Here is a 213,592-nt window from a genome sequence, read left to right on the forward strand (position 1 = left end):
AGATTGAGTTTACCAGGTCAGTTGAAAGCTATTAAGAATTGGATTTTGGTCCTAATCATCATGGTAAGGTTTCATGGACAGCTTATAGTTTGAGCCAGTTAGTTAAAGTATTGTGTGTCCAAAACTTTTGTTGAGTGTCAAACTGGTGTTGTTGCTAATGAGCTTTTTTTCAATGATTTTGCCATAATAAGCAGATCATCCAAAATTTGGGAAGTTTTTTCAGTTGCCTACATGTTTAAGAAAATTACAACTCAAGCAAAGTTATATGAAAACTTTAAGCACCAATTGTCTAGGAAAATTGTACTCAAATCCAACCAAAAGCACTCAATAATACAGTAATATCAATACTTCCTTTGAACTCCATCCATCGCTAATCTTCCCCTAAGATGATACTTAAATTTCCCTCATATTTAACCTCACAAGCGTATGCTGTGGAACCATGAACAATTTATGCCTAGTTAGTCTTCAATTTTCAGCTCGGAATCTCGGGACTCTGCATGTACGTTCCTCTGTCAACTCCAACACATATATCGCCTTCTTCCAGATGGTTGTCCTGTGTAAATGCTCTCCAACCAGCACCTAAAATTATTGCTCGTAGTCTATCATCACTCTCTTAAGGCACTGTATTCAGCAGTCCAACTTCTGCCCATAATCTGTAGGGTCAAATTGCAGGAAGTGCCTTCCCTACTGAAATGTACAGTGGCAAAAGATGTTCTTATATCCTGCAATTGAAAAAGTAATGGTTGTTATTGACTTGAGTTCTAACATGTTCCTCCTTAAAGGACTACATTGTGCCTAGCTGTTATTCTGATCAGAAATAATGGCTTGTCAGATGTGAAACTGCTGAGTTTGGAATGTCCGGTTCCAGGGGAAACTATGTCATAAGCCCCTCTTGAATTCCCATGATTAGTTCAACAAAATGATGTCCAAGACACATATCCAAAGGAAAAATCCCATGTCTGCATCTCCGTAGGAGTTGAGGCTGAGCTCAAGGGAAATGCGAGAGCCACCGCCATAACCGCTATCTCCCTCGGAAGTAGTCTTCATGTTGCCAAAGATGTCCTCACCATGCATGGGGAATAGTGGAAGGGTTTCAATCTCCTGGTGATATTCTCCTCGTTGTTCCATGATCGATCCATCAACACCATAGCCGACACGTAACCCAAAATTTAGATCAATGGATCTGTCAGTACTAGTAGAACCAGTGGAACCAAAGTTCAGATCAATGGACCTACCATCATCAGTAGAACTAGTGGATCCAAAATTGAGATCGAGAGATCCACCAACCCGAACGTTCCGAAATTCCTTCAACTTCTGCCTCTCACGAGCCTTGAGGTTCTGGAACCAAAAGAAGACGTTCTTGTCCTCGATCTGCCCATACTGTTTCAGATGAAGGCAGATCTCTTGAATCTGCTCTGGAGTTGGGTACTTAAAACCCTTATCATAGTAAAGGCCCTTGAGGATTCTTAGTTGAGGCGGTGTGGGAGCCCACCGGTTATTAGTCCCGGCTGCTTGGTTGTTTCCTCCATCCTCGATTTGTTGCTGGGTCTGTTGCTCCATTAGTTGCAAAGTTCGTGGTTCCATGGTGTTGGGTTGAGAGGAAGTGAAAATTGAAGAACGACGTTGTTGAGTGTTTGAGGGAGATTGTTGTTAGAAGGACTGAAGAGTTGAGAGAGAAAGGCTAAAACTCAGAAGAAATTTCTTTTCCTTTGGAGTGAACAATCGTTTCCCCAGAATGCACATATTTATAGAACGAGTGAGCAGATCTCCACTGACAGGACCCGCCCCGAATTACACCCTGAAATCCGAGGTGGCCCTGTGGGGCCCACCTTAGGGATAACTCTACCAAAAATTCGGCAGAGTCACCTCTAAAATGGACTACCCAAAAACCTGTAAAACACACTAAACACTTCAAGCAAACCAACCTTATACTCCTGGAGCCACCCTGCTCCCAATTACCAACAACTCCACTTTCACAAAACACAAAACTCAAAAATACTAATCCCAAGGTTATGCAGAGCAATACTACACAGGGATATAACAGATGAGTAAAGGATCAAGTGATCCTACACTGCGGAAGTAGTGACAACTATGCCTCAAATGTCATGTACGCCCGACCTCCACAAATTCGCCTGCAAACTGGGCATTAGAAACCGAAAAGCCCAGGGGAAAGTAGACGAAAAACGTTAGCGTGAGTGGACAAAAATAAACAATTTAAAGGAAAAAGGATTTCATACTTTCCCACAAGTTTACAATATAAAGTCTCGATGCATGCAACGTTTATAAAACGTATTTCTTTATACTCAAATCTCGTGCAAACCATTTCAGCCCCGCTGGATAAAATAAATCGGAATAGCCCCGCTAGTCAAATCATAATAAAATATGGGGAAGGACGTTCACCATACGAAAGAAGGGAGCCTTATTAGCTCGGGTCGGAGTGTCCCACACTCTTGAGCATCCCATGCTCTCCTCTACTCACCTACGAACACATAGTAAGTAGGGAGGAGTAATAATAGGCTAGCCAGTAATATAATATATATAGAACGACCCTGGGTATGGTGGTTAAAAACCGATAAATTCCAGTAAATCCTTTAGACTTCCCCATGTCCCACGCTGAATAAATAAATGAGTTGTCAATGAGGCATTCCCAATGCCAAACCGAAAGTCGGTAAATAAATATGGAGACTTACTCCATCGAAATCCCATTTCAAAAAATCCTTCAAAAATCTCAAATATAAATTCGAATCCGAGCATAAATACTTTATATCCAAAACTCACAACCGTTACCAATCATAAATACTTCATGAGAAACAATATTTAAAAGTAATTCCATAAGATAATTCACAATTATCTTTATATGCTCGGTAAAAATACGTTAATAAAATAAATCAAGCTTTAATAAATAAATGCATGCATCACTTGTTTGAAAACAAAAGTCCACTCACAGTACTATTGGCAACCACGCAAACGAGTTCCTTCATCTAACCGTAGCTCGCGACATTCCCCTGTACACAATTATATTTCCGTAAACGGCAATCCGATAAAATAATTACGAACTTAAACGAAATCCGAAAATCCCTATCTCCAATACTTCTCCAATTCAACCCAAATCTCTTCCACAATTCTAATTCCTCAATTTACATATTCCATAATGAAAACGAGGGAAATCCGACGGCCGGATTTCCCATAATTCCACCACAAAACTCCAAACTTCGAAAATTCACAAACAATTCCAAACTCCTCCAAAATTCACCAAACTTCACATAAAAGCTCTATGATAAATATAGAATTTAACTAGCTAAAAATTGAAATTTATAAACTACCCTAGCCGCCGCTACCGCCGCCCACAGTGGCGGCGCCGCCGCCACCATCTCCGATGGCCACCAAAATTTGACAGTAGCACCTTCTCAACACACTGATTCAACTTCATAACTACAAAAATTCCAAATAACAACTAGAAACAGTCGAAATCAATTAATGAACAAAAAACCCAGAAATCCTCAAGAACCCTAGAATTTCAATTCGTCGATTCGGCATCTACACAATAAATCGTGATACAAGGCCATAGGGGAAATGATCAGTGATGAAAACCGAACCTTCGATGGCGAAATGGGGACCGGAGGTGGCCGGAATCGCCGGAAAACGATGACACCTCCGTTCGGCTACAGTGACCGTCCTCTTCTTCTCATTGCTGCACCTTCCACAGTTCATATTAGGCTACCAAACGAACCCAGAAATCAAGAGAATGAAGAGAGCTTTCCAACGACACCTTAAACGTCAAAATCCGTCGCCGGATGGAGGAGATATGGCCGGAAGAAGGTGAAGAGGTCGGAGAGGAAGAGAGAATCGGGGAGAGAGAAGAGAGAGCTCGGTAAGTTTCCGAAAATGGAAACTTACCACAGTAACTCGGCTATTTATAGAAACTTACTACATGAACAGTAACTTTAGTATTTCGCTTATAACTTTTGCATACGAACTCCGATTTTTACGTACCACATATGCACGCGCTCGGTTTAACGTCCTCTACAACTTCCATGAAGAACTGTTTCTCAAATTTTGATCCGAACAAAAAGTCAACTTTTAGGGCCACTAAAAGTACTAAACTGAAAGTAAAAGTGAAAGTAAATGTCGTTTACCGTCCAAATGACTAGTAAACACGTGGATTTAGGTTCGGGACGTTACAATCTCCCCTCCTTATAACAATTTCGTCCTCGAAATTTAGTCGCGAGTCGATTTCTCTCGATTAAAGTTTTCTGTAGTTCATATAGAAAAATCTTCATCTTTACTAACTGTAGTAATCTACAAAGCTACGGCTCTATGTATAAAAATACATCCCAATAGCCACTAAATCAATTCAACACTAACATAAACTCACACAACAAGAGTTCTCAAATGGAATCCTCATTCCCACTTACGTCATCAACATGACATTCATTCACTGCATCATTTCTCAAAATTACAATACAACAATTTCCTTAAGCAACCAACACTCAAATCACCACGTGGCATTGCACATATAACTGTTTTCACACAGATCGTTGTCCTGTACCGGCATATAAGCACAGCAAACACTCTCACCAAGCTTTCGCTACTCAATTGGCATCACGGTAAACCTCCATGGTAAAATTTAAGCATGCACTAATCTACACAACAATAAAGATGCATCACTTAAAGCAAATCATCTTCAAAAGCACGTCAACAAAATATGTCACCCAGTGATGATGACTTGGGCTTGCTCATTCCTTAGGTTAGGCAGTAAGGCTGGCCATTTGGACCAAAGAAACCGAACCAACCCCATTTTGAACCGGCCCAAACCAATTTGGGCCAAAAACTCGGCCCACTAACCTTCTACTCGGCTCGGCTACAGTATGAACCTACTGTAAGTATACAGTACAGACCATATACACATCCGTATATCGAGCATATACGAGATCCAAAAATATTTATAGGAGGTAAGGTTCGAACTCCAGACCTCCTACACCATGGCTTTGCTCCCAACCACTGAAGCAGGAGCTGCTCTCTATAATATATATGCTCACTTATTATATATATTATGTCAAAAACGACATAAAATAAATACAAGGGGATGCAAGGTTTCGAACCCTTAACCTGTTGTACAAAAGCTTTGCTCCCAACCACTGGAGCACAAGCTGTGCTTAATATAATGTGTACAAATTTTATACTTATTATGTCATAAACGAACATAATAAAAAATAAACGAGAGGCGAGGTTCGAACCTCAGACCTCTTGTACACAAACTCCACACTCAACCACTAGAGCACGAGCTGCTCACGTTACTATCCATACCAAACCTTTTATTTAAACCAACTGTTTCAAACTGTTTCAACAATGCGGCCCAAAACACCCCAAACTGTTGCAGAAATCCAGCCCAACATATCCAAAACTGTTTCAAAAACTCGGCTCAATGAATTTCGCCAAAAGTATTTCAGAACTCGGCCCATCGGACCTCCACCCACAGCTACAGTGAGGGCCTTGATCAGAGACAAGCCCAGGTACGGCCCACTTGCCACGGCTTATCCCTTCCGTGATTTACGGCAGTCAAAATCACTTTCGGCTAAAGCGGTCTGCCACAGCGCCTCGAGATCCATCCTGTCCCCCTACGCGCTCTACACGCGTCAACCATTTTTCCGGGTTTCAGGGCGACTTTAATCCAACGCGTAGATTTAATCTCTGAGATCGTGCATCCAACGGTGGAGATCTGCTCACCTCGTTCTATAAATAGGTGCATTCTGAGGGCGCAACTGTTCACTCCAAAGGAAAGAAAAATCTCTCCTGAGTTCCAATCCTTCTCTCTCAACTCTTCAGCTTTCCCCTTCTTTCAAAACTCAATCCTTTCTTCTTCGATTCAATCCTTCTCCTTCCAAATCTTCTCTCCCATCTAGTTGATTCAATCACTTCTTTCCTCTGAGCTTTCAAATCTCCAACACCCCATCATCAACCTCAGTCCTTCTAAGATCAATCCGCCACAAACACTCAATCACTCTGTTGATCTTCACTTTTCACTTCCTTTCAACCCAACACCATGGAACCACGAACTCTGCAACTAATGGAGCTTCAAACCCAACAACACATGGAACTACAACAACAGCAACCAACTGAGGAGGGAGGAAGCAACCAAGCAGCCGGGAGTAGTGCCAACACGCCTATCAGGCCAACTAATAACCGGTGGGCTCCCACACCAGCTCAACTGAGAATCCTCCAGGAGCTTTATTACGACAGGGCGCTTAAAAACCCAACTCCAGAGCAGATTCAAGGGATCTGTCTCCATCTGAAGCCGTATGGGCAGATCGAGAACAAAAACGTTTTCTATTGGTTCCAGAACCTCAAGGCTCGTGAGAGTCAGAAGTTAAAGGAAATCCGGAACGTACGGGTTGGTGGATCCCTCGATCTCAAATTTGGATCCACAAGTTCTACTGAAGGTGGCAGATCCATCGATCTCAACTTCGGTTCCACCGATTCCACTGGTGATGATGGATCGATCGATCTAACCCTTGGGTTACGATCATTCATGGAACGACGAGGAGGAGTTCACCAAGAGGTCGAGACTCTTCCTTTGTTCCCTGAGCACGGTGAAGACATCCTTGGTAACCCGAAGACTACATCCGAGGAAGTTAACACATTTGGTTACTATTCAGGTGGCTCAGGCGGTTACAACAGTGGTTCACCTGTTTCTCTTGAGCTCAGCCTCAATCCATTCGGAGCCGCTGACCTAGCTTAGAATAGTGCAGTCCTTTGTTTGTTTATTTTGTAATCTAACTAAATCAATAAGATTGAATGCATGTCGTACTTTCTTTAAACAACTAACAACGACACCAAGGGTCGAACCTTGGTCAATCCTTGCTCGTTCAAACCTTCGTCAACTATGCTGCACGCCTCATTCATAATAATGTATCACAAACAATATTCAATATCTATCAATCAATTAAGTCACACAAAGGTCTAGCTAGCATTATTTGAGTCAAACCAAACACAAACAATTCCGTTGCTAGAATTAGGAATTAATAAAATTAAGCGCTTCCTGAGTTAACTAGGAAAACCCACACCTTAGAGTTACACTTACAACACATATAAAATCTCCACTAATTCATCAAACAATTGTTTCAACAAAAACTTATCACTAGTTCCGTTCCTACCAACAACCCTGATTTCAAAACAATTAAAACACTCAGAGACAATCCAAAAATATTGTCTCCGACACTTACACAAAACCTCAATCTCCTCAAGGTAGCTAACACAATTCACAAGCTCTTTCCCGAACAATCCTTAATATAAGACAAAGGACACCCGTCCAACAGCTTGTGTCACATCAATCGATATCCGGATCCGAACGTGGTCCCACCACAATAATGATCCAATTTGCTCAAATAATCATCACTGAAGTACGTCACTTAAAACAGACTACAATACCTTCCACCATCCACTAATATAATATCACAACCCATTCGTCCGGCAAACTTCCACTAAGAGTCTATCACAATTCAACCTTCAAGACTCCGTGATTCAAAATTCGAATCAGATTCCGTATCACAAAGTAAGTCCGTTCGAATTTCTAAGAACACCCAACTATAACACTATCACTATTCCCCAAATTTACGTATCACCGTTTCACTCATAAATGGATAAGCAAAGGAATCCATTTGCATAATACCACATACGAAGAGTTGATTCCAACTCTCCCAATTATTTACCGACCAAAGTTGTAACTCTATTATAAAACCTTAAGCATTCTTCCAATTCTTGCACTTCAAGCACATAACTGCAAAAGCCCACTCTTGTTAATCTCCCTACTCGCTACCATACAAGACTCAGATAGACAAAACTATAAGTCATGGTATCAAAAATCAATCTCTTTTATTTCGAGCAAAACTATGCTCATACACCTTGGTTAGGTCAACGACCCAAAATGACAATTCTAAAAATCTCGTCCTACTTATATCTCTCAATTACTATCATCACTTCTCACTTGCCATCATCAGTGACCAAAGTCACTTGAAAACAAAGACTCTAGCCATAACAACCCAGAATAATTATTCAATTTTCTCTGTAAATGGTTTCCAACACTGAGGTTCCCAAAGAACCACCAAAAACTTCCAATAATATTCAAACGCTACTTAACAATCAATCACATCACAAAACATCCTTCCCGAAACTTGGTTCAAAGTCAAACCACCATCATTACCAAGTCCATTTCTACCCACAATCCTGATTCCCGAAGCAATCATATCATCTAGAGACAGCCCAAAGCTATTGTCGCTCGTCTCAGACACTCAACACAACTCGAACTCTGGTTTCCGCACCTTAATCCCTGCCCCAACGAACTTGTTGACATCAAGGAAAAGACAACCACAACATTTTCCTCGAATCACATTTCGTAGCACAATTCGAAACTGTAGAGTAGTTTTACTCTACCATCACCAGAGATAGGCGTAAGACAATTAACCAATCGAATACGCAAAGAAAGTCCTAGGAGGTCGGCGTACAAGAGGCATAGCACCAGAAGAAAACCAACTGACTTTGTACCTTACACACTTGATGAATACCACAGCACCGAAGAGCACACGATGGGGAACCGCTGCAGTCGGGCCATCACTCGAGAGGTACTGGGCAACACCGAGTATATAAGGTAACAGAATAGAAACGAGTCTACAGAACCTAACAACCTAATGCTCTGATACCAAATTGACAGGACCCGCCCCGAATTACACCCTGAAATCCGAGGTGGCCCTGTGGGGCCCACCTTAGGGATAACTCTACCAAAAATTCGGCAGAGTCACCTCTAAAATGGACTACCCAAAAACCTGTAAAACACACTAAACACTTCAAGCAAACCAACCTTATACTCCTGGAGCCACCCTGCTCCCAATTACCAACAACTCCACTTTCACAAAACACAAAACTCAAAAATACTAATCCCAAGGTTATGCAGAGCAATACTACACAGGGATATAACAGATGAGTAAAGGATCAAGTGATCCTACACTGCGGAAGTAGTGACAACTATGCCTCAAATGTCATGTACGCCCGACCTCCACAAATTCGCCTGCAAACTGGGCATTAGAAACCGAAAAGCCCAGGGGAAAGTAGACGAAAAACGTTAGCGTGAGTGGACAAAAATAAACAATTTAAAGGAAAAAGGATTTCATACTTTCCCACAAGTTTACAATATAAAGTCTCGATGCATGCAACGTTTATAAAACGTATTTCTTTATACTCAAATCTCGTGCAAACCATTTCAGCCCCGCTGGATAAAATAAATCGGAATAGCCCCGCTAGTCAAATCATAATAAAATATGGGGAAGGACGTTCACCATACGAAAGAAGGGAGCCTTATTAGCTCGGGTCGGAGTGTCCCACACTCTTGAGCATCCCATGCTCTCCTCTACTCACCTACGAACACATAGTAAGTAGGGAGGAGTAATAATAGGCTAGCCAGTAATATAATATATATAGAACGACCCTGGGTATGGTGGTTAAAAACCGATAAATTCCAGTAAATCCTTTAGACTTCCCCATGTCCCACGCTGAATAAATAAATGAGTTGTCAATGAGGCATTCCCAATGCCAAACCGAAAGTCGGTAAATAAATATGGAGACTTACTCCATCGAAATCCCATTTCAAAAAATCCTTCAAAAATCTCAAATATAAATTCGAATCCGAGCATAAATACTTTATATCCAAAACTCACAACCGTTACCAATCATAAATACTTCATGAGAAACAATATTTAAAAGTAATTCCATAAGATAATTCACAATTATCTTTATATGCTCGGTAAAAATACGTTAATAAAATAAATCAAGCTTTAATAAATAAATGCATGCATCACTTGTTTGAAAACAAAAGTCCACTCACAGTACTATTGGCAACCACGCAAACGAGTTCCTTCATCTAACCGTAGCTCGCGACATTCCCCTGTACACAATTATATTTCCGTAAACGGCAATCCGATAAAATAATTACGAACTTAAACGAAATCCGAAAATCCCTATCTCCAATACTTCTCCAATTCAACCCAAATCTCTTCCACAATTCTAATTCCTCAATTTACATATTCCATAATGAAAACGAGGGAAATCCGACGGCCGGATTTCCCATAATTCCACCACAAAACTCCAAACTTCGAAAATTCACAAACAATTCCAAACTCCTCCAAAATTCACCAAACTTCACATAAAAGCTCTATGATAAATATAGAATTTAACTAGCTAAAAATTGAAATTTATAAACTACCCTAGCCGCCGCTACCGCCGCCCACAGTGGCGGCGCCGCCGCCACCATCTCCGATGGCCACCAAAATTTGACAGTAGCACCTTCTCAACACACTGATTCAACTTCATAACTACAAAAATTCCAAATAACAACTAGAAACAGTCGAAATCAATTAATGAACAAAAAACCCAGAAATCCTCAAGAACCCTAGAATTTCAATTCGTCGATTCGGCATCTACACAATAAATCGTGATACAAGGCCATAGGGGAAATGATCAGTGATGAAAACCGAACCTTCGATGGCGAAATGGGGACCGGAGGTGGCCGGAATCGCCGGAAAACGATGACACCTCCGTTCGGCTACAGTGACCGTCCTCTTCTTCTCATTGCTGCACCTTCCACAGTTCATATTAGGCTACCAAACGAACCCAGAAATCAAGAGAATGAAGAGAGCTTTCCAACGACACCTTACACGTCAAAATCCGTCGCCGGATGGAGGAGATATGGCCGGAAGAAGGTGAAGAGGTCGGAGAGGAAGAGAGAATCGGGGAGAGAGAAGAGAGAGCTCGGTAAGTTTCCGAAAATGGAAACTTACCACAGTAACTCGGCTATTTATAGAAACTTACTACATGAACAGTAACTTTAGTATTTCGCTTATAACTTTTGCATACGAACTCCGATTTTTACGTACCACATATGCACGCGCTCGGTTTAACGTCCTCTACAACTTCCATGAAGAACTGTTTCTCAAATTTTGATCCGAACAAAAAGTCAACTTTTAGGGCCACTAAAAGTACTAAACTGAAAGTAAAAGTGAAAGTAAATGTCGTTTACCGTCCAAATGACTAGTAAACACGTGGATTTAGGTTCGGGACGTTACATCCACCGTTGGATGGACGATCTCTGAGATTAAATCTACGCGTTGGATTAAAGTGACCCGAAAACATGGAAAAGCTGTTGGCGCGTGGAGGACACGTGGGGGAACAAAACGAATCTCGAGGAGCTGTGACAGACAAGCTACAGCCGAAAGCAGGTTTAATTGCCGTGAATCAAGGAAAAGAAAGGACGCGTGGGGGAATCAAACGAATCTCGAGGATCCGTGACAGACAAGCTATAGCCGAAAGCATGCCATAAATCCAGGAAAAGAAAGGAATATTTACGCGTGGGGGAGTTTTTCATGTGCATACGTGTTTCTTGGGCCGTGAACTGTCATAACTCTTCTCCTTCTCGGAGAAGCTTTGTTAAAACCGTGTGCTTGTTGAGATTTCTACCCTATTTTGTGCTTCATATATACATCCTTTTTTGTCTCCTCCAGATTTTACTAAGGTTTGTCTAAGCGTGCAGTTTCAAATTCCTTCTCCTTCCTCATGGTTCAAACCAAGGTTACCCCTCGCAGGGGAGTCAATCAACACCGTGTTCTCTCTTTGGAAGAAGAAGGTCGTCAAGCGGCCATTAGAGCTGGGCTTACTCGTCCATGGGACCATCGTCCTATCCGTGAGCGTACCCGCAGTCCCCCTCCTCTGCCTCGTCGCTCTCCCAGACTGCATCCCGGAGAATCCTCTTCCTCACCAGCTGCTCGTGCTCCTCGACCTATGGCCACCCTGGAAAGCTTGTCGGATTCGATTGATGATTTGCGTTCCTCTCTCCGCGATGGTATTATGGTGACAGATTGGAGAGTCAATTGCATGATCGATTACATCTCTGAGATGAACTGCTCTTTGATCCGCTGTCACACTGCAATAAACAAGCTTGCTCAGGAAGTCAATAACTTGCAGAGTTATCCTCCTGGGTTTCCTCGTAAGGACGCTACTGCATCACACCATGAGGACCCTCCTCAGGAAGCTGAAACCAGCAAGAGGACAGCCACTCGCCCACATACCGCTCCTCCAAAGGAGTAAATGGAGGTACAAGTCTAGGCTGAAAGACTTTAAACATTAAGCGCTGCATGGGAGGCAACCCATTTCAACTGTAGCTGTGGAGGAGACATCAAACGCAGATTTGCTTTCTTGAACTCTTCCTTCTATTTTATTTTCTTAAATTTTAAGTTGTTTTAGGTTTCGTTGTGTTCATTTTCTCTTCTATGCTTGATTTATGCTTTGCATGATTTATATTTGTTTATACATTGAGGACAATGCATGAATTAAGTATGGGGGAAGGGTTATTGCTTTATTGTGTTTTTAGTAGTTAGTATAAAAAAAAAATGAAAAATAGTTGATGTTGGATTGTGTTTTTTGTGTTTTTAATTGATGTTGTGATACACTAAGGTATATTGGATTAAACATAGTCTTGAAAAAGGGTAGCTGTTTCAGTCCCATTGCACATCGAGACTCCCTGTTCCCGTACCTAAGTGTTGAAATTAAATTAATTTAAAAAAAAAAAAAATTTGGTTACTTTTGTTTTTGTTTTTGAGTCTTAGAATGCACTTTCAACTGTCTAGGATGATTCTATATCTCTGAAATCATGATTAAAAGAGGATCACAAAATTGAGATAATTTTTAAAATGGTATTCTTTGGTTAATTGAGATATATGAAAAATGCATGCATGTGTAGTGGATATGGATTTCGTAACCTTGGTACAGAATATGAGCATGTTAGGATGAGTTTTGATTCATAAAAGCCCATGTGAGATATTTGAGCCATGTCCCTTTTTCTTGGAGTGATAAATGAAAAACATATTCTTAATTTCTTGGCGATGTTTTGATGATCTCATTATTCTTTCATCTTGATTGATTGCTTGCCATAGATTAAGTTTAATGGACTAGAGAATGCTAGAATTCACTCTTGTGCTTGTTGAAACGTTATATCAATACATGGCCCTGATTCTGGAAAGGATAGAGGCACCCTAGGAATTACCACCATTGCCATATAAACTTGTGTCCCTATTTGTGCCCGTCATCGGACCCCCCTAGATAAGCCCCTTTGAGCCTACATTAAGCCTTTTCATTCATCACCCTTAAAACCCTTAACCATGAAACTTAGTATAGTTACAACCCTACCCTTTGTTCTAAGAACTTAGTGGAGCTATCTTTTGAGACATACTACGTGGGTTTGGTGCTAAAGATGAAAATTGAGAAGAGGTGAAAGTTCAAGTGTGGGGGTAGACTTGTCCATAAAGAAAAAAATATGTGAAAGCCGTGAAAAATGAAAAGAAAAAATTGTGTACGGCTAGAAAAGAAAAGAAAGAAAAATGTTTATGGATTTTAGTCCCCCATACTTAGTGATTTTGGAGTTTACTTTGAACTGAAGGCCCACTACAGAAAAATTTGGCCTTTGTCCATTCCACTATAGTTCTAGGGAAGTTTACAATGAAGATTTGGCCCAACATGAAGACATTAGGCCCTTTTATGTAACCTCTAGGGAAAGTGACGTTTTTGCAATGCCTTGGTGGATTTCTTGAGGTCTCTACATCTACATGTGCTCTGCTAGGTTTTTAGGACACTTTGATAAATCCTTACCTTTCAATTCTTGAAACCTTGAGCCTTATTAGCCCCACTACAACCCTTGATAAGACCTTCTTGATCCTTAAGATGGGACAGCCTTTGATTTGTGGAGATGAGTTACAAGAGTTGAACCTATGGCTTGGGTCCATCCGTGCAAGTAGTTGATATCCTTCATGAGATCTTTTCAAAAAAAAATATATTCACAAAGTGCTTTTCGTTTCTTATACATGTGAGCTATTTGATTGCCTCAAAATATTTTCTCTCACATATAATTGAGTGATTATAAGCTTTTAAGCATTGTCTTGAATTCTGAGAGAAGAAAGAGTGGATATACCTTGTGAGGATATGAATCATACTTGTTCGAAGCATGCTTAACATAAACCATCACCATTGTCACAACCAAGTCCTACTTGTGTATGTGTGGATTATATGTTTTAATTAACTCTTGAATATCTACATATTGATTCTTGGTTGAGTGCTAATCTTGATGTTGTGAAAGTAGGAGATTTCTGAGACAAAAAGTTGAAGGGCAATAGAGTCATTGTTTTTGTAGAGTCTTTAATTTTCGTTGAGTGTTAGTGTGTGTCTTAGTGTGATTTTGCTAAGGGACTAGCAAAAGCTAAGTGTGGGGGAATTTGATAGGAGCATTTTAATGCGACGTTTTACTTGCTTTTCCCTACATTTCTTGCGTTATTTCCTTATTAAAACCCTGTTTAGGAAAGTTTTCATTCTTTGATTGGGAAAGTTCCTATTTGTAGAAAGTTTCTATTTTTATAGTTTCTATTTATCATTTTTAGTAAGTTTCCATTTTTGGTAGTTTCTATTTTTCAGTTTAGGAAAGTTTCTATTTTTCTTATTAGTTTCTATTTTCAGGACCTCCGAGCTAAAATATGGAAATGAACTCATAAATGGAAAGAGGAGCTTGCGAACACCAAGGGGAGCAAAGATGAAGGTACAGTGGAGTAGAAAAATGGAAATGTACTAAAAGATCAATTTTACACATATTCCTACTCCGGCTAGGAGAAACCAAGCCAAGCAAAGAAGAAGGAGCGGCCGCCTGACCAAATGAACTTCAAATGAGCTGAAACCTTCCAGATCCATTCTAGACACCCAAAGGATCATTTCTTATGAAGAGTGCCAGAGAAAAATATGAGTGGAAGGCCTTCAAACAATCAGCCCAATTTTCTACAGAAGCAAAACCGGAAAACTGGACCTGTAAGAGGTCCAGCAGCATTTCCGGCCCAACCACATGGCAATAAATTCTGAAATTTTACCACAGTAATCTACACTCATGGTGGATAATTTCATATGAAGAAATCGGAGGCCCAATATGAAGTTTTGATGGAGAAATAATTGAAGGAATAAAGGGGCAGAAATTCACCTCCAAATCTGCTAACAACCTTTGTCAAACTTGGAGAGGAAAATCATTCCTAATTGAGAAAAAGATAAGCAAGTTGCAAGCAAGTGGAAAATCTTGAGGAGGAAAATCGAAGTTGCAAGCAAGTGGAAAATCTTGAGGAGGAAAATCTTGAGGAGGAAAATCAATTCAAGTTGAACAAGTGATAAACAAGTCAATTCAAGTTGAACAAGTGATAAACAAGTGGGAAGATATTTTTTACAAATTTGTCTAACATATCTAGCCCTTCATTTATGTTCATCTCCACCCTCCATTCATCATTTTTTGGGCTATAAATACACTTCTCCTCTCACTCTCAAAATACCAATTCCTTCATCCATTTCATCTTCTTTGTCTCACCATTTCCTCTCCATTTTCCTTAGTCACCAATTCCTTCATCCATCTCATCTTCTTTGTCTCACCATTTCCTCTCCATTTTCCTTAGTCACCAATTCCTTCATCCATTTCATCTTCTTTGTCTCACCATTTCCTCTCCATTTTCCTTAGTCACCAATTCCTTCATCCATCTCATCTTCTTTGTCTCACCATTTCCTCTCCATTTTCCTTAGTCACCAATTCCTTCATCCATTTCATCTTCTTTGTCTCTCCATTTCCTTTCCATTTTCCTTCTCCATTCTCTAGTTGCAAAGTTCTGCGTTTTCAAGCAAGGAGAGGAAGAAGAAGAAGGAGCCGTGAAGATCATATCCTCCATCATCCACCTTGAAGGCTTGCTTCCAAGATTCAAGATTCAACCATCTAGCTCTCCATCTCCATCTCCACTCACGGTGTAATTCGTTCCTTTTCCTTGTAACCTTTTTGGTTTCCTTGTTTGATTTCGTATGAACTTGTTTCTAGTTAACAATAATGTTTAGGGCAAAGTTTAAGCCCAATTTCTATGTTTAAATAAAGTTTTCGAATTCTATAATTGTGATTCTAAGTTGCTTATGTGAGTTTGTTCGATTAAATTTGCTTTACAGAAAATTTTTATATGTTTATCTTATTTGGGTCGACACTTATAGGATTTGCATGTAATTGGTGCTAGGTTTAAGAACATGAAATCGACTTTTCGTTTTGTGTAACTTGAATCAAAAGTAGTAAAGGTTCTGGACAAGAATCGAATTTAATTGAAGAGGATTGCAATTAGGTGGACTTTTCCATAACTAAGTTGTACACTTGAGTTGATAGCCTTTCTCTATGTCTAATGCGTTGAACATGTCATGATTGACTAGCTTTCTAGGGCTTGATTGCATGTTTGATAGGATTAATCTAGGTGCTTTCGCTTAGGTTAATTAGCATTGAAAAGTAAAATATGGGAAATCATTTGCTTTCGAATGTTTCACATGATCAACTCCTCTCTCATGACTTGGAAGAACAATTATAGGGTTTGAATCGAATTTGATTACATGGAATTGATTTTGATCTTTGTTCCTTGCGTTCCACCCTTGTATATATGTTTTTACGTTTTCTTTATTTTATTTATTTTAATTTTAATTTTAAGAATCCTAAACCCCCCCTTATTTTTGTTCACTTGTATATATTTATTCTTTATTTTATTTTTGTAAATAATACTTTTCTTTATTTGTGGTGTACCCTCAATCCCCGGAATAGAACGATCCCTACTTACTTTATACTACTAACGACATTTCAGGGTTAAATTGTGCGCTTGCTTTTAGTGACATCACTTTGTGAATGTCGGGGTCGGCATTGTGAAGAAGGATGTGGGTGATTTTCTGGACTAGCAGAAACGAAACGAGCTCGGATAGGAAGAGGAGATTTGAAATGTGCTGCTTTGTTGCTTTAATTTTGAGATATGAACTCATCCAGAATGGGGCAGGGTCGTTGATATGGAAATAGAAGTGGAAGAAGTAGAGGAGGGAGAGGTTGTTCGTCGTTGATGTGGATGAAGATGGCTAGCTAGTTTGATATGAACTTAGAGAGAGAGAGAGAGAGAGAGAGAGAGAGAGAGAGAGAGAGAGAGAGAGAGAGAGAGAGTAAAACTAAAAAAAGGAGAGAAACATTTAAAAAAATAGAGAAAAAATAGTAAAAAGAGGAAGTGAGGGCATAATAGTCATTTTAGGCATTTCGTGGACTTGTTGTGTGAGAATTATAGAGAATAAGGACTATCCAGTTTAATTTCAAATGCGAGGGACTAAACTGTTTTCCAGATAAAAGTTTGAGGAGTAGCAAGTATTTAGTCCATTAATATATTTATCACATACTAGGCCAGATATTGCTTATGCAGTAAGTGTGGTGAGTCAGTTTATGCATGCACCTAGTGAAGAACACAAGAATGTAGTTTATCGAATTCTAAAGTATTTAAAGGCTGCCCCAAGTAAGGGGTTGTTGTTTGCCAAGAAAGGAGAACTGACAATTGAAGGTTATACAGACGCTGATTGGGCAGGTTCAAAGGTAGATAGAAGGTCTACTTTAGGATATTTCACTTTTGTTGGAGGAAATCTTGTGACATGGCGGAGTAAGAAACAAAAGGTCGTTGCTAGGTCCAGTGCTGAGGCTGAATTTAGAGGCATGGCTCATGGTGTTTGTGAGTTGTTATGGATTAGACATCTATTAAAAGATTTGGGCTTCAAGAGTATGAGTTCAATGAGTTTGCACTGTGACAACCAAGCAGTAATTGAGATTGCACACAATCCTGTTTAACATGATCGTACAAAGCATGTAGAGGTAGATCGACATTTCATCAAAGAGAATTTGGACAGGAAAATAATTCAGTTTCCTTTCGTTCAATCAGAGGACCAGTTGGCAGATGTCCTTACCAAGGCAGTATCCGAAAAAGTATTTAACAGCTTGATGCGCTCTTGAGAAGCGCATAATTTAACCCTGAAATATCGTTAGTAGTATAAGCAAATAGGGATCGTTCTATCCGGGGATTGAGGGTACACTTGTAATTGTGAAACAAATAAAGAAAAGTATTATTTACAAAAATAAAATAAAGAATATAAATATATACAATTGTATAAACAAATAAAGAATTAAAATAATAAAGTATTATTTACAAAAATAAAATAAAGAATAGAAATATATACAAGTAGCAAAATAAAAAGGGAGGGGGTTTAAGAATTATAGAATTGAAAATTAAGATAAATAAAATAAAGAAAATGTAAAAACATATATACAAGGGTGGATCGCAAGGAACAAAGATCAAAACCACATCCATATGCAAGAAATCCAATACAATTCCTATAGTTGATTTTAAATGTCATGAGAGAGGAGTTGATCATGTGAAACATTCGAAAGCAAATGATTTCCCATATTTTACTTTTCAATGCTAATTAACCTAAGCGAAAGCACCTAGATTAATCCTATCAAACATGCAATCAAGCCCTAGAAAGCTAGTCAATCATGACATGTTCAACGCATTAGACATAGAGAAAGGCTATCAACTCAAGTGTACAACTTAGTATGAATAAGTTCACCTAATTGCAATCCTCTTCAATTGAATTCGATTTTTGTCCAAAACCTTTATTACTTTGATTCAAGTTTACACAAAACGAAAAGTCGATTTCATGTTCTTAAACCTAGCACCAATTACATGCAAATCCTATAAGTGTCGACCCAAATAAGATAAACATATAAAAGTTTTCTATCAAGCAAATTCAATCGAACAAACTCACATAAGTAACTTAGAATCACAATTATGGAATTCGAAAACTTTATTTAAACATAGAAGTTGGGTTTAAACTTTACCCTAAACATTATTGTTAACTAGAAACAAGGAAAACAAAAGATCATTACAAGGAAAAAGAATGAATTACACCGTGAGGGGAGATGGAGATGGAGAGCTTGAACGTTGGAATCTTGAATCTTGGAAGCAAGTCTTCAAGGTGGACGATGGAGGCTATGTCCTCACGGCTTCTTCTTCTTCTCTTTACTTGAAAATGCAAAACTAAGAACTAGAGAATGGAAAAGGAAAATGGAAAGGAAATGGTGAGACAAAGAAGATGGAATGGATGAAGGAATGTGTGACTAAGGAAAATGGAGAGGAAATGGTGAGACAAGAAGATGAAATGGATGAAGGAATTGGTGACTAAGGAAAATGGAGAGGAAATGGTGAGACAAGGAGATGAAATGGATGAAGGAATTTGTGGGAAAATGGAAGGGAAATGGAGAGACAAAGAAGATGGAATGGATGAAGGAATGTGTGTTATGGATTCAGAAATTGGTGATTGAGAGTGAGAGGAGAAGGTGTTTAAATAGGGAGGAAAAAGAAGAGTGAAATGATGAGATGAAGAAAAATAATGAAAGTGGAGTATGAGAGTGGTTTGTAAAATATGTAAAAGATGAGGTAATGATGAAAGCAAAGCATGAAGGTGAAGAAATGTGGAAGTGATGATGATCTTTTAGAGTAGAAAAATGTATCTAAGGAAAAAGAAATGCTTTCTTCATGTGGGTGGGAAACATGAATATGTGGTGTTGAGCTGTTTTCAAGTCAGTTTCTTCCCCTTTATTCCTTCAATTATTTCTCCAACAAGACTTCATTATATGCCTTCGACTTCTTCATATGAAATTATCCACCATGAGTGTAGATTACTGTGGTAAAATTTCAGAATTTCTTGCCATGTGGTTGGGCCGGAAATGCTGCTGGACCTCTTACAGGTCCAGTTTTCCGGTTTTGCTTCTGTAGAGAATTGGGCTGATTGTTTGAAGGCCTTCCACTCATATTTTTCTCTGGCACTCTTCATAAGAAATGATCCTTTGGGTGTCTAGAGTGGATCTGGAAGGTTTCAGCTCATTTGAAGTTCATTTGGTCAGGCGGCCGCTCCTTCTTCTTTGCTTGGCTTGGTTTCTCCTAGCCGGAGTAGGAATATGTGTAAAATTGATCTTTTAGTACATTTCCATTTTTCTACTCCAATGTACCATCATCTTTGCTCCCCTTGGTGTTCGCAAGCTCCTCTTTCCATTTATGAGTTCATTTCCATATTTAGCTCGGAGGTCCTGAAAATATAAACTAATAAGAAAAATAGAAACTTTCCTAAACTGAAAAATAGAAACTACCGAAAATGGAAACTTACTAAAAATGATAAATAGAAACTATAAAAATAGAAACTTTCTACAAATAGGAACTTTCCCAATCAAAGAATGAAAACTTTCCTAAACAGGGTTTTAATAAGGAAATAACGCAAGAAATGTAGGGAAAAGCAAGTAAAACGTCGCATTAAAATGCTCCTATCAAATTCCCCCACACTTAGCTTTTGCTAGTCCCTTAGCAAAATCACACTAAGACACACACTAAGACTCAACGAAAATTAAAGACTCTACAAAAACAATGACTCTATTGCTCTTCAACTTTTTGTCTCAGAAATCTCCTACTTTCACAACATCAAGATTAGCACTCAACCAAGAATCAATATGTAGATATTCAAGAGTTAATTAAAACATATAATCCACACATACACAAGTAGGACTTGGTTGTGACAATGGTGATGGTTTCTGTTAAGCATGCTTCGAACAAGTATGATTCATATCCTCACAAGGTATATCCACTCTTTCTTCTCTCAGAATTCAAGACAATGCTTAAAAGCTTATAATCACTCAATTATATGTGAGAGAAAATATTTTGAGGCAATCAAATAGCTCACATATATAAGAAACGAAAAGCACTTTGTGAATATAATTTTTTTTTTGAAAAGATCTCATGAAGGATATCAACTACTTGCACGGATGGACCCAAGCCATAGGTTCAACTCTTGTAACTCATCTCCACAAATCAAAGGATGTCCCATCTTAAGGATCAAGAAGGTCTTATATAGGGTTGTAATGGGGCCAAGGCTCAAGGTTTTAAGAAATGAAGGGTAAGGATTTATCAAAGTGTCCTAAAAACCTACCAGAGCACATGTAGATGTAGAGACCTCAAGAAATCCACCAAGGCATTGCAAAAACGTCACTTTCCCTATAGGTAACATAAAAGGGCCTAATGTCTTCATGTTGGGCCAAATCTTCATTGTAAACTTCCCTAGAACTATTGTGGAATGGACAAAGGCCAAATTTTTCTGTAGTGGGCCTTCAGTTCAAAGTAAACTTCCAAAATCACTAAGTACGAGGGACTAAAATCCATAAACATTTTTCTTTCTTTTCTTTTCTAGCCGTACACAAATTTTTTTTTTTCTTTTCTTTTCATTTTTCACGGCTTTCACATATTTTTTTCTTTATGGACAAGTCTAGCCCCACACTTGAACTTTCACCTCTTCTCAATCTTCTTTCTCAATGCCAAATCCTCAAGTAAAGTCCCAAAATATAGCTCCGCTAAGTTTTTAGAACAAAGGGTAGGAGTGTAGCTATACTAAGGTTCAGGGTTAAGGATTTAAGGGTGATGAAAGAAAAGGCTTAATGTAAGCTCAAAGGGGTTTATCTAAGGGAGTCCCACGACGGGCACAAATAGGGACACATGCTTATTTGGCAATGGTGGTAATTCCTAGGTTGCCTCTATCCTTTCCAGAATCAGGGCCATGTATTGATATAACGTTTCAACAAGCACAAGAGTGAATTCTAGCATTCTCTAGTCCATCAAACTTAATCTATGGCAAGTAGTCAATCAAGAGGAAACAATAATGAGATCATCAAAACATCGCCAAGAAATTAAGAATATATTTTTCAATTATCACTCCAAGAAAAAGGGACATGGCTCAAATATCTCACATGAGCTTTTATAAATCAAAACTCATCCTAACATGCTCATATTCTGTACCAAGGTTACGAAATCCATATCCACTACACATGCATGCATTTTTTCATATATCTCAATTAACCAAAGAATACCATTTTAAAAATCATCTCAATTTTGTGATCCTCTTTTAATCATGATTTCAGAGATATAGAATCATCCTAGACAGTTGAAAGGGCATTCTAAGACTCAAAAACAAAAACAAAAGTAACCAAATTTTTTTTTAAAAATTTTGACATTTTTCAAATTTTTTTTTTTAAATTAATTTAATTTCAACACTTAGGTACGGGAACAGGGAGTCTCGATGTGCAATGGGACTGAAACAGCTACCCTTTTTCAAGACTATGTTTAATCCAATATACCTTAGTGTATCACAACATCAATTATAAACACAAAAAACACAATCCAACATCAACTATTTTTCATTTTTTTTTTTTATATACTAACTACTAAAAACACAATAAAGCAATAACCCTTCCCCCATACTTAATTCATGCATTGTCCTCAATGTATAAACAAATATAAATCATGCAAAGCATAAATCAAGCATAGAAGAGAAAGTTAACACAACGAAACCTAAAACAACTTAAAATTCATGAAAATAAAATAGAAGGAAGAGTTCAAGAAAGCAAATCTGCGTTTGATGGCTCCTCCACAGATACGGTTGAAATGGGTTGCCTCCCATGCAGCGCTTAATGTTTAAAGTCTTTCAGCCTAGACTTGTACCTCCATTTACTCCTTTAGAGGAGCGGTATGCGGGCGAGTGGCAGCCCTCTTGCTGGTTTCAGCCTCCTGAGGAGGGTTCTCATGTTGTGATGCAGTAGCGTCCTTGCGAGGAAACCCAGGAGGATAACTCTGCAAGTTATTGACTTCCTGAGCAAGCTTGTTTATTGCAGTGTGACAGCGGATCAAAGAGCAGTTCATCTCAGAGATGTAATCTATCATGCAATTGACTCTCCAATCTGTCACCATAATACCATCGCGGAGAGAGGAACGCAAATCATCAATCGAATCCGACAAGCTTTCCAGGGTGGCCATAGGCCGAGGAGCACGAGCAGCTGGTGAGGAAGAAGACTCTCCGGGATGCAGTCTGGGAGAGCGACGAGGCAGAGGAGGGGGACTGCGGGTACGCTCACGGATAGGACGATGGTCCCATGGACGAGTAAGCCCAGCTCTATTGGCCGCTTGACGACCTTCTTCTTCCAAAGAGAGAACACAGCGTTGATTGACGCCCCTGTGAGGGGTAACCCTGGTTCGAGCCATGAGGAAGTAGAAGGAATTTGAAACTGCACGCTTAGACAAACCTTAGTAAAATCTGGAGGAGACAAAAAAGGATGTATATGTAAAGCACAAAATAGGGTAGAAATCTCAACAGGCACACGGTTTTAACAAAGCTTCTCCGGGAAGGAGAAGAGTTATGATAGTTCACGGCCCAAGAAACTCCCCCACGTGTAAATATTCATTTCTTTTCCTGGATTTATGGCATGCTTTCGGCTATAGCTTGTCTGTCACGGATCCTCGAGATTCGTCTGATTCCCCCACGCGTCCTTTCTTTTCCTTGATTCACGGCAATTAAACCTGCTTTCGGCTGTAGCTTGTCTGTCACAGCTCCTCGAGATTCGTTTGGTTCCCCCACGTGTCCTCCACGCGCCAACAGCTTTTCCGTGTTTTCGGGTGACTTTAATCCAACGCGTAGATTTAATCTCAGAGATCGTCGATCCAACGGTGGAGATCTGCTCACTCGTTCTATAAATAGGTGCATTCTGAGCGACTGTTCACTTCAAAAGAAAATTCTTCCGAGTTCCAGCCTTTCTCTCTGAACCCTTCAGCCTTTCTTTCAAAACTCAAATCCTTTCTTCATCAACATGGAACCACGAACTCTACAACTAATGGAGTTACAAACCCAGCAACAAATGGAATTACAAGCCCAGCAACCAACCGAGGAGGGAGGAAGCATCCAAGCAGCCGGGAGTAGTAACCGGTGGGCTCCCAAACCGCCTCAACTAAGAATCCTCAAGGGCCTTTACTATGATAAGGGTTTTAAGTACCCAACTCCAGAGCAGATTCAAGAGATCTGCCTTCATCTGAAACAGTATGGGCAGATCGAGGACAAGAACGTCTTCTTTTGGTTCCAGAACCTCAAGGCTCGTGAGAGGCTGATAGGAGCATTTTAATGCGACGTTTTAACTGCATTTCCCTACATTTCTTACGTAATTTCCTTATTAAAATCCTGTTTAGGAAAGTTTCCATTCTTTGATTGGGAAAGTTCCTATTTGTAGAAAGTTTATATTTTTGTAGTTTCTATTTATCATTTTTAGTAAGTTGTCATTTTTCATTTTAGGAAAGTTTCTATTTTTCTTATTAGTTTCTATTTTTAGGACCTCCAAGCAAGTGGAAAATCTTGAGGAGGAAAATCAAAGTTGCAACCAAGTGGAAAATCTTGAGGAGGAAAATCAAAGTTGCAACTAAGTGGAAAATCTTGAGGAGGAAAATCAAAGTTGCAAGCAAGTGGAAAATCTTGAGGAGGAAAATCAAAGTTGCAACCAAGTGGAAAATCTTGAGGAGGAAAATCAATTCAAGTTGAACAAGTGATAAACAAGTGGGAAGATATTTTTTACAAATTTGTCTAACATATCTAGCCCTTCATTTATGTTCATCTCCACCCTCCATTCATCATTTTTTGGGCTATAAATACACTTCTCCTCTCACTCTCATAACACCAATTCCTTCATCCATCTCATCTTCTTTGTCTCTCCATTTCCTTTCCATTTTCCTTCTCCATTCTCTAGTTGCAAAGTTCTGCATTTTCAAGCAAGGAGAGGAAGAAGAAGAAGGAGCCGTTAAGATCATATCCTCCATCATCCACCTTGAAGGCTTGCTTCCAAGATTCAAGATCCAACCATCTAGCTCTCCATCTCCATCTCCACTCACGGTGTAATTCGTTCCTTTTCCTTGTAACCTTTTTGGTTTCCTTGTTTGATTTCGTATGAACTTGTTTCTAGTTAACAATAATGTTTAGGGCAAAGTTTAAGCCCAATTTCTATGTTTAAATAAAGTTTTCGAATTCTATAATTGTGATTCTAAGTCGCTTATGTGAGTTTGTTCGATTAAATTTGCTTTACAGAAAACTTTTATATGTTTATCTTATTTGGGTCGACACTTATAGGATTTGCATGTAATTGGTGCTAGGTTTAAGAACATGAAATCGACTTTTCGTTTTGTGTAACTTGAATCAAAAGTAGTAAAGGTTCTGGACAAGAATCGAATTTAATTGAAGAGGATTGCAATTAGGTGGACTTTTCCATAACTAAGTTGTACACTTGAGTTGATAGCCTTTCTCTATGTCTAATGCGTTGAACATGTCATGATTGACTAGCTTTCTAGGGCTTGATTGCATGTTTGATAGGATTAATCTAGGTGCTTTCGCTTAGGTTAATTAGCATTGAAAAGTAAAATATGGGAAATCATTTGCTTTCGAATGTTTCACATGATCAACTCCTCTCTCATGACTTGGAAGAACAATTATAGGGTTTGAATCGAATTTGATTACATGGAATTGATTTTGATCTTTGTTCCTTGCGTTCCACCCTTGTATATATGTTTTTACATTTTCTTTATTTTATTTATCTTAATTTTCAATTCTATAATTCTTAAACCCCCCTCCCTTTTTATTTTGTTACTTGTATATATTTCTATTCTTTATTTTATTTTTGTAAATAATACTTTATTATTTTAATTCTTTATTTGTTTATACAATTGTATATATTATATTCTTTATTTTATTTTTGTAAATAATACTTTTCTTTATTTGTTTCACAATTACAAGTGTACCCTCAATCCCCGGAATAGAACGATCCCTATTTGCTTATACTACTAACGATATTTTCAGGGTTAAATTGCGCGCTTCCCAAAAGCGACATCAGAGGCAGAAGTTGAAGGAATTTCGGAACGTTCCGGTTGGTGGATCTCTCGATCTCAATTTTGGATCCACTAGTTCTACTGATGATGGTAGATCCATTGATCTAAACTTTGGCTCACGTGTCGGCTATGGTGTTGATGGATCGATCATGGAACAACGAGGAGAATATCACCAGGAGATTGAAACCCTTCCACTATTCCCCATGCATGGTGAGGACATCTTTGGCAACATGAAGACTACTTCCGAGGGAGGTAGCGGCTATGGCGGTGACTCTCGCATTTCCCTTGAGCTCAGCCTCAACTCCTACGGAGATGCAGACATGGTTTAGTATAGAGTATTTTTATTATTATTATTATTTTTTTTTTTTAAATTTTTTTTTTTTGTAAATAGCTGAATTTAATAAGACTGAATGAATGCAATATATATATATTTTTTTTATATTTTTTTTTAATTTTGTTTTTTTATATAAAGGACTCAAAAATAAAAGACAAATATATATATAGGACTCAAAATGAAACACAAAAATATTTATAGGACTCAAAATGAAAGACAAAAATATTTATAGGACTCAAAATGAAAGACAATTATATAAATCCCTTCCCCCACACTTAAATATTGCATTATCTTCAATGTAATCAATTAAAAGCATGCAATGAAATAAGTAAGCATAGATAGAAGACATTTACGAAAACAAATCCTAAAATAAAAACTAAAGAGAAAAATTGAAAAATAAAAAGAAATAGGGAAAGAGAAAGCAAATCTGATTATAATCTGAATTGGGTTGCCTCCCAAGTAGCGCTTGTATTTTACGTCTTGCAGCCAGACGGTACCTACATTAAATAAAGTTAGTAACTATAATTAACAAAGAAATACAAAATAAAAACAAGTATAACTATTAATTACAAACTATAAGTATAATTAACAAGTATATTGTACATAAGACACAAGTTAAGTACTCAAGTGAGTATAAAACGTGAAAAATATTTTTACAAGTTTAAAGTGTGAAACAACAAAATAATTTACACGTATAGAGTATTCACAAGTATTTCTTTTATTATAAACATTATTGATATCGAATCAAATTCCAAGCGGTAAATCAAGTGAACGTGCGGCCCAAGTATAGTCGCCTAGACACAAACTCCCTTTCAAATCGTTTGGGCAACCTTACTGAAATGGCCAGGTGGGGGAGGGCGAACACGAGAGGAAAAATCCATTTTGGCATGAGCTACTCCCACATTGTGGTTTATGCCCATTTGCAAGCACTTCTGGATTCAAAAACCCGTCATGAACGTCGTCCCCTTCCTAGACACCATTCCACATAGGCTATACTTACTAAGATGAAAAAGTTCATAAGTGTGAAGACAGTTCAACAAGTGTTAATAAAGGCCGCCCTCAACCTTAAGGGACCTGAGCTAGGTACCAACAAGGGGTTTAGGCCAATATTAACAAAAGAGACTTCACCTATTCCTCTCAATTTACAACCTACAATTAAAATTCGTGTTCAATAATATAAATAACATCCTAGTTAATTTAAACTAAGTTTCAAACAATTTTTAAACAACAAATATATACAATAAATGACACAATTTAACAAGTGATTTTTCAATCCCCGGCAACGGCGCCAAAAATTGATGCGCTAAAAGCAAGCCCGCAATTTAACCCTGAAATATCGTTAGTAGTATAAGCAAATAGAGATCGTTCTATCCGGGGATTGAGGGTACACTTGTAATTGTGAAACAAATAAAGAAAAGTATTATTTACAAAAATAAAATAAAGAATATAAATATATACAATTGTATAAACAAATAAAGAATTAAAATAATAAAGTATTATTTACAAAAATAAAATAAAGAATAGAAATATATACAAGTAGCAAAATAAAAAGGGAGGGGGGTTTAAGAATTATAGAATTGAAAATTAAGATAAATAAAATAAAGAAAATGTAAAAACATATATACAAGGGTGGATCGCAAGGAACAAAGATCAAAACCACATCCATATGCAAGAAATCCAATTACAATTCCTATAGTTGATTTTAAATGTCATGAGAGAGGAGTTGATCATGTGAAACATTCGAAAGCAAATGATTTCCCATATTTTACTTTTCAATGCTAATTAACCTAAGCGAAAGCACCTAGATTAATCCTATCAAACATGCAATCAAGCCCTAGAAAGCTAGTCAATCATGACATGTTCAACGCATTAGACATAGAGAAAGGCTATCAACTCAAGTGTACAACTTAGTATGAATAAGTTCACCTAATTGCAATCCTCTTCAATTGAATTCGATTTTTGTCCAAAACCTTTACTACTTTGATTCAAGTTTACACAAAACGAAAAGTCGATTTCATGTTCTTAAACCTAGCACCAATTACATGCAAATCCTATAAGTGTCGACCCAAATAAGATAAACATATAAAAGTTTTCTATCAAGCAAATTCAATCGAACAAACTCACATAAGTAACTTAGAATCACAATTATGGAATTCGAAAACTTTATTTAAACATAGAAGTTGGGTTTAAACTTTACCCTAAACATTATTGTTAACTAGAAACAAGGAAAACAAAAGATCATTACAAGGAAAAAGAATGAATTACACCGTGAGGGGAGATGGAGATGGAGAGCTTGAACGTTGGAATCTTGAATCTTGGAAGCAAGTCTTCAAGGTGGACGATGGAGGCTATGTCCTCACGGCTTCTTCTTCTTCTCTTTACTTGAAAATGCAAAACTAAGAACTAGAGAATGGAAAAGGAAAATGGAAAGGAAATGGTGAGACAAAGAAGATGGAATGGATGAAGGAATGTGTGACTAAGGAAAATGGAGAGGAAATGGTGAGACAAGAAGATGAAATGGATGAAGGAATTGGTGACTAAGGAAAATGGAGAGGAAATGGTGAGACAAGGAGATGAAATGGATGAAGGAATTTGTGGGAAAATGGAAGGGAAATGGAGAGACAAAGAAGATGGAATGGATGAAGGAATGTGTGTTATGGATTCAGAAATTGGTGATTGAGAGTGAGAGGAGAAGGTGTTTAAATAGGGAGGAAAAAGAAGAGTGAAATGATGAGATGAAGAAAAATAATGAAAGTGGAGTATGAGAGTGGTTTGTAAAATATGTAAAAGATGAGGTAATGATGAAAGCAAAGCATGAAGGTGAAGAAATGTGGAAGTGATGATGATCTTTTAGAGTAGAAAAATGTATCCAAGGAAAAAGAAATGCTTTCTTCATGTGGGTGGGAAACATGAATATGTGGTGTTGAGCTGTTTTCAAGTCAGTTTCTTCCCCTTTATTCCTTCAATTATTTCTCCAACAAGACTTCATTATATGCCTTCGACTTCTTCATATGAAATTATCCACCATGAGTGTAGATTACTGTGGTAAAATTTCAGAATTTCTTGCCATGTGGTTGGGCCGGAAATGCTGCTGGACCTCTTACAGGTCCAGTTTTCCGGTTTTGCTTCTGTAGAGAATTGGGCTGATTGTTTGAAGGCCTTCCACTCATATTTTTCTCTGGCACTCTTCATAAGAAATGATCCTTTGGGTGTCTAGAGTGGATCTGGAAGGTTTCAGCTCATTTGAAGTTCATTTGGTCAGGCGGCCGCTCCTTCTTCTTTGCTTGGCTTGGTTTCTCCTAGCCGGAGTAGGAATATGTGTAAAATTGATCTTTTAGTACATTTCCATTTTTCTACTCCAATGTACCTTCATCTTTGCTCCCCTTGGTGTTCACAAGCTCCTCTTTCCATTTATGAGTTCATTTCCATATTTAGCTCGGAGGTCCTGAAAATAGAAACTAATAAGAAAAATAGAAACTTTCCTAAACTGAAAAATAGAAACTACCGAAAATGGAAACTTACTAAAAATGATAAATAGAAACTATAAAAATAGAAACTTTCTACAAATAGGAACTTTCCCAATCAAAGAATGAAAACTTTCCTAAACAGGGTTTTAATAAGGAAATAACGCAAGAAATGTAGGGAAAAGCAAGTAAAACGTCGCATTAAAATGCTCCTATCACAGCTCACTTGACAAGTTGGGCATGATTGACATCTATGCACCAACTTGAGGGGGAGTGTTGGAATAAGCTGTGAATATTTTATGTTTAATTAGGATCTTGTTTCCTATTGTAATCAGATATCTTATAGGAGTCTAATATCTTGTTTATTACTTACCTTAATGTATAGGGATGTATCAGTATATATTCCTCCTTATGGAGAAGAATAAGATTATCACCATATTCTAAGCCATCAGTTCTGATACCAACTTCTGTCTAGATCTGCCTTCTCTACCGAAAGGTACATGGCAAAAGATGTTCTTATATCCTACAATTGAAAAACTAATGGTTGTTATCGACTTGATTATCTAACATGTTCTTCCTTGGAGGAGTGCATTGCGCCCAACTTGTTAGTTTTTTTCGTTATACAAAGGATTGTTGAGACTTGAGAGAACTTACCAAACGATAGCTTAAGAATGAAGCTGTTATTCATAGCTACAGATTACTAACTAAAACACAATAAAAATTTCAATATATATGTACCTCCTCCACGAATAGGGTATTCGATTTCAATATCATTCCAACCCAAGATGCGTACTTGGAAATGGGAATGTTATCCTTCGTAGCTAAAGATTGCAAAGTAGCCTTGGTCTAGTCGGTAAAAGTTGGCAAACTCCTCCCATATCCCTTCTCTAACCATATTCGCTGACGACGAGATGATTGTTTCAATTGTATTTCCCAAGGCTTTCCACAATTTGGAACCTTGAGGAAGATATTGCCATTTTATCTCCCTGCTTCCCCACAACTGCATTCAGAAGTTCTTGTACATGTTTAAGTTTACTCAGATTTAGATGTGTAGGTAAATTCTAATGTTTGTATCCTAAACGAATAAACATATATATAACAACATTATGCAGCAACCAAGACCAAGGTGTAAGTACATTGGACTATCCCTATTCAACACATGATTTTCCCAGCCCAAAGCCAAAGCCTAGGAGAGTGTCTCTTCTACTTGTTCGGAGGCTTAAAGAGAATCGAAGAAATCTGCAAGATCGGATCATCAAAGAGAAAATCAAGGAGGATCACTCTCACTGATCTTGAGTATAAGTGGTATTCATTTCATATCATGATAGATGAGTTAAATTGATATGCATGTCGATTAAATTGATTTGGTATATACATTTGCATTTAAGATTTTTGACATGCATGGCTGATAAATAGAAAGTGTAGATTTCTGCTTTAACATCTTTCCATATTTATCTTATTTGCTAATTAAGAAAAGATTTGATTGAGGGGGAGTTTTCCTCCCTTATAAAAGGGTTCGAAAACTGAAATTAGTGTAGGGGTATTCATGCATAAAATTGTCCTCTCTTGAACTAATAGTTTTTTGTTGAAAACAGTTTCAAAAAACTCTCTACTTGTTTCATGTATTCTATTGCATAATCTCTCACGTTCATAATTCACTCTCAAGATCAGTGAGACGTTGAGATCGAGGAAGATTGGTTGATTGGCTCTTGTTGATAGAGTGATGATTAAGTAAAAAGTTAGATCAGTTATAAATCAAGTTAGCATTTGTTGCTAAGTGAATGTGTTTGTTATGAACAACACTGCTTGTATACTGTAAACTCATTTGATTCATATTGGATTGATTTCTCGTGTTGGCTACGTTAAAAGCCACGCAGTGAAGTTTCCTCAGTGGAGACGTTTACACTGCGTCAGCAAAAACTTGTGTCCTTTTTACTTGAGTTGTTTGATTATCAAGTCTTGTTATTTATTCAAGTCATTGAGTTATTGTTCCATCTGGTGTTTTCACAAGATCATATAAATCAATGAAGCTGAAAATAAATTAAATAACATATATCTGATCACCAATATGTTAAATAGCATTGCCAAAACAAGCCTCAAACAGATGAGAAGATGAATATACAGCTAAAAGCCAAGGCCACAGGAATATAAACCCAATAAAGGTGAAAATTTGTTATGCTGCTTCTTGCCTATGTGCTTGTATGCTAATGCCTGGATTGCAAATGTACACCTAGCTACCCCAAATTGAACTATAGTGGAAGTTAAACAATTGACATTTCCATACCAAGCCACAAACTAAGAGAATACAACAAAATAAAGTAGATCAGGTAAATCCATACTCATTTCCCTTTGCCACTCTACTAGTAAAGTTTGTCTTAGCTCAACTTCCATTGCCAAAGGACTATAACCAAAACCAAAAATTGATCATAAAATGCATGCAGTTTCTTCCATTTCTTTTATAAGAAAAATAAAAAAACCAACACAGAAAATAAACATGTACAAGTCTCAATCTTCAAGAACAAATAACATGAGAAATATTAAGTAAATGTATGTTCTTCAAAAGAAAAAGAATGTAAAGGTTTCGACTTTCAAGCTGAAGAAAGTTCAAAAATCAAGCAGATTATTTTTCTTGGCTAACAAATGAGAAACAAAATAATGTAAAGATTTCAACTCTCAAGCTAGAAAATGAAGAAAATTCATTTTTTTTCCTTTTCATTTTAAAGAATAACTGAGAAAAGAAACTGCAAACTTAACTTCTAAGCTAAAATCGTTGAAAAATTAAGCAAATGCATGCTCCTAAATTCTAAAGGTTTCAACTTTCAAAGCAAATGCATTTTTCAGCTTACAAAATATACAAGCTTTAAGAAGAGTATGAGAAAAAACAAGCAAAGATGTCAATACACAACCTTTGATATATACAACTTTCTATCGATTCCAACTTGCGGACAAATACGGTGAGATGCTAAAGAGAACATCTAGACTTCCTCCCTTTTTTGACCGAATAAATCATTTATCTTAGTTGAAATAGTCATAGATTGAGATCACATGAAGGCAAGGCTGTAGTAATTCCATGCTCTTTTCAGTACAGGGCACTCTGTTACATCAAACAATTAATACCTTTTAATAAATAAATAAATAAAATAACAAATTACATATAAGTTATTGACAAAAGATCACTTAACAAATACATCCACTAAAGATTGAATTAAATATATAAGGACTAAATCTTACAAATAATGACAATGTGTTCTCCACTTGACACATGACATGAGTTAATTTACTTTTTTACCCTTAACTATTTCTTTTGACTTCTAATCTCTTTATAAGAATTAAATCTTACAAATAAGGAAAATTTGCTCTCCACTTTCCACATGTCATGATTTAATTTACTTTTTACCCTTAACTATTGCTATTCCTTTATGTTACTTTTTTTTTCCTGAGAACAATCTGTTTTTTGTTTCTCAAGAACAATCCGTTTATGTTACTTTTTTTTTTTTGAAAATAATCCCTTTATGTTACCTTTTTTTTTTCTTGAGAATAATCCCTTTATGTTACTTCACAAAACCTCACTCTCCTACTACTTTCGCCTAATCCTGCTACTGCACTCGTGATCGCCTAATCCTGCTATTGCACTCGCAGCACTCAATACTTGTCCAGTTCTACTACTGCACTCGTCATCGCCTAATCCTGCTACTGCACTCATCCAATTTCATTTACAGTAGCAGTAGCTTCATTTATAGTGGCAGGAGCAGTAGCAGTATCAGGAGCAGTAGCAGTAACAGCAGTAGTAGCAGAAGCAGTAGCAGTATCAGGAGCAGTAGCAGTAACAGAAGTAGTAGCAGAAGCAGTAGCAGTAGCAGTAAATTAACTCATGACATGAGAAGCATCCTACTATATACAAACTTGGGACAATCGATGTGATTCCTAAATATCCAACCAACCATTTAACTCTGGAACTTTAGATGTATTTATGGAGCAGGATTGTTGAACACAATATAGCTAACGAATATCCAATCCTGCTACTGCACTCGCTGCACTCATACTCGTCCAGTTCTGCTACTGCACTCGTCATCGCCTAACCTTGCTACTGCACTCATATATGAGCTACATAATATAATAGAATGTAGTTATCATGCAAGGCACATGATATGCATAATGAGTTTGGAGCTAAACCAAAATTGGAAACTTTACTTCTTATAACAAGTTTTAAACAATAAAGTGCTCTGCCAATTCTCAAAGCTACCTTCATTTATGTATAAACAACCAAAACATAAGTTGAGTTCAATTAGACCCTTACACATACATACCTAGTGTAACTTTTAGACGTTTTAGTTACAATTCTAGCACTTGGACAACAGAAAAGAAATACCAAAAAGAAAAAACCTTACAACTCTATTGAATTACTAAGTCAAAATACCTACAACAACTAGCATAAGTCGTAAGTACCACGACATGCATTAGTCAATGTTCAAAATGTTAAGGCAAACGAAAACATTCAAATTATATAGCATCTCAAAGCAATGCACATGAACAATCCAACAAACATAACAAAAAGCACTAAATGAAGAACCTACGTTGAAGTTGAAAGTGCAGGACGTAGCTCAACTCCTTGTTCTGCATCTACGTTGAAGTTTCTTATGGATATGGAGAATCGTTCTTGTGCAAATCGATCAGGTGGTTTGTTGCCACCGCTGACTCTAAGTTCATTTAATCATCCTGATCCCAATTCGATTAAGCCAAAATTAGCATATGGGTTGTTGAAGAGAAGCATACCCATGGCATTTTCAGAAGGCGTTGGGGTGCTAACGGGGGCGGTCTCCATAGAAGAGGAGGCCTTAGAAAAGGGCTTTACGGGTACCTTAGAGGCAGCGAAGGCAGCCTCTTGGGCAGCGAGCTTTGTAGAATCGCTGTAAATCTGTATGTAATTAGGATTTTATTTAATTAGGATATCCTGTAATTATGGAAAGATTGTTTCCTATTAGAGTTAGACTACTCTTTTGTACTTGTATATATACCCTCATTGTGGGATGAATAGAATCATAAAAATTAACCCTGAATTGAAGTATTCTTTTCTACTTGGTATCAAAGCAGGTTCAATCCTTTGAACTTGCAGTGCATCCTTTGAATCCTGAATCCTGAATAACACCACAAACCGCTGCGTTCCACCACCATTGAATTCTAAACCACCATCACCCTACCTTTTTTTTCAAAAAAAAAAATTCAAATCCATCTTGAAACCCTAGAAAACCCAATCCTGCAAAAATCCCAAATTCCTCAATGGCCGGACCTGTAATTGAAGGTGAACAATCAATCCCGAGAAGGCAATGGTGCCATCCTCACAAGTCATCCATCACCACTACACCCCCAACAAGACAACTCTGCATTCCCAACAAGTGTTGTCTTGAATGAATCCAACTACACCATATGGGCTCCTCTTATGCGGATGAGCATTGGAGCACGAGGGAAGGTTGGTTATCTGACCGGAGTGAAGGCTGAACCCGCCATAAATTCTGCAGAGTATGAAGCTTGGGCCACGGACAATGAAAAGGTGAAAATTTGGCTCATTGACTCCATGGAGTCCTCTCTTATGAACCGGTATATTCGTCTCCCTACTGCAAAAGATATATGGGAAGCTGTAGAGAAAACTTTTTATGATGATTCTGATGAAACCCGGATCTTTGAATTGAACAAGAAGTGTTTTGAAGCAAAGCAAAATGGATGGCCTATTCCTACCTACTATAATGAGTTAGTAGCGATGTTCCAGGAGATTGATCAAAGGGTGGCCTCTCAGAATGATAATGTTGCAGCTGTAGTTCAAGAGACCTCAGCGATGTCCTGGATGCGTGTTCACATGTTTTTGAGTGGACTTGACCTAGAGTATGATCAGGTGCGTGGAGAAATCCTGCGCAAGGAACCTAAATTCTCTTTGGAGCAGAGCTATGCTTACATTCGCAAGGTGCAATCAGAGAAACAGGCTATGGGGCATTCGATACCTACAGAATCCTCTGTTATGGCTGTCCAACGCAAACCAGGTCCTCCTCCAGGCTTCTCACATCGTCCTTTAGGTAAACCAAATCCATATGCAAATAGAAAGTGCATTGTGTGTGGGGAACTAGGTCATAGCAAAGAGTGATGCTATGAAGTGATTGGTTACCCTGATTGGTAGGACCTCACCAAGAAACCACGAAAGAATCTGGGCAAGGCCGCCATTGCTACTACAGAGAAAGAGCGTCTAGACAATGCCTCCGCTAATGTAGCGCAATCAGGTATGAAGGGTAAGGTTACTTTGAATAATACATGGATAATTGATACAGGTGCATCTGATCATATGACCAATGACCCTAATCTTGTGAAAAACCTTAGACATTCCCCTCAGGTTGTTGTCTCTACTGCTGATGGTACTCCAACTCCGGTCATCGGAGAAGGTTCTATTGTTTTATCTGATACATTAACCCTTGAATCTGTCTTAGTTGTGCCATCACTAGTTTATAATCTCCTGTCTGTTGGTCAAATTATTTTAGCTCTTGCATGTATTGTGACCTTCTATCCGTCTTTCTGTGTGTTTCAGGACATTCAGACTCGGCGGATCCTTGGTAATGGTGTTAGAAGGGGGAAATTGTACTACCTGGATCTGACAGAGACTGGAGATAACCAGAAGCATCTTTTGGGGCAAGCTAATCAGATCACTGGGGTAGAGAATGCGAAGGAAGCTGTATGGTTATGGCATCGCCGTTTAGGTCATCTATCTTTTAGTTATCTTAAGAAGCTGCAACCTCATTTGTTTTCTGTTGTCAGTGATTTGGATTTTCATTATGACATTTGTGAACTAGCCAAGAGCCATCGTGTTTCATATTCACCAAGTCTTAATAAAAGTCCTGTTCCTTTTATGAAAATTCACTCTGATGTCTGGGGTCCTGCGAAAATTCCTTCTCTTTCTGGAGCTCAACATTATGTAACGTTTATTGATGATTGTACTCGCATGACATGGGTATCATTACTGAAGAATAAGAGTGATGTATTTGGGATGTTTACCGAATTTCACAAAATGGTGGCAACTCAGTATCAAAAATCCATTAGAGTGTTTCAGTCTGACAATGGTGGAGAGTTTGTGAATGGCCCTATGATTGAGTTTTGCCGGTCACATGGAATTCGTCATCAAACCTCTAATTCTTATACACCTCAACAGAATGGTTTAGCAGAACGGAAGAACATGCAATTGATGGAAGTTGTTCATGCTTCCTTGTTTGGCATGAATGTACTTCGGTTCTATTGGAGAGAAGCAGTAAAATCAGCAGCATATCTTATCAACCGTACTCCTTCACGGGTGATTGAGTTTCAGAATCCTCATCAGAAGCTTCATACACTTTTGACCATCCCTTCTATGCCTAATTTGGAGCCCCGGGTGTTTGGGTGCACAGCCTATGTTCATATTCCCAAGCCTCAACGCAGCAAGCTTGATCCTCGTGCCCGTAACTGTATCTTTGTTGGTTATGCTGACTTCCAGAAGGGTTATCGATGTTATGATCCTCGTACTGGCACTATACATGTCTCTCTTGATGTTGGTTTTCGTGAATCCAAGCCTTACTACTCAGGGGGAGCTTCTCAGTCTTCCCTTCAAGGGGAGTGTCACACCCCGAATTTTGAAATAAGGATTCAAATCCGGAACATGACTAATAACAATACAAATAACGTTCTGAATTTTTCTCTCAGAAACAACCACTAATTACACCTCTTTATATTACATAAACCAAATCCTCAAGCTACTTATTACAGCACACTCTCACCAAATCAAATTGTAAAACTCAATGAGTAAAATTCTCCTCACAAAACAAATGCTGTAAATCTAATACTAATTCTCTAAACTGCACGATCACTGCCCTGATTCTCCTGACCTGTGAGATTACCCGCTACACAATTTGAATAGTGTACCAGGATTGCAACAACACCAAACCCGGTAAGCTTTTTGCAAAGCTCGTGAGTAAACAAGAAAGAACTGTTGATTTATTTAATTACAATTATTATAACTCAGGTAAACAATCAACACACTCACAAGGTAACTCCAAAAATCACATAAACATAAAAGTAGGTATTTTTCGATACTCTCTTTTAAAACTCAATCAACAAATATTGCATCATTAATATGTGAACTAACATTAAAGCAATGCATGCTTGATTTTCTTTTTACCAACACCTTCACATATTCAAAATATATCATGGATAGATATTTGATCAATTTCACATAACACCTTCACATATTCAAAATATATCAATGATAGATATTTGATCAATTTCACATAACACCTTCACATATTCAAAATATATCATGGATAGATATTTGATCAATTTCAGTCTTTTTAGTGAATTTTCAGATTAACTGGTAACAAGTCACAAATCCACATGCTAGGGACCGACGTACTATTCCCATAGCATGGGACAACCAGGTTGACTGGTATCAAATCACAAATCCACGTACTAGGGACCGACGTACTATTCCCAAAGTACGGGTAAGCCGCAGCATACCAAGGACACAACCAAGGCATGTATACTCAAAGTAAGCACCCTTCCTAAGAGTATAATAGTGCACTATCTGAAGGGACTAGGGCCCACAGCTTAACAACCACGCAGCACCCCCACGAAGCATAACCACGAAGCACCACGAAGCACATTTACCAGTAATTCACTTAAGCACGGGGTTGTTGTAATCACCCGGCTTCATAATTATATTTTTCAGACATAATCAATTTCTCCACATACAATCTTTATAAGTTTTAGATTGTATAAATGTATATGTACACCCACATAAGAGACATATTATTTCAAGACAAATCTTTACTTCTTAAAATAATTTCCACATATTCACAATTGGGCATATAAAATAGCTTTCACACCTCATGATCAACATTTCATTATTCAACAATTAAATGGGAGATTAATAGCTTGAATAATATCCAATCAATTCTCAATCATTTCATCATGCCAATCACACATCAACCAAAATATATATTCCACGTAAATATATATATACGTAATCATCCGCTCAGGAATGACTACTAATACCAACTATAGTTCAAGTATAAAAACCGTGAAATTCATTTGTATAATAAAATCATTTTACTTACCTATGGACCGTAGTTGATCAAGTCCATATGATTTAAAACAAATATTTATTCCATAAATATTTTCACACAATTACCACAAAAATAGAGTAATTAAATTTATTCGGTTCGTAATATGAACCATGTGAGGTTTACTCACCTCTAATCCAGCTGCGTCTTCTAAAAAGTCGAATATATCAATATTCCGAACGCTCGTCAACTCAAACCGTCAAGTACCTGGAGCTAAGTCTGGTTCGGCCTAGATCGTCCTAGATCAAGCTTTGAAGTTTGGATTAATCTGGTGCGTCTGATCAGATCATGGGGATGATCAGGGGAAGGAGGAGATCACGAAAATGGGAAGGATCGGCCCGTGAAACGCCGGCGTCGATGTGTTCCAGCCGGGTCGGGTTTCGCACGGCTGGGGTGGCTTCAATCCGCGTCTCGGGGCAGCGGCGGGGCGAGACGACTTCACCAGGCGACAGAGCGGCTTGGTCTGAGTGCGGGGATGGCCGGGTCTGGAGCCGGAGAAGGCCGGAGGGCCGCCGTTCGGCCGGGTAGGGTCGAGCGGTTCGGCCGCGTGGGAGAGGAGAGAGAACGGAGAGTTTGGGGGACCAAAATGAAATTTTGAGAAACTTTCGTCCTTCTGAAAAAATCTGGTTTTCCACCTATTTATAGAAAAATTCCAATTTTCAAATATTCATAACTTATTCATACGAACTCCGAATATTGCGTTCCACATATACACGCGATCGTATCGACGAGCTCTACAACTTTCATGAAGGAAATTTTCTCAAATTCGGTACACATAAAAAGTCAACTTTCGCTGGCCCCTAAATAACGTTCGTTTTCGAAAATAAAATCGTTCGAACTACTTCCACAACTTCTCCAAGCTTCGTACTCGCTCCTAATACCGCAAAATCAATTATAAAAATCCACGGAATTTAATTTGGATTTTTCGGGGTATTACAGGGAGAGAGGTTGTGAAGGGAATACTCGTTCTCGTTCTGTTATTGATTTTAATGTCTTTGAAGAATTGGAAAATTTGGAGGATAAATTTGAAGGTAGAAATTCGGAAACAGAAAATGCAGTTGCCGAACAGAGCATTGTAAATTTTGAAATAGACAATGCGACTGCCGAACAGAGCATTGTAAATTCTGAAATAGACAATGCGACTGCTGAACGAAGTGTTGCGAATTCCGAAATAGAAAATGCGACTGCCGAACAGAATGCGACTGCCGAACGAAGTGTCGCGAATTTCGAAATAGAAAATGTAACTGCCGAACAGAGTGTTGTGAATTCCGAGACAGAAGAAACAACTTTTTTGGATAGTTTGAATCAAAATCAAGACATATCTGAAGCTCACACACAAGATATTTCCCCTTCTGCATCACCAACTGAAGATCTCGGTCAGAATGATCCACCTCAGGTACCCCTAAACTGTAATGAGTCTTCTGGGTTAGAAAGTGTCGAACCTAGGAAATCACAAAGGGTTACCAAGGGAATTCCTAAGAAACAATATGAACCAGATATCAAAGCCAAAGCTAAATACCCTATAGCTAATTTTATGTCTAACCATAGGATTTCTGGGTCACATGCACTTGTTGTTGAACAATTATCTACTGTATCTATTCCTAGTAACGTGCAGGATGCATTGATGGATCCAAAATGGACAAAGGCGATGAATGAAGAATTGGAAGCTCTTCAAAAGAATGCAACATGGGAGCTAGTACCTATGCCGGTTGGAAAGAAGACTGTAGGATGTCGTTGGGTATTTACTGTGAAGCTTAATGCAAATGGAACTATTAATAGATACAAGGCGAGGTTGGTTGCCAAAGGATATACACAACGCTATGGGATTGATTATGAGGAGACTTTTGCACCTGTGGCAAAGATTAATATTGTCCGGATTCTAATCTCACTTGCAGCAAACAAAGATTGGCCCTTGCACCAGTTTGATGTGAAGAATGCGTTTCTTAATGGGAATTTGGAAGAAGAAGTGTACATGGATGTGCCCCCAGGTGTTAAGAATTACCCAAGTAATGTTGGCAAGGTGTGTAAATTGAAGAAGTCTTTGTATGGCCTGAAGCAGTCTCCAAGAGCTTGGTTTGGAAGATTTTCAAAGTCCATGAAAGCCTTTGGATACAGACAGAGCAATTCTGACCATACCTTGTTCATCAAGCGCAAGAGTGGTAAGATTACAGCTCTTATCGTGTATGTTGATGACATGATTGTTACAGGGGATGATCCGAAAGAGATAAATGAATTACAAAAGTATTTGTCAAAGGAGTTTGAAATGAAGGATCTGGGACAACTGAAGTATTTTTTGGGTATTGAAGTTGTAAGGTCTAAGAAGGGGATTTCACTTTCACAGAGGAAATATGTTCTTGATTTACTTGATGAAACGGAGATGCTGGACTGCAGACCCATCGAGACACCCATTGAGATGAATCACGGACTTGCTATCTATCTTGATCAAGTTCCAACTGATAAAGGGATGTATCAACGTCTTGTAGGAAGGTTGATTTATCTTTCACCTACTAGACCTGATATTGCTTATGCTGTAAGTGTTGTTAGTCAATTTATGCATTGTCCTAGTGAAGAGCATATGGATGCAGTCTTTCGTATTTTGAAGTACTTAAAGATGGCACCAGGTAAAGGGTTATTGTTTCAGAAAAAAGATGAATTGGAAGTAATTGGGTACACAGATGCAGATTGGGCTGGTGATAAAACTGACTGACGTTCTACATTTGGGTACTTCACTTTTGTTGGAGGGAACCTTGTCACTTGGCGTAGCAAAAAGCAGAAAGTTGTTGCCAGATCAAGTACAGAAGCTGAGTTCCCAGGTATGACACACGGAGTCTGTGAAATGTTGTGGATTCGTAATGTCTTGAAAGACCTAGGATACAAGCTTAAAAAGCCTATGGATTTGCATTGTGATAATACAGCTGCCATTGAGATTGCACATAATCCAGTTCAGCATGATAGAACAAAGCATATGGAGGTTGACCGTCATTTTATTAAAGAAAATCTTGACAGAAAGGTTATTCGCTTTCCATTTGTAAACTCAGAGGAGCAATTAGCTGATGTTCTTACTAAAGGAGTGTCCAGGAAGGTATTTGACAGCTCAGTTGACAAGTTGGGCATGATAGATATCTATGCACCAACTTGAGGGGGAGTGTAGAATCGCTGTAAATCTGTATGTAATTAGGATTTTATTTAATTAGGATATCCTGTAATTATGGAAAGATTGTTTCCTATTAGAGTTAGACTACTCCTTTGTACTTGTATATATACCCTCATTGTGGGATGAATAGAATCATAAAAATTAACCCTGAATTGAAGTATTCTTTTCTACTAGCTTGGCCTCGTCTTTCTTCTCATAGTAGGGCTCTGCCTCTTATACTCTTACCAAACTCATTGTCAGCCACCATGGACACCTCTAGATTATCTTTGGCCTAGTTCCAAAAATTCACACAAATCAAAACCCAAACTTTAAACCACATTGTCAACCAAAGACACCTATTTTCTCTGCTAAATCACACGGATAAAAAAAAAACACAAAACTCGAATGAATTACCAAATTAATTAGATGATCACACTCCTCCTCAAAAAGAAAATTCTTATGAATAAAAGCCCTGCAGATCATGAAAACAATAAAGAACAAGGTCAATTGTAGACAAATAATCAAAAGCAAGATATGAAAAATGCGAAATTGAGAAAGAAAAGAAAACCTGGGATTCCATGAGAGCGGAGAGACGCGAGACAGATCTTATGTGGCAGAAGAAGGACCTTTCTTCATTCTGATGAGGTAACCCACACTGCAAAAATGCACACAATACTCCATCAGGGATTTCCAGCATGATTGGGTAAGCGGCTGGCGGGTCTAGCACCAGAGGCAGCCCGGGCGTGGCATTGGGTTTTCGTTTTGGGTTGTTGGTATTGGGTCAGTGGTATATGCGTAAATATTTCATTAAACTGAGCATTTTGGTCATTTTCTATTAAAATTGGGAGTCAGGTTTACATAATTTGGATTTTGGGTCTGGGCTCATGTCCTTATTTGTATAAATCTTTTTGAAAGTGAGTTTTCTGTGTTTACATCTTTGGTCATGTGTTACTATGTAATTTTCTATAAATAAAACTACCTTATCTCCCAGATCCAATAGACCAATACAATATAAGAGTCGTCTGACCCTACCCATTTCTCCATTATTGAAAGACTTTGGTGATGTTTCAATCAAAGTCTTCTCTTTCCGCCGTCTTCTTCTTTCTCTCCCCTCCATTATTTTGTGTGGTCGTTGGACATATGCATACAAGGGATTTACAGAGATATTTCCAATGGATTATTAGATGTACGTGACACAATTGGCTTCTCTAATGACCTTATCTCCCAAATCCAATAGACCAATACAATGTAAGAGTCGTCTGACCCTACCCATTTCTCTATTATTGAAAGACTTTGGTGATGTTTCAATCAAAGTCTTCTCTTTCCGTCGTCTTCTTCTCTCTCTCCCCTCCATTATTTTGTGTGGCCGTTGGACACATGCATACAAGGGATTTACAGAGATATTTCCAATGGATTATTAGATGTACGTGTCACTATTGGCTTCGCTAATGGTGGGAATGGACCCTAAAATCAATTGACTATGAGATGGTGGATGTGGGGGTGGTCAACAAATTGGACCCCTACAATCAAGGCAATTGAAGAGAAGTAATGGCAACAGTAAATGCAACAATTAATGTAGCTGTAAATACAACGATAAATGCGACATTCAGTATGGCAATCATAGCAGCCAATAAGTGACGGTTATTGCAGGAATGAATATGGCCTTAATGGTGGTGTGCCGCTCAAGTCACTGCGGCTTGCTGTGTAAATTTACTTGCAGCCCACGCCAAAGTACACCTATAAATACGCTGCTCGACATCAAGGTAAAGCATCGAATTCCAATTCACTCTACTCCACTACTAAGAAACGTACTGACTTAAGCATCGGAGGATTTTCTGCAGGTACCCCCCCTTCCCCTCGAGCCGACGATCAAACTCCAGGTCAACACTCGAGGGAAGCTTCTCGATTGTTCCCTGTCAGCTCCCGCTCTAGTCTGCATTCATTGGTGAGTCAAACTCCTCTACGGAATTTTTCTGCACCAACAAGTGGCGCCGTCTGTGGGAAATACTTATCCCTAAAAAGTGATGGCAGGAGCTGCCCCTGACGGGATTCCATTTCTATCACTGAGGACTGTTAGTGACGAAATTCCTCCCCACCAGCTGCCGAATGGGTCTATCCCGAGCCCCATCGGCGACCTGAACTTGCCTCCAGCTAACGAAACGCAAAGGTTGAGGCATGAATTGGAGCAATTTCGGAAGGAAAAGCGGGACAGCGAGGCTCGTCGTCGACGAAAACTTGAAAGGTTCCTACAACTTGATAGTGATTCATCAGACGACGATGCCATCGGCGATCTCCATCAAACTAACAATGTAGTAGCAAACGCAGGCGCTAGCGGTGTTGTGGGGGGAATCTCTGGTGGACCCCTCGTCGAGGGGGTGGGAGGCTCGTCCAATGGAGGGCAGAACGGCGGAGCCAGAGTAGGCCAATCCAAAAGGGCGCACAATGAATCGTGGTGCGAGAAGATGGAAAAAATGATTGATGCATGCAAGCGTGCCGGCCCTCGAGAGCTGGCTGCGGAAATCGCAAGGGACGTCGGTAAGTCTCCGTTTACCGACGACATTTTGAATGCGGCAAAACCTCGCCGGTTTATCACGCCGGTATTCCAAAAATATGACGGAACGACCGACCCGGTGGATCATATTAAGGGGTATAAACAACAGATGTCCATCGAGACTACCAATGAGAAATTAATGTGCAAGATCTTCCCTTCCAGTCTCACGGGGCTGGCGTCGACATGGTTCCGAGACCTCAAACCACATTCCATACCTGATTTCGACACATTAAGTCGCGCTTTCATTTCACAATACTTCTACAATCGCAAACAAAAGAAGGACTTGGCGACTCTGTTTAGTACTAAGCAGAAGCCAGGGGAAAAGCTAGGAAATTTTTTTGAAAGGTTTAGAGCTGAAATGAGCCAGGTTAATTGTGCTCCCCAATTCGCCGCAGTCGCGTTCCGAGAAGGATTGCTTTTGGGAACACCGTTATACGAAAGTTTGCTACGCAATCCGCCAAAGGACATGGACGACATAATTACAAGGGTTGAGGGGGGGATCAGAATTGAAAAAGCCAAAGAAGCACGCGAGGCCCGACTTACTGCCTTTGTCACCTCGAGAGAAGTTGAATGGAATAACACAAAGAATGACATTCAGAGTGATAGAGGAGGGAAACCTCAATATTATCCCCTTGAAGAATGGTTTATGATTCACCCTGTGACCATATACAAAAGACATAGTGAAGTCGTCCCCCCAACCAGAGGCTAGTGACGAGGGTGAGAGAAGTCAATATTGCCCGCTCCACGAGGCAAGGGGGCACGGCATATATAAGTGTCAGGGAGTGCGACCTGCAATCCTTACAGCAATGAAGACTAGTAAACTCCTTCAGTATAAAATGACATAAATTAAGGCAATCAAAGGGTTCATGGAAAAGTCCACGTGCCAAAATTCATCTGGAGTAATAGAGAAGGTACGATAATATGGTGACTTCGTTTTGATAAAAGATGGCACAACTCGTAAAACTCAGGTAAGAAAAATAAAAGAGTTTAAGTGATTTTTGCGCGTGTTGATATCTCATTCGAGAGACTATTGAAATTATGTATTTTGTATTTCTCGGGTGAATAATATCACTGGGGCTGGTTCCTCGAGTAGGACAGTCCTATTAATATGTATGACTGGTTCCTCGAGTAGGACAGTTGCATTCCATCTGTAGAAACTGGTTCCTCGAGTAGGGCAGTTACGTTTGATTCATAGGAGCTGGTTCCTCGAGTAGGACATTTACCTTAATGGTTCGAAATTGGTTCCTCGAGTAGGACAGTTACCTTAATGGTTCGACACTGGTTCCTCGAGTAGGACAGTTACCTTAATGCTTCCGGTAGGATGGCGTGCCACACCCTCGCTGCAGGCGGGGGTGGGATGATGAACCACACCCTCGCTATAGGTGGGGGTGGGATGGCTTGCCTCACCCTCGCCGGCGGCGGTGGTGGGATGATGGACCTGTTTGAGCCCAAAAGAATATTTTGGACTGGGTCCATAAAGGAAAATCACCATGGACCAAATTAAGCTGCCCAAACCAAAGGCCTGCCCTTCAAGACCCATGGGAAGCTCATTGGAAATTCCCACGAAGCCTTGAAGAGACCCAGTAGAGCCTACTTTTGGGAATCTGCATGGAGTGATCATTATATTCTTTTGCCCACATGGAGGTCAGAGAACATAGTACAGCTCGGCTCGAGGTAAAAATAAAGAAAGCGAGCGTGCGATAGGGTTTGTACACAGTTGCAGAAGAACAGGAATATAGCACTATGACTATATCAGTGCGCTATTAATGCAATGTGCGCGCGGGGATAGGATTAAATATATTATCCCAGCTGACCGCGTCCAATAGGCACTCAGCTTTGCCTATATTCTAGCAATATCCAAGCCAGCATATAATTATTAATTATTAGCCCACTACAGCTACCAAGACCATTAAGGGTTTTTGATTTATTTCAAGGCCAACGACTGTGGCCTGATGAATCTGCAGAGTAGCCTATACATAGAGGCGACAACGAAATTACAAAGACGGCCAATCAATCAACTAATCTCTACGATTATCAAAGCCTCCCCGGAGCAACCCAATCTCTTCCTCTTACAGGTGATCACACTCCAGTCCTAGACTCCTCGGGAGCCGACTGTAGCACCGCGACCACAACGGTTACGGAACCAGCCAAGCAAGGGTAACGCCCTCGCAAACCAGCCAAGCTAAAGTCACGCTTTAGCACGTTCTCCCTACTTTCCGGTGATATTCGCTCTGCTTGATCTACAATATTGAGTATCGATTGTGTGAACAAGAAGAAACTTCAGCAAAAGTCCTCACCACGAGGCACAAAAGACCCTGCGACGAGGTTGGTGCTCTCCTCGTCTACAATCGCTCGAAAAGAAGTCAGGTCAAGGGACACCCCCGACGACCGCACCCGAACGGTGCTGGCACGCCCCCGCAAGAAAAGAGACTGTTGACCAGCTGCAGCAAAACTGAAACTGGAGCCAAACAGGACCACACCCTCGCTACAGGTGGGGGTGGGATGGCGTGCCTCACCCTCACCACGGGCGGAGGTGGGATGATGGACCACACCCTCGCTGCAGGAGGGGGTGGGCTGGCGTGCCTCACCCCTCGCCGTGGGCGGGGGTGGGATGATGGACCACACCCTCGCTGCAGGAGAGGGTGGGATGGCGTGATGAATTTTAAATGTGCAGGATATGGTGGTTATGCAATCGGTTCTGTATGAGGAGTGGGGGCAATCCCATCCCCGGATGTTGTTAAGACGCAATGCGTGGCGGATAGACCCTCCATTACGGTTTGGTTTCAATTCATCTATTGCTTTCCAAGGCTCCATGCCTCGAATGTTGTACTTTTGTTTTGTTTTTCTTTCTGAGCGTCTGCGAACACAGACAAGAAAAATAAGGGGGCAAATAGAGGAATGGAATGCACATCCAAGCCATGGAAACGCCAGTGACGGTCATTGCGGCCGTCGTCATCATCATCTAGGTCGACATCGAGGTCAACGCCGAGGTTATTGAGAAAGACGTCATCGATGTCGAGGTCGAGGTCGGCATTGAGGTGAGGTTATTGAGAGAAACGCATACGCCGACGTCGAGGTTGACGCCAAGGGCAGATGACGAGACCCCAATGTCGAGGTCGACACTGAGGTTATTGCGAAAGACATTGCCGATGTCGAGGTTGGAGTAGAAGTCGAGGTTAGCGCCAACGTCGAGGTCGACACCAAGGTTATTGAGAAAGACATCATCGACGTCGAGGTCGACACCGAGGTTATTGAGAAAAACGTCACCAATGTCGAGGTTAGCGCTGATGTCGAGGTTGACACCGACGTGGAGGTTAGCGCCTAGGTTATTGAGAGCGACATCATCGACGTCGAGGTTGGCATCGTAGTTATTGAGAAGGACATCACCAACGTCGAGGCTGGTGCCGAGGTAATTGAGAAAAAGTCACCACCGTCGAGGTTGACACCGCAGACATTAAAGAAGATGTCATTGACGCCTATGCCGACGTCGACGTCGTGGTCATTGTGAAGGAGACGTCATGACGTCGAGGCCGACGTCACAGAATGTTAGATGACTAAGAAGGGAAAAGAGGAAGAGTTTCGCAGCAGGGTACCTCAGGCTCGGAGTCTGGTTTGAGCTACGCTGGGGACACGGCTTAGGAACGAGGTAGCTTAGCGGGTGCACCGAGCACAGGAGGGACTAGAAACTAGGCTTCAGCGCTGTGGGTGAGGCACCGGAGACACCACAAGCAGACGAGTCGGCGACGCGAAGACCCGACACTAGAATGGATGCAAGACAAAGGCATATTTGAGTCCAGATTTGGGCACTTCAGCGTCGGCATCGTCGACGAGATGAGATGCCGACTCTAAACAAGGAACGAGGATCTTCCCTTATGGGCATCTACATTTTCAACATAAGGAAGGCCTGGATGAAATTCAAAAAGGGGTGGCCAAAGAGAAATATAAAGATGTGCAGCCTATAGAGAAATTTGAGCTTTGGAAATTTTCTCTTGGGATGAATTCTCAAGGCGAAAATTTGGGGGCATTGTGGGGGTGGTCAACAAATTGGACCCTAGCTACAATCAAGGCAATTGAAGAGAAGTAATGGCTACAGTAAATGCAACAATTAATGTAGCTGTAAATACAACGATAAATTCAACATTTAGTATGACAATCATGGCAGCCAATAAGTGACGGTTATTGCAGGAATGAATATGGCCTTAATGGTGGTGTGCCGCTCAAGTCACTGCGGCTTGCTGTGCAAGTTTACTTGCAGCCCACGCCTAAGTACACCTATAAATAGGCTGCTCGACATCAAGGTAAAGCATCGAATTCCAATTCTCTCCACTCTACTACTAAGAAACGTACTGACTTAGGCATCAGAGGGTTTTTTGCAGGTACCCTCCCTTCCCCTCGAGCCGATGGTCAAACTCCAGGTCAACACTCGAGGAAAGTTTCTCGATTGTTCCCGGTCAGCTCCCGCTCCAATCCTCATTCATTGGTGAGTCAAACTCCTCTACGGAATTTTTCTACACCAACAGTGCACTTCCCTCTCTCTATTATTTCCATGACTTGAAACCCCTTTCTCTCGATGGTGTACAATTTGTTTTCCAGTGATTGTGCGTTTGGAGAAGAACTCTGATCACCACTCACACACTTTCCAATGGCGTTGAGCACCCAAGTTATAGCCTCATCGGGTTCAGCCTTCCCGTGGAAATACGACGTGTTTTTGAGCTTCCGAGGTGAAGACACACGCAAGGGCTTCACATGCTACTTATACCACGAGTTGCAGCGGCGAGGAATCAGGACTTTCAGGGACGATCCACAACTTGAAAGAGGCACAGCCATCTCTCCGGAGCTCCTCACAGCAATCGAGCAATCGTGGTTTGCGATCGTTGTTCTTTCGCCAAACTATGCTTCTTCTACATGGTGCTTGCTTGAACTGTCTAAGATTCTTGAATGCATGGAGGAGAGGGGGACAATTCTGCCAATCTTTTATGAGGTGGATCCCTCTCATGTGAGACATCAAAGGGGCAGCTTTGCTGAAGCATTTCAAGAACATCAAGAGAAGTTTGGGAAAGGTAATAATGAGGTGGAAGGGTGGAGAGATGCTTTAACCAAGGTGGCCAGTCTCGCTGGATGGACTTCAGAGAAATATAGGTAAGCTCGAATGACACATAAATAATGTACTTTAATGTTTGAATGCTCGTGAGTATTGATATTTTGAAAATATGAACTTGGATTAGTGAGTGCTTACACACACTATGCGAAATTTTGAAAACATGTGTGAAATTTTACTCTTGCTAGGAGCATTAGAATGCCACTGTTATTGCGGTTCAGTTCTATCTTACAAGAGAACTTTATATTCAACATGTTCATATATTCAGCATGGGATTTGTTATATTATTATTGTAGGTATGAAACTGAGCTTATCAGCGAGATTGTGCAAGCACTGTGGAGCAAATTGCATCCTAGTCTCTCTGTATTTGGTTCCTCAGAGAAGTTATTTGGAATGGATTCTAAGCTGGAGGAGATAGATGTTCTTTTAGATAAAGAAGCAAATGAAGTTCGCTTTATAGGGATATGGGGGATGGGTGGTATCGGTAAAACAACCCTTGCCAGACTAGTTTACCAGAAAATCTCTCATCAATTTGAAGTTTGCATCTTTCTTGATAATGTCAGAGAGGTTTCCAAAACAACCCATGGTCTAGTTGATCTACAAAAAAAAATTCTTTCCCAAATCTTTAAGGAAGAAAATGTTCAAGTATTGGATGTTTATAGTGGAATAACTATGATAAAGAGATGTGTTTGTAATAAAGCGGTTCTCCTAGTTCTTGATGATGTGGATCAATCAGAGCAACTGGAAAACTTGGTGGGAGGAAAAGACTGCTTTGGTTTGAGGAGTAGAATCATCATTACAACTAGAGATCGGCATGTACTAGTCACACATGGTGTAGATCAAAAACCATATGAGTTGAAGGGACTAAACGAAGATGAAGCTCTTCAGCTGTTTTGTTGGAAAGCCTTTAGGAACTGTAAGCCTGAAGAATATTATGCAGAACCGTGTAAGAGTTTTGTTACGTATGCAGCAGGTCTTCCGTTAGCACTTAAAATTTTGGGGTCTTTCTTGAACGGAAGAACTCCAGGTGAATGGAATTCTGCATTGGCAAAACTACAACAAACTCCCTACAGAACAGTTTTTGAAATATTGAAGATAAGTTTTGATGGACTTGATGAGACGGAGAAGAAAATTTTTCTGGACATTGCTTGTTTCCGCAGGCTGTATCGCAACGAGTTTATGATTGAACTAGTAGACAGTTCTGACCCTTGCAATTGTATTACAAGAAGTGTTCTTGCTGAGAAATCTCTCTTAACTATTTCATCAGACAACCAGGTAGATGTGCATGACTTGATACACGAAATGGGATGTGAAATTGTTCGGCAAGAGAATGAAGAGCCTGGTGGACGCAGTCGGTTGTGCCTTCGCGACGACATTTTTCATGTATTCACAAAGAATACGGTAAGATTTTGAAAAAATTAATTCACCAAATTTGGTTAGCGCTGTCATTTAATTTAATATGAAGCATACTTAATCCTGGAATGACTTCTGTTATAACTTATAACAGGGAACAGAAGCCATTGAAGGCATATTGTTACACTTGGATAAATTAGAAGAAGCAGATTGGAATCTTGAAACCTTCTCTAAAATGTGTAAATTGAAGCTGCTCTACATTCATAATTTGAGGCTTTCTGTTGGCCCAAAATTTCTTCCTAATGCCTTGAGATTTCTGAGTTGGAGTTGGTATCCTTCAAAATCTCTCCCACCATGTTTTCAACCGGATGAACTTACTGAACTCAGTTTGGTTCATAGCAATATTGATCACCTCTGGAATGGAATAAAAGTAAGTTACTGAATGTCTGCTTTTACAGAAATACAATCAAATTTTAAAGTTCATGCATGGAAGCTGATTGTTCTCATGTTTTCTACAGTACTTGGTCAATTTGAAATCCATCGATCTTAGTTACTCCATAAACTTGAGAAGGACACCAGATTTCACAGGTATTCCAAATCTTGAGAAGTTGGTTCTTGAAGGTTGTACCAATTTAGTTAAGATTCATCCATCCATTGCATTGCTGAAGAGACTCAAAATTTGGAATTTTAGAAACTGCAAAAGTATTAAGAGTCTACCAAGTGAAGTAAATATGGAGTTTCTGGAAACATTTGATGTATCTGGCTGCTCAAAACTGAAAAAGATTCCAGAATTTGAGGGGCAAACGAACAGATTATCAAACCTTTCTTTAGGTGGGACTGCTGTTGAGAAACTGCCTTCATCAATTGAGCACTTGAGTGAGAGTTTGGTGGAGCTTGATTTGAGTGGAATTGTTATAAGAGAGCAGCCATACTCCCTTTTTCTTAAGCAGAATCTCATAGTATCATCTTTTGGCTTATTTCCGAGAAAGAGTCCTCACCCTTTGATTCCTCTGTTAGCTTCCTTGAAGCATTTCTCTTGTTTGAGGACATTAAAGCTGAATGACTGTAATCTTTGTGAAGGAGAAATTCCCAATGATATTGGTTCTCTGTCCTCCTTAAGGAGGTTGGAACTCGGAGGAAACAATTTTGTTAGCCTTCCTGCAAGCATTTATTTGCTTTCTAAGCTAACAAATTTTAACGTGGACAACTGCAAAAGGCTTCAACAATTGCCAGAACTTTCGGCAAAGGACGTCTTACCTAGATCCGACAACTGTACTTACTTACAATTGTTTCCAGATCCGCCAGATTTGTGCAGAATAACAACCAATTTTTGGCTCAATTGCGTCAATTGCCTGAGTATGGTCGGTAATCAAGATGCTAGTTATTTTTTATATTCAGTGCTAAAGCGGTGGATTGAGGTACTCTCTCGTTGTGATATGATGGTTCATATGCAGGAAACCCATCGCCGCCCTTTGAAGTCTCTCGAGCTTGTAATTCCTGGAAGTGAAATTCCAGAGTGGTTCAATAATCAAAGTGTGGGAGACAGGGTAACTGAGAAGTTACCTTCGGATGAATGTAATAGCAAGTGCATTGGGTTTGCTGTGTGTGCTCTAATTGTACCTCCAGACAATCCGTCTGCCGTTCCTGAAGACCCCCATATAGATCCTGATACCTGTAGAATTTGGGGTCGTTGGAACAATTATGGTATTGGTTTACATGGTGTTGGTGTCTCTGTAAAACAATTTGTTTCAGATCACCTTTGCTTACTTGTTTTGCTAAGCCCTTTCCGGAAACCTGAGAACTGTCTGGAGGTTAATTTTGTCTTCGAAATCACTCGAGCTGTAGGATACAACGTATGCATGAAGGTGAAGAAATGTGGTGTCCGGGCACTGTACGAGCACGACACGGAAGAGCTGATCAGTAAAATGAACCAATCCAAGAGCAGCAGCATTTCTCTCTACGAGGAGGGTATGGATGAACAAGAAGGTGTCATGGTTAAGGCAAAACAAGAGGCAGCGACAAGCGGAAGTGGTGGCTCTGACGACGAATATTACTCTGCAGCAGAAGAATGAAACAATTTTAGAAGACACTGTCTTGCTCTGTCCAGTGCCTTGAAGCAAAACTGAAGGGCCAACAATACGGGAGCCTGTGAACAGTAACACCCCAAGTGATTTGACCATTTTGCCTCTTGGTCTGTTCTTTGACTGTTTTGTCCCTGGATGATTATGGGAGAGGTGATTCGGTTTTGCTGTGAGGAGGAAGAAGAGATCAAGTAATTGATTGTAGGTAAGTACTTCCAATACTCAGGTAGGCTATCTCAATTTCCTGGTAATTGATTGTTGGGTTCTTCAAAATTGAATCTTTAATTTCCCAACTGATCTATAAACATTTGATGGTTTCTGAAGTAGTTTGGTGATGGTTTTTGAAATTCAATGTTGAATTCATTGTATGGATTTAATCATGATTATATAGAATTGCATTTTCTCTCTGCTTTCTGTTTTGTCTTGAAGAGATTTATATTGTCAATTGTAAATCTAGGATGGTCTCGGTCGACTGGGTTTTCTAGATAGTTAATTTATAAGTCTGTTGTCTTTATAATTACAAAATTTGACAAATTATATAGGAAAAGGGTAGATAATTTTGGAGCTTCTGGGAATTGAAGGAGGAAGAACACAGTATTAAAACAAATTGATAGAGGTAAGAAGCTCTGTTTTTGTTTGCGTTTTACAACTGGGTAATTGGTGCATGATAGCTATCGTGTTTCTTATTCTTCTGTCTGGTTTTGTTAAAGGTTGGAGGTAGAGAGCTAGGTTGCTTCTGATCGGTGGTGTGCTTATCATTTGCCATATCCTGGATAGTGGACGAACCAATTTTAAGTGTTATCTTTATATACACGAATACACACCTATACTAACTGTTTCTCTATGTTAACTGGAACCTGCATGGCAGGGCAGTAACTGTACTCGAAAAAGATCAGTGTAGCAAATAATTTAAACAAAACCATAGCATAAACTCAAAAAAAAAATTCAGATATTTAATATCCTTTTCGCAGCATTTCTTTACAATGTTTATAGCTGTATATTTTCTATTCCGTTGTGGATTGTTTCTTTGTTCTAAGTTCACGATTGTTTTCGACTTTAAATAACATACATAGGCTTAATGGTGAATTTATGTACTGGGGATTGTTTTCTTAAATCAACATTTGTCGGTACTGTGCATTTGAGAAATTACTATGCTGAATTTAATAGGCTCTAATTTGCTGCTTTTGTCTTAGGTTGCTGATAAGCTGCTTCATCAAGCTACTAGCAATTTTCATGCAGAGCTAACGTTTATGAACTTAAGCTCCTGATCACATCAGTTTACTGTAGAAAACTACCTTCCAAAAGCCTTACTTGAAATCAAGAGCGTTGATGTGTTTTAATTATAATTGTGAGTACCCTTGCTTCTGTGTATCTCCACTCTGTGCAAACTTTAATTATTATTCAAATTGCATGAATGCAGAGTATTGCTCTTTGATGAGAAAGTCTTCATTGATTCTTAATATTGAATACATCCATCTGCCTCACATGAAGAATCTGTGGGACTATGACCTTACATTGTGTTGATATATATATAAGTGTTGAAGGAAAATCAAGTTTAGTGTGCCTTATCAAACTAGGAATAGGAATAGGAGAGAAGGTTCTAGATTTCCCAATCCTACACGGATTGGTATTCCTTGTAACATTAGATTATGCACTTTGTAATCCCTATATATAGGGCTCCTATTCTCTATAATGAAATACACTTCTCTCATCAATCTCTCTCAATACCAATATACTTAAACACGTTATCAGCACGACTCTAACCACAAAACAGAAAACCAAAACTCATTCACAAAGCAACCCCTAGCCCGAGCTAGCCGAGCCTTCGCTGCAGCCCGAGCGCCCATGTGCTTGCAACCTTGCACAGCAGCCCCTGCTGCCCCCTTCCTGCAGCCCTGCGTTCCAGCCTGCTGCCACCGAAGCATCCCTGCTGCGCAAACAAGCCAACGCACACCCACTGCATCTTTTTCCCGTTCCTGTGCACATCCGTCTTCTTGCAAGCCTCGAAACGTCTAGATCGGAAGCTCAGATCGAAAAACTTTCTTCATCAAAGTTGTTCGTCTCTGTCTCTTCCATCTAACCTCCGAATTTCAGCCTTATCGGAGTCATATTGAGATCTGTACACCAATCGAGGTACAAGCTGTTCAGAACAGAATCTGCTCCGAATTTTTACCAAGTAAGTATTCAAGAGTAAGTTTTGAAGTTCCTATAATTCAAATATTTCTTCTTTTCTCGGGGACTTGAAAACCTCCCTTCTTCTACATCCCACCTTTCTTATAACGTGGGTTCGATTCTTGAAAAGCAGAATCGTGGGGATTCACGCAATTAACGAACTAAGAGCGTTCGTAAGACTTCGGACTAAGAGCGTCCGTAAGCATCGAATTAACGAACTAAGAGAGTTCGTATGCTACGGACTAAGAGCGTTCGTGAGCATCTATTTTTGACCATACAAACATCATTGTTTCGGTCTAATCCAATTATTCTTGGAAATAGAATTCTTGGTAGCATAGCTCGGAAATCTTATTTATATTAGTTTTCGTGGAAGCATCGACTCCGAAACTAACTTGTTCTTGTTTCATCTTTCAGGATGTCAAACATGAACAAACTCGATTTTGTTCCATTGGATTATGCAGGCAAAAGGTACTTATTTTGGGTCACTGATGTCGAGACCCACCTTATTGCCCGGGATTTATTGCATACTATCCAAGAGCTTTGTCCTATAGAAACAGCTCCAGACCCTCAAACTGAGAAAGATAATTCCAAGGCACTTGCCTTCATGAAACGTCACATGGATAGTGACCTACAGTTTGAGTTCATAAATGAAGATAGCGCCATAAAGCTTTGGCATGCGCTTCGCGAACTATATGGCAATGTTCGTGACTCCATACTTCCGAATACAGAAGCAGAATGGAAAGATCTTCGCTTCTCTGAATTTGACACGGTCATGCTATTTTATTCGCTGATTTGTTACTGGAGTTTAAAGATTGCTTTGCGGAGAAGTATGAAGACATGCCCGGCCTGTCACCTGATTTGGTTTGTCATCAACTACCAACACTCCCTGACAAGAGGCCCGTGAAGCAAGAACCTTGACGAATGAATTCAGAAACCCAAGTTCTCGTCAAAGAGGAGGTCGAAAAAATGCATAAATCAGGCATTATCAGGGTCACCAAATACAATCAGTGGCTATCTAATATCATGCGCGTTCGAAAAAAGAATGGCAATATGAGGGTCTGTGTAGATTACAGAGACCTGAACCTTGCTACACCTAAAGATGTTTACCCCATGCCGGTCGCGAATATGTTAGTAGACGCCGTAGCAGGACATGAGTTGTTGTCCTTCATGGATGGCACTGCAGGATATCACCAGATTCCAGTCGCTGAAGAGGACAGGCACAAAACCGCATTCCGGTGTCCCGGGTTCGCAGGGGTTTTTGAATATGTGGTCATGCCCTTTGGACTGAAGAATGCTGGCGCGACATATCAAAGAGCCATGAACTTAATCGTCCATGATATCCTGGGGAAGATTCTAGAGGTTTACATCGATGACGTAGTTGTGAAATCACATAAAAGAGGGGACCACATCGTGGATCTCAGGAAAGTATTCGAGCGAATGCAACGACACAAGCTCAAGATGAACCCTGCTAAATGCGTGTTTGGGGTTCATGCAGGAGATTTCCTGGGATTCATTGTCCATCAGCGAGGAATTGAGGTCCTTGAAGATAAGGTGAATGTAGTCATCAACGCATCCCCCCCCCCCCCCGCGAACGAAGAAGGAATTACAGCGTCTGTTGGGTAAGATCAATTTCCTAAGACGTTTCATCTCTAACTCTGCAAGTAAAATCCAGTACTGGTTCCGCCGAGGGCCGGGTTTCCGTTGAAGTTATATATATCAGCGGCCAAAGCTTCCATTGGCAGTTTGCTCGCTCAGGACGACGAAGGGGGTATTAAGCATGCTATATTTTACCTCAGCCGGACATTGACAGATTGTGAGACAAGGTACACCCCTATGGAGAAGCTGTGTCTGACTTTGTACTTCTCAGCATGCAAGCTGCGGCACTACATGTTATCTTTTACTACCTGCATCATCGCTCAAACTGACCTGGTCAAATACATGTTGTCGCGGCCTATTTTGAGAGGCCGCATTGGCAAGTGGGTACTGGCCTTTTCAGAGTTTTCGCTACAATACGTACCTCAGAAGGCAGTAAAGGGGCAGGCCATCACGGATTTTCTGGCACATCATCCTATGTTGGAGATACCCGCGATGAAGGAGTTAGAGATAGCGTTCGCCACTACGACTCGGCCAGATTTGGCACGTATCCCAGAGTACGCAATATGGTATCAAGCGACAGTCTCCTTACAGCCCTGGGTATTATTCTTTGATGGCTCCAGAACGGAGACAATAGCAAGGGCAGGGATTGTTCTGGAAAATCCAGCGGGCGATCGTTTTTCTTATTCCTTTCAACTGGAATTTAAATGTACGAACAACCAGGTAGAGTACGAGACTCTTATTATCGGGCTTGAAGTTTTATTGGAACTAGGAGTGAGGGATGTTCAGATACGCGGCGACTGATAAGCTCATAAATGTACATGATTTTGTGTTGATTTCTTCATATTTTTTCTTAGCTAGTTTTCTATCTATTTGAGTCATTTACTTTATTTTTATGTTTTGTAGGTGTTATGGAGCAAAGTAGAAGAAAGGAAGCTAAATCAGTAAATCTGCCTGTGCAGATCAGTCAACTTTGGCATGAAACTGAGAGCAGCTCAGAACTAACTATGTAATACCCCGAAAAATCCAAATTAAATTCCGTGGATTTTTATAATTGATTTTGCGGTATTAGGAGCGAGTACGAAGCTTGGAGAAGTTGTGGAAGTAGTTCGAACGATTTTATTTTCGAAAACGAACGTTATTTAGGGGCCCGCAAAAGTTGACTTTTTATATGTACCGAATTTGGGAAAGCTTCCTTCATGAAAGTTGTAGAGCTCGTCGATACGATCGCGTACATAGGTGGAACGCAATATTCGGAGTTCGTATGAATAAGTTATGAATATTTGAAAATTGGAATTTTTCTATAAATATCAGAAAATCCGGAATTTTTCATTTAAGGACGAAACATTTTCTCTTTTGCGGAACAGTCCCCCATTCTCTCCGTTCTCTCTCTCTCGCTCGAAACCCTTCCTAGGCCCGCAGACCCGCCGACCCGACCCGGACGAAAACTCCCCTTCTGGCCTCCTCCGGCCCCGGACTCCCCTGGGATCGCCGGCCCACGACGAGCCTCCATCTGGTGTCGCCTTGCCTCGCCGCTGCCCCAAAAGCCGGATCGAAGTCACCCAGACTCCGATCGGTGACCCGGCCAGATTTCTAGTTTTCCGGCGTCCCCTCGGCCGATCCTTCCCATTTTCGTGATCTCCTCCTCCCCCTGATCATCCCCAAGTAAGTCTTTCATCACGATTTTGTGTGTAGAACGCTAGATCAAGGTTTGACTTTTTCGACGTCCCTGATTTGATCTAGGATCTGATCGTGCATCCGAGATTTAATCCAACTTCAAAGCTTGATCTAGGACGATCTAGGCCGAACCGGACTTTGCTCCAGGTATGAAAGTTGATCTCCCTTTCATTTTGAAGAAGTTTGTAGTTGACGACTTTTGCATCGGAGGTGGTTGACCGCCGCGTTGACCGCCGTGTTGACCACCCACTGACCACTGCTTGTGGCGGCGCGTTGGACCATATTTTGAGTTTATATTATCTGGACGATGATCTACGCATCCATACGAGCGTTTTGATATATTACAAGGTTATTTTAGAAAACGTTTATAAATAGTGGATTTATGTTTTAACGGTTTTACGTTTTATCTTCGGTTTACGATCTGTGAAGATCAGACCATCGGTTTTACTTCAAATTTTAATATGTTGATCGTATGATTGTCCCGGTGACTTTGTGAGGTCACGGGCGAAGATCCGACCGTTGGATCTTCGTATATTTGTGAAATAGTGATTCGGAAGGCGATTCGTGAGAATCCGACCGTCGGATTTTCATGGAATTTTGTGGAGATGTTTATAAGGACGATTCAGGAAGATCCGACCGTTGGATCTTCGTGATATTTTTGGAGGATGATCCTAAGGGCGATCCGTGAGGATCCGACCGTTGGATCGTCTTTATTTTCAGATCCGACCGTTGGATCATCTTTATTTTCGAATCTGACCGTTGGATCGTCGTTTAAGTTTATTCCGTGTTTCATTTACTAAGCAAAGACCATATTTGATTAGGTACTTGACGGTTTGAGTTGACGAGCGTTTGGAATATCGTTATAATTGACTTGTTAGAAGACGCAGCGGGATTAGAGGTGAGTAAACCTCACGTGGTTCATATTACGAACCCAATAAATTTAATTACTTTATTTTTGTCGTAATTATGTGAAAATATGTATGGAATAAATATTTGTTTTAAATCATATGGACTTGATCAACTACGGTCCATAGGTAAGTAAAATGATTTTATTATACAAATGAATTTCACGGTTTTTATACTTGAACTATAGTTGGTATTAGTGGTCATTCCTGAGCGGATGATTACGTATATATATATTTACGTGAAATATATATGTTAATTGGCGTGTGATTGGTATGATGAAATGATTGAGAATTGATTTGGTTATTATTCAAGCTATTAATCTCCCATTTAATTGTTGAATAATGAAATGTTGATCATGTGATGTGAAAGCTATTTTATATGGCCAATTATGAATATGTGGAAATTATTTTAAGAAGTAAAGATTTGCCTTGAAATAATATGTCTCTTTATATGGGTGTACATACACATTTATACACATTTATACAATCTAAAACTCATAAAGATTGTATGTGGAGAAATTGATTATGGCTGAAAAATATAATTGTGAAGCCGGGTGATTACAACAACCCCGTGCTTAAGTGAATTACTGGTAAAACTGTCTTGGTGTTATGAGGAGTTAAGCTGTGGGCCCTAGTCCCTTCAGATAGTGCACTATTATACTCTTAGGAAGGTCGCTTACTTTGAGTATACATACTTTGGAGGTGTCCTTGGTATGCTGCGGCTTACCCATGCTTTGGTATTATGGACCCTAGCATGTGGATTCCCGTGCTTTGGTATTATGGACCCTAGCACGCGGATTTATGATTTGTTACCAGTCAACCTGGTTATCCCGTGTTTTGGTATTATGGACCCTAACACGTGGATTTATGATTTGTTACCAGTTAATCCGAAAATTCACTAAAAAGAGAAATGTACTTATGTGAAATTGATAAAATATCTATCCATGATATATGTTGAGTATGTGAAGGTGTTATGTGAAATTGATCAAATATCTATCCATGATATATGTTGAGCATGTGGAGGTGTTATGTGAAATTGATCAAATATCTATCCATGATATATTTGGAATATGTGAAGGTGTTATGTTATTTTGATCAAATATCTATCCATGATATATTTTGAATATGTGAAGGTATTAGTGAAAAGAAAATCAAGCATGTGTTACTTTAATGTTATTTCACATATTAATGATGCAATATTTGTTGATTGAGTTTTAAAAGAGAGTATCGAAAAATACATACTTTTATGTTTATGAGATTTTTGGAGTTACCTTGTGAGTGTGTTGATTGTTTACTTGAGTTATAATAATTGTAATTAAATAAATCAACAGTTCTTTCTTGTTTACTCATACGGGCTGTCATGGCTTACCGAGTTTGGTGTTGTTGCATTCCCGGTACACTATTCAAATTGTGTAGCGGGTAATCTCACAGGTCAGGAGAATCAGGGCAGTGATCGTGCGGTTTAGAGTATTAGTATTGGATTTATAGCATTTGTTTTGTGAGGAGAATTATACTCTTTGAGTTTTATAATTTGATTTGGTGAGAGTGTGCTGTAATAAGTAGCTTGAGGATTTGGTTTATGTAATATCAAGAGGTGTAATTAGTGGTTGCTTCTGAGAGAAAAATTCAGAACGTATTTGTATTGTTATTAGTCATGTTCCGAATTTGAATCCTTATTTCAAAATTCGGGGTGTGACAAACTAGATGGTGAACTTTATATGCTTGGAAAGCCTTGGATGTCTAGTTTCCAGAAATTTTAACGGTTCATTCATATCATTTTTATACAAGACGTTATGGCTGATTTAGTACAGCAAGGTCGGGCAGTCCGAGAATCTGACACTTTGACAGAAATCCATGATTTGAGGCCCGAATTCCTTTTAGAAGCCCACCGACGAGTATTAACTGAATATCTTTGTTTATTAGAGATATATGACATATTTTTATGGGTGAAAATTATTAGGAATCTTAAAGGAGAAGCTACTTGATTTCTAAAAGGAAAAGAAGTGAAAATCTCCTAACCTAAGCAATAAAAGAGGGACGTGATCAGTTTGGATGTGGGGAGGGCCGCACAAGAGAAAGAAAGAACGACATCTTCTGCCATCAACTAGCCGCTATCTCTTCCTCTTCCTTTCTTCTAGTTTTTGTTTTGTTCATGACTATGTCTAGCTAAATACTTTTGTAGCTAGGGGTGATTTCAAAGCCCCAAACATGTTCAATTCATATTGATGATAATTCAGTTTTTGGTTTTCTATATTATCAATTGAGTGTTTGTTTCACCGTGTCTACAAGATGAATCTTTGCTTGTTTGTTTAGGTGCGCAGCTAAATGAATAGGTTAGGGTTCTAATGCTAGGAGTAACACTAGATTCGTATATGTCGTGTCTTGATTCCAATTGAGTAGCAAAATGTTTTCTTGAATTACATGTGACTCAAACCCTAGGTTTAGCAAGACTACCAATGTACTTGTGACCTTAGATTTATCCAAACCCTTTTCTTGCTTAATGATTTTGATATGTTAAACTTAGCGAGCTTGTGTCTAGGTTGCATAATTGGAAATAGATTAAGTGGTGAGCTTGTATTCACTTAACGAGGAACTAAGAAAGGGTAATGGGTTAATTCGAGCTTGTGAGTTAACTTCGGGTAAATTCAATTGAGAATTAAGATTCCATAACTGAGATTTGATATGATTGAGTGTGTTTGGTGGTGGAGAATGAGTCCTTAGCTTTGTTTCTATCAATAGTTTAAAGCTATAAAATCTGTTTCTGCTTTGTTATCTTACTCTGTTCAGTTTTACGTGAATTATTTAAATTATCAAATCAATTCCTATTATTCTGAAATTTTTTATATGTGTTATTCAATGTGTCTTTAGTGTCCTGTAAAATTTTCAGAAAATTCCATTGAGTCTAGGTTAGTTAATTAATTTATTTTCGTTAATTAATTCCATTGAGTCAGTAGCATAGTTTAGAGTAGTTTGTGACATTTGGTAAGCAGTTTAGGAACAATCTTCAGCGGGTAATGACCCTTGCTTGATCACTATATTACCAAAGATGATATTTGAGTGCAAGGTTTAAGTTGTGCATCTTTTAGACATATCAGCGACTCTCAGCTTGTGATAAATCAGCTTCAAGAAAAATACAGATGTGTCAGTTGGTTGCTCGTGCCATATTTGAATCGCGCCATTGAGCTTCTGGATCAATTTGATGCCACCGATTTGGAGTACATAGCTCGTGAGCTCAATTTCGTGGCCAATGAGCTCGCTCAACTGGCCACAGGCATTACATTGAAGTATGGGGTTCGCGAGCGTATTCTGAAAGTCGAGCGTCGCACTCTACCTTCATGGCTCGCACGGCCTGACCCGCCTGACGATCCAGTGGTCGCAGTGCTAGAACCTATTGATGTTGATTGGCGCATCCCGTTGATCGATTACCTCAAGCGACCAGACCCCACAGCCGACAGGAAGATTCGCTTTCTCGCCTTAAATTACTTCCTCAGGGGTGATAAGCTGCGACGACGCGGGGAAGATGGCATAGACTTCCGGTGTGTCTATGGCCACGAAGCAAAACTATTAATGAGTGAAGCGCACATAGGGATATGTGGAGCTCATCAAGCGGGACCTAAAATGTGATGGCTTATTAGGCGACATGGTTATTACTGGCCCAACATTTTAAAGGATTGCATTGCATTCGCCAAAGGCTGTGAAGACTGTCAAGCACATGGTCCAGTCCAGCATGTCCCCAACATTCCCATGCAACCTATAATTAAGCCTTGGCCTGCGCGCGGCTGGGCATTGGACCTGATTGGGATGATCCACCCCCATTCTTCTCTCCAACATAAGTTCATCATCGTGGCTACTGACTTCTTCACCAAGTGGGTCGAAGCTGAACATTTGAAGGAGGCCTCTGGCACCACCATTCGCCAGTTCATTTTTCATAACATTCTCTGCAGATTTGGGATCTCCGAGGTGCTCGTTTCAGACCGGGGGGCAGCTTTCATGGGAGGTCCCGTCGAGCAACTTGTCAATGATTTCAGCATCCAGTTCATCCACAGCACTCGGTATTATGCTCAGTCCAACGGTCAAGTGGAAGCCAGCAACAAGATTATTATTTCCCTGTTAAAGAAGATGCTGGTAGAAAACCCCCGACAGTGGCACGATACTTTGTATGAGACACTCTGGGCTTATCGTACGTCCAAGCGGAATCCCACCGCTACGACACCGTATGCACTCATGTTTGGTCATGACGCTGTTCTACCCTTGGAAATCAACATTCATTCCCTACGCCTACAAGAGCAGCATCATTTGATCGGGGAAGATTACGTTCAGGCGATGTGGCAAGAACACGAAGATTTGAGTGAGTAGTGCTTAGCGGCTTTGGACAATTTGGTGATGGAGAAACATCGTATCGCCCGCGCCTATGATAAGAGGACACGTGGTCGTAGTTACAAAGAAGGAGAGCTTGTTTGGAAAGCCGTTTTACCCCTTGGTGAGAAGTTAACCGGCCGCGGTAAGTGGACTCCGTGATAGGAGGGACCCTTTGTAGTTCACCGCATCTTGGAAAGAGGGGCCTTTCACCTCAAAGACATAGATGGTGACATCCATCGCAACCCCATCAACGGGCGTTTTTTGAAGAAGTACTATCCTAGTGTTTGGGAGTTTGAGGATCCACCTAATCAACCTTCTAACCAGACAGGAGGCAACCATAATCTTCATCGGTTAGCGTCAACTCTAAGTATTTATTCAGGCTTTTTCCTTGTGGCCTTCGACTCCTATATTTGCTTCACCGATGAACATTGAGGGGCAACTCTATATATATTCGGGCCTTAGTTGAGGCCATATGTACGTGATGGCCTATGCATGAGGCTTTATTATTGTATTCAGATTTTAAGTCTATATTCATACTTGTTTATCCTTGACAAATTGTGTTAAGAATGTACATGATGGCCTATACATGAGGCTTTATTATTCAGGACAACAATTTGTGGCAATTTTCGCAAATTTTTTTTTGCATGTTACATTGTGCCCAAAGAAACATTCATTCATAAAGTGGCTTTGCAACCAAAGGCATACAAAAACATATCGACACAGTTACACTTGCAATTATAAGGCCAAATGTGGCTTTGAAAATTGTAAGGAACACAAATTTTAAAAGTGGCTGGATCTGGTTGCGGCAAGAAGGATCTGGGCAGTACCGTTGGCACTCTTCCTCTCTTCACCCAGATCCTCCTCCGATCTGAGTCGCCGCTGCTATCGTCGGTACCAGAGGAAGAGGGAAGGGAATAATCCATCATACCCCTTCCAGGTGACTATCCTCCGGGTTGGAGATGGTATCCAGAGCAAGCGCGACTCACAACGACATCTACCTCCGGGGGAAAAACAGAAGTCTCGTAGTCGAACCCGAGAGGTAGACCGCGGAGGAAGAACAGTAGGCCTCAAAGTGGCCTTCCGCCTCTTCGCCTCCTGCTCCATGTGGACAATCGGAGGAGACGGACTCCTCAAAATCTGGTTCTGCCACGTTAGGAGCGTGGCGTGTTCTTCGGTTTAACTGAGACCGGCCAGTTCATCCGGATTCCCAGAAACCAAAGACATGCCACTGGACCTGAGATTAGGACATGAGGCCTACCCAGGTCTTGAGATTAAGCCATGAAGCCTATGAGTTTGTGGATGAGGGTGAGATCATGAGAAGAAGATTTTAGAAACTGAAGAAAGAGCAGCAAGGCTTGCGAGGTTATCTCTGGAAAAGACATGATTGCTTGGTTTCCTATTCGCCCTAAGTACAGGTATTTATAGTTCCAGTCACAGTAATCCCAAACGAGTGATGGACGGTTGAAGTACTTTCAACGCCATTAATGAGAGTATTAATGGGATTGAATGCTAGAATCTCGGAAATGAAGGAAATTGAAAACGCGTGGGAAGCAAGGCAATCTTCAAGGAGATAACCGCTCAATTTGGAATTATCTTTTCAGCAATTTCGATATCAATAAAGAGGATAAACTACAGGAATTTAAAGTCATATTTGGGCCAAACAAAGTGGGCTAAATATTAAATATTAATTATAGTATTGTTCATACAAAACAAAAAGGGCCTAACATAAGAGGCCTAAAGTTTTCGGCCCGCATGGGTCAAGCGAAGTAAATGTTCATCTAGGCGGAAGCTGGCATCGGCAGCAGCTCGCTCCGCTTGTCGGGCAGTTTCGTGAGCCTGAGTTAGGTTTTGAGACATCGCTTCAAAAGCCGCTAGGGGTTGCTCTAACAAAGGTTCCTCATGCTCAAGTCGGGCCATCACAGCAGTCAATTGGGCTTGAAGTTCCTGGATTTAGGTCCGAAGATGATTTTACGTAATCCGAAAGTCTCTAACAAGGATGGCCCTATCTCCCAAGAAGTCACGAGAAGCATCTGTCTGTTGCGCGAGGCCCCAATAGTGGGCCTGAGCTTGCCTAGCTTGCGCGGTCGCGGTCGTTCTTTCATTGATCCGCTCAGGAAGGTTTTGTCGCAGCTCATATATCTCGGTGAACTCGGCCTCAGTGATAGTTCGCTAGCGGCGAAGAACCATCAAGTATTCCTGAGCTCTGGCAGATGCGCCCGGCAGTAAGATGTTGGGGCTCAGAAGTCGTTGTAGCTCATCCCTCACTTCATCTATAACTCTGGGTGGCGCCACTTCGAGTACGAGAACAAGCCTTTCTAGTTTGGAAGGAGGCTCAGGTGGAGCAGGAGCAGCAGCAGCATGGGCCTCCTGAGGTTCTATAACAGGGGCCGCTTCCGGCTCTGGTTCAGCATTCACCCCTTCTCCCACTTCAGGAGCATGGGGACAGGCTCCTGGATCACCATGTCTTCACCGATTGGGTCGGCTGGATCAGCGACAAGTACCTCCACAGCGATAGCTGCTTCCTCAACAGGACCAGGACTCTGTGGTTAAGGAAGAATTATTAGAATGCACAGAAAATAAAATAAGGACCAAGGCATTATGCTCAGAAGAGAGTGTACCTCTGCGACCGGAGGCTCGTACAGGATTGCTATCGGTGCAGGCTCTTGAGCTGCATCATCGGGAATGGGATCAAGCGTTATTTGTGCTAAGGGTTGTACAGCGATCGGTTCCTCAAGCAATGCATCCGAAGGTGCCGACTTGCACCGGAATTGAGGCAAATTCTCATCCCTCGCGGTGCTAGCAGGAGGTGGAAGATTACCATAATCTGTGGGCGCTTGGGCCTGCGAGGCAGATGTCCCTTCACTAGCGACCGAAGAGCCTTCCCCAGCTTGTCCAGAGGACCGGCGACGAACCTGCGAGCAAAGACAGTTATAGGAATTGGACTAAAGGGTGAATAAATTCTAACGTGGGTTTCCCGTCTCTTACCAGTCGATCAACGATTGGTTCATCCTCTTCCCACGGATCAGTGCGAGGGTCCGAGCGACTGCGCTTGCAAGCCAAAGCAGCGGCAACCTGCCAGGATCAAAAGATCAGACTTAGCTCACAGAGAAAGTATAATCCTAAAAACAAGGGATTCTTACCGTTTGCAGATTATCGTCATCAGAAGAAGAATCCTCAACGTCGAGCTCCGCGATCACCGTTTTCTACTTTCCAGACTGGCCAGCGGCCGGGGAAGCACGGATTGCGCAATTGCCAGAAAGTGGCACATTTCCCTGATACAGCGAAGAGTGAGTAAAAAGAAAGAAGTGAAGGATACAGAAGATAGAACTAAGATACTTACCTCTGGAAGGGGCTCGCGGATTACGATACCAGCCTGAGCCTGGCGAGGGGCTCGCACCGATTGTGTTGCTGGAGGAGGCTGGGATCGTGTAGTATCCTCAGAGAAGCGAGCGAGCATTTCAATATCGGCAGGATAGGCTAGGGGTTTTTCAATTCTCCAAAGATGGCTGCAAAGAGTTCGTCATCCCGCTAAGTCCAGTAATTGATGGAGACCTCTCCCCACCAGTCCTTCCTCAGTCCCGTCCACGGTGTCGATAACCTGAGCCCAATCAGGAAGATCAACCAGCGTGAGCATACTTTGTGCCGACACAGGCCCGGTATGGGGCCCAAATCTACACCAAGAAGTGTTGTAGTTCCAGACGTCGTACAAAGGAAATGGCACCAATTGGACGAGGCCAAATTGGCGAGAGAAGTGGTTATGAGCGTAAAGCTCATAACTAAGTTCTTCAGCAGCAATTCTGATATCTGAGCAGGAGATTGCGCGGTGGAAAGCCAAGCGCGCGCGATCACTGTAGCGAGGAGCGCCAGGAAGGAAGCCATTTTCAAGTAAAGGTGGGAATCTTCTACCCAAGATTATATCGCAGTATGGCATCTCATCCAGAAGGTACAGATAGGTAAAACATTCGGAGTAAGGAGGGGATGAGTACCTTTCCTCGCAGCTGAACCATTGGCCCAAGAGTTGGTCGGCCAGCCGAAGCAGCGGGATATCATCGCGGCGGAAGAATGGAAAGTAGGTTTGGATCCAGAAGTCAAGGATCCAAAAGGGGCCAGACATGCTAGTCTCGAACGGGTGCATAGTGGCCTGATACAAAGTACATTAAAGGGCTCCTGGCACCGGCTGCCTGAGCCCGACATTGTGGCCGTTATAGAGGACCGTCGCCAGAAGAGTCCAAGTACCAGTGGGCTTGCAGGAGGAAGTGCAGAAGATAAATTTACAAAGCCAGTACTCCAGGAAAGCAATTCCGCCGGTCGCATTGTGCTCCCGGCTGTAATACACCAACCATCGTGGGTAGGAGCCACTGTGGGCACTGCGACCATGTTGGGCCATGGTCCAGGTGAAGTTGACAGAATCGAATTGACCATGCAAATAAGGTTCACCATCGATGGGCAAGCCGGTGATGGCAAGAATATCCAGCAGGGTAATACTCATTTGACCGAATCTAAAGTCAAAAGTGTTGGTGGAGGTATTCCAGAAACAGAGAAAGGCAGCGAGCGATGAGCGATTGCCGCCGCGTGGAAGATGGAAACATAGATCGATAGTGTGTGTGATACCTGCTGCGTTCCAGCGAGCCAGATCTCGCACCCGTGTTTCGCGATACCAAGAAAGTTCTGCTGGACTGATGGAGGACGGCCAATGCCCTATTTTGGCTCTATGGTTCTGGGCACCCCAACTATTGAAATCCCCAGGAGTCCTTCGGAGGACTGGAATGGGTCTCTGGACGGGTAGGTCATAGAGAGCGATAGCGTCGGCCGGAATAGCGTCTTGTGGCGCTGGCCCCAGTCCGGTTTGGTGGTCGGAGAATCGAAGGAGTAAGGGCCGATGGATAGAGGTGTGGAGATGAATGCGGGTGCCAATGTTGGTTCCCTAAGTATGGGCAACTTTTTCGTGCAATTCTTCCTCCTGATCGATGATTATTTTCTTCGGGGGAGCCATTTCTGGGTTTCTGCGAAGGAGATATTGGAGGAAATGGGTTTTTCTAGGTTTAAGAGACTGGAAGGGTTTCTGATGTGAAGGGTCTTATGCGGCCTTGGGTTTAAATAAGGAATTTTGTGAGGGAAACGATACGACAGAAAGGACGCGACCTTCATTAATGACATCAATTCAAGCGACCGGCGCGACGTTTTACATTTTTTGTTTTTGAAGAACATACATTTACTTAATTTCTCATGTTTCTTGATCTTTGAAAGTTGAGTCATTTACATGTTTATTTTCTCTGTTTTTATTTTAGAAAAGAAAAAGAAGAAATTACATATTTTCTAGTTCACACACCTGTGAAAGGAGTCAAGGTCGACGTCCTCAAAAGACTCTTGGTTTGGTCTTCTATTCTTTATTTGTTCGTTTAAGTGAGAAAATTCTGTTCGAAATGCATTTTATGATCAATTTTTGGTTTTAGTCATAGTCCTTTGGCAATTGAAGTGGCATTAAGAGAAACTTTACAAGTAAAGTGGCAGAGGGAAATGGGTAGGGATTTACCTGATCTGCTTTTTGTTGTATTCTCATCAGTTTGTGGCTTGGTTTGGCAATGTCAATTGTTTAACTTCACTACAGCATGTGGCTAGCTTGCATTCGAGGCATAGTGAGTTTGAGACTTGTTTTGCATAACAAGTTTTCATCTTTATTGGGTTTATATTCCCTTGGCCTTGGCTTTTAGCTGCATTTTCATCTCATCTGTTAGAGGCTTCTTTTGGCAATGATGTCTTACATGCTGGTCATTAGATAAATGTTGTTTAATTAACTTTCATCTTGATTGATTAATTTATTATATGACCTTGGTCTTGGTTGCTGCAAAATGATGTTATATATATGTTTGTTCGTCTAGGATACAAACATTACAATTAACCTACACATCTCAATATGAGTAAAGTTAAACATGTACAGGAACTAAACATAGTTTCCCCTGGAACTGGACATGAAAATGATCTTTCCAAATTCAGGAGTTTCACATCTGACAAGCCATTACTACTGATCAGAATAACAGCTTCATCCTTGAGCTATCGGTTGGTAAGCTTTCTCAACAATCCCAGTTGTCTAATGAAAAAAAAAAAACTGACAAGCTAGGCTCAATGCAGTCCTTCAAGGAGGAACATGTTAGATAATCAAGACAATAACGACCTTTACATTTTCAACTGCAGGATATAAGAACCTCTGCCTATTAATTCATATGAGGAAGATAAGCTAATTTGGACACATTCTCCTTCGGGGCAGCTAATGGCTCGTGATGCATATAGTTTCTTGCGTCACAAATTTCCTACAGTAAGTTGGGGAAAATTAATATGGTCTAAATTTATTCCTCCCCACATGTCCCTCTTGGCTTGGAAAGTTTTAAAAGGACGGGTTCTTTCAGAGGATTTTCTTCAAAGACGTGGGGTATCTCTTGCAGCAAGATGTGTTCTTTGTCATCATCACGGTGAGTCCGTTGATCATATTTTTTTGTCTTGTTCCTTCGCGACAACAATTTGGCGGCGTATGGCAGAGTTGTTTGATTTGGGTGGGCTTCATGGTTCTCTTGTGGACATATTGCATCATGGGTTGGCTGGTCGTAGTCCCCAACTACGTGAACTTTGGCTTGCATCATTTGTGGTGGTGCTATGGTGTATCTGGCACTTCAGAAACAAGGTAAAATATGATGGAATTATTGTCGGGCTACCCAAGGCATATCAATTGATTAATGGACAGATCTTAGCTTCCAGTAAGCTTGGTTCAGGTACTATGTTTAATAAGGTGCAAGAGCTAATTGTTTTGAAAATGTTTGGGGCTACATGCAGGCCACGTAGAGCTCCTTCAATCATTGAGGTTAATTGGATCCCTCCTATAATGGGTTGGGTGAAAATTAATACAGATGGCTCTTGGAGGAGTGCCTCAGGTCAGGCTGGCTATGGTGGTGTGTTTCGGGATTTCAAGGGTACATTTCTTGGTGGCTTTTGTTCTAATCTTGACATTCCAAGTTCAGTGGCAGCTGAGGTAATGGCTGTTATTAAAGCAATTGAGCTAGCTTGGATTCGAGATTGGAAACATGTGTGGTTGGAGGTTGACTCAACTCTAGTTCTTCATTTTCTTAAATCACCCAATTTGGTGCCTTGGCAAATTCGAGTGGAATGGGGTAACTGCTTACACCGCATCTCTCAAATGCAATTCCGGTGCTCTCATATATTTCGGGAAGGGAATCAAGTTGCAGATGCTCTTGCAAACTTTGGTCTCACTTCAGATACTATGGTTTGGTGGGACTCGCCCCCGGATTTTGTTGCTTCTTTTTGCAATAGAGATTTTATGGGGCTTCCTAATTTTCGCTTTCGGTAGTTTTTTGCTTGGTTGTTTGGTCAGATGTCTTTCAATTTTCTTACTGGTGGGGTTAGGTTCATGTCCCCCCCCCCCCTATCTAGTTAGTATTTCTTCTTCCTTCTTTTATTAATAAATTTGGGGGGAATTTTCCTCTCTCATTAAAAAAAAAACATCTTTTGCCAAGGTACATTTCGGTAGAGAAAGTACATCTTGCAATACACTGCCTTAAAGAGAATGTGATGATAGAGTACGAGAGCATTTACACAGGACAGCCATCTGGAAGAAGCAGATATCTGTGTTGGAGTTGATAGAGGAACGTACATGCCGAGTCCCGATATTCTGAGCTAAAAATTGGAGAATAAATAAGCATAAATTGTTCATGGTTCCACAGCATACGCTTTTGAAGTTAAATATGAGGGAAATTTAAGTAGGGTTTTTTACTTCAACAGTGTCTGAACTCTTCGAGGACTTTTGAAATGATACCTGAACTTTCAAAGTTATCAATGTGATACCTGAACTCATTTTTTCATATCAACGTCGTACCTGCGGTCGATTTCCGTCACAGAACAGTTAACTATGACCACGTGCCTAGCACGTGAGGCACTTAATGAGGTTAAAAGACTAATTTACCCTCAAAAGTATATACTTCAATAGTGTCTGAACTCTTCGAGGACTTTTGAAATGATACCTGAACTTTCAAAGTTATCAATGTGATACCTGAACTCATTTTTTTGCATCAACGTCGTACCTGCAGTCGATTTCCGTCACAGAACCGTTAACTATGACCACGTGCCCAGCACGTGAGACACAAAATAAGGGTAAAAATGACCTTTCCCACTTCCTTTAGTTCTTCACGTGTCCCGTCGTACCTTTAGTTCTTCTTCTCCATTTCTATTTCCTTTTTCATCTGCAAAATGCAATTAGATGGGTTGATGACATTTCCTAGCAAAATGCAAAACCCAAAGCAAAACTTGAATCCAATTCTCTGATGGACGGACACCGCTGGGGACTCTATCTCGTCGGAGTTCTCCAAGCACAACTTGCTCAACGGCTTTGCTTCTCTGAATTTATTGCAGGCCGGAGCGGTGTAGACAGTTTCAAGACTCTTGGCCTCCAGATTTGAGACTTGGAATTTACCTGAGATTTCGGACAAAGGGATCAGAGAGAGAGAATATGGCTGCGGCAATCCAGACCTTCTTGTGCAGCTTGCCAGAGATATGATGGAGGCGGGCCACGCCGTCGTGGCACTCAGCTTCCTCACCGCAACTAACATCACAGCATAAGTTCATGAATTTCAAAAATAGTCCGTGTCTTTGTAATTGAATCAAAATCTGCAAAAGTGAAGGAGACTGAGAGTCTCTCTCTTTCTCTCTCTCTCTCAACAACGACGAAAAGGCGAAGGATGGTGATGATGGGAGAAAACCCAAAACTGATTTTTCCGCAACTGTGTGTCTGTATATAACTATTTTTATCTGTATATGATTTATCGAACAATGGGGCAATGATCATTTCACTGATTCCAGCTTCTAATCAATTTGTCCAAAAAAGAACCGGCCTTTGGTTATTCGCGGCTGTAATATCAGTACTTAGTGGGAGCATAGGAAGAGGTACTCTGGCGAGGCAATCAGTGGCAGTCGGGGCAGGTGAGGAACAATCTGAGGGTTTTACGGCGGCGGAGGTGGATGACGGGGCTGGCGGATGGGCTGTACATAGGGCTTCAGGCGAGGACGGGGCATTGAGTGGCGAGGAGCTTGAATTTTTGCAAGGTAGCCATATGGATCTAGCTGAGTTCAATATGGTTGTAGTCAAGTAGTGCTTGGAAAGGGTTGGGCGGTTGAGAGAGAAGGTGAGATCTGATTTGCGGCCATGGCTTCCAATCGGAGGGGACAAATCAAAGGGAAGAAGACGTCGAAAAAGAAAAACAAGAAAGAAAAAAAGAAAGCAAAAAAAAAATAAAAAACAATACTTTTGAGGGTAAATTAGTCTTTTAACCTCATTAAGTGCCTCATGTGTTGGGCACGTGGTCATAGTTAACGGTTTTGTGACGGAAATCGACCGCATGTACGACGTTGATATGAAAAAATGAGTCCAGGTATCACATTGATAATTTTGAAAGTTCAGGTATCATTTCAAAGGTTCTCGAAGAGTTCAGACACTGTTGAACTAAAAAACCCCATGAAGAACTAAAGGAAGTGGGAAATGTCATTTTTACCCTTATTTTGTGCTTCACGTGCTGGGCACGTGGTCATAGTTAACGGTTCTGTGACGGAAATCGACCGCAGGTACGACGTTGATACCAAAAAATGAGTTCAGGTATCACATTGATAACTTTGAAAGTTCAGGTATCATTTCAAAAGTCCTCGAAGAGTTCAGACACTGTTGAAGTACAAAACCCATTTAAGTATCATCTTAGAGAAAGATTAGTGATGGATGGGGTTCAGAAGAAGTATTGATATTACTGTAAAACTGAGTGCTTTTAGTTGGATTTGAGTGCAATTTATTAGCAAATGTTCCTCTTGTTGTATCCAAACTATCTCGTCTACAAAAGAGAAAGACTTCATGAGATCAGTGCATCAATCTTTGAATCATTCAACTACACACACTTCCAAAACAAATTGAGTTTTGAGTGCAATCTTCATGTGTATATATTCCTCTGCCACAGGGAATTTAGCTTCATCTGTGACTATAAATTCTAAATTTCTACTCCTGTTTCAAACTATGTGAAGAAAGACATTATGAGATGGGCTTCCTTAGGCTTTGAAATATAAAATATTAATATGAGTGCATCAATCTTTGAATCATTTAAGGTCCATCATCTAACTATTTACACTTGCAGACAAGATGTAAACAAGCAAGGTTTAATCCAAGGTTTCTTGTCTTCTCTGATAAAGACTTAAAAAAGAAGTGGATCAATAGAAAAACATGTTTTTAAACGATGACTTTCATATCATGTCAATTCTTTGAACATGTAAAACCACAATGCAAATTGTGGAATTCATTTCCGCCAAGAAAATAAGCAAGTGGTGATTAAAGTTTTCATATAACTTTGGTTGAGTTGTAGTTTGCAAATTTTGGATGATCCGGTTGTTATGTCTAAATCATTGAAGTAAAGCTCATTAGTAACATCACCAGTTTGACACTAGACAGAATTTTTAGACACACAATACTTTAGCTGACTGGCTCAAACCATAAGCTGTCTATGAAACCTTACGATGCTGATTGGGTGCAAAATCCAATTCCTAATAGCTTTCAACTGACCTGCAGAACTCAATAGAACAAAATTTCATGGTCTGATATTTCGAACACACATAACAAAGCATGCCCTCGTGCTCTTGTTAATAACCATCCAGTACATCTTACTAGAGTGGAATTATGCATTATGGACAGGATAAAATGGTGTACCTATTTCTCGTTGAGTACAGCTAAAGACACTTTGTGCTTCTTTTGGAAGTGTTTTACACTGGCATAGTCCCTACTCCCTAGTCCTAGCCCTAGTCTCTGAAACAACATTACCACAAAACGAAACTTCTTGATTCAGTTTCTACAGTCATGTTATTGATCAAAATGGCAGAGCAAATGATAAAATGTGTCCTCACATAAAAGCATATGAGAAAGAGGAAGAATGTTGAGAATACCCAGTTGCTATGAGGAGTCATGATGTGAAATGGTCACATACTTTTTATAAAGAGTGAGAACTAGCTAACGCACCCGCCCGATGTTGCGGGAAAAGAGTTTTTTTTTTTTTTCCTTCTAGAACACCAAGAACAACTTGGAGAAAAGATGTTTCTATTTCTAGTCTATACTAAGGATATCTAACTTGATACAAATGCGAACCTCAATTCACATGAGTCAATTGATCAGTAAGTAGGAAGAAAATTTGAAATGTCGTCAACTGACTCAACCTACTAACTTCATTGAAACCTACTGATCCACAGAATCCACATAAGTCGGTTGATCGGCAAGTAGGAAGCCTACTAACTTGAATTGTACCGAAAGAATTCACATAAACTTCATCGAAACCTACTGACTTGAATTCTTTGTTGTATAAAGGAGGAGATTTGCTGTTGCTGATAGGCTTTCCAGTAACATCATACAGCCTTGTATCAGGTCGTATAAGTCTGAAGTTGTATACATGTAATATATATGGCAGGCTCCCTAGGAACTGGAACAATTCCTGAATCGAGCATGTACCAGGAGTAAGATAACCACCCAAATTTGTGCAATGTATCCATGAAATCAACTGCACTGACCCATTGCAAGTCCTATCACTGGGACCTGAAATTCATGTATAAATCATAAATCATGAAAAGTGAAACTTAGCATGGAACACATCAACTTCAATTCCTCTATACTTTCAATGTAAGATGGTAATTACAAAACCATAAATTAGAATTGCAGAATTGCAATTAAACCATTTATATCTAAAAGAGCTCGGAGAAGAGTTGTACTCAAAGGTATCAAATTTTAAGGTCTGTAGTTACAGGATTCGATAGTTCTATATATCATGGTATTGCAAAACATAACTTAAATCATAAGCATAATGGATTCCATAGTTCTACACACCATTATATTGCAGAAGATTGTCAATAATGGGATTGTCTGAAGGAAGTTTCTTGCACATATTTGCAGCAGTTGATATTGCCACACACTGAAACATGAAAACAGTTGATGAAGATCCCAAGCAATAAGATGACGTCCTTTCAGCTAACAAAAAAGATGGATTAAGTGGACTCCTGTGGAGAAGAAAGAAAGCGCTGGCATAAGAGCACCAGCTCATAGACAGGCAGTTGGGCGTTTCTGAGATATTTTCTTCAGAGCTAAATAGTCAAACTTGACATATACAAACCAAAAGAACCTCAATATTTAACAACACCCATCAATAACTCAATTTTCAAAGCTTAAGAACCAGCTTTTGGTTTAAGAACTATCGAACATATATTCTAGTCAGCTGTAAGAAATAGCTTCTACCATTTTGCATCCAGATCATGTGTCTTTTCCTGCCTAAATTGTATTAGATCCTTAAACAGAACAAAATATCTTTCGGCTGATATTAAGCAAAGATTGTAGAATTGCTGTGTTAAAAATATGTTCAAACACATCAAGGTTAACTAACCAGTATTCCAAAGTTTCAAATATGAAAAAAAGCTTCAATGACACACATACTGATGGAGTGTTAACAACACATAGACTGTAGACTTGCAGGAATACTACTGAATTGTAAAATAAATTCCAATGGCTTACTTGTTCCTTGCCTTCAAACCATTCCTCTTGTCAGTCCCTCTTTCATCATCAGGATGGTCACTTGAAGCCTTTGGTGACACACGCTTTGAGTTTGGCTCCGAGGCAACATTGCTTGATTTCTTATCAACCCCTCATTCCTACAGTAGTTTGAGGAAAAGGGACGAACCCAAACAATTGCAGAAGCGAGCTGAATGCATGAAAACATAAATGCCATCAACGCCATAAAAGTTAAAACCACAAACTAAACAAAAACAGTTCAAAGAGAAACAAAAGCATTTTTAAACAAAAGAAAGTGAAAAGGAAGAAGAGCATCTGAAGCCCAAGTGAAAAATAACAGATAAGCATTCAGATAGAAAAAAAGCAAAGAGAAGGAAAGTTAAACCACATTAAAAGCATTCACACAGTACTCGAATAAAATAGCAATGGCAAATTATAATAAACAAAAGGGTAAATCACCAAAAATATATCATCTTTTCGAGACAAGCTATGGTACCTACTATTATGAGAACAAAAATTTGAACAAAAATTTACAAGTATTTGAACCAAAATTACAACATTGAGAACAAAAGTTATCATATTCATTTACACTATTTACAATATTGAGAACAAAAATTACAACATTGACAACGAATTTGTTCAAAACTTGTAAAAGTGTCGTAAGAGGTGTAATTACCATTATTAGAACAAAAGATTACACAAAGTAGGACTCAAATTACAATTTTGAGAACAAAATTGTTCTCACTTTGTAAGTGTGGGTATGGGATACATACCAGCACACTAGAATTTCCCCATCTTTTCAATATTAAGTTCTAACGACATCAAACTTCAAAACTGATACGATGCATAATATGATACGCAGATGTCTACATTTTTCCATTCCTTTCTAATACAGTTATATTTTTCTTCCTTTCTCTATTGTTTCATAGCTTTCTCTATTGGTTTTGTCTTTTTGAAAAAGTAATGCCCAGCTAGTATCCCAAGTTCCCAACCACATATTGCAGTAGCAGAGTCTCAAGTCCAGCACGGATTTCCAGTCAGCAAAGGTTGATGAAAATTAATAGCATTGATTTAGTCTTTGCCTTCCTTCCAAGTATAATTTAGCCCCACTCTGGAAGAAAAGAACATAACCTGTTGTAACTTAGAAAGTAACTGCATTTAATAATCTCGCAAGTGAGTTTCGTGCAAATTAATACACCTCTTTTCTGTGTTCTCCTTCTCAACTCTCAAATAGACTACAATCAGGTGTCAATCTGATCCTCATTTGGAAAAATGTGTGAAAGTAACTAGTCACAATACAAAAGCAAATGAGGTTTTGAAAAAAACAAAGAAGCAGTTATAGTCCCACAGATTCAATTTATATATATATATATATATATATATATATATATGACTCTGACCAAATTTAACTTACATTTATATCAACAAAATGTAAGGTCATAGTCCCACAGATTCTTCATGTGAGGCAGATGGATGTATTCAATATTAATAATCAATGAAGACTTTCTTATCAAAGAGCAATACTCTGCATTCATGCAATTTGAATAATAATTAAAGTTTGCACAGATTGGAGATACACAGAAGCAAGGGTACTCACAATTATAATTAAAACACGTCGACGCTCTTGATTTCAAGTAAGGCTTTTGGAAGGTAGTTTTCTGCAGTAAACTGATGTGATCAGGAGCTTAAGTTCATAAACATTAGCTCTGCATGAAAAATTGAAAATTGCTAGTAGCTTGATGAAGCAGCTTATCAGCAACCCAAGACAAAAGCAGCAAATTAGAGCCTATTAAATTCAGCATAGTAATTTCTCAAATGCACAGTACCGACAAATGTTATTTCAGAAAACAATCCCAAGTAGATCAATTCACCATTAAGCCTATGTATGTTATTTAAAGTCGAAAACAATCGTGAACTTAGAACAAAGAAACAGTCCACAAAGGAATAGCAAATATACAGCTATAAACCTTGTAAAGGAATGCTGCGAAAAGGATATTAAATCTCTGATTTTTTTTGTGTAGGTCTGAGTTTATGCTATGGTTTTGTTTAAATTATTTGCTACACTGATCTTTTTCGAGTACAATTACTGCCCTGCCATGCAGTACCAGTTAACATAGAGAAACAGTTAGTATAGGTGTGCGTATGTGTATATAAAGAAAACACTTAAAATTGGTTCGTCCACTATCCAGGATATGGCAAATGATAAGTACACCACCGATCAGAAGCAACCTCTCTACCTCCAACCTTTAACAAAACCAGACAGAAGAATAAGAAACACGATGGCTATCATGCACCACTTACCCAGTTGTAAAACGCAAACGAAAAACCAGCTTCTTACCTCTATCAATTTGTTTTAATACTGTGTTCTTCCTCCTTCAATTCCCAGAAGCTCAGCTCCAAAATTATCTACCCTTTGTGCGCAGTTCGAGTAAACAATCGAACTATCAACCTTTTCCTAAATAGTTTGTCAAATTTTGTAATTATAAAGACCAATGTTTTCAAATGCGTCGCCGAGGCGAGCCCGGGGCGTGCTCCGGTGTGAGGCGACCGGAAAAAGCCTCGCCGGATCAAACTTAGACGTGCTGCTGGAAAAGCAGTCGCCTAGGCTACGGAGCGTCGCTTTTTGCAGATGCGGCGCCTCAGGCGGGAGCTGAAGGAAGAAGAAGACGCAGGAATATTTTTTTTTCTGTTTCTTTCCGTCAAAACGACGTCGTTTTGACATTTTTTTTGGTTTTTGCTTTTGCCCCCAATACGTTGTCGTTTGCTTGTAGGTCTCTTTAACCTCAGAAATCAAAACGCAATCGACATCTTTTAGAATGATAAGCGCCGCTGCTAAGTGTACAAGGTACCATCTCAATGCTTTTTTCTTTTTTCTTCGTTGGTTTGATTGATAAGTCTTGGCCCCATCTCAATTATTTTGTTAATGATCTTAGCATGCTTTGATCACCAGAAAGGGAACAAATGCTATGATGAATTGTTCTTTCCAAGCTTCTGCAATGATGAAAGTATAAAAGGGCTTTTCAGTTTCCACCACCAGATAAGAAAGTGGATAAAAGTATGGTTGGCTTGCGATATTAGATCAGTATCGTATTGTGTTTTTTTTTTTTCAAGTCTTGTTCAGTACTTTTTTTTTCTTTCTTTGTATGGCTGCTACACAATCAATTGCTAATGGTATTTTTGTTGCTGTTTGTGTTTGATGTGATTGGTAATTAGATTAGCCATGAGTTGGTGTTTTTTCTGTTTTTTGGTAATTAGATTAGCCACGAGTTGTTGCTGTTTGTTGCTGCACAATCAATTGCTGTTTTTTTCTTTTCTGTTTCAGGAAGTTGGTAGGAGCGTTTTGAAGAGGAAACGCCTGAATTGACGAAGTTTGCTGTTCGTGTCCTTAGCCTAACCTGTAGTGCATCAGGATGTGAGAGGAATTGGAGCACATTTGAGTCGGTAAGGTTATCAAGTGGAATTATATAATAGGTTGAATGTTTCTAATATCTAGTTTTTATTTTTATGTTGGTTTTAGATTCACACAAAAAAAAGGAATAGACTTGAACATAAGAGGCTAAATGCATTGGTTTATTTGAAGTATAACTCTTTACTAAGAGAGTGAAACATTAGAAGAAAATGAGAAAACTTGCTGCATTAATACTTAGGGATGAAGATGATGAGATAGAAGACCTTACTTTGCCTCCCTACACTGATGCAGCATTGATCAGTGATGATTGTAATGATATTAATGTGGGTGTGGATGCATATGATGACTATGATTTGGAAGAATGAAGTGCAGTTGTTATTTTTGAATTAATATAGTATGAACCTATGTATTATTGAATTTAAAGTTATGAGAGTGCTTATTTGGAATCGTATTTAAATATATTCATATTATTTATGAATGTAATGTATTATTATAATAATTACGGGAAAGGCAGTCGCCTCAACGCCTTGAGGCACTCGCCTCGTGAGGCTCTAGGTGGTCGCCTTCGCCTTCGCTTTCGCATTTGAAAACATTGATAAAGACAACAGACCTGTAAATTAGCTATCAAGAAAACCCAGTCGACCAAGACCATCCTAGATTTACAATTGACAATATAAATCTCTTCAGGACAAAACAGAAAGCAGAGAGAATGCAATTCTATATAATCATGATTAAATCCATATATGTATACACACATCAATTCAACATTGAATTTCAAAAACCATCACCAAACTACTTCAGAAACCATCAAATTTTTATAGACCAGTTGGGAAATTAAAGATTCACTTTTGAAGAACCCAACAATCAATTACCAGGATTGCCAACAATCAACTACTTGATTTCTTCTTCTTCCTCACAGCACAAGAGGATCACCTCTCTCTCTGCCAAATCATCCAGGGGCAAAACAGTCAAAGCACAGACCAAGGGGCAAAATGGTCAAATCACTTGGGGTGTTACTGTTCACCCGGCACCCGTGCTTTAGAATAGAGAACAGCATTGTTGGCCTTTCATTTTTGCTTCGAGGCACTGGACAAAGCAAGACAAGTGTCTTCTAAAATTCTTTCATTCTTCTGCAGAGTAATATTCGTCGTCAGAGACACCACTTCCGCTTGTCGCTGCCTCTTGTTTTGCCTTAACCATGGCACCTTCCTGTTCATCCATAGCCTCCTCGTAGAGAGAGATGCTGCTGCCCTTGGATTGGTTCATTTTACTGATCAGCTCTTCCGTGTCGTGCTCGTACAGTGCCCGCACCCCACATTTCTTTACCTTTATGCATGTGTTGTTTCCTACAGCTCGAGTGACTTTGAAGAAAAACTTAACCTCATTCCATGTGTAATCAGGATTCCTGAAAGGGCTTGGGAAAACAAGTAAGAAAAGGTGATCTGAAACAAATTGTTTTACAGGGAAACCATGTCCTCCCGAAGAAATACCATCACTGTTCCAACGACACCAAATTTCACAGGTATCAGGAACTAAACCGGGGTCTTCAGGAACGGCAGACGGATTGTCTTGAGGTACAAACAGAGCGCACACAGCAAACCCAATCCACTTGTTATTACATGCACCCGAAGGTAACTTCTCAGTTACCGAGTCTCCCACACTTTGATTATCGAACCACTCAGGAATTTCACTTCCAGGAATTACAAAACGGAAACGGCGAAAAGAACGAGGGGTTTCCTGCATATGAACCATCATATCACACAACCATTGTGAGAGAGAGAGAGAGAGAGAGAGAGAGAGAGAGTACCTCAAGCAACCGCTTTAGCACTGAATATAAAAAATAACTAGCATCTTGATTACCGACCGTACTCAAGCAATTGACGCAATTGAGCGAAAAATACGATAATCTGCACAAATCTGGGGGATCTGGAAGCACTTGTAAGGAAGTACAATTGTCGCTTTTCACTTGTAAGCTGCGACTTACCGGAAGGTCTGGCAATTGTTGAAGCCTTTTGCAATTCTGCACATCAATACCTTGAAGCTTAAAAAGCAAATGAATGCTTGCAGGAAGGCTGACAAAATTGTTTCCTCTGAGTTCCAACCTCTCTAAGGAGGACAGAGAACCAATATCATTGGGAATTTCTCCTTCACAGAGATTACAATCATTCAGATTTAATGTCGTCAAAGAAGAGAAATGCTTCAAGGAAGCTAACAGAGGAACCAAAGGGTGAGGACTCTTTCTTGGAAATAAGCCAAAAGATGATACTATGCGATTCTGCAGCTTAAGAAAAAAGGAGTACGGCTGCTCTCTCATAAAAATTCCTTTCAAATCAAGCTCCACCAAACTTTCACTCATCAAGTGCTCAATTGATGAAGGCAGTTTCTCAACAGCAGTCCCACCTAAACAAAGCTTTGATAACCTTTTCATTTGCCCCACAAATTCTGGAATCATTTTCAATTTTGAGCAGCCAGATACATCAAATGTTTCGAGAAACTCCATATTTACTTCACTTGGTAGACTCTTTATACTTTTGCAGTTTCTAAAATTCCAAATTTTTAGTCTCTTGAGCAATGCAATGGACGGATGAATCTTAACTAAATTGGTACAACCTTTAAGAACCAACTTCTCAAGATTTTGAATACCCGTGAAATCTGGGGTCCTTTTCAAGTTTATGGAGTAACTAAGATCGATGGATTTCAACTTGCCCAAGTACTGTACAAAACATGAAGAATGGTAGAACAATCAGCTTCCATGCATGAACTTTAAAATTTATTTACTTTTGTGCAATAGCAAATATTAAATAACTTACTTTGATTCCGTTCCAGAGGTGATCGATTTTACTATAGGCCAAACTGAGTTCAGCAAGTTCATCTGGTTGAAAACCTGGTGGGAGAGATTTTGAAGGATACCAACTCCATTTCAGAAATCTCAAGGCATTAGGAAGATATTTCGGGCCAAGAGAAAGCCTCAAATTATGAATGTAGAGAAGCTTCAGTTTACACATTTTAAAGAAGGCTTCAAAATTCCAATCTGCCTCTTCTAATTCAGCCAAGTCTAACAATATGCCTTCGATGGCTTCTGTTCCCTGTTATAACAGATAAGTCAATTCCAGGATTAAGTTAAATGACAGCGCTAACCAAGTTTGGTGATTTAATTTTTTCAAAATCTTACCGTATTCATTGTGAATACATGAAAAATGTCGTCGCGAAGACACAACCGACTGCGTCCACCAGGCTCTTCATTCTCTTGCCGAACAATTTCACATCCCATTTCGTGTATCAAGTCATGCACATCTACCTGGTTGTCTGATGAAATAGTTAAGAGAGATTTTTCAGCAAGAACACTTCTTGTAATACGATTGCAAGGGTCAGAACTGTCTACTAGTTCAATCATAAACTCGTTGCGATACAGCCTACGGAAACAAGCAATGTCCAGAAAAATTTTCTTCTCCACCTCATCAAGTCCATCAAAACTTATCTTCAATATTTCAAAAACTGTTCTGTAGGGAGTTTGTTGTAATTTTGCCAATGCAGAATTCCATTCATCTGGAGTTCTTCCGTTCAAGAAAGACCCCAAAATTTTAAGTGCTAACGGAAGACCTGCAGCATACATAACAAAACTCTTACACGGTTCTGCATAATATTCTTCAGGCTTACAGTTCCTAAAGGCTTTCCAACTAAAGAGCTGAAGAGCTTCATCTTCGTTTAGTCCCTTCAACTCATATGGTTTTTCTACACCATGTGTGACTAGTACATGCCGATCTCTAGTTGTAATGATGATTCTACTCCTCAAACCAAAGCAGTCTTTTTCTCCCACCAAGTTATCTAGTTGCTCTGATTGATCCACATCATCAAGAATTAGAAGAACCGCTTTATTGCAAACACATTTCTTTATCATAGTTATTCCACTATAAACATTCCATACTTGAACATTTTCTTCCTTCAAGATTTGGGAAAGAATTTGTTTTTGTAGATCAACTAGACCATAGGTTGTTTTGGAAGCCTCTCTGACATTAGCAAGAAAGATGCAAACTTCAAATTGATGAGAGATTTTCAGGTAAACTAGTCTGGCAAGGGTTGTTTTACCTATACCACCCATCCCCCATATCCCTATAAAGCGAACATCATTTGCTTCTTTATCTAAAAGAACATCTATCTCCTCCAGCTTAGAATCCATTCCAAATAACTTCTCTGAGGAACCAAATGCTGTGAGACTAGGATGCACTTTGCTCCACAGTTCTTGCACAATCTCTTTGATAAGCTGTGTTTCGTACCTACAACAAGAATATAACAAATCCCATGTTGAATATATGAACATGTTGAATATAAAGTTCTCCTGTAAGATAGAACTGAACCGCAATAAAGTGCATTCTATGCTCCTAGCAAGAGTAAAACTTCACACATGTTTTCGAAATTTGGCATAGTGTGTATAAGCACTCACTAATCTAAGTTCATATTTTCAAAATATCAATACTCACGAGCATTCAAACATTAAAGTGTTGTGAGTCATAGATATTTTAGAATTATTATTAGGAATAGAATTATACTAATTGTAAAGAATCAGGATTGTAATTGTGATTTGATTACTTTCCTTGAAGTCCGAAATTAGGGTTGTAAAAAGTTGTATAAATGTGCCTCTATATATTGAAAAAGTGTGCGTGAGAATTCATCCTCAAAAGCTTCTTGTTTTCTAAAGCTTCTTGTTCTCTAGAGTCTTAGTTTCAACTTGGTATTAGAGCCAAGAATCTGATCTTGGATTTTTGGTCTTGGTTTATTATTCGTTGCTTCCGCAGTGTAAGGGAGAAGATTGTTACAGTTCAAGTATCATGGGTGGGGAAGAAAGTTCCAAGCAAATTGTGACTTCTGATGTGCAGAAGGTGAAGGTATCTGTGAATCAAGAATCCTCAGGATGAGGATTTGGTGGTGCCAAGTTGAATGGCATGAATTACTGTACTTGGAGGAAATGATGACTGCTCATCTTTGCGGTCTAGACAAGATGGGATATGTGAATGGATTGATTCAGACACCGAATGAAGAAGATGTAGGATATGCAAAGTGGGAAACTCACAATGGTACTGTGATGTATGTGCTCGACAAGGCCATGACAGATGAGGTAGTACAATTAATCATTGGGTGTGAAACTGCAAGTCTGCAACAGAAATTTGGAGTGGGAAACTCACAATGGTGCTGTGATGTTTGTGCTCGACAAGGCCATGACCGATGAGGTAGTACAATTAATCATTGGGTGTGAAACTGCAGCAGAAATTTGGAGTACTGTGAAGCAATTGTATTTGAATGACTTAGATTTCGCTCAAATACATGAGCTCCATACCAAGGCATTCATGATTACTCAAGATGGGCGGCATGTGGCTGTATACTATGCTACTCAAAGGCTTATGGCTGAAAATTGATCAACAAGATGAAGAATGTTGATGACATCAAGTTACACAATGAAGAGAATGATCTAATGAGGCTGCATATCTTCCTTCATGGTCTCGACGATAAGCATGCTAGTGCAAAGGGTGAGTTGCTCAGGCATGGAACTCCACCTACTCTTGAGGATGCCTTTGCATATATGCGCAAAGATGAGAGTCAACTTGATAGTAGTACCAAAGCAATCTATTCGGAGTTATCAAGTCTCACTGTCCAAACCAAGTCTTCACAGTCAAAATATGTACCACCACCTCAACAACTTCGACCACAACCAAGTTCTCAAGGATTGGAGGAACACGACCGTATTGTACTTTCTGCAAGAATTATGGGCATTGGAGGACTAAGTGTCATCGATTGAACGGGTATCCGAATCAACAAAATACCTGGAATAAATTGGGAGCTACCCAACAGGGCCGTACCACTGCTGTAAATTTAATTTAGAACCCGGACTACCAGGTTGGGGGAAAAGGATCAAAAGTCAGGTAATGCTTCAGTCTCTTTTGTTGGAAGAGGTAAGTTTGGTAAGGCTTTATTTGTCTCTGACTTTGTTGGGGAAGATACTTGGATTATTGATTTTGGTGCATCTAATCATATGACTTAGGAAAAAACTCACAAACAGTACCTGAACTACGGGTCACTAATAACTTTCGTATCTCAATTTCAAAAAATATCATTTTGGTACCTGGACTTTTCACCCTGACCTAAGATTCATACCTGGAGTCACTAATGATGTTAGGGTCGTCATCTTTTGAAGGGTAGAATCGTCCATTCGGTGTTCATCTTCTCCAAAATTGAAAATCTCTCCTATATCTCTGCAATCTAAACTTTTTTGGCTGGTTCCAACTTTGCTCTCCATTGATAATTAACACTTTCTCCAAATCAACTGGGCTTTTGCACTCCTTCATAATATTGCATCTGGAAGAGAGTTGAAGAAAGTTAACCCACATGCATGTTATTGGGTTTATCTGATCTGGATGGGATCACAACGATATCTTCTTCTCTTTTCTCTAAACTTGCAGAGGAGATAGTGGTTGGCTTTATTTCCCTTTTGGTCGTCAAGAAGAAGAAGAAGAAGAAGAATAAGAAGCTCTTTCATTGGGGGGTCAAGGTCACACGAGAAGAAGAAAGGGTCTGTTTCTTGAATTGGGTTTGTTCGTTTCTAGGAATGATTACAACAAATTTGTCAATTTCTCAATCAATTCTGAACTGGGTCCTGTTTCTTATGTTGAATTTACTACTCAGATTTAACAATTGCTTTCTGGGTTCAGATTATACTATCATTTTGGGGTTGTGTTTGAGTTCCAATATTGATTTGGTTATTAGTTTCATGTCATGAAAGACTTTAATTTTGTGTCTTGGGACTTCAGCTCCAGAATGTTAATGATTCCTTTTTGTTTTTGTTGATCGATTTGGGCCACGTTTGGATCTTGTTCATAGAGTCTCTAGTTCGTCCTGTTTTGTGTTTCTTATTTTCTCAGTTTGGGAGTTTTATGACCTGGTCTCGTTTTTCCAATCAATCCCAAGGGAGTACTTTCTCGGCCTCCCTCGCTTCTTCTTCCTGAGACAGCAGACAATACAGCCAAGGTAATTGATGAGAAAGTAGATGGAAATGCAGTTAAGGTGATTATCAAAATGTTGTCGAAGTGGGAAGCAGCAAAGAAAAAGGGGAGAATAGCTCAATCTCTTTTAGGAAATGTTGAAGATTGTGAGCCAGTTACAATACCTCAGAATGGTAAACTTACAGATTAGGAAGCTAGAAGATATGGCTCGATGGCTGCATGGCTTCTGCACCATGTCAAAATCACATAATTCCTTAGTTTTTCTCTCTGTGATTTAATTAATTTCCGCTGTCATGTTGCTTACCTGGTTGGGTCTAAAATGCTTATCTAGTTTTTACTTCAATGATCAGTGTGTTCATTAGGTAGGATACAGTGGCTGCATCTTCAGCTTTGTAATAGAATTTGGTGGAAGATTGGTTGAAGATGCCTATAAAAGTAAAAGAGCATCTTACAAGTATTTGAAGTTTTGAACAATGAACTTTATTTTAAAAGAAAGAAAGAAAGGAAGGAAAAAAAAAAAGAACAATCAGTTTGTTGGGGTTGATGGTGGGGTTGGGCATGAGGGAGGGGTAGGAATTGATACCCATTATCATGTTGGGTTACGGTGGAGCTTCCCGTGAATCCAATCAAGGAGAGATCAAGGAGTGTAATTTTGATGCCCCGGAAATTCGTAATTATTTTCCGAGGATTTTCCGGAATTAATTTTATGATTATTGGACGATTTCGTGGCTCGTGGATGGAGCAGAAGTGTTTCGGGCGAATAATTATTCAGGAGGCGCCATTTTGGGGGGGGCGCAAGGGTTGACTTTTTATTCGTTGGGTTTCTCAGAAAACTTCCTTCACGAAAGTTGTAGAGCGCGTCGATATGAGTTCGTGGACATGTGGAACACAAAAATCGGAGTTCGTATGAGGAAGTTATGACTATTGGAAGAAGTTTCCATTTTAGTATAAATAGGGAATTTCCGAAAATATCTTCATAATTCCTCATTTCTTTTTTGGAAACTTTCTTTCTCTCTCTTCTATCTCGGCTGCACCTTCAGTATCTGAGTTTTTCGACTGACCCGACCCTGACCCAGCCGACCCGACCCGGCTTTTCCAGCGAATTGCAGCGGTCTCCGGTGACGAAACTTTTCAGATAGGATCGTCTCCTCCGTCTGGTCGTCCCTATGGTATCCTTTAGCACCGATTCTCGGTGGTGGCGGCGGTAGAAGGATGCGCAGTTGGGTGTTTACGGACCCGATCGGTTCTCTGATCTCCGACGTCGGCGGGGCTTCAAGTTGGGCTTGGGGAGCATAGAGCAGCCTCCTTGATCGATCCTTGGTGGTTGTTTGGATCGATTCACGTGAAACTTGGTTCAACTCGGATTGAACAGTAATCCACGGCTTGTGAGGTAGTTTTCGTCCCTTTATGCTTGTTTTCTGACTTCGAGCTAGTCATGAAAATTCACAAGCATGCTTAGATGAAGAAATTTGATGTTGGAAGTTTGTGAAATATTGAGTTTTGGCCTGCGGTGGTGCGCCACCACCTGTGGCGGCGTTCCGCCCACTTAAGGAACTATTTTTGGTATTATGTATGTTCTACTCGTTGATACGAGCATTTCGATATATAATATGCAAATTTTGGAGTTCGTATGGAATTGTTATGATTTTTGCAGTTTCATACCGATCGATTTATTCGATCTGTGAGGATTCTAGCGTCCGATCGACTTGTGGTTTGGTCACATCGATCGTGGAAGTGCTCTGGAGACTTAGGGAGGTCTCAGATGAGGTTTTGCCTTAATTGGCATTACTCATGGGGATTTAGTTCAAAACAAGGGTTTCGAACTTTAATCACTTTGTGATTCGTGCACTGAATCAAAACCTTATGTGTTCAGGTGCTTGTTGGACTTGTTGAACGGATTGCGGCGATTGTGCTTGTTTTGGTTCTCGTGTGAAGACGCAGCGGGATTCAAAGGTGAGTAATCTCACAAGGTTCATTAATGAACGGATTACCTTTATTGTTTGGTGAGTAAATCTCACGATATTTGTTATGAGTAGGATCAATATTTGTTATGAGCAGGATTGATATTCGTTATGAGTATGATCAATATTTGTTATGAGCGAGATTACCCTATTGTCTTGGAGTTATTAGGTTAACTACGACTATAGTTGGTGTTAGTGGTATTCATAGGTGAATGACTACGTATATATATATATATATATATATATATATATATATTTACGTGAAATATATATATGTATTGATGAATCTATGTGATGATTTCTATGTGAAGCTTGTGTATGAATATTTGTGTAATGAATCGATGACATCAGTATGATGAATCTTGTGATGATTGTCATGTAAAACTTGTGTAGAAATATCTGTGTAGCTTGTGTAGGAATATTAGTAAGATGATTGATATCTATGTGATGACTAGCCATGAATCTATGTGATGATCGTTATCTGTCTGATGACTGGTGATATGATCGCTATCTATGTGATGACTAACGATATCTGTGTGATGGTTAGTAGGATGATTGTTATCTGCGTGATGACCGGCAAAATCTATGTGATGATCAGCTGGACAATTGCTATCTATGTGATGATCAGTAGGATAATGAATATCTGCGTGATGATTGGTGAAATCTGTTCGATGATTAGTGTGATGACTGCTCGGTAATGGAGTTGAATTGTTATTAAGTTAACAAAGATCGAGAGGACTGCTGTGATGGTTGGGGCTACCTACAGACGTCAGAGTGTGGGACTTCAATGACTACTTTGACTTGAATTGCTTGACTTAATGTGACCTCCTAAACTAAATTATATGCAGGGGTTACTATGAATTGTTTTGCTTGTTTTGATATGTGATTTCCTTGTTTCTCCTTGATTGTATTGATTGTTGGTTTGATTTATATTAAGAGTCATAGTGGTGATGAATTGTACTCTGTGGTGAGGATACGAAGGTGATTCATTGTTTTTCACATTGATGTCATGTTGATGACAAAAGGCTCCTAGGGGGGAAAAATGAGTGTGATTTGGAACTCGCCTTAGTGAGTTAGAATGACGTCAAACATTGCTTGGGGAAGTCTTGTTTGACCGAAATTTGTGTAATTGGATGCTAGGATTGAGGTTCTGAACATGAGGCTTTAGTCACCAGTTGACTTACGTAAACACAATATGGAAGGATATGAAATGGATGGTATGCGAGGATAACGTACACCAAGGAAGAAGGCCCTAGTAGCTTTGATTTCGAGTTCTGAGCAGCGGTTGAATGAAGTGTGGTTATGGCATCGTCGAACGACGTTAATCATCTATGTTGATGATATGGTGATCACAGGTGATGATCGAGAGGAAATTAGGAGGTTGCAGCAGCAGTTAGCTTCGGAGTTTGAGATGAAAGACCTTGGTGACTTGAGATACTTCCTTGGGATAGAGGTAGCTAGCCAAGGGGAGTAGCAGCATCTTCTTGTGCCAAAGAAAAAATGTTCTAGACTTGCTGTCAGAAACATGCATGTTAGATTGCAGGCCAGCTGATACACCAATTGAACATAATCACCGATTAGCGGAGAACCCTAATCAAGTCCCGACTGATACGGCAAGGTATCAAAGGTTAGTTGGCAGATTAATCTATTTGGGTCATACTAGCTAGACCTGATTTAGAGTATGCAGTGAGTGTGGTGAGCTAGTTCATGCATAACCCTAGTGAAGACCATATGGATGCAGTCGTGCGAATCCTGCGACATCTAAAGAAAGCTCTTGGGAACGACCTTATGTTCTCAAAACATCACTGCCTGGAGGTGAGTGATTATACTGATGCTGATTGGGCTGGTCGTATTACTGATAAGAGATCAACCTTGGGTTACTTTACATTTGTTGGAGGGAACCTTGTCACTTGGAAGAGTAAAAAACAAAAGGTGGTGGCAAGGTTGAGTGCTGAAGCCGAGTATAGAGGTATGGCACACGGAGTATGTGAGTTGTTATGGTTACTTAATTTATTGCGTGATTTGGGGTTCAAGCCAAAAGGAGTTATGAAGTTGTTTTGTGATAACAAAGCAGCTATTGAAATTTCACATAACCCAGTGCAGTATGATCGTACGAAGCATGTGGAAGTTGACCGACACTTTATTAAGGAGAAATTGGATCGATGCAAACTTGATTGCCTTCCCATCCATACCAACTGAGGAGCAGTTAGCAGATGTTCTGACAAAGGGTGTGTCAATCAAAGTATTTCATGACTCACTTGACAAGTTGAACGTTGAGGATGTGTATGCTCTAACTTGAGGAGAAGTGTTGTGAGTCACAGATACTTTAGGATTACTATTAGGAATAGAATTATACTAATTGTATAGAATCAGGATTATAATTGTGATTTGATTACTTTCCTTGTTAAAAAGGTTGTATAAATGTGCCTCATTATATTGAAAAAGTGTGTGTGAGAATTCATCCTCAAAAGCTTCTTGTTCTCTAGAGAATCTTTGTTTCAACTTAAAGTACATAATTTATGTGTCATTCGAGCTTACCTATAACTCTCTGAAGTCCATCCAGCGAGACTGGCCACTTTGGTTAAAGCATCTCTCCACCCTTCCACCTCCTCATTATCTTCCCCAAACTTCTCTTCATATTCTTGAAACGCTTCAGCAAAGCTGCCCCTTTGATGTCTCACATGAGAGGGATCCACCTCATAAAAGATTGGCAGAATTGTCCCCCTCTCCTCCATGCATTCAAGAATCTTAGACAGTTCAAGCAAGCACCATGTGGAAGAAGCATAGTTTGGCGAAAGAACAATGATCGCAAACCTTGATTGCTCAATTGCTGTGAGGAGCTCCGGAGAGATGGCTGTGCCTCTTTCAAGCTGTGGATCGTCCCTGAAAGTCCTGATTCCTTGCCGCTCCAACTCGTGGTATAAGTAGTCTGTGAAGCCCTTGCGTGTGTCTTCACCTCGGAAGCTCAAAAACACGTCGTATTTCCACGGCAAAGCTGAACTCGATGAGGCTCTAACTTGGGTGCTCAACGCCATTGGAAAGTGAACGAGTGGTGATCAGAGTTCTTCTCCAAACGCACAATCACTGGAAAAGAAATTGTGCACAGATCGAGAGAAAGGGGTTCGAGAAATGGAAATATTTCAGTATCTATGGCCTAACTTTCTACAGGTGCAAGCTATTAATCCAGTTCATAACAGAGGGACTATGTGAACGCGTAGGGAACTTTTGCTTTTGCAACGGTGCAATGGTGCCTAATTTTCAAAAGGGAAGTGCACCATCTCAATCATTTTTCCTGAAAAAAAATGATGTAAAAAGCAAAAGCTATCAATCACTTTTCCTTAAAAAAATGTCAAAAGAGAAGTGCACTTCTCATAGTCAATTGATTCCTGGGTCCATTCCCACCATTAGCGAAGCCAATTGTGACACGAACATGCATGTAATAATCCGTTGGAAATTTCTCTGTAGATCCCTTGTATGCATATGTTCACGACCACACAAGAGAATGGGGGGGGGGAGGAGACGACGGGAAGAGAAGAATTTGGCTGAACCATCAACGAAGTCTCTCACTAATGGAGAAATGAGTGGGGTCAGACGACTCATATAGTGTATTGGATCTGGGAGACAAGGTAGTTCTATTAATTAAAAGGTAATGGTTTGATGTAGCAAGAGTCCCCTGTACTGTAAAGAGAATGAAATTACTACACCCTTGCCTACATGTAATCTCAATCTATTTCACCTGAGATAAAAGATAGTAACATGGATTTCTTCAGTTTTGTAGCTTGAAAGTTGAAATCTTGAAATGTTTTGGCCAAGAAAAAAGCATCTGATTGATTTCTGAACTTTTTGCAGCTTGAGAGCTGAAGCCTTAACATTTTTTTGTTTCTGAAGAACATACATATATTTACTTAATTTCACATGTTCCTTGATCTTGAAAGTTAAGACATTTACATGTTTATTTTCTCTGTTTTTATTTTTGAAGAGAAAAGGAAGAAATTCCTTGTTTTTTAGTTCGCGCTCTTGTGAAATGAGTCAAGGTCGACGTCCTCAAAAAACTCTTGGTTTGGCCTTCTATTCTTATTTGTTCACTGAAGTGAGAAAATTCTGCTCGAAATGCATTTTATGATCAATTTTTGGTTTTGGTTATGGTCCTTTGGCAATGGAAGATTTGAAGTTTCATTAAGACAAGCTTTCCAAGTACAGTGGCAGAGAGAAATGGGTAAGGATTTACCTGATCTGCCTTTTGTTGTATTCTCATGCATCAGTTTGTGGCTTGGTTTGGCAATGTCAATTGTTTAACTTCACTACAGTTCAGTTTGTGGCTAGCTTGCAATCCAGGTATACAGAGGCAAGAAGCTGCATTCTAATGAGTTTGAGGCTTGTTTATAATAAGTTCTCACCTTTATTGGGTTTATATTCCCTTGGCCTTGGCTTTTAGCTGCATTTTCATCTCATTTGTTTGAGGCTGCTTCTTTTGGCAATGATGTTTAACATGTTGGTCATTAGATAAATGTTGTTTAATTGACCTTCATCTTGATTGATTAATTTATTATAGGACCTTGGTCTTGGTTACTGCACAGTGATGTTATATATATGTTTGTTCGTTTAGGATACAAACTTTACAATTAATTACCTATACATCTCAATCTGAGTAAACTTAAACATGTACAGGAACTTCCCGATGCAGCTGTGGGGAAGCATGGAGATAAAATATATAGCAGAACATATCTTCCTCAGGATTCCAAATTGTGGAATGCCTTGGGAAATCCAATTGAGAAAATCAACTTATCATCAGCAAATATGGTTAGAGAAGGGATGGGTGGAGTTTGCCAAGTGCCAACTGTTACAGACTAGGCCAAGGCTGTCTCGCAATCTTTAGAGAACATTCCCATTTCCAAGTACGCATCTTTGGTTGGAATGATATTGAAATAGAATACCCTATTCGTGGAGGTATGTATATTTGTAAATTTTTATTGTGTTTTAGTTAGTTAGTTAGCCTTTAGAACTTCTATGAGATTTTTTCTTTGGAGGTGTGTCTTGGAAATGACATTAATGCTCTTGACTTTGTGTTAATTTGCGTTACAACTTTTTTCATTCGGAGATGTATGGATATCATTGTGTTGAATTATTCATGGGAATTAACAGGAGATGAAGTCAGATCCATTCTAATTTCCTCTGGATCCTCTGATGATGAACAGGAAAATGTAGCTAGAGCCATTGTGATTTCATCCAAATCCTCTGGTGATGATCATGAAAATGAAGCTAGAGCAATATAAGTAATGAGTCTTTTCATCCAGATCCTCTCAATCCAGAAAAAGAAAGACTTTGTGAGATGATCGAGCTTCCTTTTAATTGGCTTTGAAATATTGAAATCAGTGCATCTTCGTTGAATCATTTAACCAAAGACACTTTCAGACGAGAAGTAAACAAGCAAGGTTATTCATGTTTTCTTGTTTTGACAGTTTGACACTAACAAAAGTTTTGGACACACAATACTTTAGCTGACAGCTGGCTCAATCCATAAGCTGTCCATGAAACCTTACCATGATGATTAAGACCAAAATCCAATTCCTAATAGCTTTCAACTGACCTGCAAAACTCAATCGAACACACATTACAAAGCACATGCCTCGTGCTCTTGTTAATAACTATCCAGTACATGTCACTGGAGTGGAATTATGCATTATGGACAGTATAAAATGGTCTGCCTACTTCTCCTTGAGTACAGCTAAAGACCCTTTGTGCTTCTTTTGTAAGTTTTTTTCTTTTACACTGGCATAGTAGTCCCTAGTCCCCAGCTAGTCCTAGTCCTAGTCTCTAAAACAACATTACCACAAAACAGAACTCCATGATTTAGTTTTTTACAGTCAGGTTATTGATCAAGATGGCAGAGCAAAGGATAAAATGTGTCCTGACATAAAAGCAGACGAGATTGATGAGAGCGAGGGTAAATGTTGAGACTATCCAGTTGCGACTAGGAGTCATAATGTGAAATGGTCACCTACTTATTGTGATTAGTGAGAATAGCAGTGTTGGCCTTTCATTTTTGCTTCGAGGCACTGGATTGTTAAACCAAGCACAAAGCAAGATAGTGTCTTCTAAGATTCTTTCATTCTTCTGCAGGGTAATATTCATCGTCAGAGCCATCACGTACTTCCGGTTGCTGCTGCCTCTTGTGTTGCCTTAAGCCCTTAACCACGGCACCTTCTTCTTCATCCGTAGCCTAGTAAAGAGAATTGCTGCTCTTGGATTGGTTCATTTTACTGATCAGCTCGTCCGTGTCTCGCTCGTAGAGTGAACGGACCCCCACATTTCTTCACCTTTATGCATCTGTTGTTTCCTACAGCTCGAGAGGGATGTAGAACGGATCCCACATTTGTTCAGCTCTAATTTGTCGTCCGATTCTGAGGACAAACTTAACCTCATTGATTGCGTTGTCCAGACGGTAATGAGGTTTCCGGAAAGGATTGGGCAAAACAACTAACAATAGGTGATCTAAAACAATTTGTCTTACACAAAAACTAATACCTATGAAAGTATGTGTGAATGTTGATTATATATGAAAGCAAAATCAATTACTTATGCATTGTAGAAGATCTATATTGTAGATGTACCAAAGCAAGAAGCTCGACAATAAAAAATACTTGTATTCAAGCATATGGAATACTAGAATAGATGTGAAATGCTTGTCAAGCTTATTTACTTACAATCAATAGTACATGTGAGAATTCTGCCAAATTAACCATGTGCACTGTTCCATACTGTTCATAAGGAATTGAAAGGACGGTTTTGCCCTTGATTTTTTCCCACAATTTCAGTCTGCCATTCTTCTATTACCATCTGATTTGATGGTAAATGAGAGTGCCTTCTGTTTTAGAATAGAAAAGAGCGGAGCAGGCGAAGGCGATAGAAAATACTGCACTGATGGAATCGAAAGAAGAAGAGAAGAAGTTTAGTTTGGATAAATACTGGGTCGTCGTTTTTGTGGATTTTGACTTAGAGTTACGGCCATGCCGTTGATGTGTGGATAACAACCATGACTGTTTGTTTCGGTGCACAGAGAGAGAGAGAGAGACTGTGAAAGGAGAAGAGGAGTAATCGATCTGGATTTGTTTAATCAACATCAGTAAAAGTCAACTTGATAAAATCAACATCGACATGACAGTTATTCATCTTTTGTTGATATAACTGAAGTGATTTTCTTTAATTGGTTATTTGTTTTCACGTTTCCAAGTACAGTGATCGATTTCCCAGCTTTTAACGATCTGTGCAGGTGAAAGTTTTGGTTTTGTTAATCAAAGCTTATCTGATTCAATTGTTCATGTATGTATGAAATTTGGTTTTCTTTTGTGGCCTCTACTTTAGCTTTTCAATCGCTCCGACAACTAAAACTTTCTGATGCCCTCAGAGATAAATGTTGAACTGAAAACAAATAAAAGAGGTTTGGTTTTTAATCTTATTCATATTTGTTAATATTCAGTCAATTATCACAATTAATTCTTTTGATCTTCAAATGTTTATTGTAACTCTAAACACTGCTTGATTGATTTCTGAGGTTTGATGTAAAATTTGGGGTTTTGATTGATGGTTTGTAGATTGATCTCATAGAAAATCAATTTGAAAATTTGAACTGATTTCTTCAATCTGAGATAAATAACAGTAAAATTGTTGGGTGTTACTTTTGAAATGCCACTTTTTATCTGATTCTTGAGTGCAATTTCATTCATATCTACTGTGATTCTTTGCACAACTGTAATTCTTTTGCTTTGGTTCTTAACAATGTAAAGTTTCTGGGAAATTGGTTTTTTTGATACTTTTTTTTTACAGCTACCGTGTAACATATACTGATATACTGTGTGTTGATTGATTTTATGCTTTCTAACTATATGACTCCAAGTACAATATGTCATTAAAAGTCTGTTTTTGTTTCTAAAATAGATAAAATCCTATGTTGCAACCTCCACCTGAGTTTTCTGTAGTACATATTATTACCTGCCACCATGCTTTTTCAAGTACATTTGTAATTTACTGATGCCCTTCTCAAGCCTTCTATCTCTAATAGTCTCTAGCAGAAAGAACATGGCTTTATGTTCCTTTTCATTAATCTTTTTATTTAAACACAGTATCTACCTCTTGCAGAGACACGAATAAAAATTTTACTTGAAGAGGCACATGACTGGAAGCTTCCCACTCCATGCAAGCCAATACCACAGGTAACACTCATCTAGACAAAAGTTATCCTTCTCTATCAACTGTCTAGAGAAATTGCTAAACCTGCATGATAGTTAAATGTCACTTTTCATTTTTGTTTATTTTGTACTGTTATTTAATAAGCACTCCTTTCCTGATTTATAATTGTCATCAACACCAAGAAAGGGCTGAGGGTAGAAAATGTTGCAATTGAAACTCTGGAAGTCTTATTTTGCAGACTAAAACACACATTGCTAAATTGATTAGCTCCGTTTACATATGCATTACATTTCAATTCTGCAAGCAAATAAGGTTCTAAGTCGTACGATTGTGTAATCTCTCCACCGCATGCTGAACTTTCATGTGACCAGAATCGCACCATTTAAAAACTTTTCAATGATACATGTTGTGTCATGCGAATCGATTATATAAATCAAATGATCCAGGTTGTGGTTCCTGGTCTACTAAGGGATACTTGCCCCTTTAGGTCGATTCACCGTTTGACAAAAAATAACTTCATCCTTGACAACCAAGGATATGATTACAGGTTATCTATCCTTGGATGAGTATGCATCCTTCTATGATTGCCGGTCGAAAGTCGATTCATTGTCACATACTCTTAGTATATTCGAAAAGAATTCTGCCTTTATTTCTTCATTGAAGTTTATCGTCTTTACGAATTCATCTGTGTTTTCATTCGAATCGAAAGGTTTTAAGTGTTTAGAGATGGAGTACAATTTTGGGTGCAGATGAGCAGCACTGCTAACTGAACTTTGCTTGAATTTTTTTGCGGACTTCTTGATTTGTTTCTGATTTTGTTTGATGGCTTTGATTGCTCTTCTGTGGTTTTGTTGTTCGATTAATTGTGATTAGTTAAATACTTTGTGAAGAAATTTTTTATTTAGTGTTTCAAATTTGATGCAATAAATTGTCGTTGTTATTCTTTTGTTACTGATTAATTTTAACATTCTATTATTGTTTTGTTTATGCTATCTGATGACTTGATCATGCTTGGTGCTATACCTTAATCATGCTCTTGCTTTTGCAGGTAGCTGAGAGCCTGAAGCTGGTGAGAACAAAGAGAGAAAGCATTTTTCGCCTGGTAATTTTTCTGGATCTATGATGCTTTGCAATTTTGAATCTGATTAGCTGCTAAACAATTTCAATAACTTATATTTTTTTGTCTGATTCAGTTTGCCTTTCATTCTTTCTGGGTTCGAATTTAGAATCAGCAGCCATAAGTTGAATGGTTCTTGCAAATCATGTAAGTAGGTCTTCAACTTTTATTCATTAGAGTTGTGACTGTGAACTGCGTTGGAATATATCAGCAGTTCCTCTTCAGAAAACATGAAAAACTCATCTTTGACTCTCTAGCTAACTAGAGCTGAAACGTGAGGAACAGAGAAAATGAATACAAAGGAGAGAAAAGGCGAAATAGAACATTGAGGGAGGCATAGAAAAGAAACTGAGAAGAAAGAGATCATTGAAGAAATGAAGTTCAGATTGGTAGCTTAATTGAATTATTATAAATGGGAGTCAAAACTGATTTTGATCCTAAAATTTATTTGTTATTGAATCCTAGGTTTTAGCGTAGTAAGATTATAGAAACTTTTGATCAATTCTTATATATGACTTAGGTTTGTCAAGTGTAAAACAACCTGAGGTTTGACTCAAGTTGGTTTTCAACATAGAAATGGAAAAAAAGAGGAATACCTAAAGCTTTTGAGTATCACAATCTATTCATAAGTACAAAGGGAAGGAGTGGACTAAAGCATTTTTTTTTCCCTTTGGAGAAAAGGATCACAGGGGAGAGCCTGGAGTAGATGTATAATGGGTATTTTTCAGCCTTTTGCCTCCTTTCATTACATTGCCCTTTTGCTTCCTTTATGCTTAAATTACTCATCCTCTACTTTTCCTTTTCTTTTTTAGCTCAGTGCTCATTGCTCCTTCGCAACACAGAACATGGGGTTGAAGGTCAGTTACTTTTTTAATTGTTTAGTTAGCAGCAAATCTATAATTTAAAGTTGTAATTTGTTGGGAGGATGGAGTACCATAGAGCCATAGAGTGTTGAAGTTACAAAAGAACTTTAATCTCTTTTGTCATAATTATACAGCAATAGTAATCTACAGCTACCATTTTGACAGTTCTGTGAGGAAATACATTTTGATCAGGTACCATCTCTAGCTTGCAGAGAAATTGAAATGTATACAAAGCATAGAACTATCATTAGGGGACTAGATAATTTTCTTCCTACAAGTGAGAGAATGCAACGGAGATAGAGGAAGAGCAAAGCGTATGAAGTTGTCGGATACTAAGTGGGTAGATTGCCTCTACCTACATGGCAAGCTTTTGTACTGAAATCACATCTACCATTTTGTGATGACATGATGGTTTGTATATATATTGCATATAGAATGCAGCTTCTAGAACCGAGTAGACACAATGTAACTCGTTAATGAGAGAAATTAACGAGTTTGGGAACTGTGCACGCCTTCAAGGAAGAATGTGTTAGTTGGTGAAGTAATTAACTAACCATTATTTTTTTTTTGGGCCTCGGAACATTTCTATAAAGCACACACTTGTTATGACTTGGTGCTACAGAATATTCAAGGTGACAAAGTTTGGACAATTCAGTGTTGTTCATACAAAAGAAGTAACGGAAGAATACAAGCAATAATTTCAGGTGCTGGTTGGAAAGCATTTAGGCAGGACAATCATCTGGAAGAAGGTGATGTCTGTGTGCTAGAGGTGATAAAGGAACGTAAGTGCAGAGTTTCGATATTCCGAGCTAAAAAGTGAAGATAACATGAATTGTTCATAGTTCCAGAGCATACTCTTTTGAGGTTAGATGTGAGGAAAAGTTAAGTGTCATCTTAAAGAAAGATTAGTGGTAGAAGAAGCTCAGAGGAAGTATTGCTATCAATGTAAAAATGAGTGCCTTTGGTTGGATTCGAGTACTATTTTCATTGGCAGATATTCCTATGTCTCACGGGATAGTTTGCCACAGTTGCTCCTCTCTTTTATCCAAACTATGTCGAGCATTCTTCTGTGCAGTGAAAAGAAAGACTGAGATCAGTACACCAATGTTTGACATTTAACCATGTACACTTCTAAAAGAAATTTTTCATTCTTTGGGGTAAATAGACAAGTTGTCAGAAATCATTTCATCAATACAAACATCTCATTTACATATGTTGAAGAGCTTATGATGCCTAAAATCATTTGTAGAGTTATTAGGGAAAAAATTACAAACAGTACCTGAATTACGGGCCACTAATAACTTTCGTACCTCAACTTCAAAAACTATCACAATGGTACCCAGATTATCTAACACGAACTAACATTCACACATGCCGTCCACTTTGCCGTTAACGGTGTTAAATTTACAAGGGTAAATCTCACATTTCACTGTTCACCTCTCTTACCATGGTACTGTTCATTTTTAAAAAAAAATTCCTCTCCTCAGAAAAAAAAAATTAAATTTTAAAAAATGAACAGTACCATGGCAAGAGAGATGAACAGTGAAATGACAGATTTACCCTTGTAAATTTAACACCGTTAACGGCAAAGTGGACGGCATGTATGAATCTTGGGTCGGGGTGAAAAGTCCGGATACCAAAATGATAGTTTTTGAAGTTGAGGTACGAAAGTTATTAGTGGCTCATAGTTTGGGTACTGTTTATATTTTTTTCCCGAGTTATTACTTTAACACTGTCAACGTACTGACATAGTTAGAACTATGGTGCAAGGCTCAAAAAGTCGCTGCTTTAATTTGGGTGCCTATGATTGAGTGGCCGGCGAGAAAGACCTCTCTCAAGCCTTGGAACTCCGAACTCCATCCAAAATTCCAAATCAGTGTTCTAGTTTAGTGGTGTGATGAATGTAAATAATAAACTAGATGGTTCAATGACAAAAAAGAAATGTAACAAATGTATGGACTTTGGTTTTGAGTACTCTTTCTTTTTTAGACATTTTATTGTTTATATCCAACACTTTGTAAATGGTTTTTCAATTGTAAATTGGTACTTCTCATTTGGTCAACTGTACTCATAATCTGCACCATTCCTTTGATTTGAATGAACGGTGGTGATTTTGGTCAAATACAACTTTTGCGAGTCTTCAAACACTGACACAGTGACAACAACAACAATTAATAGAACCCTCAAGGGTGAACAATTCAGTTAAAAAACTCTGCATAAGTTCTTCTGCTCTTGCCAGACAAAAATGACCTTCAAAATTTGGAATTTTCAGCTTCACTTGGCTTCATGCTCAATGGCTTCTTCCCCCAACAGAGATCGAAATCCAGAGGACTCTCCATTCTTCTGCTTCAGGATTGTTGATCTTGATGATATCAAAGGCGGGAATAAGGTTGTAAACTTACACCTTTACTTATGTCTTTCTCATAATCTTCTTAAAGCTTGTGACATTATAAGCTGAAACATGCATTTGCTTCAGTTCTCATCTTCTTTCCTTAGCTTGAAAGATGAAACCTCTGAAACAAGATTACCGTAAGACAAAACTTCTTGATTCAGTTTTCTAAAGTCATGTTATTGATCAAGATGGCAGAGCAAATGGTAAAATGTGTCTCGACATAAGAGCACAAGAGAGAGGAAAAATATTGAGAATATCCAGTTGCAACTAGGAGTCAAAATGTGAAATGGTCACTTACTTCTTATGAATAGTGAGAATAGCAGATTAGCAGTGTTGGCCTTTCATTTTTTGCTTTGAGGATCTGGACAAAGCAAGACAGTGTCTTCTAAAATTCTTTCATTCTTCTGCAGAGTAATATTCGTCGTCAGAGCACCACTTCCGCTTGTTGCTGCCTAGTGTTGCCTTAACCATGGCACCTTCTTGTTCATCCACAGCCTCGTAAAGAGAAATGCTGCTGTTCTTGGATTGGTTCATTTTACTGATCAGCTGTTCCGTGAAGTGCTCGTACAGTGCCCAGACCCCACATTTCTTCACCTTTATGCATCTGTTGTTTCCTACAGCTCGAGTGATTTCGAAGGAAAACGTAACCTCATTGCACGTGTCCTCCGGACAGCACGTGTCCTCCGGACAGTTCTCAGGCATCCGGAAAGGGCTTGGCAAAACAACTAACAAAAGGTGATCTGAAACAAATTGTTTTACAGGGAAACCAACACCTACAGTGCCAGTACCATAATCGTTCCAATTACACCAAATTTGACAGGTATCAGGATCTAAATCGGGGTCTTCAGGAACGGCAGACGGATTGTCTTGAGGTACAATTAGAGCACACACAGCAAACCCAATCCACCTGCTATTATTACATGCATCCCAAGGTAACTTCTCAGTTACCGAGTCTCCCACACTTTGATTATTGAACCACTCTGGAATTTCACTTCCAGGAATTACAAAACGGAAAAACTCAAAAGAACAAGGGGGTTCCTGCACCATATGAACCATTATGAGAGAGAGAGAGAGAGAGAGAGAGAGAGAGAGAGAGAGAGAGTACCTCAACCAACCGCTTTATCACTGAATATAAAAAATAACTAGAATCTTGACAACTCAAGCAATTGCTGCAATGGAGCCAAAATTCCGATAATCTGCTCAAATTTGGTGGATCTGGAAACACTTGTAAGGAAGTACAATTGTCGGTTAACACTTCTAAGTCGTCACTTGCCGGAAGTTTAGGCAATTGTTGAAGCCTTGTGCAATTCTCCACATCAATACTTTCAAGCTTAGAAAGCAAATGAATGCTTGCAGGAAGGCTCACAAAATTGTTTCCTCTGAGTCTCAACCACTGTAAGGAGGACAGAGAACCAATGTCATTGGGAATTTCTCCTTCACAGAGATTACAGTCATTCAGATTTAATGCAGTTAAAGAAGAGAAATGCTTCAAGGAAGCTAACAGAGGAACCAAAGGGTGAGGACTCTTTCTTGGAAATAAGCCAAAAGATGATACAATGAGATTCTGCTTAAGAAAAAGGGAGTATGGCTGCTCTCTTATAACAATTCCACTCAAATCAAGCCCCACCAAACTCTCACTCAAGTGCTCAATTGATGAAGGCAGTTTCTCAACAGCAGTCCCACCTAAAAAAAGCTCTGATAATCTTTTCGTTTGCCCCACAAATTCTGGAATCATTTTCAGTTTTGAGCAGCCAGATACATCAAATGTTTCAAGAAACTCCATATTTACTTCACTTGGTAGGCTCTTAATACTTTTGCAGTTTCTAAAATTCCAAATTTTGAGTATCTTCAGCAATGCAATGGATGGATGAATCTTAACTAAATTGGTACAACCTTCAAGAACCAACTTCTCAAGATTTGGAACACCGGTGAAGTCTGGGGTCCTTCTCAAGTTTATGGAGTAACTAAGATCGATGGATTTCAACTTGCCCAAGTACTGTAGAAAACATGAAGAATGGTAGAATAATTAGCTTCCATGCATGAACTTTAAGATTTTATTGTATTTGTGCAATAGCAGATATTCAATAACTTACTTTTATTCCATTCCAGAGGTAAGTAATATTGCTATGAACCAAACTAAGTTCAGTAAGTTCATCTGGTTGAAAACCTGGTGGGAGAGATTTTGAAGGATACCAACTCCATTTCAGAATTCTCAAGGCATCAGGAAGAAATTTTGGGCCAAGAGAAAGCCTCAAATTATGAATGTAGAGCAGCTTCAGATTACACATTTTAGAGAAGGCTTCAGGATTCCAATATGCCTCTTCTAATTTATGTAAATGTAAGAATATGCCTTCAATGGCTTCTGTTCCCTAATAATTGAAAGTAACAGATATGTCAATTCCAGGATTAAGTATGTTTCATGTTAAATAAAATGGACAGTGCTATTCAAGCTTGGCAATTCAATTTGTTTAAATTCTTACCGTATTCTTTGCGAATACATGAAAAATGTCGTTGCGAAGCCACAACCGACTGCGTCCACCAGGCTCTTCATAAGACTCTTGCCGAACAATTTCACATCCCATTTCTCGTATCAAATCATGTATAATTATTTGATTGTCGAATGGTGAAATTGTTAAGAGAGATTTCTCAACAAGAACATCTATTACAATACGAGTGCAAATGTCAAAACTATATAGTAGTTCAATGATTAACTTGGCTGTACATTGCGAAGAAAAACATGCGATGTCCAGAAAAATTTTCTTCTCCATCTCATCAAGTCCATCATAACTCACTCTTAGCAAATCAAAAACTGTTTTGTCTGGAGTATTCTGTAGTTTTGCCAATGCAGAACTCCATGAATGTAGACTTCTTTTGTACAAGAAAGACCCCAAAGTTTTAAGAGCTAAGGGAAGACCTCCAACATGGTTAACGAAACAGTGAGAGAGCTTTGCATAATCTTCATCCGGCTCATATTTCCCGAAGGCTTTCAAACTAAACAGCTGAAGAGCTTCATCTTCTTCTAATCCCTTCAACTCATATGGTTTTTCTATACCATGTGTGACTAGTACATGCCGGTTTCTAGTTGTAATGATGATTCTACTCCTTAAACCAAACCAGTCTTTTTCTCCCACCAAATTTTCCAATTGCTCTGATTGATCCACATCGTCAAGAACTAGAAGAACCGCTTTATTACAAAAACATCTCTTTATCATAGTGATTCCACCATTAACATTCCATACTGGAACATTTTCTTCCTTCAAGAGTTGGGAAAGAATTTGTTTTTGTAGATAAACTAGACCATGGTCTGCGGAAGCCTTTCTGACATCATCAAGAAAGATGCAAACATCAAATTCATGAGAGATTTTCTCATAAACTAGTGTAGCAAGGGTTGTCTTACCGATACCACCCATCCCCCATATCCCTATAAAGCGAACATCATTTGCTTCTTTATCTAAAAGAACATCTATTTCCTCCAGCTTAGCATCCATTCCAACTAACTTCCCTGAGGAACCACATCCTGTGGGATTAGGATGCACTTTCTTGCACAGTGCTTGCACAATCTCTCTGATAAGCTCTGTTTCATACCTACAACAAGAATATAACAAATCCCCTGCTGAAATATGAACATATTGAATATAAAGTTCACTTGCAAGATAGAACTGAACCGCAAGAATAAAGTGGTATTCTATGCTCCTATAGAGTATTGAAACTTCACATACGTGAGTCATCCAATTAGTTCAATGTGCATGGCATAATGTGTGAAGGCACTCACTAATTTAAGCTAACATTTTTGAAGTTTCAATACTCACGAGGATTCAAACATTGAAATACGTTATCGAACGACACATTCGATCTTACCTATAATCCTTTGAAGTCCATCCAGCGAGACTGGCCACTTTGGTTAAAGCATCTCTCCACCCTTCCACCTCCTTATTACCTTCCCCAAACTTCTCTTCATGTTCTTGAAACGCTTCAGCAAAGCTGCCCCTTTGATGTCTCACATGAGAGGGATCCACCTCATAAAAGATTGGCAGAATTGTCCTCCTCTCCTCCATGCATTCAAGAATCTTAGACAGTTCAAGCAAGCACCACGTGGAGGTAGCATATTTCGGCGAAAGAACAACGATCGCAAACCTCGATTGCTCAATTGCTGTGAGGAGTTCTGGGGAGATGGCTGTGCCTCTTTCAAGTTGTGGATCGTCCCTGAAAGTCTGGATTCCTTGCCGCTGCAACTCTTTGTATAAGTAGTCTGTGAAGCCCTTACGTGTGTCTTCGCCTCGGAAGCTCAAAAACACGTCGTATTTCCACGGGAAAGCTGAACCATCGGAGGCTCTAACTTGGGTGCTCAACGCCATTGGAAAGTGGGTGATTGGTGATCAGAATTCTACTCCAAACGCATAAATGCATAATCACTAGAAAAGAAATTGTACCCGATCGAGAAAAAGGGGTTTCAAGTAATGGAAATAATGGAGAAGAGAGAGAGAGAGAAGAAGACGACGGAAAGAGAAGACTTGGCTGAAAGTGAAACATCACTAAACTTGTATTGTATTGGCTCTGGCTTCTGGGTGAGAAAGTAGTTTTATTAATTAAAAGGTTTTAGTTGTTTGATGTAACAGAGTGCCCTGTGCTGAAAAGAGCATGAAATTTTTTTTTTTTTTTTTTAAACCCCACCCCATTCCCACCCTTGATGTGGCTCGAACTCCTGACTTTTTATATATGAGACCAAAGTCTTACCATCCCACCAAACACACACACCCAAAAGAGCATGAAATTACAACACGCTTGCCTTCATGTAATCTCAATCTATTAATATTTCATCTAAGATAAAAGGTTTATTCGGTCAAAAAATGGAGGAACGTTTAAACGTTCTTTAGCATCTCACCGTATTTGTCCGCAAGTTTGAATCGGTAGAAGGAAGGTTGTATATTGTCATCTTTGCTTGTTTTTTCTCATAATCTTCTTAAAAGCTTGTATATTTCGTAAGCTGAAAAATGCATTTGCTTTGAAAGTTGAAACCTTCAGAATTTAGGAGCATGCATTTGCTTAATTTCTCAACGATTTCAGCTTAGAAGTTAAGTTTACAGTTTTTTTTGTCAATTATCCTTTAAAAAGACCCCAAAAAAAAACATGCATTTTCTTCATTTTGTGGCTTGAAAGTTGAAATCTTTAAATGATTTTGTTTCTCATTTGTTAGCCAAGAAAAATGATCTGCTTGATTTCTGAATTTTTGCAGCTTGAAAGCCAAAACCTTTACATTTTTTTTTCTGAAGAACATACATTTACTTAATATTTTTCATGCTCCTTGTTCTTGAATATTGAGACCTGTTCATGTTTTTTTTCTGTTTTTTTTAGTAAAGAAATGGAAGAAACTACATGCATTTTATGATCAATTTTCGGTTTTGGTTAAAGTCCTTTAGCAATGGAAGTTGAGCGAAGACAAACTTTACTAGTAGAGTATGGATTTACCTGATCTGCTTTATTTTGTTGTATTCTCTCAGTTTGTGGCTTGGTATGGAAATGTCAATTGTTTAGCTTCACTACAGTTCAGTTTGGGCTATCTAGGTGTACATTTGCAATCCAGGCATTAATGTACACGCACACAGGCAAGAAGCAGCTTTAATGAGTTTGAGCTCGAGGCTTGTTTCGCATAACAAGTTTTCACCTTTATTGGGTTTATATTCCCTTGGCCTTGGCTTTTAGCTGTATATTCATCTTCTCATCTGTTTGAGGCTTGTTTTGACAATGCCGTTTAACATATTGTTGGTCATTAGATAAATGTTATTTAATTTATTTTCAGCTTGATTGATTTATATGACCTTGGTCTTGGTTGCTGCATAATGGTGTTATATATATATATATATATATATATATATATATATAAGTTTATTCGTTTAGGATACAAACATAACAATTTACCTACACATCTAAATCTTAGTAAACTTAAACATGTACATGCAGGAACATCTGAATGCAGTTATGGGAAGCATGGAGATAAAATGGCAGAACTTATATTCCTCAAGGTTCCAAATTGTGGAAAGCCTTGGGAAATACAATTGAAACAATCATGTCGTCGTCAGCGAATACGGTTAGAGAAGTGATGGGAGGAGTTTGGCAACTTTTACAGACGAGACCAAGGCTACTTTGCACTCTTTAGCTACGAAGGAGAACATTCCCATTTCCAATTCAGTACGCATCTTGGGTTGGAATGATATTGAAATCTTATACCCTATTCGTGGAGGAGGTACATATATATTGAAATTTTTAGTAACTAAATAGTCATTTCCCATCTATTTTGGTAACTAAATAGTCATTACCTTTGAATTTACTTATTTTGAAACATTCCAAGCTTTTTCACACTCAGAACATGATGAAAATATAAATTTAACGATTGAAAATTTGAAGCACAATGAATTCATTTATTTTGCAATGGTGATAAAGTAAGGAAATTTTCAGATTTTTCCAACTGATATAACCCAATTAAGAACTAGATTCGAAGGTTTTTTTTTTTCCTTTTTTTGATCAACTGATATAACCTCTCAACCCTCTCAATTCTATCTTTGTCGAAAAAAACTCTCTCAATTCTATAACACAAAAAAAAAAATTGGGGAAGAATAGAAGAATAAGAAATATTTTTTATTCAACATGTTTCTTCATTTTCATTTTGACGACTTTTTCATATTTTATCATACTAATTTCTACTCTACCTTCCCAGAGTTCATTCTCCAGGGAACTCCATTTAAACCATTCCAAGGGATTCCCTTCACTCTCTTTATTTTATGATCTCATTGGAAATCATATAAAGACAACTCTTATTTAATATAGCTATTTGTGCAAGTATTTTACGATTAAGAAGCAATTGTTTCTTGTACAGATTGTGTATTAACTTACTATAACTAAAGTATACTTTCTTGTCTCGAATTACTGCATTTATACGGGTAATCCACAAACGACGAAAATCTCTCTTTTGTCTACCCCTATCCCGATGAGCCGAAACCAAAGCTCTTATTTTTTGTTGAGTAATAGTCCGAGTAAGTCTTAAAAATTGATCACAGGGAATTGTGCCTGTGTTATGTGCGTACCTTGAGAAACAAATAAAAAAGGAAACTCTCTCAACTCTCAACTCTCAACTCTTGCTCTCTGGATCTTAAAGACTAGTGAAGATTTGAACTCCCAAGCTCTCAAACTCTCAAACAGCAAATGGAAGCCCTCACCAACCTAAGCCCTAAACCGCCCAAAACGATGAGCAGCGCCGGCATCGGATCCCCCGCCACAATGTCGCCGTCGTCGAGTCCGCCTCGGCTGTGCTCCTCCAATCCCTCGCGTACCTCCCACCGCACCACCGACCTCGGGTTCCGGCTCCGACGACCGCGTCGACGAGAAGGAGATGTCCGTCGTCATCAATAGCGTGACCAAAGCCGCCAACCGCCACGACATGCTCTGCGACGACGCCGTTAGTCACCTCAATTCCTCGTCTCCAGGTTGCAGGGGTTCAAACGAAAGGTAACGAATCAGTATTCAATGAATTAGAGTGATCTGGAGTATTGAATTGTTGAAATTCGAGATAATTTTGGATATTCCTGATTGAATTGGGAAATTTTGATTGTGATTTGTGTGCTGATTAATGTAATTGCTTGGTGAAGCTGGAATAGGGGAGCAAGACTGAGAACTTACAGGCGCAGAGGTGAGTGCTCTGTTCTGTTTCTCATGAAATCTTTCCTGCATTTGAAAAGTGGGTGAGATTTCTGGTGTTAGGAGTTCAATTACGGCTTCTACTGTTCTACTGTGTATGGAACTGTTAGGACTACACTATATCAGCAGAACCTTAGATCACCACATTGAAGCTGAGATAGGGTTTATGGGAACAGTAGTGTTAGTGTGCAAACTAGCTTCACCTAATTTAAAATGAGTAGTTATTTAGTTTCTATATTAGCTTGTAAATGGAAAGCTTCATTGAGTTTAGGGTTTATGGGTTGGTTTTTAATGTTTAGAGTTGAAGATGATCATTTTAGGAAAGGCTGAAGTAAACAAGTCCTGGAAATGAGGATAATGGAAAGTTGGAAAGGTTTTTGTTTAGAAACTGGCTAATGCTTCGTTCAATGTTTCTTTATGATTGATGCTTTAGAGTTACTTACTGATTGAGATAATTTACTGGCATTGTTGAAGATAGTAGCATATTGTTTCAAAGATTGAGAGTTACAGATGAACTTGTTAACTTTTGACTGGTTGCTATTATAAATCTGTTTCTAGCCTTCTAGGTGTGTAGTTTTTTAGGCTCCTGTAAGGTAAACTTGGGTTTGAATTCATTCTGATACTAAATTGTGTAATGTAAGGCTACTAACTGCATGTCTTCTTTATGTGGGTGCAACTTTGCAATTCAGAAACAAGTGCTCTTATAAAACAACAAGTGAGCCTCGTACTCAACCTTCAGATTCCAGGCCTCTCTCTCTCGCTCTCTCTCTCTCTCTCTCTCTCAATCTCAAACACGCACATACAAAATTGTTATTATGATTCAATCATAAATCCAACCCCCTCCCCTTCCTTGATAAATGTATTGCATTGTAACAAGTGGCAGATTTTATATATCTTCTTGATAGTTCAATTTCATTTATGAGATGCTTCCTACATTTTGTTGTATTCATGTTTTGAAGCCATTTATGTGTGTGTGAAGTCCATGTTTGCGAAGATCCTAACAATATTCAGTATGTCAATGCTTTCTTTGAAAATATTGTCCTGTGCTCTCTTGGTTATAAGATTAAGGAATTATTCTTAGTTTCCCATGTATTTTACCTCCTCAGTGAATGTCCTATATTGTCCTATACTCTCGTTGATAATGTAATGAAAAATGCAGTTGCTCTTCAATTGTGTTATTTTAATATGTGCTCGTCTCTTACTCATGAAATGCGCTTTTCTATTCTAATGGCCAGAACGTTATGTTCTATAATCTTTCCCACATGGTAGGATTAGCTTAGTATTCGGGAGAATTAGAATAGTTGAATGTCAAATTCTAAGTTAAATTGGATACTATGTCTGTGCATCAAATATTAAGGATTTTGTTTCTTCTTCTTTGGTTGTCCTCATTTTATGCAATAGCTTATTTGCTTGGAACATTAACTATTACTGAATCTGAAAACTTGTCTTTTTGGTCCACCTATTGATGACCAACCATCTTAAGTTTATTACTTGCATAATTGATTCATTGATAAAAACTCTCATTCAATTGACTAGTTAAATTAGATAGGTTTTGAATAATGCACAATCATGATTACAATGAAGATCATGATTGCAAGGATTGGTGTATTGGTACTGCAATACTTTTTGAATAACATCTATGTCTATCTGCAAAGCATTTGGCATCATTTGATTACTCCATGATGACCATAATTAAACAATACTAGCTTATGTCTTTGATTGCCACTTCAGTTCTCATTTCAGCATAGCTTATGTGTCTTTGATTGCCACTTCAGTTCTCATTTCAGCATAGCTTATGACTTTGATAGCTGTGTTGAGCATAGTTTGAACAATTTTATGACAGGGTCAGTGCTTTTGAGAATGTGTTTTAGCCTTGCTCTCTCAAGAAGTTGAATTTCTAGTTGCGACTTCAATAGTTTAATTCTGATAATCTGTCAATATAGGACTACCATTTTATGCTGGACATGATGACATGACTTTGACATCTTGATTCTCTACTTGTAAATAGTTTCTACTATGCTCTGCATTTTTCTAATTTAAGCATATTGAGATATGTTACCTGGGTTCAAGCTCAAAAGATACTAGGATTAAAAAAGGGATACGAATCTCATAATCATTGATTGTTGAAAAGTGAAAACACTAATCAAGAAGTTAGGAGAATCATTGTATCAGGCTCTAATCATTGAAAAGTCAATTATTAGTATATTACTTATGATGGCTTTCACCATGCTTAATTATTTTGTTTCTGCTGGTTGATAATAGTCTGGTAATATTAGTGTGGTGATTACAGTAGAAATTGGTATTTGGGTTCAAAGCATCATGCAAGGCTTAGTTACCTTATAGGTGTCATAATATAGAATAGCAATCTGAGATTGATAGGGTTTTGGAAGAGGAGAAGCATTTAGTTTTGAGTGTTGGAAGGTTTAAGAGCTTAATACCAACATTCTTATTTTGTTATGAGAAATCATCCAAATTCTATGCACTTGCTGTTTGCTATAGTTGTCAAGTCTAGCTCAGTCTCTTTGGTTTCGCTCGCTTTTGGACATGAATGACACTCAAAATGAACTTTGATGACCTCAGTATTTTAGAGTAGGCTCTAGCAAGAATTTGTAAAAGGTCTCTGTGTGTGGAAATGCCTGACCTGATTGCTATGTCATCATCTTAGGAAACTTCTTTACTAATTTAACTTGGAAAGGCTTAACTAAAGTCTCGCACACTGCTGTTATTGAGTTTGACAGGTTAGAATGTCACTCTATAAACTTGGTTATGCCTAGTTCTGTAGTGCATATTGGATAAGATTCTTATTTGAATCAAGTTGTTACTATTATTTTGCTAAACTTGCTTGTGGTTTGACACTGTTGCATTCGACCTTACTGCATAGCTAGTTTGTTAGGTTAGGTATTGGCCACTTACTTCTGGATTACCACCGTTCATATTGTGTATGCTGTGCACTTACTATTCTCATGCTCTCTGTAAATGCAAACTTTCTGACAATGCATGGTCTTTTGATTGGTGATATCGAAGAGATCTTTTGAATTTTAATGTTTTGTTATCTAATGCTTTTTTGAGATGTAGTCTACAGCATGCTGTTGGTTCATTCTGATTCATACTCTTAATGATGGAAATGCCCCCGAGCAAACACAAGTGTGTCATTTTGCATAATGCTCCATTATATTTCTGCATGTTAGTTATATTGCTGTACTTTCTTGACTTTTTTGTAATTGTACTCTTCATTTCATCTAGTGTATGATATTGAGTGCTTTACTGATTTGCAGGTTCTCCTTGTACGACATAACTTGGACGTAGTGCATAGTGAGAAGAATATATGTTATGGTATTCTTGGTTCACTTTTGAAATTGAAGGGGAAGTCTAAAGATGGTCTCAAGTCTCGTAAAGATCTGGAAGCTATGCAGATCAGACAAGATTTACACCCCAAAGTAAGAGGAGAAAAGTTTCTGTTTTTTCTTGTAATTGGAAAAAAGATCTACTTAGCATGTTTTGTAAGGAATTATGTATCAGAACTTTAATGAAATGTACATTTTTCTTTTACATGGTTATAGCGTGTGTGCTTATATTGGCATGCGAATGTGTAAGTTATAGTGAATGTTTATAGACCCCGCACATTGGGTGCAATATATTGAAACGTTAAAACAACGTATTCAATAATATGACAGCATAATTTGTATGCTGTTGAAAACTAAAAACAACGTGCTGAGAGTGTTTTTAAAACTTACAACAAGCGCTTGAAACGTTGTTGAAGATTTATTACAGCTTGCAAAGCCCATTGTTGAGTAATTACAACAGCGTGCTTTGCCTCTTTTTGACAACGTGCAAAACACGTTGTTAAGAACTCTTACTTTTAATGACTCTGACATCTACAACATGTGCGAATGTTGTCGAAAGTGATTGACAACGTGAATTGCATGTTGTTAAACATGTTTTATCTTGTCGTGTTAAAGCTTTGAAATATTGAAATCAGTGCATCATCTTTGAATCATTTAACCAAAGACACTTCCAGACGAGAAGTAAACAAGCAAGGTTATTCATGTTTTCTTGTTTAGACAGTTTTTTAGACACACATTACTTTAGCTGACTGGCTCAATCCATAAGCTGTCCTAGCTTGAAACCTTTACCATGATGATTAAGACCAAAATCCAATTCCTAATAGCTTTCAACATCACAAAGCATGCCCTCGTGCTCTTGTTAATAACTATCCAGTAATCTCGTTTAAATATCATGTAGAGAGTGATAAAACATTTGGATGATTAGCTTAAGATGCCTAAAATCATTTGTAAAGTCATTACTTACACATTCAACATGGTTAGAACTATGGTGCAAGGCTTAAAAGGTGGCTGTTTTGGGTGTCTATGATCGAAAGGGAAAACGACCTACCGTTCCAGATGGCAGAGCAAATGATAAAATGTGTCCTGACATAAAAGCACAAGAGAGAGAGGAAAAATGTTGAGAAATATCCAGTTACAACTAGGAGTCATAATGTGAAATGGCCACTTACTTCTTATGAATGGTGAGAATAGCAGTCTTAGCCTGTCATTTTTGCTTGGAGGCACTGGATGGTTAAACCAAGCACAAAGTAAGACAATGTCTTGTAAAATTGTTTCATTCTTCTGCAGAGTAATAGTCGTCGTCAGAGCAACCACTTCTGCTTGTTGCTGCCTCTTGTGTTGCCTTGACCATAGCACCTTCTTGTTCATCCATAGCCTCGTAAAGAGAAATGCTGCTCTTGGATTGGTTCATTTTACTGATCAGCTCGTCCACGTCGTGCTGGTAAAATGCACGGGCCCCACATTTCTTTATCTGCATGCATTTTCCCACATCTTGACGGATGTTGAAGTCAAACTTAACCTCATTGCGTATGCGTTCAACCTCATCGCGTGTGTCCTCCACACGCATCCAAGGGTGCCGGAAAGGACCGGGCAAAACAACTAAGTAAAGGTGATCTGAAACAAATTGATTTCGATCGGATGCAATACCTAGGATACAAGTACCACAACGTGTCCCACGACAATCAATTCCAAAAGTATCAGGAACGGCAGACGGATTGTCTGGAAGTACAATTAGAGCACACACAGCAAACCCAATCCACTTGCTATTATATGCATCCCAAGGTACTTTCTCAGTTACCGAGTTTCCAACACTTTGATTATTGAACCACTCAGGAATTTCACTTCCAGGAATTATAAACCGGAGATCGTGAAAATAAGAGGTTCCCTGCACCATATCAACCATCATGAGAGAGAGAGAGAGAGAGAGAGAGAGAGTACCTCCAACCCCTTTAGCACTGAATATATAAAATAACTAGAATCTTGACAACTAAAGCAATTGCTGCAATCGAGCACAAAATCCCATAATCTGCATCTGCTGACATCTGATGGATCTGGAAACACTTGCAAGGAAGTACAATTTTTGGCTCTCACTTCTAATTTGTCAGTTGCCGGGAGTGCAGGAAATTGTTGAAGCCTTTTGCAGTTCTCCACATCGATAAACGTAAGCTTGGAAAGCAAATGAATGCTTGCAGGAAGGGTAACAAAATTGTTTCCTCCGAGTTCCAACCTCTCTAAGGAGGACAGAGAACCAATATCATTGGGAATTTCTCCTTCACAGAGATTACAGTCGTTCAGATTTAATTCATTCAAAGAAGAAAAATGCTTCAAGGAAGCTAACACAGGAATCAAAGGGTGAGGACTCTTTCTTGGAAATAAGCCAGAAGATGATAATACTCGCTGAAGAAAAAGAGAGTATGGCTGCTCTCTTCTAACAACTCCACTCAAATCAAGCTCCACCAAACTCTCACTCAAGTGCTCAATTGAAGGCAGTTTCTCAACAGCAGTCCCACTTAAAGAAAGCTTCGATAATCTTTTCGTTTTCTGCATAAATTTTGGAATCATTTTCAGTTTTGAGCAGCCAATTACATCAAATTCTTCAAGAAACTCCATATGCACTTCACTTGGTAGACTCTTAATACTTTTGCAGTTTCTTAAATTCCAAATTCTGAGTCTCAGGAGCAATGCAATGGATGGATGAACCTCAACTAAATTGGTACAACCTTCAAGAACCAACTTCTCAAGATTTGGAATATCTGTGAAATCTGGTGTCCTGGTCAAGTTTATGGAGTAACTAAGATTGATGGATTTCAAATTGCCCAAGCACTGTAGAAAACATGAAGAATGGTAGCACAATCAGCTTCCATGCATGAACTTTAAAATTTAACTATATTCGTGCAATAGCAGATATTCAATAACTTACTTTTTTTCCATTCCAGAGGTGATCAATATTGCTATGAACCAAACTGAGTTCAGTAAGTTCATCCGGTTGAAAACATGGTGGGAGAGATTTTGAAGGATACCAACTCCAACTCAGAAATCTCAAGGCATTAGGAAGAAATTTTGGGCCAACAGAAAGCCTCAAATTATGAATGTAGAGCAGCCTCAGTTCACACATTTTAGAAAAGGCGTCAAGATTCCAATCTGCCTCTTCTAATTCATACAAGTGTAACAATATGCCTTCAATGGCTTCTGTTCCCTGTTATAACAGATAAGTCAATTCCAGGATTAAGTATGCTTCATGTTAAATTAAATGACAGAACTAACCAAGTTTGGTGATTCAATTTTTTCAAAATCTTACCGTATTCTTTGTGAATACATGAAAAATATCATTGCGAAGACACAACCGACTGCGTCCACCAGGCTCTTCATTCTCTTGCCGAACAATTTCACATCCCATTTCTTGTATCAAGTCATGCATATATATCTGGTTGTGTGAAATAGTTAAGAGAGATCTTTCAGCAAGAACATCTATTGCAATACGTGAGGAAAACTTGGAACTGTATACTTGTTCAATCATAGACTCATTATGATACAGCCTGCGGAAACAAGCAATGTCCAGAAAAATTTTCTTCTCCATATCATCAAGTCCATCAAAACTTACTTTCAGTATTTCAAAAACTTTTGGGTTGGGAGTTTGTTTTAGTTTTTGAAATGCAGAACTCCATGACTCTAAACTTCTTTTATACAAGAAAGACCCCAAAATTTCCAGAGCTAAGGGAAGACCTCCAGCATACCTAACAAAACTCTTAGACTGTTCTGCATAATCTTCTTCAGGCTCATGTTTTCTAAAGGCTTTCCAACTAAACAGCTGAAGAGCTTCATCTTCTTCTAATCCCTTCAACTCATACGGGTTTTCTATATCATGTGTGACTACATGTCGATCTCTAGTTGTAATTATGATTCTACTCCTTAAACCAAACCAGTCTTTTTCTCCTACCAGGTTTTTCAGTTGCTCTGATTGATCCACATTGTCAAGAACTAGAAGAACCGATTTATTACAAAAATATCTCTTTATCAGTCATTCCACTATAAACATTCCATACTTGAACATTTTCTTCCTTTAAGGTTTGGGAAAGAATCTGTTTTTGTAGACAAACTAGATCATGGGGAGTGGAAACCTTTCTGACATCATCAAGAAAGATGCAAACATCAAATTGATGTGAGATTTTCTCATAAACTAGTCTGGCAAGGGTTGTCTTACCTATACCACCCATCCCCCATATCCCTATAAAGCGAACATCATTTGCTTCTTTATCTAAAAGAACCTCTATTTCATTTAGCCTAGTATCCATTCCGACTAACTTCTCTGAGGAATCAAATACAGTGAGACTAGGATGCACTTTGCTCCACAGTGCTTGCACAATCTCTCTGATAAGCTCTGTTTCATACCTACAACAAGAATATACAATTCTCATGCTGAATATATAAACATATTGAATATAAAGTTCACCTGTATGATAGAACTAAACCGCAATAATAAAGTGGGCATTCTATGCTCCGATAGAGTAAAACTTTCACAGATGTGAGCCATCCAATTAGTTCAATACTTCAATGTGCACGGAACAGTGTGTGTGTAAGCACTCACTAATCTAAGCTCATATTTGAAATTTCAATACTCACGAGCATTCAAACATTAAAGTACATTATTTATGTGTCATTCGAGCTTACCTATAATCCCTTGAAGTCCATCCAGCGAGACTGGCCACTTTGTTTAAAGCATCTCTCCACCCTTTCACCTCCTCATTACCTTCCCCAAACTCCTCTTCATGTTCTTGAAACGCTTCAGCAAAGCTGCCCCTTTGATGTCTCACATCAGAGGGATTCACCTCATAAAAGATTGGCAGAATTGTCCCCCTCTCCTCCATGCATTCAAGAATCTTAGACAGTTCAAGCAAGCACCACGTGGAAGTAGCATAGTTTGGCGAAAGAACAACGATCGTAAACCTTGATTGCTCGATTGCTGTGAGGAGCTCCGGAGAGATGGCTGTGCCTCTTTCAAGCTGTGGATCGTCCCTGAAAGTCCTGATTCCTCGCCGCTGCAATTCGTTGTATAAGTAGTCTGTGAAGCCGTTCCGTGTGTCTTCACCTCGGAAGCTCAAAAACACGTCGTATTTCCACGGGAAAGCTGAACCCGATGATGCTCTGACTTGGGTGCTCAACGCCATTGGAAAGTGAATGAGTGGTGATCAGAGTTCTTCTCCAAACGCAGAGTCACTGGAAAAGAAATTGTGCACAGATCGAGAGAAATGGAGATATTTCAGTTTCTATGGCCTCAACTTTCTACAGGTGCAAGCTATTAATCCAGTTCATAACAGAGGCACGATGTGAACGCGTAGGGAACTTTTGCTTTTGCAATGGTGCCTAATTTTCAAAAAGGAAGTGCACTGTCTCAATCAATTTTCCAGGAACATCATAAGAAAAAGCTATCATTCACTTTTCCTTAAAAAATGTGAAAAGACTAGTGCGCTATCTCATAGTCAATTGATTCCTGGGTCCATTCCCACCATTAGCAAAGCCAATTGTGACACGTACATCTAATAATCCATTGGAAATTTCTCTGTAAATCCCTTCTATACATATGTCCAACGACCACACGAAATAATGGAGGGGTGAGAGAGAAGACGACGGAAAGAGAATACTCACTGAAACATCACCAAAGTCTTTCAATAATGGAGAAATGGGTAGGGTCAGACGACTTCTATATTGTATTGGATCTGGGAGATAAGGTAGTTTTATTAGTTAAAAGGCATTGGCTTGATGTAACAGAGTACCCTGTACTGTAAAGAGCATGAAATTACTACACCCTTGCCTTCATGGCTTCATGTAATCTCAATCTATTTCAACCAAGATAAAAGACAGAGACATGAATTTCTTCAGTTTTGTAGCTTGAAAGTTGAAATCTTTAAATGTTTTGGCGTAGAAAAAAGCATCTGGTTGATTTCTGAACTTTTTGCAGCTTGAAAGCCGAAACCTTCACATTTTTTTGTTTTTGAAGAACATACATTTACTTAATTTCTCATGATCCTTGATCTTGGAAGTTGAGGCCTTTACATGTTTATTTTCTTTGTTTTTATTTTAGAAATGAAAAGGAAGAAGTTACATGTTTGTTAGTTCACGCTCTTGTGAAAAGGAGTCAAGGTCGACGTCCTCAAAAGACTCTTAATTGGTTTGGCCTCCTATTCTTTATTTGTTTCACTTCACTTAAGTGAGAAAATTCTGCTCGAAATGCATTTTATGATCAATTTTTGGTTGTCCTTCGGCAATTGAAGTTGCATTAAGACAAACTTTAAAAGTAAAGTGGCAGAGGGAAATGGGTAGGGATTTACCTGATCTGCTTTTTGTTGTATTCTCATCAGTTTGAGGCTTTGGTTTGGCAATGCCAATTGTTTAACTTCACTACACTTTGTGGCTAGCTTGCTTTCGAGGCATACATAGGTAAGAGGCTGCATTGTAATGAGTTTGAGACTTGTTTTGCATAACAAATTTTCATCTTTATTGGGTTTATATTCCCTTGGCCTTGGCTTTTAGCTGCATTTTCATCTCATCTGTTTGACGCTTCTTTTGGCAATGATGTCTAACATGTTGGTCATTAGATAAATGTCGTTTAATTAACTTTCATCTTGATTGATTAATTTATTATATGACCTTGATCTTGGTTGCTGCACAATGATGCTATATATATGTTTGTTCGTCTAGGAATCAAACATTACAATTAACATACACATCTCAATATGAGTAAAGTTAAACATGTACAGGAACTTAAACATAGTTTCCCCTGGAACTGGACATGAAAATGATCTCTCCAAACTCAGGAATTTCACTTCTGACAAGCCATTACTTCTGATCAGAATAATAGCTTCATCCTTGAGCTATCGGTTGGTAAGCTTTCTCAACAATCCCAGTTGTCTAATGGAAAAAAAAATTAAATAAAATAAAATAAAAACTGACAAGCCAGGCTCAATGCAGTCCTTCAAGGAGGAACATGTTAGATAATCAAGTCAATAACAACATCTACATTTTCAACCTCAGGATATAAGAACATCTTTTGCCACGGTACATTTCAGTAGAGAAGGCACATCTTGCAATTTGACCCTCTTCGGATTCTGGACAGAAGTTGGACTGCTTAGTCAAATAAGATAAGATTGAGAGAATAGATTTTCTGATATATTATTACACTCATTCTATGGTGTATATAAACAGACTACAATTGTACTACAACTATCGTGTACTACTGTACTACACAACCTATACAAGGTAAGTAGTTACAACAATATATTCTCTTATAGTCTATTCCTAATAGGGAACAATGACTCACACTAACACTCCCCCTGAAGTTGGCGCATATACATCAACCATGCCCAACTTGCTTAGTGAGTCATAAAATGCCTTCCTAGAAACCCCTTTGGTGAGTACATCAGCAAGTTGCTCTTCGCTTCGAACAAAAGGGAAGCTAATAATTTTGGCATCTAACTTCTCCTTTATAAAGTGACGATCAACCTCCACATGCTTAGTACGATCATGCTGTACTGGATTCTGTGATATGTCGACGGCTGCCTTGTTGTCACAATACAACTGCATGGTATTTTTGAGTTTGAAACCCAGATCACGTAACAGATTTCTCAGCCACAACAACTCACACACTCCGTGAGCCATATGACTTGATACACATTTACGCAAGCGTACGTATCGTTGTCAAGATAGGGAAATATTGAGCCCAAAGTTTATCGTACCACGGGGATTAGTGGCTAACCCACAATCCTTGGGTAGTCGGAACTAAAGTCACTAAGCAAACAAAAGAAAAAGAAAAAAAAAATTAAATAAATAAATAAAATAAAAATACTATTCTAAGGCACCAAGCCTTAGAAATGCTCGGCTTTGGTTTGCACCAAAGCCTAATCAAAACTAAGAGCCTAGTGGTGGATATGCACAAATGAGTGGAAGAGTTTAATGTTTGGGGGTTGATTTTAACTTAACAAATAATAATGAAATGTAAAGCAACAAAAAATAAAAATGAAATGTAAACAATAAAAATGAGAATGTTGGGTGTTAGGGAGATTCCTTCACCCAAATCTCATGTGTCGGAAGCTAATCTAATATAGATGCATATTTCCTATTTTGGCGGTAGTCGTATCCAAGGCGGTTCAAGGCTCAAGGACCGAAATTCCCTTTCATGGTATTCCTACTCCGGTTCAAGGGCCGTAGGGACTCACTTGGCATGAATTAGAGCCGGTTCAATGGTCACTAATTCACATCAAGAGGCGTAGAGATCGAGGAATTAGACTACTAAGCGACCCGCCCGCGCAATCACGCAACGGGTGTAAATCACCATGCTTATAACCCCTCGAATACGAAATTGAAGGTTTCTAGCTTAGGAATTAGAGGGAGTCAAGCCCCTAACTCCATCCTAGACATGCTCAAAATACACACCCTAGAGTTGACTAGACTCCTAGACATGCATTTTAACCCAACAAAAATAGATATAAGCATCCATCATATGAAAATTGCATCATTACATTAAATTAAACATCTTTTACACAAAATTTTGGGTTAGGGACACAACCCTAAAACCCAACAAGAAAATTACTCACAACCCATAATTATAGACATCAAAAATACAAAATTCAAAGAGAAAAGAAAAGAGAAGTGTAGGAGAAAACAATAATAGCCACAATTAGCTAGAAAGCCAACATGACTACTATTGAATTATAACTCCCACAATTACCCAAATCTTGAATCTTGTAGAGGTTGAGCCCTTTAATAGATCCTTGAAGCTTTGTGTGAGTAAAATCCTTGAAATCTCTAAAATAAAACTAAAGAAAAGAGGAAAAATGGAGGAAAAGGAGGAGAGAGAGAGAGAGAGAGAGAGAGAGAGAGAGAGAGAGAGCAGCCCAAAGGGGCTGCCTCTGTTTTGAGTGTGGTGCGGCAGCTGTTAAGAGATGAGAGAGCTCCCAGATTTAGGTCGTGGTATGTATATATATCTGTCGAAGAGAGAGGAGAGTATAATTATAATGGGTGGCTGCCACATAAAGAAAAGTGGATAGCTGTGCACGTGAAGGGCGCATGAGGAAGAGAAAGAAATATAATGGCTGCCACGTGTGAGCATGTAATTGGCTCAAAGCAATTAAGCAAAAATCACAATTGCTGCACAGCCTGCACGTCATGGCTAGAGATTAATTAATCAAATCATGGGCTAATTAATTAAGCTAATAATTAATTAATTAGGCCACTAATTAATCAATTAATAGTTTCTTCTCTTCATTCTTTTTCTTCCTCCTCCGGTCTTAGAGCATATCGGAAGGCATCATCTTGAAATTACTCGAATTCAGCTTCCTCACTCATGTTAACCATGGTTGACTACTATTGACTTTTCATCTCCTTGTCGAAAACTCTAATTTGTTGCAATTTTGCACCATTTTCTTCAAGAATTCTCAACTCCGCTTATTTCCTACACAATAAATAAAAATGGATTAATTACATATTAATTGACATGGGGATTTGCTTATTTATAGTGTTTTAGATATAATTACACGCATATAAATGCGTATAATCACACCCCCACACTTGAACTTTGCTTGTCCTCAAGCAAACTAAATGTAAATTAAATGCCAAAAATCTATTAACTCAAACTCAAATGCTCAAACATAAAGAAAGTGTGGTATTAGCCTTTCCAACCATAATCCTCGGAGAACTAATTATGTACATGACCATGAAGTAGATGTAAGCACAACCTAAGATTTTTGAATTTGTGAGGCAATTAACAAGCACATGTGAAAAATGCTCAAGTATATGCATGTGTCGACCATGTGTCAAATCAATCCACCACAATCAAATAGGCACATAGAAGACCCGATATAACCCACTAAACTCACATAGGTTCACTAAATATTACCGCTCAAGTGTTTAGGGGCTATATGTATTTCACTCAAAAGCAATTTCACAACACACGTTACCATATGCTTGCTCTTCGATCTCATCTCCACTAGGTAGGTCACAACATTCAAGATTAAGAGGTCTTTTATTTGGTTGTAATGGGGCTAAAGGCAAGTGGCTAATAGAAATGAAGGATAGGGAAAGACAAAGTCTATGGAAATTGGCGAAGCAACTCTCTCTTGTAGAGATCTAAGACTTTTGATTTCGAGTGCTAAGTCACTTACTCTAAACCCAATGTACAACCCACTATACTACGTACTATGTAATACTTTTTTTTTCTTTCCTACTTTTCTTTTCCTTGAACTTTCTTTCTATTTGCACAAACTTCTTTTTTTTTCTTTTTTTTTTCTACGTAATACTCTTTTTTTTTTCTTTACACAACTTTTTTTTTTTTTTGAGCACTTTCTTTTCTAAACAAATCATTCACCCCCACACTTATTCTTTTGTAACCTCACACTTTTGACTTTTCTTTTCTTTTGAAGCACTCAAACATAAAGTCATTCTCTCGAATAGCTTCACCAACTACCACGGAAGGGTATGATAAAAGTGTATAGGCTAGGTAGGAATTTGTGGTGCAAATGAACAAAAAGGCTAAATTATATAAATAGGCTCAAAGTGGCAATCTAGTGGTAAATAGTTTTGGGCACATGCTTCTTCGGCCATGGTGGTATATAGTCCTAATGCCTCCATCATTTCTATCATGTCGCAAGCTAAAAGTAGCCTCGAGAGGTCTCAAGCAAGTTCTAGATATGCAATGTCATGAAATTGTACACACATGAAAGAAAAAGTGAATGAACAATGCATACACTATGGATATTAGGCTCAAAAGCTCACAAATAAGGCATGCAAGTTAATCGAATAATCTATATGCTTCTCTAACTATGATGAACCAACCTAACCATAGGCTATGTGCACACATATAATCAAGCATAGATCACATATACACTCAATCACAAAACAAATTCAAAGTCCTACATCATGCTTAATCTATCCACAATCATAACAAGTTAAGTCCATGGCTCGTCATTGGGGTTGGAAAAGGCATTAACCACTAAAATATAATTACAAAAAGCTAATCTATTTTTTTTTTGATAGGGCGCCCGAGCCCTCACCCCCACACTTAAAACCAACATTGTCCTCAATGTTGTAAAGTGAGCTCGAAAGCTAAATCCATGTCGGATTTAGGCATGAGAGTGAAGTCCGGGCAAAAGCACAAAAATTGAGCTATGAAAATAAAAATCTAAATGCGGAGAAAAGTTACAGAAAACCCCCTTTGTCGACCCTTCATTGCTCACGACCCTTGGAGAAGACTAATATGAGACACCAACCTCAAGGCAGAAGGCCTTGACTTCCTTAACATATGCTCCAAGCTAGCTCTAGGTGCTCATGAAAGATCAACTCCATTGAAAAATATATAGTGTCCAAAGAGCAATGCATCACAAATAGGCTACCAAAGAATAAGGACAAGGTCCTTCATTAAGCACATGGCCTTGATCACCTCCAATACACCTCACAACAGCGCCATTGACTTGATACACATTTACGCAAGCGTACGTATCGTTGTCAAGATAGGGAAATATTGAGCCCAAAGTTTATCGTACCACGGGGATTAGTGGCTAACCCACAATCCTTGGGTAGTCGGAACTAAAGTCACTAAGCAAACAAAAGAAAAAGAAAAAAAAAATTAAATAAATAAATAAAATAAAAATACTATTCTAAGGCACCAAGCCTTAGAAATGCTCGGCTTTGGTTTGCACCAAAGCCTAATCAAAACTAAGAGCCTAGTGGTGGATATGCACAAATGAGTGGAAGAGTTTAATGTTTGGGGGTTGATTTTAACTTAACAAATAATAATGAAATGTAAAGCAACAAAAAATAAAAATGAAATGTAAACAATAAAAATGAGAATGTTGGGTGTTAGGGAGATTCCTTCACCCAAATCTCATGTGTCGGAAGCTAATCTAATATAGATGCATATTTCCTATTTTGGCGGTAGTCGTATCCAAGGCGGTTCAAGGCTCAAGGACCGAAATTCCCTTTCATGGTATTCCTACTCCGGTTCAAGGGCCGTAGGGACTCACTTGGCATGAATTAGAGCCGGTTCAATGGTCACTAATTCACATCAAGAGGCGTAGAGATCGAGGAATTAGACTACTAAGCGACCCGCCCGCGCAATCACGCAACGGGTGTAAATCACCATGCTTATAACCCCTCGAATACGAAATTGAAGGTTTCTAGCTTAGGAATTAGAAGGAGTCAAGCCCCTAACTCCATCCTAGACATGCTCAAAATACACACCCTAGAGTTGACTAGACTCCTAGACATGCATTTTAACCCAACAAAAATAGATATAAGCATCCATCATATGAAAATTGCATCATTACATTAAATTAAACATCTTTTACACAAAATTTTGGGTTAGGGACACAACCCTAAAACCCAACAAGAAAATTACTCACAACCCATAATTATAGACATCAAAAATACAAAATTCAAAGAGAAAAGAAAAGAGAAGTGTAGGAGAAAACAATAATAGCCACAATTAGCTAGAAAGCCAACATGACTACTATTGAATTATAACTCCCACAATTACCCAAATCTTGAATCTTGTAGAGGTTGAGCCCTTTAATAGATCCTTGAAGCTTTGTGTGAGTAAAATCCTTGAAATCTCTAAAATAAAACTAAAGAAAAGAGGAAAAATGGAGGAAAAGGAGGAGAGAGAGAGAGAGAGAGAGAGAGAGAGAGAGAGCAGCCCAAAGGGGCTGCCTCTGTTTTGAGTGTGGTGCGGCAGCTGTTAAGAGATGAGAGAGCTCCCAGATTTAGGTCGTGGTATGTATATATATCTGTCGAAGAGAGAGGAAAGTATAATTATAATGGGTGGCTGCCACATAAAGAAAAGTGGATAGCTGTGCACGTGAAGGGCGCATGAGGAAGAGAAAGAAATATAATGGCTGCCACGTGTGAGCATGTAATTGGCTCAAAGCAATTAAGCAAAAATCACAATTGCTGCACAGCCTGCACGTCATGGCTAGAGATTAATTAATCAAATCATGGGCTAATTAATTAAGCTAATAATTAATTAATTAGGCCACTAATTAATCAATTAATAGTTTCTTCTCTTCATTCTTTTTCTTCCTCCTCCGGTCTTAGAGCATATCGGAAGGCATCATCTTGAAATTACTCGAATTCAGCTTCCTCACTCATGTTAACCATGGTTGACTACTATTGACTTTTCATCTCCTTGTCGAAAACTCTAATTTGTTGCAATTTTGCACCATTTTCTTCAAGAATTCTCAACTCCGCTTATTTCCTACACAATAAATAAAAATGGATTAATTACATATTAATTGACATGGGGATTTGCTTATTTATAGTGTTTTAGATATAATTACACGCATATAAATGCGTATAATCACCATACCTCTATACTCTGCCTCAGCACTAGAACGTGCCACAACTTTCTGTTTCTTACTCTTCCATGTAACCAAATTACCTCCCACAAAAGTAAAGTAACCTGATGTTGACCTCCTGTCTGTGATATTTCCAGCCCAATCTGCATCTGTGAAGCCACAAACCTGAAGAATGTTGTTGTGTTTAGAAAACAATACTCCCCTTCCTGGAGCTGACTTCAAGTACTTCAGAATTCGCATAACAGCATCCATGTGACTCTCACTCGGATTATGCATGAACTGACTCACCACACTCACTGCATATGCAACATCTGGTCTAGTATGAGCCAAATAAATCAAGCGCCCAACTAACCTCTGATAACGAGCTCGATCAGTAGGTACCTGATCTAGATACTCAGCTAAACAATGGTTCTGCTCAATAGGAGTATCGATAGGTCTGCAATCCAACAAACCTGTCTCTATCAGCAAGTCAAGGACATACTTCCTTTGGCATAGATAGATTCCTTCTCTCCCCCTGGCTACCTCAATTCCTAAGAAGTACTTAAGTTCTCCCAAGTCCTTCATCTCAAACTCAGAGGCTAGTTGTCCCTGCAGCCTATCCATCTCAACGGTATCATTGCCAGTGATTACCATATCATCCACATAAATAATTAGAGCTGTTACCTTCCCTTGTTGATGCTTGAGGAACAAGGTATGGTCTGAATTGCTCTGTCTGTAACCAACCTTCCGCATGAACTGTGAAAATCTTCCAAACCAAGCACGAGATGACTGTTTGAGACCATACAGAGACTTTCTCAATTTGCATACAAAATCACCTGGAGAAGCAACTACATATCCAGGTGGAAGGCTCATGTACACCTCTTCGACTAACTCTCCATGAAGGAACGCATTCTTAACATCAAACTGTCGGAGTGGCCAATTTAAACTAGCAGCAAATGAGAGCAGAACTCGAATGATGTTCATCTTGGCAACAGGAGCAAATGTTTCATCGTAGTCTATTCCATACGTCTGAGTAAACCCCTTTGCTACAAGGCGTGCTTTGTACCGATTCACTAACCCATCTGCATTATGCTTCACTGTAAACACGCAACGACAACCTACAGCTTTCTTGCCTAGTGGTGGAGGCACAAGTTGCCAAGTATTGTTCTTCTGCAACGCCTCCATCTCTTCCTCCATTGCCTTCCTCCACTTTGGATCCCCCAACGCATCCTGCACTTTGTTAGGTACTGATACAGCAGATATTTAATTCACAAATGATTCATATGACTTAGACAACCTCCTAGTGGACATATAGTTGGCTACTGGATATGTTGATTTGGCAGTAAGAGTAGGTTCATATCTTTTGGCTGATTGACCTCGAGTGGTCCTATGTGGTAACACATATTGCTCAACATTAGACTCACTACTACTAGTATCAGTGGATGGACATACCTCAAATGGATGATCTTCAGTACCAGGAAGCTGTGGGTCAGGGGTAGAAGCGATGGTAGGAGGGGCAATTGTGTCTCCAACCTCATTCCGAGTGATGGGAACTGGTGCTTCTGCTGTTGGAGGAGGCGAGCTAATAGTTTCAATCGGATCCGTCAAAATACCTCCTGGCTGTGTGGCTTCTCCTTCTCCCTCTGATTCATCCCCCTCTCCATGATATAGCTCTTCAAAATATGAATTCTCTCCCTGAAAAGCTGTATCTGAAGAGGAGAAATAGCTCATGTCTTCAAAGAAAGTAACATCCATAGTGACATAATACTTTCTGGTGGGTGGATGATAGCACTTGTACCCCTTCTGATGACCTCCGTAGCCAACAAACACACACTTAAGGGCCCGGGCATCCAACTTAGACCTCTGATTTTTTGGTACATGGACAAAGGAAACACAACCAAAAACACGAGCTGGAAGATTGTGAAAGGATGGTAAGGAGACATGGGAGGCGAGAACCTCAAATGGAATTTTTCCCTGAAGGACACTGGATGGAAGACGATTGATAAGATGAGAGGAAGCATGTATAGCATCTCCCCAAAGATACTTAGGCATATGAGCACTAAAAAGAAGGGCCGAGCCATATCAAGTAAATGACGGTTTTTCCGTTCAGACACTCCATTCTGTTCTGGTGTTTGTGGACACGTGGTTTGGTGAACAATCCCATGGATTTTAAAAAACTCTTGGAACACATGATTAACATACTCCCCCCCCCCCCCATTGTCAGAACGAAGGACTTTAATGGTGCTATGATATTGTGTCTGAACAAGATTATGAAAGGTTTGAAAAGCGGGGAAGACTTCATCTTTGGTTTTAAGAAGAGCAACCCATGACAATCTTGTACAATCATCAATAAACAACACGAAATATCGCATACCCGATACAGTAGTCTCTCTAGAAGGTCCCCAAACATCAAAATGAATCAACTCAAAAGGAATAATACTTTTATTAGAAATACTAGGAGAATAAATAGCACGATGACTCTTGGCTAAAACACATGTTTCACATTGTAAAACTGACTCATCCACACCAATAAACAGAGTAGGCATGGTTTTCTTCATAAGACTAAAAGATGGATGCCCTAAACGGCGATGCCACAACCAAATCTCACTTAGCTTATCAGAAGTCGAAGTCAAAGTGGCTCGGGACTGTGCTCCTGGTTTCTCTCCTGCGTATGTCTGATCCAGATGGAACAACCTGCCCCTCAGATACCCTCGACCGACTATCTCCCTGGTGAGAAGATCCTGAAAAATCACATACATAGGGTAAAAGGTTACAGAGCATTTAGACTCAGTGTTCAATTGTGGGACAAATATCAAGTGATGAGATAAGTCAGGCACATATAACACATTATGAAGTTCTAAAGTGGGAGTAATACGCACTGACCCTGACCCTAACACAGGGAAAGCCTCACCATTGCCATTGGTTACATAGGACACTGATGGGGAAGACAATTCAGTAAAATATGATTTGTCATAAGTCATATGATCGGAGGCACCAGAATCAATAATCCATGTATCAGAACCAACAAAGTTAGAAATCTGTAAAGCCAAACCAATTTTACCTCGACCTGCTATAGAGGCTGTAGGGGTAGCTCTACCTGCTGTATGATGATCTTGGCCAGCCACTCCATAGAAATCTGGTTATTGGACCAAGTGAACTGCATCTGCTTTCCCCTTAAGGCAATAACCTTGCTTTTTAGGTTTAAGGTGTGGGTTCAACTTCCAACAAGTCTCCCGAACATGCCCAAGATTGTTGCAATAAGAGCATTGAGGACGAGGACGGTTGGAGAAGCCTTGCGGCAAACCTTGCTGATGAAGTGGGGCTGAACTCTGCTGCTGAAGGAAAGGTGCAGGTGACTTGGCCTGAATGGCTAGGCTAGATACTTCAACCTGTGCAGTTTGACACTTTCCTGCTGAGACTCATCCTTGCGGATGTATGTAAAAGCTGTGTTCAAACTAGGAGGGTCTGTCATTCTGAGCAATTCTCCCTTGGCACTGCTATGCTTCTCATCAAGCCCTTTCAAGAAGACATGAACCCTTTCTAGCTCCTTCTCCTTCTGGTACCACACAAGATCTTCCTGATTCTTGATCTTGCAAGGACGCTTCTGATCAATTTCAGCCCATACATTCTTCAGTTTGGTGAAAAACACTGACACTGGTTGCCCATTCTGTTGCATTCCTGCAGCTTTGCACATCAGTTCATGAACCTGTATAAAATCAGACTCATTTGTATAGAGATCTCCCAACGTCTTCCATATTACCTCAGCAGTTTCACATTCCTCTACCATCTGTAGCACATCATCAGTCATGGCTCTAAATAAAATAGACATTACTAACCCATCATCATCTTCCCACTTAGCATAGGCCTCTATGTCATCTTCACTAGGAACATTGATTGTTCCTGTCACATGTCCCATCTTGTGTATCCCGCGAAGATAAACGGACATAATCTTCTTCCATGTTCGGAAATTGGTACCAGTGAGTTTGGTACCACCAAAAGAACCACCTTCTGAGCTCTTAACAGAGACTTCAACTTTCTGAACCTCATTGGTCTTAGAACCCTGACCTTCACTTTGATCACCACCCATCACAACAATACAGTAGCAAAAAACACAGAGTATGCAGCGGAAAAAGAGGATATTCCAACAATTGCAGATATATATATATATATATATATATATTTTTTAACTGTTGGAATTGACCGAGTTACCGAGTTGACCGGGTCACTGAGTTGACCGGGTCACTGAGTTTCTGACCTTGAGTGGAGGGGGACGACCGAGGGAGAAGGACAACCGGACGAGGAGCGACGCCGGACTGAGTCGACTGAAGGGATTTGTGGACGTCGACTGAAGGGATTCGACGATCTGAGGTAGATGACGGCGGACGAAGATCGATCTGATTTCGGAGGCAAACGACGACGGTCTGGGACACAAGACGAGGCTGATCTGGACTGAAGGTCTGGGAGAAGAGCACCGGCGATCTGCGGACCGACCTGTGACGGATCGATCTGTCTACTGCTGAAGACGAAGTCGAGCGTGGCTGCTGAAGACGAAGTCGAGCGTGCGAACCGGTCTGTTGTTGAAGACTAAGTCGAGCGAACGAACGAGATGAGGAAGACGTCAAACGACGTCGTTTCAGGGCCTGACCAAAGAATTGGTTTTTAACCCAATTGTTTTTCCTTGGATTAAGAAAAAACTGAAAGAAAGAGACAAAGTCCTTTTCGGATCTTTGCTCTGATACCAAGTCAAATAAGATAAGATTGAGAGAATATATTTTCTGATATATTATTACACCCATTCTGTGGTGTATATAAACAGACTACAATTGTACTACAACTATCGTATACTACTGTACTACACAACCTATACAAGGTAAGTAGTTACAACAATATATTCCCTTATAGTCTATTACTAATAGGGAGCAATGACTCACACTAACATGCTTAATACACTGCCTTAAAGTGAAGGTGATGGTAGAGTAGGAGAGCATTTACACAGGATAACCATATGGAAGAAGCTGATATCTGTGTTGAAGTTGATAGAGGAACGTACATGCAGAGTCCCGATATTCTGAGCTGAAAATTGAAGACTAAATAAGCATAAATTGTTCATGGTTCCACAGCATACGCTTTTGAAGTTAAATATGAGGGAAATTTAAGTATCATCTTACAGAAAGATAGATGGATAGAGTTCAGAAGAAGTATTGCTATATATTACTGTAAAACCGAGTGCTTTTAGTTGGATTTGAGTGCAATTTTCATTAGCAAATGTTCCTCTTGTTGTATCCAAACTATCTCGTCTACAAAAGAGAAAGACGTCATGAGATCAGTGCATCAATCTTTGAATCATTCAACCATATACACTTTCAAAACAAATTGAGTTTGAGTGCAATCTTCATGTGTATATATTCCTCTGCCACAGGGAATTTAGCTTCATCTGTGAGACTGTGACTGTAAATTCTAATTTTCTACTCCTGTTTCAAACTATGTGAAGAAAGACGTAATGAGATTGGCTTCCTTAGGCTTTGAAATATAATATTAATATCAGTGCATCAATCTTTGGATCATTTAAGGTCCATCATCTAACTATTTACACTTACAGACAAGATGTAAACATGCAAGGTTTAATCCAAGGTTTCTTGTCTTCTCTGATAAAGACTTACAAAAGAAGTGGATCAATAGAAAAACATGTTTTTAAACGATGGCTTTCATATCATGTCAATTCTTTGAACATGTAAAACCACAATGCAAATTGTGGAATTCATTTCCGCCAAGAAAATAAGCAAGTGGTGATTAAAGTTTTCATATAACTTTGGTTGAGTTGTAGTTTGCTTAAACATCTTGTAGATAATTGATAAAACTTCCCAAATTTTGGATGATCCGGTTGTTATGTCTAAATCATTGAAGTAAAGCTCATTAGTAACATCACCAGTTTGACACTAGACAGAATTTTTAGACACGCAATACTTTAGCTGACTGGCTCAAACCATAAGCTGTCCATGAAACCTTACGATGCTGATTGGGTGCAAAATCCAATTCCTAATAGCTTTCAACTGACCTGCAGAACTCACTCGAACAAATTTCATGGTCTGATATTTCGAACACACATTACAAAGCATGCCCTCGTGCTCTTGTTAATAACCATCCAGTACAACTCACTAGAGTGGAATTATGCATTATGGACAGGATAAAATGGTCTACCTATTGCTCGTTGAGTACAGCTAAAGACACTTTGTGCTTCTTTTAGAAGTGTTATACACCGGCATAGTCCCTAGTCCTAGCCCTAGTCTCTGAAACAACATTACCACAAAACGAAACTTCTTGATTCAGTTTTCTAGTCATGTTATTGCTCAAGATGGCAGAGCAAATGATAAAATGTGTCCTCACATAAAAGCATATGAGAAAGAGGAAGAATGTTGAGAATATCCAGTTGCAACTAGAACTCATCATGTGAAATGCTCACTTCTTATAAATAGTGAGAACTAGCTAACCCACCCGCGCAATGCTGCTGGAAAAGAGTGTTTTTTTTTTTAATAGTATTTCATATATAGTAAACAGCAAGAACAACTCGGAAAAAAATATTTCTATTTCTAGTCTACACTAGGGATATATAACTTGATACAAATGCGAACCTCAATTCACATAAGTCAATTGATCAGTAAGTAGGAACAAAATTTGCAATGTCGTCAACTGACTTAACCTACTAACTTGAATCGTACCGGAAGAATTTACATAAACTTCATCGAAACCTACTGACTTGAATTCTTTGTTGTATAAAGGAGGAGATTTGCTGTTGCTGATAGGCTTTCCGGTAACATCATACAGCCTTGTATCAGGTCTTATAAGTCTGAAGTTGTACACATGTAATATATATGGCAGGTTCCCTAGGAACTGGAACAATTCCTGAATCGAGCATGTACCAGGAGTAAGATAACCACCCAAATTTGTGCAATGTATCCATGAAATCAACCGCACTGACCCATTGCAAGTCCTATCATTGGGACCTGAAATTCATGTATAAATCATAAATCATGAAAAGTGAAACTTAGCATGGAACCCATCAACTTCAATTCTTCTATACTTTCAATGTAAGATGGTAATTACAAAACCATGTATCTCTAATTTTCTATGCAGCATTGCAACTAAACCATTTATATCTAAAAGAGCTCGGAGAAGAGTTGTACTCAAAGGTATCAAATTTTAAGGTCTATGTAGTAACAGGATTCCATAGTTCTATATATCATGGTATCGCAGAACATAACTTAAATCATAAGCATAATGGATTCCATAGTTCTACACACCATGATATTGCAGAAGATTGTCAATAATGGGACAGCTTCCATCCCAAAGTCAGTTGTATCTGAAGGAAGTTTCTTGCACATATTTGCAACAGTTGATATTGCCACACGCTGAAACATGAAAACACTTGATGAAGATCCCAAGTGAAAAGATGACGTCCTTTCAGCTACCAAAAAAGAGCTGCAAAATAATAAGTAATAATTAGATGGATTATGTGGACTCCAGTGGAGAAGAAAGAGAGCGCCGCCATAAGAGCACCAGCTCATAGACAGGCAGTTGGGCATTTCTGAGATATATTCCTCAGAGCTAAACAGTCAAACTTGACATATACAAACCAAAAGAACCTCAATATTTAACAACACCCATCAATGAAAACCAACCCAATTTTCAAAGCTTAAGAACCAGGCTTTTGGTTTTAAGAACTATCAAACATATATTCTAGTCAGCTGTAAGAAACAGCTTCTACCATTTTGCATCCAGATCATGTGTCTTTTTCTGCCTAAATTGTATTAGATCCTCAAACGGAACAAAATATCTTTCACTGGCTGATATTAAGAAAAGATTGTAGAATTGCTGTGTTAAAAATATGTTCAAACACATCAAGGTTAACTAACCAGTATTCCAAAGTTTCAAACATGAAAAAAGCTTCAATGACACACATACTGATGGAGTGTTAACGACACAGACTGTAGACTTGCAGGAATACTACTGAATTGTAAAACAAATTACAATGGCTTACTTGTTCCTTGCCTTCACACCATTCCTCTTGTCAGTCCCTCTTTCATCATCAGGATGGTCACTTGAAGCCTTTGGTGACACACGGTTTGAGTTTGGCTCCGAGGCAACATTGCTTGATTTCTTATCAACCCCTCAATCCTACAGTAGTTTGAGGAAAAGGGACGAACCAAACAATTGGAGAAGCGAGCTGAATGCATGAAAACACAAATGCCATCAACGCCACGAAAGTTAAAACCACAAACTATACACAAACAGTTCAAAGAGAAACAAAAGCATTTTCAAACAAAAGAAAGTGAAAAGGAAGAAGAGCATCTGAAGCCCAAGTGGAAAATAACAGAAGAGCTAGCATTCAGATCAAAAAAAGCAAAGAGAAGGAAAGTTAAACCACATTAAAAGCATTCACACAGTACTCGAATAAAATAGCAATGGCAAATTATAATAAACAAAAGGGTAAATCACTGAAAATATATCATCTTTTAAATATTAAGTTCTCACGACATCAAACGTCAAAACTGATACGATGCATAATATGATACGCAGATATCTACATTTTTTTATTCCTTTCTCTATTCTTTCATAGCTTTCTCTATTGGTTTTGTCTTTTTGAAAAAGTAATGCCCAGCTAGTATCCCAAGTTCCCAACCACGTATTGCAGTAGCAAAGTCTCCAGTCCAGCACGGATTTCCAGTCAGCAAAGGTTGATGAAAAATTAATAGCTTTGCTTTAGTCTTTGCCTTCCTTTCAAGTATAATTTAGCCCCACTCTGGAAGAAAAGAACATAACCTGTTGTAACTCAGAAAGTAACTGCATTTAATAATCTCGCAAGTGAGTTTCTTAGTGCAAATTAATACACCTCTTTTCTGTGTTCTCCTTCTCAACTCTCAAATAGACTAAAATCAGGTGTCAATCTGATCCTCATTTGGAAAAATGTGTGAAAGTAACTAATCACAATACAAAAGCAAATGAGGTTTTGAAAAAAACAAAGAAGCAGTTATAGTCCCACAGATTCAATTTATATATATGACTCTGACCAAATTTAACTTACATATATATCAACACAATGTAAGGTCATAGTCCCACAGATTCTTCATGTGAGGCAGATGGATGTATTCAATATTAAGAATCAATGAAGACTTTCTTATCAAAGAGCAATCCTCAGCATTCATGCAATTTGAATAATAATTAAAGTTTGCACAGATTGGAGATACACAGAAGCAAGGGTACTCACAATTATAATTAAAACACATCGACGCTCTTGATTTCAAGTAAGGCTTTCGGAAGGTAGTTTTCTGCAGTAAACTGATGTGATCAGGAGCTTAAGTTCATAAACATTAGCTCTGCATGAAAATTGCTAGTAGCTTGATGAAGCAGCTTATCAGCAACCTAATACAAAAGCAGCGAATTAGAGCCTATTAAATTCAGCATAGTAATTTCTCAAATGCACAGTACCGACAAATGTTGATTTCAGAAAACAATCCCAAGTAGATAAATTCACCATCAAGCCTATGTATGTTATTTAAAGTTGAAAACAATCGTGAACTTAGAACAAAGAAACAGTCCACACAGGAATAGCAAATATACAACTATAAACATTGTAAAGAAATGCTGCGAAAAGAATATTAAATCTCTGATTTTTTTGTGTAGGTCTGAGTTTATGCTATGGTTTTGTTTAACTTATTTGCTACAGTGATCTTTTTCGAGTACAGTTACTGCCCTGCCATGCAGGTTCCAGTTAACATAGACAAACAGTTAGTATAGGTGCGTGTATGTGTATATAAAGAAAACGCTTAAAATTGGTTCGCCCAATATCCAGGATATGGCAAATGATAAGTACACCACCGATCAGAAGCAACCTAGCTCTCTACCTCCAACCTTTAACAAAACCAGACAGAAGAATAAGAAACACGATGGCTATCATGCACCAATTACCCAGTTGTAAAACGCAAACAAAAACACAGCTTCTTACCTCTATCAATTTGTTTTAATACTGTGTTCTTCCTCCTTCAATTCCCAGAAGCTCCAAAATTATCTACCCTTTGTGCACAGATCGAGTAAACAACCGAACTATCTACCTTTTCCTAAATAGTTTGTCAAATTTTGTAATTATGAAGACAACAGACTTGTAAATTAGCTATCTAGAAAACCCAGTCGACCAAGACCATCCTAGATTTACAAGTGACAATATAAATCTCTTCAGGACAAAACAGAAAGCAGAGAGAAAATGTAGTTCTATATAATCATGATTAAAGCCATATATGTGTATACACACATCAGTTCAACATTGAATTTCAAAAACCATCACCAAACTACTTCAGAAACCATCAAATTTTTATAGACCAGTTGGGAAATTAAAGATTCACTTTAGAAGAACCCAACAATCAATTACCAGGAAATTGAGATAGCCTACCCAACAATCAATTACCAACAATCAACTACTTGATTTCTTCTTCCACCTCACAGCAAAACCGAATCACCCGATTCACCCCTCTCTCTGCCAAATTATAATCATCCTGGGGCAAAACAGTCAAAGGGGCAAAATGGTCAAATCACTTGGGTTGTTACTGTTCTCACCTGGCTCCCATGCTTTAGAATAGAGAACAGCAGTGTTGGCCTTTCAGTTTTTGCTTCGAGGCACTGGACAAAGCAAGACAGTGTCTTCTAAAATTCTTTCAGTCTTCTTCTGCAGAGTAATAATATTCGTCGTCAGAGCACCACTTCCACTTGTTGCTGCCTCGTGTTGCCTTAACCATGGCACCTTCTTGTTCATCCACAGCCTCGTAAAGAGAAATGCTGCTGCTCTTGGATTGGTTCATTTTACTGATCAGCCCTTCCACATCGTGCTCGTACAGTGCACGGGCCCCACATTTCTTTATATGCGAGCCTGGATCGGTTCCGAAGACAAACTTAACCTCATTGCATGTGTCCTCCAGACAGTTCTCAGGTTTCCAGAAATGACTGGGCAAAACAAGTAGGACAAGGTGATCTGAAACAATTTGTTTTACAAAGAAACAAACATCTGGCAAAGCATGACCATTATTATTCCACTGACAAGAAATGCCAAGGAGTTGAGAAGCGGCAGACAGATTGTCTGGAGGTACAATTAGAGCGCACACAGCAAACCCAATCCACTTGCTATTACATGCATCCGAAGGTAACTTCTCAGTTACCAAGCCTCCCACGCTTTGATTATTGAACCACTCTGGAATTTCACTTCCAGGAATTACAAAGTCGTGATACCGAAAATAAGAAGGGGTTTCCTGCACCATACAAACCATCATGAGAGAGAGAGAGAGAGAGAGAGAGAGAGAGAGAGAGAGAGAGAGAGAGAGTACCTCAAGCAACCGCTTTAGCACTGAATATATAAAATAACTAGCATCTTGATTACCGAACATACTCAGGCAATTGACGCAATAGAGGCTGAATTGCGATAATCTGCACAAATCTGGTGGATCTGGAAACACTTGTAAGGAAGTACAATCCTCCGTTACCACCCGTAAGTAGTCAGTTGCTGGAAGTTCTGGCAATTGTTGGAGTCTTTTGCAATTCTCCACAGTAAAATAATAAAGATTAGAAAGCAAATGAATGCTTGCAGGAAGGCTAACAAAATTGTTTCCTCTGAGTTCCAACTTCTTTAAGGAGGACAGAGAACCAATATCATTGGGAATTTCTCCTTCACAGAGATTACTGTCATCCAGTTTTAATGTCGTCAAAGAAGAGAAATGCTTCAAGGAAGCTAACAGAGGAATCAAAGGGTGAGGACTCTTTCTTGGAAATAAGCCAAGAGATGATGCTATGAGATTCTGCTTAAGAAAACGGGAGTATGGCTGCTCTCTTATAACAATTCCACTCAAATCAAGCTCCACCAAACTCTCACTCAATTGCTCAATTGAAGGCAGTTTCTCAACAGCAGTCCCACCTAAACAAAGGTTTGATAATCTGTTCGTTTGCCCCGCAAATTCTGGAATCTTTTTCAGTTTTGAGCAGCCAGATACATCAAATGTTTCAAGAAACTCCATATTTACTTCACTTGGTAGACTCTTAATACTTTTGCAGTTTCTAAAATTCCAAATTTTGAGTCTCTTCAGCAATGCAATGGATGGATGAATCTTAACTAAATTGGTACAACCTTTAAGAACCAACTTCTCAAGATTTGGAATACCTGTGAAATCTGGTGTCCTTCTCAAGTTTATGGAGTAACTAAGATCGATGGATTTCAAATTGACCAAGTACTGTAGAAAACATGAGAACAATCAGCTTCCATGCATGAACTTTAAAATTTGATTGCATTTCTGTAAAAGCAGACATTCAATAACTTACTTTTATTCCATTCCAGAGGTGATCAATATTGCTATGAACCAAACTAAGTTCAGCAAGTTCATCCGGTTGAAAACACGGTGGGAGAGATTTTGAAGGATACCAACTCCAACTCAGAAATCTCAAGGAATTAGGAAGCAATCTTGGGCCAACAGAAAGCCTCAAATTATGAATGTAGAGCAGCTTCAGTTTACACATTTTAGAGAAGGCTTCAAGATTCCAATCTGCCTCTTCTAATTCATGTAAGTGTAAGAATATGCCTTCAGTAACTTCTGTTCCCTGTTATAACAGATAAGTCAATTCCAGGATTAAGATTAAATGACATCACTAACCAAGTTTGGTGATTCAATTTTTTCAAAATCTTACCGTATTCTTTGTGAATACATGAAAAATGTCGTTGCGAAGACACAACCGACTGCGTCCACCAGGCTCTTCATTCTCTTGCCGAACAATTTCACATGCCATTTCGTGTATCAAGTCATGCACATCTACCTGGTTGTCTGATGAAATAGTTAAGAGAGATTTCTCAGCAAGAACACGTCTTGTAATACGATTGCAAGGGTCAGAACTGTCTACTAGTTCAATCATAAACTCGTTGCGATACAGCCGGCGGAAACAAGCAATGTCCAGAAAAATTTTCTTCTCCATGTCATCAAGTCCATCAAAACTCATCTTCAATAGTTTAAAAACTGTTATGTCGGGAGTTTGTTGTAGTTTTGCCAATGCAGAATTCCATTCATCTAGAGTTCTTCCTTTCAAGAAAGACCCCAAAATTTTAAGAGCTAACGGAAGACCTCCAGCATACGTAACAAAACTCTTACACAGTTCTGCATAATCTTCTTCAGGTTCACATTTCCTAAAGGCTTTCCAACTAAAGAGCTGAAGTGCTTCATCTTCGTTTATTCCCTTCAATTCATATGGTTTTTCTACACCATGTGTGACTAGTACACGCCGATCTCTAGTTGTAATGATGATTCTACTCCTCAAACCAAAGCAGTCTTTTTCTCCCACCAAGTTTTCCAGTTGCTCTGATTGATCCACATCATCAAGAACTAGAAGAACCGCTTTATTACAAACACATCTCTTTATCATATTTCTTCCACTATAAACATTCCATACTTGAACATTTTCTTCCTTCAAGATTTGGGAAAGAATTTGTTTTTGCAGATCAACTAGACCATGGGTTGTTTTGGAAACCTCTCTGACATTAGCAAGAAAGATGCAAACTTCAAATTGATGAGATATTTTCTCGTAAACTAGACCGGCAAGGGTTGTTTTACCGATACCACCCATCCCCCATATCCCTATAAAGCGAACATCATTTGCTTCTTTATCTAAAAGAACATCTATCTCCTCCAGCTTAGAATCCATTCCAAATAACTTCTCTGAGGAACCAAATACAGTGAGACTAGGATGCACTTTGCTCCACAGTGCTTGCACAATCTCTCTGATAAGCTGTGTTTCGTACCTACAACAAGAATATAACAAATCCCATGCTGAATATATGAACATGTTGAATATGAAGTTCTCTTGTAAGGTAGAACTGAACCGCAATAATAAAGTGGCATTCTATGCTCCTAGCAAGAGTAAAACTTCACACATGAGTCATCCAATTAGTTCAATGTGCATGGCATAATGTGTGAAAGCACTCACTAATTTAAGCTAACATTTTTGAAGTTTCAATACTCACGAGCATTCAAACATTAAAGTACGTTATTTATGTGTCATTCGATCTTACCTATAATCCTCTGAAGTCCATCCAGCGAGACTGGCCACTTTGGTTAAAGCATCTCTCCACCCTTCCACCTCCTTATTACCTTCCCCAAACTTCTCTTCATGTTCTTGAAATGCTTCAGCAAAGCTGCCCCTTTGATGTCTCACATGAGAGGGATCCACCTCATAAAAGATTGGCAGAATTGTTCCCCTCTCCTCCATGCATTCAAGAATCTTAGACAGTTCAAGCAAGCACCATGTGGAAGAAGCATAGTTTGGCGAAAGAACAACGATCGCAAACCTCGATTGCTCAATTGCTGTAAGGAGTTCTGGAGAGATGGCTGTGCCTCTTTCAAGTTGTGGGTCGTCCCGGAAAGTCTTAATTCCTCGCCACTGTAACTTGTCGTATAAGTGGTCTGTGAAGCCCTTACGTGTGTCTTCACCTCGGAAGCTCAAAAACACGTCGTATTTCCACCGAAAAGCTGAACCCCCGGAAGCTCTAACTTGGGCGCTCAACGCCATTGGAAAGTGACTGATTGGTGATCAGAGTTCTGCTCCAAACGCACAATCACTGGAAAAGAAATGGTACGCGATCGAGAGAAAGGGGTTTCAAGTAATGGAAATAACGGAGGAGAGAGACACAGAAGGAGACGACGCAAAGAGAAGACTTAGGCTGAAACTGAAACATCACCAAACTCATATTGTATTGGCTCCGGGTGGTAAGGCAGTTTTTTTAATTAAAAGGTATCAGTTGTCTGATGTAACAGGGTGCCCTGTACCGAAAAGAACATGAAATTATTACACCCTTTGCCTTCATGTAATCTACATCGATGACTATTTCAACTAAGGCATCGTTTGTTTCGTGGATTTGAGAACTTGGGATTGGTAACCACAAAGTTTGGAAATGCTTTCCTTACATAAGAGAAAGTTGGGGGTAAACAGTAAACTCATTCCACTCAAACTTTATGGGATTGAGTTTCTCATCCAATTTCCCAGCATTAATTACAATAATTTTGGACAATAATACCCCAGCATTAATTGCTTGAGTACCATTGGTAGTGTTGAAAATTCATTCCATGTCATTTTTATTTTAAAATATAAGGCTATTATTGAAACATTGATATATTTTACTTTCCTTTCCTGCACCAACCAAACATTGGAAGGGAAATTAAATCTGGATGCTTTCCCTGCTTTACCAAACACAGGAAATGAAATCTGACAGGAACTTTAGTTTCCCTTCCCCACGGGAAAGATAAGGGAATTGATTTCCCTTCCGTGAACCAAAAGAGGCCTAAGAGAAAAGGTTTACTCGGTCATAAAAGGGGGGAAGCTAGGTTTAAACGTTCTTTAGTAGCTCACCGTATTTGTGCCCAAGTTTGAATCGGTAGAAGGTTGTATATTTGCATCTTTGCTTGTTTTTTCTCAAAATCTTCTTAAAGCTTGTATATTTTGTAAGCTGAAACACGCATTTGCTTTGAAAGTTGATACCTTTAGAATTTAGGAGCATGTATTTGCTTAATTTCTCAATGATTTTAGTTTAGAAGTTAAGTTTACAGTTTCTTTTCTCAGTTATTCTTTAAAAAAAACCCCAAAAAAAATGCATTTTCTTCATTTAATTTGCAGCTTGAAAGTAGAAATCTTTACATGATTTTGTTTCTCATTTGTTAGCCAAGAAAAATGATCTGCTTGATTTCTGAATTTTTGCAGCTTAAAAGCCAAAACCTTTACATTTTTTTTTTTGAAGAACATTCATTTGCTTAATATTTCTCATGTTCCTTGTTCTTGAAGATTGAGACCTGTACATGTTTATTTTCTGTGTTGTTTTTTTTTTTTAGTAAAGAAATGGAAGAAACTACATGTATTATATGATCAGTTTTTGGTTTTGGTTTTGGTTATGGTCCTTTGGCAATGGAAGTTGAGCTAAGACAAACTTTACTAGTAGAGTGGCAAAGGGAAATGAGTATGGATTTAGCTGATCTGCTTTATTTTGTTGTATTCTCTCAGTTTGTGGCTTGGTATGGAAATGCCAATTATTTAACGTCACTACAGTTCAGTTTGGGCTAGCTAGGTGTACATTTGCAATACAGGCATTAATGTACATGCGCACAGGCAAGAAGTAGCATTGTAATGAGTTTGAGGCTTGTTTCGCATAACAAGTTTTCACCTTTATTGGGTTTATAATCCCTTGCCCTTGGCTTTTAGCTGTATATTCATCTTCTCATCTGTTTGAGGCTTGTTTTGGCAATGCTGTTTAACATGTTGGTCATTAGATAAATGTTATTTAATTTATTTTCAGCTTGATTAATTTATATGACCTTGGTCTTGGTTGCTGCATAATGCTGTTTTATATATGTTTATTTGTTTAGGGTACAAACATTAGAATTTACCTACACATCTAAATCTGAGTAAACTAAAACATGTACAGGAACATCTGAATGCAGTTATGGGGAAGCATGGAGATAAAATGGCAGAACATATCTTCCTCAAGGTTCCAAATTGTGGAAAGCCTTGGGAAATATAATTGAAACAATCAATCTCGTCGTCAGCGAATATGGTTAGAGAAGGGATGGGAGGAGTTTGCCACCTTTTACAGACTAGATCAAGGCTATTTTGCAATCTTTAGCTACGATCGAAGGAGAACATTCCCATTTCCAAGTACGCATCTTTGTTTGGAATGATATTGAAATCAAATACCCTATTCGTGGAGGAGGAACATATATTGAAATTTTTTTTCTGTTTCAGTTAGTAATCTTTAGCTACGAATAACTGCTTCATTCTTAAGCTATCGTTTGGTAAGTTGTCTCAACAATCCCAGTTTGTATAATGAAAGAAACTAACAAGCTGGTCGCAATGCACTCCTTCAAGGAGGAACATGTTAGATAATCAAGCCGATAACAACCGTACCATTAGCTTTTCAATTGCAGGGTATAAGAACATGTTTTGCCACGGTACCTTTCTGTATAGGAGGCACATTTAGACAGAAGTTGGACTGCTGAATACACTGCCTACAGAGACGGTGATGATGGAGCACGAGCAAGAATTTCAGGTACTGGTTGGAGAGCATATACTCAGGAGTCAAGACAATCATCTGCAAGAAGGTGATATATGTGTTAGAGTTGACAGAGGAACGTACCGGCAGAGTCTCGATATTCCGAGCTGAAAATTGAAGACTAACTAAGCATAAATTGTTCATGGTTCCATATCATACGCTTTTGAAGTTAGATATGAGAAAAATTTAAGTTTCATCTTAGAGAAAGATTAGCGATAGATGGGGTTCAGAAAAGTATTGCTATTAATGTAAAACAGAGTGCTGTCAGTTGGATTTGAGTGCCATTTTATTAGCAAATGTTCCTCTTATTGCATACAAACTACATGAAGCATTCTTCTCATCCAGAAAAGAGAAAATTTTTGTGAGATCAGTACATCAATCTTTGAATCATTCAACCATATACACCTTTGAAAACAAGTTTTTCTTTCTTTTGGGTAAACAAAATTTTTTTTGAATAAGTGTTCTTCTGTACAAAGACTTGCAAACAAAAGTGGACCAATAAAAACGGTGTTGAAAACAATGTGATTCATAACATGTCGATTCTTTCAACATGTAAAACCTCCATGCAATTTATAAGAAATCATTTCCAGCCAAAAACACAGTTGGTGATGTAGAATCTTTTATTCATTTTTTTGGTTTTATAATTTGCTTGATGTCTTGTAGAACTGATAGAATTTCCCAACAAAAATCGGATGATCAGCTTATCATGCCTAAATCATTGAAGAAAGGCTCACGTAGTTGCTTTCAAAATAGTTGGGCGCACCATATACAAGGGTCAAACCGTCAAAGTCGTCAAACCCACGAGACACAAGCCCAAGTCAAATCAAACATTTAGAAAAGTCATTTCCCATCTATTTTGGTAACTAAATAGCCATTACCTTTGAATTTACATGTATTGAAACGTTGAAATTCAGGACATTCCAACTGAGATAACCCAATTAAAAACTAGATTCTACATAATAAGTAGGGAAGTCCAAAAGAACATATTACAAAATAGTGAAATATTATAGACAAAGTTTTTCGTGACGAATTTAGATAATTTTATTTCTTATCATAGTCAAAAGAGCACATACATCAATTTTTATCTTAGACCAAAGAATTATGGGCCAAGCAAACTACCAAAATTGACAAGTACCACTCATTGAAAATAATTAAACTCGTTTATTCTAAATACGAGCCTATGAATTGAATAAAAACCGAATTAATTAGCCTAACCCTTACCCAACAATTTCAATCGCTTATGGAACTCAATTGTTGTACAATCGAAAAAACTAAGAATCAAATAAATTGAATGGCTAAGGTCCATTCTATAAGCAAAAAACAAAACTAAGAAAGAACTAAATTTTTTGCTCTACCCTTGTAAGTTGTAACTAGGGCAATCCATGTAAGGTTCAGCGCTTTTTTCCTTTCTAACTCTACTCTTCTTATTAAACACGAGAATAATAATCGAATGGAATGAAAATACTATAGGACAGTGTTAAACACGAGAATGGTAATGAAAAAATTTCTCATTTATGAAGTTATTTTACAAGAGTTAATGTAATGGCAAAAGGCATTGAATAATTAAAAAGAAAAAAGAAAAAAGTTTTTTAATTTACACGATCATCCTTTCATGCCGTGATCCTTCTTTTTCCGACGAACTCCTATCCAACGGCACCACCGGCGGCTCCTCCTTTCTCCTACTACCCAATCTCAAAAGCCCATACAACTTCCTGAACTCCCTCACCGTGTGAACACTCTCCCTACAAAACACCGTCCCGGGCTCACCCGACTCGTCCACCGACCGACCCGACCCGCTACTCGTCAACGCCTGCGCCACCTTCACCGTCGTCTTGTTATCCACGTCCGTCTGCAGCGCCGATATCACCGACTTCAAGGCCCGACTCGGCGAGCTCCGATTCGATATCATGATCTCTCCGATCTCCGCCGGACTTAAACTCGCGCCGCTCTGGAAAATCTCCTCCACCTGAGGAAACAGCTTGTGTTCTTTGACCCCTAAGTACGTGTTGGCCAAGCTTTTGAAAGCCGAAAAATCACAGAGCGGGAAATGGATATGGACGTCGACCCGACCCGGCCGCATGACCAACTTGTCCACGTCTTCTTTTCCGTTCATCGTGAACACCAACACTCTCTCCTCGCCGCAGCTGGAGACGATTCCGTCCATGAAGTTCAGCAATCCCGAGAGACTCACAGCCGTTGATTTCTCCGACAAAAAACGGTCGAGATCTTCCACGACAATTAACGACTTGGGCGAGGTTTGTAAGAGGAGCATTTTCAGATCGGAATCGTCGGAGACTTTGGACATGTCGATGTCGTATACGTCGTACGACAGGAACCTGGCCATGGCGGCGATGAAGCTGGTTTTTCCGGTCCCGGAAGGACCGTAGAGTAAGAAGCTTCGTTTCCAGACACGACCGAGTCTGTGGTAGTATTGCTTGGACTTTAAGAATTGTTCTAGATCAGACCGGACCTTGTTCTTGAGCTCCATGTCCATGACGACCGTGTCCAAGGTTGCCGGGTGGGTGAAGGGGACCGATCTCCACCGTTCGTTCTCGGTGGCGAGATTCATGTACAGCTTGATGTCTTTATTCCGTTGTTCAATCTCGTCGGACACGGTCAATATGTGCTGGAAGTACTGCCGGAAAACACGTCTCTTGTCGGTTTTCTTGATTCTCAAAACGTAGGACCGGATTCCGTCGACATCGGATTTCTCGTTGGACCAGGAAACCTTGGCGCTGAGGAAGGTGTCGTGTACGGAGTGGTTGTTGTCGTGTTGGAAGAATATGTCGTTGGATTTGGAACCGGAGAAAAGGTTGGTGAAGTCGGAGTCTTCAATGTTGGGGAGGGAGTTAAGGTAGACAGAGATTTTCCTGTAGAGCTGGTTCTCTTGGAAGTTGTGGTTGAACTGGGGGACCTTGTAGAACTGGTAAACATGAAACCTGTCGATTAAGGATTGCCATGATTTCACGACCATGTGAAGTAGAGATGTTCTGGACAAGAACCTAAGAACATAGAACAGAGGTATGAGGAAGAGGAGGAAGTAGACGACACCCATGAACCGGACCATGTTTAGAGAGAGAGAGTGGGAAACTCCGAGGGGTTGGAGAATTTGGGTTGCTGAAATTTGAGGGTGAAGATTCGGAAATATTTATATGGGGTTTTGTGGACGGCTTAAGCCGGCAAAGGAAGTAGTAATGGGTCAATGAAATGGTGCACGATACAAGAAGAGAAGGAGAGGAGAAAGAAGGAAATGTAGTCTGTTTGATATGGTTTTTGGCTTTGGTTTTGGTTTGGTTTGGCTGTGAATTGATGACCGAGGACTGAGGACCCATTCGTGTTATTATTGTTTACGAGTATAGGTCATTGAATAAAGTCTAGGACTATTCACATGTGCCCAATTTTTTTCAATTTTTTTGACTACTAATTTTTGACAAACGGCGCTGGATTGCTTTGGGAGTTTATCTTACTCATTTTTTAATGCGTGATGGACTAATGGTCATTCCATAACAATCAGTTGATCACTATGTTTTGTTTGTATTGTCCTCTTTTTTGGCACAATGGTTGATAGCCCTCCCTATGGGTAGGACTTTGTTGGAGTACTCCGCAAGTTTCTTAGGTAAGGTTGAGTATTAACAAGAAACTAGAGATGCGAAAGAGAAATGGAGGATAACAAAGACGGCAATCGTTTGGATCTCCGATTTTAAAACCGTTGAAAAGAAAAATATGTTAACGGTTTTTCTTTTTATATAGATTACATTCAGTAATTGTTATTTCATGAATATATGTTTGGAGATTGCACGCGAATAGAGCTAGAACTCTCCAATAAAGATCTCAAAAATTTATAATAGGGACTGAGCCAATTAGAATCCATACCCGACCTTGCCTACCTGCACACAGAATGGTCGGAATTATTAAGTCACAGTGAAAGATGTGATTGCAGCCTTTGGTGGATAGGTAAAGTCGGAATCTGCTTGCTATAGTTTGTGACTTTTTCATGTGGAGCTCACTGACGTTGCACATACACGAAAAGGGTAAGAAGAAAAAGAAAAGAGAGAAAATGGACGAAGCTCGTCACCGATTAGTGCTTCACATTCAAACGTGTAAAGGCCTCCTACTAGTGTTTGAAAGCTGCATGCTGATTTTGAACTAGTAAAACCAGACCCTTTCAAGGCATGCTTCTTCAACACACACACACTACACTAGTCAATGGTTTTGCTCACCAAGTAAGACCTGGATAATCTTAAGACATGATATTCATGTTCAACATGCAAAATGATAGTTTATTTGTCAAGGAATAGTGGGAGTAATTAATAGTAATCGGCGAGGTTTATTCAATGATATATTTTTTTTTTAATGAAAGGGGTTTGGAACCCAGCCTAGCTTGGAGACTCAGCCCCACGCCCGGTTCCACGTATTTCATTAATAGTAGAATTTTGCATCGGAATGACATAAAACCTGAACCCCGAGCTACAGGAAAACAGTGACAATAATCCTCGTAGAGAACATCCTGAATAATAGCATAAGTCTCATCTAACATTATCAATGGCTAAAACACTACCAAGGTGTGCAAGCCATTTGCATAAGTCTCATCTAACCAAACATCATCAATGGCTAAAACACTAGCAAGGTGTGCAAGCTATCTACAACACTATTTGTTTCCCGGTATGTATGTTGAATTCTAACTGATTGAAAAGAAGAAAAGTAATCTTTACAATCATCTAAAATTCTACTCACCTCCGAAAGATTCTCCTACTCAATGATTAGTGGTGAGATAGAATAAGAGTGATTCCCTAATCAGCTGATATATGACATTCTTAGAATAAATTGTTTGTGGACAGTAACGTACTAATAACTAGTATCACAAATTTGATCGGAGTCAATAAAACAACAAATTGTCAAATTGTTGATTTGGACATCTCACTTGATTTGCTGAAATTAGGAGCCACGATATTTTACGACAAATTGGTAAACATGGCATGGCTTTGGCTGCAAAATATCATATAATTTGATGGCACCTAATACCCGAAATCCTCAGCTGTGATGTATCACTAGTCAATTTTAGTATCATTTGTTTGTACTCACTTGGCCTCATCTTTCTGAATTTTCTAGTGATTTGATTCTCTAGTGACATTTTGCCTATGCTTTCTTCTTCGGCTTCCTTAAGGAGACTACGGCTCGATATGATTTGGAGTATTGAAACTCAGGAAACCTAAGATCCTTTAGTGACTTGATTCTATAGTGGCATTTTGGCATCTGCTTTCTTCTTTAGCTTTCTTGACCAGTTTAGAGTTTAGACTGCGGCTCAATAGTGATCTGGAGTACTAAAACACTGAAAATTTGAGATCCTTCGGTGATTTGATGCTCTAATGACATTTTGGCCTACGGTCTCTTCTTCGGCTTCCTTAACAAGCCCAAGACTGCGGCTTGATAATGTTATAGATTACTGAAACTCCAAAAACCCGAAATGAGGCACATTGCAAGCGGTGTCTAATTTAACGGCTCGACTCTTGCAGTGCAAATGTGGTCCTGAATTTTAGTAAAAGCATGTGGGGACTGGGGAGGGGCTGAGCGCAAGGCTTGCGACTTTAAAAGGGTTGGTAATGATAAGCCGCGCTTTATCGCGTGGCTCTTTGACTCCCAGCAGAAAACCAAAAACCAAAACCACTACCAGCTATGTCAGAGATAGAAGATGGTCCTAATCATTTGGTAGGTAAAACCAACTTGGCTGACCATGTGAAATATACTCATTACAACCACAAGCATCACTAACAAACAATTGGCTCCAAGGTAATCACTTGATGAACATCTAGGGCCGTTTACTTATTTGGAATTGAATGGAATGGAATGTAACGGAATGATTACGGAATAAAAACATCTATGTGTCTACTAACATGTAAAGAAATCGGAATGATTCAAGGTAAAAGAATTCATGTGTTTACTAACACATGAATGAATAGGAATTGGTGTAGGTCCCACCTATTTATCAGAAATCGATTCCTGAATACTCAGGAATTCGATTACGAAGAAGGGAGATGGGTTTAGAAATCATTCATCCGGAATCAATACCGATTCTTTTCTTCTCTCATTCCACTTGTCTCCGATTCATGATTATTTTCCATTCCAAGTAAGTAAACATGCCACTAACTTATAATTGATTACACTACAATTAGGCAGACATAAAATTTGGCTATCAACATCATCAACAAAATGATAGTAGAAACCAGTTGGTAAATAGAAGTAAGGGTCTACTATCTAGTAAGAATAAAGAGACAGACATTTGATGAAATGATTACCACTATAAATAACGTTACAAGACGTCTGTAATAGCAAATGGTTAATTTCCAAACATCTAACTTTAAACAATACAAAAGAGTCATTGTATGATGTTGCTTTTCGCTTGCTAAATCAAAATCTGATCTTAGGCATTCAAGAATATGGAACCCCGTGAGCACTTAGAAGATTTATACAAAACCTAATAGAGGATTGAAGAGGTTACTGTTGCCACAGTCTGACAATGTTGAATGGAACATGTCGGCCGTAGGGGACTTGTGGCTTGAGGTGAGGAGCCAGGACTTTATGGGTCCTGGGGATCGGATTGAATATTCAATATTTGGGAAACCACAAGCTTAGAGAGCTCATTAATTGCAGCTTGAACTGGAATCTCACCGGACTCCCTGTTCCTTGAAAACCCTGGTGATGATGATGGTGAGTTCAATCCCGTATAATAGTCATTTGCAGCAACCTTTGTATGCCTGGAAGTTGCAAGAACATTCTCCAAGTCCTTCTGTGTTAATGGCCTTGGTGCCTGGAAAAAGAAACATAGACCAATACTTTTCAGTAATATTCAAAATAATCAAACCCTGCAGGCCTATTTTATAATCCTACAATTCTAAAATAAATATCCCCACTTCTGCAAGATTTCTTGGATTTTATATAGCAGGGTATGTTAACAGTTAAATGGTTGAAAAGGAAACTCACTGAAGATTTTTTCCCCTTCTTTTCTTCATCTAGTAAGTCTCTGATAGGGAAATAGGCTGCTTTCTTGCAGAGCTCAAGTAGATCTGAACCGGAGTAACCCTCAGCCAAGGCAGCTAAACGGTCATAATTAATGTTCTTTTCAACTCTCTCACCCTTCAAGACTACCTTCAGTATCTCAGCTCTATCCCTTTGATTGGGCATCCCAATCTCAAAGGCCTGAGGAAGACGCCGAAGTATTGCTTCATCAAGCTCTGATGGACGATTGGTAGCGGCGAGAACCATAACCCGAGCATGCTCTAGACGAAATACATAAAACTATCAGACCAAATGCCTTACCAAGGCATCTTGTGCTAAATGTTCAGATAAGTAATCCAAAAAACTAAACAATTTTAGAGTGAAAAGAGAAAAAGAAACTTACGGTCTGTAGTAAACCCATCCCACAAAGCCATGAACTCAGTTTTCATGTTTGTTAACGCTTCATGCTCTGTAGTACGGCGCTGTCCCAAGAAACTATCAACCTCGTCGATAAATATGATAGCAGGCTGGAGTTTATGAGCCAAGCTAAACACAGCAGAAACTGCAGAATCATATTTAAACATGCTAAGAATAGTAGACAAAAGGGGACTAAAAGAAAAAACCAAATACCTTGTACATAAGTAAAAATTGAAGATATAGTACGGAGGGATACAAAGTTGTTACACTTATGTAACATACCTCTCTATCTATAAATAAGTTCACTATCCTCATATCAAAATTATAACCAAAAGCAATTTTGTTGACACCATGTTCAGAAACTCCTACCAATTAGTAAATAACCTATTCTGTTTTGCTTCCTACTAGGCTTGAGAAAAGTTTGCAAGGTATGAAGCTAACGAGATTCACCACAAGCAACTAAGTACAATGCTATACTGAATTAGACAAAAAGTCAAAAGATAACAAGAAATACCCTCTAATCTAAAAGGGCAAGTTTAACATAATCAACACTTACCAAGTTTTTGTGCATCACCAAACCATTTGCTCATCAGGTTTGATATCCTAACATTAATGAAAACAGCTCCAGACTCCTTTGCAATAGCTTTAGCAAGCATAGTCTTCCCAGTACCCGGTGGTCCGTACAACAAGACTCCCTTTTGTGGACCAAGGAGTTTCCCATGGTTAAAGAGGTCCGGCCTCTTCAGTGGAAGAATCACCAATTCAAACAAGGCTTCCTTTATAGCCTCCAGTCCTCCAATGGAGTTAAACTCCACATCAATGTGGTCAGGGTTTATGACATCGCACGCTATGACATCCTGATAATTATCACTATATAAGCATCAGTCTTTCTAACCAAAATGCAGCAATTAAACAATCCTAGAAAGTGAAGCAACCTAATCCAAAGGAACTTAACACCACGGTTCCATTCCAATTGAGTTAAATTCCACATAAATTTGGCCAGGGTAATCATAACACAGCATGCAATTACATCCCGATAACGATTAATATGCAAGCATTGTTCATACTTAAACTAAGCTCAAAACGCCATAACCCCATAATCAAACTCATACATTCAAAAACAATTTTCTAACAACAAAATCAAAACACTAAGAAATCAAAGTTCAATACTTTTTCACATTACCTATTCCAATCCCAAATATAACACAACCCTATAAAATCCCACTTCTATACAATCAATTTTCGAATGAACGCATTCAAAATTAGGGTCTCTTTTTGTACCTCATAAGGATTGGTGTGAATGAGAGGACGGCCGAGGCGCCTAGCGATTTCCTTCTTGTGCTCCATGGCCTTCTTGGAGGCCTCGCGGTTCGGGTCGAGGTGTCGGAGCCCCACGAACAGAACCAGGCAGCTCATGGCGGCGCTCGCGGCGTAGAGAATGAGCTCCTGCAAGAACTTGGTTTCCCTCTGCGACGCCATAGAGAACAAAAATCGAAGAAGGGTTTATCACTGAACCCTGTGAGAATTGAAAATAGCAAACCCTAAGAGAGAGGAAGAGGAAGGGGAAGAGAGATAAGAGCTTTTGAGGGAGGAGAAGAAAGGTTTTTGCTTGATGAGTAAGGGGAGAATTGTTGTCGTAATTACTATCCTCTCCTTTTGGCGGTGGTACTTTTTTTTTTTTTTGTGTGATGAGGAAGAAATAACAGATACTTGGTAATAAAAAGTTTTGACTCTTGGTTTTACTTTTTGGTTCATAAAGGTAAGTTTAGAGTTGGATATTTTGGTATGCATGAGTTTGGATTGAATGTTGAGTAAGAGGTTGTGAGTTGGCTTATTTTATATAATTGTTACGAAAAGTCGATCAAATCAAAGATTGTTTAGTTGTACAATTGTAGCATATTTGACACGAAAATGAACTGATATTAAAATCGTTTGTTTGTAGATAGTTGGTTATTTTGTAATAATTTTATATAATTATTACAAAATAACCAACTATCTACAAACTGATGAGAATAGTAGCATAGCCAAAGATGGAAAAACTGATGAGAAATGAGTCGGATGGCCCCTAAATAAGGCAAAAAAAAAACTCAAAATCATCACATCCTAGGTGGAGAAAAAACAGGCAGAGGCGAGAGTAGGGGTAAAATTTTGTCCAATTTTTATCTTAGTCCCGCGCTAAACAGCAAGTACTAAGCGTCAATCGAAATGAACTGAAAAATCAATTGCGCACTTTATATTATATATTATAGTAGAATTTTTAAAAACAAATAAATCTGATAATATCAGGAAGGTGCGTAACATATATGTCGAGATGAAGGGACAAAAACATTATCAAATGAAAGCTTTATTTATTTATTTTAGGAAAACTCTTGATGAAATTTGGTTTAATAGCTGCATATATGGTTTGTTAAGGAATTTGGGCATTAAAAAAGCCACGTGGAGAGGTTGTTTCAATTGCGTGTGCCCGTTTGGTTTTATTCGGGAAGTTTCTAGTTATCTTACGTTTAGGAAGTTTCATTTCTCATAGGTAAAAATCTCGGCCCAATTGGCCCAAATTTGATGTTTGGGACAGATCTATCTTTGCAGCATCTTGATATTGGGCTTTTCATTCTTTTTTTCTGCTCCTTTGAGAAAATTAGCGGAAACAGTACCCTATTTTAGTATTTTTATACAATGTCCAAAAATTTGCCTTAGCTTTAAAGCATAGATTAGTGGCCAACTAACAACGGGCGTCAAATTTCGAATATGAAATGAAAGAGATCACCATTATAACTGTGAATGAGTCCATCTTGTAGTGATTAAAGAGATGTGACAACGAAAGAAAGAATAACACATAGATTTCCTTAGTTCTTTAAAACATAGATTAGTAGCTAACCAATAGTTGGCTAAGCAACTAGGCTTCAAGCTTCAAAAAAGGAATGAAAGAAATCACCAAAAAAGACTATGAAAGAGTCAGTTTTGGTAAATAGATATGGCAATGGGAAAAGGGAGAACATATAGATTTACATGGTTCTTTATACAAAAAGTCTTACTAAGATTTGTTTGATATATGTCTAGATATAGACGTACACCATATACATAAGTTGATGTTTTTGTTTCCTTTCATATTAAAATCAACCTTTTACTGTTCTTCCAAGCATTGTTATCAACAACATTTTTGAGTTGTCAAAGCAATTATATTCCCTTGTGAGTGGACCAGATCACAGTTCTCAAACTTACTAATTTTCTATCTGGATTCAATGCAAGCAAAGGTAGATAAACAGTCCAAATCCGTAGATCAAAGAAAATGGTCCAACTCCAACCCCACTGAAATTATTTAGAACGTTAATTTATTTAGTGAAATTTGATACAAAAATAAAATGTGATGATACAGCTAACAAATTCCAATACTCTTTTCTGATTCAACATATTTTTAAATTTTAAGCATCAATGTAACAACATTATCATGATAACACAGTTGACAAATTACAAATTACTTTCGTAATTCAACATATTTTCAAATTTCAAACACCACTGCAACACATGACCATGACTTTACATTACATGGTCCAACCCCATACTTTACAATACAACATATTTTCAACTTACTAAATTTCTATCCGGATTCAATGCAAGCAAAGCTAGTTAAATCGTCCAAAGCCGTGGATCAAAGAAAATGATCCAACCCCACTCTTTTGAATTAGTAATTAAAAGATGATGCTCATCGCGAATTAGTTAAAGATGAGTCAGGATATTAATAAAATTAGTGATTCGAAAATAATGCTCATCACCAATTAGTTATATATGATTCAAGATATCTGATCCAACATATTTTTAAAATTTAAACACCAATACAATACATGATGTTTTCATGACTCTACATCATGTCATCATCCTTGAACAAAGACTTGGAAGATGCATGTATATAGCCTCTTTAGGAGGGTAAATGGATATAAAGTTCAATGAAATGAAATATTTCATCATATTCTAAGCTCATTTCTCGTTTATCCTCTAACAAATAGAAGATAAGGCGATATCAACTAGCACAATATATTTGCACGCGTGCACGCAGTTACGCGCCACAACTATTGTGTATCTCTGCCAAACCAGGTCAGTCAAATGATATCTCACCATCTGATTCGATTACTTCCAAATCAAATGCATCCAAGTCATTATTCCATAATCCATATAGCTGTTGCGGTGGTTGACCATATAAAAGCCACACGCATTTCTGGGTGTACGTTTCTTCTGGCATGTTGAAGCCACACGCATAAAGTTCACACACATTTTTCTCAAGGGAATGCACAAAGGAATCTGCATGTAGTTCCTACTCTCACATCCATCATTACCCACCTTCCATTTCTTTATCTCTGACTCCTCTACTTTAGTAGGCTTAGAATTCTTATAGCCTTTGATGTCCAAGTCATTCTGAAACGTGTCTCAAAAAATCTATCACTATTCTTTCTGTTAATGCGGGTTGGAAAATTTGGTTTATGTACTACACAGACTGTTTTTGTACTACAAACTTTGTAGTACATGCAGAGTGGTTTAATGTGAGTCTCCCATTTTGCCTTTCTGGGATTCGCCATTGTAAATTTCCCTCCTTTATTGATTTCCTTCTATAAAGTCTCGACCTTTATGAGAGTTTTGGGTATGTGGGAGTAAGCTAAAACTGAGACAGCAATTGTTTCTGGATTTCTGGGCTCACATTTTTTAGCTTTTGGCTCATCTTTTTATGTAGCTTTTGGTGTATTAAATTCAAGGTGTCTGTATTGGGTTTTCTGTGTGTTCTTCAAAGTTTTGTTCTTTCTGGTGAGGAGGTCAACGCAGAGAGAGAAGCATTTCTGGGTTACCCTCCTTCCAGTTGTTAAAGGAGGAATTTTGAATGCAAATTTGCGGGCTTTGAAGGGCTTCGGATTTCCCCATTTCCCATTTTTGGATTTCTGAAATTGCTGCGTTTGATTCTCAGAAGAAAAAGAAGACTAACTTTGAGGTGAGTGCAATCATGGGTTTCTGTGTGCTTGCGTCTCTTTCATATCTTTATCACAATAATGCATATCGGCTTGTCTTTTCTGTATGGCAAATTGCATAAATTTATGCGTTTCTCATTTCTACTGATAGTTTTGGATTAGGGAGAAGAGGTGGTGGTGTTGTTTTGACCAAACCCGATGGGGAACACACACAAGGATGAAAGTGAAACCATGGAGATTGAGAATTTCGAGAGAGAAAATGTGGAGCAAAATGGAGTTGTTGACCTTTTGGAGATGAACAGAATCCCTCCATGGAAGAAACAGATCACAGCTCGGGGACTTGTGGCGAGTGTGGTCATTGGGATCATTTACAGTGTCATAGTGCAGAAGCTGAACCTCACAACTGGTTTGATTCCCAATCTCAATGTCTCAGCTGCTCTTCTGGCCTTTGTGTTTGTGAAGACTTGGACTACGCTGCTATCGAAGGCTGGAATTGTGTCCACTCCTTTCACAAGGCAAGAGAATACCGTGATTCAGACTTGTGCTGTTGCTTGTTATAGCATTGCTGTTGGAGGTGAGAAAAGCTATAAACTTTGTTGTAAGTTTTGCTGTGGAAGGTTTCGGTATTTTAGTAGTATTTTGTATCTGAAATATGTGACATTGCAGGAGGGTTTGGGTCTTACCTGTTGGGTTTGAACAGGAAGACTTATGAGCTAGCTGGAGTTGATACTGAAGGGAACACTCCAGGGAGCACCAAGGAGCCTCAACTTGGTTGGATGACTGGTTTTCTCTTTGTTACTAGCTTTGTTGGTCTTTTGGCTTTGGTTCCTCTCAGAAAGGTATGTTCTTAAGTTCTTTCATACCATTCAGAGGTTATTCGGGCCATTTTCTTTATCAACTGCTAACTCATTCAGAAATAGATTATTGGTTTGCATGTTTGATTAGTACTAATTTATTGATCCTTGCTTAAGTTTAGGAGATTGCTTGTTCATTGCATTTTGGGTGGTTTTGCAGATTATGATAATAGACTATAAACTAGCGTACCCGAGTGGAACTGCTACTGCTGTTCTTATTAATGGGTTCCATACTCCAAAAGGAGACAAAATGGCCAAGTATGCATCTGTTTTCATGGATTATTTAGCTGATATTCAAAATCAAATAGAATTATAGTTTTGAGAGAACTAAAACATGTTGAAGTTCTTCTTGCAGGAAGCAGGTTCATGGGTTTATGAAGTACTTTTCATTTAGTTTCTTGTGGGCTGGCTTTCAGTGGTTTTATGCCGGCGGGGAGCAATGTGGATTTGTTCAGTTTCCAACATTTGGATTGAAAGCTTGGAAGAATTCGTGCGTGATCTATGTCCTGTCTTTCCCCTTATGTGTACTATGATAGATTCTTTTCAAACCACTAATTAGACAAATTGAATTTTGCAGATTCTACTTTGATTTCAGTATGACATATATTGGAGCAGGAATGATCTGTTCCCATCTTGTGAACTTATCTCTGCTTCTTGGGGCCGTGCTCTCTTGGGGAATAATGTGGCCTATATTAAGGGGCCTTAAAGGAGAATGGTTTCCTGCAACTTTATCAGAAAGTAGTATGAAGAGTGTAAACGGTTACAAGGTATAACAATCAAATCAAATTCCTTACTGATTTTGTCATTGGGATTTTTTATTTCATGTACTCAGCAAGTGAGTTGTACGGATATTTTTGTTGCTGCAGGTTTTTATTTCCATTTCCCTGATACTAGGAGATGGTCTGTACAATTTTCTCAAGATACTATACTTTACCGGCTCAAGTATGCACACCAGACTGAACAGGAAGGACCTCACAAAAGGTAAATGACTGACACCTTATGATATCTCCATATAGTTTGTCAAGAAGCTTGTGAATGGAGTAGCTTCACTAACTTGCCTATCTCTGTCATACAGATGATATTTCAATTGAGCCGAATCAGCCTCTTGATGATCGCCGACGAAATGAGGTCTTCATAAGAGATAAGATTCCTATTTGGGTAGCATGTGTAGGGTACACACTGTTCTCCATCATCTCCATCATTGTTATCCCTCTCATGTTTCCTCAGCTGAAATGGTATTATGTAGTCGTTGCCTACATTCTTGCACCATCTCTAAGCTTCTGCAATGCCTACGGTGCGGGTTTAACAGACATGAACATGGCCTACAACTATGGGAAAGTAGCTCTTTTCGTGCTAGCTGCTGTGACTGGGAAAAATGATGGTGTTGTTGCAGGACTTGTTGGCTGTGGTTTGATCAAGTCCATAGTTTCTATCTCTTCTGACCTGATGCATGATTTGAAGACGGGCCATCTAACTCTCACATCTCCTCGATCAATGATTGTTAGTCAGGCTATTGGGACAGCTATTGGCTGTGTGGTTGCTCCTCTGACATTCTTTCTCTTCTACAAGGCTTTTGATGTTGGGAACCCAAATGGTCAATACAAAGCCCCTTATGCCATCATTTACCGAAACATGGCAATTCTCGGTGTGGAAGGCTTCTCTGCACTTCCCCAACATTGCTTGCAGATATGCTATGGTTTTTTTGGCTTTGCTGTAGCAGCCAATTTGCTGAGAGATCTCGCTCCTAAGAAAATCGGCAAATATGTCCCCCTTCCAATGGCTATGGCTGTTCCTTTCCTGGTTGGAGCTTACTTTGCAATTGACATGTGCGTAGGGAGTTTGATCGTGTTTGTGTGGCACAAATTGAAACATAATAAGGCCAGTTTGATGGTTCCTGCAGTTGCTTCTGGTTTGATCTGTGGAGATGGATTGTGGATTCTCCCTTCGTCGATTCTTGCATTGGCCAAGGTTCGCCCTCCTATCTGTATGAACTTCTTCGCAACTTAATATGGAACAGAGAGAGAGAGCTAGTTATGTAGTTCTGTACTAGAAGAGTTGCAGTAGGTGAAATCCAAGATGCAGTTTCAGAATAGTATAGGAAACCTCCCATGTTTATATTTTCAGTCGAATCATAATAACTCAGCTTAGTAGATGACAGATAACAGGATTTGTATCCTGTATCAGTTCAAGCGGTTATTGGTCATAATGCACATAATCTAAGCTGTATCAAATTCAGATCAATGAAATATATGATTTGAGCACCAGAATGAGCATAGAGACTTCAGCATTATGTTGTTTTCCTCTACCTTCTGATTGTTAAGTTCCAATCTGTGATGTAAATACATCTCACACAACACAAAATTGATTTTACTTCTATTGCAGCTCGATTTTTTCACGTCCTGGATGAGATCAAGGTGCCTGGTTTAAGAAGCCAACATCAGATCAGACACTGTCATACTATAAAGATGAAGATAGCTCCCTTAGAATAGCAGTGGTCCTATAGCCTCCCTTAGCTGCTGTAAGAACATGAACTGGTCCGATGAAGCCGTAAATCAACCAAATATTCTTCTGCTTATGTTGGGTTAGGCAGCTTTGGTTCTACTTCAACATGGGTGATGTGAAGTTGGCAGGTAGTTGGATTTCTACATTTACATTCCATTGTAATACATGGTTAGATTCCAAAGACGATACTAGTGGGGACTTCAGCAGAAAAGGCACGATAATAGTGCTGCTAAGTGTCTTGCTTGATTGATTTTATTGATTGCTTCATCCGCAGGCCCGTAGCCATGAAACACGAGTTTTCCTTACTTTGCAGTGTCAGAGTATATCTCTACAGAGATAATCTTGAAATTGCGATTACGAAATTTTTAATCAAATTGCAGTATAGAGGATAACAAAAGTTGAAAAAATGGAAGTAGATTGAGAAAATTGCTAGCATTTCGAAAGCAACTGCTTGGTGCAACCAATCAACTCAATTGAGGGGGACTTTTCTTTGCTAGGCTTTGTCATTGAAAAGGTCATATGTTGAGAGCAACATCCTAAATTCCTAATTGTAAGGTTTTACATGAAAGCGGGAGAGCAAGTCTGGCTCATTCCCATTATTTTCGATTCTTGTATATTCCAAATTTTATTTGGGACGTCCTCTTAAGCGATATTTCTCATTAATTATTAATGTAATTTACTTTTAAAAAAAATATATATATACAAAATATTTCGAGAATTTTCAAATCAATTGCAATTCAGACTTTCCATCCGGCGGAATATTGGCCATCAGGAAAATTATAGATACTTAAAAACTTGTGGACGTTTTAGAGAAAATATTATTTGATGTTTCATTATTTTGTTTCGATGTAAAAAATGTCAACATTTATTTCAGAATTTTCTTGCCATTGGCAAATCCAATTTGAACTTTGTCACACCAATAAGACATATATACCCTCTAAGGATTAAACCTTTTGATTTATGCAGACAAATAATAATCAGTTAATTACCTGTAATTGAAGGGCAATTTGACAAATGTCAAGAATTTGTACTCTTGTAAACATATATATATATATATATATATATATATATATATATATATATAGTCCACTAATGAGCATCAGCTGACTTCCCCAGACTGAGTTACAACAAAGACAAGAGAAACCACATTTCCAATCTCACAAAGCCTCTTTCTCTTTCTCTTGGTAAGCCAAAGTCTTCATCTTTTTGTTGGGTCTTAATTCAGATTCTCTCTTTTTTGATCCCTTTGAATTCCTTATCTCATGTTAATTTGATATTTTGTGGTTAAACCTTTGTGGGTTTTGATTATTATGTTTCAATTTTGATTTTTTTGATTGGTGGTAGCTGTGTTTGTGGGTTTTACTAATAAAGTTCAAGGCTTTGGTGCATGAAATTTATGGGTTTTTGATGTATGGTGTTTTTCTGTTTGGTTGCAGTAATGGCTTCAGATCCGAAGGTTCACGTGTTTGAAGAGGTGGCCAAGCACAACCAGACCAAAGATTGCTGGCTTGTTATTTCTGGGAAGGTTAGATCTTTCTGGATTAGTTCTAATATATTTAGTTTCTGGTTGATTTAGAAATTGACTTGTGTTTCTGTAATGCATGCCCCGTTTTCTTTGTAGAATTGTTAAGAATGAACCAAGGAATTGAAATTTTGCTAGTCTGACTGTTTTTGAAGGTTGTATCTGTCTCACCGTTGAGTAGTTACATTTAGTTTGATTTGATTAGTCCTCTCAGAGATTAAAGATATGGAAGGACCCTCAATACAGAAATCGGCTATTTTGTTTCTGAAATGCATACCAGTGATACCACAAACAATTGTAAAGAATCAACCAAGTAGTTGTAATTGTGCTAAGCTATGTTTTAATGGTCTTTTCTATCTCAACTTAGAAGTAACGACTTTTTAGCTGATGATTTGGTGGAGTTGGATCTTAGACATGAACTTGCCGACTACACTAAACTTTGATTAATAGGAAGAGTTTGGTCTTTTGTCTTAATTAACTTAAAAGTAACTACTTTTTTAGCTGATGCATTAAATTTTGATTAATTGGAAGTGGTTGGTTCTTTTGTCTTATCTATCTCAACCATATTTATACCAAGCTTTGATTAATAGGAAGGGGTTGGTTCTTGACTTTGAAATATAAATATGGTTAGCTTTCTTCTTCTTTTTTGATAAGAAAAGTAAAATTACAAGCTAGAACCTCTATTACTACCCGACCGAATTTGGTCAAAAAGGACTGCGTAATATAAATATGGTTATCTGTGGTGCTTAAGAGTTTGAATTGTTGATTTTAGGTGTACGATGTAACCCCTTTCATGGATGATCATCCCGGAGGAGATGAAGTTCTGCTATCTGCAACAGGTAAAGTATTCTGTTACCTATATGCTTTTCAGCAACCTTCAAGCCTGGATAGCTTATGATATTAATGTTGCTTCGTGTAGGGAAAGACGCAACAAATGATTTTGAAGATGTTGGTCATAGTGATGCTGCCAGAGAAATGATGGACAAGTACTACATTGGAGAGATTGATCCATCAACTGTCCCATTAAAACGGACTTACATTCCGCCACCGCAGACTCAGTACAATCCGGATAAGACATCGGAGTTTGTGATCAAGATTTTACAGTTCCTGGTGCCCTTGTTAATCTTGGGTTTAGCCTTTGCTGTCCGTCATTTTACCAAGAAAGAGTAGTCATGCTATTTTATTTTAATTTCCCCATTGTAAGGGTTCTTTTTTCCTTAGTTGAGCAGTTGAAATGGCAATTGCTTGTTTCTGGTATGTTGTTGGTTCACATTGTTGTTTATGCGAGTCATTTGCCTTCTAGTGTCAATTTGGTTAAGGTCACTGTAGAATGGTTAATCTTAATGGATGATCACGAACTTATAATGAGCATATTTACTTTATCTACTCCTGGACATCTTTATTTACCTTCAGTTTGCTTCACTTCGGTTATGCAGTGAATTTTGATAATTCTGTAAATCTACATGGTTTTAGTAAAAGAGAAGGCATAATAAATGGGAATGTGCAGAGAATTGGGTGTCAAAGCCTGTGGTTTTCCCTCAGCGGAGAATGGCATGGTCCCTCAGTGGAGCGTGGCATGATTCACTTTAGTCCTGGCAGAGTTTTCTAGCCTTTGCTTTTCACACTTCAGATGTGGAGGCACTTTGTGTGATCCTAGTAAATTCTGTTACTATGCACACAGTAGCAACCTCAGCCTCTCGAGTTAGAGACCAACCAATTGCTCAACGTGTCTTGTGAGTATGAGACTTTGAGCTCATGGGCAAAAGAAAAAGATAATAATTTGGGAACACATGAGATGCTTGATGTATTCCTCATCCGGTATTGAAGTAATAGTACATTAGTGGTAAAAACCAATACAGGCGTTTTATCTGCAACCTGTAATGTCTAGGAACTCAAGTATAAAAGTACGAGGATTAAAATACAGATAAATCTAAATAATTAATCTTTTGAATGTTTGCCCACCTCCACTTCAAGTATGCTCGTAGTCAGAAGATGCAAAATTGAGTAGCACAACTCTGACTCGATTAAGCTTGTGGGTGCTTGCGTAAAAGAAAAAGAAAGAAGAAGAGAAGAGAGGAGTTCAAAGTACAGATTGAACCCAATTTCAAAACGGAACCCTAACAAAGAAGTATAAACTTAGCTAAGGGATGGTGCAGAGATGGATGTCTCTATCTTGTCATGAAGGTTTACCACCAAGTCATGTGCATCATCCAGAAGCTTCCATATATCAAGTTGCCCAGACATGCTATTGCACTCCCTAATGATCTCATCCATGCTGCTATACTTCTCTATTATCAGCTTCCTTTTCTGCAATACTGAAGCTGCGATTGCATAAAGTAATAAATCTTCTGTTGGTGGGGCTCGTTGCCTGATTCTGCTCCATGCAGATTTTCCAATCCCAGCCCTAACGGCTGCTTGATCTGCCCACATTACCTCCCACAGGCATATTGTCTGGTCAAATGTCAACTCCCTCCTAAATAGCACGACCACCATCCTATAAACAAAGAAGCAATCCTCAGCCTGGAGCTTCTCCAAGTGCCTGTAAAGATGGGAGTCCTTGCATCTGATAATCTTAGAAACAATATGCAACTGCCTTCGGATCCCTAGCTCGTCGAGCCTAAAATTATGTCGAGCCTTCTTCATGAAACCCACAAAACACCAGAAAGCCTCATGATCCTCTGTCATTACAGCTGCTATAGGAGAAAGTAGATCACTCATACCCTGGCAGTAACCAATTTCGGGGTCATACAGTGCATATGCTTCAAGAATAGCAACCAGTCGAGCAGCATGGAAAACTCTACAAGGCTCCAGGTGATCGTAATCCTTCAACCCAACAGCCTCCGCAGACCGTCGTGCCCTATCCTCTGATACTTCAGCTTGAGTTGGGGAGTAAGGGATCCAATCTGCATTAGTTCGTACTGCATCAAGGCGTATGATCCGCTTCCATGTGCTAAAATCCTCACTGGTTAGCGTTGATTGGACTTCTGTCCTCAAGGGAGATACATCATCCTTGGTAGTCATGTCAGAATCATTCTTTTCCTTTTCTTCACATGAGGGGCAAGCCTGAATCACCTCAGATTCTACAGAAGAGTCTGAGTCAGATGAGTCAGAGTTAAGTGCTTTGGAATCAGCATTTGTGTTTCGTCTTGAAGTATCATCTCCATCCAACAATATAGTGGAAGGGTCATCTGAGTATTCAGAATCTGCGATTCTGTCTTCACTAGAAAGGGACTCCCTGGCACTAACCACATCCTCAGAGCAAGGAGAATCTGTCTCAGGACAACTGTCCCCGTTCAACTTAGAGCTCCCATTGATGCACTTTATGACCCGACGGCACTGTCTGCGCAGTTTCTCATATTCCTTTCTGCAACCAGATACCACAAAGTTAGAAGAGTGGAGTAGAAGCAAAAAATTGCATGAACTGGCAAAAATGTGCATTCAATTTGTGCAATAGTGATAGGGAAGAAACTCTTAAATGAATTTGGGACTAGTACCTTTTCTGAGATCTTACTATATCCCTTTCTTCTTTCGAACTGTTTAAATCATAGCTGTTGACAGAAAGATAACCAATGAGCATGAGTATGGTTTTGCAACCTTCCCAAATACAACATAGCTATATAATTTGTAACATGACACAGCAGCAGAGGAAGCATAATGATGGCCATATAATAATTGTAATATTAGACATGCAATTTTGGCCAAATTCTACTAGCAAACTTTGAACTCATGCCAACACTTACGAAGGAATCTCATAAGCTTTTCATATGCCAAAAAAACTAAAAACAAGTGTTGCTTGAAGTTTCACATCAATTAACCTACAAAGTTTATGTTCACGGAAGTCCCACACCACAGGCCTAACTTAAGCTCTCATGACCCAAAACAGACCCATCTACAACCACAAGCAGACCTGAACATGAGCTTAGAAGTATCTATCAACCTGAACATGAGCTTAGAATTATAAATCTATCAATCGATCTGTGGGATTAGGATCTTTGAGCCTCTTCGGAGCAAAAAAAAAAAAAAAAATCTAGTCCTCTCATAAGCATGGTAAAGCATAGCACCTGATGGGGAAGCTAAGATATCAAACAACAAGGTCTACCTCAAAGATGCAAGCTAGTAGTATGTAGTAATACTGTAAGTTAAAATGACATGATAGATGTTGAGATGCTTACACTCCAAGGAGAAATGGCCAAACCTCCGCCCTAATACTTGGATCAACACCCTACAATAAACAATTGAAGATGAATAATGTCAACCATTGTACTGTCATAATTCTGTGAGCAACAAGCATATAGGAAGACTGTGATGGTAACTCACCCCACTACGGACTTTTTTCACCAATTTGACTCCACCGTCGCGAAGTCTTCCATCTGGTGTAAAAAAATGTCTCCATTGCTGAAGTGAAAGGGCGTGCTTTCTTTTCCGGCGAGACCATGGTGACTTAAGACGAACCCTGAAAACAAAATGCCACAATCAATACAGCAAATAATGAATAAGCCATCGCCCATAAAAAAAAAAACTAAAAACGCGCAGCCAACAATCACACAACCAAAAGTTCACTTCAAAACACAATGTGTCATTCATGAAAACCGTAGGCAAAGCATTTCACAGGTGCAAAACTATATGCGACCAACAAGCAGATCCCACACAACAATCAACTTATCAGTGTAACCTATTTTTTCTTCAAACACAGAACCCACACAGCAGGTTCATAAAACCGATCATACGGTTGCAGATTAACTCTAATTGACAAAATTAAACCACTGCATTGTCTCTATTTGGCAGCAGAAACAACACCAACTCATCACATTTATCTTTTCACCACACAAAGATCCAAACTTGGTTAGACATCCAACTAAAACAGCTGAGTGACAGACTGACAATGCAGCAGTGACAACCCAAGAGATCGGTGGACTCGAAAAACCCCAGTAAAAAAAACCCGAAATTGACACTAAAAACACGAACTTGAACTGACCCAAGATCCGGAGATCTGATGCAAATTTGAAACAAAGCTTTAAAGGGAGTTTAAAAAAAGAGAGAGAGATAAGAAAGACTCACCGATCGGAGGAGGAAGAACAATGAGCTGGTGAGGAAGAGGTTACGACTAACAGAACCGAACGCAACTGAACCCACGAATAGGACGACGACGACGACGACGAAGATGATGAAGAAGGAGATGAAGAATTCGAAGGCAACGAAGTCTGACTTCGTCTTAGAGCTCTCATAATCTCAAAACAAAAAATTTATTCTTTTTTCACAGATCAATAAAATTTGGGATTTTTCTCTGCTTCTTCTTCTTCTTCTAGGGTTTCTGAAAAGCTTTGAAATTTTTTTTTTTTTTTTTTTTTACCTAGAGGAAGTGCAGAACAAGGCCATGACGACAGCCAGCCCGGCCAAGACCGTCACGCCGACGGCCACGTGCGACGGAGCCGCCGACCATAACCCACCACCTCCGCCGGACCTGAAGACGTCTCCAGCGCCGGAGGGGAACATGGAGGTGAGACAATGACCGGAATGCCCTTCTGATCTGAAGCAGCGCCTTCTTCTTGTTGGTGTTGTTTTGAGGTGAGTGTTTGGTTTTTTACCCACCCAGAACCCAATTTTGGTGTGATGGGATGAATATGGGGATCAAAATATAGAGAGAAAAAGCCAAGAGCTTTGGTTTGGGTTTTTTTTTGCTTTGTTTTACTATGCAACAAGTCTCTTTCTTTGTCTCTCTCTTTTGAGAGAGAGAGACTAGACTTATAGTCTAGAGTCTAGCAATAGTAGACCCATATTTTATATAAACAAAGAAAATAGAAGAGAGAGAGAGAGAGAGCGAAGGGTTAGGTCGTTAGGGGTAAAGAGTGTGAGGAGAAAGAATCTAATCTACCATACCCCTCATTTTCTTGCGTACTCTGCAGCTAATAGTCTCATACCCATTATAGGTCAAGCATTTTGCTATTTTTATTTGTTTCCATCATTCTAATTATAATACAAATCCCCTTGCCCCATTTGATTTGATTATTGTGCCTTGTGGCTAATCCACCCCAATCATGTGAGGTATTCAATTAGTCAATTGCAACGAGAGATTCAGGATGAAAAGAAGAATAATCTAATGTCTATGGTACCAAACAATTGTTATAAATTAGAACTTATTTAAAATATTATTATAAGATAAATATTTACTTTCCAATTCGTTTAATGGTGTTTCTGTTTAGAGAAATATTGAATCTTAGTTCTCATTTTCAAACCGATAAGAATTTAGTAGTTTGTAAATGTGAAGTATATACACTGCATTTTTGTATGCAAGTTTTTAATCCTAACATGATTTAAATTAGTTGGTAAGTTCGCCAAACGCATTTGTTCTCTCATTGAGTGCTTGCTTTCTAATATCGTCCTTCATTATTATACTAGTACCCCCTGCTTCAAGTTACCTAGAGGAACTAACCTATTGTTACTAATACAGCTAAAAGAAATAATTAACTAACCAACACACTGCGGACCTAACAATGTTTAGCCACCATTCATTGCATTTTGCAATCTCAGAATCACCTTTTGCTCAAGCTCTCTTCTTTTTATGAAAAAGGGTCGAGCCAGTCAAAACAAAGTGGATTTAGTCATGATTAGTTTGCTTAAATTAACCATAGAGAAAATGGTGGTGTGACACTTTACTTAGAAACCATGTTATACACATGGTACGTATATATATTTATCGAGTCGATCCCACTATATCTACTAATAGTCTGCAGTTTGAGAAATTTTTTTTACAGAAGCCACCACTGCAGTCACAACAATAACGAGATATGTATATATCAATTTTCAAACTCTTCCAATTCGTGTGAAAGAGAGAGGTTTGATAGTAAGTTAAAGAAAAAATTGGTGTTTGCACCACTAACAGTAATGACGGTATTTTGTGAAATTTGACGAATTGTTCGCTAAACCTTTCACAACGAAGAAAAGATAGGGTCAACAAAATTGGGCGCAGTGTTATTGGACGTAGTAAACAAATGGAAAGAAAATTTCAATGAGGCCAAACACCAACCCCTATGATGTTGATTAAGGACTGTTTAAGCATCACAGACCTATTCATAATTGGCATGATTTTACCTTTTTTTATTCTAATGGTACCTTAAACATCACATTCAATTGGGATATTTATAGAGTTTTTCGTTCTTATTTTAGGTATAAATTTCTTGTTGAACAGAACTGTAGTGGAATTTATCATAACACTAAACAGTAGTCAAAGCAAGTTTATATGCAAAATCGTTATTGCATTCATTGTTAACCAAAAGTGGAGAGAGCCTAGAGACAGAAAGCAAATCAAGCACTAATTGACCGGATGTGTTTCTTTTATGTTCTTTCAGAAAAGAGAAAGCAAAGATTGAGAAGAAAAGGAAAGAAAATGGAGAATGGAGAATACTTTTATCGAGCATAGCAATGAAAAAAAAGAAAAGAAGAGAAGGAATACAATCTTCTTTCTTCTTATGTATTCGATCCTATAAAAGTAATAACTAACTAGCATCTCCTTAATTAGCCATTTTCCAAAAAAGATACGACTCTTATTATATAACATACACCTAATTTCTCGATCTATCATCAAATTTGATGAAAAAATTGACATAAAACATGCTCGGAACATGGTAGAAGTTTTCGAGTAGTTACATCATAAGACATGCAAAATGATGAATGGCGAGCTTTAATCATACAATGGGCATGAATAAATCCAAGGTATGTTGCATGCCCTACACACTTTAAATTCTCTTCTTTTATCACCAACCAGAACTATTACAATCATGAAAGAGATTCTAGATCAGCATATGTAAGATTTCAGACCCAGATCGACTCCATGCATATATGGGGATTGCGGACAGTGACTACACAACTAGAACACGCCTCTGGGCAGACTCTGTCTCAATAACTCGACCTATTCAAACCTGCATGCTGATATGAGAATGCAGCAGTTCCCATCAATCTGTAACTTTTTAAAAAAGCCACCATCCTTAAAAAGTAGCTATTTTAGGCCTTCTAAGCAATTTTATTGAGGTATTGATGGAGATGTAATCCATAATGGTTACACCATCATTAGTTGTTCTCCCCACTGATGTCAAGATCATTATGAATTTAGTTGGTAATCGATATTACTTGGTTCCAATTAAAGTTAAAACCCTCTTCTCCGAAGGTTATTCAGTACTATTTTCGACCAAGCAAAGTTTACTTTAGGAAATTGATGAACTTTCAATCAGGGGCGTAGCCAGGAATGCCAGAAGGGTTAGGCTAATTTTATACATACAAAAATTTTGCGAAGAACTCTTCTTTTTTTTAAGGTTTGGAACCCAGTGGGAGGCTCATCCTCACGCCTTTATTATTCAAAACATACAATGGGGGGGACATAAAACCAAAACCCCGTAAATTAAAAATTACAAACATAAATCTATCTGAATCGTACCCTCCGAGGCCCACTAACTTCAAATTCAGTAATTACTGAATCATTATCAATACTATCGGCAAAGTCTTTTTCAATGTAGAGAACCATCAAATCATCAAGAAAGTCATCTTCCATCTTATTTCGAAGTCTGTTTTTTATGATGTTCATAGATGAAAATGCTCTCTCTGTTGTTGCTGTAGAAACTGGCAGAGTCAGAACAAGGCAAATCAACCTGTAAATCATTGGAAAGAATGCAGACTTTCTTGATTCAACTAACCTCCGACACAAATCAGACACAGAATTTGTGTTGGAAAATCTTGCATCCCTTTGAATATCTGTTAGAAAATACCCACACTCCATGTCTAGAGCATGCATATCAGATGATGTAAAATCTTGAGAATAAAACTTCAAAGCAAGATTGCAAACATCTTCAGATTTGAATGAAACAAAATTATCACGAGAATCAAATGTAGCACTAAGAACAAGAAGCTCCAACGAATTATCTTGAAATCTACTATCCAACTCTGCCAATTGAAAATCTATTACAGCATTAAGTATATTGACCCGATAATAATGCTCATTTGTAATATTTTGTTCAGAAGCCCTTATACCTTTCTTGTAAGGAGAAGACATATCCGGCATAATAATATCATACTCACAACAAAATGATGCAACCCTCATAACCAAATTATCCCAACCATCTTCTCTCATATCTTGGAGTTTTGATTTTGTTATTGAAAGAAAGTTTAGAGCATTCAAAATGTCTATGGCTTTTTTTTGCAATGACTGACAAAGAAAGTCAGTAATCTTCATGACATCATGCATCAAAAGCAAGCAAAACACAAAATCAAAACGCTCCATAGCCTTACCTACACTCTTTGCTTCTCCTTGTACTTTATTTGGTCCGTTTGCAACCAAGTGTACCAGAGTTGTTCGGGTGGCTCCAAATAATTTAATCAAACTTGATATAGATCGAAGATGTGAACCCCAACGAGTAGCCCCTGCTCGTTGCAAAGTGCAAGCCTGATTAGCCCCTGTTCCTGTACCAAGTGTACCAGCAGCCACTAACTCTGCAATTTCTTCTTCTCTGATATCGCTCAAGAGAACTAACATCAACATTTTGTTCTATCTCAATTCTTTCATCACGACACTCTTCTAGTGGACTAGGTGGAGCAGTGTTTATAGGAACATCATTCACATAATTCTCAGTCACATTTCTACTCCTACTCCCACTCCCAATTTCATTCCCAGTACCACTTGATGGAGTGTCACTTGTAAACCATGAAAGAATATTTTTGTAACGCTTGGGTTTTCGGCGATCCGTCATTTTTATTCAATACGGCAATACCTATAATATATATACATACATTTCAATATAACAATTAACACAATGAATTACCCATCAGCAATGACAATCAATTATCAAACATTCAACAACATAACAACCCATTCCCACTACAATTATCAACCACAACCCATCAGCAGACAGCAATGATAATCAATCAACAAAAATCCAATACCTGGGATTTGGAACTCTTAAAGGCTGGAAGGGGGAAGCAAATGGGGACAGTGCCACTGCACCACAGCCCACGGCACACGGGGGAGAACCGAAGAAGAGGACAGATGAGACGCCTGACGGCCTGAGAGTCGACCTACTCTGCTACTCACCTACATCATCTGGGAATATCCCACACAATCAATCATTCAATCAACCAAAAATCCAAAACATTCCCAATTCCCAAATCCCAATTATCAACCCATTACCCATCATCAACAACCCATGATACCCATCAGCAAATCAGCAATGATAAATTGATAATCAATCAACAAAAATCCAATACCTGACAGCCCACGGCTGACGGCCCACGGGGGAGAATCGGAGACTGGGAGAGGAGAGCTGAGACTCTGAGAGCCTGAGAGTCGACAGACGGAGTCGCACAGTCGGATTGAAGCCTTGAAGGACAGAAGGACTGAAGGAGTCGCACAGCGGCACAGGCGTGGAGCGGACGAGCGGTGGAGCCGTGGAGGTGGCCGTGGCTCGGCGGACTGCCGGAACTAGCAAATCGAACCTGGAGGCTGGAACTCTGGAACTCTGGAAGGGGGAAGCAAATGGGGGAGAAACCGGAGAAGGGGAAAAACTGAGAATCGACCAAGCAGAACTGCAGAAGTATATTTTTTTTTTTTTTTTTTGGGCTATACCCATACTTGATCGATTTTGGGCCAAATTTTCCCTTGGGCTGTAGCCCAAGTAGCCTTTGTCTTGGCTACGCCCCTGCTTTCAATGCATTATTATTGATATGATCCCACTGCATATACATTTGAACTTGGGGTTCATCTGGATGATGAATGAAGATGATGTGTTTTGTAGATCTAGATCGCAGCATCGAAAATAAAGACCGTAGTCCTTGGTTTAGAGTTTAGCTAGACACCATTAATTCTCAACCATGCGTGAAAATGTGGTTCGTTGGCTAGCTATTATACCATGAACGTGAGCAGAAGATCTACCACGTTCTTAGAAAAATAAACTTATCTTCTTCTATGGCCAAACATCCATTGCAAGAAAGAGAGGAGCAAGAAGATATTTTTGAGGACTTGAATGCAAGTTCAGAAACCAAAGTGAGCTTTATTTATACGGAAAAGAGAAAGAAACAAAAGGGTACACCCACATGTTACTCTTACGCCTCTCAGATGAACACTGTATAATGTACTCAACTAAACTAAACTTGTTAGAGCCAAGTGGATGGTGCTTCTTTCCACTCATGTGCTCAAGTCAGGCATTGGTTGTCTATACATGTGCTTCGAGAAATGGACAGTATCAATTCAAGGAGAATTAAGCTTACTCTTATACGTAACTGAAATCCAGTCCAGTACTAAGCATTGTATGATTGAAGAATGCCAGAACCAAATGATGAAAAACATGAATTGCATACATCTCATAGATGCTGAGAATCTCAAAACTTAATTCAAGATGAAAACTTTAAAACGCATTCACATTTCCCAGCCTTCAACGTAAGTTCAGAAACCAAAGAAGACATAAAGCTATAAAGATGACAGTAATTGAACCTGTACAAGAATGGTTCATGAAGCAAAGCAAGTGAACCTTAACCTGTGTGTCACAGAAACAAATCAATAAGAAAGAGGACATCTTCGCACATTTGTCCCTAAAAGCAAGAAACTTGGAAGAAACACGGGGCAAGCTACAAAGTTCTAATTGCAAGACTATGGAAACCAAAAGTGAATGAATGATGGATAGCTTCACTATTGCAGAAGACCAAGAAATCCAGCCAAAGCAGGAATTTTAAGTGTTTGCTTTCCAAATTAACATGAATATAGAATTGTAAGGGAGAGAAAAGCAGGGTATACTAAGTGTTTGCCTTCCAAAATTACATGAACATATAATTGATAGGGAGAGATAAAGGGAGATAGATGAGAACAAGGTTCTATTCACGACTGAATAATGGAACACACCATTTTATTTTAGTTCTTATTGCAACACCAGGAAAACCAAAAAGGGTCACCACTTCTTACTGTTACAGTAGCTAAGAAAAGCCAGCAGTGAATCACAGTGATTTCTGCTGCAAAGCACACATTACATGATCAACATTGTACTAATATATCAGATGCAACAACTCACAAGCCTATAGATAATTTTCCTTTCTACAGCTTCGAAGCAGCCTCCTTGTCTAAGAACCAAGTCAATTCATCTTCCGGTGCAACCAATTGAACAGGCAAAGTAGCAGAGTTCTCACTATTTCCAAGAGCCGTCTGCACAGCACCTGATTTACCAGCCCCATTGACAACCATTGCAATATATGCAGACGAGTTGATCACTGGAAATGTAAAAGTAATTCTCTCTGGCGGTGGTTTTGGTGAATCCTTAATAAAGGTGACCCATTTCTCCTTCTCATTGACAAGAGGATGACCAGGGAATAGAGAAGCAACATGCCCATCTGGACCCATTCCCAAAAGCATAAGATCAAACTTTGGAAACCCAGTAGCTTTTGAAGTGGCTAGCACACCCTGGGTAACCAAATGTTTGAGACAGGTCTCATAATCATCTGCTGCACCCTCAGCTGAAAGTGCATCATTAATGGCATAAACATTGCCTGCGGGAATCGGTACCTAAAACAATACCAACATTCAGTAAGCCTATAGTTGAATTCAGCAAGCACATGTTAAAACATATATACCACACGCAGACTTGAAATTTTACACAAAAGCACTTATAACTATCATTACACAAGTACATAAGCATAACCAACTTAACCAAAACGCTTTCACTCAAGTCCAGAAGCGAATGCCCTTAAGGGATAAACCACCAACTAATTACAGTTTCGACTGTGTGACACAATCACTAACACGACATCATCATCTTCTACTAAAACTCACTTACAATAACATCTCCCAAACATCCCACACTGTCTATTAGGTAAAGTAAGCTATTCTTTAACCGAAACACTGCATTGCTCTCTCGAATCTAATTTTCAGATTATCGGCTGAAAGTTTCAAACTTTCATATGTTTCTCTCATTGCTAAACACACCGCAGAAGCAATATTTACCTAATCACAGATCAATTTCTACAATTCACAAGCATAAACCAATCTGCCAAAAATTTCATCATTCTAGAAATCCCAAAAAACACAGTCTTGACTTAAATTTCAGAACAAAAGCACAGAACTTTAACGCATATATATATACACCTTAGAGAGGAACCCATCAAGAGCAAGCTTGTAGTTACTGTCCTCATGATCCTTTGGCACCACTCTCTCATCAACCCATAACACATGCCACTTGCCCCATTCCACAGAATCCAAATACGGCGCTTCACACAATTTCCTGCAAAATCCAAAACCCTGAAAAATCACAAAACGACGACGTTTAACTCTAGATATGGGGTCACATTTCTTTCTCTCTGTTCTTACCTGAGAGCCTTGATGAGCGAGCCACCGGACAAAACGACGGTGAAGGCGCCTCTCTCTTTGGAGAACTTATCCGATAGGTCGGCGGTGTACTTGGCCAGCTGCACCGCCAGCTGCTCCTCCGAGTCAAACACCTCCACCTTCTTCTTGTTCTGACCCGCCATCCCAGCCGTTGACGACGCCGACGGCGATGATGATCCCAATGCGGAAATCGGGGCCTTGAGATTCGCGCGGAGGGGTTTGATCGAGCGCTGTCGGAGTCTCGGCGACGCGAAGAGAGGGATCACCGGCGCGTGAGATGTACGCGTTGGGGGGAGGAAATAACGGAGAGACGATGAGAGTGAGAGAGTGGAGGCCATGCGCTTATATTCGCGGTTCGGAAAATGACCGACCGGACCCGAATTTCAAAGCCGTGACGGGTAGTTAAGTGACTTTAACTGAACTGAACTGCGCGGCAAATCCAAAGAAACGCGCGGTTGGGCTCACTAATGGGCCGAAGAGGCGTATTTTATGGTTCGCTCTGTGCTCAACGCACGGCTCCGAAGAAGTTTGTTACATAATTTCGTCAGTACAATCGTAAACAATATGTTTACTTAACAAGTTCGCAAGCATGGCTCCGAAGAAGTTTGTTATATAGTTCCGTCAGTAAAATCGTAAACAATATGTTTACTTAACAAGTTCGCAAGCACACTCAAAGAATTAGAATGAGAGTACGTGTTGGTGTCAAGAGTGGATAAGAAAAAGGGCGTGTGATGAGAATCCGTAGTCCTTTGGTTAAAGTATACCATTCTTTGTAATGGCACCTATGTTTTCCAACTGGATGGTACTTTAGTGGTCACATTAGCTTTAGTGCCTTTTAGTGCATCATGACAATTAGTAAGAAGCACCGATAGAATATATCCAGATTATAAATCACATGCAATTTTATTCCTATTTCAAATGAGTAGCGAACAATATGATAAAATGTCTTTTTTTTTTTTTTAGCTGTCTCTTAGTTCATGTGTTTCACACTTACACATGTCAAGTAAAATCGCACCACTAAAAACTTCAGTGATTTGGTAGTCTGGTCAGTCACTGAAATGAAATGTCAAAGATCTTTCTAAATGTATCCAGCAAATATCTAAATACACTAAGCGAATTTTTTTACACTCAGTAAATTTATAGAATTTTTAACTACACCCAGCAAGTTTTCCTATAATGCCATTTTCTAAACCCAGCAAAACCCATATACCTTGACGAAAAATACCAAACACCCGATAGACTCTCTGATACTAACAATCGGTCAATTAATGGATTGGAGAAAGGGATGCTTAAACTGTTGCAAGTCTCTTTGTAGATCTTCACAGTTCCCTGCCCCAACTCTCTCTTGACACAAATGACAGAGATGCTTTAGATCAACTGATGAAGTACACGACTTTTTCCTTAAATTAGGTTTGTTTTTTGTCTTGTGTGTTTTTTCTTCTTCTTTACCTGATCTAACAGAGTAAAGGCTCACGAATATAACATCAGAGAACAGTGTATGGTAGACTTTTCATTTGTGTTGTTCAGTTCTAATTCAGTAATGTATTATATATATGCTATTCAACATAATTCATCGGTGGTGGTTTGAGAGCAGAATGCAAATAATTATTATTGTCATCACGGGGTATTATTTCCTAATTAATGTTGCAAATGAATGTTGCGATAATTGATAAAAGCAAAAACATGCTTAAATTTGCGATAAACTTCAGATTATCTTGGAGAAAGAGGTTTGGAACCCAGCCTAGCTGGGAGGCTCAGCCCCACGCCTGATTTCATTTATTATATTAATAGTAGGATTTTGCAATGAGGGGGACATAAAATCTGAACCCCGTGCTACAGGAAAACACTTACAATAATCCGCGTAGAGAACATCCTGAATAATAGCAGGAGTCTCATCTAACCAAACATCATCAATAGCAAACAAACTAGCAAGGTGTGCAAGTCTATCAGTAACACCATTTGCTTCACGGTAAATATGAAGAATTCTAACTGACTGAAAAACATTAAAATAATCTTTACAATCATCTAAAATCCGACTTACCTCAAAGAAATCCTGCTTCGAACTATTGAGCGCAGCAATCAGAATGGCAGAGTCGCTTTCAATGTCAATTTCAGACCAACCTTGGTGAATACCAAGTAGAAGACCCGCTCTACATGCCTTAGCTTATTTAGGACTGAGTGAGCATGTAGAAAAGGTCTAGCCAGAGCAGCAATTCCCATACCAGCGTCGTTCCTAACCACTACACCAATGCCTCTACAACCATTATCCACTCTAAAAGCCCCATCCACATTGATTTTCATCCTACCACTAGGTGGGCATTGCCATTTGGTTAAAGGCCTCTTCTTTTTCTTCACAGCTTTAGGATGATATTTCTGGTAATCATTCAAGAAATGAACAGCCCAATTAATTAGAAACATAGGTTGGAACGTAGCATCATTCCAAACCATTTTATTTCTTTCCCTCCATATTGCCCACAAGCCCACAAAGAAGAAGTTTCTATGATCATTGGTCAACTCATCTAGCATGTCCAACGTCCACTCTGTAATGCATGTGGCTGGGTGCTTCAAGGCATTCAACTTCAAGGGCCCATATAACCAAAAACAAAGTAAAGCAGGGCAATTTTTAAAAAGATGGATACCTATTTCAATGTTCCCCATGTAGAACATGCAACGTAAATCATGGATATGGATCTTAGCTAGAGCACTCTTAGTTGGCAAAATCTCTTTAAGTAGCCTCCACATAAAAACTCTCACCTTTGGAGGCACATTAGCTCCCCATATCATTTGCCAATACCGCCGCCAAGCTCCAGCCTCCACGGCCACAGAATAAGTAGCCTTTTCCAAAGCAGTTTGTGCCTTGTTAAACACATAGTAGCCACTTTTAACATTGTAAATACCTCTACTGTCAAAACGCCAAATTAATCTGTCTTCCCCCTGAGACTTAATAGAATAGAAGCAATATTCTCAACCTCCCCATTTGTGAAAAGTTCATCCAACAAGTCTAGTAACCATTCTCCATTCTCCCTATCTATGAGGTCTGCCACCATAAAGTCCTCCGTCCCTTCCATTATGGGAGAAAAAGGTTTGAAAGAAAGTGGTAACGCTATCCAGGGATCCTTCAAAACTGAAATACCACTTCCATCACCCACCTGAAATCATAGTCCTTTCTTCAACACTTCCCTCCCCGATATGATGCTTCTCCAGGTGTAGGAGTCACCCCCCTTGACTTAAGCCTCCATAAAAGAGCAATTAGGAAAATATTTTTCTTTAAGAAGTCTAGTAATAATAGAGTTTAGATTTTGAATCAACCGCCAACCTTGTTTGGCCAAGAGTGCCAAATTAAAATGATACATGTTCCGAAAACCCAAGCCTCCTTCATTTTTAGGGCAACAAAGCTTCTCCCAAGAAACTCAATGGATCTTTCTCTCCGTATCATCCCCTCCCCCCCCCCCCCTACCAAAATTGAGCCATCAGTCTATGCATCTCATTACATATATGTTTTGGTAGCTCGAAACAACTTATCACATAAGAAGGAATTGTCTGCGCGATAGTCTTGATAAGGATTTCCTTTCCGGCAACACTAAGAGTCTTCTCCCTCCACCCTTGAGTCCGAGTCCGAATCTTCTCATTAAGAAAACCAAAAGCCTCTTCTTTCGAGTAACTGAGTTTTGTCGGTAACCCAAGATACTTGTCATGTTTTTCAACCCTCATAACACCCAATGATGCAGAGATCTCATCCTGTATAGTCATATCAACATTCTTACTGAAAGAAATACAACTCTTTTGGTAATTTACCTGTTGTCCAGAAGCGTACTTATAGTCCTGCAGAAGATTCCTCAATGTAGCACAATCACCGCTTTCTGCTTTGAAAAAAATGAAGGATTCGCAGAAAGAAGTTTGATATTCTTTGTCAGATTGTATAAATTTTGCTGGGTTTAATTAAAGAAAAGGGTATTATAGGAAAATGTTGTAAAAAATTTGCTAGGTGTATTTAGATATTTGCTAGGTACATTTAGAAACACCATATTGTCAATTGGGCTAGAATTCCGATTTCTTCCAATATAAACCAAAAAACAAAAACACGAACGCGGGCCAAATTGGGGATACTCATGTTTGGGCTAGCTATGGGCCTCACACTATACATATAAAAAAAGCCCATCTTCCATTCCGATAAGCGAAACCCTAATCCGTCACAGTATATAAACAACAAACTCCGAAACCCCAGAGCAGAGAGACTTTAGCCGCAGAGAGAGAGAGAGAGGGAGAGATACAGAGCCAGAGAAAGATGCAGATCTTTGTGAAAACCCTAACTGGGAAGACCATCACCCTTGAGGTCGAGTCCAGCGACACCATCGACAACGTCAAGGCCAAGATCCAGGACAAGGAAGGTAAGCCACCGGCCGTAATCTCACTCTCTGAACTTTGAAATTACTTGCTCGCCGGAGTTTTGCTGTAATTCTAGGGCTTAGTTGAGTCTTTTGGTTTGTTTAGGTATCCCGCCGGACCAGCAGAGGCTCATTTTCGCCGGAAAGCAGCTCGAGGATGGCCGTACTCTTGCCGATTACAACATTCAGAAAGGTCAGTCTTCGTTCATCTTTTGCTTTGTGCTTTGAATGCTTTGAATTTGTTCATAGAGTATTGGATTTGATATTGAAATGTTTAGTTTCGTGATTGTTGAACTGTAAATTGGATTAGGTTAGGGTGAGCATCGAATGCAAATGATTTGAACTCTTTATGAAATCGATGAATTAACCAAGGATTTGAATTGAGAACAGTCTAGAAATTCTAAAGTCGGAGCGTGAAGGAAGATTGTTTGTTGCAATAAGTTGTTTAGTGGTGATGCTATGTAGTGTTGTTGGTTTATGGAATTGGTGCTTTTGTTTGTCGCAGAATCAACTCTGCATTTGGTTCTGAGGCTCCGTGGTGGTATTATTGAGCCTTCTCTCATGGCATTGGCTAGGAAGTACAACCAAGAGAAGATGATCTGCCGCAAGTGAGTTTCCATTTTTCGATGAAAGTTTTAACTTGTTCCCATATTGTATGGCTATTCACAATGGTGCTCAAATTCCTGGAAAGAAACTTTGATTGTGCGTTTTTAATGTGTTTGAGATCAAAGACTGCCTTTGAATGGTTATACTTGTGACTTTCCTTTTGGAACTGAAAATGTGATTATTTCTGTTGATTTATAGTTTTGAGATTTTTTCAACGGTACACTTGTGTGTTTGGACCCATTGAATCTTGACTTAAAATGCTATCCTTGATTCACATTGCGTCATCATGTAATGCACTCTGGGTTACTCATAAGTCTCTGTGTATGAACAGGTGCTACGCACGCCTTCACCCCCGTGCTGTCAACTGCAGGAAGAAGAAGTGTGGACACAGCAACCAGGTATATATCCCATATAGATTGTTGCCTTGTTTGATCTATTTACCTCCTCAGTATCTTTGTTTTTGTTTTTTTGGTGCCGTTCATCTCTTAATTTGGTCATATTTCTGTTTGAATGCAGCTGAGGCCAAAGAAGAAGATCAAGTAGACATTGAATTGCTTCAGTGGAATGCAGCTTATGGAAGAACTGGAAACATTATGTTTGCTGTTAGAATCTTTAGTAACATCAATATGTTTGAACTTAAATCCTTTTGGATTACTAGTTTCTTATGTTTGCTTTATCTCTTGATGACGTCTGAACCTTATTTTGTGTAATGGCAAACTTTCAATTTTGACATGGCCTATGTTTCTTTAGTTTTTGTTTGGTTATGTGGTGTTTTAGCAATGATCTCTAGCTCTTAAACCTAGAGGAAAGTGCCATAGAACTGGATACCAATTTTTGTGAACAGAATGTTCAATTGAAAGATCTAGAGAAGCTGGAATATCATTACATCAAACACTTGTACTAATTGAGATCTTATAGAACAAATGAAATTCTCAAACCACCAAGTAAGGAAGTATGATTGTAAGTGTCTTTCTCGTGTTTGCCAACAAATAGCAGAAGCGCTTCCCGTTTCTGTCCGAAATTCACCTGTTCAGGGATGTATTCAGTGATGAGTACCATTAGAAACATCAAAGTTATTCACCTTGTTTGGAAAATGTTTTGGATCATCTTTTGGGGTGATTCGCGTGCTGCATATTCTAACTGAAGCAGCTCCTGTGAACTGAGGCGCCAACCTAGAGCACCCAAATTTTCTTCTACTTGTTTCACCGTCTTGACTCCTGGTATGGGTATGGTTCCCTTTGAAATGCACCAATTTATGGCAACCTACAAACCGAAAAATCAACCCGGTGTTGGGCTTCTTAGTTATGCAACGTCTATCTGTGAACATGTTGGCAATGGGTATAAGATGTGGAATTACTTGTGGTATAGTTTTGTTCCGTTTCTGCGCAATTTCTTTAAGTGATTTCAACAAAGGCTCCAGTCCTGGAAGAATTTGCTTGAACAGGAAACCCCTGCAGAATTAAAGCTACCCTGTAAACAAACTAAGCTAACAATGTAGCAAATTTACGGAACTGACAGAAGGGTAGATGGAGAAACCATGCACCTAGGGCCGCTTGGAAGATTCGAGGGTGTATATTTCCCGGTAAGCATTCCAAGTCCTAAAGGACTATAAGCAATCAGGCGAATACCCAGAGAGTCGCATATATTCTTGATCTCCAACTGATCTTCTCCAACGCTTAACAAAGAAAATTGCACCTAGAATCGTTCTAATATCATCAACAGTTTCAGTGCACAGCAATGTGCAATAGGATTTGCACTAAAGCACTAGCTATTATACCTGAGCTGAGCACAAGGGGACTCCTCTGGCTTTGAGGTACTCATAAATCTTTAGGAGCTGCTTAGGTCCATAGTTGCTGACCCCAACAGCTTGAACTAAACCCTGAATGGTACTCATCTCTATCAGCAAAACCAATCTCTAGTTATTATAAAAGATTGGTTTAGAATGAAGCCACAAGGCTTACCTTATCATACATTGCAACTAAACCATCCCAAAGAGCTCGTTCCTGCAAAGGAGCATAATTTGCAGTCGACCAATGTAACTGTCCTATTCCGATTTGTTCAATCTGCATCCGATCTAGCGAGGCACTGCACAATCCACACTTGTTTTTCTTATTTTGTTTCGTATAGAACACAATCAAATCACAATGAGAAGAGTATATACTTGCAAGCATTCACAAATTGGCCTGGTGTTAGGCGCCAAGGGTATGCTGCAAACTTGGTAGCAATCACAATGTCCTTCCGCTTTTGCCCTGATCACGAATCAAATCTATGAGACATTTTATGATACACCATCTATACGTTAGATAAAAAACAATAGCAGACCTTGAAATTCTCTAATGAACTTTCCAAGCAGCTTTTCACTCTTGCCATTCAACCTTCCGGTTCCATAAGAATCTGCCGTGTCAAAAAGGTTGATGCCATTATCGACAGCAAGATTGAAAACCTGTTGAAGCTCACTGTCCATTGATTCTTGGTAGCCCCAGAGAAGCTGGTTGCCCCAAGCCCAAGTTCCAAACCCCATTGGAGACACACTGAGAGGGCCCACCTTGAGCTTTTGCCATGGCCAGAAGGGAGGTAGCTTGAGGGGCTTGAAGGGTAGAGAAGGAAGGGAAGTGTCAGTTGAACAGGTGAAATAGGATGTAGCTTTTAAGGTTAAGCAACCCATCAGATTTGTGGTATTTGATGCTTGTAAGAGTTGGAAAGTTTGGGAAGGAGTGTGTCTAATGATTATGTATGTGACTATGTGGTCAGAAATAGGATGGAGTGAGAAAGATAACAAAGAAAAAAAAAACAGCGAAAAAATAAATAAATGTGACAACCATATTTTGACAGCTGTGGGATTTGAACCCACGCCCTTTCGGACCAGAGCCTAAATCTGGCGCCTTAGACCACTCGGCCAAACTGTCTTCATATTATGTTGACAGAAACTGAAGCTAGATATAATAATAGTTTTTCACAGATATGTAAAGCTGTAAATTTCAAATGCCAGATTTGTGATTACTGATCGTTTTGAGTACATGGAAATTGTGATGATCATTCTGGTTTGAAGCGTGAACTGTCTATATAGAAGGGAAGGTGGCAAGGCCTGTATATATAGTTATTATATGTTGGATATGCTGGCGAAGATTATCTGTGATATTAGTTTTTGAAGAATTGAAGTTATATATTCTCTTGATTTATCAGAAGCTAAAGAGAATAAGAATATGAATTGGCAAGGCTTGTGTGGAAGTTCATAAGATGAAAGAATTCCACTGCTTTTCTATTCATGCAATGGTTGCAAACTTGCAATTAATACACTCTACAAATTACATGCTTGACGTCATGGATCACAATCTCACAAACACATTTACATGCATACATACACTCATTTAAGGACAAACAAGCAATTAAGCACATCCTTGCTACGATCATTCTTCTGCGTTATCTGGACTCGAAGTAGTCTGTCTCAAATTGTTCTTCCTTCTTTGAGGCGAAATCAGTAGAAACTGCATGTCAAGTCTACCTTAGATTAGGATGCTTAATAGTGAAGCCATACATGATCCATATATATACATATAACATACTCATGCTTGGTTTGAAGGACTCAACACATGAGTAAAAATCTTCAAACCAAATATCCATATCCAAGAGCTCCAACCTTTTAGTTAATCCAGAAATTTAACCATTGTGAAGTAGCACTGCTGCTACGCGGCGGATCAAACAGACCGCCTGAATCAAATCTGTGCCAATCTTCAGGTGACACTATAGCTCCTACTTGACACATGTTCATAAGCTGCTCATGACCTTCATTCCCAACATCATCACTTGCAAAATTCTTGTGGGACTGTAAGTGACTTGGCTTTTCTTCTGTAGTCTCACAATCTCCGTCTTTGTTACTTGAGCCTTCCAAATCTTTACCATCCATGCTCTCTTCATGAACTTTTGATTTTCCCATGAGATCATTTAGCTTCTCCAACTGTTTGAAATCAAAGCAAACTAGATGTTAAAACTATATCCATTTTTAATGCTACAAATGTTGAAGAAGGGTTGTTACCTGTATAAGCAAGGATTGCTTTTCCTCCTTCAAAGACTCAAACTTAGATGCTAACAAGTCATACTCATTTCTGAGTGTTCTAAAGTCTTGCTCGATTTGCTTCGACTTCCATCTAGCTCTTCTGTTCTGAAACCATATAGCAACCTGGCGCGGCTGCAGCCCCAGCTCTCTTGCCACCTGCACTTTCCTCCTTGGCTCAAGCTTCGAATCTGCTTCGAATATCGACTCCAACAACTTGATCTGCTCATCACTAAACCTCCTACTATTCAGGCTCTTGTTATTCTTCTTCCTTTTCGCAGTAGAATGGGTCTCTAGGCTTTCTACTTCCCTCTCCATTATTAAGGTGAATGTGCTTTGGAATCTTGGCAATGATGTTAGCTTGTAGAATATATAGTTAGGAATTGAAACAAAGTAACGCGGTTGCTTTCTTGTAATTGGAACTATTGATTGATGGAGTGTCTTAACCAATGGTGTTAGCAAACGTAAGCCACGTAATGATCTCTGCATTTCATGCCTTGTGGACCTCTCTTTCTTATCTTCTTTCTTTCCTATTTCTTCACTAGAATTCAACAAAGTGTTGCTTTCTTTGAGTTCCCATCTTTAGAAATACTCTACAGGCAATGACATACATGCAAGCTCACCTTTTTGGTGTTTGAGAAGCTATATGTATACGTATACACGACACTACAGTGTCTGGAAAGAAGAAACTTGCACTAGATTGCTAAAAATATAATTAGGTGTCGATAACAGGGTGGCGATTTGGTTTTGTGCTTTTTGACAATGGGAGAAACACCCAGCTAGCAATTCATACTTCCTTGAGGGCATGCATGCAATACTGATGTTGTAAGGTATTCACATGGACATTAAAATTCAAAAGCTTAATTTCCGTATATACTGTGAAAACTTTATTATGCTCCGTAGGATATATGATATTCCTTGTTTTTCAGTTTTTATTTCTAATCGGTGAAAATTTGGTATATCACATGCTATAAAATATGATAGAATCTATAGGGCTTGTATAGTTTGTCATCTTATGAGGACTTGACGGTCACATTTTTGGCATGGAATTGTAGTTAAGGTTGGAACACTTCATCACTCACTAACGAGGATAGATATTCATTGAACTTGTGGGCGCCTAATAGAGCCAAAGGAGAGGTCGAATTGTTGAGTTAAATCAAGGGAGGAGACAAGAAAAGCTAGCAGCTAGCAAGCTTTGCGTTGAAAGCCAATGATACCAGTGGGGCATTTGTACAAAGTGGCTTCGTTCTCTGCTTTTGCCATGAGTATAGTGTCCTTCTCAATCGATAAGTTTATGTGTCAATTTTTAGGTCCAGTCCTTTTCTGGGTTGTGTTTATTCACTGTTATCGTCTCATTTACTTAGCTGGTGCAGAGTTGTCTCGAATCTCTACAAGACGTGCTTGATCGCTCATCATATATACATGAATGTTTGCATTGAAAGAATGAGAGATCGAAGCTGGAATTGAAGGGTTTGAGCCACACTTGCACGCCACGGTAGCCCTTATCGTTAACAAATCTGTCAAGAAAGAAAGTGCAGTACCATTTTCCATCAGGTTCCCAAAAGCACTTTATATATGTAGTTTCAAACTGAAATGACATTGAAAGTGATTTCCAGACTTTTTATGTGGCAATTAGTCGAACCAACGTTTTCGGCTTGCAAAACAAGATGGGAAAAGTGCAAATCGGCAATGACTAATTCGTCCGATACATGTGCTTTGTGGACATCTCACATCGAAAATGTAAGACAAGTTAACGAAATTTAAATTAAAGAAAACTTAACGGTCGATCACTATTATAATACGACAAACACTACACCGTCTAATTTAGTGAAAGATGTTACATAATACGACAAACATTACACCGATTCGTTTAGTGAAGGATGTTACATTTTTTTTTGAGAAGAAAATAATCTATTAATAACCAAAAAAATTACAAAGCATTGGAATAACCGGTTGTGGTATCAACACCAAGACACATATTCATACCAAGATCCATAGTTATGGGTCCGTCACTAATAGCCACATCCATGAACCGAAAAGGTCCAACCCATAACCAAGTTTTCCGCCTATCACCCCAGGCTACAAAGAACGATAACCAATCTCGAGCGTCACGATACGACCTCGTCACCAACATCCAGACAAACCACTCCACCCTCTTCCACACCGTGTCCATAAACCTCCAGACCACGTGCAAGGGAAATCCACCTTTCCGTTGATAACCAACCAGCATCGAGATCATAACATATTGTTCCCAGGAGTAACACCATTAGATGGCTCCACAAAACGACCAGAACCTCCAAACCCTAGCTCAAAAGAGTAGGGACGATTTATTCGACCTAACCAAAAACCTGAAACTAAAACCCTAATAAAAAACTGAAAGAAACTACCAACATTGACCATCCCTTCACGCACCAGACCAAAGCTATACCAAACAACTTCCCTCTCTCCAATTTGCCCGCCGGCAGACCACCGCCACAACTCTTGCCCTTCGAGCTCACCACCCTAGAGGTACCCATTCAACACCGCAAGCCACACCGATCCACCTGCCTGTCGTCGGCCTGAACTAGATCTGGAACCACATCCACTCCAATCCAAACCACCGAGAAACAAGAATGGAATCGCCGAGCTCTTCCACCTCGGAACGAAATCGCTCCACCCATCTGTGTCTATCCTCCCAGGAGCCCGAACCCACCGATGCAAACATCGCCGAGCGACCCACCTCCGAACAGAGATCAGCGCCATACGATCCATGGCAAACCACCTCCACGATCTAGCCTCTGACCCCTTGTTCCAAGCCTGCGTCGCCGTCGAATTCCTCCTCCCGGCCTGCGCCTCTGCTTGAGAGTAGAGAAGAAGAATGTCAAGCCCCGACCACCGCAAAGAAGACAAAATCGCAGGTCCCAAGACCCCCATCTCCCGTCCGGCAACACCTGCCATTCGTCGCTGAGGCGGGAAGCCCCGATCGACGAGGAGGCGCCGCCGGACGAGCGACCACTGCTCTTTCACTCTTTCCAAACCCTAGTTTTCTCTTCTGTTTTCTCGGTAGAGTACTAATGCCGATGTTACATAATATCTCATATCTCAAAACTCACACTTTGTTATTGTATTCAAACAGGATATTCATGTGTTATTTTATAATTCGACATTGTATATTTTATGTATGCTCCACAATAGTCTTGTCGCAGTATTTAATATGTTGGGACGAAATCAAAATCATTGTCCAAGTCCAGGGTACTAGGCTTTATTTCGTGTGATGATAGGATAAGCATCCACTTCTCACCAACTGTTTGGTGAAAACGACTCCATGGTTTGTCTTAAACGTCCATGATTATGATTTAGGAGCAAGCATTTCTTTTCGTTAGGGGTAAGTATGGAGTCTGGATAGGATAATCGATAACCTTGCAAACTCGGTACTCCTTGTTGCTGTTTAAACTTGTCAAATTCATCATCCATCATTGTTCTTTTGGTCTAGGCAGTTTAGGTGATTTGGGAGGACACGTTTCGCCAACGTATTAGGGCGTGGTGGTCCGTATTTGCCTAAGGACAACTACCTAGCTACAAGGCAAATCGAAAAGTGGAAGTTGTTTTTGTAGGGTTAACTCATGATTAGAGTGGACAATGATTATCATGATCATTATTTGGGTCAAATTAGCATTCATGATCTAAGCCAGTTTGTTTCGGACCCAATTGTGGTAATTTTTGCCTTGGTCTTGTTCTAGCCCAACTATCAATGATTCATGACCTACTTTTGGGCTTTCTATAGACATACCAAATTGTGTTCAAAGCAACATACTCTAAGGTAGCCTCTATCCAAACAAGCAAACAAAGACAATCCAATGGAACTCAATGCGTGACCCTCAATCCAGTTTTATAACTTGCCTCAGGTTTGGGTGGAAGGGGATTCAAAATTACTCATAAACTGTATTCTTCAGAATGGCTCTGTTCCTTGGAGACTCAAATCTTTAGTGGCTGATATTAAGGCTCTTGCTACTGGTATTAAGTTCATCAGATTTTGATATGTTTTCCGGGAAGCCAATTTTGCCGTTGACAATTAGCTATCTTTGATCTTTAGGATAGAGATTCTGCTATTTGGCATCATTGCATTCCCATGTCTATGTCCCAAGCATTCTATTTGAATCAGCTGGGAGGGGAAGTTCCGAGAGATTTTGTGTTATAGTTCATTTTTTCTGTTTTCTTCTTATCATCATAAAATAAAAAAATGTGAGACCCTCTCCTCTTCGACACACTTACTCTATATATTAAAAAAAATTGTATAATTGTGTCAAAGTTTGTGTAAAATCTTTGATTTCATTGAACTCAATTGTCAATTGCTTTAGTTGTTTTTTCTCTATAGTAATGTTAATGAAATTATGAGACCTCAAATTCGAATTTTCCGACCACCCTAGAGGCCGGTAAGGTAATTGATCCGGTGGGTAAACTCATAATTACTATTTTTACTCGATAAAACTTTGTTTTGACATAAACATATACGTGCCATTAATTTTGAAATCTCTCATTAAACTCTGACTAATAGTAATTGTTTCTCTTACTCCTCAAAACCTAGCTTAGTCTTTAGCTAATATTGGTTGTACACCTATGCGGCCATTACTATTATCTCAATTACTGTTGGAGAGGAAAGATCCCACATTGGAAAAGTGACAAATAAAAATATAACTTATAAGACCATCTCCAACGGAGTGGTCATTTGACAGGGTGGAGCTTTAACGGTAAGAAATGAAAGAGAAAAATCCTTCAACCGATCTGTCAAATCCGACGTGGATTTGACATTCCACTTCTCTCTGTCAAATTTGACAGTTCTCCCGAATCTGTCAATTTCTTTCTTTCCTCTTCTCTTCTTCTCCCTCCTTCCTTCTCTTCTCTTTGTTCCATTCATCCCAGACCATAATCATTCATGGTAGAGTTTCAGAACAATTTTAATTCAAAAAGAGAGCAAGATGATGGTCGATTGCGGTGGTAGATCGGCGATTGCAATGTTGAGATGATGATCGAGATCGGCGGCAAAGCTTGATTTGGAGAAAGAGATTGGAACAGAAAGCTTGATCAGCGATGTTGCTTGGATCTGCTCTTGCTGTGTTTTAGTTTCATGGGTTTTGTATCTTGGAATCTATTGATTACAAGAATGGGCATCTGATGTTGTTCTTGTAAAAAAGACAGAGAAAAAAAAAAACACCAGAAGAGAAGTCGAGAAGAAGGAGAAGTTGAGGAGAGAGAAATGATGATGTTATCTGTTTGTATTTTACAAAATTGTTTTTATTTGGTTTTGAACAAGTAATTAAAACAATTTAGAAAATAAAATATTCCTATTATTTGACCAATCCATTAGAGAAGGAGTGCAGCAAAAATAACACTGCCACGTCAGCCTTCAAATTTGAATTTGACACAAGTGTTTTGAATACTCCATTAGAGATGCTCTAAGTGGGTGGATCTCACCCAATTGTACGGATGCCTTTTGTGATTAAAACCCAACACCTAACAGGTGATTAAGTTTGGACAGTATCGGTACAATGGTGGGTCACGGGCCACGCTTGTTGCTGTTTAACATGGTATCAGAGAGGGTCATTCTCCAATTGCATATCCACGTAGGCACGTATCATAAGCCCAAATTGGGATTCCTTGTATTGCCATCGAAATTACCAAGTGTTCAATATGGGTCTTGGACTTGTGTCCTAATTTCCAAATTGGAAATTGGATTAATGGAAAAGTGACAAATAAAAATATTACTTATAAGTGAGTGGATCACAGGCCACGCTTGTCGATGTTTAACAATTACTATCATCATTATGAGATTGTCTCATAATCCAGTAAAATATATCACAACCGTACGCTTTGATTATCATTTTCATCAATATAACACTATAGGAATTAAAAAGGTGATCAGCCATAATTACAAAACGATCCAGATCCGACGGTAGACGTTGACCATATGATTAAAAACCATATGAGTGAGTGCCTATAGACTAAGCGAAAGACAAAAGTAGCCCAACCTAACCCTACAGCTGGTGCAGAGACCAACACGATCGACCACCGCCGGCCCCATGCAGCATCTGCCGCCCTTAATTTCTCACAGAACCAGAGGATCGATATGATTGTGTTCATAATTAATCATCTATCTAATTATGACGTACGATCGGAACTACCACAAACCCTAATTCCTCCTACCCTATTAATTCCATCGACGTATTCTCTCTTACCTCTGGTTTCTGAAATTAGAACGATCGAGGTGCAGTCGTGCAGAGATCGGGATCAATTCTGGCCGGAGATATATAATACAAAGGAAGCATGTTCTTTAAGGGGAATGTTGTCTGGCACGAGGTCACCAACTTTGGCAGGAGAGAATATAATTTGATGTTGAATTGTGCATATATATGTATGTATATGTATATGTTTGGGCTCTCGGACCAGGCTTCATTCCCCTCAATTGCTGCTTCCAATTCCATCTTTGCTATAGTAGCTTTATATGCTCTTACTTTCGAGTCTCCGATTCGATCTACTTCTTCACTCAGGTGGGTGAGCTTCAATTGATCTTAATTTCCTATTAGTTTCGCACCACACACACACACACACACATGTGTTCGTGATGATCGATCGCCTTGCAGATTGGTGTAATGATGAGAGTTTAACTGACTGTTAGGCTTAATTTGACACTGTTCTTGGAAGAACCGGCAAGCTAATCATTTCCTTTTGACTTGTACATGATTATGCATGTTTTCTCTCATTTTGGCTGCGAGTTTTCTCCAGTCTTTTGCTTTTTGTTTCATCTATCTTCGCTTATTTTCTTCCTCCTAGGGTTTATTAAGAGCAATCAGATTGGGTTTTCATGAACTTAGAAGGATATAATAGAAGAATATAAATTTTTTTCCCTTTAATTAAATAATGGTTTTGCATTACTTGTTGCTATAGTGGGCGTGGTGTGGAGTTGCAGAGCTGTACCAGTGTCATCTTTCCCATATTTCAGCTTTAATAATGTTCTTGATCAAATATTACTTATGTATCTATATATTACTGAATATATTGATGAATGTACTTGGTGGAAAACTAGCTAAGCATATATGGAATTACCTTAAAGATGGAGTCGGATAGATCAGATGAGAGTGCAGACAGGTATTCTCTGGATTGATTCTCTTTTGCAAATGTGATCTTTTTCATACAGAGCTTTTGTAAAAGGGGCATCTTTCTTTCATCTTTTGGAAATCTTTCTTGTCGTTTTATTTTTCTTTACGTTCTAGCTATACCTATGAACCTATCAATATCGTATGTGATCGTGTATGCAAAATATCCAGGCGGCCAGTTATGGTACTCTTTAAGCTATATCATATTCTCTTATGATCCATTTTTTGGGTATTGGGCAATGGCCAGATATAATAGCTAGGTAGCTTACATAGACTTTCAGGACATAATATATAGTTCGCATCGCACTATAATTACTATTGATTTCAGATATATTGACAAATAAACAGTTTTATACCTTACAATTACTTTTGATTTCCTTCTCTGATTATTCACTGTGACATCCCATGCATATATAGATCCTCCTCTTTTTTAAGATGGTTTTGAGTTCTGGATATCACACTTTGCTAGATTTTTGGTATTGCTTCTGTAACTTGTTATTTTCAATTTCTTGTAACTCTAGATGATTAGAAGGATTCATTTTGATAGTTATGATAGAATCATCTTTGAAACAAATCAATCAAATTGATAATACTGTGGAATTGGATGTTGGTGAAAAAGAAAAGGTACTGACATCCCTCCCATATAAGGGCATTATTGGATATACAGTTTAATACGTTTTTGTGTGTGTGTGTGTGTTTATTTGTCTTTTTGGGTTCTTCAACTTTTTCCAAAGCCTTATCGGATTAGTGCATTACAAGGCACTCAATACACTCTCCCCAATTTCAGAATGTCCGAACATTTTGTGTTATTTCTAGCTAGGTTGCAACATTTTATGTGAAGACTGCTGAGTTAGGTCGAACGCATGAGTACTACTGTTCACTTCATTTTATTCTCAATTATTTTCATATGAGAATTGAAATTGGTATTCCATTTTTTATAAACCATACTCCTCTGCAGTGATTAATTTTTCAAAAGAAATGTGCATGGAAGTGGGTTTGGTTTGCAAAAAGAATTTCAACCCCTTCCCATATATGTGCCTACATATTTACTTGAGGGATTCAAACAATATGCAATACATATTGTGTTCTGTATTCATACTCTTGATCGAGCATGTAACCTTGGGACCCCTAGATAAGTATAAACTAATAAGTTATAATAGTTTGTTGTTAATTAGTAGTGGGTTGCAGGTGAGGAATGTGCACGCGAACAAAAAAAACAAATGAGCTTTAATTTTCCATTAGATATATATGGAACAGAAAGTGATCAATCCCTCGAAATATTGCCATGGCCACCAGACACCAGTGATCAGTCAGGTCGATCCATGCATCATTGGTATGAACTTAATTTTCATTGCCATTGAATCGATGAATGAAGCTCGTCATTTATAATGAAGCCAAATTTAAGCACTCTAATACTCGGTTTAGATCAGCTTCACTATTGAATCAAAATCATCTTTATTTGTGCTGCATATTCAGATATTGTTTAGAATAAATTATTTATCAGGGATGTGGCCTGTGGGAGTGTGGGTTGTACACCAAACGACCAGATGCAGTAGTTGCTTTCCTCTCCGTTACAATATATATGTTCTTGGGAATACTACAATATGAATAGAATAGTGCCCGTTAAAAATAACGACTACAGCTGCCAATTATTGGTGAGTTTCGTTTTGATTCTGTATTCATATTACTTGCAGTCCTCTGGCCTGCTCCAGACCATAATTAAGCCACAAATTTAGCACTAATCACTATCCTAACTTTGTATCCAACTATCCATAAATTAATTGCCAATTGTGGTATTCTTAAAGCTACATGTACATGGTCCAAAATTGGGTTATTGTTACTTAAAGAGAATTGCATCACGATATGAATTATAAAAGTGAAGATGCTAAATTTGAGCTAATATTTAAAACATTCAAAATTATTACAAGATACTAGAGTTTGAGTTTCCATACGTGTTGCAATTAACTCCATTGCTGCTAGCATTATTACAATGTTTGAATTATAATTTACCAACAAGTCACAGCTCACCGATATTGCTGCTAGCATTCTTAACTGGCTGGTAGTTTCAAATTGTTTTCACATAAGAATAAACTATATCAAATATTTAATCTTATACTTGAACTAGTCACTTAAAATCAGATGGGCAAATCCGTCCTAGGACTGTCAATCCAACTCATTATCAGCTATCTAATTATCAACAGCAGTTTTGAAATTTCTGAGACAACAAATTAAATAAAACTGAATCCGATTACACTTACCCTAAAATGCAAAAAGAAAAAAAAATCACCCATAATATTTCATTAACGGTGTAAAAATCCCATCATCAACCAATTTTTTCATTAAGGGCATACTTTATACCTTTCTTTTTGTTTTCAGTCTTACGTACGTTATACCTATCAAGATAATAGAAAGGTAGGTTCAAATCCTCATGTAATTAATTAGTACCTTGATTGCTGCTTAACACAAGCTTATCCAATAAATCAAAGGGTGTATGTATTTAATATGCCAACTCATATCCAAATCAATACTCCAAATCACAGTGGTATATATTCTGTTCATATAGAATAAGTTTTGTAGCTGGCTAGCATTACAAGGTGTGGAATTGAAATTAGAGGGTCCTAATTCCTAATTTCTAATTTTCTAACCGTAAAATCCCGAAATGAAAGGAGACATCTCATTACACCACATTTGATCTCCTCCTCTCCTCTCTCTAGCTGGTTGCGTTGGCTCTCTCTCTTTCTCTACACCCAAAATAATCAAAACCTCCACCTCTTTCTCTCTCTCCTCTATTCTCCCTATCTTTGTTGCACTTTCCCACAGCCTGTTCCCCGCCGGCAGGCCGGAATAGGGGAGAGAGAGAGAGAGAGAAACTGTAACGCGTTACCTTATTCTCTCCCCCATCCCCGAGATTCCGACCTTGCAAAAAGTCCGATGCAATTTCCCCCAAAACACACGAACCCTAACTTCGATAGTCTGCTTGATTCTCCTCATTTTCCATGCATAATCTCCACCTCCTACCCCCATTTTCAGCTCCTCGGCAACCAGCTGCTCCGCCGCTATTGCCGCCATTATTCTACGTTATATTCATCTCTATCGACCACATTCTCACCGTAGACGTGGTGAAATAGTAATTATTTCTACTATATCGATATCGATAGCCACTTCTTAATTTCATCATTTCTATCTCTATCGATATCGATATATTCATCCATCATCGAACTATATATATAAATTAAACTACTTGCGACTCGATCCATGTTAATCATTTCAACGTTACCATACCTGGACTCCGCCCTCGACCTTATCACCTTACTCTTCATTTTCACCCTCCTCCTCCTCTCCCTCCTCTCTCTTTGCTTCATCTTCCACCTCTGCTTCAAGTCCCGGACCGCCCACCACCTCCAGCACTTCAACTCTCTCTGGACCGTCCGATTCCTCCTCGTCATCTTCGTCATCTTCTGGTCCTTCAACGAGCTCATCCGCCTCCCTTCCTTCCGCCGCAGCTATCTCTACGGCCCCTTTCCCTTCCTCTCAACCTTCTTCAAGGTCGACGGGTACAAAGAAGAAGCCCAGTTTTGCAAGGTACACGTGAGCGCCTCGCTAGGGTTCTTCCAGCCAGCTTTCTTAGGTACTCTGCTCTTTCTTGTTGATGTTTCGATCAAGAAGAAGACTCCAAATGTCTCATGGGCGATCATCTTCGTGCTGTCAACATGTGTGCCCTTGCTATTGGTCCAGATATTCTTCTTGTTCTCGCCGATAGATAAGATGCTTTTACCGCTGCCGGCTTGTTTTACCCAGAGCTCTATGGTGAAAATCGACAAGTTTGGTAACAAGGTTGTGTTGTGCAAGTACCCTTTGTTGAGCACCGTGATATTTGGTGCCTTTGCGGTTACATATTTCATGTGGTTCTTGTTCTCATTATGGAAGGTGCTGGCTTTGGTGATAAACAAGGGATTGAGGATGCGGATTTATGCACTTGCGGTGACTGTGTTGGTGCCGTTGCCGGTGCAGGTTATCCTGCTGGCTGTGTCGGTCGTGTGGAAGCCGGACGATTCGGATTTTGCGGTCATTTCATTCGTGGTGTTTTTGATCACGTTCTTCAGCTTCGCCGTGGGGCAGGGCATTTTGGTCATTAAACCCATTGCCGACTCCTTGGCAGCCGGAGGTCCATGTAGCCGTTGGAATCCTCACGAGGAGGCAGACGGAAAAAAAAATGACGGGAAAAATGATGAAGAGAAAAATGAAAGCGTGGTCTGATTGATTAAGACTTAAGAGGAGTTAATTGTCAAACGTGAGTACTTGATGATGGTCGTATTCTAGCTAGAATTATGATGGCCTTTTTGGTCACTTCTCGGCGGAAGATTTTATTCTAATTTTTTTTTTTTGTTTAGTAGCAAGTACAGATTGAGAGTGACACAAAGAAATCGAGGAAAAGTTGAAGCATATTATTGATGTTTGATATTTCCTTTTGGTTCTAATCTGAATTGTTTCAAATGCTTGCCTACACATCCTTCATGCTTGGTTAGATTTAGAATTTTTCCCCCTTTCTTTCTTTGTCTACTTTCTTCAGTTTGTGCTGAGATAAGAAATCGTGCAACATAATGCTCTAATTTTCTTATACTTCGTCTTATTCTAATTCTAGAGCACGCATGCATAGAGACTTTGGTAATATTGATCGGCAATTTCAAACCAAAAAGGTAAGTTGTTGCATTCCCTTGTTTCTTTGATCATATTATTAAGCTGTCCACGTTTATAAAGAAAAATAACAAAAAATTCTTTTCTAAAATCTAAAGGGCTCGAAACACAAACAAAAAATTTCTAGCCAGGCCCAGAAACCTAGATGTGTTGATTTGAAGACTAGGATTGAATCAAGCTCGGACAGAGTTTCTAAACTTGGACCATTTTGCTAAGTTATAGAAATTCCGTTAATTACCTGACCAAGTTAAAATAAGAATTGAATATCTACATATCATAACAATACAAGTTTTTTTTCGGCTACATCACAAATCATAATCAACTAGACACACAGTCCTTGCAACCAAACACTGAAATCAGTCCAACACTCCAAGGCAAAGTTAAAAAAGAGAGACAAGTTCATAAGAAAAGTCCAGCAGCCCAACAAGCATTCACTTCTCCATTTAGCAATTGATGTGCTTATGTGCTCTGCCTACAACCTTTGCACCAGGTGAAGAGTGGATTCGTTTTGGATATTGTAGTCAGCAAGGGTGCGCCCCTCCTCGAGAAGCTTGCGATTCAAAAGCAGCCTTTGCTGGTTTGGGGGATGCCTTCCTTGTCTCGGATTTTGGCTTTGACATTGTAAATGGTGTCAGAGCTAAAAACCTCAAGGGTTAAGGTCTTTCCAATAAGAGTCTTGACGAATATCTGCATTATCAATGCATCAGTGGTTTTAAAAACAGGAGGGACATGAAAAATTTTCCAACGGCTATCACTGTAACTCTCATCATGCAAATGAGGGCAGTTTTTTGTCAATGTGCGCAAAATACTGGCTGCAAATAAGACAAGACATAGGAGACGCATAGAGAGGAGGGTCCTAAGTGGTCGTCACAGATATACAGGGGAGCCCATATATATCCCTTTGGTAAGGGTCCAAAAGGAGCTGCCTTAACACATTCTTCCTGACCTGTTCACCAAAAAAATAACAACAAAAATAACTGAGTCACACTCCTCTTTGATCAAGGATTAACAAATCTTTGTCCTAGGTGGAATCGGATCCACAACCCAAGAGTTTCCTCTTCTTCTTCTTCTTCATTTTTTTTTCCTCATATCCCTACATAGAATAAAGAACCATAACCCAAAGCAATGGCTCGGCCGAAAAATTGGGTAAGGTAATACTAGCTAAAATTCACGAAACTGCAGCATGGTCTGTCTGGTCTACTCGTCTTGAACATAACTTAATTATCACCTGGAAGGAAGTTCTGATGCTTGACCACTAGGAGAAGGATTTGATGAATTGGAAGGACCATTATCCCTTGAGAGGGTGTGCCACCCCACTTCAGCTCTGCATCAGATGGTTCAACCAAATGCACTGACCCGTCAGTGATGCCAACTGCAATCTGGTTAGGTTCAGATGGATGAGCTGCTACAACCAGAGGATAGGAGGGGTTGCCACCGCTGCAAATGTACAATTTAGGTTTAGTATAGTAAGAGAAAAAGACAGAAGGAACAGGGTTTCTATTCAACAAAGAGTAGAATAAACCACAACACCGTCACAAAAAGTAGCATAAACCAACAAACCATCGCATGAATATATTGCCCATGAGATGGGAGCAGCAAGTGCATCTTTGGGAGTCCACTGCCAATATACAGGGGATGGAAGGAAGAAAAATCAAATTACACTAAAGACGTACATATTTTTCTATTCTAAAAGATGATGGATTAAAATAAATAAATCTCATTGTTCAAGACTTCAAGCATTTCTAGACAGATAAATTTTTACCGTAGTTAAACCTAAGAGATTTTGTAAATCGTTACATTACCGAGTAATTGAAAATGAAAAAGTGCCTCACACAAGAGTAATATGTATCAGGCGTTGGCACAGATAAGTATCTTCTAACCAACTGTACACAAAAGTTCATTGCAAATAGCTCATTTCTAACTTCTAGAGTTGTTTGACCACCAAAACAATATTATCAACTTAATCTCAGCAATTCAAGATGAAATAGTAAGGACTGCACTCTGGTGGATAACTTACAGAGCGTAAACAATCAAGCTTGCTGTCATACACAGCAATTTGGCTTTCATGGGCAACCAACAATTGTGTGTGATCGTTATGAAACTGAATTTTTGTTTCTCCAACCAATGGGGATTGCCGACCAGTTGGTGCTTGTATTAACCTTGTTTTCTTTTTCTCCCACCCAAAAATGCTCCACACACATAACTACAAGTCTACAACCAAGTCATTTAGAGTAAATGAAAATATCAAGCAATTATAGTCTATGGAATCAAATATGGAACAATATCCATTGAAATAAGATTTAACACTTCTTTTTTTTTTTCATTGAAGCAGTAACTCATCTTAATGGCAAAACATTTCATGTTTATAAGAAACTAAAATGTGCCCATTATAAGTAACTAACCACTAACCTGGGCATCAGCTCCTGAACAAACCAGTATGTTAAGAGTTTGGGAAAACGCAAGGCCCGTTATCCGATTCCGGTGACCCTTCAGTTTGGTTTCGACCTGTCAATTCCATCTGACATTTAGTTTTTCAAATAACCAGACAAAATGAACAAAATCTCAAAGACAACAGGAATATAGATATAGCCATGGGTGGGATCTTTACCTCATCAACCCTGATATTATATATTAAAATAGTAGAGTCCTCCATGCCAATAGCAATTATATTATTATTTTGAGGATGGAATGCCAGAAAAGTGGCAGCAGGAGGAGGAGACACATGCAAATGTTTTCATGACCTGGAAAACAAACCCCAGGTTTAAGAAAGTTAATTAAATGAGATTGAATATAAGAGATATCAAATATAAATGAAGTGCAAAAATTACGCTACAGATATTTGTAGATGGTTCTAAAAGAAGCAGTAATAGCATACCTTAAATGTCATCATGTTGAACAAAGAGACTTTACCGCCAGATGCAGACATCATGTAAGAACCATTTTTATATACAGCAATGCATGCAGTATATTCCTCAGCAGTCTTATTGTCATTTACATCATTAGCCATAAGAATTCCATTCCGAGGCTGCCACAACTGTGGAACAACATATGCACTAGCCTGGAAGAAAATATCACAAGGTAGGAATCCAAAAGAAACATAAACTAAATAACAGATAGCAATTCACTTAGGGAAGGACAGAGGACAGAAGGCAGAAGCTAGCCAGACCTTTCCTGATGGATTATTCCTGTCACCACGCGGCCATTTCCAAATCTTGTGAACAGCATTGGAGGCCAGCGCTAACAGAGCCAAGCCATCATTGGTGTACATGCATTAGTCTCACAACCTGCAATTTCCATTAATTACCGTCAATGTGGTGTTATAGAATCTGGAATCAAGGATGTAGATGACCTTGTTCCTACAGCAAATACGTATGCATACACTAATTTGTACCAGTTTTAGATGCAAAATCAGCAAAAGTATGTCCTCTAACTGAACAAAACTAAAGCAGAATTTGCTTTGTTTGGTATAAAACCCAAAGAAAAGAAAAGAAAAAAGCGTGGTTAATTAGAAGGTGAGTTTCCACTGGTGGGGGAAAACAACGACCACCAAAATGAAAACTAAAGGGGTGGGTTTATTTACGAACAAATTTTTGAAAGAGGATTTATATATATAATTCTCCACACCTTTCCAGCTGTTTTAGAGTCAGGCAATCTTAAAGCTTTCATTTGAGAAGGATCCGCAATATCAGAAATTTTCCTTCTCTTATTCTTGTCTATAACATCAGGGATCCATGGTTTAACATCAACAAGTCATGTTATTGATTCATGCCACATAAGACGGCACCAATAGAGACGACGTTCTGCATGACATTTGAAAAACGCCATGAAAACCATTTTATGATATTTTTCAAACGTTTTTCATGGCGTTTTTCAAACATCATTGAATGTTTTTTTTGTAGTAGCTAGTGAATCATAACGGTCAGACTTTTATCATGCAAATTACTCAACAAAAAAAAAAACAACTATAACATAGTTTACCTATCTGATTAAAATCGTCTATGAGAATGATTCTGGAATCCACACTCATGATTATGCCATCTTTATATATAAATCCAAAATTTGTTGTCCCATGGGTAGGACTCCGAAAAACAAAAAACTCTCTGATCTCCATTGGATGACCCTGTCCAAAATAAGAAGCATTCAGGCATTCAAGTGTATGACAGTTTAGCTGTGTCGAGTAACCATACAAGTAAATTCAATTAATTAACCAGCTGAAATATCATTCTATTGACTACAATAATATCATAAATATGTCCAGCAGTTTGTGTCACATGATGATTATAATGTCAATACTCATTAAAAATTAAACAAACATTTATATCTCGCAGTTCCTTGACAAGTAACCATACTACAATATCATGTTATTGAGACTGAGTGACTACAAATTTGTACAATCCAGAATAAGATATGGTTTCAAAGCGATACTTGATTGTTGTTGAAGGACATCGGCTTGCCTTTGAACCTGGACGTTGGGACAAGGGTCCTCTTCAGTCTCTCCTCCGCCGAAAAATGCCTCCAATCCGATTGCTCCGTGAAGACTACACTATCCTTGCTACTTTACCGTTTCACAGCATTCCCAAGCGGCGTCATAAAAAACGTCATAGAAAGGGTATTTAATGACGTTTTTGAGCAAATGTCATCTAAACATTGTCATTAAAAGTCATATTTGTAGTAGTGATTGATCACCAGTTTCAGATGTGAGTAACAAAATTTTGATGTCATCAACGAAATACTACAATTTATTCTGCACCAAGGCATGTGATTATAATTCCTGGGAAAAATGTATAAGAAGGTGGTTGAGGAGGTAAGAATTGGCATATATTTTCTTTTTCTTCTTTCTTAATGTTTTTCCCTTAAACGCAATACAAATGCAAGCTGAAAGTTATCAACTGACATGGCAGGTTGATGTTCTTGAAGTTTTTAGTGGACCTGTTAAGGTTTCGGAGGCAGCAGATATTGGGGAGAGCATAAAAGTGATACCACAATTTTTGTTCATACAAGCATAAAACTGATATTGAAAAACTGTTTTGCAGGCATATCTCAATTGCACGCCACAGTTCACAGGTCCTCATCCCAGATATCCTTTATGTCTGTTTTGGAACTCCTAGCTACATACACACAAACATCTCTCGAATCATCTGCAACCTTTAATGCGATGAATGACTTTTGCAAGCGACTATCACGATGAGCGCACTGGACTGATTCCGCATAAGCAAATGTTGTCGAAGCATCCTCGGTACAAAAAAGACTAAAGGAAAAGTTATGAAGTTTGGATCTTTGATTGGTGGTTGGGAAGAAGAAGAGGTAAACAAGATATTTGCGATAGTTAAATGGCATTCTGAATATATAGAGAAAATTGGGTTATTGCAACTTCACTCTTTGGTTTGTTCCTACAAGTTTCTTGTGTGTGTGTTGGCATCCTTATACAATGCTCTAAAGAAGTCATCCAAGTCAGTCCTATGATTTAGGAAGGTCGATTTTCGGAAAGTATCTTTTGGGCTTTAAGTTATTGCGTTTCAAAGATATTTTCAACTGTTAAAATCGTGGTATTAAAGTCCTGATCGTTTTAGGATTTATTGGACATCTCTTATTGAAAGTTCTTTCCTACTAGGAGTCATATTAGGGCTGAGTCATGATTGAGGATCTGTGATCTCACTACTAGAATTTTGGCCTCAGACATGGGTTCCTGCCCGATGTTAAAAAAAAAAATACCGATGTCTTAGTAGGTGATATTAAAGATCACGAAAAAAAAGACATAAGTTAAAAACCGATGTCTCATAACAAAATAGACATCGGTTGTAAAACCGTTATTATGATGACATATTGGTGTGTTTAGATATTGTTAAACCTACATATTTTAGCATTTAATGCTTAATGAAGTAGAGGTCTAACAACACAAGTATTATTTCTAACATAGTTACTCGTTCTATAAACGATGTTTTATACTATGTCACACATCGGTATCATTAAACTTTTGCTTGTTGTTTATGAGCTTCACGCGCATTTTCCATATATCCCACTATTTAATATTCAATCTACATTCTTTAGTATTGCAGGAACGATGTCCATTATTATGTTAAACATCTTTAGTATTGCAGGAACGATGTCCATTATTATGTTAAACATCGTTTCCTTTTGATCATATCAAGATGATGGGAATTAGTAACAGCTCCCTACTTTTAACTCAACTCTGAAAAGCTTTGTGAAGATTGGGTGTTGGGAGCTGGTGTTTTGTTTGCATTTTCTCATTCCTAGATTTTGGATTCCCAAACATTCCATTTGCTTCGCGCTCAGGTTCTTCTGTACATGTAAAAATATCTTGAGTATTGGTTTAAGAAAGAAGGTATCACTCCTCTGTAGCTACGTAGACCATATCTTTGGAAAGTGAGTAACTGAGTTCAAAAGGGAAAATTTGAGAATTGGTCTTTTGTTCAACAAGTTCTATTACAATTCTTAAGGTTTCTGTTAATTAGCTCAAACATAATTGCATGCCCCTCCTGAATAGGTATTCTGTAATAAAACAAATATACTGTCTAGTATATATTTCATTTGGCATATTTTATTCCTATAACGTGATGATAGTGACATAAGCAGTAAGCACAAAAAAGTAACAGTCAAGCTACCATCGTTTTTCTAGTGAATGTTGAACTATTGTCTTCATTATCCTATGAGTTTTTCAAGTTGTTAGTCTTGTTTTTCCTAAATTTAGCTTACAGATAGATGAGAAAATTACAAAACTTGTAACTGAACAACAGAAAATTGATGCTGAGCGAGCCCACGTCAAATTAGAACTGGAATAGCGTAAGCAGGACATTGCGAATGCTAATAAGCAGCAAAGTTTAAGTTATAAAAAGCACCTGGGAATAAGGTATTTTTGGGATTTGAGATGAATTCATGTAGCAATCTGAGCCTTTGATACTATTTTTATTTTTTATTTTTATCATTTCTCTGTTCGACTGGCTTATCCTCTTTCTTTTGTAGGAAAAATCATTTGCTGATGTGCGGGTTCAAATTGATCAGCTTAGAGCTAGTATGGCCATGAAGCATGTTGAAATGGGTACCGATCTCATTGATCGTTTGACTCAAGAGGAGAAGGATCTTCTCTCAAGATTGAACCCTGAAATAGCAAATCTTAAAGAGAAGCTTATTAAATGCAAGGCGGATTGAACTGAGGTAAGCTGTATGTAGCACTCACTGTCCGTGTGTTTTTATGTGCAAGTTTCATTCTAATGTCTCCTGATGTGCATTTATTTCTCAATACTGATAGACTGAAGCAAGAAAGGCAGAGCTTGAGACTAATTTAACTACGAACCTTAAGAGGCGAAAGCAAGAACTAGAGGCAATAATATCTTCCGTGGAAACTGATAATTTGCATGGTGAAGATGAAATAAAGATTCAGGAACTAAATGATGCTAGATTATTGGTTGAAGATGCAACAGAGCAGCTCAGAAGTGAGGCCAATGATTTGCCATTTTTTAAAGTTGTTTTCATGCTCCTGTTTGTTAAGAGCATCTCCAACCATTTAGCTATAAGTCATTTTGACTTTGGCTTTTTGGTAGAGAGATCTCAAACCATGCTCTTACTTTAGCTATTTTGACTCTTGAGCCATAACTCAAGTCATTTTGACTCAAGTTTGTAGAACGAAAGCCAAATTTCTTTGGCTGAAAAAGTGGTGGGCCCCACTGCATGTGCTGCAATTGTAGTTAATTAATTCTCGAAAATGATTAATTTATTAAATGACTTTGACTTTTGACTAAAAATGGTTGGAGATGCAAAAATTGAATGAATAGTAATGACATTAGGGGAGTCATATTTTGCATATGGCTTTGGCTTTTGACTAAATGGTTAAAGATGCTCTAACATATGACCTTTGCTCATCAAGAGTTTCTGAAAGTATTGGGTCAGTCAAGGCAATCTTCACAAAGCTTCTGAAAGTATTGATGCTCCCAACACCCAATCTTCACAAAGCTTTTCGGAGTTGAGTTAAAAGTAGGGAGCCGTTACTAAGCTCCCTTTGATCATATCAAGAGAGATTTTCACCAAAAAAAAAAAATATTAAAAAAAAAATCCCCATAGTCATTTAATTTTATCTTTTGCCGTTAAAACTACTTTACATTTACTGAAACATGATATGAAAATAATTAGGATAAAAAGTTCGTTGTTGATTTGTTTCGCATTTAAACTTGGCTTAGTTCAAAGGAAGTTGGGAGGGCCAAAAGAAAGGAGGGGAAACAAAAGCAGAAGATCATTACTCAATGTTCTTGTTCCCTTGGATGCTCTCTCGAGCTAGCTAGAATCACTTTTAGCCTTTGAGTCTTTGACTTAAACAAATGTGGAACTACAGCTAAACCAATATTCCCATTTTGTGGGTCTAGTTAGAACTAGCCTTTGAGTCTTTGACTTAAACAAATGTGGAACTACAGCAGTACAGCTAAACCAATATTCCCATTTTGTGGGTCTAATTAGAACTAAGCAAAACTCTAATGATTAAACTAAGTTTCCACATTGAGGGTCCAAGATATCTGGAACACATGCATCTCTGTGGATAACACCGCGCAATAGAAAAATGCTCCCACATTACTGTTGTGAAATTTTGCATTCATATCTGGCACAGAATCCGGTCCTAAATTTGAGCTGGGCCGGGACCCTATGTGCTAATATGACAATCAAATAAAATTTATTTCTATATAAAAAAAGATTTCAATTAGTAAAATTAAAAATACATATAATGACGTGACATTGACGGATGTATACATGAACAATTGAACTTGTTCAAGGTTATTAAGAAAAAAGTTTTAGTGGCGTAGTCTTCTCCCGTAACATATTTGCACCATTAATTTAGAGATTAGGATAAATATCTCATACTAAATCATTATCACATTTATGTTTCATATCTAAAAAAATTATCACATTCATATTTCATATCTAAAAAAATTATCACATTCCAAAACATGTTTTATTAACATAATAAAAGTGTCTTTGTAATGATCATGTAACGTTGTACGTCCACTCCACCAATTACGCACTTAAAATTTCGAAACTCCCCTCTCTCAATTTTTAAAATTTAACATATAAGGGGACCTAATTAGAGTGTGGAAGTATGGAACAAGCTTTGAATTACAGACCCCCCTATCGTCGGCCTTAGTGACCAATTGTTCTATCCCTAAAAACGTCACTTGCACATGACACCTCTGTGTCGGTCACAAAGATTGTGACTCAAGGGACCCCCTTTTGCTGACGTTGGCGTGGCAAACCAGTTGTCCACGTGGCTTAGCTGCTTCGCTCAATGACCAAATTTGATTCTTTCCTTTGAATTAAAAAATTCAATCTGAATTCTTACGTATTATGGCTTAATACACGCGGATCTTCTTGACTAATCCAATCATTACTTTTATAGTATCTTGTTTTATTTATATCCATTTATATTAATGACGTTTATTAGCGTCCTAATACAACCCTAAATATAACGTTATCAAATCATAAGCCATGATCTTTGGTAATTATCCAGCTGTAAATGAATGGATATGGTATTTCGCGTAAACTCTATCTCTGATAGACGACCAATTAGTTACCTTTGTGTATAAGGTAAGCAAACCCTAGAACCAACCTCCCCCACCAAAGCACCAGCTATATAAATACCCTAAGCCTCTGCTTCTCCAAAAACCTCTCACTCTATCTTTCTCTCTTCTTCTTCTTCAAGATATATATGTGGGTTGTTGGTCATAGTTTATCATGAGCAATATTCCCAAATCCCTCACCGACTCTGCCCTAACCATCTTCAAGCTCGCAATCTCTGCCTCCGATCCTTGGCCTTTTTCTGTTTTCTTATAACAGAGACAACCCAGTTGCTTTAGTTTTAGTTTTCTTGTTGTTTTGTTGTTTTCGGTTTCAAAAAGATTGTCAAGACGAGGGTGGTTTCGTACCTTCTTGAAAAAATGGGGTTCATCGGCGGCGGCGGTGACAAGGTGCACCACCACCACCACCACAGCCACCAGAATCATCTGAGTTTTCACTTTCTGAAGAAGGAAGCGATGGACATCCCAAAAGGGTGTATGGCGGTGATAGTGGGCCAGGGCGAGGAGCAGCAGAGGTTTGTGATTCCGGTGGTTCACATCAACCACCCGCTCTTCATTCAGCTGCTGGAGGAAGCCGAGAAGGAGTACGGTTTCGACCACGACGGTCCGATCACTATCCCGTGCCACGTGGAGGAGTTCCTCGCCGTTGAGGGCTTGATTGATAAGGAGAAGTCGGCGGTCAACGATGAGCAGCACCACCACCATCATCATCACCATGTGTGGTGTTTTAGGGCTTGATATGTGATGTCATATATAGTTTGATTTGTAAATACTATGTCCTGCGGTTTCTTTTTATCTAATTCTTCAGGACGATAATTGGTTTTTAATTTTGATGATGATGAAAAAAATGATCATTGCAATAGGGTTTTAATTTTGGTTATATTGTTTGAACTTTATTCATCAATAAAGAAAGCTCACAATTTGGTGGCTTCAATTTTCCTCTTTATTTCGTCATTGTTCTTTTTCTTTCTAATATTCTTGATGTGAAAACCATAAAAGTATGAAAGCCATCAGTTGGCAGCTCCTTTTCCGTAATGTGGCTTGCAAGGGGGTAAAGGTTTTATGTGGTGCATATATGGCATCTTGACTCTTAAGATAAGAATATATGATTCGGTTTTTTGGCTAATTGGGTAATGCTTTTCGTATTGGTTATCTCGGGAAGAAATTTCTATCAATATAATAATGGTTATCCCGGGAAGAAAATTCTATCAATACACATGACACGTATGCCATTACAGAAATTAGACGGTCAATGATGAAAGAGAAATACTACTTATAACTTATACATCGTTAGATTCGAAGTTTCCATGAAGTCTACCATGAATATAGTCTACCAAGAAATATTCTTGGCCTTTTTCCAGCTACTTACTATTCCATATTTCAGAGTACCAGAGCCTTTTTTTTGCATTTTGATAGATCAGTTTGTTCTTTGTTTAAATTGTGAAAGCTACATATAATACGCACTGATGACACTTGGCAACTATAGTTATATCTTATTGAAAACGTCAACATAATCAAAACTCTAATCAAGCTTAAGACGAAATTAACAAAATCAAAACTAAAATCAAGCTTAAGAGGAAATTAACTAGGAAGAGTTACGTACTAATCAATCTGTGTTCACTTTTAATCATCACGACTTCATATTGGATAGGATGTCAAAGTAGTGTTGAGTTCAATCTCGATGAGTCGATGTAATTGTTATGGTTTTGCTTTCGTATACGGTATACCTACGTACGTAGTTTCTGGAAATCAATCTGCTAATAGTAGTCTTTTGTTTATTCTGGATTCTGAAGAGGTAAGAAAATTGAACGAGTCTAATTGGAGCATGGAACGTGCTCTTATTTCAAACAGGTTTGAATGGCTGAAGCCGCTCTTAAATTATAAATTGGCTTCCAAAGGTCAACTGAAACCGCAAGCAACTAGCATGTTTGTATTGGCAGGTTGTCAAAGCCAGTAAGAGAGCCTTTCATGAATATGAAAGTGGCTAGGTCTGTACCAGCACCAATTGGTAATACTTAATTAGGTCATTTTGGTTTTGGATACACAAAATCAGACGCCAATTCAGGTCAGCTCTCAACCCAAACACAACGAGGCGCTTCACACAAATACCAATCATCTCCAAAGGACAACCCTGCTTCCTTATTGATCAATGGGAATCGAATAATCAAAGTCAAAGAGTTGAAATAACAAAGCAACTGTTATAAATTCTTAGGTAGAAGTGTCTTACAAAACTCCGTCAACTGGCAAACAATTCGATACCTAAATGTGAAGGCTTTTCTTGATTTGTATCTCAACAATTCGAACACTTGTACAACAGTATACACATTATTTTTTACAAAGATCTTGATATACGACCAAGGGTCTTGAACAGTTCTTTTACATACAATCACACAAATTAATGGAATGGACCCCTATTACTTCAATCTCAACCTCTAAAGACACTCAACTTTCACCTTACTCTCCAAAGGGATAAAGTTTTGAGAAAAAAATATTTGTGAAAAATTTCTATATCCCCAATTACCTTCATCGGTGTCTGGTATTGGAAGTCCGTATTGTCACACCATGCAAAAATTTGGTGTATCCAAGGAAGCTAAGTTTTCGGTCGGAGGTTCTGATCCAGTCTCTGAGTAGAGAGTAAGATGTAGGACCCAGATTCATTTCCTGCATAATGTTTGAACTTTTCTTGAGTTTGCAAGTTTGAAATTAGAACCAAGGTGAGTTGTATTATGCAAAACTGCAAAAGTGATGTGCGTACCTGTGCCAACTCCTCAACAGAGATGACCCGGTTTCCTTCCCTTTCAAAACACTCAAAAGCTGTACTTGCAATCTTCTCCCACCCTTCAAGAGCTTCTAGCTGATATGTACTTATTGCGGCAACGCAGAACTCTTCAAAGTCCAATTTCTTGTGCGCGAGTGGCTCCATCTTAAAGTAAAAGCCAAGAAAAATATGAGAATATGCCATCATGCAAAAGCCACAACAAATGAAATACAAGTGGTTTTGTTTCTCAATTGTATCATATTCCGCAACAGGCTGGGTCTGCCAATAGATAAGACAAGCCAGCAACGGAAAATCCAAAGAGATGAAATTTCATGCTGAGATATTCTAGAGTCCCCTTTTAAAAATAATATGGTTCCTTTTCTCTTTCATTGTTTCATTAAACATAACCTTCAGTAAGACAGACAATACGTATTCCCCATATATACAGCAGTGGGCAGTATAATATGATTAAAGATCCACCCTCAACTTCAAATGTCATACAGGAATATACTATAAATTAAGTGAAAAACAGATATGGGAGATGTGCATTATCAAAATTAAAGTGAAATGAAATGTATCTCATACCACATTTAAGATGTCATGAACCCTCGACTCCTTCATGGCATCAGTTGAATTTTTCATGAGAGCCTGCACTTTAATTCACCTTAAGTCAAAAGTTCATGAAAGAACAATGACAGATAAACAAATCAAAACTGCATACTAAAAGTATGTTGAATATATTGAGTAAATGCCACGAGACTAAAAAAAGGAGCTAAAATGTGCTAAAAGAGGGACCGTTAAAGAGAATATAATAACCATGACTAACCGTTCTGAAATTATCGAGGGACACGTATCCATGTTTGGGTTCCAAGAGTGTAAACTGAGCCCTAAGATAGTAGAGCTCATCTTCTGTTATAGCCTTGGAAAGAGCCTGTAACAACAAGAAGGTGCTTAGAAAGGATCCCAGCCAATATCACAAACACACACCCGAAAACACAGAGACATTGCCAGAAAAGGTGGCTCATACATGCCTTGCACCACTCAATAATGTATAACTTCTACAATAAACCAGGCTTAGCTAAACTTGTTATCTTTAATTTTAACCTCTCTCTCTTTTTTTTTTCCACCTTCCTTAGCGGTTGGCGAAACTAGGAAAGCACATCTTATTGTGAATGTATGTTACCTTCATTGCTGCACGCCTGAAAGGTGTGGCACGAACATATGACCTAACCAACTTGTAGATTACTAAATCTAAAGACACAGCTCGTCTTTCATCCCTTAGCCATGGGTGGGCTGTGAAGACAGCAGATAGATCAAAACGAAATAACTATACATACATGAAACTAGCAGGAAAAACTAGTGCGATATCATAATCAATGAGGTACTAGAGAGTATATCAATTATTTATGAATCCACTGAAGATCGTATTGGATATTAAAAACTGACTTACTTAAAGCTTGAGCAGCAGTCATTCTTTTTCTGTGATCCTTGTTCAGAAGCCTCTTGACAAAATCTTTGGCTTCTGGGGACACTGTGGGCCAAGGTGTATCATTAAAGTTAGGATCAGCTCTTAGCACCGAGCGGAAGATTCCTGATTCAGTTCGTGCCCAGAAAGGTCTACTTCCACATAGCAATATATATGTTATTACACCTATGCTCCACATATCTGCTTCAACACTGTAGGATCTATGTAGCACTTCAGGTGCAACATAGTATGCACTACCAACAATATCGTTGAGGCGCTGATCTGCATAAGTAGAACTAAGGTTCTGTGAAAAGTGAAAATGATAACTAAAGATCATGTATATTGATTTCTAGGAAGGCAATTTTATTTTTCAAACAATATTGCCAACATGTCAGGAAAAAGACTCCTAAACAATCCAAGGAAATAAACAGAATAATAGATGATGCAGAAGAGCTTCAGAGGAAAAACAAAAAAACAAAAAACACAACAACCACAACTAATATAAGCAAGAAGCTATTAACCAATTACAAAAGAAGTCCAAGGCATGAATCAAAGTGCAGTAACATATTATCTCTTGAAGCCAAGAAAAAATAGTATGTGGAAGCATTACCAGGCCTAATAAAATCGGAGAGACCAAAATCAATAACCCTCATTGAAGCATCCTCTTCTCTAGTGGCAAAAAGAAAATTCTGCCAAGCAGTCAAATGAAAAGAGTAATTGGTAATAGGTTCGGACGAGAACTGAAGATGTAAAACAAACTACATGTGGAGGGGACTTTCAATACTATTCCATCCAAATGCAAGAAAGTAGTGGAAAGTGGAAACTCTGAATGTAGCTGTACCTCTGGCTTTAGATCACGATGCACAACACCTTGAAGATGACAGTAGGCAACAACACTTAAAATTTGCACAACAATAACTTTAGCATCTTCTTCTGTGTATCTTCCACCCCTGCCACAAGGAGTTACTGAGAATAAATCAAACTGAAATCATAAATCTGAAAGTGCCCAACTAGAAGTTTCAATATAAAAAATATCATTCTACCTGGACAAAATTTTATCCAGTAGTTCTCCACCTTCACACAACCTGAAAGTGAAAGAGATGAGAGAAAATCATATCAAATTTCAAAACAGATTTTTCTGCCAACAAAGTGTTCATTCTTCTCAGTTCTAAGACTAGGCTGTGTGTGTGTGTGTGTGTGTGTGTGTTCATAAAAGTAAACCATAAACCACAATACAAATGATGTTCCAACAAGGCTGAATCATGAATCCTATAAATTGGTTTGAAGGAATAAGACTAAGAGCAAAACTATACTTACTCCATGACTATGTAGACATTATTGGCATCCTCAAATGCATCATAAAATTTGACCAGATTCTTATGTCCAGATAATGCTTTCAGTATTTTCACCTCTCTACGGACATCTTCAATAGCTATTGCTGTTGTCATCTGCAAAGAATCACTTAATTAGTAACCAATACGACTTCAAACAAAAACTTGTGTGATGACCAAATAATGCAATTGAAAGTAACGAATTGTGCCTTCCCTATAGACCATGAAGATAATAATAAAGCAATACATATTGAAATAACATGCAACATAACACTAGATATGTGCTCCATAACCCAAAGAGCTACAACAACATAACAGCACAATGACAAATAAACTCCACGAAACCCTCTAACTCCGTCCATAGTGAAGTACCAACTAATAAGAGTACACAAAACTCCTTGAAAAATGTTTCACAGTCGGAGGAAAACGGACTCTAAAAAAAACCCAGCTAAAAGATTTACCTACATTCAATCTCTCCCGTTTAGCCGCGGAGAATGGATACTTGATAATGTACTAACAAAATTACCAGGTTAGCTTCAAAAAAAATTTGAAAATCCAGTCCCATTCAACTTCCAACTTTGATTTACATTTCCAGGTCTTCACTACTCAAAAACACAACCATGCTCAAAAACTAATCACACATTCAAACTGTTTCCTAATCGATTTGCTCCGAGATCCTTATACTCTAAACACTAATTGCTTCAGCTCCGAAACACGAAGCACACTAAGCTATATCAAGTAACCAAATACTGATTCAACTAAGCTTCGAAAACACGTAAATCAGGGTATAAGCCAAACCTTTGCTTTGGATATGATCTTGACAGCCACAGGCTGACCCTTAAGCTCTCCCTTCTTTCCCTTAGCCGAGCAAGTATGACCAAAATGCCCTCGGCCCACCTCCTTCCCCAATTCAAATTTCGCCCCAAAGTTCTTCCCATACCCAAAGCTCTTGTCCAGCCCCCTCTCTCCTTCTTCTTCGCCGCCCTGGTGATTATTCTCCTCCGGTATCGGCCCGTCCTTCGGCTTCGCCTCCCTCCGCCGCCGAAACGCGGCCATGATCGGCTTCGCCGGCGACGGAGGCGGCAGCGGCCACCTGAACTTCCTCCCTGGCGTCCTCGCCGGCGACGGCGCCACTCCGGCCGGGAGCGGGCTCGGGAACGGACTCGCCGTAAATGAGTGAGACGGAGTGTTCTTCACATCGCCGGCGACCGGGCTCGTCAGCACCGGCGGCTGTTTAGACTGCTGGACGGCGACGGCGGAGGCGGGGGTCGGGTGGTCGTGGTTGTTGTTGGCCACCGAAACGGCGGCGCTTTTGCTGCAGCAATGCCCCATCGGTTGAGCTTAGGGATTCGGATTTGGGCGGCGGTCAAAGTACGCACATCGGACGGTGAAGACTTTAGTGAGGCGCGAAGGGAGAGGCGAGAGTGAAAAATGGTAGAAGAAGAATAAGAAGAGAGAATGTGTTCAACAGGAATCAAGATGTTTGCTGTGTATTTATTTTGGGGTTTTAAAGTTTTTGAATAAATCTGGGAGTTACTGCTACATATATAATGCTAATGTGGACAGCTGACCAAGGGTACTAAATGTTGGATGGTATAAATGGGGGCGTTGATTTTAATCATTTAGGCTTGTGTATAGGTCTAGAACATTTGATATTGGGATCACATTAGGTCTATATTAAGTCAATTGTAGGTGATGTACTGATTACCATTTTAGTGATACCGTTTATGTGATCCGATCGGTTCTGAGTATGAAGGTGTAAGAAGGAGATTAGTTACTTATAAGAGAAATAAACGATGGAAAGATTTTATTGTTTCGATTGAGATGGCACTGTGGTTGATTTTGGGTTATTGTCGAATCTTTGGTTCTTTTGTGTTTGTTTGGAAACTTTTTGAAACTGTTGTTTTGAAAGATTTTGACTGATGTTCTTTGAACCTGTTATAGTATGATCCTCAATGTAGGGTTACTGTTATATTGGCATGCAAGTATGTATTATTATTGGTTAAATAGGTGAATTATTGCTACACGCTATGACGCTATCACTATTAGTTGAGTACTTGTGGACTTTTATTTTATTTTATTATAGTTAAATTGAAAAATTGGCAACACAACAGTAATACTGGACAGAGACGAAGCTAACATGTCCGATAGCATCTCAAATAGAAGTATGGCGACTTATATTCACTCGCCTATCTTAAGAGCAATTTGGTTTACAAACTTCGATGAAGTAATATGCGACGAACAAACAAATTATATTGAATTCTATTTCGAGGCTTTGGAAGTAAAGAGACCAATAAAAAAAAAAATTTCACAATTAGGTGCTTAAATTTTTTTACTTCTTTTCATCTCTTATATTTCACTCTAAAAACAAAGGAAGCAATGGACCTTTTCAAATTGCACGTTATTGTCTACATAAATACTTAAAATATTATGACTCTAGCAATAGAATTAGTATTAGTTAGATGTTGAAAATTTTGCTTCTTTCGTTTACAAAACCATGTGTTTACGTAACTATATTGGAAAATCAACTATTGTTTCTCAACACATTATTAAAAGTTGACATGCTTTTAATCTTGAAATGATGATCATGTCCAAAATCCAAATGCGAGTCTCAATCTCAACCTACATTTTTGGAACAGGGATCCTCAAACTACATTTTCAACATAAATAACATTGCCAAAGTCTCAAGCTATCCGAATCTTTTTAGAATGATTATGTATCAAATTACTTTCTCTTTTAAAGAAACTTTTTCATTTTTCTTTTGGTTCATCACAGACAAGAAAACATATGTGACATCATATTCACATCATCATTATATCAACAAATCACATATTTAAGGGCATAGTGGTGTTAAACTGTTAACAAATAAAATTATGCTTAATCACACAATGACTTAATCACCATTTGAATTTAGATCAAATGGTGAAAAATAAAAAATAATTTTTTTCACTATTAAATTTATATCTAAAAGTGATCGATGATACTTTTCTTAATCGGTTAATGAACAAATAACATTTTTAATTGTTTAAGCACGACCATGACTGGAGACGATTAATTAAAATACCAATTGTTTTCATAGAGTACCAGAATGTTGGGTACTATTAAGAATTCAAACAATGGGAGTAAGGAGAATTAATCAAAATTGTCCCAATGCAAAGCGCGTTTTTCATAGAATATTACCACAAAGACCAATTTGTCCTCGGAAACATGTTCTGTTGTTTCAACTTCGAGATCTTCACTTGGTTTCTAAAACCTTCTCTTGATTACAACGCTTTTGGTTTTGTTTAGACCCTAATTAACAATTTTAAGTACCAGTCACTATGTGTAGCTATTTCACTGAAGTCACATTCATACAGGTCATGTTGAACTGAAATTGAGAGGCAGTGGCCAATCAAATAGTAGGTGACCAAATCAAACTTTGCACAGTTTGAATCAGCCATTAAAATACAAACTAGGAAATGTTGTAATAGGGAGTTATCAACAGCAGACCTTCGATCTGTCTCTTCAAGCACATCTTCAATTCTTCATTGATGGAATCTACATAAATTTCAAATCACAAGTCACTGCGTGTTGTGAGTCGCTTATTAATACAACTAGGAAATATATAAAAACGAAAGAATGAGAAGGATAAGAGCAAAAAGTTGTTTTGTATTGGTATGATCGATTGTGAATGATTAATCGATTGATGTGTGAAATGGTGATGTCTCAACCTATCTACTATTCATAATGAGAAGCGACCCTCTAATTTTTCCACTATCAATTGTCGCGTAACTACTAATTATGTTCCTCATCCGAAAGATCTATACTATACGTGATTGTCAACTTATTCAAGAGATAACCATTGAACAGCAAATACTTTGTCACTTCTATCTCAATCCTCTGTCCCTTGAATCCATGAATGGAGATAGTCTTGAGGTGTGACAACAAACAACTAGGCACAAGCCGCACAACCTCTGGTGGATTCCAATGAAGCTCTGAATATTCTCTGTCATCTTTAGTTCTGTCTTCTAAGACAATGTCTTCCAGATTAGGAGCAATGCTGCTATCAATTCCCAGTAATAGCAATCAAGGAGAACCAGCTTCAATCGGGTTAAATTGACAAAATCAGGAAGCTGACAAGGCCATGCGGCGACAGAAAGAACAGTATGGATCAATTCATCAAACAAAAAGCAGAATATCAAATCCTAAATTGCCAAAAGAAGAATAATAACAACAACCACGGCCAATTAACTAAGAACAATAAACATAGGAGTTGGGACACTTACCTCCAAAACATAAGCCGAGAGAGAGAGACATACTTAACCTCAGAAATTTGAGCCAGAAGCCGAATTGCAAGATCAAGTACAAGTCCATGTTTGGTAACCTGAGTCCCAGGTTTGGTACAAAAATATGGCAAGGGATGGTTTTGCATTCTCCAAAAACACAATCGGCAGAAAAGGCTTCTCAATATGAAGGTTTTCAAGCTTTGGTGGATCGATATGCAAATTGAATATTGCGTGCATGAAACCCAACAAAACACTTGCGGTAAATTAATTGGATTGG

General features: G+C 38.9%; 17 protein-coding genes, 5 long non-coding RNA genes, 1 other non-coding gene and 3 pseudogenes across 32 annotated transcripts; 11 read left to right on the plus strand and 15 right to left on the minus strand.

Annotated features, from left to right (window-relative positions):
• Window positions 1-48,776: 48,776 nt before the first annotated feature.
• LOC112184147 (TMV resistance protein N-like) lies at window positions 48,777-54,215 on the plus strand. The gene is made up of 5 exons (XM_024322427.2): window positions 48,777-49,410; window positions 49,666-50,770; window positions 50,877-51,152; window positions 51,241-53,008; window positions 53,997-54,215. The coding sequence occupies exons 1-4, from the start codon at window positions 48,914-48,916 to the stop codon at window positions 52,792-52,794; spliced, it is 3,432 nt and encodes a 1,143-aa protein (XP_024178195.1). The 5' UTR covers window positions 48,777-48,913; the 3' UTR covers window positions 52,795-53,008; window positions 53,997-54,215.
• Window positions 54,216-58,118: 3,903 nt separating this feature from the next.
• On the plus strand, window positions 58,119-59,236 carry LOC121051092. Its single transcript, XR_005805079.1, has 3 exons — window positions 58,119-58,233; window positions 58,312-58,392; window positions 59,067-59,236. It is a non-coding gene; the product is annotated as an uncharacterized LOC121051092 (long non-coding RNA).
• Window positions 59,237-75,293: 16,057 nt separating this feature from the next.
• On the minus strand, window positions 75,294-77,805 carry LOC121050946. The gene is made up of 3 exons (XR_005804479.1): window positions 77,684-77,805; window positions 76,090-76,276; window positions 75,294-75,496 (listed from the first exon to the last, which is right to left on the minus strand). It is a non-coding gene; the product is annotated as an uncharacterized LOC121050946 (long non-coding RNA).
• Window positions 77,806-78,969: 1,164 nt separating this feature from the next.
• Window positions 78,970-79,965, plus strand: LOC121050947. Its single transcript, XR_005804481.1, has 2 exons — window positions 78,970-79,141; window positions 79,409-79,965. It is a non-coding gene; the product is annotated as an uncharacterized LOC121050947 (long non-coding RNA).
• Window positions 79,966-80,112: 147 nt separating this feature from the next.
• LOC112184177 lies at window positions 80,113-91,831 on the minus strand (annotated as a pseudogene).
• Window positions 91,832-95,769: 3,938 nt separating this feature from the next.
• Window positions 95,770-99,824, plus strand: LOC112184204. Its single transcript, XR_005804480.1, has 5 exons — window positions 95,770-95,886; window positions 96,585-96,658; window positions 97,684-97,737; window positions 97,829-98,469; window positions 98,570-99,824. It is a non-coding gene; the product is annotated as an uncharacterized LOC112184204 (long non-coding RNA).
• Window positions 99,825-100,637: 813 nt separating this feature from the next.
• On the minus strand, window positions 100,638-105,573 carry LOC112184171 (disease resistance protein RUN1). The gene is made up of 6 exons (XM_040512536.1): window positions 104,866-105,573; window positions 103,488-104,592; window positions 103,101-103,376; window positions 102,113-103,003; window positions 101,306-102,045; window positions 100,638-101,128 (listed from the first exon to the last, which is right to left on the minus strand). The coding sequence occupies exons 1-5, from the start codon at window positions 105,360-105,362 to the stop codon at window positions 101,404-101,406; spliced, it is 3,411 nt and encodes a 1,136-aa protein (XP_040368470.1). The 5' UTR covers window positions 105,363-105,573; the 3' UTR covers window positions 100,638-101,128; window positions 101,306-101,403.
• A 2,103-nt stretch (window positions 105,574-107,676) lies between these two features.
• On the minus strand, window positions 107,677-117,445 carry LOC112184163 (annotated as a pseudogene).
• LOC112184218 lies at window positions 108,366-112,245 on the plus strand. Of its 3 annotated transcripts, none has more exons than XM_040512538.1 (4): window positions 108,366-108,507; window positions 108,648-108,688; window positions 109,386-109,411; window positions 111,972-112,245. In XM_040512538.1, exons 1-4 carry the CDS (start codon window positions 108,392-108,394, stop codon window positions 112,221-112,223), a joined length of 435 nt encoding a protein of 144 aa, XP_040368472.1. In that variant the 5' UTR covers window positions 108,366-108,391; the 3' UTR covers window positions 112,224-112,245. The 3 variants fall into 3 exon arrangements, 2 of the variants coding, with proteins under 2 accessions (XP_040368472.1, XP_040368473.1); XM_040512539.1 differs by having other exon boundaries at window positions 108,657-108,688; XR_002930033.2 differs by lacking the exon at window positions 109,386-109,411.
• A 14,184-nt stretch (window positions 117,446-131,629) lies between the features above and the next one.
• On the minus strand, window positions 131,630-140,144 carry LOC112184186 (disease resistance protein RPV1). Of its 2 annotated transcripts, XM_040512537.1 has the most exons (10): window positions 139,446-140,144; window positions 138,074-139,175; window positions 137,711-137,986; window positions 136,726-137,622; window positions 135,965-136,650; window positions 135,816-135,884; window positions 134,622-134,776; window positions 133,395-133,580; window positions 132,658-132,835; window positions 131,630-132,360 (listed from the first exon to the last, which is right to left on the minus strand). In XM_040512537.1, exons 1-5 carry the CDS (start codon window positions 139,940-139,942, stop codon window positions 136,063-136,065), a joined length of 3,360 nt encoding a protein of 1,119 aa, XP_040368471.1. In that variant the 5' UTR covers window positions 139,943-140,144; the 3' UTR covers window positions 131,630-132,360; window positions 132,658-132,835; window positions 133,395-133,580; window positions 134,622-134,776; window positions 135,816-135,884; window positions 135,965-136,062. The 2 variants fall into 2 exon arrangements, with proteins under 2 accessions (XP_040368471.1, XP_024178239.1); XM_024322471.2 differs by lacking the exons at window positions 131,630-132,360; window positions 132,658-132,835; window positions 133,395-133,580; window positions 134,622-134,776; window positions 135,816-135,884 and having other exon boundaries at window positions 136,455-136,650; window positions 136,788-137,622; window positions 139,446-140,143.
• A 3,815-nt stretch (window positions 140,145-143,959) lies between these two features.
• LOC112184237 (AAA-ATPase At2g46620) lies at window positions 143,960-145,752 on the minus strand. Its single transcript, XM_024322504.2, has one exon. It carries the CDS (start codon window positions 145,534-145,536, stop codon window positions 144,064-144,066), a length of 1,473 nt encoding a protein of 490 aa, XP_024178272.1. The 5' UTR covers window positions 145,537-145,752; the 3' UTR covers window positions 143,960-144,063.
• A 2,993-nt stretch (window positions 145,753-148,745) lies between these two features.
• On the minus strand, window positions 148,746-151,491 carry LOC112184245 (outer mitochondrial transmembrane helix translocase). The gene is made up of 5 exons (XM_024322513.2): window positions 151,161-151,491; window positions 150,436-150,736; window positions 149,866-150,024; window positions 149,448-149,743; window positions 148,746-149,274 (listed from the first exon to the last, which is right to left on the minus strand). Exons 1-5 carry the CDS (start codon window positions 151,356-151,358, stop codon window positions 149,044-149,046), a joined length of 1,185 nt encoding a protein of 394 aa, XP_024178281.1. The 5' UTR covers window positions 151,359-151,491; the 3' UTR covers window positions 148,746-149,043.
• Window positions 151,492-154,099: 2,608 nt separating this feature from the next.
• On the plus strand, window positions 154,100-158,759 carry LOC112184253 (metal-nicotianamine transporter YSL3). 3 transcript variants are annotated; one of them, XM_024322528.2, is made up of 9 exons: window positions 154,100-154,851; window positions 154,980-155,402; window positions 155,495-155,667; window positions 155,843-155,940; window positions 156,038-156,172; window positions 156,260-156,449; window positions 156,549-156,663; window positions 156,758-157,650; window positions 158,065-158,759. In XM_024322528.2, the coding sequence occupies exons 2-9, from the start codon at window positions 155,027-155,029 to the stop codon at window positions 158,107-158,109; spliced, it is 2,025 nt and encodes a 674-aa protein (XP_024178296.1). In that variant the 5' UTR covers window positions 154,100-154,851; window positions 154,980-155,026; the 3' UTR covers window positions 158,110-158,759. The 3 variants fall into 3 exon arrangements, with proteins under 3 accessions (XP_024178296.1, XP_024178290.1, XP_024178301.1); XM_024322522.2 differs by having other exon boundaries at window positions 154,991-155,402; XM_024322533.2 differs by lacking the exon at window positions 158,065-158,759 and having other exon boundaries at window positions 154,104-154,851; window positions 154,991-155,402; window positions 156,758-157,949.
• A 498-nt stretch (window positions 158,760-159,257) lies between these two features.
• On the plus strand, window positions 159,258-161,092 carry LOC112184283 (cytochrome b5). Its single transcript, XM_024322553.2, has 4 exons — window positions 159,258-159,368; window positions 159,621-159,709; window positions 160,479-160,545; window positions 160,626-161,092. Exons 2-4 carry the CDS (start codon window positions 159,623-159,625, stop codon window positions 160,874-160,876), a joined length of 405 nt encoding a protein of 134 aa, XP_024178321.1. The 5' UTR covers window positions 159,258-159,368; window positions 159,621-159,622; the 3' UTR covers window positions 160,877-161,092.
• Window positions 161,093-161,525: 433 nt separating this feature from the next.
• LOC112184272 (rab GTPase-activating protein 22) lies at window positions 161,526-165,439 on the minus strand. Of its 3 annotated transcripts, XM_024322548.2 has the most exons (6): window positions 165,057-165,439; window positions 164,765-164,926; window positions 164,024-164,159; window positions 163,879-163,928; window positions 163,201-163,254; window positions 161,526-163,070 (listed from the first exon to the last, which is right to left on the minus strand). In XM_024322548.2, exons 1-6 carry the CDS (start codon window positions 165,197-165,199, stop codon window positions 161,843-161,845), a joined length of 1,773 nt encoding a protein of 590 aa, XP_024178316.1. In that variant the 5' UTR covers window positions 165,200-165,439; the 3' UTR covers window positions 161,526-161,842. The 3 variants fall into 3 exon arrangements, with proteins under 3 accessions (XP_024178316.1, XP_024178312.1, XP_024178310.1); XM_024322544.2 differs by lacking the exon at window positions 164,765-164,926 and having other exon boundaries at window positions 165,057-165,438; XM_024322542.2 differs by having other exon boundaries at window positions 164,765-165,199.
• A 2,610-nt stretch (window positions 165,440-168,049) lies between these two features.
• Window positions 168,050-170,559, minus strand: LOC121050044. 2 transcript variants are annotated; one of them, XM_040508620.1, is made up of 3 exons: window positions 169,955-170,559; window positions 169,634-169,790; window positions 168,050-169,461 (listed from the first exon to the last, which is right to left on the minus strand). In XM_040508620.1, exon 3 carries the CDS (start codon window positions 169,230-169,232, stop codon window positions 168,120-168,122), a length of 1,113 nt encoding a protein of 370 aa, XP_040364554.1. In that variant the 5' UTR covers window positions 169,233-169,461; window positions 169,634-169,790; window positions 169,955-170,559; the 3' UTR covers window positions 168,050-168,119. The 2 variants fall into 2 exon arrangements, with proteins under 2 accessions (XP_040364554.1, XP_040364536.1); XM_040508602.1 differs by having other exon boundaries at window positions 168,050-169,790.
• Window positions 170,560-171,536: 977 nt separating this feature from the next.
• Window positions 171,537-173,549, minus strand: LOC112184291 (probable 6-phosphogluconolactonase 4, chloroplastic). Its single transcript, XM_024322557.2, has 3 exons — window positions 173,037-173,549; window positions 172,815-172,950; window positions 171,537-172,235 (listed from the first exon to the last, which is right to left on the minus strand). The coding sequence occupies exons 1-3, from the start codon at window positions 173,390-173,392 to the stop codon at window positions 171,771-171,773; spliced, it is 957 nt and encodes a 318-aa protein (XP_024178325.1). The 5' UTR covers window positions 173,393-173,549; the 3' UTR covers window positions 171,537-171,770.
• Window positions 173,550-177,273: 3,724 nt separating this feature from the next.
• Window positions 177,274-178,794, plus strand: LOC112184319 (ubiquitin-60S ribosomal protein L40). Its single transcript, XM_024322583.2, has 5 exons — window positions 177,274-177,442; window positions 177,546-177,632; window positions 177,945-178,047; window positions 178,377-178,443; window positions 178,562-178,794. The coding sequence occupies exons 1-5, from the start codon at window positions 177,340-177,342 to the stop codon at window positions 178,586-178,588; spliced, it is 387 nt and encodes a 128-aa protein (XP_024178351.1). The 5' UTR covers window positions 177,274-177,339; the 3' UTR covers window positions 178,589-178,794.
• A 128-nt stretch (window positions 178,795-178,922) lies between these two features.
• LOC112184297 (pyridoxal reductase, chloroplastic) lies at window positions 178,923-180,789 on the minus strand. The gene is made up of 7 exons (XM_024322564.2): window positions 180,368-180,789; window positions 180,207-180,294; window positions 180,007-180,130; window positions 179,823-179,924; window positions 179,589-179,740; window positions 179,403-179,496; window positions 178,923-179,308 (listed from the first exon to the last, which is right to left on the minus strand). The coding sequence occupies exons 1-7, from the start codon at window positions 180,708-180,710 to the stop codon at window positions 179,123-179,125; spliced, it is 1,089 nt and encodes a 362-aa protein (XP_024178332.1). The 5' UTR covers window positions 180,711-180,789; the 3' UTR covers window positions 178,923-179,122.
• Window positions 180,790-180,871: 82 nt separating this feature from the next.
• On the minus strand, window positions 180,872-180,951 carry TRNAL-UAG. Its single transcript has one exon. It is a non-coding gene; the product is annotated as a tRNA-Leu (tRNA).
• Window positions 180,952-181,300: 349 nt separating this feature from the next.
• On the minus strand, window positions 181,301-182,469 carry LOC112184303 (homeobox-leucine zipper protein ATHB-12). 2 transcript variants are annotated; one of them, XM_024322576.2, is made up of 3 exons: window positions 182,079-182,469; window positions 181,683-182,000; window positions 181,301-181,530 (listed from the first exon to the last, which is right to left on the minus strand). In XM_024322576.2, exons 1-2 carry the CDS (start codon window positions 182,412-182,414, stop codon window positions 181,686-181,688), a joined length of 651 nt encoding a protein of 216 aa, XP_024178344.1. In that variant the 5' UTR covers window positions 182,415-182,469; the 3' UTR covers window positions 181,301-181,530; window positions 181,683-181,685. The 2 variants fall into 2 exon arrangements, with proteins under 2 accessions (XP_024178344.1, XP_024178336.1); XM_024322568.2 differs by having other exon boundaries at window positions 181,301-182,000; window positions 182,079-182,467.
• Window positions 182,470-188,066: 5,597 nt separating this feature from the next.
• LOC112182445 lies at window positions 188,067-190,859 on the plus strand. Its single transcript, XR_002929451.2, has 2 exons — window positions 188,067-188,620; window positions 189,018-190,859. It is a non-coding gene; the product is annotated as an uncharacterized LOC112182445 (long non-coding RNA).
• A 1,622-nt stretch (window positions 190,860-192,481) lies between these two features.
• LOC112172691 lies at window positions 192,482-193,483 on the plus strand. The gene has a single exon (XM_024310147.1). It carries the CDS (start codon window positions 192,482-192,484, stop codon window positions 193,481-193,483), a length of 1,002 nt encoding a protein of 333 aa, XP_024165915.1.
• Window positions 193,484-194,393: 910 nt separating this feature from the next.
• LOC112172700 lies at window positions 194,394-198,993 on the minus strand (annotated as a pseudogene).
• A 4,579-nt stretch (window positions 198,994-203,572) lies between these two features.
• On the plus strand, window positions 203,573-204,442 carry LOC112195962 (auxin-responsive protein SAUR32). The gene has a single exon (XM_024336209.2). The coding sequence runs from the start codon at window positions 203,857-203,859 to the stop codon at window positions 204,232-204,234; it is 378 nt and encodes a 125-aa protein (XP_024191977.1). The 5' UTR covers window positions 203,573-203,856; the 3' UTR covers window positions 204,235-204,442.
• Window positions 204,443-205,737: 1,295 nt separating this feature from the next.
• LOC112184338 (CDPK-related kinase 4) lies at window positions 205,738-210,566 on the minus strand. Its single transcript, XM_024322597.2, has 11 exons — window positions 209,849-210,566; window positions 209,037-209,167; window positions 208,763-208,804; window positions 208,561-208,669; window positions 208,330-208,408; window positions 207,705-208,001; window positions 207,438-207,547; window positions 207,081-207,185; window positions 206,840-206,902; window positions 206,252-206,419; window positions 205,738-206,157 (listed from the first exon to the last, which is right to left on the minus strand). The coding sequence occupies exons 1-11, from the start codon at window positions 210,380-210,382 to the stop codon at window positions 206,020-206,022; spliced, it is 1,776 nt and encodes a 591-aa protein (XP_024178365.1). The 5' UTR covers window positions 210,383-210,566; the 3' UTR covers window positions 205,738-206,019.
• Window positions 210,567-213,592: the final 3,026 nt, after the last annotated feature.

This window comes from Rosa chinensis, chromosome 1 (genome assembly GCF_002994745.2).
Source record: "Rosa chinensis cultivar Old Blush chromosome 1, RchiOBHm-V2, whole genome shotgun sequence".
NCBI lineage: Eukaryota > Viridiplantae > Streptophyta > Magnoliopsida > Rosales > Rosaceae > Rosa > Rosa chinensis.

Excerpts from the sequence above, each read along its gene's own strand:
- LOC112184291 (XM_024322557.2), bottom strand. The coding sequence starts at position 173,392 with ATGGCCTCCACTCTCTCACTCTCATCGTCTCTCCGTTATTTCCTCCCC. Across the intron at positions 172,951-173,036 it reads TCGCTCATCAAGGCTCTCAG|GAAATTGTGTGAAGCGCCGT; the intron begins GTAAGAACAGAG and ends TGGATTTTGCAG. Across the intron at positions 172,236-172,814 it reads TTGATGGGTTCCTCTCTAAG|GTACCGATTCCCGCAGGCAA; the intron begins GTGTATATATAT and ends GTATTGTTTTAG.
- LOC112184283 (XM_024322553.2), top strand. The coding sequence starts at position 159,623 with ATGGCTTCAGATCCGAAGGTTCACGTGTTTGAAGAGGTGGCCAAGCAC. Across the intron at positions 159,710-160,478 it reads GGCTTGTTATTTCTGGGAAG|GTGTACGATGTAACCCCTTT; the intron begins GTTAGATCTTTC and ends TGTTGATTTTAG. Across the intron at positions 160,546-160,625 it reads AGTTCTGCTATCTGCAACAG|GGAAAGACGCAACAAATGAT; the intron begins GTAAAGTATTCT and ends TGCTTCGTGTAG.
- LOC112184186 (XM_040512537.1), bottom strand. The coding sequence starts at position 139,942 with ATGGCGTTGAGCGCCCAAGTTAGAGCTTCCGGGGGTTCAGCTTTTCGG. Across the intron at positions 137,987-138,073 it reads ATGTATTCACAAAGAATACG|GGAACAGAAGTTACTGAAGG; the intron begins GTAAGATTTTGA and ends CTGTTATAACAG. Across the intron at positions 136,651-136,725 it reads TGCTAAAGCGGTTGCTTGAG|GAAACCCCTTCTTATTTTCG; the intron begins GTACTCTCTCTC and ends TGTATGGTGCAG.
- LOC112184218 (XM_040512538.1), top strand. The coding sequence starts at position 108,392 with ATGTCCGTCGTCATCAATAGCGTGACCAAAGCCGCCAACCGCCACGAC. Across the intron at positions 108,689-109,385 it reads GAGAACTTACAGGCGCAGAG|AAACAAGTGCTCTTATAAAA; the intron begins GTGAGTGCTCTG and ends TTTGCAATTCAG. Across the intron at positions 109,412-111,971 it reads GTGCTCTTATAAAACAACAA|GTTCTCCTTGTACGACATAA; the intron begins GTGAGCCTCGTA and ends ACTGATTTGCAG.
- LOC112184303 (XM_024322576.2), bottom strand. The coding sequence starts at position 182,414 with ATGGAGAGGGAAGTAGAAAGCCTAGAGACCCATTCTACTGCGAAAAGG. Across the intron at positions 182,001-182,078 it reads AGCAATCCTTGCTTATACAG|TTGGAGAAGCTAAATGATCT; the intron begins GTAACAACCCTT and ends GATTTCAAACAG.
- LOC112184237 (XM_024322504.2), bottom strand. The coding sequence starts at position 145,536 with ATGGTCCGGTTCATGGGTGTCGTCTACTTCCTCCTCTTCCTCATACCT.
- LOC112184147 (XM_024322427.2), top strand. The coding sequence starts at position 48,914 with ATGGCGTTGAGCACCCAAGTTATAGCCTCATCGGGTTCAGCCTTCCCG. Across the intron at positions 49,411-49,665 it reads TGGACTTCAGAGAAATATAG|GTATGAAACTGAGCTTATCA; the intron begins GTAAGCTCGAAT and ends TTATTATTGTAG. Across the intron at positions 51,153-51,240 it reads ACCTCTGGAATGGAATAAAA|TACTTGGTCAATTTGAAATC; the intron begins GTAAGTTACTGA and ends TGTTTTCTACAG.
- LOC112184338 (XM_024322597.2), bottom strand. The coding sequence starts at position 210,382 with ATGGGGCATTGCTGCAGCAAAAGCGCCGCCGTTTCGGTGGCCAACAAC. Across the intron at positions 209,168-209,848 it reads AGATCATATCCAAAGCAAAG|ATGACAACAGCAATAGCTAT; the intron begins GTTTGGCTTATA and ends GATTCTTTGCAG. Across the intron at positions 207,186-207,437 it reads TCAGGCGTGCAGCAATGAAG|GCTCTTTCCAAGGCTATAAC; the intron begins GTAACATACATT and ends TTGTTGTTACAG.
- LOC112172691 (XM_024310147.1), top strand. The coding sequence starts at position 192,482 with ATGTTAATCATTTCAACGTTACCATACCTGGACTCCGCCCTCGACCTT.
- LOC112195962 (XM_024336209.2), top strand. The coding sequence starts at position 203,857 with ATGGGGTTCATCGGCGGCGGCGGTGACAAGGTGCACCACCACCACCAC.
- LOC112184272 (XM_024322548.2), bottom strand. The coding sequence starts at position 165,199 with ATGTTCCCCTCCGGCGCTGGAGACGTCTTCAGGTCCGGCGGAGGTGGT. Across the intron at positions 164,927-165,056 it reads TTGTTCTGCACTTCCTCTAG|AGCTCTAAGACGAAGTCAGA; the intron begins GTAAAAAAAAAA and ends TGAGATTATGAG. Across the intron at positions 163,255-163,878 it reads TGGCCATTTCTCCTTGGAGT|CTATGATTTAAACAGTTCGA; the intron begins GTAAGCATCTCA and ends TTCTGTCAACAG.
- LOC121050044 (XM_040508620.1), bottom strand. The coding sequence starts at position 169,232 with ATGTTGATGTTAGTTCTCTTGAGCGATATCAGAGAAGAAGAAATTGCA.
- LOC112184297 (XM_024322564.2), bottom strand. The coding sequence starts at position 180,710 with ATGGGTTGCTTAACCTTAAAAGCTACATCCTATTTCACCTGTTCAACT. Across the intron at positions 180,295-180,367 it reads GTTCATTAGAGAATTTCAAG|GGCAAAAGCGGAAGGACATT; the intron begins GTCTGCTATTGT and ends ATTCGTGATCAG. Across the intron at positions 179,741-179,822 it reads TCCCCTTGTGCTCAGCTCAG|GTGCAATTTTCTTTGTTAAG; the intron begins GTATAATAGCTA and ends GAACGATTCTAG.
- LOC112184253 (XM_024322528.2), top strand. The coding sequence starts at position 155,027 with ATGGGGAACACACACAAGGATGAAAGTGAAACCATGGAGATTGAGAAT. Across the intron at positions 155,941-156,037 it reads AAAGGAGACAAAATGGCCAA|GAAGCAGGTTCATGGGTTTA; the intron begins GTATGCATCTGT and ends TTCTTCTTGCAG. Across the intron at positions 157,651-158,064 it reads CGATTCTTGCATTGGCCAAG|CTCGATTTTTTCACGTCCTG; the intron begins GTTCGCCCTCCT and ends CTTCTATTGCAG.
- LOC112184319 (XM_024322583.2), top strand. The coding sequence starts at position 177,340 with ATGCAGATCTTTGTGAAAACCCTAACTGGGAAGACCATCACCCTTGAG. Across the intron at positions 178,048-178,376 it reads GAGAAGATGATCTGCCGCAA|GTGCTACGCACGCCTTCACC; the intron begins GTGAGTTTCCAT and ends GTGTATGAACAG. Across the intron at positions 178,444-178,561 it reads AGTGTGGACACAGCAACCAG|CTGAGGCCAAAGAAGAAGAT; the intron begins GTATATATCCCA and ends GTTTGAATGCAG.
- LOC112184171 (XM_040512536.1), bottom strand. The coding sequence starts at position 105,362 with ATGGCGTTGAGCACCCAAGTTAGAGCCTCCGATGGTTCAGCTTTCCCG. Across the intron at positions 103,377-103,487 it reads ATGTATTCGCAAAGAATACG|GGAACAGAAGCCATTGAAGG; the intron begins GTAAGAATTTAA and ends TTCAATTATTAG. Across the intron at positions 102,046-102,112 it reads TGATAAAGCGGTTGGTTGAG|GAACCCCCTTGTTCTTTTGA; the intron begins GTACTCTCTCTC and ends CATATGGTGCAG.
- LOC112184245 (XM_024322513.2), bottom strand. The coding sequence starts at position 151,358 with ATGGCGTCGCAGAGGGAAACCAAGTTCTTGCAGGAGCTCATTCTCTAC. Across the intron at positions 150,737-151,160 it reads TTCACACCAATCCTTATGAG|GATGTCATAGCGTGCGATGT; the intron begins GTACAAAAAGAG and ends GATAATTATCAG. Across the intron at positions 149,275-149,447 it reads AGAAGGGGAAAAAATCTTCA|GCACCAAGGCCATTAACACA; the intron begins GTGAGTTTCCTT and ends TTCTTTTTCCAG.